Source organism: Grus americana, chromosome 26, assembly GCF_028858705.1.
Source record: "Grus americana isolate bGruAme1 chromosome 26, bGruAme1.mat, whole genome shotgun sequence".
NCBI lineage: Eukaryota > Metazoa > Chordata > Aves > Gruiformes > Gruidae > Grus > Grus americana.
The window spans coordinates 43,218-325,156 of record NC_072877.1 but is presented as its reverse complement, the minus strand read 5'-3'; the positions used below and the strand labels follow the sequence as shown (position 1 = coordinate 325,156).

The window sequence follows — 281,939 nt, the reverse complement described above, 5'->3', positions numbered from 1 at the left end:
ACCTACAGAATTTGAATTAGATAATTTCCATGGGTTATTTCAGGTATGGGGCTTGCAGGCAATCCTATGGAATTCAATGGTTTGGATATAATCCTCAATGAAATTCTATAGGAATGTCACGAAATGGAAAATTCATTATGGTACTATTTACTATCCAGGCTTCTTTTTGTTTATTTCCAAAAGCAGGATGCTATTTTAACTCCCAGTATCACAGGATGTAATCACATATAACCACATGAACGGCTGCTATTTACAGTACCATTTCCAAGTAAATATTCAGATGAGGAAAATACATAGGGTCAGGTCCTAAGAGCATACAGGTGTTTCAGCAGCATTCTATCAAGCTAGTCTTTGCTACAATGGAAAACAATGGGTTAATAATTGGAAATTTTGGCTTGCAAGCTAGTGAACACACTTTGGAAATGGAAACTGGTAGTGTTCTTTGCAGAACAATTACAGGATCTATCTGGAACCCCAGGTCTGTGTTTTACTACTCAAGCAGTAAATAACACTAGAGGGGTGAAAACAACTTGGGCTTTACTTCAACTCCATCCCTAATGTCCTACTAGGAATTAATTCTTCCACTGCAGTAGTACTCAGAGGGTCTGAGTAGGTAACATCATGTCAGGCCATGTGAAATAACCAAGTGGCAAGAAAGATGAATGAAATACAGAAAGGGAAAAGAACTTTTCCCAAGTCATGGGAAAATTGGTTATAGAAGCAAACCTGGAATTCAAGATTCCCAGCTCTCAGCCAAGTAGTCTATTAACCGCATTAACTAAGCTATCTCAGGTTTTCCAGCTCCCAACAGGAGGACAATCCTGCCTGGAAAGTGGCACAGCCAAAGGCATTTGGTTGTTAGAAAATATATGTAGATTTATAGCTGTTCTATTTCACCTCTGAAGGAAAAGAGTAAGTTTAACCAAAGTGTCCCATTCATTGTCTTTTGGATCAATTTGTGACTAGATCCTACTTCTTCAAGTTCAGAATGAAGCATACCAAGCATATCATCAATATAAAACTTACCAGCCGTACTCTAGGGGAAGAGCTGAATCACATTGCCGTAAGGCTTATTTAACTGTTATTAAAGTGCATATCAAGAAGTAGACATTGCAGGTCACATATCTACTGGTTTGTACATAGGAGGATCTGAATGCCAGTTATGCCATAACTACCTTCACAACTTATTCTCCCCAGAAGTGAAGTTTCTGCCTAATAAACCAGCTTATCAAAAAATTTTCTTGAGACTGCAACTCATGAAAAATCATTCTTCAAATATGCTATAGTATTTTTTGAGACAAAGACAACATCTCACAGACAAAAGAAAAAATAATTCTACTGCTAAAATATATGGTTGTGCTCGGCTCATTCTAATTCAGCACTGGAAGTGATACCATTCTAGTATCTCTGTACAGGAGGTTTTCCCATGAGTTCAAACATACTCGCACTGCAAATGTTTTGCTATGTATGATTAATGGATAGATTGGAGACAGACTGAGCTGGTGCATCACTTCCAAACAGTTGAAACCCCTTTGGCAATCAGACTGCCGTTGACAGCAAGATCTTGAAAGATGCCAAGCATGGTGGCCCCATTCCAGAGCAGCAACTTGCATCTAAGCATCAGTAACCTCAGGGAGGTAGGACTGTTTTCAGTGAGCAGGTGCAAAAATATGATCTTTTCGTTATATTTTTGTCCGTACAGAAAGCAGTGGAAAATTATTTCCTTTTATACTATATCACATCCATCCTGTAGGATTTAATACAGGACTCCAGACGGTTTCAACTAGCGCTAAGAGATCTCTTTTCTCGTCCTCAGTTTTATAGCTCTTTTAGCCATTGTGTCAGAACACTACTGACATGGAAGGTGAAGAGAGTGGCTTGGAATCAACTCCCACTGGAAGTCACTGAGATTTGGGGACTAATGTGCCTCGGAGAAATCCTCTCGGTAACATCTGTGGGACTAGTTAGATGCTTATGTGTTATTGGATCAGATGCAAAAGACAAGAATGAAGCCCGAAAAGAACAAGGTGAGGGATATGCACGACTGGGACGTGGAAAATAGGAATTAAGTCAAGCATGCAAAATTGTCATTAAAATTTACCAGGCCAGGGACTAAATATATGTCCCTCCCTTACAAAGCTTCATGGAGAAAGTCTTAAAAAAATTAATAGGCACTGAGTCAATAGCAGTCTATAGGAATAAAACAGGGTGCCATAGAAATTACTCCAAAATCTACAAGGAAAGGTGAAGTTTTAAATATATTTTCTTTTTTCAAATGCTCATGTTTTAAATTCTGCAATAGAAATAAAAGTCTAAGAAAAGTCTAGAAAAGGAAATAACTTACATTTAATGTCATGAAGATACGGGGGGAAAAAACGCTGTTATACTTGCCTGGGAAAAAACCCTACTTGCCCATAGCTAGTAGAATTTTATTCCTGAGCTACACCTCAGATGAATCTGAATGGTATTCTACTGTCCTTGATAAATCCTAGAGGAAATTCACTTAAATGGCATCTTTAATCTATTAGCATTATCTTGTTTATTTTGTTCTGTGATACAGGAGAGGTTGTGCACACATTTAACAACAGGTACCTCAGACCCAAGAAAAAGCTAATGCTTCATAAATAGGGAATTGGATGGTGAGGCAAATGGCTAAGGTGCTTACTGAGAACATAGGAAGCCTTAGTTCAAGGCCCCACCCTGCCATGGTTCATACCACTGTATTACAGAGGTGTTGCGAAGATAAACACAGCAAAGACTGCAAGTCATTTGGTTTACAGATGACCAGAGACAGGGATTAAATTCAGCAAGAAAACAGAATCAGCTGCATAGATTAAGCTGATTCATAAACAAGCTAGACTTACATCTCTTCAAGCTAAAATAAAGTTAAATAAATTTCAGGGCATAACCTGATTGCCACTGGAGAGTTGATATTTAGAACTGGGTCTGAAAACCAGTATTGCATGTATCCACAGTCCCACTGAAAGAAGACCCAATCTATTTGAAGACAGAAACACTGCTATGCTGTCTTTCATATCCTGTACAGCGCTATGTGCATTTATGCTGCTTTGTCAATAATGTTTCCTGTTTTATATTGATACATTAAAAGCTCCAAACGCCAAGACCAGCCTCATGTAACAACACGCAGTATTACGCAGCTCTTCAGGTGCACAGTGGGTATTCCTCTGGAAGATTTGCTATTGAACATTGCCAGAGGCAACAGGCCTCCTGGATCAACAGCCTGTCCACTCTGGCAAATCAGATGCTTGCCACAATTTTTCAAACAGCAAAGAGATTTAGGTAAACAAACACCCCCACCCCATCACCGTGAGATAGGATAGATTAATGCTCTACAAAGCTATGCAGCCTGTCTCATATGAACCCGCTTTGTAACATAAAGCAGACAAGGTGTGACAATTGCCTGAAAGGATACCGAATATTAGAACAGATGTAGATGAAATACATGCCTGGGTACCATACGATGCTACCTATTGATAACTCCTGCTTTGTTTTCACTGAAGGTATTCTGTTCCCATATGGGTAACACAGATATTGACAATAAAATAAAACTAATGCACTGCAATAGATGCCTGCATCCTTTTCTACTAGGAGTTTAAGAAAAAAAACCAACCATGGTGCATTGTGAGAAAGCTGCCATGCCATGCAAATGGCCAGCAGTATTATATGGAATACCCACCCCCTGACAGCTAGCTGTCTATCGCAAGAGTCATTTAAAAACTCGCTGGATGATGCACTAGAAAAATAGTCTGCTGGGAGTAATGCTGCATCAGTGGGAGGGATGGATCTGATTATCTCCAAGGTATTTTCTATCTCTGATCATTAGGCTCGGGCAGGGGATAGGAAGGGATGAGAGGAGTATAGCAACAAACCGAAAACATTTTGGAAGATATTATCAAAGCATTTTTCTACACTATTACACAAGACTTTTCATGATCTTTACAAAGCAGGTTTCTGTCTAGACCAGGATTAAATTCTGTGCTTTCCACCTGCCCACGATTCCAAGACGTTCTGTGGTCCAGCAAAGGAGACCCTGACTGAACCCCCACATCTGCAATCAGTCACCTGGAAATTTTAGGCTGGTCCCATTTCCCTCACTGCATGGTTTTACATCTCACAGCCTCTCCTCAAGCTTTCAAAGGCAAAAATGACTGGATATTTGCTTTCTGCACACTTGAAAATTCCATCCTCTGACCGAAAGCCATTTGGGTGCGGGACTCCCTTCTTTTGCATACAGGGGCTAACATAACAGAATCTTGATTTTAGAACTAATTTAAGCTGTAGTCATAATGTCAAAGAAGCTCTCTCAAAACATCTGCCAGTAGATTTTTGTTCACAATTATTTTTAATAGATGGGATGAAATTAATGTGACTGCAATGTTCTTCAGAGGGGAAAGGAAAGGGGGAGAACAAACAGTGCAAAAAGCAGCATTTTCAGGCAAACAGAATGCCCTCTCTCCCCATTCCTCCCCCCCAGATACAGCTAACTATGTTTTTCCTCTTGCTACTCCTCTCTGACAATTTGCTACTTAGTGATTCCTGTTTGCATTCAGGACATTTTGAAAGATACTATATTTGAGCTTTAAGAGAACAAGTGTTTGGAGAATCAAAAGCAAACCGAAGCGGAGACTGAGGCTACAAAAAAACCCACCCAAAACCACAACCCAAAACCAACAAAAAACCCCACCCCACCCCACCCAACACCCAAACAAAAACCCAAACACTTTGCCTGGTGCCTCAATTCCTCCTTTCTCAAAATAAGCAATATTCCTGACCTCCTTTGTGAAGTGCTTTGCAGCCAACAAGATTAAAAGTACCGAGAGGAAGATATGATTCATTATTATAATGAACAAATTCCAAACAATTCATACTTTTGGACTAGTCCTGCAAGTCCCTAGGTTAAGTCACAAACAGCGGCTATTCAAGGCAACCTGGGGGCTCAGCAACTTTCAGGATCAAAAAACCCCCAACCTACCACATAGTCTTTCTATATCTTACTTTGACTACTACAAGCAGCACCAGCAGTGATTTGTTTCGCCACTACATCATCAAGAGGTTTCTTTAATGTACGCAGCACGGTTCAACATCCTCTGTTGAAAGATGCCTCATAACTGCTAAACATTATTCATTAATAAATACCTTATATATACACATAAGAATTTTTTAACCCTTAAAAAATAAAAGGAGGTTGTTTTCCCGCCTCTTCCACCACACATTCATACAGATATTGGGTGCAGATTTTTTCCCCTAGTACCTCTTCAAAATTTGATAGGACAGATTTGGTTCTTCTCTTCCAACTCAGTTAGGCAAAAGGCTGTGAAAGTTCAGCTATGGATGAATTTTTTCCTCTGAGAGACAGAATATAATCTAATTTCTTTGTTACTTAGAAAGACAGTTTTGAAAACCATCATCAGGCTCCCCATCCTTTTCTTGGGCTTCACATTTCGGATTTTTAATGGATCTCTTTTTCTGGATTTTGACAGTGAAAACCTGATTTCTGAAGCCAAGGTAAGGTACTGAAGGTAAGTGATCAAAACACTGCCCCTGTAATAAATCACTGTAGTCCAGGTCACGGTTTGGAGTGTGAATGCAGCGTTCAATAAAGAAACACACTCCACCTTTCAGCTTCAAGCCGACCCCAGCTAATTGACCTCATTGTGGTCCCACCATTAATCATTCTGGCACAAGGGGCAAGAGGCAGCTCCACTGCACAGACTTTCACAAAGTGGGGGTGGAAATAAAAGGTAAGATGAAATCATAGACAATTCTTCCTTAATTAACTCATTGGATTTCCTGTTTTGCTAGATGTCACTATTTTACCAATGAAATATCAAGAACAATATGCATGGTTTGTCCAGTTTGTATTCACTTAGCCCATGGATGCCCAACACAGCAAATAAAAGTCAATGTGAACAATCACCTGGTACCAAGTGGTACACAGGAGAGTACAGTAAAGCTACACCAATGTTTGAATGCCCAGTGCAAATCACACCACCCATTCGTAAAATCTTGACTTCCAATATTCTGAGCTCAATTCCATGCACGACCCTGCTGCCATTTACAGAAGACCAGGGTAAATGAACTCACCGCTAGATCTGCATATGGTTTCTTATACACGTTTTGTCAAGAGAATATTGTGCAAGAACACATTGGAAAACCATGAAGCTAGCCCTGGACTTGCTGCGTCACCTCTTACCAATTTTCATTCCAGATTTAAAACCACTGTTTTGCACCTAAAGTAACTACACCTGCAAGTTTATCTATTTATTTAATAATTTAGAACAATCATCTAGAGACTTGTCACCATGCTTGTGTGAAGAATTTCAACAATTAACTTAAGGAAATGACCTCATTAAAATAGAGCTAAAGCCTGTGTGTAGACTGTGAGGCTGTGTTCCATTTCCCAAAGAAAATGAATTTTTGGGTTCCAAAATGGTTGTGTTAACAATGTTATTTAGGTGTCTAGACACCTTTAAAAATCAGAGTAAAAAAAAGACATTGAGAGCCAATGGAATTTAATTTCTGAAATCTCTATTGAAAAAGGAACACACAAGCACTTTCAAATTTTTATCCTGTGTTTTATTTAGGATTATGCCTGCTTTATTTTCATTTGGTATAAATCTGTTTATAGGCTGTGAACAATATGATCTAACTTTAAAGTGGCCCTGCTTCAAGTGCAGGATTGGAGCAGATGACCTTCAGGCATCCTTTCCAACCTAAATTATCCTATAACTCTATTAGAAAAGGTTTAAGATAGACAGAAATAAGCCTTTTAAACATTGAAATTGGAGTGATCTCAACACGAACATACAATTGTTTGTTAAATCACCAGGAACTTCTGGGGAAACAACCACCACACACCTAAGATTTTCAAAACTACCTAAAGGATTTACTGACAACCAAGGATTTAAAGTGAATTAGGAGCTCAAAAGTTGTGTATGTATTCACAAATATCAGCCACAAAGAATATTAACCATATTCACAAATCACTGAAAATTCAGGAAGAGGATAAAATATTTAGGAGCTCCACAGTCCTGTCTTCTTACAATATGTTATACTGAACTTGGTCATCTAAGCAAGCGCTACTAGATTGCAGGGATTTCACAGGGTAGCATCCCACAAATACACAGATTTGGAATCATCTTGTAGCTCAAGCAATTGCTGCAGTACTGGGGTATCAGGAAATGACAAAATTTACAGATGGTCAGTGCTTGATTTTTGAAGACCCTGAGTACTTGAACAAAGTTACTGGAAACAGGAGTATCAGTATTTCTGCAAAGCCAGGTCCCTAGTCTTACATTTCTGAAGACATGCTCCAATCTTTCCTGAAACATTCTTCTTTCCTTCTCCATTTGTCTCCATTTACAGTGACTGAATGCTTGAATGCTTCCCCGCTAGCAATTCAAAAGAAAGGACAATCCCCTTGGAGCATGAGACACAGAACCTATTAATAAGCAAATGGAAAGAGCTGGCATATATTCCTCATTGTTTAATTCGTCAGCCACTAGAGTCTGAAGCATTTCTCTCCAGGGTCTCAGCCATGTAGAGTCAGTGTGGGAGATGACTTAATGCTATTGTCTTGAGCAAACTATCTCAAACTCTCACACACAGCAAGGACTCGCAGGATGAAGGTGCTCATTTAAACAGACAGGTCTAAACTTTAGGGGAAACAGCCTTTAATCCTATACATGCTGCCCACACCTGGGCGAGATTCAATTTTGTGGGTGAAAAGGAGTGCAGAGCTTTAGGGAAATGACACGCTCTGTAGAACTGATGAACTGTGTGAAGATGGCCGGTGAGAAGATCAAGCCCTTATCCCCAGCTGGAAAACTATCACTTCAGCTTGTGCTTCTGGGGCTGTCTTAACCCTCTCCTCCTCCTCCTGCAATACCAAACAGCCTGAAGAGATTTCAAGTGAATCCTGTCTGATAAATACCTTCCTATCTACCCTTCTCTGCTGTGGAGATAACGGGGGGGCACTTTTGTGTTGCATTAGAATTTGCAGAATTATTTCCATTAGGGAAAAAAAGAGAGACTTTTTCACTTATGGTGAAACTATTTTTTTTTTTTTTTCCTCTCACACATCACAGATTTTGAATAACTAACCTAGCATCTGATCATTCACTGGGAAGGGAATGCTGGGTTGGAAGTCAAGCTCAAGGGGAGGGAGGCAGTGCTGATTGTAAGATGGAGAAATATAGAACTCAGTCAGTACAAGCATTTTCACCTCCACTGCCCCTGTACAAGAGGACATTGTTATGCGAAGCAATAGGAAATATCAATACTGATACAACAAAATCAGATTAGAGGAATGCACTTTCCTTTGAATTGAGCACATACAGCTGTTGGGCCCAACAACATGTATTAGCTGCCCGAGGTTCATCTTCTGTTCAACAGGTTGAATACTTCAGCTTCGGTTCCTTAAAGTCTCTATGTAAGTCTGTTGGATTCCTGCATCTAACACAGCCAATTTGTTTATGGATACACTAGAAACTTTCTGTGGGGAGGGAAAATGAAAAAGAAAAAAAAAAGAAAAAAAGAAAAGAAGCTTCTATCCTTGCTCTTCCTATCATGTGAACTATTGTGTATTTAAATCTCAGCCTGTGTGACAATACTACTGGGTATATCCTGTACTTAAATCATTTACTTGTCTTTCATATTGACACTTTCTCAAATGCAATCCCATCACACAAGTGTTTCAGTGACATGTTGAATATATAACAGACTCCCTAGCGGACACTGGTCATTTTAATGTTGCGAACAGCTCGTCACACCTTTCATCCTCCTTCCACCTTGCTGTATTTGCTATTTCTACTGTATAAATTGGGGTGACCACAGAATGACAATAATCTCACATTGATGCACCACTTTTCATCCCACTGGATTCCTAAGTGATTTACAGATTTCACATATGATTCACTGCATCATTTCTGCGACTGAACATAGGCTGAACCAATGCTCGTATTAGGTGAAGCTATCACCGTTTGAAATTGCAGGATAGGTTTCAGAAAGAAAGAATGTGAATAACCCCATTAGCAAAATATGCCAGTCAAAATGCCCCTGAAGAAAATGCATTGGATTTTTTAAAATCCCAACTGCTAAGGACAGTTTATGATTCACACTCAAGCAAATCATGCTCTGGGCATCAGACAAGGACAAAGCGTTTGAGCTGTCAAGAGGCAGAGGCAGATAATGAAATGTATATACAAACAGCCAGAATGTTTCATGTGTGTCTGCTTTATCTATATGTTCTGTCTATATATACATATACATTCAAACTTAATCACTTAATAAATACTTTTATCATTTATCAAAACTTTATCATTTCAAGGTCAAGCGTTCATATCAGATCCTGCAAAATAAAGCTACTTGTTTCATTACTGTTCTATTTTACTAGAATATAAAAAGAAATAAACCCTTCCTCAAGAAATCTGCTCCACCAAAGCCCCTAGTTTACTCTGCCTGGATACACTGAAATTCTTATGCTGTGAAGGGTAACCAATATGGACTATTGCCAGCCTGAGAGATGACCATTCTACTGGAAATCCCAGCTCTCATCTGGGGAAAACGCTTGAAAGCAAAGCTTTGTGAATGCTTAAAATCAAGCTTAATCGAGCACATTGACTTCAGAGCTTCTCAACAATAGCAGCACTGGAAAAGCAGACCAGAATCATCTTCTAATGTTAGGTTGTTACTACTACGCTTCACTCAAAAGGTGACCTGTATCAATGTATAAAAGACATCTTTTGATATAAAATCATGTGCTGCATATACACAGCTGCAGTCACTTGCCCAAACAGTAAGAAATTACAATTAAATCAATGTGCTATTTCCCTGAAGTTTTACAAAGAACTACCTGACACCTAGTCCAGAGTTAAGACAACAAACTCAAATCGTATTCACTTTTAACAGAAGAGCTTGTAAACGGCCTTGGGGGAAGGCTAACCGAGGCATTACATGCACGTCATCAGCATAGAGGAAGTCAGTGGCCTTTAATACACTTCAGATTTCCTCAATGATCTCAATGTGCTGGCTTCATGATTGTTGGAACATGTAGATACTTTTTAAGTCCCTCATTTCAACTTCTGTGGTCAGCCAAAACAGGAAGAGTAATTAATGGCGACACTGCCCTTAAGAGGACCAAATATATTTGCCTAATGCATCAGGAGGAATGATGCATTAAGACATTAAGAATCAAAACAATCACATTAATGCTTGACAGCATAAGCAGGAAACAAAAGATGAGAGCTGTAATACAAACCATATGGCTTAATAACTAATCTCTCATTTAAGCATCGTTATTAAAACACCTCTTAAATGTTTGGGCCTTAACAGAACATCTCAGCATCATTATTTTACAAATTTATTCTTTTATTCCCTCCTCCCCCGCTCCTCTCCCTACTCTTTGCCTCTCTAAAAGTGGTTTCTTTTTCTGAAAAGATCTTCAAACCGCTTCTCCTTTCACAAAGTCCAAATCCTATGTCAACCCAATTAAGCCTACACAAGTCATAATAAATGAGGGTTGTCAGTTAGTCTCACTTGAGACACAAACTGTAGCTAATATTACTCAATATGCAGATGTTTTCTGTCTCTTTCCGTTGGAAAAAAAAAAAGTATTATTCAAATGGATTAATGATAAATTGCTATTAATATGAAGAGGATATGTTACAGAATGACACAAGGTTGCAGAAATGTCAAGTGGAGGAGGTGTGTGTGAACAATGAAGGCCTCTCAACATGCTGATGTGTTTCAATAATTTATATATTGTTGTGTATTTAAATTCCTGAAAATCAGATTACACTTGATTCTGGAAAGCAAAGTGGCTGGAGTATAAACCCAGTAGCTGTAGCTCAAATGGCTTCAATGCAGTTAATCTCTACACCAATTAAAAAATTATCCCAAATATTATCAACACCAATTTGAAGTATCAAAAGTTACTTAAATGCCTCCAAAAAAAATCAGCATTTGTTATCCTCAGTCCTTTAAATAGTCTTACTGTGAATTTGTTTGAAAATTATTCTTTTATTTTAAGCTGCTCTTTCTACAGCTTTCCCTACTTTTATGTATTTATTTCACAGATTGAAGCAGAGTGCTAATGGCAGAAAATTTGGAGCTGAAATTTAAGCATTTCAAAGCTTGGGAAAGCATTCAAATCCTGAGTCAAGGATTTATCTTCAAAATAGAGAATTTATGTTTGAACAACACATGCAGAAAGAAACCACCAAAACGTAGCTCTGGGAAAGCACTTCAAGAAATCTTTTAATGCATTATCTTTAAATTTATTTTTAATTGAAGAATTAGCTTTTTAGAGTAGCTGGAGGGAGGTAGGAGGAAGACATATACACCATCTTGTATTGCACTACTGGCCAAGATTAGGGCTTAATGCAAGTTAGTCCTGCAAGTTTTCCAGAAAAAGAGAGTCAAAAAGTACATTTAGAGTTTGCTGCTTCTTCAAGTACCAGCAGCTGCATCTTGTGATCTAACAAACACAAATTCCTACTGAGCTGCTATATAAATGCTAATGATTATGATAATTCTTTTCTTTGTTTTTTCACTCCCTCCCTTACAGTTAAAAATTTTTGCAGTGTAACTGAACACACTGATTTATCTAGGTTAGAGCCAATGTTAAACCAAAGACAGAATACTGTTTTCATTCAAGAACAGTTTGCTGGAAAGCATCCAGAGTTTGAAATTTTGATGATGGGTGGGTTTTTTTCCTCTGTTTCTTTCCCTGTTTTTTCTGCTTTGTTTTCAAAGCAATTTAATAGAGGTTGAAACAGTACATAAAAATCAAAGTTTCAATACATATTAGCATGAAAAAAAAATTCTCCTATATTTAACACGTGTTAGCATGAAAGCAGATATGCCAAATACTGAAATTCCAATGATATCTGCTGTTACACAAAAAACCATTATATTTTAACAAGAGTTTACTTCTACCAATCAAGTTGTTTTTATGAGATTACAGTAACCACCTTGGCAGATACTCCTATTACTGAATTAGAGTTCTTCAGAATGAAAGCAGGAGTTTTCAGAGCTGCAGGAGATTCTGTTGTCTCTAGATTAGATGTCAGGAGAGGCATGTAAAAATGACAAGCAATTTTTAGGTTTTTTTTTACTTTCCTCATGCTATTCAGTATATTTATGATCTGCATATTTGTTACTACAATATATGATCTGTCTTTCAATATTTTAGGCTTCTTTTGTGGATTTGAATACAGATATTGACCAAATAAGAATACAAAATGTTATTTGAGGTTCTAAAATTGAGATACTGTAAATCTGATTTTGATCTGAAGTTACAATGGTGTCACTTATAGCAGTTTCAACAGTATAAATTCATTCACTTCAGGCACAAGGACAAAGGGGGATAAAGTCCTATAGGAAATGAATTTGAAGGTTATCTGCTGGATCATGGACTTCTACACTACTTACTATCACCTGTGCTTTGGTGAAGCTTAACAAAACAAGCTTCCTCACTGCTTTCTGCATTTATACGTGCAGAAAAGAAAGAATGAACAGAAAAGCACAGAGGAATTATGGTTCCAGACTGTATAAGAAAATGCAGAGAAGTTTGGGTTATTTTATTTAATTTTTTATTCACTCGTTTTGCATCCTCTGCTTGGAAAGAGTTGGCTAAGTATGTCAGTTTCCTGCCTTAATTGGAGTCTCTGTCTACTGAGATCTACAGTAAGTAATAAATAGATTCTCACCTACCTACTTTCTGAAGCTATTCAAAGCCCACCTGGGCTACTGATGTTCTTGCTTACAATGGAGAATAGAGAAGGAGCTGAAGGATTTGACACTGCCTGAAACAGACACTTAATAAATAGTGTTCTCTTGAAATTATTAAAACCAGCTGGCCTCAGTGAAACAGTGTAGAATTTAACTTGGGAGAATGAAATAAAGATAAAGTCAGAATAAATTCATCTTCTGCTTCCCAGCCTTGCTTTCTTTATCCCGCTCCCTTCCCCCAAGGCAGCAAACCTGTTTTTCATAACTGCAAAGAGAAAGGCGGGGGGGGAGGGGGAATATCCAAGAATTCCTACTAGAAGAGATCAGCCAAATTTAAACTGTTCCAAAAAACATGAAAACCATTTAAAAATCTTCTGGGTCTCCAAGAGACTAGTAATTCCCAACATTTGGCTGCTTAGCTTCAGAAATTTAGGGGGGGGGGGGGAAGGAAAAAGGAAAATTTAAATCAGAAGAACAAGATTTCCAGTCATGAGTAATGATTTTCAGGGACCTAGATCAAAATACACTGAAAAACACCTGCCTTACTGATAACGGATTCCCTTTAAGATATGTCAGACTGGACTGCCTGGAACAGACTCACTTACAGTGAAATTTTTCACTTTGAAAAAAACCTCTTAGCTCCCAGATTTTCCATTAAAATAACATCAATCTTTTTTATCCCTAACGGATTCACAAAGCGTTTCAGAACCGGTGCACGAGGGAACCTCCATGCTCACGTGAAGTCCAGCTGCCACTCGGGTGACAAGCAGCAGCTGTTAAACAACACACTGTGATGCTGCGCAGCCCATTTAGCAGATCAGAGTATTCCAGCCAAGTGGAAGTGAAAAACGAAGAATGTAGAATACTGTTAACTAGCATGAGGTCTCACCAGCATGACAGGGCCAATATCCACACCCATAAAAAGGTTTACAAGTTCTTCGATGACCACACGGTTCACGCTTTCCTCAATTAAGGTCACGCCTCTAAGCCACACTCGGGTAGCCAGCGCCAGTTCAACAGATACTCTTCCCAGAGACAGATTGACGTGGCACGTGATATAAACCTTACTGGGAGACCAAGACTTCAGTGTTCTGAAGAGCTAGCATCTGTCAGTAGGCACAAGCACCACAATGAGCCCCATACTCTCTGACTGCTGCTTGCCTGCACCTTTACCCCTCCACTGAGCTCTTCACCATACGATTTAACGCTACCATCAGCTGCCTTACTAATGACAGGCTGACTATGGCTATACCTGAGGAAATCCGTACAGGCAGTACAAGAACAAACCAAACCTAAGCATTTTTCTTCCATTCAGGTTTACAGAAATATTCACCTTCTTAATCAGGAGCTAAATATGTATATCAGAGGTGACAAACTACAAAATTTGGAGCACACACCTAAAGGCTATTGTACAGTTAAAGAAATTCACTGAGCGACGGCCTGAAGGATTTTCTGTACACAAGGTTTCTGTCCAAGACTGAGAGACAGTAAGTTGTTTTTCAGACAGAATAAAGTAAAAAAGAAAAATAATATTCTTAGAAGTTTCAGTGCTCTAGAAGCTCATTTGTCATACAACACATGATAACCGACTTGAAGAAATGCAGGCACTGGCTAAAAAAAAAAAAAAAAAATAATTAATTTTTGAGCTTGTGTTCAGAGGCCATAAGCCTGAGGTTGAAAGGTAGTGGAAGAACATTAACACACGCAGACAGGGAGGGAGAGATTCTGTTCTTTCTTACAGCAATATAAAACTAGAAGGATTCCTCTGATAATTTAGCAGTATGTAACATATTTTACATGGATCTCTTTATGAAAGTTGTTTCAAAATATTCAGAAGTTGCAGGCCTCAGCTAGGATCTCTGATAACCACACCTTGAACACATCTCATTCACAGGACACTGGAATTTCTTCAGTTTGTTTTTTTTTTTTTTTCCCCCCAAAGAACACCAGTGGAAATTATGCACCCAATTCTACAGCTAATAGAAGCAGATCTGGAAAATTATTATTTTCGCTATTTTTTAAGGAAGTTTCATTTGCAGTAGAGAAAACAAGAAACCTTATTAAGGTTGAAAGACATTAATAGGCTAGTACCAAATCCAAAATGAACCTGAGTTCTTGCAATTATTTTTGCATTGAAGTCTTCCTTTAAAAAAGTTTTTAGTACCTGACCTATTTGCAATGGAAGTTTAGATTTTGACAAAACTGCTTCTTTTAAACCAAAAACAATTCCACCAAAAATTGACTACATCCCCCAACCACAATCAACTTGCAGTGTAGTCTGCGCCTCCGTGCCTTTTACACTAGACATGTGTCCCGTTACTCTGAGAGATTACCTTCTACTAAATAACTCCATTTCCCTTACAAGTTTCCTTTTTTCTTAAAAAGTTCATTTGTTTTACAAATCTGTACTTCAAAACTGCCATCACTTAGGGACCTAAATGTCACTAATTTTCAGTAGACTGCAGTTTTCAAAATGACACCAAAATCAACACTACTTAAAAATCTTTTTTAGCATTCCTACCTATTTTACAAGCCTAATGATTAGTAACTTTTTTACATTGAAAAGCTATGCTAGCATAAGCCAATGGATGACTTTTAATAATTACACTAATATAAATCTCCCCATGGAATCTATTCTTCCAATATGACTCTTTTATGGATCTTCTAGGAGTGTACACACAAAGAAATTGCACCTGTCTAGTTGTAGTAGTGAAAATTTTCTAATAGAAAAGATTCATGTTTAATGAAGTCAAATTCTATAAATTCAGAGGATGAGAAAAGTACATCAATAACATACTACCCTGTCCTCTTTTAAAGGAGATTGCAACACAAACCTGCCATGTCCACAGAAGTGGGTTACACTACAAGGAGTCCAGTTCTCCCATCCTCACTTTTCCCACTCACAAAATCCACAGTGAGAATGCTCAGCAATAGCAAGAAAAAAACAAATCCCATCAACGCATTCCCCAAGCAAAGGCAGTAATTCAAGGGAAGGCAGATACTAAGTGAGGCTCGTGGCTGGGGATAGCCTGATGTACCCCCACAAAAAAAGCTGGACAGCATTTCCACAATCCTGAACAGCCAGATGAAACGATAAACCTATGGAAGATCATTTAATGTCTGGCATTACACAGTGCCCCACTGATCTTCCTTCCCCTGCCTATGCCAACCCCACTTTTGCCAGGATAATGCTTCCCCAGGTATTGCAAGATTCTTTGCTTGGTCCAAAGATAATAGTAATTGGAAAAGAAAGAGTAGAGATCACCCCCTCTTTTTTAAATAGTCATAAACACTTATCTCATAAATTGAAGAGTACAGGAAGTATGTTTTATAATCTGATGTATTGCCCTACTTAGATAATAGAATGTATGTTTATTTTCTCCCTTTTCTTTCTAGAAACACAAGTTAACTATCTGCCAGGATGCTGCATTTTATACAAAGTTTAATAAAAAGGTTGTTTGTTGGAGTTTTTTTAATATGAAAGTTATTTTAGGATATTTTTCTGAAGAGAAGCTGTATCTTTAGCTACACGGCCTGCTCTTTGTTGGAGAGGACCTGTGTGTTTTTCAGAATTACATGGTAATCACGATTTAAAACAAGAAAACTTCTCAGAAAACAGCACATTTATTTGGACAAAGGGCCCCACTTAGCACCTTTAGCCCCACCTCCCAGTTAAGCAGGGCTCTTGTCTAAAAAGAACAAACCACCAATACTAACTTTTACTGCAACCACCAGGGTATAGACTTCCAGTTGCATTCATTTTATTAGGAACAAGGTGATCAAATTCCTTGGGCAGCGCGGGACATTCTGAAAGCAACATTTTCACTGTATTATAACGAGAATAAAAATCCCAGTTGGTGAAAGTAAAATACTTGTAAAGAACATGTCACCTCCTCAGCTGCTGTGGTTGGTTGAAATGGTCTTTAAAAGCTTGCTTCCGCAGCCAGTTAACAAAACGACACCTTCAGCACACGATTCACAGAAGTCTGTGTTGGTGCTGAAGTCTATGGTTTAACTTCTGCCAACCACCTGCTAGAGCAGTTTCTTTTCACAAGAACTCTCTGATTGTTATGTTTGTTAGTCTGGGGGTAAATTTATGACCAGGGCCTTCATTATGCACTACTGTTCATCAAGTTTCATTTTTTAAGGTTAAAGCTAATAGTCAAAGAACTGAACCATGAGACAGACTAGGACCATGTCCTAAACATTTATGCTTTCATTTAATTTTAATAAAATGCTTGGCTCTGGCAAAAATCTCCTCCGTAGCTTTTAAAGCAGCGTGTAGGACAGAGGTCTTGTCTCTATGGGAAATAGGGAAATGGAGTCAGAGCGCTGCACAATGACGTGTCCAAAGTCATATAGGAAGCTTGTAAAAGAAGCAGAAGATCCCCAATCCATTTCTCTTCACCAGCTCAGGCAGAATCTGACAGTGTTTAAAGTCTTTGGAATATCATAAATACACAGGTGAAATGGTCATCACACTGCATTAAGAACTGAACAAGCACTAGGAGAGAGTGTCCTTGTCCTGAAAAACAAGGCTCCAAACAGAGAGAAAAGGGGGGAAAGAGACAGGTAAAAGGGGGTGGGAGAATTGGTCAACAGGAGATATGGAACAGAAATGAAACTCCTCTATCCACTGCTTCATCAAAATGGAAGCGATCGAGTCCGAGGCCTGTCTGACTCACTAAAGGTGAGTCAAAAAAGAAAGAAAAAGGAGGAAAAAAGAAAAAACTCCAGAAAACTCTCTGACACGATGGACAGTTCAAAAAATCCCTCTCAGTGAGAGCCATGACAAAGCCCTCACTAGTGATGGTGTGAACAGTGCAGCTGTCCCAGCCATGGGGTAGACCTCCCAGACCTGACGTGTTGCAGAGTTTACAAACGCTCCATGAGGCTATCAAGAGACCGCAAATCACAATGCCAGCAATGCTTAGCCCGACAGCAGTAAGCCCCCGACATGCCATTAACAGTATGAAATTAGAACGCAAGCCTTGATTTATGGAGGCTGGATGATTCCATGTCACTCACTGTAAATTGATTAGGAGACAGTGAGGTCCTATTAGAGAAATGTCATATTCATGCAGTATTCATTGCCTGATCTCACACAAGCACATGGGGAGACCATTACTGGGGATCAGCCTTCCCAAGGACAAGAAGCCTCCCATGCAATGAAGTCACCACAGCTCCTGAACTGGGGGACGGGACACATGGAAGAGATGCACACCATGGTGGGACCTACAGACAGGAGGACTTGGGTAACACAAGAGACTTTAGATCTCATTGGTAATTAGTGACAAGGTTCTAATTGCCTTCAGTAGGCTTTGAATCAGGCTGAGTGGGTAGATAGCTGGCAGCTCCCCAGAGCCAAAAACCTGAAATAGTCACTGTAAGGTGTATTCACAGCATGAGTAGTACACTTCTGCTTACGGGGAGAAGCATCCTGCATCCCTCCTGCATCTCCCATGTGTTCTACCTATTTACCCATGTGCGTGAGGACCAAGACGAGCCGCACAGGGCTTTTCATCTTCAAAGAATTTTGCAAACCCGCACGTCTTTGCCACTGCTACAGAAGGATAATTACCGTAAAGCAGACAGCATGGATTTGTTTAAGCAATTTTCAGTCTAATTTTAGGGATTTGAACAGAAGGTGACACTCCAGCTGGGAGATTTCCACCGAAAAGAATTTTTTGATAAAAAACAGAGGGCGAGGGGGGAGTTTCACAACATTTTTTCCCTCCTTTTCCTAACCTGCTCAGCAAAATACACGTGGGACACTCATTGGTAATAGCCATTATCACTGAGGGAACTGTGATGGTCCCTGAAAAGGCTTTCAGCACAATCTGAACCAGAGACCTTCTGGGACAAATAGAGATTTCTACAGTGAGTTTAAAAGCAATCTAGCGGGGTAGTCAGTACAGAAGACACTCTGAGAGTTGTTTACATGAGGATTGGATTGACATGGTGGCCTCAAAGAAGGGGACCCTTTGGGATACTGCACACAACCTTAGCACCTCAACAATTCCTTTCACATTTGTGAGTAGCCCAGCACAGTGCAGCTGGGAGTTCCTGTTGCTTTAACCTGAGATGAAAAGAAAAGGTCCCCAACCTGCTCAAATATGTCTCTCCTCTCCTCCAAAGGAACAAGACCAAGAGAATCTACCTAAGATTTTCGACTGGGGTTTTGTTTTGATCGGTTTGGGTTTTGTAAGAGAAGGCAGATATTTGGCAGAAATTGTCACTTAGTCAAAAATGCAATATTCCGAGAAAAAGAGTTAAAAAGCAGGGTGATTTTGATCAGCCTTAGTTCTAATTCACCTGCCTCACAAATAATAAGAAATTTCCTCCCTGTAAGGACAACAAAAAGGTAGAAAATTCTCTAGCCAAGGCAGGACATTTATTTATTTTCAATCACAAAAGTCAGATCTGTCTGGAATGCACATTTAAACTACCAGGATAAAAAAACAAAACAAAACAAAACAAAAAAATCACTGAAGGTTTGCAAAATATTTCAAAACTCAGAGTTACTCCTAGAATTGATCTTCTAGGAATAACTAAACTAGCAGGAAATGCACAGAGGAAAGGCTGGACAGAATTCTCCCCCCTCCCTTTTATACATACTGCAGCAACACCCCCTATGTGCTCTGTTCTCCCTCTCTTTGGAATGCACACCGAGAAGAAACGAGACAACGGACCTGGGGCTAATGTCCCTCGGTGCCCATCCAGCTCTGTTCCAACTCAAAAAAAAAAAAAAAAGAATTTGAGTTGCTCAAGAAATCCAAACGAGTATTTATAACTTCCTGACAGACTGGATTGCATGAAGCTTTAAGATCACTGTAAAGTCTGCCTTCCCTCCTTACTCTCCCTCTCTCCTTCTAGACGATAAAACTTGTAACTCTTCAGGGACAGCCATTTCTCTCGCAGATCCAGAATCAATGCCTGGTATCTGAAGACACCTCTCACTTTTAACACCGCCTTGTTGTCAGCATCTCAAGCTGTCAAATCACTCTCTCCCCCTCCCGTGACCAGCTCGAGGCTCTGTTCCATTAGCGAGTGTTTCTTGAGCAGCCCTGATTTAGAAGATAATGGAAGGCACAAGAGGAAAGCCTTCCAAGTGGTAGGTTTCAGTGATAGAATAAGCATGAATCCTGGCAAAAGCCATGGTGGGACAGCCAAAAAATTCTATATGATGCAGGTGCAAATAGTTTTTTAAATTCAGACTCATTAAAATATGTATTTTGCAAAACGAATTAAATTAAAACATCTGGAAACTAGGGGAAAAGGCTAGGGGCTTGAGAGAACAGAGCTACGCATGTGCATACACGCACACACACAATTACTTGGTTTCCAGTTAAAAAGTGGATTTGAAGGCCCCGGACTTCATCAGGATCCATAATTGTGGGAAAGTAACCTGAAGATGCCAAACAACAGGAAATTACCAGAAGAATCTGTCAGCACAATCAGCTGCTATTTTCATTGTTCTTTGGCAAATTTATACACAGTTGGGAACACCTGGGCTGGCACGCAGCCCAGGTTTGACTAATTGCCAGGGGAGAGGAGCAGTCATTTGTCTTCAGTGGGGTTTCCTACACTCGCTCCTTAAAACATGTGGTTTCACTTTTCCCCTCTCTCTGCAGGAAATGGCAGGACAGTGAAACGCAGAATAAATGAGTTCGATTCCAAGAGGTTGCCTCCTCAGAGGCCACTCCAAAAATAACTGTCTTGTGAGAGGCTGTTAATAACCAAGATTCTATATACTGTCTTCAGCAAACAACATTTCAAAGGCACAGTGTTCCTTCTCTCCCCAGACCCTATGTACATTAAAAACATTGTAGGGGGAAGAAAAGCAAGGGAGGGAGAGAAGGAAGAACCTTGGCTGTTAAGAGTCCTGTATATTTTTGTGGGGAATTCACACTCTCTTCAAACTGCCTTGCAAAATCCAACACACCTCAAGGAAGTTGCTTGGATTTTCCTTGAGGGCTGAGCAAAATACTGCTACATTTTTCCAAGATTATTTCAGGATGAGCAAGCAAATACTGGTTAAGCAGCTCTATCAATCTCTGTGGTCATTTGTTGAGGCATTCCCCTTAATTTTATGTTAAGGATCTCTCTCTCCATCTCATGTCCTCCATACCGTTTGAGAACTTGGCATACCTGATCTCAGTAGGATCACAACAATTTACAACAGACAATTGTTTATTCCCAAGAAATTCAGGCACAATCCCACCAACAGTTACCAGCATGGAGTTAGTCTTTTGATTACACACAATAACAAGGGATATTCTGAGATTTGTAAAAGCAAGGCCGTAGTTTCTATGCATTGCATTTCAAGGAGCCATTTCTAACTCGCTAACTATTTGAAACAGGTATTTGGTGCACATCTTGTATTAAAAAGGCAAGTCCCTTTCCAAATGCAAGTTTTGAAACAGATTTTAAAGCTATGTGACAGACAACAGAAGAGTCCCAGCAATCACCTGCATTATAGCTTTATCTCTGCCGGGACGTTGTTTTTGACACTGTAAGACTGCACTTTAAAAGATCACCTCTTTACAAGAACCACCTGTCTAAAGCGACAGCTTTTTCCTTTAACCTCAGAACATATTTTTAAGGTTAACATACCACTAAAAAAAAAATAAATAAAAAAATTGCCCCCTCCTCCCATTACCACCGATTCTTAGCAAATCCAGGCTATGGTGTCCCCTCCATGTAGTAAAAGCATGTTTTATGTATTTCTCTCTTAAACCTGGGGTACTTTATAATTTAAATTGCATAGTATTTTACCATTTTGGATGGTGTTATGTCACAGCAGCAGCATGTTTTATATTGAAGTGTATATCCACATTTGGTATATTTTCACCTACATCTTATCCAAATCCTACAATGATTTAGCATCTTGGCACTCTGGCAGCAAAGAATCAACTCAAAAAAACCCAAACCCAAACCCTAAAAAACATTTAAAACATACAGCAGATGATCATTAGATTGGGTGAAGGAGCTAAAGGAACATTTGGGTTTCATTTGGTTTCAGTTGCAGACTCCTTAGCAGGGCAGAACTAAACTGTAATTCTAAACTGACCCACCTTTTCTTTCCTTTCCTCAACAAAAGGTGAAAAATGTGATAGAACATTTTACAACATGCAGCACATTGGTTATACTACAGCACTGATAGAGTTCAGACTTGGCTTATTTTCTCTACGGCTGAGATGTTTTGACATGTTTATTTGTTTAATTTGTTTATTTTGACTAGCTCTGATTATAATTGGCAGCAATAAGCAGAATTAACATTAGACAGTGTCTTAGACTTGTCGGTTACAATAATGCAAAAGGCATGTGAAGACAAATTCTCCAAAGAAGTGACAATAGCTAGAGTTTGGTTCAGCTACATCGTGGCTGTGCTAATGCACGGAGAGCAAGTGGCAGAATAGAACTGGAACTACCTGCTTCCCATGGATTTCACTGACACAGGATCAGACCCTTAAACAATTGAAAACATCTCTCTTAAAATCATAAAATTTCTTGCTAGTTACTCAGAAAGCAACAATCTAACCCACACTGACATAAATGGAAAATCGTCCAAATCAACAGGCTTTGAATCAGAACCTCTACATGGATGTTACAGTACATGTAAAGTGCATTTTTCCTTAGATGCAAGAACACTTACATTTGTTTGAGTGTTACTGACAGTGAAGAAAGGGCGGCTCATCTTTCAGAACCAGACCCTTCGTTTAGAGTTCATTCATGTCAGGCAATGAAGACTCTCATCGACTTCACTTTCCTAAGATCTTCATCACCATTATTACTTTCTTGCACCAGAACAGTGGTTTTTAGAGTAACGAACTTTTCTGGGTTTGCCTTGGGTTTTTTGTTCTTAATTGTAGTCATTGAAATGTAACAAGAGTTAGGAAGGAGAGAGGAATATATTCCAGACAGGCACTGTAAAGCATTTTCTTCAAGCCACAGTAATCCAAATGTTTTGCTTCGATTCAGTTTTAAACAGCATGTATTTAAACTGACAAAACCAAGAATATTCTTCTGAGCTGCTGCATCCTTCACACAGGCTACTCTGCCATGATATTGCAGCCCATATGTTCCACAATATCACACTTCTCAGTGCTACCTAGGTAAACGATAATGATAACAAATCTCCTTCTGTGCATGTAGACAATACAGCGTGTGGGTGATAAAACTGGACCCAATTGACGGAGTTTACTTCCCATATCTTAAGGTGCTCTGCATAGGTGAAGACACCTTATCCCCTGTAAGTTTATCTCCTGCTCACTACCCCAAAACACTCAAGTCATGGCCACATTTTAGCATCAGAAGATATTCAAATGAAAATGCTGTCGGAACACCGCACTGCTAGACTAAAGAGCAACTAAGGCATTCCCTGAACTACTGAACCTTAAAACACCATCCTTAACCTCTACCAGTTAAAGACCAAGACCAAATATTCAATCCAGACCTTCCCATGATTCAAAAAAAACCCCAAAACCCCACAGACTCCAGCTGCAAAAATCAAGATTCTAACGCACATTTCCAAGAGCCTGACATTTCTTAATTCAGAGTCCAAACATCTTTACAGTGCAATAGGTATCCAGGCCAGATGTCAATTTCTTCCTCCTTCTTAAAAGGAACATTCAGATCTGAGATCATCAGAGATAAACTTATGACACTTCAACTGCAAATCCCAGAGAACTTTACAAGGGGAGGGAAAAGAAAATAATCCCAGTTTTTCAAGACGAGAATCTGAGGCACAAATGAAAAAACATGATGTGAAACATAAGAGAGGAACACAGAATTCAACTGTATGTTCCCTAGTTTTTATTATTCTTTTCCTAGAAACAGGCATCAGCAAGCTTGCCTAGTGGTAATACAAAGCCTAGTGGTGAATATAAATATAAAGGACAACTACTAGTCAAGTAACCAAGCTGTTTAAATATGAAGAAGTCAATCCGTGTCCCAAAGAACATGGTTGTTGCACGGACACGATAAAGCAAATGAAAGCTTTAAGCAAGTGACCAGGTTACATCTGTAGTCGCCATATTAAACAGAGGTAGTTTCTATGCAAAACCTCTCCAAGAAAAGCAAATCATCTATATATTCCACAACTAATTATCCAGCAAAAGCAAAGATGCTGCTTCACTCATATTTTCGACAAAATATTTTCTCAGTGTGCAGCATGTCACATTATTATGTGTGAGACCATATGTATGGCAGTGCAGGGGGCCAAGTTAAGGTTCTGACGTTCATACCGAGTGCTACGGAGAGTTCACCACATTGAAAGGGTTTGCTTTTGATACCTTTGCTCACTTGCTTTGTTCTTTTTAATTATTTAAAAGTGATTTGAATATGCATCCCCTCCACCAAGCCCTGTCTTCAGGTTTGAGGTCTCCCCAACAGTTGTTTAAAATACCAACAACACCTGGAACTACACTAAAGCAGAGCGCATGGTTGTGCTCACTTATGCTGGCTTACTCTTGGAGTCAGGGCAATGGCAGCTGCAGCAGAAGACAACCAAAAAGTAAAATCAAAACATATTAGACTCAAAAGCCAAAACCTGCAAAAATAACAATAATTTCTTCTCATAGTAATAGGAAAGAAAAATCAGGCTCTATTGAGGAAATGTCCTTCTTTTTCTTTTTTTTTTTTTTCCCCAATGGAATTGTATGCATTTGGAGTAAAAGAAAAAAGCTGTAACAATCTTACCACAATTTTTGTGTGTTTTTATGATATTCACATTTTTCTTGCAGAAATTCTTGTGCTTGATGGTCAACTTGTTAGATATTAGATACAAAATATACTTTACAGAAAAAAAAAAACCTTTTGCGCATAATCTGCCAGTTTAAATGGAATGTAATTAGCGCGTAGCTCTCAGGGCAGTTCTTTGCACTGGGGGCAGTTTCACCATAATAGTGAAACAACACTTCAATGATGAAGTCGATATTACATCATTTGCACTGCACTGGTACTATCACTGCATTTATCAACCACGAAAAGGAGTTGCTGTTCTCTTGGAGCATAACGCCTGTGGTACTTACAGGAGGCAGAGATTACAAACACACACTGAATGCAGCAAGAAGAACCTGAGAACCAACATTTTTTCTAAAAAAACTCACAAAACAAAAAAAAAAAAAAAAAGAAAAAGCAACCCTCAAACTTTGACAAGTAAACACATTGCAGAATTTGGAGACTAGTAGAGTGAAATAATTCATCCTGGCAAATTATTTGCCTAGCTCCGCTATTTGCTCAGGAGCGCATTGTCAATGCTTACATAGTAAAGAAATCTAACTGGCTTCAAACAAGACAGAAATCTTATTTTATTGATTTCACAGAACACATTGGGGTATAGTGGTTAGTAGTGAATAGCATCACAATGAAAAACTGTGCAATTACTTGGCAGCTAGGTTTCTTATTCAACAGTTATCACTATTTCACAACCAGAAGGTAAACTATATTAGAAAACAAGATACTATTACACCCTTGATCTCATTCCTCATACATATGTTACTAGAACCCCAGCAAAAGGACACGTCTATTTATGTTAAGATCATGCTCACTCATAAAGTTAATGTAACTATACAGTTTCAGAGTGTATAGTTACCGTGAACCTCCACTCATTTCAGCATATGTACAAACACTGCATAGACAGTGTAATTGTAACGGTGGAAACCATCTGTTAAGAGTCCTGAAGGCACAGGATTTTTCTTTAGGCGTAGAGGCGGTAGCTTCCCTCACTCAGCCTGTGAGCAGAACTTTTTTTTTTTTCTGAAAGCATTATATCTAAGGCAGAAAAGCCAAGGAAACCATGTCCATCCATTCCCAGATTTCCACCAAGTGCTCTGTAGAGATTACCACTGCAGCAGATATGCCATCCACATAGGTCTGGACTGATCCTTACCAAAGCATCTCCTACACAAGCACAGCAACCTCTGCACACTGTGTTTGAGATTGAAAACACAGCTAAAGATTTGCAGTGCCTCATACATCAGTTGCCTGACATAAAAAGATCTGCCTGATTTTAAGGCTGCCTTCGTTCCTTGTTTTGGATATTAAGCCTTTTTAAGGGTCTTGGATTCAGTATCTATAATCAAGGGTGACTGCTGAAAATCTTGGCGTATGGTCTCTGGCTAGAGTATAACTATTGCTACTCAAAGGCTTGAGAGTGCCTCACAAAATCTCTGAGTGCTACAGTCCCCCAAACTGGACAGATTCAATCAATTAACTGACATTCTGATATCAAGATGATTCATATCTAGGCAGATATACGGTTAAGATCACTATGTGGGCCAACCCTCGTCAGCTCATTCGTCTGGCAGTCAGTAGGACTTTTCTGAATAAGGTGAGCAGATTTTGGCCTCATGGTAAAGAACACGGTCACCAGCTGTGTGCATTCAGTTTAAATATTCAGCCAATCTTTCAGTGAAGATTCATTTGTCATGTCCCTTGGCACTTTCCAGTCTAATTATTGAAGGCTATACATCCCTTCCCCCCAGTCTATTGTTTTGAAAGTGATAGCATACAGCTCAATCTAAATAAAGAAAAATCATAAGATTATCTCAATTGCAAATACTTGCAGAAATTGGCAGAATTTTCCATTCCAAGCCTGCACTTCTGTAGATCAGGGAATAAGAGATAATGGCCTCAGGCCTACACAGAAGATGTATCGAACAGACAGCTTTTGCTCTCTAGCGGACAGTGCTGAAGTCCACCTGAAGACAAAATTGGGAATACCCTGTTGGCTCTCATGACAGAACAGCTTGGAAGATGTACACGCCTCAGTAGAGATATTCCTTCCAGGGTAGTTGGAGGAAAGGTATTTCTCACATTGCTCATGCTTTTTATTCTCAAATATACACTATGGTATTTTGCCACTCCACAGCATCTTTCAGCAAGCTATACTTTTAAACTCCCTTCGCCTATGACCTTCTAAAAAACCAAGCAAACAAACAGAAACCCCAGCACAAGCTGTCATCTTACTTATACAGCAATATTATGATCCAGGTTTTCTACAGATTTTTCACCAAAATGAGTCATGAGCATCCCCATTTTACAGGTGGGAAATTGAGGCTGGGCAAAGAGACAGGTGAGCAAACATACATCCCCCAAGGTCATATCTTAAACTGTTGATGAGTTGGAAATGCATCCTTTCCCTCAACACATGAAATGACAGTCCTTTCCAAACAATTCTACATGTGCAAAGGGGATAAAATACCTATAAGAAAATTTGTTCTACTGGTGAGGTTCCCAGGGGGGTTGAATGACAGAGCGTACAACACCTTGACAGTGTCTATTTAAACAAAGGAAGCACATTGTACATGTCTCAGACATTTCTCCATAGAGTTCAAGGCAGCAAAGGTCACTGTATACTGTACCTTTAAATAAAGTAACAAAATAAAGGGGAGAAACCTAAACCAGAGCCTGCCAGTGGTGATGAGAGAGGGCTCTGTAGGTAGCTGTCTCTTGCCATCTAGTGGACAAATACATATGCCGAGATCAGAGCAGGAAGCAGAGTCCCCTTCTCAAGAAAATTCAGTATCTTTCTTTTTGGTTTATCTCTGAACTCCTGTTCCACTACGATATTAGCTGCTTGTTGTTTGCTTTTAAGAGAAAGAGAATTTTTTCTTGTTGACCACAAAATGCAGTGAAAGAACAACTTGGATCAAATGTAGAGTTCCTTTAATTAGTTTGAAAGACAGGCTGAAAGGAAGAAGGGGGAAGGGGTGAAAGAGAAGGGGAAAGCAGATTTTGTGCCAAATGGCAAACAAAGGGTTTGCTTTGCAATTTCATGGATCAAGCAGTGGTCAAGGGGTGAAAACCCTAACTAAAAAAATTTAAATGGCACTGAATTAACATACATTGGAAAGCCAGCTAAAAGTTTTCTTTTGTCATTAACAGTTGTGATTCAAGTCACCTTCTGGCTCTTCCTCTGCTGTTACCATTTATCCAGTGTTTAGTGTAATTTATGTAATGCCAAGCCATGGGACTATGTTGACTAATTCTGTAAAATAGGAGCTTTTTATGCCTGGCAGCCCTTTTTCAGTCACCAGTTCACAAGAGCAAACAGCAAGAGAGGGAAGCGGGAACTCTGCCTGTAGGAGTTGTTATTCCTAATCCCACCCTTTGAGATTTATGCGTATTGGCTTAGATCACAAGATCAGACCAGCTCAGAAGTCTGCCAATAAAAACAGCTAATACATTTACATCACTTGCCAAATAATCTAGAAAAAGTATCCCTGCCTCAGTTTCCCCACAGAAGAAATTGCAACTGGTACCTTGACCTTAATTTATTAAACCCTTTAAACTTTTCAAGTGCAGAGTCCTACTAAAAGCTAATTATTAACATGCTATATTTTGTAAAGATCCTCTAAACTTTGGTGCCAACATGAGGTCAAGGAGATGATAATATCAATGATAGTATCCATATTAGAAAAATAAGGAATGAGGAAGACCTAAGGAAGATGCCACAAGTCAGGCACTGATAAAAGTCCAACAGAGACTCATTCGTATTTAGGCAGTCAAAGAAGGGACCCCCCCAAAGCCATAGGCCATTTTTGACAACTTGGGTCAATCACATAGAAACCCAGCTGCAATGGGTATGTTTTCAAGTGCATGCAAGGGAGAACAAGGAGAATATCCATGTTAATGTCAAATCAAGCCGGAATCCATACACAACATAGCTCTAAGCAGAAATTTTAACTCTTTCTCAAAAACAGGGGGGCTAACACAGTTACATGCCCAAGTCTGGAACATTACCATATAGATGTAAAGATATACTAAAGTTAGTATATGCACTGCCTGGGAATATCTGTCCCACATACCCACACTCAGAACAAAAATGCACAGAACTCCTGCATCTCACCTGGCAGTACTAACTAGGGCTCGCTCATATGGCTTATTTGGTACTCCTAAAGCACTTCTGGCATAAGAACAGGAAAGTCCTTCCTAAGGGCATCACTACCCTCAGTTGACATGCTGGGAACACACAGTACAATATCAGTTACAGAAAAATCTTCATTTGAAATGACCAGATCACTACCACTATTAGCCAAATATCAAACACCCACAGATCTCTGAGAAGCAGCACATTGATGTTTAACACCGTTTGTCCTTTAAAGAGAATGTCAGTTAAGTAAATTAATGTCCAATGGACAGTATTTAAGGAGCAGGGAAAATGTTTTCCCATTATATTATGTCCCCAGGCAATGGAGATGATAATTTTCTACCCTACTAGGAAGGGCATCACACTGTTAAATTTTGACACATTAGTTTTGGGTTATGTGCTTTACTAGTCCCACATGGTAACTAAAACTTCTACGTTATTTGACTGCAAAACAAATCAGAAACAGTTCTGAGTATACAGTGGGACAGACTGAGAGAACAGCGATTACTCCTTCTTCATTGCCTCAAAATGGCTTACACAGGAACATCCTTGCTTACCTTAGTGCCTTACTCTGCAAATATGCCATCAGGTTCAAAGGGAGTACTCACCAAATAACATGCTATTCAGCAGAATCTGATTTTTATTCACCTTCCTTTGCTACCTGGCCTTTCAACTAGCTGAAAGCATCTGAGAAAGCCTGGTCCAACAGATAAAACACCAAAGCAGAAGTCTAAGGTGTTCTTTTCTTGGCTTTTCTGTATGATCTTAGGAAAAAAAGAAATGCAACATTCTTTGTGTTTCCCATGTCTTTCATAATATTTCTTGAGGTTCTAAGCTGTTTGAGGAAGAAATGCTTCTTATTGTACATACAAAATAACACTTTTCTTCTTCAAATGCAGACTGATTAAGAGGCAAAGAACTACCCTGAAGAAGCCAACTGTAGAACTGGAAATGGAAAAATGGCCTTGCTGTAATACAGCTGAATGTGTTCCACGGAGAAACTTGGGCTAATAGCTTAGATGAACTTGCTGCAGTAACTGGAATAAATAACCAAAATCCTCATTCATACTCGTTTGTCTATGCTGGTACTATTTGTGTGGCAACCTAGGTTCTAACTTCTGTAAAGGGCTCCTGACTTCAGTGTAGTTCTTGGTTTTACCGCAGAGATCCCCAAATTCACAAAGCAGCTGTTGAACCGATGTAGTTTTCAGCTCACCATATTAAGATAAACCAACACTGATTTTGGATTATGCTAATACCTAAGATTAGACAGTTTTTAAAAGGGAATTGTTATAGCTATTTCAGCTTAAATTCATCAGTCTGAATCCTTACTTTGCCAGAACAGACTGGATTCCTGGCACGCTTATTTCCATGTAATTTAAGTGTCCAGGAAGATTTTCAGTTGGTAAATCAGCAAGGTTTTCACTATTCCCCCAGAGCTTGGGGAGTTTGGTTACCCTCAGTCTAAGCTGACACAGGAACAGGAACCCAGCTGCACAGCATCTCAAGGGAATGGACCAGTAAAGTTACACATCCTAAGGGAACTGGTTTTTGGTGACCCTAGCAAGTTCCTTGTTAATAATGCATTAAAAAAAAAATAAATATATATATATATATATATAGGGGTCAAATGCACAACCGGATCCATCAGCATCAAATGAAACAGCCCTCTCTAATCAGGTAGCTCCATTTACATCACTGCAGGATATAAACCTCAAACCTTTTACCCAGGTTTTGCACACACCAAACAGCACTTCAGCAGTGGATGGTGGCAGTAAGTTCCACCAGTTGACTTTCTACATGCTGGGAAGTACAAGAACTCTAATAAGTAAACTACTGTGGCAAGATCTCCAGCTTCTTCAGATGTCCTGATAAATATCCAAACGATTAGGCAGTTCTCCAAACTTATGCTGAATTACAAACCTTTTCAAGACCTGCTCCATTTTTATTCCTCAAAATTCCATCTAATTTGGACAGTTAGGCATTTAAGGCTTTTTTTAAAAGAGCAAAGTGAGTGAAAGGAAGGGGGAACAAAAAGTTAGCAACCCACCCTACCATATTTATTCTGGTTTGTATCATTTAAAAAATCAGCTCTAAAAGGCTGAGTGGAGCTCACCCGACGTTTTTTAATGTACTGTAATTTCTCAGGAAAACGCTTTGTGAAAAGTAAGCAATATATCCTAGCGTATAAGTATGTAACCATAGTTTCCCCCACCATGCAAAACATCTGTGACCTTGCACAGAGGTCATCACTGCAGTAGTGTTTCTCTTTACTTTTAAAGAAATGTCAGGCCATTTTTTATACAAGACTTATGACAGGGTGCTGTTTATTGTATCACAAAGCCACTATAACTCCAGCACAAGGAAACTGCTATTATTTGGAGAGTATATATCTTTCTGACTAGCAGTAAAGATGAAAATAAGAAGGATCCTTTTCAGAGAGTAAAAGACAGAGTCTCCCTTAATGACACCAGCATCTTCTTCTTGACTGAAAACTGAACCATTACTGGACCGCTCAGTCAGATTAAGGCTCAAATTTTATGCTGGGATTTTCTGTTAGGTCACACGGTGTTTGTGCTCATCTTCCACGGAAAATGGTGTCGAATTCCCAATTTTTTGAAGTCTCTTGTGTCCATACAATCACTTTGGCCACCAGACTTAAAATTTCACCTCCCTTCAGCAGAGATATGCTTCCCTCCCCACACCATTTTACGTTGAATCAAATTTTTTGTTTCATGTGGAAAGTGCTGGAGAAAATGCCAAGGATAATTTGAGGCAGAATAAAAATAATTCCCAGTCACCTCTATTTCCTTTTTACCTTTGTCATGAAAAATTGCTTGTGGCTTTTTCTGGTAGCTCTGCTCAGTGCTGAATGAGTACACTGTGGGAGCACCAGGCTGTGAGGGCTGCATCTTTTAAATCAGGAGTCTAACTGCGAGCCTAACTAGTTGTGTTCATTGAAGGTCCCTCGGTACTTTTTGCAAGACTAACCTCTGTATCCTGGCCAAATTCCAGCTCAAGTAATTACAATCTACTTTCCCAAACACCCTTCTTCTTTCCCTGCAGCACTTTCAATTGCATATGAAATTATTCTATTATCTAATTATAATAGTGCCCACAGATTCCTGTCAAGCTTGGGGATTCTGTGAGGTGCTATGGAGAGAACAGATGCATACAGAGTCTCTGGTTTCCCAGCAGCATATTGTGCAAGCGTTGAGACCTGCGACTACCTCACCATGACTCTGAAAGGCCAGACTGAGAACAGGGTTCAATTTGAAATACAATACAGTAAATTAGTATAAGAAAGAGAAGTGAAAGAAAGAAATATGTAAGCTTAAGAAAGCAAGCAAAAGATAGACGGGTCCCCGCTGGTGGTGTTTTAGGCTGGCTGTGTGCTATTTAATCAGCACCACCCCCCGCAGTAGTTGAAAACAAAGCTGCTTAGTGTACATCTATACTGTTTAACAAAGCACTGTACAGGAATGTCCCAGCTAGCACCACACATGCTGGAAGAGCCACCCAAAGTTCCATCATGTAACAGGTCTGTCCTGTAAGAGGAGTATCCATGCTTGCTATAAATCACAGATACATCGCTTCTGATTCAGCCATAAGCGCCTGGTGTAATCTGTACTCCACGCACTTCATACAGAGCAGATTATGCAGGTATCAGCGTGCTTTGCCCATGCTCCAAACAGACCATATGCCAAGCACTGCTAATACAGTTCTGAGTTCAAGCTAGGAAGGGTTGCCAAGAGGCAGGATACATCAGGTTGGTCTTAACACCATGTGAACGTAATCACATGCCTAGCTGCTTCACTGAATTATGAAGCCTTTGATTTCTAGAGTGAAGGGGGAGGTGGATTGGAAGGAATTACCTTTCCTCATCACATATTTGCACAAACAAGCAGTAGTGAAGGCATTAAATGGGAAAGACTAGAATGTTTAAGAACTCCATTCCCATTTAAGCAGCCAGATTTTAAAAACTGAGCAAACACAAATGGAAAAATGCATAAAGAGTTTGAAATATCTTTTTCAGCATATGCAATGAAGTCAACTGCTCACACATATTACATGGCTTAAATTCAGAGAGATGAATCTCTCTGTATGGAATTACATGGGACAGTAAGTTTTTTTCCTGAACATTTTGGGAAATTATCTTTGAGATGAACAGAACTGATCACAGAACATTCATTCACTACAAATTGCATCCCAGCACCCAGTAACGTGAAAAGCAGAGTAAAATAAAGCAATCAGAAAAATGTCATCAGCTCTTTTGAAATGTTTGTTTGTGGTTTATTGCCATTAATTGGAAAAAAAGTATTTGTGGTTCTTTGGGGAGAAGAATTACTTGTTCCCTTTTTTCCTGCTATCCATCATAAGTCTGATATTTATGTAAGAGCTTTGAAGGCATTACAGTTTAGATTGTTGTTGCCTTTGTACCTTTAAGCATAGGTTTTGAAGTGTGTTTCCTTATAATACTATAACTTAACTTCAACATTTTTAAATGAAAATGGCAGCAGGATGCAGCCAGCATATGCTACGTAGTCCACAGAGGGCAATTACTAATTTCCCAGTGGATACCTTTTCTTATGGTGACTGGCAGTGAGGTTTTTGGTTTGCTTATTATTATTATTATTACCAACAAACTGTTAGCTCTAGTGATCTTGCTCAAACTTGTAACTATTGAGCAGGCTTGTAGCTAAACAATGAAATGGTACAGGAAAGAAACAAATACGAAGTTTTCCGGAAGTGTCTTGTACTGACCTAATTTGTCTTCTGCTGAAGATAATACTGGACATGAGGACAATGAAACTCCAGTAATAATAGCACCATCAGTGCTAATGGAAACATTTCAACAATGAATTTCCAAAAGCACCTTGAAGATTTTCCCTAAAAATGTAAATCATCAGTACAGGCCAAACTCAATGGACGAATTTCACATCTGATCACAGACTCTGACAATCTGTCAACTTGGACTAGGAAAAAACATGCACAATGGTGAAGCAAATACATAACTGCAGGTCTACAATAATGGAACTAACTATACTTTAGTCCAAAGTTGACATTCTGATTTTGGTTCTTACCTCAAAAAGGTCAAGTGCGGAGATGAATTTTTTTGCTTGTTCCAAACATAAACTGTCCAGTCCTCTGTAGCTAGATATTCAGCAGATAGCAGTGGGATACAAATATCATGCAGATAGTACCAAGATCCACGCTTTTTTTTTAAAAAACAAAACAAAAACAACCAAAAAAGAAAGAAAGAAAGAAAGATCAACCAACTTGTTTTAAATGAAGTGTGAACAGGTCAATGACTCTACAACACCAACCTGCTGTTACCCAAAGCACTACCCCACTTGGTGCATTTCTAACGACTTCTCACCTGCAGGCAACAGAAAAATACCAACAGAATTTCTGCCTTTTTCTAGGATGAAGCCTGAACTCTGCAGAGAAATCCACATGGGTGGATCCTTGTATCTATTTAGAGCCCCCTTAATTTTAACAAACAGTGAGATAAAATAAACCACTTTTGCAGAATCACCCAGAACTTTTTTTTCCTTGTAAAGCTGCTCTTGAAAAGAGTAACTGCAAAAGAGGTCCAGGTTCAAATACTGCATGCTAGTATAGTGATAAATAAAAAAACCAGGGAAGTTTCATAGACTACTGAACATGTGTCATCAGAGCTGGGAGAGAAGTTACATGTTACCGATACCAGCCAAAGAATTGGTGGGAATAAAGATTTGATTCTCATAATACTTGGACAAGTCTTTATTTAAAAAAAAAAAAAAAAAAAAAAAGTATTCCATTAACTGCATCGTTTCTAAGTGGCCTCTTATCATACTTGAGGCTGAAGTAGTTACTGAAGAAAGATCAAGGGTTAAGCTGCACACTGCACAATAGCACAAGACTTTAAAAGAAATAATAAAGAAAAGCTTCATCCAATTTTTTTTCCAAATTAAATCAAGAACATTCATAATTAGTTTTTACACTGGAGACATCTAGTGGGAAATGAAAGAACTGAAAGAGCCATAAGCTGCATTCGCCCTTTCATTAATATTTGCTCCCAAATGCAGGTCAAATAAATCTATCTCACAGTTTGAAATGAGTAGCTTTAAAACTGATGTATTACTTTCTGCTCGGATTTATGCCACCCATTTTGGATAATTACTCCCAATGCTTTTTCCCTATTGTATTCAAAGCTTCTTCATAAGAACGAAACGAAGTTGGGTTCCTTGAGATCTCTTCTGCTTTTAATAACTTTTCGTTCCCCTCCACCCCTCCCCATCCTCAAAGATTACTTCCACCTTTGCAATTTAAGGCAACTAGATTTGTGCTGGCAGACACCTTGCACTCATTTATGTACGTGTTTTGTTCCCTGCTATGATAAATTGTACTGTCCAGGCACACAGTAAAAGACCATCCTGCCCTGCACGCAAGGCCCTGATCCTGTGAAAACGTACCCATGTGCTTGAGTTTATACACTGAATAAATTTACTGAAGCACATGTGTAAGCCCTATTCTCACAAGATTTACGCACATCAATAGGGTTACGCACTGTGCATGAAGTTAAGCACGTGTTTAAGTCATTATAAAACTAGGAATGAAACAGGCAAAGGGTAAAAAGGAAAACTGATGCACAGAAAGGTGAATTAACTCACCCTATGTCATGGTAGTCACGTCCACATGGCACAATGCAACAACTGTCCAGAGATGCCTGAACTAGTTCTAAAAACTGTGCTGTTACAAGAAGCAGTTTAGTCCCACCAGCATGCCACTCTGCTCAGGCTAATATATCTACTGGGCAGAAGGGCTAATTAGTCTGAGCAAAGCATTATGCCAATGCAGCTCTACAGCTTTTAGAAGCTAAGCTAAAACATGTATCACTGAACAGCATCACATTATGCTTTTTAAGAGTTCCCAGAGAAAGCCAGTAGGGACACAACTACATCTTCAGCACTTCTACTTAGTGTTTTAGGTTTTGGCTATTTTGCTACATCAGTATAATTGGGGGCAAGCCATTCTGCTGAAATCCACTGCAGGAGGGTGTCTGTACGTCAGTGCAATGCAAGAAAATGGAAGGGAAGCACCTACGAACTTTATTTGAAACATTTTGCTGTAGAGAGAAACAAAGGTAAGAAGTGGACCACTGCAAGAAAATGCAACACAACTTTGCACCTTACTCAGGGTGTGGTGCTGCAAACACCACCAGAAAATGTGTCCTCATGAGTTCTCTAGGCCCACGCAAAAGAACAAAAACACCCACAGAAGTCCTTCCTCACAGATCTGGGAGCAACACCAAGGCCTTCAAGGCTGATCCATCAGAGATTTCTACGTTTCAATTTAATTACAAGTCAACATGGGAAATAAAGCCACCTCTACTGTCTCTCCTTTGATTTCTGTAGGCTTTTAGATGTTTCATCAATATTGTACAGTGACGTAGTTAAATCATCCTCTTTCCACAAAAGGCAGTTCCTGTTTATTAGTATCTGGCTCCTGCATATGTAGAGAATTAAGGACAGGTACGTGCTGCCTCCTGTTTACAGGCTATATGTGGAGTTAAAAATCCCATAACATTGGATCAGGTTAGTGCTTAACCTTTTATTTCATTATTTTCACTTCCTAGATACATAATTGCTTAGTTATGGCAATTTTTTCCATAAAAAAGTTGATCTTCATAAGATGTGTATCTGCTTGCTTCCCTCTCCCTCAAAATCCCAAGTACCCAAGTGTCTTAAATCTGAAATAATAGGCCCATTTGCAGCTGGGGATTTGCAGCACAAAAGATGGAGGAGGGGATGGAAAGACAAGATGGTTGCTTGAATTCAGCTTACCTCAGACCCAGCAGTGGGCAGAGAAAATAGTATTACCTAATTTTCTCAGGTCTTATGCTAAAACCCAAACCAAAACCAGGCTTGTTTTGCTATTTTACAGACAACAAGCACCACAGAAGCAAAAACATACCCTTGAAGGCCTTCAAAGCTCAAATTCATGTTTGAAATTAATTCAAAGTCCAATGTCATGTTTGGCTTATACCTTTGTTGACCACACACCCCAATACCCTGCTGTCCTAATTGCGAGCTGACTGGAATGAGACCTTGGACTGAAACTTGGGGAGAATCTGAAAGTGGGCTTGGTGGCTTGCTCTGGAAGGAGACAGCTTCCAGCAGAAGAGACTGTGAACCCAAGGGGAATTAAACTGGGACTGCAACTGGAGCAAAATCCCTGGAGATGAGTCCAGGTACTACTGAGAGACATCCCATAGCTTATCATGGCTGCAGGTAGAATCCAATAACATTTTGCACTGGAGTTTTTCCACTGCACTGGAAGCAAAACTTCATAGTTCCTCTACAACATTCCAAGGAAATAAGCCTAGGCAGCCTGGTGAAACCAAATGGAACTTGAAGCAGGATAAGGATAACCCTGCTCTTAGAGGTGGGGTCCTTTTTTATTTCAGGCCTTATTTAGCCAGGAAAATCACTTCAAGGAACAGATTTCATGAAAAGCCCAAGAGCCACACCATTCAGACAACTTCTAGCAGCCACTGAGCAGAACCATTGTGGGAAGAAGACAAGCATTATCACTATTATCTAAAACTTTTTTCACACACAAAGCCACACCACATCCCATTCACCAAGCACAAAGCAGGATTTGCTCTGGGCCAGCTTGGGTGTAACAGTCTGTCCCCACAAGCACCCCAGCAACAGGAACCCCTCCAGCTTTCGGATATCAAAACTACATTCATCAGGTCACAGAAACAGGGAAAAAGTAAATATATAAAGTAATTTGAAGGGAGAATCCTCTCAGAGAACTTACGCTCTGCGAAGCCCAGTGGCACCAGACCCAGCGGAGGAGGAGCCTGCAATTAGGGCTAATGAGAGGCAGCTCCACAGGTGAGCATCAGCCCAGCCACCTGCCTGCTCCTGAATTTCCTTCTGACCTGGCTGTTTCCCTCCTTCAGGGAAAGGGGGGTTTGGCCAAAAAAAGCATCCACAAGGCCATATACCCACAAACTTCAAGCAGAAAAAAAGGAGAAAATGAGAATATAGTCATTTCCTTTCTGAATTTTAGTGTATCTGGAGTTACAGCCACCTCTGTTGTGAAAGGGGGAGTTAAAAGTATGTGAATTTTTTGAATGTGTTTTGGGTTCATCACAGTCATTTAATCATTAAATTATTGTTTTCTATGCATGTGTATACATGTCTCTGCCTGCATTACTCTTTGATTTTGTTAAACCTGTCTGAAAGGGACAAAGTCAAAAATGTTCCAGTGTTCTTTTTCTCTATGCATAGTAACTGCTAAATCTTTAAGGAGCTTTTGTCTGCAGAGATTTACTGGTTTGAGGTGTGTCTTTCACACAGCACATCACAGAGGGAGTGCACACCCTCAGCAATCATGAAAGTTTCATTTCTGTACTTGTTTCTTTGCTTCCCTTTAGCACATTCAGTAAGTAATTGTGAAGGGAAAACTCATCCTTTCTCAGAATTAGAAGCTCTAAGATATTTGAAACACTATAAAGGCAAAACCAAACCAAACCAATCACATTTGCTTACTTCTCTGGAGAGATTAACTGAAGTCCTGCCAGCTAAAAGAAAAAAAAAAAAAACCAAACCAAAGAGCAAGTGGCTACATGGAGGGGAGGATAGGAACGTACACTTTATTGAGGCAGGCAGACTTGTTGCACCTGCTGAAGAGAGGAAATTAAATTAATTCCTCTTTGTTTTGCTGCTTCCTCCTTGAGAGTAGAGGTAAGGTCTTGTATTCCCTGTCCCCACCTGCTGGTAGCAGAGAACTACCTATTTTCTAGGCTGGATCACAGAAGAAAATGTTTAAAATGAAAACCCAAGTTGTATGGTGAAGGGAAGAAGGGAGAAACTTGAGAAAGAGAGAGATATTAAGCACTTTGCTGAAATGCAGCTCTGGCTGAAGCAGGTAAGATGCATGTGGCACTTGGGCTTAATCCTGAGTCAAACTGGCCATTTTCCACAGGCCAGTGTGACTTGCAGCTGCCCTGAATGAAAGCAGGAAATTGCATTTTTGCTATTTATAAACTGTGAGAGTAAAATAACATGAATACTGTATGCCTCTCCCGATCCCCATCTGTGGGGTTTTAAGTATCTTGTAAGCCCCAATAGATTGTGCTTCTCAGATCTTACAAGGGCATTCTCATCATACCAACCCATAACATGGTTCAGCGTAATTGCACCGTTGTCTTCCATTATATCAAGTTGGAGAAATTACTTTTTGGGTCATAGCTTCTGTACAGCTCAAGCTAAAGTAGTTCACTTTATTTCAAGTAGTAGGAGCCAGTGCTTTTGGAACAAGATGGCTGTTTTATCTCCATTGACTTTGTTACCACATGGCTTGTTGAATGACAGTTGTAAAATCCTAACAGAGCTACAAGCTTGTTTACAGGGCTTATTTTCTCCTGGACCTACTCATGCTTTGTACCTTCATGTAGATCAAAAACACAACATAAGAACAAAGCATACAGTCTCAGGCAAAGTCAGCCTAACGTGGCAAGGATTATCTTTAAATCAATCCAGTTTGTATGTAGCCTAATGCAAAACTGTCTCAGAAAGAAAATCTATGTGAGACTGCAATGTAAATGTTGCAGCAATGAAAATGAATGGGTCTGCTTCCACTGTAAATGTGGGGTTACTCCACCAGCTAAATATTAGTAACACATATTACTTCATGCCGCAAACATTAAACTTAGGCTGGCATTACAGTAAAATGTATACATACAGATCCTATACCTTGTAAAGGGGATAGCTCAAATTGCAAGCAAGACCCTTTATTCTGCAGCATTTCTGTTCATTGCAATTTCCCAGATGAGTCACTTATGAGAGTTTACAACGAAGCACTAACTTACCCAAGCGAGTTGTTCAAACAGATTATGGCTTGTAAAATTTCCCCAAGTAGGGCACTGTTAACTAGAGACTCTGGTGCTGCACTACTTACCATTTGGGAAAAAACTTTCTTTTCTACTAGATATTGTGAAGTTCAGCTTTTCAGGGCAGAGAAATTCCCACAGGGATGGGAAAAGCTACAGTTGACGAGCACATCCATAAAAATAATAAAAAAGGCACTCGTGATTGTACCAAGATAATGACAGGAAATAAAAAGATTTCATGCACTGAACATTCCAGTATATTTAATCAAAATGCTTCTGCAAAGTGGCCTCCTAACTAAAAACTTGCTCTGGCATTTTTGAGCTTCCGAGATCCCTCCTGTCACTGTCATATTTGGTAGTCAACTCTATAACCTATGTAAGTCTCAAGTCCTTCCTTGTCAGATACTTCTTGCATGTCTACAGGAGGCTTATTAAGACTCATGCCTATAAAGCCATTGGAAAAGGGAGAATGCAGTTTCAGAGAAGTGCTATCACTTCTTTATCCTTAAATCCCACAGAATGTGCAAATGTGCTTTGCAAAGCAAGTGAAGAGATTACTATCACTCAGATTGCAAGCTAAACTCACACTTTTCGTGAACGGAGCAAAATAGGAGAAAGGGGTTACAATAAAGGAAAGGAGTTACAAAAAGATAATGTTTCATGGTACAACAAGTGCAAGCAAAACTCCCTATCAGCTGTGTAGCTGACTGTACAGTCGCAAGAGTGTCAGCTGATGTAACCACCATGATGGAGTCCTTTTCCCAAACTTGCTTACGAGCAAGAATCCATCACCTGAGTTCTGTCCTTTTTGTTCTGAAGAAATTCTAGTAAGAGAAGCCTAAAAGGTGTCTACAGTCTCTTTATCTTAGAAAAGGTGTCAATTCCTCTGACAGCATTAAGTTTCAAATTGTATGGCCATTTAGCAGAAAAGTCCCAGAAAACTTTCATCCCAGGCCTCTCAAACACTGCCTAACAGAACAATGCAGAGGGCCATCAGGCATGAGCATGCTTGATGCACCTTTAAATGGGTTAGATCAAATTAGAGTCCAAAAAGAAATTATTACCTCCCTTCACTTAAACATCTATTCTTTCTTAATAAAGTATCCCAGGCATTGAATTTCAGGCCCAGTGTTTTCAAGGATATACGGGTTATTTCCAAGCCGAGCTATTACCAGTGAATGCGGTGACATTAATATGAGTAAATGCAGGAAAAAGGATGAAATAAAACATATCCTATTGAAGGAAATGAGAGCTCCTTAAGAAAGAAAAACACACATAGGAAAGACGTGGGCATATCAGGATACAAATGGGACACTGGGGAGTGCCGGATTCCACAAGCATGATGTTATTGAAGTGTTTGATACCAGAGTAAGCACCTGCAGATATGAATTACATCCTTGTTCAAACCACTAACATCGGAGTACTGACACCTCAGGAAGTGCTTATGTTATATTTCAAATCCCACTGCCAACTGCATAAATATCAAATAAATCAATCATAGATATAAAAGACATTATCTTAAGGACTTTAAAAAGCTGAACAAGCCACCTCTCTTCTAAAAGTAGTACCACCCTTAAATCATTGGGGCTTTTTCTGTCTGTGGCACCTGAAGAGCAGTAACATCAATGCTGCTGACCATTAGACATTAAATGCTTCACCTCTGTACACAGAGATAGAATTGGTACAGAAATAGTTAAAACCAGTAACAGCTCAGGGATTGCATCAAAGGTTTTGCACGCTGTAAATATACTTTGCACTGCCTTCAAGAAGTGGACATCTCATTTCACACATGTAGAAACTGAGGCACTGAGCTATGAAAAGACCTGTGCAATACCAAGAGAGCTCTAGAATGTCGTGAACAAAACAAGCTCAGGACTAGGAGTCCTCGTAATGTTTATTAGACCATGTAGTCTTTATTTTCAGTGTGTTTTGATAAGCTGTTCTTGACCAAGACAGATGATGCAATCTAGAAATGAAATGTTCTTGTGATAGAAAGACATTTTGTCATCTGCATGTATCAGGTAAAAAGACTATTAAAAATAGACTACGAACATAGTTCATCTCATTTTAAAGAAATCTTGTCATTTAACTGAAAGTGTCTATTCTGCATTGAAAAATCCAGGTCTTAAACTTCTGCTACATTTTAAATAATTTTTAGAAGTCACAAATATAAAAATATAAAACCAAATACAATTTTAAAAATTGGATTTTAATAATTGTGTGACCTTTAATAAACTAAGATTTTACTAGTGTTATGGAATTTTGGATTTTAAGAACACTTTTCAATTTAAGAGTTTCCCCATAAGCTCTTATTAGATTAATTTGTTATTTTTCCTTGCTTGCCATGGGAGTCTTAATTACTATTGCTCCAAATACAGCCACCATCCATCTTAATCAAGCAGGGACTATTTGGCCATATCGCTAAATCATCTGGTGTAATCAGTTTTAAAAAGTTTGTTCTGCCGTGAAAAAATGGCTGAGAAAGGAAGCAAAAGTAAATATATCTTTTTCAATTTCGCTAACAGCAGCAGGAAGATTAAGTGGCCATTCTACTAAATATTCGTAAGAGTTCAGAATTTTTAAGCAGAAGGGTATTACGAGCCACATATTCTGGGAGACACGGAGGAAAAAAAAAAGTTTGCTACAAAGGACAATTTTTGAATTGGAATGAGTTTGTGAATTAAAAGTGTCGTAGAATCTAAACATCACGGCTGGTGATAATTTATCTCAAACTCTTAAGAACACAAATTCTCCAAAGCCAGGTAATTTCCAAGTGGAAACATTTACAGGACTACTATATTTTGCATGGAGCACACAGGGAACTCCAGCGGAAGTTCTGGTCCAACCTCATAGATGACGATGCTGTGCAGATGACTGAGCTTTATTTTCAGAGAACCACTGACAATAAAGAACACTAACATGACTTGTCACTTGCTCTGGAGATGGCATATAAGTATTGCAGACCAAACAGCCCATCTGCTGCATTAGAGGCTTCAGAAGCACTGGGAATTGCCAATGTCGGAAGTCTGCACTGTGACCGACTTTGCTCCATTTGTTCTATGGCAGAAATGAAACATCTAAAGAGCTGGTTGCATCAGGGTTCTGGACAACAGGTCCAAGTGCTGATCTCACAATCACGCCTTTTTTCCCTATTAGAATAATATAGTACCACTACTATGCTCTCATCTAGAACCTGCTGCAGCCAACGTATTTCCACTGATTTCAGTATGCTTCAGAACAGTCTCTCTCTCTCTCTTTTCTTACAATCTTGCATTATCTACTATACACTGTGTTATTGAATGATTTTATAACCCGAATGTAGCAATAATACACACAGTGTAATCAGTGTGTATTTAATATGATTACATAATTTTAGTATATTTTGGCAGAAGTCTTTTACAATCCTGTGCCAATTTCCAGTCACCAAATTTAGTGCCAGTCCATCAGCAGCTGGACCAGCTTAATGGTCCTTCTTGTTACAAACAGGTAAAGTCTGCCTGTGATTTTTTCTTTTTAAAAACCCAACCTTTTAGAAACATTAGATATCAACTAGGAATAGAGAAAGCATCTGTAGACTTGACCTTCTCTTCAGCCTCTTATGATTGTGGAGTATCCTACCCTTTGAGTGAGAAAAACAAATTCAGTTAAGCTTTTGCTGGTTTTCTTTTTCTAAAGAGTGATTGAAGGTGCCAAACAAAGGATTTGGGATACAAAAATGCCTCTTTTTGCCCATCAAATAAATCTGGGGCAGTAGAAGATGGTTTGCCCAAAATACTGATGGAATGCGACTTCACAGGAGGCTCCTTTCTAATTCAGTTCCATGGTCCAATTCAAGCCACTCATGAACCACTAAGTGTCCGGCCCTGGGGCATGTTTGTCCAGGAAGTTATTCTTCTAAGTTTTATTACATTGGTATGTATTTTCATTTTATATCCTGTAAGGTAATTGTGTGAACTAAAAATGAACAATTCAAAACTTTCCAAATCCAACTTGCACCTGGAATATGCTTTTAGGTCCTTAACTGTCTGCAAAACAAAACATGGACCTTTGTGCAACTGCAAGCTTATCAGCTTTCAAAGAATAATTCTACAGAGTAGAAGGGCCATATTAAAAATAAATAAATAAACCTGTTGATCTGCACTACTAAGCTTAAGGAGTATATTTCTCCTTGTTCTGAGATTTTCATTTGATATAGGAAACCATATCAAGTGCCTCCATTGTTGATGGGGAACCAATCCATACACCAGAGGAAACGCAATACTGTTACAGCTCAGACATTGCTCATATGGCTGCTGTCCCATTAATCCACCCAAATCCCTCCATCCTCTGGTCTTCTCAGAGGTTCCTCTCATCTTAATCCTCAAAAACCCCTACATTCAGTTTCCAAGGAAGCTTTCATAATTAAGATTTCATTAACAGTTTGTATACAAAACAAATGCATCTTTATGCAGCATTACTGTAAAAAATGAGACATTCCATTAGCAGGGTTCAGTTCACAAGATACAATAAGAGCGGAGGAAAATGTAATGACAAAAACAAAGAAGGTTCAAGTTTCCTTAAAAAACATCTAACCACCCCCCTCCCTCTGTTCAGCTGCAGTAAGGTGAAAGGCTAAATGTGGACAGAATGGTAATATGTAAGCGGTTTCTAAGCTTTCTGGTGGGAATACTTAACAGCATAAGTATGTTTCCCCTGGAGACCTTCCCTACCATTTGGTCCAATTTCTTACTCCAAGAACTGAACCAATTCATGATGTAATGCTCCAGGGAAAACATTCCTCTCGAAAAAGAGTATCTTCCTAGGGAGAAGTTTGAAGAAAACATCTTAATATTGTTTAAACAGCTTTTGGCACAGTCATACTAGTTGTGCTGCATTCAATACTGAAAGCAGAAGAAAGGCAGGCTAAAAATATAGAAACAGAAAGTTTTAGGATTTAGTTTAAGACTTCTCCTCAACTACCACCCCGAGTCCCTAGCCCTTGCTGATCCTTAGCAGAATAAGAAAAAAGAGATTTTTCAGAAGCAGAGATTTTCTTTGCTAATAAAAGAGGAACAATTTAAGGCTTTGGCTATTCTGTGTGTCAGCATGAAACCACCTATTTAATGCTGCATACAGCCTTATCATTTTCTTTAAGTCTTATACAAAGGTGCAATTCCAAGGCACTTAACACCACAGATCTGGCTGTGACTAAGGCTTTTTGTGGCTCTACTGAGGCACTATACCAAGCATTAGAAAAAGCTCCTGGCAGCAATTTGCTTAACTTTGAATATCTCGTGCATGCATACAGTCTCTGTGCTACCAATGGCTTTGCTTCTCTTTTTAGATCATCACTCTGGAACCACCTTGTCATTTTTGTGACTGACAAGAGCCAGACATCAGTGTATTAAGCAGGAGGAGGAAGCACTGGGAGGACAGAAGTGAGATAAGCGAGGCAGACCAGAAGGCAGCACACTCCAAACCCAAGGCAGTGCAACACAGTGATACAGGAAAACTCAGCAAGGTACAATAGATCTCTATCTACTGCGAGAAGCAAGCAGTGGGAGAGATGCAAAAGAAATAGAAAGTGAACATTTGAGGCTTACATTCCATAGCTTGTATTATGTAATGCTTAGCATTAAGATAAGCTACATGTACATTACCTACTTAAAAACCTTACAAAGCTTTCCTTGCAAAACACACCATGGATACTTGCGATTTTTTTCTTGAGGGGAGAGTAAAATGACCTTTTTATTCATCATTAATATTTGTACTCACACAATTACTTTTTCCTCAATAGCACACACGAGGATACTCAACATGTCCAAGTCACAGTTCAAACATTAATTCCCTTACAACCTTAATAGATTTGCATTAGTGGATATTATTTACTACCAAAACTCAGCATTACTGACCTTCTGAACATGGAACTAAATGCATTTGTTTATCCAAACATTTGCATCACACAGGCAGGTTATTTATAACAGTGAAGCGTGGCTTCAAAAGTATCTTCAGTATAACTCAGTTGATTTAATGGATGGTGATATTAGATCCATATTTTTCACCCTGATGTTACAAGTGCTGGCAAATAAATGAAAGACAGAACAAGGAAACTGACTAACAACTTAATTCAAGAACAGCACAAAACCAAACCCAGACCACAGAGGGAACAAAAAGCCTAATTTTCTGATTCCTAGCTAGTTTACTACATCATTAGGGCTTTCAAGGAATGATCACTATTTTTTTTTGCAATTTCTCTTCAGACTTTGAGATACCTTGTTTGTTATCTTTAATGATTTAATCATAATGATTTTAAAAACGAGGCTCGTTTATCTACTTGAAAACATTAAGACTTTTGCATGTTGTTTCTTCAAAGGGATTTTTTGCTCTTAGGGTGGGACTGTGAGGAATAAAAGATTTGTTTGCAGCATGGAGGTGTCCAGGCATGGTGTCTGCTTTGATAATTTAGTTTCAGTCCTTCATTGTTAGTAGTCAGAGGCCTCTGGGCATAGGTGACTAAACTAAAAGTTGTTATTATTATTAATAAATATGGTTGTTCAGACTATAAAACATGTTGCACAACATGAATTCTCTCTGTTACACAGTGCAAGGTCTTCACTGAACAGATTGGTAATGCTAAAACACAGCAGTAAGCCTGCATCATAAAGAGTATTTAAACTCAGCTTTAGTGGAGTTGGAAGCCAGTCCATAGCAGGCTTCTGTCAAGAGGTTTTACTGCTAGTTTGCTGGGTCTTGTGTTTGTAGAATTTTCAGTTTCTTGCTAGACCCTAAACTTTTAAAGCCTTGAATCACAACTGTTTATCACCCATCAGGGAGCTACATAAAATGTATTTTCCTTCAGAATAACTATTCTCATAAAAAAAAACTAATTAAAAAAAAAGACAATTAAGAATATTTTTTAAAAATCTACAATATAGCCCAACTTAACAGGGATTCTTAAAACTAAATACTATGAACCACAAAAATTAATGCCACCTGCAAGCTGTAAATATGTGTATTATTAATTTTTTTCCAAGTATTTTCTTTGGCTGTTATATTCAGCTGAACAAGCCCTAAAAATTGTCAAACTAAATTCTTGTTTAAGAGTAGAGCTCTAACTACTGCCAGTTTAAGTGAAACACACATCCAGGTTTAGGGAATATGTTTTGTTTATTTTGGCTGCAGCGCAGGGCTGAACATTTTCCATCCCATCCAAATGCAGTCAAAAAGGTTTTGAAATATTGCACAATAAAAGCCATTCATTATATCTGTCTCCTCTCCCTTCCAAAAACAAAAATGGCTGACCAGTTCCAAATCTGCACAGGGGGCAGGAAGATGGGAGTCAAGGGGTCACTGGAAATAACCCAAGACTAACACCAGGTTTTTCAGGTTTGAGTTAGGGAATATGTTCCATGCCCTCATTCCCAGTGCACACAGGTTTTTCTTCTTTCCCCTCCAAAGCTTGGTTAAAGTAGTTAATTGCTCTGTTATGCACAATTTACAGGACTTAATTACAAAACTAATACATTAGCCTTCTTGTCTATCAGTCACAGGCACAACTTCATCTCTTCCACTGGGACACAGTGATATTAGACCTTACCTTATTTCAAGTTAAACCATTTTGATTTGCACTGTTTACCTCCTAATTTTAAAAACGTACAATTGGAAGGAATACCCAACTAGGCTTTACAATTTGGTTTTAGATTTATTTCCATTGCTTACCTGCCTGTTAGCAGCTTGAAAATGAAATTTCTTTCACTGCCCACTCCTGTTCCTGTGTGCTTAAGCTATACTTGGCATACTTCAATGGCTTTTTTTTCTCCTCTCTCCATTTCCTTATAGATAGATCTAACAATGCTTTTCTGTTTGCTTCCTTGTGCATAGTTCATCACTAAAGTTTTTCCAGGTCTAAGTGAACTATAAGAGTGCTAGAGGATTCAGAGTGAGGAGGAGGAAGAGCATAAACATTTTAGTGCATTTCTAAGCAGCAACTAGACTAGATGAACACACAATAGTGAAATTTATATGCAACACTTACGTGTTCCACTATTCCCTTCTATTGCCCAACTAGTCAGAAGCAAGTAGAGAAAAATAAGGTGAAGACTAGGTGAAACTTTATTTACATTTGATTATTTTAAAGTTTAACAAAAAGCAAAGCATATACTATTCTTGTTATTTTCTTTTGCCTGCTTACCGTGAGCGTCAGGTTCAGAAAACTATTTTCCTTCTGTTATCTCATATGTGAGAAAACTTGGTCATATCATCTCCACTTCCGTAACTTATGTGCATCTTAATTATGGCAAAATATTGGCATAAAATAGTTCCTGGGAAACACTAACACTTTCCCTTTAAAAGTTTTTGAAGAATTCAAGGATAAGTATTGCTGTTCTTTGTATCTTCAGCTCACTAACATTAAGCAAATTTAAGCAAACACCATTCCAACTGTGAAATACGCCTTACTGCTAGTTGTCAGATATTCGGCTATCTGAAAATGTATCAAGACTGCACTTCATAGGATAGTGCAAGCAAAAATGATATGTAATTACTCTTACTTATTAATGACATCATAATTACACTGTGGCAAAATAATCAGCCTTTCTAGGACCCACCACTTGTCCTCCACGTGGGTCAGAGCATGATAATTACATGGCAATCTGCTAAATGCAATTACTCAGCAATATACACTTAGTGATAGCTATTACCATACTTGAAGCCATTTAGGGTCTATACAATTCAGCACTTAATGTTAGTGAAGTGCTTTTAAATACAAAGTAATCTTTATAACAATCCTCTAAACAGAGAAAAAGCCTCCCTTTAGAAGAGTAGGGAGAGTAAATGAGAAGTGAAAGAGACTGGCCAACACCATAGATTGATTTAGATGCCACTATGCTACACAGACTGACATGGAACTCAATACTGCACACAAAAAAAAGTCAAAACAGTGACTTAAACGGAAAGCTACAAAGGCTGGCCTTCACACTGCACCAGCCGACTCCCCAGTCTAACATACTGCATCGTGCTGCTTCACCGATCAAACTAAAACACCACTCAGTTTTACACTGCTGACTTTGTGCATTCTTCTATCCAATGACTTTGTTGCAAATAAAACTGCAGGTTGTATTAGAGTGACTAAGCTAACCTAATGTGACAGAACACCATTAAAATCTATTCCAGATAGTGCTGCAATTAACAGCTGAAAACTAGAACCACAAACTCAAAATATGTTGACTCTTGAGACCCGTCTGCACTCGCACATAATATACGTCAATTTTAATTCCTACACCTCCACATGCCAGTGAAGACAAGAGACCACTTCAGAAAGTTCTTCTCTTGATTGACTAGGGATAGTAAAGTTGCTGGTCATTCAAAGGTTAATGTTAACTCAATTTTAGAAAAGCAAATCTGAAAATGGCACAGCATTGTTCACTCTGCTGGTCACACTTCCTAACAGCACGGCCCCCAAGTTGGAGGTTACACTATTTCAGGAGTCTGTAGAGATACTCTTCTGATGAAGAGCAGCGAGTTACATGAGATCTGAATGTTTGAAGTACTAAGACCATTTTGTTAGACTTGCATGAAGGGCTCTCTCCCAAATTCCCCAGTTCCTTCCCATGCTAAACAGCCCCCAGTGTTAGCAATTCTCCAGCTCCCTATTCCATGACAGATTTTATCTCAAGTATTAACTATTAGGCAAGTCCCAAATCACCTCTTGCAACCCTAATCTCTAGCAATCAGAAAACACAGCCAGAAGAGACCTCAAGAGGCCATCCAGGCCCTGTCCTTACCCCTAGGAAGGATCATATGTCATTCCTGACAGATATTTGTTTAATCTGTTCTTAAAAGCCTCCAGTGATGGAGATTCCACAACTTCCCAAGGCAATGTATTCCGGTGCTCAACTATGTCTGCTTTTTCTTTTTCTTAATGTTTAACAGAGACATTTTTCTCTAATTTAAACACTTTATTTCTGGTCCCATTCAGTGCAGACGTGGAGAACAGATTATTACCCCCACACACACTTACAACAACCTTCTGCATAACTGAAGACTTGTCTCCTCTCAAATCCTCTCAAGATTAAGCCCCATCAACTGCAATCTCTTTATTTCTCTGTAGGTTCCAACCTCACCCTCATGAAAGCCATGCAAACTGCTATCAAGCATCTACATATAATTCCTAACAACCCTTTTCAGGCAAGCTGTGCCAGGAGGAAAATGCAAGCTTTGTTTTCTTCTCCTTACCCTTGCTCTTCTATTTCTGACTATTTACACTCCATATCTAAAGTGCACTTAGCCTATCCACTCAAGAAACCTCAAGGGAGAATTCTCTTCTAGTGCTGCTGTCACTGATACACAGGACAGCAACATCACAAAAAGCACATTCTAGGCAGTGTTTTAGATTAAGCCCTCTAGTATCATACATACTAGTTTATTGCCCATACCTCCAGGACAACTCTTTACTTGACCTGACTGTTCAAGTCTGGTATTCAGTATCTGACACCCAGTCTCCAAAGGTTTCAGTCACTACTAGATTTGATATCCTTAAGCTGTTAGGTAAACCCTAACGCCTCAGCTGCAACTGTAGTGCTCTACTGTGTTTAAGAATGCAATGTGATTTCCATGGAGAGAGTCATATCTGAATACAGTGCATAAGCGTTTCACTTCTCCAGATTAATTTTAGTGCATAGTTCAGTGGCTGTTTTGATTTTTTTTTTTTAATGTTAGAAGTAGCAGCTATTATTAATTTTAATCTCAAAGAGTTTTAGATGTTAACCTTAGCTAGTATCTCTTCAAAGATTTTAGAATCATAGAATTGTACATTATGGTATTATTTTCAAACTCAGTGACAACCATAAAAACTCATGTCAGACTGCCCTCTCCTGGTATCACAACAAGATTCAACCCAAGTAACTACTGCCATCCTCTTTCCAAATCTCAAATTTCCATTGACACAAAAGCAAATCCCAAAATAAAACATCAAGGAGACTGTTTTGATAACTTCAGTAATGTTTCTAAAGCAGCAGCAGATGAACAGCATTTAAGTAGTGAAGTTTCTTTCAAGTTGCCTTAGGAGCTCTTTGTCTTGGGAAAGACTGATGATGTCTGTACAGAAAAGGAAAACATGCATAAAAATGAAACTGTTCTGTTTGCTTTTAAGCTTTATAAAAGCAGCCAAGTACATAAAAGTATTTTATTCCACATCAATAACATTAAAAACAAGGTCACAGAAGAGATCGTTTTCAACAGAAAGCTATTTCCTTGAAGCCGGCACAGGTATTTCACTAGGACTGAAACAGAACTGCATGAAAAATGAAAGCAACGGCAAATGTTTAAACAGACGACCTACAGTGATTGCTTTTTATTACATTGTTCAAGCTAGAAAAATGAAAACAGTAAGATGATAGGTCAACTACTGAATAATATGCACTGTATTTAGTACACATACACCGAAGATTGGAAGTATCCAGAAATGAAGTACAGCTTTATTGTATGATGAATGCCTCACTTTAGCCAATTTAATTTTTAAAAATTAATTATCGATTGTGCATTTGAGAGCAGAGCAAGTGTAGCAAGATGGTCTACTGGACACATCCAGTCTAACAATCACAACTAAGTTTTAAGGGCAAAAATCCCACACTACTGTGCAGATACCACAACTGGAAACACTTATCTAAACACAAGGAAATCCCAGACCGTGATAATATGCATAAAAATGCATGCATAAACATTATTTAAATTTTGTATATTGTCTTACTGCTATATCTCGCAACAAAATTCACTAGCCCCTAGGAGCAATACTTCCAGCTGAGAAAAATTAGTCTTTGCCTTCTTGAAATGACTAAACTTGGTGTTGCAGAGAAAACTGGTCATTTGTCGAATTTTTTAATAATATTAGCAGTGTTTAATTGCTATTGCTCTGTAGACAGCATTGAAGTATGAAAACATGTAAGCAAGGATGTAGGCTACAATGAAGAGGTGATGTCAAATTCAGTTCATCATGGGAGAAAAATTTTTTACCCTCTTGATTACCTGCCTTGACTGTCTACCACACCAATGCTCTGAGCCAAGCTAGGTCTTCCACGCAGTTCTGATCTTCAAGCATTTTTGGCATCAAGACAAGGAAAATCAGTTTTAAGTTATCCAGAAAATTAATAAGGAAATAAAAATTAAGGAAATATAAGTGGGAGAGAGAAGAAAACAGCACTTAAGAGAGAAAATATAAGAATCTAATACTGACCTTCACTTTAGAAAATCAGAGGTAGCTGAAACCTCGCTAAATGTTAAGAGTTATTTTCAAGGGGTATTTCTACTTCTTCACACTGGTTTTGGTTACTTCTGTCCTTCCTATATACAGAATTTGTTATGCTCCTTTTGCGGGTTTGAGACCAAGTTCTTGTTTCTTGAGGTGTGGAAACACCCATGCTTTTCCTCCTCCATCTTTTGCAAGGACCATCAGCAAGATCAACAGAGTCATTGTTCTCCTTCCCTGGTGCTGAAAACCGGATGAGATTCTGTTCTCTATGGTGAATATTCTCAGATTCCGTAAGGATGGATGAGCATATGGTTCTCCTGATTTTGCAAGCAGAAGCTAGGAGGGGAGGGTCCTTTTGAATCTCACTGGGTACTTGAATCCATGCAAGTCCTTCAGCTGCTGCATCTTTATGCAGTCTCATGCTGCGCCTCACCCTCTTTTCGCCACTGTTATTGCTCTTTCTTCTAAAGGGCTCTAAGGAGTCATCTTTTAGCTGAGGAGCTGATAAGACTTCTTCCACATTAAAAGAAGGAACTGGAAGATTGTTTCCAGATATTTCCAATTTTTCGACAGGAGGAAAACAGCTGGCACTACTACTTCTTCTCCTCCTCCTCCTCGGTGGACTCCCTCTTATACAATCTTTTTGTGGACTCTGAGTTCTTTGGGCACCCTCATGTACACTAGTGTCCTGTTGTTCCAGAAATTCTAGCCCAGTTAGCTGCTCTCCCTTATTTAGGGCATTTCCTTGTAATATCTCATTTTCTATCAAGGAACCACTTTCTTTTGCCTCTTCTACACATGCAGTCTCTTTATCTTGCTGGAAATAGTCAGATGTATCAAAACCACACTTTGCATCTAGCACAATGTTTGAAAACTGAAAAGAAAAAAAAAATTTTTATATACAGGCAAAAGGCAGTCCACAAAAAACTGGTTTCAAACAGCTGGCAACTAAATAACTGCTCCTGTTTTCCTCACCAAGTCTAGTCATTCTCAAAACACCCAAACCAACCAACACATAGAATCCGGTATGTTGGAATCTGCTCCAGTGTGGGGCCAAACTTATGTTGCTTGAGGCCTTGTTCAGCTGAGTTCTGAACACCTTCCAAGGATGGAGATTCCATGGCCTCTCCAGGTGGGCTGTTCCAATGTTTAATCACTCTTGGAGTTAGGTTTTTTTCTTCCCCCAAAACATCTTTTTTGATCCAACATCAAGCACAGTTACGATTTATTTTCTAGCAGTATCCCTAAGCGTATCAGTTACCTGATGATCAATGCCAGAAACAGATTTCAGATCGCCATCTGACACCTGAAGCACTGTATCGTTGGAGCCGCTAGCTTCCACAGCGTCCGGGTCTGTAGAGCTTAAATACATACAAACTGCACGGATGTTTTTTGCTGTCATTCTTTCAACCACTGGCTTCTGTTGAATGTCCTTGCAAGCGCTGCTGCATTTGGTATTATCTAAAAATACATCCTCTGAATTAGAATGAAACGCATGGTTACTTCACTCTACTTGTGAACGTACAAAATCTTTTTTTAATCATTACAACAAAAGCTTTATAGTATTTTACTTGCATAAAAGTAACCTTCTAAACAACCATTCCAGATAACTAGTGTAAAAAAGACCAGAAAGCTACTGTACATCATTTAACTATTCACACCCAATTTACCAGTTTTAAAGACTATGAAAATATCAGTATCCAGTCAAAATACAGAGAGGCTTTTTTTTTTTTTTTTTTTTTGTCAGCTTCACACTGGAGTCCGACAAGAGTTAAATTTATCCAGCTGAGATTATTAATCTGTTAGATCATCTGAACTCTACTATTACAGAGGCAATGAAAAGTAAAAGGTGTATACTGGGATCTTTACCTATACACGGAACTCAAGATAACTATCAACAGGGTTTTTTATGAACCTGTTGAAATAAAAAATTAGAAAGAACAGAAAGAGCAAGACAAAACAAAACTAAAAACCACATTACCTGAAAAAACTGCATTTGCCTTTGATGAGTTTGGAGATGAGGCAGAAGAGAAAACCTCTGGAATTTCAGGGATAGGGCTGAGAAGAGGTTTCTTAGAAACCATTTCTCTTTCCCTATATAAAGATTTTTTTACTTTTTTCTTTCTTCTCTTCCCATAGCTTGTATATTTTGTTTTCTGAAAAGATTGAGAAGACTGAATAGACCACAATGTAAACAAAATGATCCTGTTCAATACTTTGCAACAAATAAGTGACACCATTACTAGATTTTGATGGGTAACAATTGCTTCCCCTAAAATGAAGGTTCCAGTCGTTCTGCCATCTACAAATTAATCCAAAAACTCAAAGCAAAGGAGAATTACTTATCAAACATAAGATTTATTTTTTGCTTCTTTTAACCAAATTTAGAAGTCAAAGAAATTAGTCTTTCAGCTCAAAACTACAGATTCTTCATTCATACTTAGTTTGAAAAGGAATGCATGCTTTCCCTTCCAATACATAAAAGCAAAAATCCTTTAGAAGCCTCACGCCTTTACAATACTTAACTAGCATATAACTGGGCAACTTCAAAGAACGACTACTGCATACACTTGGTAAGAGAAGAACCATACACTCATTTTCTGTCCCTTAAGTCTGAAAAGTGACTCTCCTCTTCACCTCCATAAAGTATCCTTTTTGCCTGACGATTATTTAAAACCTGCTAGTTGGCCTTAACAAGCAAAAAGAGATGTGTGGCACTAAGCGTAGGAAAACAAGATAGGCATAAAGAATAGAATATGGGCAGCAACAGGAAACTTAACACCTTTTAGAAAATCTTTACTACAAAGATCAAAATAATCACGTAAAACACACAAGAAAGATGAGACACTTGGATAAAGAAATAAAAGTAATCACCACTTGCAGTGGGCTGTCACTTACTTGTGTCTTTTTGGCAGCAGATGTGGTTATATTCTTTTGTCTTTGAAACTTGTTCTTTCTTGGATTTTTAGTCTCTTTAGCATTCTTAGTACTTGTGGCTCTTGAGATGCTAAAATTGGCCCCCTCTGAAATGGTGTTACGCTGTTGAGGAACATGAGTTTTAAGTTGTTGGGGTGCACGCGTATATATGCGCACATGCGTATGTTTGCTTTTTTTTAAAATACGCCACAGTCCAGCAGTCATAAGAATCACATTGCAATTAGTCTCTGTTATTTCACATATGAGGTCATAACAGCTAGACGCTCACAGCTGGAAATTCAGATTTATAGAGCTAGTCTCTTCACACAGTACAAGATAGTTCTATTTTTACAAAAAGGGCATTTTAATGAGAAAATAGTAAATTTTCATCTTCAGCTATTTCTTTCAGAGAAGATGGATCACTTTTTCAATTTATTTTTTTTTGCTTTCCCCCTCCAATAAAGCACACTAGAACTGTACAACACTGAAGTCCAAAAGCACTTCTTACAGAAATTGTTGTACAATAAATTCTATGCACCTTAAAATTCCAGCAACCAGAAGAAACAGGGATGATACTCTGTCTGCCTTATGGCTATCAGACAAAAAGGTTAAGAGGACTGAAGATCTTTAGCACTGGACTTGGAAACACAACCACATTTTCGGTAATGTTGAAAGTCATCACAGGTCACAGAATAAACTTGACTTTATTTGCCTCTATCTCATGTTCCTGTAACCCAAAGAAATTAAACCAAATAGAAAAATTAGACAGAAAACTTTGTTTCTATTCTCCTCCTCAATTTTCTGTGATTATAAGTTTTTAGATAACCATCAGTGAAGCCTCTGATCCTATGAATGAAAGCTATGAATAAATCTCTTCTAAATTTTGTCAAGACTATTTGGGAAAGTTCCTGGGAAATTCAATAGAAGCAGTACATTTAAGTATCAGGCCTACAACCAAAAATGTTTTTAATAACTGGAAAAGTACTTTCACTCAAAAAATGGTATTTCCTTAAGACAATTGCCTGCACTAACATGAGATACTTCCATATACCTGGATATATACAAACCTCATACCTGAGTCCGTAAAAATTCTTAAAGCATCAGGAGGTATAAAAGATAACAATTTTGCCTGAAGGAAGTTAGGGAAAACAAACACACACCATCACTGAAGAAACTTACCTTCCTTTTAGTAGAAGAACAAGTTGTTATCATATCACATTTGTCAGTTTCTGCTGTTAAATATGAAGAAAATAAGAATAGTGATTCAGTTTCGACCCAAAAACTTAATCACATTTTGAGGAAATTATCCACACTATTTCTAACAATTATGCACAGTGTTTAGTCATCTTAGTCTTGAGTAACATTTTCTGCATGAAGGACTATCACACATGGCAAGATTAAAAAAAAACAAAAAAAACAACCCCAAACAACTGAAGAGCTTGCTTTACAAAACAGAGGAAAACAAAACTTGCAAGGATTTGGTAACAAAATAATTAGCACTTACACAGCTTTCATAGAGATATACATACACACAAGTCCCTTTCAATTTTTGTTGTTGTCTTACATACTATTTTAAAAACATCAAAATTACAGTACCAGAATCAAGATATTAACCAAATTACTTAAAGCAGTAAGTCTAATTAGATCAGCCACTTTTACAGAAAAGTATCACAAGGTCAAATCACATCCACTTAACTAAAACAACAATGGGTAAACACCACAGCTACTGCAAGGGCCTTTAGAAGAAAGCAAGAGCTTTTAAATTTAGCAAAATTGAAATATATCCCTGTATAAAAACAAGCAAAAAACTCCTGTGTCATCTCTCAGTTTTCACATACAGAAAGACGCATTAACTAATGACAAAAATACAAGTTGGGGTTACCTTCTGCATTTTCAACAGGTAAGAGGTCTTCTGCAGCAACAGAACCCTCCACTAACTCTTGAAGAGGCTCAACACATTCCTTAAACAAAAAAAAAAAAAGTAAATTTGTAGCAATATACTATACCAGATACATATTGAAAAATATCTTGTCCATTAGTGTTTGGAACAGCCAGGCAGTTTTACTTTTTTCCTTAAAGAATGCGGCAGCTCATTTGCTATATGTGGTAAAAAGAAATACAGTGTTAAAAGTATATGAATAAGCCAAGGCAAAAAAGATTTCATGTGCCGGTACTCAACTTTAAACATAGCTCTAGAGGCCAAAATGCCATTTAGAATTCATAAAGCAAAAGTTCTCGATGTCATTTTAAAGCTTTAAGCAGACTCAGTATTTTACCAATTACTTCTCAAAACCAAGCAGACTGGGGAAAAAAATTAAACAAAAAATCAAACATTGACAGAGACTACGAGGCTGGTTTTATACCTTAAAAAACCCCAAACAAACAACAAAAAAACCAAACTTACATCAAAGTTCGGCTGGGATAATGGCTCTTCAATGAGAGCTGACCTTGCAAAAGGACTATTACTTTGTAACCCTGGATGACGGACTGGCGTTGCTCCTTTGCGCAATGGAGTATTTGCGGGCAAAGTTTCATCAAATATTTCTGGGCTTAGAACTTCTCCAAAAGTAACTCTCTTCTTTGGCTTTTCAGAGCGATGACTTTCAGTTTTCTCTATTGTAATAAAATACATAGACTGCTTAGTGAACTCGGAACTTTCATAGAGCAGCGACTTTTCAAGTATTTTTGTGGGTCTTAACATTCTCTTTAAAATTCCTCCCGGAACCAAACAGCAAAATACACCTTTATCTGTCCTGTGGATTCAGCCAGAATTTTCAGTGTAGCTTTATTACAGTATCAACAATTAAGGAAGAAAAAAACCCAGAATACTAGAAATGACTAGCTGTTCCACAAGTTTCAGTTCACAAGTATTAAATTTCTTGAAAAATAGACGATTCTATTCTGGTGTTAGAGACTTTCTGAAGTTTTGTTGTGGGATTTTTTTAATTTTTTAATACACATTATCTTCCTTTGCAAGCTTATTTTCCACTTTACGCAGTACGATGTCACACATGAGCTACTTCAGCGGTGGTTAATGCATATCATTCTTCGGATTTAGCAAAGAGGCAAAACCATACGATCCTACGTAACACTCTACCTATTTAGAAAAATAAAATCTCACCTGTTTGCAACGCTTCAAAGGTTTTTGCATAATTGGAGACTGAGAGAGATTCACCTCCTCCGTCAACTGCATCGTTTGAGTATTCCTATCAAATTCAAGTGATACAATCATCTATTCAATACCATTCAATTAAAATATTGTCCTTTTATTCAAATCAAAAGTGAAAATAACTTTTCCTGTAAGCAATATTTAATAATCTGTCCTATTGTTTAAAAAAACCTACTTTTTTTTCCTAAATGAGTAACTCAAAACATACATATGGATCTTCTCGTAACATGAAAGCTTCAAACAAAGCTTCCACGATGACCAAACAGCAAATAGATATCTATTGATAGCATTAAATTATTTCCCCATGCACGTCAATTAGTCAAAAAGTATCTTTAACCATGATTCAACTTCTGGTAGTTCAATACTGACTGCACAAGTTCATCTTTAGTGTCAGTACCTCCATGTAAGTCAGTTAACCAACCTTCATGCTATCCATTAGTTGCTTCATTGGCGTTTTCTTCAATACAGATCGCAGATGGGAGCCACTCTGTGTATGTTCATTTAATGAATTATTTCCCATTCGTAGTGGTGTGATAGGTGGCTTGCTTTCATCAAATATTTCCGGTCTCAGTTCTTCCGCAAAACTAACTTTGTTTCTGTTTAGATCTGATATAACATTACTTCTAATGGCTTTAGTGATGTGGTCAGAACTGAAATCTTTAGAGCAAATAGACAGATACGACCATTAAAGACTGAAGTAACATTGAGAAGACTTTACTGTTAGCAACATGAACTATAAATGTGCACATCTCAATAAGATTCTGTGCATCAAAATCACCTAGCATGTCAAAAAAAATCCATTCGTTTCTAATTTTCTGCTGCTATTGTGCCACCTTTACATTTCCTATTTTGAGAAGTTTACAAAACATACAAAAGTAAAAAGGGAGCATTGCATGAAGACAAAGACACGTTGCATAAGGATTTCTCTCTCATCCATGTAAACTGCGAAGAAAAAAAAAAGTATTCTCTAATGTACAGAGAGGGACTTTGTACATTAACATCCCCCTCTCCTTCATAGGTGTGAACTACTCAACTATACTTTTCCCTACAAATGGCCTGACTAACAAAATTAGGGGAAACTCAACAATTATTCCCAGCCTGTGTCTCAGTTTGAGCTTGTTTTTTCTGTCAGAATCAAACTGCTAACATACCACCCAAGAGGCCCTACCCCACCTTTGAACTACTTCAGCTCCTCTCATAAAAGCTATTTCCTTCTTATGAACTTAAGTAAAAACACATTTAATGCTATGCTGTACTGAACGAGCTCTGAATTCAATTTTTTAAACTAGGACTTGAGCCTCCTCTGCAGCAGCACTTGAACAGATCATGATTTGGAGTACTTGTTGTTGTTCCCCCATCAGCCTTTATGTCAAGGTTGTATCAGGTTTCTGCTGCATTAGAAATTGTAGACAAGATGGCAGGCATGGGATGACTGCTTGTGAAACATTTCTTTACAAACACTCTAAGTATTTTTACTTTCTAATAAGAATATAACAAAGATTATAATAGCAATGAATCCTCTTACCATGGCCTGTTTCTAAGATATCTCTAATTAGAACAGCCTCCGACGACTCCATAGGACTGCGCTGCTCATAAACCCATTCCTAGAGAAAAAGGCACAAGATTATATATAAAAACATCTATTTATATACACACCCACACAACATGATAAAGAAATAAAAAAAATATGATCTGCTGAGGTTTTTTGTGAAGTGCTTGACATAAATCTGTTTTAACTCTGTCCTCATTACTCATTTGTAATACCTACTTTTCGAAATGTTGCTTCAAGTGATTATTTATTAGCATCACAAGTATCAACTGCAATCAACGCAGAAGAATAATACTGAGGCTGCTCAATCCTCAACTGAATAAACAGTTGTTGAATACAGCAGAAAATATTTTTCACCTGGTTGCCGAACCTTTTAATCCAAAAAGAACAGGAGACACTTATCTGACCAAACAAAGAACCTGAAGTTTTTCAAATCCATCTCAATATTCAAAGATGGGGCTGGGAGGTGGTATAACTACTTGCAAATGCTGCCTTTTAAAATAACATGAACTACAGAGTTTTTTAAATCCATAGACAAGGATTTCAGAGTTCTCTCAATTATCCAATACTTTGGTTGAATTTATTTTCCCAAAACAGGAGGCTAAATGCTTAAAAGGATTAGACATCAGAAGTGAAAAGAAGATGGAATGAAAAATCTGTATATTTTAATCACTAATTTAGGAGGTTTCTTCCTAACCTCCATACAACTGTTACACTATCACAGCAGAAGCTGCTAGATCCAGCAGCATCAGAGGACACAACTCGCAAAATGGACCCCATCTTCGCTGGTTTTACGTACAACACTAATAAAAGGATTAATAGAGATATTTGTATAGAAGAGAAATTAACCCCTCCATCTGTATATGAGTACATCTTTTTTTTTTTTTTTTTTGCATGGCATATCAAATAACTGCCGAACAGATGTAAGGTGAAGATTAAAAATTGCATTCAAAGTCATCCAAATGACCAATAAAGTTGGTTTTGACATCTGGAAACAGCTGTATTTGCCAAATCTGTGAATGTAACATCTCACATAGTTACAGCTGTAGAATCAAAAGAATTAAGGCATATTTAAATTTAATTAATAGAATAAAATAAGCTTTTCCATGTCATTACCAGAAAAGAGTATAATCTTACTGACTAGAACAGTTAATAGCATCCACATTGAACGTTGGCCTGTAAAATAAAACTGAGCACAGCCTCAGAAGAGCCAGCAGCAGGTATCTGAGGTTAGGCTACATTCGCTGTCAGTCCAAATAGATCAGTGTCCCTGCCAGATCTTGCTTCCCTCGACTTGTCAGAATGAGACACAAAAATCATTACAAGGGAGATTTGCTGTGCTATCTTTTTTCTCCATGTGCATTGCCCACACTTGTATGAGTACCTTTGAAACAGCAGCAGCAGGTTCAGTGATGGTCACATCTTGGTGTGAAGACAAGATGGTGCATATCTTGGTATCAGACTTAGTGCTGTTTGTCAAATTTTGTCTTAAATTTTCTTTCAATTCAGCTTCACTGTTGTCTGACATGAACTTTTCACTCCACTGATCCAGGTTCCGCTCTTTTGTAAAAGATGCTTTGTTCTGAGCTGCATCAATTAAAAACAAAACAAAAACCAAACAACAAACCACAAAGACAAACTTCAGATTTTTCATTGAATGCCCTTTTCATGTTTCTTCACCAAAAGGATGGCAAGACTCAAAGCACTAGGTAATTTTCTAGTCAGGAAAAAGAAAGCACATGCATTGTTTAGTTCTACTTTGAAAATAATGTCACCGAATCTTCAAAACAAAGCAAGTTATTCTTGTCATATAAATGTTATTAAGACCAGAGAAGTATACCAGAATACCAGAGAAGTAAAGCATTGTAGCTTGTTTTACACTATCATCTTCTCACCATTACCACAGTACTGCCCTGACTTGCTTTTGCAATAATTACTGTTTTCATTAAGAAATAAGGATGTTAACACCACAGTAATGTGATTTGATTTCTCAAATTACTGCACTTAAAAGTTATTAAACAAAAGTCTGCACATCATGATTAAAGGAGGTAACAGTTACAACAGCTAAAACCAGTTGTCATAAAAACCATTCTCAGTTTCATGGGAAAAGAGTGAAAACACTAATACTTAGCGAAAAGTAAATTAAAGGGTATAAACCTAGAAAGTAAAACTAAGAAAACAGTCACAAAAAATACTAGCCTTCATTTTTCTTCAGGGGTTATTCTAAGAAACAACTCGGTTTAAACAAAAAAAAAACAAACCCAAAACCCTCAAACCAAACACAAAAACCCCTGTTCCCATCCTTATAAAGGAAGATATTTTTTGTTTTATATTAAGCATTTGTAGGTTTGTACTTCTTGGCCTAAAGGAAAAACTAATGTTTAAGATAAATCATTGATAATCAACTTACAACAGCCTGCTTCCTGGGAAACATCATCCACTTGTGACAGTCCAGAGAAGCCAGTCTCCCCTTCAGCTTCTTGTACTGATTTAAAAGATGTCTGAAAGGCATCTATCTTGTCCTTCAATGACCTGACATTTTCATGTTTAAACGGACTAACCTGCTAAAACAAATTTAACCTCGTGAGACTTTTTTTTTCCCAAGATGACATGGGCTTTATTACTTTGTATTTGTACTTTGGCATAAAACAAACTCAGAGAAGTAGCAAATCTTGTATTTAACATGGCTGCAATTTTAGTTGCATGGTAAAAATATGCAAAAAAGGAACTGCATCAAGAAATCTGTTAAGCTTTACTGCCTCTCATAATCTGTCCCTCTAGGCCATAACCAGCATTTGTTTTCTGACAGCCTATGCTAGTTTGAGTTAAGAACAAGTCTGATTAAAAACCAAGTCACTTATTGCTAGTATTTACCAACACTTTAACTGGCAAAAATCAAGCATGGCAAATGCAGGAAAGTAAAGGTTATGGTAAACAAAAATTAAAATATATGAGCAAGCTAGACATGGAGAAAAGACTCCAGAACCTAACCAAACAAAACCTAAAGCAAGGTGTCCATGGGAAGTCAACAACATCAAGGCCATGGTTATTCCTTCTACTGGCTTTTTCCCGAGACTTGCCTTCTCTTTCTGCCAGTATATGTTGATTCCTGGGGGCAATTAAACTGACACATTAGATACCTGAGAAAGACTCTCACCTGCATAAAAGCTTCTTTTTGCCTGTTGCTTCTCTGTTCAGCAAGGTATCGAATAAGGGTGTTATTTTCTGGTGACCCTCGTACTCCAATAGCTGATCTTCGTCTAAATTTTAATGAAGTTGAATACTTCCCTGAAATGGGGACAGGAGGAGAGGGGAGGGGGGAAAAAAAACAAACTTTTTTTTTTTAAGAATACCTACAGCTTTAAAATGCTATTTTTTTTTTTTAAGAGTGATGTATGCCATTTTTTAAAACATCAGAAATTAGCTGCTCAGCTCAAGAAACCTTTCTGAGCAAAAGAATTAACTACCTAAAAGCAATATTTAACTAGGCTATATACCAAGTGAGGACCTGTCATTCTTTACTTTTTCAATTGCTAGTTAAGCAACCGTCTACCGATACTTGCAGAATTTGTCTTACTACCCCCTTGTGAAACCCACTGACACCGAATCCACTAGACAGAAGAAAGTTAAGTAGGGAATTAAAGCGACATCATATCACAGTCCTATCCTTGGGCATATTCAAGCTCAGCCAGACAACCTGAACCTAACCCGAACTGAAGCTTTTGCTAAGAGGTTGGACTAGATGACCTCCAGATGTCCCCTCCAAGGAGGACAACAGTCATTAGTCACTCCAGCCTTACCTATAGATCGTTCAGTAAAACTTTCTTGAGTAATCCCAAATTCAGCAATTGTTACAGTTGCAAAATCAACAGGTTTTTTCCTCTGTTCCTCCGATACTCCACAATCGGATTTTTCTTCCGCTTTGTCCCTACTAGGTGTCAAGTAGCATTCATCCCCCAAGGAAACAAGTGTGCTTCTTGAAAAATTTTCCTTACTATTCAAAGGCAAGGTCAGTTCACCAACCATATCCCCTTTTAGTGTATCACAAAAGCATTCAGCAAACTGACAGCTAAAAACATCCTTCTTGTCATGGTATGAGTCCTCCTCGAGGTCTTTGGTGTGTTTCAGGGTGCATTTTTGCAACTGTGCCTGGTTCCCATCACTTAAATTCTCTTTGGATGCCTTTGTGACTTTTGATTTAGTCACTTTGCAAATCTTCTGGTCTTTTGACAGATCAGGGAAAGAGGCCTCTTCCTTCTCTTCAGTGTATCTACTCTCAGTTTCTTTAACTTCCAGGGGAGCATTTATATTCTTAGATCGTCTGTGCATTGTTACTGTTTTATTTTTAGTCAGCTTTTGCTCTCCTGTAATTACAGACATCTATCAAAAAAGAAAAAGAGGGTTTAATAGGTATTGGGCAAGAGCAAGAGTTTGCTACCATTCTCAAACTTCTACCAAATGTGGGTTTTTCCTGGAACAAGGTGTTTAACAGTGTGGTGGAAAGGGACAGTCGTATCTCCAGAAAGCTACACCAAAAGGACACAAAAGGCTAGCACTATTGAAAAAACCACACAGCAATATAAACCTGCAACACAAGTGTGTCACAAGTAAGGAAATACAAGGCTATGCCTTCATGTTAGTATAAAACGTTAAGCACAATCACACTGTGATTGCTTTGCTGTAAGTGTTGCAACAAGTACGAGTGCTAACTGGAAAATTTAAGACGCTAACATTTTTTGCATTTAGTCTCTTGGATTTTAAGTTAACCCCATAAGAGTTAATAATGTCAGTCTGGAACTTTGTTTCCACAGAAATATGCATTTTTCTGTATTTTGCGCAACACGAATTAAGCTGTTAGAACACCGCCTGCGCAACTTTTTTACTTGTTTTGCTGTTTTTTAAGTCCACACTAGAAGTCCACGCCTACATCGACCCAGCTACACAAACGAGACGGGCTTGTGCGAAGGATCCGTGTCCAACGCACGCCGTTCCCGGGGCGCAGCCCCCTCCCCTCCCCCCCCCGAGGCCCCTCAATCCCCTCAGCACTCGCGCCCCGCTCCCCTCACCGACGCCCCCCCTTGTCCACCGCACCACCTCAGACACCCTTCCGGCATGCCCTCCTCCTTTATATCCCCCCACCAATGCCCCCCAGCACCCCCCCAGCCCGGCGAACCCCACCTTACCGCGAACCCCCCCCCTCACCGCCGGCCTCACGCCCGCCCCAGCGCTTCCTCACAGCCACCAGCCCCGTACCCGTCTCCCACATTCAAACCGTGGCGCGCTACTGTGTATTATTCCGCGCCTTCGCAGCTCTCGCCCACCCCTTGCGCCCACCGGCCACCAGGCGCCACAGCTAACGATATACGGAAGGAAAGCGGCTCACGAGAGCCGGTGCCGTGCTGCCCCACCGGGCGCCAAGAGGGCTTCACTGGGACAGGGGGACTCTTTGTCTCCCTGCGCGCGGAGGGATCACGGACGGTTGCTTACGCTCTGTGAATCCATTTTGAAAAGAAAACCGGTCCATTCCATACGCCCACGTGACAGGCCGCACCAATCAGAGGGCGGCTCTACTTCAAGATCTTCTTTATGCAAATATAGGGCTTTATTCCTCCCTTGATTGGCTACAGGCAGCGCCCCTGTCGGCCCGCCCCCCGCCGCGCAGTTGGCATTTCCCCGCCCAACCCTCCACCCCGTCCTTGCCCCGCCACTCCGGCGGAACGCGTTTTTTATTGGACAGCGGGCTCGGCTCGGCTGCGATTGGTTAAGGTTCATGTCGGTCAGCCGTCGCTGCCTTCCGGATTCTGGCAGGAGGAGCGGGCTGCCGCCGCAGCATGAGGCGGGTCACGCTGTTCGTTAACGGCAGCCCCCGGAACGGGAAGGTGAGGGGCGGGGAGGGGAGGTCGGGCCCTCGGCGGGGTCCCGCCGCCCGCGGGGAGGTGCCCTCAGCCCGCCCCTCACGGCCGCGGTGCCCGTGGCTGCAGCAGAGGAGCCTCGCTGCTCCCGCCGTCGCCTTCCCCGCGCCCCCCCCCCCCGGCCTCAGCGGTGCCCACTGGGGCCTAGTCCTCGTGTGGTGAAATGCACGGCCGGGGGGAGCGGGGCCGCCTCGCCAGCACGTACGGGAGTCGTGACAAGCCAAGTACTTCTTGCTGGAGTTGCGGTTAGCTTGTTAATTCGGATCCTGCTATGCGTGTGTTGTGTAACGGTGGGAAGATGTGAACTGAATCTTGCGGGCTGTCAGCTCTGCCGTGGCTAATTCTGCACGTGTACGCTATAGGATAGCCAATAAATAATCTTATACTCTGCTCGCTTGTTGAAAATCTATGTAGTAACGTCTCAAGAGTGAAAATAGTCAGATTTCTAGGCCCACCCAGCGCACAACTAGTATAGGAAGAGGTCCTGCGATGCAATTCTGCAAAATGCTAGCCGTGAGCCCTGGTTTTTCCCATCCACATCTCTGGAGTTAAGACAGTGCATGTGATGGTAGTTTAATCTTTGGTTTTAGAGAGGGGAACATTCGGGAGAGACTTGGAACAGAACAACTAGCAGTGTTTCCTTAGAGAAGTAAATACTTGAATCATAATATTCCTGTAGTATCAACGTTCACTCTTTCACTGCTGCTGCCACCTCAGTACGTTGAGACTTGGGTGAGATGTTCAAGTCACCTCGTTTTAAGGCAGCTATGTTTCTAACGTCAAAGTTGGTCTGTTTGTTTCCTTTTTTTTAGTAAAGATCCATACATACCTTCCTTGCCCCGTAAGAAGATACTGATAGCCCTGGTAGTAAGTCTGAAGTGGCAGAAACGGTATGAACGTGGTGTCTACCGCTACCTCTGTCTTCCACAGGTTGTGGCTGTGTACGGGACTTTATCAGATTTGCTGTCTGTGGCCAGTAATAAGCTTGGAATAAAAGCCACCAGTGTTTACAATGGAAAAGGTGGACTCATTGATGATATCGCTTTGATTAGGTAAGGCTTATCCAATAAAAGTCAAATCACGGCTGCAGATTAAGAGACTTGCTAGCCTATTAATCCTCTGACCTTAATCAATAACCAGTGCTTTCCTTAAAAACAGATCTTATCATTTCCAGCCAGTATGCCCAAAGGTGCTTTCATGCCTCAAGGAAAAATAATACTGTCTTTTGAACTTCAAAGCATTTCTCTCTTGATGAATCAGAACTTGATACAAGCTGCATTTTATCCTTTTAACATCCTCCTGTGCTGATTCACGGTGTATGTACCAGGAAAATTCCACTATTCTAGTCAGCACTTGGGTGAGGTTTTTTTTGAAAAGGAGACAAACTCTAGCAATGCTTTGGCTTCAAAGAATACTCCCAGAGTGGGGAGAAGAGCGACTATTCTGTAGAACTAAACTGGTTGAGTAACAGAAGTGATCCCTACCTGGTTGATACGGATAACATCTCTAGTGATGTCGCTCATATTACAATCCACTGGAACCTGTAAAATTAAGATAAAAATCAGATACTGAAGTTTTAACTAATGGCAACTGATTATCATTTACTTGAACCTAATCAGGAGGGGTTCCCAGTGTCACTTAGATGAACAAAAAATTAGGAGTAATCTTTTTCTTCTTTCCCTTGCCCCTTCTTCTCTTCCCCTTGCCCCTCACTTTTCAGGGATGATGACGTTTTATTTGTCTGTGAAGGGGAACCATTCATTGGTAAGTCTCTTTAATTCTTATGTTTAACCTTTTGTTTAATGTAAAGAGATTTTGTTTTGCTTCAATGTAAATCTAAAATTTTATTTCTGGTGTTTTTAGAAGATACCTCTTACCATGTGGAGGATTCAGAAATATTCACAATTTTTCTAATAATCACTGTGTCTTTCTCATGTGTGTAGATCCTCAGACTGATGGGAGACCTCATGAAGAATTAACAGGGTCACACACAGATTGGTTAACACTCAATGTTGGAGGCCGATACTTCACCACTACACGGTAAAAATGCAACTGATACTGGTTTTGTTCTTAAAGGAGCAGTTGGTAGCGTGCATTCAGTTGGTGAGGCTTCAGATGCCTTTGCAAAAGAGCTAGAAAAATAACTTACTGTGGAGTAGGAGGCCTTTGACTTCTGCAGCTTTCCCTGTATTTTGTATTTGCTACCACAATTTTGCAACAAATTAATTCTCAGACAGTTTACATATGAAGTAAAACTGGGAAAATGCCTGAACAGGCCTGAATTTATCCTTGAAATATTTCAGTTAACTAAGTGCTTCGTATTTCAAATACCTTTACAATACCTCAGGTCAGAAATGTATTTTGTTATCACACTATATGAAATTAAATCAGTATGGTGTTGTAGCTGTTGGAATACATATCACACACCAAGGGCAGAAAATACACTCCAACCAGCAAGTTTGTCTCTTGAGCAAAACATTCCATTAAAAAAAATAAAAATTGCACTGCCTTTGTTTTGTAGGAGCACTTTGGTTAACAAAGAACCTGACAGTATGTTGGCCCACATGTTTAAAGATAAAGGTTAGTATATTGAAATAAACTTTATTTTTTAAGCTAACAAATTAGCAAAGGCAGCAAAAGGCACTATCGAGTTGAGACTCTTGGTCATAAGTTAAAATAGCTACAGTTTGTTAAAGTATCAAAGCAGAACGTATAATCGGGGGTTTTTTTTTTATAATTGTTATTATTTCTCTGTTGCCCACATAATGCCTATCATGTCACAAACTGAAAACAGAACCTCCATCCATTGTTAATATTTTGGAGTCTTTTTTGTTCGATTTTAATTTTCATCTTATTGTTGCATTTTGCTCAGTTTTGTCAATAGAATCAACAGGCAAACACTGTACAAGACAGCCTTTAGGAAATGGGGGCAGACTAAAATCTTAATGTTGCTTTTATTCTAGCAATGATTCTTGTGTGTGTAATAAAACGCTTTAGTTATACCAGGAGCAAGTTTGTTTTAAGGTGACTTCCTGCCCCCCCCCCCCCCGCCCCCAATTTTCCTTCCTTTTCTCTAAGAAATGCCTTTTCAAGTGGAATGTTTCATAATCCAGTATCCTTTGGTAGTAAAAATCTGAAACTGAAGCAAACACTCTGCTATTAATATATCAAATTTAATTATATATATGTTGTGGAAACAGATGCTTGGGGAAATAAGCAAGATCATAGAGGAGCATTCCTAATTGACCGCAGTCCAGAGTATTTTGAGCCAATTTTGAACTATTTGCGTCACGGACAGCTCATTGTAAATGATGGCATTAATTTACTAGGTAGGTATTACCTGTATGACATCTCCTAAATTATTACTCTTTAGAAGTTGAACTTTGCCCTCAGGTAAAGATGATGAAGTCAATGGAACTTTTGTGCACTCATCTAAATGTTTGGGATTTTTCTTTGGTGAATTTATTCTCAAGCATTGCAATTCCACAGGCTTGGTTTAATGAAGATATACTGTTTAAACTTATTTATCTTGAGAGCATTAAAAATTCTCCATACTGGATTAATACCTGTCTGTAATTCTGGATTTAGTATCTTTAACCTAATACTGGTGTTGGGAACATCCTTTCTGAGTTATTTTTTTTCCTTTTAGCTGCAAGCACGCTCACTTTTCCTCTATCCACTTACATCTAATAGAACGTATGTGGTTATCAGTTTTATTAGTTCATGCATTTCTTTGAGACTCCTTAAACTTCAAAAAAGTGATCTATTCATCTTTGTTAGAATAGCTAAAATGTACAAAAGGTATAACAAGTAGGGAAAGTCCATTGAATCGCTGCTCCTCCAGTAGTAAGGATGGATTAACACAAACTTTTTGGCATGTTCTTGGTGTGCCCATACACTGCCTTCTCCAGTAAGGGAAGAAGAGTGCTTTCCTGTTTAACAACTCTCTGTAAATAACAAACGCTGCTTTGTTTTCTTAGGTGTTTTGGAAGAAGCCAGGTTTTTCGGTATCGATTCACTAATTGAACATCTAGAAATAGCTATTAAGGTAACTTGTTTTCTTTAATACATGAAGGCACACATCCTGTTCTTCCAGGCAATATATAATTTAGTCCTGTCCGTATTAGCTTTTAAACAACTCTCTCAACAGAATTCACAGCCAGCTGAGGATCATTCTCCGATATCTCGAAAGGAATTTGTCCGATTCCTACTCGCAACCCCAACCAAGTCTGAGCTGCGATGCCAGGTAGGAAAAGGCAGACCTTTGTCTTGATCGGGTGGTGAAACAGCCTGCAGCATCATGTGACAACATGAAATTCAAACGACGTGCTTTCCCTCCCCTGCTTTTTAATTGAGGTTTGATTCCCAGCTGTTGCAGAGTGACCTTACCATGAAACTCAAGTGCGCTGTTTGGGCTGCTTTCCTTCTTTAGTTGAAGGTTTCCTGGAGGAGCAACTTGTTAAGCTATTCTGTTTAAACGTAAAATGCACTACTCCCGTAACCAAGGACAATGCTTGATAGCTTTGCATTTACATTTCATTAGTCTTATGTAGTAAAATAGATGTTCTTGTGTGTGTGTATATCTGTATCCCTGTGTATATTTATATACACATGATTCTCTTAACTATTGTGTGTTCAGAGCTATACCTTATCCTCTGTAACATTTTGGGATTGGTTGTTTTGGTTTTAGGGTCTCAATTTCAGTGGAGCAGATCTTTCCCGTCTAGATCTCCGATACATAAACTTCAAGATGGCTAACCTAAGCCGCTGCAACCTAGCACACGCCAACCTGTGCTGTGCCAATCTTGAAAGAGCTGACCTCTCTGGATCAGTGCTTGACGTAAGAATTGTTGCATCTCAGAAAGTCTGGGCTGTCCTTTAGTTAGTTATTTTAAGGGAAGAAGAATTGGACCAAGCAAGTAAGTGTAAGACGTGTAGTTCTTCAGTATTTTCTGCAGTTGTTTTAGATCACCTCAAAAGTTTGTTGAAGCTATCTTAAATTAAAAAAAATGAAAGGAAAAAAAGGGTAGTGGGTAAGAATTATCTGCCTTCCTGATGATAGAGAAGTAATAGTATAGCAAGTTCTTATACTTCCTCACAGTAACAAGGCTATTGTGCTTTAATAGGATTCACTTCTGAAACAGAAATGAAAACTATACTCTGATCATTTTTGGTATTGTTCCATCTTCACACTTTCATGAATCTCACTGACATGTCCATCTCTATCAGTGTGCAAACCTTCAAGGGGTAAAGATGCTGTGTTCCAATGCAGAAGGAGCATCGCTAAAAGGGTGCAATTTTGAAGATCCATCAGGCCTTAAAGCTAATTTGGAAGGTAAGACAGTTTTGCCTGTTAGGTACTCTGTGGAAACTCAACCATGTGTCCATAAATCTACACAGCCTGTGAAAGGTTTAGTTGTGGTTTGTACAATCCATGTTTTTGTGAGAAGAGGCCACAAATACCAGACTGTGTGACTGTATAATCACTAAATTCCAAGTTCTGCCTTGACCTCTATCATTTTACATGGCTCTGAAGAAGCATCTTTCTGGAGCTATTGTGTTTCTGATGTTTTGGTTTGTTTTTTTTTTTTTCCTCCTCATAAAACTACTCTTTTTGTATTTTAGGTGCAAACCTGAAAGGTGTTGATATGGAAGGCAGTCAAATGACAGGAATTAATCTAAGAGTTGCAACACTGAAAAATGCAAAATTAAAAAACTGTAATCTTAGAGGAGCAACGTTGGCAGGAACTGATTTGGAAGTGAGTTATGATTCATTTTATATACTAACTAGTCAACTGATAAAATTTTGGGGATTGCTGGGTTTTGGCAGAGTTCTCCAGCTTCAAACTAGCCAGAGTGCTCTAGTCTTTTTTCAGTCTTAGTGAGATACAGATGATCTAGGGAATCACATTTCATTCTAGCCTCAGTTTGAAAGGTGAGTTTAAAGCCTTGGATTTGCCAGCACCTCACAGCCACAGGCATGGCATGTATCATCTCAAAAGCGATGGATGGATATACTGCTAAACTTAACTCTTAGTGTGAGATCATGCTATCACTGAAGAGAAATGCAGTTTCCTGGGTTTGTGGGGTTTTTTTTTTGATCCTGGGACATCATTTGTAGAGTAATGATGGAATCTTACCCAGCTGGTGGCACGTGACACACTGCTGTTTGTATTAGAAAGGCAAACTAGCTCATTTTTGCAAGCTGTGTACGTGGTTGTTCTTCCTTAAGTACTAGAGAAGCGTTCAGAGTAGTGTCTGGTGAGACTGCAAGAGGCGGCTTCTTTCTAGCTTTGCTCAGCAAGGATTAGTAACTCCTGGAATATAATTCGATGTAAAGAGTGTAAGTCCAACAACTTAAAAAGAAATCCAGTTGTTACTGTGAAAAGGAACTACTTACCAGAAGTAACTAAAACTCTGATAGACTGGAAGTTTACACTGAAATTCATGGAAGTGTTTGTGGTTTCTGTATAAATATTGTTAAGGTAAAGTTTTGAACTAAGTTCTGGGTATATTCAATTAACGTTTAATTTTTCTTTTACCCTTTAGAATTGTGATCTATCAGGTTGTGATCTACAAGAAGCTAATTTGAGGGGATCAAATGTAAAAGGAGCTATCTTTGAAGAGATGCTGACACCTTTGCACATGTCTCAGAGCGTCAGATAGGGAAGAGAATATGCCGAAGAGGAAGGAATCAAAACATTTATTACAAATTTCTTCACCTCCTCCCCTTATTAATTTAGAAGTAATGATTATTAGACAACTTACATTTACAGTAGTGCCTAAGTAAACTTCTTGGATCACTTGTGGGGGAGGGAGCTTTTGTTTCTACCTTTGTGAACAGAGTGAGGAAGTGGGCTGGTTCTAGAACCAGAATGTGTGGCCGGTTTGGGGGGTGGGCAGTAAATAGATTCATTGTTTAGCATTGCCTCACTTTGGAATGCATTTTAATTTATAAAGCACAATATATGCAATTCTATTTATTAAATCTGTAGCTGCAATATGAAATGTTATTCATGTATAGTAGCAACAAAGTTCAGGTTTACAGTTAAGCTAGTGTATTTACAGTTAGTTTCTTTGTTCACACACAGTGTATTAAGTGGCAGATGTGGTTTAGATAATGTCCACAGGATGTTTTCAGGTACTCTCTTCTTCTGGGATGAAAACAGTAGTTAACTGTCATCATAGGTAATATATTGCCTTGTAGTAGTTTGAATGCAGGTATAGAACAGCTTTATCATCTGCTAAAGTGTGTAGCGGAAGCAGCAGCTTCCACTGAAGGGATCTGCATACACAGCAGATTTAGTTGTAACTAAAACATCCCTGTTCAGAAAGTGGATGTCTTTAGTCCTTTCCAAATTAGTGTGAAATTGCACTATCAATCACAGCTGTTAAGAAAAATTCTCTTGCTTTCAAATGTCCCACCCAGAGTACCAGTAGATTTTTTTTTTTTCATTCTTTGTGGGGAATTAAACATACATAGGAAAATACAGTGCTGTCACCAAAGTAAAGATAGGCATTAGGGCCACAGCACATGCTCCATCCTCCCATCATTACTGCAGTATATGAATAAATGGCACCTGTTTCCCCTCAATGTACTATGCAAATACACTGAATCCTTGAAAGCATGGGCAGAATCCTTTTCCCAGCCAGATCTTAGTAGGCCACTTTGGACCTGCTTAAAGTGGCTGTAAAAGCATCTCGCATAGGGCAGAGTGCCCTTTCCACAACTGCTTTACCTGTGAGCAATTAGGGAACCACATGACTTCTGCAGTGCAGAAAGCCTCACAACATCTCTTTACGTGGTGGTGCACTTCATTTAATGAGCTGTTACCACTGTAGTATCAATCTAGTTCTTATCTAACCAAGCATTTATTTTATACACAATCAAAAAGCACATGAAGAAACTATACCAAAAAAAAAGGTGCATCAAGAACTCTTACCTCAGATGCTTACTTAAAATACCCCAAAGTTTAAAACTAAGGTTGAATCTAAGCAAACACAGCTATTACTGGAAGTTAAGAACCAATGTATCTTAAAACTTACAGAACGTGACACTGTTAGCAGTGGTTTGAGTTCCAGTTACATCAGTGGGTTGCCTTTTACTTGCAGCACAGATTTCCAGACCTCTGAACAGAAGTCTTGTTGTTTCAGTAGTTGTTAGAAAAAATGCTGCTTTGCCATCAATCTAGAAAGATTAGTGCAGGACTAGTATATGGGTTGTTTGGGGGAGAATTGCAGGATTCTCCCTTATTTTTCAAGTTGACTCAGGCACATGACATGAACTTCCAGGACTCAAAATCCCACAGCCATCTGGTTCAGAATTGGGGATTTTATTTCCTCCAGATTGCCAGGCCTCTCGATCTGGCTCTAGGACAACACCATATCCTCGGTGAAACACACCTATAGATTCAAAGGACATATTTCAGCATGATTTTGGAGTCCTTTCTCCCACCTCATCACTTTCATCGAGAGTGATGTATATGTTGCAGTAGAAGACGATTCCTAGGGCTAGAGAAATAAATGAATTATTTTTCTTTATCATATTTTATAGCTAGCAGAAGTAAAATATTGTATGGAAAAAAATCTATTTTCATAATCACTGTGTATAAAATATATTTGAACTTTCACTGAAGCACTATGTTTTGAATAATCACAGCATGTGGCATCATTCATTCACAGATGAATTTAAGGTACGTCTTTTGCTATGACAAAGCTGTATGAATAGCCCAAAGCAATCTATTCAGAAATTGCAGGTTCCAGCCTAATTTAAATTGCATTAATAAAAGTGTGAAATATAGAAGTGTCTTGGTTGTCTTAATTTAAAAACCAATCTCCATCTTACCTGACTTCTAGGGGAAGGGCAGCAAGTTAGAAGAGAACGCAACTTTTCACTTTGATAGCCCCTTGTATAAAAATTTAAAAGTATTGTAGCTAAAGTTGCTTTTGCCCTTCAGGAGACCTTGACTGTCACCTTAGCTCATATTTGGACATAAGCAGTGCTTTCTCAAATGGACTACTTTTGTTAACTAAGAAATATCCACACTTGCATACTTTATGAGAAAAACTGAGTTTTAGATGTCTTTACTTCTACACAGGCAATTTGCACTAAGAATTTTTGCTTTCAAGGACCGAGCTTACCTGCTAGAAAAAAACCAGCGTACCTTGCGTTGGGATTGCTGCAATGTTTCCAATACATTAAGTTTGAGAACTTTCATGGGTTTTGGGTTTTTTGGGGGGTTTTTTTTTGACTTGTCGTTCATCTGTAACACTTCAGCTTTTCTTTGGCTCCACTTTTCATATTTGCTTAATAAAATAGTTGGAGTCAGAAGTCATTAACCACAATTTACATAAGTATGTGCACTATTTAAAACACTTTTCCCATATTGGAGATTATCATCACGCAGCACAAGCAGCTAAACTTCCTTAATAAGGAAGTGCTAAAGCACAGGAAAAAAAAGCCTATCCTTGACTTAGGGCTATAAAGTGCTCATTATTTTGGTCTCAAGCTCTGGCACAACAGTGATAGCACAAATACAGCACATCTGTGTAAGTGCTGTATAGCACATTGAGAACAAAACTGGGGGGAAAAAAAAATAGTTCTTTCTTCAGTTTCTCACCTCCAGTACACATCTTTGGTTGGGAGTGCTGCCTAAAAAGCCTCGGAGACTCTATAGGTTAGGATATAGGATGTGCCCTTCCAACACTTCTGATAAAAGAGAGGTTTTTGATTCATGGAATGGGAATCCAAACCCAGGTTTTCCTGACAAGTCCTTGACTTCCACATAGGTACTTAACAGCATTTCTGTCCCCAAACCAGAAAAGCTAGTGCACTTGAAGGTCTGGGAGCTTTTCTGAGAAATCTACACCAGCCACACTCCAGTGAAACTCAAGAGAGATCACTTGATAAAAACTCAGCTTCGCACTGCGATTTTTTTGACCAGCCCAGCCTGACGCACCCCAGACCTTGGGTCAGGCTTCCATTCAGACTCTGCCTCTGCCAAAATCAGAGGTGTTTGTTGGTTGCCATTACACAGGGCCATAAAAACATTTGTGGACAAACAACACCAGCTGTATTTTTTTTTTTTTTTAAACCTCCCAGGTCTTTTACGTAACCTATGACCGTGGCCTAAAGTTTAAGAGGAGACGTGGCAACAGCTCACCAACCAGTGTGGTTCCATGCCCTTTCTGACGTGCTTTGGTAGGTTAGCTCTGTAGCTGTAACAAAAACCTGCACAGAGACATAGATGTTGAAACATGTTAAGGGTAGGCTGTCATTAGACCTAGCTTAAAAGGGTGGGTTAATAAAAGGTGCAATTATTGGGCTAAGCAGGCCTCCTTCTCTCTTTAAATGTCATCCCTCAGGATGAACAAAATCTATTTACCTTTAAATAACCTTAATTTTTGCTAGGCTCATTAGGGACGGAAGAAGTCTTAGAACACTCTTACAGGAAAAAAGCTCACTTCTAAAGCAACATGCCTAAGCTGAAGTAACATTTCTCCCACTGAAACAAACCATTTTCACAGCTTGATCAGTTTATCAGCTAAGTTAAATGCTGGCTACTCTTGCCATGAGTAGGAGGAGCATTAGAGCAGGAAGAATTACTCTTTGCCGGAGTCACTAAATCATCCTTAAATTATTTATTAAATTACTTTTAATCCATTAATCTCAAAGAGGTCATAGGAGCAGGAAGAGAGGATGTTTGAACAACACTAAACATGATAGATTCAATTGCACATAAAACAGTGCATAGAAAGTCAAAATAGCTGCCAGGTGGAGAAAAAAAAATAAATTACATTTCTGCAGTCAAAATTACTGAGTTTAATTCCTGCATGTAAACAGCTATCAACCCCTTTCTAAAAACTGCAGTGCATAAACTCTCAAGGATGAAGAACTCTCAAATTACTTCAATGCATACATTTATACACAGACACACACACATATATAAAAAAAAATCCAAAACAATGTGTCTAGGTGTCCTATTCATGAAAGAGATATATATAAAACACAAAATAATGTCTGGGAGTCCTATTCATGAGAGAGACTCCATCGTGACAACAGAGGGTCTGTCCCCAGCATGTTTACAATCTAACACAATTGTCCCTTTAATCAGTTTAATACTACTTTGCATTTTATAGAGCAAAGAATATCAAGGCACTTTAAACATTGAGGAGGAGGACTTTCAAAGGAGCAGGCAAATTCTCTGTGCATTTATGCAAACGTAGGCTCTGGTTTATGCACCAAAGGACTGTTTCCTTCATGACTGATATACAGAGACTAAGTGGAATTCCTCATCCATCTCAGCTCCTGCAAGCTGCTCTCAACAAATTCAAACTCACCCAAGAACTTTTACTCAAAAATTGGAAGCCACTGAAAGAAAAGATTGTGTGTTTTCCATGGGGCAGCAGCAGTCTGCTAGATTTGAATGTCAGATTTATAGCCTCTTAAAAGAAAGGCTGTTACTTTTATGGGTCTTAGAGAAAACAGCTGAATTTAATAGCTTCACCAGGGGTGTTCCAATTATGTGCTTTACTTCTGCTGCATTACAGCAATTTTAAGAACAAAATCGCAGCATGTGAGATAGAATCAGATAAAGTTACCTGCTGTCAAAGGTTTGGTGGTGGGGTGGTTGTATATAAAAAGCGAGATGACAAGCATACTCACAGGACATTTTCAAACGGAGAAGAGTTGGAGTTATTCTGCAACATCTCTCAGCAAGCAGGTAACATGCTTAAACAACATACCATATTGCCTTTTTACGTATTCAGTGCTTACAGATGCTCATATTGGAAGAAATTTGCATTAGAAGACACTGCAAAAAGTACTTTTTAAGGAGCAGGGATATTAGAACAGAGACTGGCTAAACTGAGCACATCTGTCAAATATCAACAGGGACCTTCGTAGAACCTTTGAGGTCCAGACATTCCTAAAACTCTGAGAGAGTGTTCAAAAGTCCTAATTTAGATCTTCATCCAAATTTTTGAGATGTTAAATCTCTTAAACTGTGGATTGGCTCATTATAAAGAGGCTCAAAATCCAGCTGTGGCTCACATGTAGGCACGATGCCACGAGGGTGCAGATGATCAGAACCAGAGATCCAGAAATGTAACATTTTCATAATTCTGGTTATGATAAAAATGGAGCTGTAATGTCATTATGATCAGAAAGATGTTTTATTCTCTCACAGAATGGATAAGTCCAGGAAGATCTTCATCTGTGCCCTCCTGTTCATCGTGGCTGTGGAAATCTGCTTGGCTCAACACTGGTCTTACGGCCTGCAACCAGGAGGGAAAAGGAGCACCGAAAACCTGGCAGAATCATTTCAAGAGGTAGGTTCTAGACTGTAAACCAGCCCTGTTGTTCTAGCTAGGATCCCTTATCTGTAAAAGATGCAAGCAAAAAAAAGAGATGACTTAGGCTTTACTGTGTATGTGTGTACCTGCCTCTTTCCCCTCAAACATACATATGTATATACACACACAGTTTTTGAAGCAGTAATTGGAAAGTAATTGCCATTAGGGTAAGGTGGCATTTGACAGTCTTGCATGAACAACAACGCTGTCTGCTGCAGAGAGCCTGGGCACCCTGCTCCAAAGGAGAGATGGAACTTTGAGTTCCAGGTTAAACCTGAGTTCATCCTCTCCCTAAATTTCAGCCACAAAATGGGCTGGTTTATGACAACATTCATCCACTCCACTGAGAGTGTGGCAGTGGGCAGCTATCATGTGGTAACTAATTAAATGACCGAGCAGATGTGGAAGGATCTGTCCACCAGTGGTTTTTCCATGCTTTCAAATACTCCACGCGTAGTCCCTCGTACCAGCAGTTCCAGCATCCCGATTTCAAGTTGGCTGTAGCACAAACATAGAACGTGGGAAAGAGGTGAATTTAAGTTGTGCAGCAGAACAGTTTCACCTTCATTTGTAACTAGGGTAGAGCTGCCGTAGCAGAAAAAAAAAAAAAATCTCTTTTCACAAAGGCTGTATCACTTCCCAATTCAGACTGCAAATGAAATGGAGAAATTAGGGGAAGCACAGAAGAGCAAATGCCCAGGTTCATATCAGCATTCCAGGTTCAGTGATCTGAAGGAAGCCATGGTAAGTAACATGCTTTTTTCTTTTATCACTATGGGAAAATTAGGGGACCGGTCTAGGCTGGGAAAGTACATGGAGGGAAGAGAAAAAAGGTGGTGGTGGAGGAAGAGGCATTGAGTTCACACATGGCAATACTGGCTCTGCCCTTATTATCTGCATCATTCTCTAGTATCTCAGAGTCACAGTCCTAGCTCAGGACTACATTATTCTTGATGCTCCCATTGTAGCAATGTCATTACTCACTAAATTAAAAACAAAATAAAGTCAAACACATTCTACCTTAACACAAATCTATGCAGCATTCACAGACGCTTAACTTCAAAGGTGCACTTTGCCAGCTGAAGGATCAAGCCATATGGAAGCTGCTGCTCCCAAGGTCCCTAGACTGGGAAATCTATTTTCCATTAGATGCTCTAATGCAATGACAGCAGACACTTCACATACAAACTAACTGCCATAGGAAGAATGCTCTCAAGCAAAAACATGCTCTTTAACATAGCGACACCTTGATTGGGCCAGATGGTCACCACTTTCTGGAAAGTCTCTCTGAGCTGTCCTAGAAGTTGAAACATTCAATCTCTACTTCATTTTTGAAGCCAAGCTCGAAAAAGTTTCAAGTACATGCTCCAGCCTTTCCCTGAGGAACCTGGCCTGAATAACAGCAACGCAGACAGGTCAGAGCCTGACTTCCATTGTGCTTTCACATAGAAACTACCTAAACTCCAATTTTTTTTTTTTTTTAGGTCATCTTTAATCCTATTTGTACTGAATGTAAAATGGAATCTTTGTCTACGACTCCAGCTTCCAATAACACTACTTGCAGAATGAGGAGACAGTAACTTAATAGGTTTAGACTTTTTTTTTTTTTACTGCAAGAGTCTACGTTAGGCAGGAAAAGATACCAGAGTAATTGTCAGGATATGAAATGAGTCCTTGATACTTCTTGCTCATGGAGGGAAATCTGGCCTTTCTTTGCAGAGCTAAAGGCACCCTCTGCTCCAATCAGATTCTTAGGTTTGCTCAGAAACTGATGGTAATCTTGCATATTAGTGTAAAAACGTGTGAGCCTCTGCATCAAATGCTTAGTTTGCATGTCTTACTCGTGTAGCATAGTCTGGACTATGTGACCTTCTTATTTCTAGCTGCTTAATGACACTGAAAACAAACTTTTTCCAGATGCAGCTTTTCCCATGTAACACATTCCTGGAGTTGCTACAGGAATATTATGCAATGAAAGGAGAGGTGTCCAGAAGTGGTCTGCCCCATGGAAAAAAATTTCAAATTATCTTCATCATTTCCTGGAGAAGGTGGTAGTGAGCACAAATAAAAATACACCTACCTAAGATACAAAAGGGAAAAAAATAACATATTCAGACAGCACATCTATACAAAACACTTTGGGCTTTCAACTCAGAGGTAATAACATAAATATTTAAGTAGGACACCAGACCGAGCAGGACGTGACACAGGAACATGGTTTCCATTTGAGCAATAGTAAGGTTCACAGACAATGGTAACAGGGCAACTGTGCCCCTCTGTAATGACCCTGTAATGCTTTTGCAAGCGCGGCTTTCTTGTCTCTGGTATCTCAGCCAACTGCTTAAGCTCACAGAGACATTTTACATACTGATGCTTTGTGCAAGTTCATACTGCTTGTTCTAAATCGCTGTCAAAATATAGTGTTCAACAGCTGTTGGGTTGCACTCCAAGATCTGCTGCAGTGGTGGACCCATTAACAGATGTAAAGTTGGTCATGCACTTTGGGATGAAAAGGGCCATTGTAAGTGTCAGTCACATTATACTGTATGATCAGATCCATGGGCAGGTGGCAGAGAGATCATGTTGGGTCAGATTTATGTCATTCTAATTCTCCTTCCAATAGAGACCACAATATGGATATTTTAGCATCTGACCAGGCTTTAAAATTCCAAAGTTATTTCTTCTCTTTAAAAAAAAGTATATGATGTGTGTTTACAGGAAAGTCTGATCGAAGGAGAAGCTAGACGAAAGAAGATTTAAACCCACAAAGCCAAACGGAACAGAGGACCCAGAATAAAATTTCAAAGCTACGTTAAAAACAATTCCACTTCAGATGGCCTCTGCTTAGATTGCATTATGTGAATAAATACTCGGAAGCTGCATTTCAGTAGAAGATAATTGTTGCATAGATTACTAGCTTATATGTGAAAGAGAATACATTCTAGTCCAGCAGTGGGGACTCAACAGCATAGGGTCTGCTTTGTGTCCTACAGTGGAAACTTGGTGTGACAGCTTTTGTTTCACACACCCAGGCAATGCCTGGACAAAGGCACTGTCTGATCTCACTAGTCTCTGGATACAACAGTAATACAACTTTGTTAAAAATCAAGAATAAACTTACTGTTGGAATGTAATTCCACTCGCACTTCAGTAGTCCATGTATGAAAGATTTTTTATGCTTTTTTTTTTTTACTAGTTCACTCATAAAAACTACATTTATTTTAAAAAGGTATTTACAAACTTTACAGCAGTTAATACATTTAAAAAAAAAAACATGAAAATTTATACACCTTGCTTTACAGACTTAGTGAATCATACGTCATTTATGCAGAGATGCAGACTCCCTTTCCAAAGCATAGCTCCTACTCTTTCTTCAGAGCCAGTTTAAAAGCTGTGGTTTTTTGCTGATTCAATTGCAGAGGACTCAGAAAAAAAAAAAAGCAGGTATTTGCAGTCTGCAGAGGTGGGTTTTATAACTATCACATCCAGAGTCTTGAAACACACACAAAAACATGTTACACAACATCCATATTCTCCTGAATTCAAGATGAACATGTCCCAAGGTTTATCATGTCATTAAACCTTTATAATACCAACAATGAAAAACTACATCAATTACTACCATGCATATTGGGGCTGAATTTCAGAGCTGCTGAGGACTTAGACCTCTGTTTAAGAAAAAAATATAAAAACTGCAGACCATGCATGTGAAAAACAGGTTCAAAGTATGCAGTCATGCCTGTCCAGGGATTACAATGACAGCCTTAAATCAGAACAGACCAATACAGCACAAACAGATGCTTTTCACCTTTTGTTATGCTCCTCTCTACTCCTTTGTGTACTCTCCTTAGTGCCCAGGCACTTTAGTGCCCTAAAGATGCTTTAATGTTAATAGAGCAGAATTAGGTCAACTTTGTGTGTTTTGGAAAAGCCCCTCACCTGCCATCCAATCAATGAAATCGCATATGTTTAATTTTTCTTTCGGATGTAGTCCTAGGAAAAAAAATGCACCCTGGTCCACTAGATAATTTGGTCTGCAACAGTAAATATAAGACAGAGAAGTTTTTAATTAAAAGAAAAAAAAATGAGAGAAACTAGCAGTAATGGGTCAGGAATGTTTTCACTACAAAAAAAAAGATTACAGTTAAATTACAGACATCTTAAACTTATTTCCATTTACAATCATAAAAATAAATAAGGAGAGAAAGTCTGAGCCATTATCACTACAAGTCTAACTCACTGTTAATCTGTGGAACATACACTGGGTTGCATAGTGTGAAGGTTATTAGATGCAGATTCTCAAAAACCGCTGCATATACATTATGTTATTTTCTGCCACTGCAGATTACAGAGCTGTTCTCACTGGAATCGGTGTCCTTTCCTAATCCAATAATCCACTGAAATGGAAAGCTGTCTGTTTCTCTCTTCCCCTGATGTGGGTTAGAGCCTGTAACATTTTTAAAGGAATTTATCACAGCACGACAAATTTTAATTAAAAGCTCCAGAAAACAAGTGTTGAGCATATTTCTCCAAAGAAAAAAAAAATCCTCTAAGACTTGAAATTTAAAACTGGCTTTGAACAGCATGGCTATGAAATGGGATTAGAGTTTGTCTTCTCTGCAGACTGGATATTTAACTTTGAGATTTGTTTTATTCAAAATTATGAATTGGGTAGAAATACTGCTGTTTGCCTTCATTTCTGGTATGCAGAGATGACATCATTATGGACTCTCCTCCTGCTCCCATTTTTAGCTCTCCAACTTAAGAGACATTAGATGACATTTCCAAAAGCATCTAATTAACAGGGAAAGATGATTCTCATTTTGAAAACTAAGTAGCAAGACCTTAAATTGTCTCTGAAAATTAAATCTCAGAATTTCAGTCATGTAGGTACCATAGCAAAAACAGAACACACACAAAAAAAAAATCAGGGGTCTGGTGGGATTTCTTAGAAGACTGTGGGCATTTAATTCCACTTAATTAAAATCAGTCAGGCCCCATGCTTATTCACACACTTAAATGCCCAACTGACTTTAAAAATCTGACGCTTAGAAGACAATGCTTTTTTCTAAAACTGGCACAAAGCCCTAAATCATTTAGGCACAGTACAGAAATTCCATCTTGTACCTCTAAGCAAACCATGCCGACTTGTATCAGCTAAGAACATAATTCTCCACATACCACAGTCAGTAACACATTTAAGAAAACTGAATGCCTATTTGTGAGTTAGTTTGCCAAAAGGCAAGAAGGAGAAGCGGGAAGAATTTACAGCACTTCAGACTCCAGAACAAAAATAACACTAAGAAAGAAGAAATTCGCCCAACTTAAACCCCTTTCTGGCACAGCAAATTTGCCAATGAAAATGCCCAAAGTCTCTCGGGAAGGGAAATCTGCTCCCTCTGTACTCTTTGGGCATCAGCTGTTCCTTTCCTTCTAGTTAGGGTGATGCCTCAGCTACAACAGTCTCCAACCAGCCAAAGGCAGTGAGAAGAAAAGCCCAAACCGTGTGGACAGCACACCAAAATAAACTTTAAGGAACGCAGCAGATGAGACGGTGCAATTGCAAGGCAGAGTATACAGGAAAACAGTATCTTCAACTGCTTTTTAAGGAGCTGCCTCTATAGTAAAAGCCAAAGATCAAAATTCAAATGAAAGGTCTGTTTAAGCCACTGCTCAAATTACACCAAGCACTGAAGCTTCCCAGGCTTCTGCCAGCACTGGGATGGGTTATAGCAACCATCCTGCTCACTCCCCTGACTCTCTGGGTGACTTTGGCATCTTACTAGCTCAGGTATTAGCACCTAGGATCAGTGCACAGGAGAGACAGCCTATGATCTTATTCCTATGACTGGCAGCTGCACAATTCAAGGAAGGAAAGGAGGGGAGAGGATAGTTAACCACTTACATGCTAAGGACTCTGTTCACAAACCTAGTCTATAAACCTGAAAAAAAAAAAAAAAGAAAAAAGCTGTCAGAACCAAGTCTCATCAAGTTAAAGAGCATTATAGAAAGGGTCACTAAAGGTGAGCTCGAAAATTCTTCCCAAAGTCAGGACTTCCTCCAGTGAGGTCTTTTTGCATGGACTAGTTCCCCCACTCCGGGGGAATCTGCTGAATGCACAAGGTACATCTAGGAGTTAAAGTTAAAGCAGATCAAAAAGGTAGGGAAATAAGACTCAAAAGTCACTTGGAACCAAAATACCCAAATCTGACAGCTAGTTTGTTTACTCACACAAACCTTTAGCTAGGATTCCTACAGTCTCCTTTGTTTCTGTTGACTTACCAAAGGAGTTAAAAGCCAACCTGCTCTGAAAAGGAAACACACCCAAGAATGAGGCAACAGGCAGATGTAGAGTGAGGAAAGGCACTGAATTAACCATTGGTGGGGTTAACGTGTACTTTTCTACAATTCAGACCACATCCTGCTGTTCCACTTAAAGCAAAATTCTCGTTCAAGTGAAGAGTTTCAGAGGATCCTTTAGTTCACGCATGCAGCAGAAGGAAGACAGCGGTTACAAGAGGAGGAAGAAGTGGACAAAAAATGAAAGACAAGAAAACCCTGTGGTTTTCAAGTCAAGCAGCATCAATGTCCAAGAACATAATGTGGAGCTGACAAGTCCTACAATGCACCAGAGAGAGGGGGTGAACCATGGTCAAGTTGTCCAGAAAGGTTTCAAAGATTTCCCCTGAGAAGGCAAGAGCCCAGAAGACAGTTGCATGTGCGCTACACCAAACATGACTGCGGATGGATGTGATGTGACTGCAGTGCAACTTCCAAAACGTCTCCAACCTGGTTTGTGATGTGAATCCGGTATGACCTTTTGATGAAAGCAATCTGGTTTACAGAGCCATGCCAGCAGCAAGTCAAACGCAGCTTCTGCAGGTTTCTTTAACTGGAGTCACACTGAAGCCAAAGGAATGTGTAAGAACAAAAGAGGGGACTACTTCAGTCTGAACAAAAAAAAAAAACAAAACCCAAACCCTAAGGTTTCACTGGTTTTGTTTGTCCCTGAAAAAGGCTTTGTGAGAAAAGCTTTCATTAGGTTCAAACTTCGATTTTTCAGTAAGGTAGTGAAACCCATTTAAGTCCTATGAGCAGAATAACAGTGCAGTGGCCTGCAAACAAACCCAACCCAACGGTATTTGTATTTACTACTGTGAGCAACATCCTCAGCAGGGTTTTTAGTGGGTCTCCCCAACTTCTACCAGGTAATCAGAAGCTAAATGACAGTTACAGTTAAGAAGCAAAATTATTTCCTGGAAGAGAGAGCCCATGACAGAGTCTTCATCAATACTGATGACAAATAAACAGGCTGTAAGCTGTAATCAAACAGCCAAAGTTTCGTACAGGTTCAGAAAAAAACTTGGATCCAAATTCCTCAGCTGGTCCCTCTTTATGATGAGTTTTTAAGAAACTCTGAACTTTCCAAAGAGTTTGAATCTAAACTTTGCAGGCAAACTCCCATGTTTCCCAAGTTCCATAATGAAAGGGGACAACAACACTGAATGATTTTTAGTCTTTTTTTCCCCTTCCCTGGAAAACATCAGTGAAAAATAGCAGCCACGACAAAAGCTATGTTTCTAAATGTTCCATGTTTCAGTCACACAGACAGGACAGCATGACAAAATATTCTGCCTGAATGTGACAAGAGAATAATTCTTACAAATCAAGAGAACCCCAAACTTCAACCAGCTTTTCTGCTGCTGGGAAACATGGCACCAACAGGCAGCTGCAGCTCTGCGGGGGGAATAAAGTTCCAATTTTGTCGCTTGACAAGAAAACAGTGAAGCTCTTCTCAATCCATTACTTCTGAAACAGGCAGATTAGGAGAGTCCTGCTCCACACAGCAAAAAAAGAGCTGCTGTAACTATTATCTAGATCTTCTAAGAGCAGAACAGAGTAGAAATACGCTGCAAGAGAATTTTAAACTGAATTGTCTTCTGGCTTAAGTACCATGCAAACTCCCTGTAAACCTGCTGCAGAACTGCAAGCCCTCAGCCCAGGCCTGCAGCCCTTTAACAGAGCTCAGGGACAAGGAGCCCTGAAAGGTGCAAAATGGATCTGCCAGCATTAGGAGTATTAAACACAAATGGCGATGACCGGGTTTGTACCAGTCAGATTTCAGTGGCAGCTCAGGCAGAGAGGAATGCTGTGTCTAAGGCCCATCTGGTCCACAAATAGCAACGATATTTGTGTTGAATTTTTGGTCACTATGCAACTGTAAGGATGAGCTACTTTAACAGCATACAACAGCCTTTTTCTGTGTGGATTACATGAATTTAAAAACACTAAAAGCTAAGATCATGTCATTTTTTATCTATACAGAGACGGATGCTGATATCCCGACAGAGTAGGGAATAAATAAGAAAAATTGAACAGATTATCGCATCCTCCAAGGAAAGAAAAGCTGCAGAGAGCTGTAGTAATCCAAGCAACAGGAAACTAGGTGGGTAATTGTCAAGTCTTCCACATGCATCCCACATCTAAATGGCTCCTTAAAGTCCAATGGCTGTTAAAAATCTAGATCAAGGGAGACTACAAAAGTGCAAGTACTGCCAAAAATAGGTGCAGGGGGAAAAAAAAAAAGAGGATGAGAATTATTTATATTTGTGTGAATTTGCCCAGCCAAAGTAAAGGTTACAGTAACTATCAGACTTTGTTTCTGAGGTCAGGATGCATAACTAGTTTTGCACACTCCAGCCTCCCAAAGTTGCTGGTACCAGTACAGTGCCGGTATCAATGCAGTTTCTATTCTCTTCACATATTCACAGGAGAGAAGCAACTTTTTACACCCTATTAAAAATCACAAAGATGAAATATTGTACCAAGTCCCAGATGCAAGCACAAACCAAGTAGGTAACACAATTCAGGGAGGAATATCAACTGCTCTGTGTGCTAAACCAGAATCAACAGTGAAATTCTGACAAAGTACTGGTGAACCTGAACTCTCTATTGGGAGTGAGCAACTGCCACTACTTGAGCAGAGATGGTGTAAGGCAGAATGTCTGTACTTCATCTTAAATACATACGATGACTAACAGAAAAAAAAAAAAAAAGACTTCTTATTCTACTAACAATCCTCAGGTCTCTGCGTGCAATCAAGAACCTTAGGAGACTGCACATCATACACTGGCACCTGACATCTCAGGAGCCGACATTTCACAGCTTAGGAATGGCTGCGATCTGTTCCACTTCATCCAAATCAGGGCTTGGCTATGCTGCAGCAACAGAAGGAGGGATCAGTCCCTAAGCACAGCTGTAAAGCTGGAATGAACTGATGTGAAAATACTGCAGGACACATCTCATACTGGTGTGGCTTACCTTGTTTCAAACATTTGTGCAAATCACTACTGTGACAGGTTTACACTAGGAATGAGCTGCTGAAATTGCATCAGTGAAAAAAACACGGGACAGACAAGACTAAGACAGACAAGAATTCCAGTAGGGTGACTTCTCCTGCTATGTGATTAGTGTCTCAGTACTAGAAAGGTAAACCAGAGGTTAGGGAATACAGTCACAACAACAGTTCCTTTTGGTATTTCCCAAAGAAAACTCCAAGAGGAGTGAATGGTGAGATCACTAGTCTTTAGGGTCAGAGAGCCCCAGCATGCCAGTGAAAAGAAAGCTGCCGTTTCACTCTGGGCGCTTGCTGTTAGACCAACAAGTGGTGATCCTCACTGGAATCCTTGCTCTGAAGAGACAACACTGGATTTTCTGGTTTTTGGGGGTGGGGGGGGAGGTTTGGCTTCACGCCTGCTGGGTAGTGGTGGAGCAGCCTGAGAAGATAAAAGAAAAACACAAGGAAAAATAAACCATCACCAGAAAGTTACAACATTTTGCTTTACCAAACAAGAAATCCAAAAAGTGCTGTACTACTTGATGTTTCTTTCTGGAAAAAAATCTTTGAATTCAGCCTCTCAGTGCCACATACAATCGATGAGAGGGGCAAACAAGGACAGATGCCCAGGAGATAACAGAAGCAGGTATGTTTTAGTTGGCAGAATATTCTTTAGCTGCAGATATACTTCAGTTGCTTCTGACCTGTAGCCTGACTTTGAGTCAGAGCCATTTGCCCCTCTGATTATCAGTAAAATGGCAATAAACCCACTTCCCTCAGGGTTTCAAAATTCAACTATTTTTATCTTGCTGGCTTGATGAGTTCCACCAAGTAGGGGCCTGAAGGATGTAAAATACTTCCAAATCAGAATCGTGAAGCTAACTTCATAAAATGGCAGCAAGCAAAGTGTTCTACAAAAGCAAGCCACAGCCTTCCTGCCCAGCACAGGGGCTTGTAGGGTGTTCCTTGTTCTTGCAGGAAACTGTTCCAGTGAGATCTTTCGAGTTGGCTCTCTGGTTGTTTTAAGGGGCATCCTGTAGGCAAACGAGATGTGAGAGGCCAGGTGAACAAGAAGCTGGTGTGGCTCACCTCTCGCTTAGCCAAAACTGCCGGGACTATTTTAACTGAAGGAGGACAGAGTCAACTTTGTAACGCCACCACAGTAACAAAACCCTTCAAGAAAATAAATTTACAATCTCTCTTTACAGACTTTCGAATCCTTTCCATTTGGCTGCAAGCCAAGGTCAATGTTGCAAGCCAGAACATGTTAGTAATTAGTTTTCTTACAAGACTCAAGGGAAGGAGGCTCTTTTATTAATCCTCTTCAACCAGTGACTCCCACAGCATCCCTAGAGCTGGCATGTTTCCACTATTCACACCACCTACAGCAGCTATACTGCCCCTTTTCAGGACAGTCAATTCTGACCAAATGAAAGGTGAACTAGAAAACCTATTTTTCCCAAGCTTCAAGGCTTTACGCCAGTGTCATATCTCTCTCTAACAGGATTAAGCGATCAGCTGTTATGTTGTCTTCCTGTGCTGTCAGACGTAACATATTCTATTAAGTGCAATCATTCTTTAAATTCTTTTTGGTCAAATTCCAGTTCATCTCACTAAGATACTCCATAAATCCGCTTTGCAAGTTGGACTGGGGAAAGCATCCATCCCCTTTCACAGTTACAAAAGGATGCTTTCTGTTGCTGTGTATTGGTAAGCAATTACAGTCTCATATCAGAAGCGCCTACGTTTCAGGGGCAGATGAAGTGATTCTGACACAGTGACCAGAGTATTTGCATGTTAGGTATCTGCAAGCCATTTGGAATCCCACAGTGTAAGAGAAACATTAGTGATACAGCATTAAAAAAAGTGGCAGTTTGACCTTCCTAGAAGGAAACCAACTTCATGAAATTGAAAAAAAGACTGTGGCTAAGGTGATACAAATACAGGCTGGTTTAAGTGGCTAATGACACATACTTGAAAAATTAGATTCTTCTGAGCTGAGGACTCAAAAGGAGACCTTTGTTATTTCTGAAAAGGTGTGAATTTTTTCCCCTTTTTGGGACCAGATTACTGCACTATTTTACATTGATCAAGCTTTTGAAACTTTTCAATCATTTTGCTTGCTTGTTTTCAATATATCTTCCCACCTCCCACCCCCCCCAGTTTGACTAACCAAGGACAACACAACTCACACTTGAAAAAAATAAAAGGGGGGACTGCACTTGATAGCCTTCTCTTGAAGCAAAAAAGTTTTTTATTCTTTTGTGGTTTCAGGGAGTGTACCAGTAAAATGATTAGACAAGTTTCAAGTATCACCACCCTAGAAGCAGCTTGGAAAATTCCACTGGTGTGTCTTTCTCAAAAGCTGTTTTCCAAGAAGATGTCAGCTCTCATTTCCTTACCTCCACAGAATTCCTCGGGTTGCTATTCTCATAGGGTTTGCTTTTGGGCGGAGGTGGAGGTGGGGTGCTCTCTAAGCTAGCATTTGCCAATCCATCAGCTTGCAATGAGGGAAAGCCTAGAAGCAATAACAATAATATGAAAAGACATTAAAGCAGGCAGAAAAGGAATGGGAAATGGGATTGACCATGTAGAATTTTAAGGGAGAATAATTTGATATCTTGCGCTTTCTATTTGCTAACAATTCTCTGCTTTAGCAGCTAAACCTGAACGGATATGTCAGTCGCAGTTGTATCTCCCTTAAGTTCGAAACGCCCAGAAGAGTTCTATCTTCATCAAATGAATCTAAGCTTATGTGAAAAATGCATGCCTGAGAGAACAGAAAATTGAATCCATTATCACATCTGCAGTGTTCCGTGGGGTTTCCTTTCAGCCTGGGCCTCAACCTGAGAATTCACTCTGATTTTAACTCCAGTTGATGGAGTAGATAAGTACCCAAACTTCAGAAGAATTCCTGGGAAGCTGTCCTGCTACTAATGGCAATTAAAACCACTTGCTAAGTCAGAGAGTGAGGTTTCACATTCCTTTCATAGATCTCTCTTCATATAGTATTCCTGCATTTATTTGTGTTTCTGGTTGTCACCCCAGCCCGTCTCCCACTCTGATATGTATTTTTTGGTTTTAATCCTCTCACAACAATTTTATGCTAGTTTAGTTCACTGGATTCTGAATTTATATCCACATAAGAGAAAGGACAGTCAGGTCCTACATATGAACTTCTGTTCCTTTAAAAAAGAGCAGTAGAGTGAGAAATGCAACTGCAATCAAGGACATTGTCAGTGGTGACACTACAGTTGTGTTTTTACCTTAGCCATATTTATACATTGCTTTAGAATTAACTCCAAGGCTTGCTGGATATGCAAGCAAGGTAACTGCACAAATCACTCATTTTGCTAATGCTTCAAGATAAATTCCTTCTCTTTCAGGTGTAACATTTATCAGCTGAGTTTCCAAGCTGCAGAGCAACTTCTCCTAAAGCCTTTTGCCATGTGATGGGCATTATTGTTCATTAATTAACAAAGCCTTCAAGGCTCGCCCAGAAAATCTTAGCCATAGACCTGATCAGAAATACCATGCTGGATTGGTGCAGCTCCATCCAGTGAATTCACAGGAGATACTCCTCTAGTATGCGCTGTAACCACCCGACTTGATGCATTTACAATAGCCCAGTCACTTTCTGTGAACTACTTCAGAGCAATTCCTTCCTTCCTCCCCAGTGAGGTTACCTCTAGTAAATAGATAGTAATTCCTACTACTGCAGATACTGCCCTGAAGGATGTGGAGATTGTAATCGAACTTACTTTGGGTTCTTGGGGTTTTGGGAGTGATGGGTGGGGGGCTGCAAGGCATTGAATGCTGGAGTGAAGAACTCTGAAGCAAAGTCAGTCTGTTTTCTCCTAACTGAAGACTCTTTGGCCTTTGTGCTTTTCCCGACATGCCCTGGTTGAAACAAAGAGTAAACAAAACCTTTTAGAAGTCAGCAAGGTTACCGCACACGTATCAGATAATTAGACCTGTCACAAAGGCATGCATCAACATGCTCCAGAAAAGCCATGCATAAGAAAGGTGCAGTCAGGTAAAACATAAGAGTGAAATCACTGCCCTGGCTAAGCCAGGTCAAAAGGCGTATACACTGTGCTCCTATGACATACCAAGTTTTCTGTGGGACCTTACTAACTGGGTAGCAATAGTAAACTATTTTTAATGACCTTAGTGTATTAACTGAGAAGGGAAGACATCAGGCTAAAATATTGCTGCATTTGACTAGCCATTCTGTGAACAAATTTTGGAAGGGAAAAAAACCCCATGAAATTGTGGGAGCAAGTCAGGACTGCTAGTATCATCTGGCTACTTAGGGCTGTGAAACAATTCTATTTCAGGCTTTACAGAGCAAATCCTTTGCATCAGAGACTTGGGAGGTGTTGTTCCAGTTCCTTCCAGTGTCACACGTGTCCTCTGTGCTCTTCACTCAAATTGTGAGGCCATCTGAATGTAGTCCCAAGAGTCCAGTGCACGAATTGCAGACTGGTTTGGGTTGGAAGGCACCTCAAAGCCCATCTAGTTCTACCCACCTGCCATGGGCAGGGACACCCTCCACTAGCCCAGGCTGCCCAAAGCCCCATCCAATCTGGCCTTGAACACTTCCAGGGAGCCGGGGCAGCCACAGCTTCTCTGGGCAACCTGTGCCAGGGCCTCACCACTCTTATTAGTTTATTGCTTTACAGAGAAGGCTGTCACTTACACATGGAATTAAACTCACTAGGCTCTTTTAGAGATCAATTCTCCACCATTGAGCAGTTCAGTATTTCTCACTGTGCAGAAGGGACCACACATCGGTGTACAGCGAATACAAAACTTAGAAAGACCAAAGCTGCTGGACACAAAGTAAGCCTTTGGTTCCCTCTGGCTTTCTAGCTCCCAAGCAGCTTAGTCAAGAGCTACATAAAATCAGTCTGTCCAATTTTTGTGCTGCACTCTGCAGCTACAGAACAGACCAACTATAAAAACCAGCTTTCTCCATACTTTGCAGTGTTCTTAAGCATGAATATAACCCTTAACTCCTCATGCGCTTGAGTAAGCTGATCACACATGCAATTTGCCCTCAGAGATATGGGAGAGAAGGGAGGGTGGGTGTTTGAGTTGCATCTCTTGGCTCTCTGCAATACAAAGTCTTGGACAGACAGTACTAACAAACTGGTCAATACAAATAGGTTTTCTCTCCCAGAAAGAGAGAAGTTTTTTTTTCGCTCTAGTTTTATTTAATAAAGTGATCAGCAGCTGACAGAGTTTGTGGGTTAAACCCATTTAATTCAACAGCAGTTCTTCCAGAGGCAGAGGGCCAGGCCTCCTGAACCACTAATATTTACAGCCCCAGATTTTCCTCTTGAGGAGAAAGCCTGTCAATACCAAATTACATGATTCTAGAACCACAGTTCTCCTTTCAATAAATATTCTGCAGACTCCAAGTGCTGGCAGCACCACTCAGATTTGATGAGAATTCCTGAATATATAGCAGCATAACCTGTTCCTGCCAGATTCAGCTGAGATCTTGGGAGAGAAAGGCAAATAGAACTCATGTTTTCTCGTTATTTACACAGCCTGCATTAAGGCAAATTAGTAACACTGAGCCACCAGCTTAAATACTCAGATGCCCAATTCTCACATACTCTCTGACAGTGAAACAGTCTGCATAAGTCAGGATTAACACTCCCAAGGTCATACAACTCTACTTTTGGGCTGAAACTTAACTGTTCGTAATAGGTGACCATTCTGAATCCCACTGTCAACCTTAATGCCTAACAGTCTTCAGCATATTCCTCATTACAACGCTCCTGTGGGACTACAGATTCTCTTTTATTCCTCTTTTGCAAATACTTTGCTCAAGGAGTAAACACTCCTACCCTCACGGAGGAGGTCTGGAGCAGAGTTCAGACAGGAAGAAACAGTTTTTCAAAGTCCCAGGCTGGTGACGCAACTATCGGACCATCTTTTTTCATCTCCCCAATCTATCAAACTGATCTTCACCTTGCAGTACATTTCATTTGTGCAGCGATGCTGACTGACAGCAGCTGAACATCTGGCTTGCCAACTGGATTTTTCAGTCGGCTAGCAGTATCTGCTCACTCCAACAAAACCAGAACAATTCTACATGATGCTGAGTGCATCACGCAGTCCTCCACTTCTACCAGCAAAGAGGGCACTGAGCATCTAGATGAAACATCAGTGCCTCATGCTTCCAGTCTGTACCTCAAGCCAAACTGCAGTTCAGTCCGTGACACAAATTTTCCAAACAAAAAAAGCAAGCATTACTCAGATGACCAAGGCTTTTGGTATTTGAACCCCTCCCGCTATTTAATGAAGTTCTCAATGACAAGCATATCTAAAGCAACGGAAACACTAAAATCTCCTGCTGTAAATTTTATTTTTTTCTTTTTTTTTTTTTACCATTTTGGAAGTCAGTTCCATTTCTGGCTCCTTCTCTACAATAACCTGAGACTTGCTAATACTCCAGTCCTTCCGCTTGAGTTTGCTAATCCGGTTATCACCATCATCTTTCATGGGCAGTTCCTCAGCTCTGGAAGCTGTTGATATTCTTCTCTCCAAGAGTGGCTCCAGAATAGATCTGTGGCCCACACCAAAAGAGTGAAAAAACAGAAAACATTAGTCCACCGGGCATTTAAAGCACTGTCTGTTAAAAAGTTGTGATGTCTTAGTTTGTATAAGAGATTATTGTGAAAAACTGAGTTATGATGATGGAATTTTCAGGGAGATTTGTGCTCCTAAGTTACCCTAGCAATTTTGAGTATTATGGCTTATGTACAAGAAAGTGTGATCTATTTGCAGAAGGAGCCAGACCTGCATTTTATGCTGAACCCTGCTGCCGAGTCTGCTGTGTGACCTTAAGCAAGTCTCCTAGACTCCCTGGTTATCACAGATGCAAAACTAGATGTACAGAGAAGTAACATCAGGAAATGTTTCCGTGCATGGCACCGCCTTTTAATGCCATTATGCAGCTGCAAACAAGTACCATATGACTATGCACGTCTTTGCAGATCACATCAAACTAAATTACCTTGTAGTATCTTACACCTCTGTTTTCCAGCATTCCCGGGAAACAGAAATAGTGTGCATCTGAAATACGCTGCCTCCATCCTTCTTGAGTATCATGTAAATAATTGGGACTCCAGAGACAGGCAGTTGTGGGTTCAATTCCCAGAACTATCCCTAGCTGTGCTTCAAACTCCCTATCTGCAAAACGGAACAACAACCATTGGCCTCCATTTAAAGTTTTAAATGCATAGGTATTACTATTGTGATTAGAATAAATCTTCACTTTAAGAGTTACTAACTCCAGCAAAGGCATATCCCAACTCTTGTAAATCACATGTGAAGGCTGATTACTAACCCATCTGAACCGGGTCTGGAGGAAGCGCTATCAGACGACGTGGAAGATGTAGAGACCACAGAAGATGCCACAGATGTGACAGAGAGCCGTCTCAGCGTGGAAGACATGATATAGGGCAAAACAACAGAGCCTGACCTGCTCGGTTTCCTTTCGGTCAGGGAGGGAGGCTGCAGACAAACACACTTGTGATAAATCGTGTAACACCAACTCACTCACAAGTGGGAAAGGGGAGAGTTGTGTTTCTTTAAAGCAAAACACTGAACAACTAGGTACACCTACCAAAGTTATCACACCATACTGCTTCTCCACTTTTTTCTTCAGTTCTTTGAAACAGGCTGTCAGTCTGTCATGCAGAGGCTTCAGCTGTTCTGTCAGCTTCTCACCGTGGATCCTAATCCCTTCTGCCAACAACGGCATCTGAAAGAAGGAACAAAATGCAGCTACAAAAGGACAAACTGGCTCTCCTATTCCAGGAAGGAATTTTCTATGCACATTACACATCTCAGATACACTTAAAGGACTTAAATCAACATGTTTTGAGTTTGCAGAGGCAAAAAAAGCAATCATACAGTTAGGAAGCTCATCTACTGACTCATAACTTGTGACATTGTAGTAACTTGACCGTTTGATCTCCATGCATTCAACAAACACGAACACTTTCCCCATCTATACCCATGGTCCCTCTTCCCCACTCAGATTCCGTAATCTGCTTTGGAAAACATAGCATTTTAAATGTCGGAGTATCACCTCTTAGCCCCCACAGCTTTTGCGAGGGTGCTTTAACTGGGCTCTGTTGTGTGAAAATACGTAAAAACTGGTCTGCAGGGATGCAATTTGCATTACAAGAGAACAGGACAACTTTTCATTGCTATGCAGGTCAAAACAGACAACTTTCAATGGTCAGACCGACAAAGCACTAGGTCTGATGATTTCGTGAAAAGGTAACAGATATTTTGTTACACCCATGAGGGAAAAATCTACGCCACGTTGGCAAATATTTCAGAATAGCATTTCAAAGCAACACAAGGTACATGGAACATTCTAGGCCACAATTTTAGAATACAGCAGTTTCCTTAAAATAAAAAGCCAATTGTACACCTATCCAGATTCTTCTTACAGCATTTATCTGCATTATCTCTCCAAAACAACGATGCTGGAAAAACACCTGCACTCACACATACTGCTTCCACTTCTTTCCTAATGCCATACCTGTAGAGCAATTAGTTGCTTAAGCAGTTCAATTTTATCTTGATCTTCAGGACGTTCTTGAAGATACTTCTCTGTGAAAAAGGCCTGAAAGCAAAGAGAAGATGATACAGACACTATGTTGCTTTCACGGTTAACTCTTAAAGTACAGAGATCTTTCACTCCAAAGCAATTCATTGTCATTATTCCTCATATTAAAAACAAATTTTGCCAATCTCCCTGACAGAAAGCTGAGGGACAAAGAACCATGGTTATTTGCTGAGAACTGGGAACAAAAAGAGAATTTTTTTGTTTAAAAAAAATAAATTACTATTTTTTCAGCGAAACACAGACAGGTAAAAAAGTTATTTCATCAGAAGGGTTTTCTTCAATTCCAATTCACTTCCCATAAAACAGTATTGATTTCAATAACCAAAGTCACATTACTTGTTGCTCAAATGGGAGCAGCGGATCCAGTCTCTTGAGCTCTCACTTCAAAAAGTCTTTCATTTTTAGCATTCAGTGACCTACAGTACACAATGTCATGCAAACAACCTCAGCTGCAGAAAGGTGAACAGGGCATCTCCTGCCTGCAATTTCCTTCAGCTCCAGGATTTAAGCCCTTAAGTACAACATTTTCATGTGGGGCTTGTTACAAAGATTCAGTAGAAATAAAGACTATGTTGAGATTTTGACTCACAGTTTGATTCAACAAAGCACCTTTAGTCTACACTTGTGTTTACCTTTAATCAACAGAATCTGGTATCGGTTTAAAGTTGAACACACACAAGTACACTTTCCTGGACCAAAGCCTTAAAATTGTGCCAATTCACATTATGTGCTACAGTATTGCATTGAAATGTTATCACAATTCCTCATCAGAAGAATTTAATTTTTCTTTTTCCTAGATAAAATCCCCTAATAATTTTTTATTCGGTTTTAAAATGCATCTCTGATCTATTTCAGCCTCTGCATATATTTTTTAGTTCTGCATTCCATTAACTGGACTGTATGTACAAGTGTTTATAGGCCTAGTGATATGATTCTGAAAAAGGCCAATGTCAAGAGGAGGTTAGCTTGTGAAAGGACTGCCGGGTAGATCCCAGCGGATTTTTCTTGAAAGTGTTTAATTATTGCAAGAAGAAAGCGCATGTTAAAAAAGCAGACTTGGGCTTTTGGCTGCAATGAAACAATTAAAACTCAAGATTTTAGCCGCCCACAAAAGCCAAATGTTCTGTACTGATCTTCAGTTGAAATAGGAAAATATGAACCAGAAATGAGTATTTCCAGATGTGGTTACAGATACTTTGTGTTTCCTAGTTTTAACTGCTTTCCCACTTTCGTAATTCTAAACTTTATGTCAACTTTAATTCATAAAATGGGAGGACTTAGGGCCAAATTCAGCCCTGTTACAGTAGGCAACTCCTCTGGAATCAGCAGAGTTAGACCCCAGATAAATCAGATCTTCTCCCATTTAACTTTTGCACTTCATTTCATGTGACTAGAACACATCTGAGAAGAATCAAATGTGTTTTAACACCATCGATTCAGTTTACGGAAATAAGCAATGTATTTTGTGCTGGGAACACCGTCATTAGATACTGGGAATAAACAGCTTAAGTTAAACATAAAAAAAAAAAAACAAGAACGTACACTGTTCAACTGAAGTCAATTGAATAAACCTGGATAGGAAACATTGTTTTTTTCCTGAAATATATGCTCTTTGCTACAAGACTCCAAAAGACAGATTATCTGCCAGAAAGAGAAATCCTCTGCCTTACCACTCTACGTGAATACTACGAGAAACACTAGCTCTTTTGCTTTTCTTTGTTACTTGCACCGTTCGTTGGGCTGACCAAGCACCTCAATGCCCCCACGAGGTAGAATCGTGTTATTATCACCACTGTAAATCAGGCCCAAAAGAGCTGGATCATTCATCCCTGTGGCAATGCACAGCACTAAACCCAAACACTAAAGATGTGGGGGGTTTCCACCTTGCAGGCTAGTGGAACTCTCTTACCTTTGTTCTTTTCTCTTCCTCTGAGTTCTGAACACACAGATACAGCTACAGAACGCACTATGTCTGAGTAATAGCTGAAAACTGAATTTGAATTTCCCATGTTTCAATTCAGGTCTTAAACATTGCAGAAATCAACAGACTGAGCTACCGATAAATGTGAAAAAGACCTTTTCATAGTTGGCATATCCCCCCATGACCGCTGGGTCCACAATCCCATTCAGGAGCATAGAGAGAGGATGCACAGGAAGACTCCGGTCCCAGATATGCTGTTGGACAACGTTGCTGATTTTCTCATTGGTTAGCTCCATCGTTTCTATAGCATTCTCCAAGGGGCTGATCTCTTCCTGTCAGAAAAAAGAAACAATAAACCTTCATCCACCTCCACTGAATACGAAGTTAAGTAACTCCTCGTATGCGAATGGCAGCCCAAGAGTTTCCAGCAGAGGATTTTGGACCCCCTGTGCTATCTTGCCATTCAGAGTTGAATGTAAGAATGATCTTATAGCTTAGCCTGAAGGAACAGCAGTTTAGGACTTGGTGGCTGAATGCAGAATATGTTACAGAGGTAACCACTCTCCCAAGCATTATACAGTCAATGTAGAACTTTGCTGCCCTGGGTGGAGCTGTCTGCAGAATGGCATAAAAAGACAAGCACATCAAAGAAGATACATGTTTGCTCTAACCTGAGGAAGGACTAGTAGTCTTAACTGTTGCGAGTCTCTCTACTTCATGAAAGATTGGATGGGATGAGACCCAGCCCATATGCAGAACTCACCATTGTAATCTGTTTGACTTCAAACCACTTGAGGATGCCTGGAAATGAATACGCTGTTGTGTAGGTTGTCCTTTCTATCCACATATTCTAGTTAGAGAAGGAAAAAATTCTAAGATGTAAGGAAAATACTGGTCTTGCAATTCAATTTTCTTCTGCGACAGAGCATGGAATCAGGCTTCCAGCACTAGCTGGCAGAACACACAATGATTTTCACCATCGCTAACTGGGATGGAACCCAGTATTTTTGGCAAGAAATACCACCTCTACTATTTAAATGGTATTTGACATTAGCAGCAGCAGGCTGTTACCCTCCACGTGGACTGTGATTGTGGCATATTTAGCCAGTTAGGCGCAACATGCCCAACCACTACATGTGAGCAACAGCACGCCTCATAGGCAGCAAGGAAACGCACTATTACACTACACCCAAGGCTCAGTCTTAAAAGTTGGCCTGAAGTTGAACTGATCCTTCACGGTTACAGGCTGGCCTCCTTAAGCATGGCTACATCATTCACAATCTACCGGACACAGAGCTGCGGTTAGACAGCACAATATTTATGGATTCTAGATCAAGGATTTTTGAGCATTACACCTTCAGCTACAGAGCCCCCTGACAGTATCACATTGACTTTATGTAAAGACTGCAACGTGAAGTGCAGCCCTTTGTTTCTCCTACATTTTAATAGCAAAACTCCATTGCCACAGGCGGAGGGGAAAAAAAAAATTGACAGTGTTGTTCAAAATGCCACCAACAAAATAAATGCACAGAACCATTTTCTCATAGTGTGGACACCCAAGCCAACTGGCATCAAAAGCAAAGGACTCACAGCAAACTCGTTGTCTGGATCTTTTTCTCCTTTCCTGACTGGTCGGGAGTGCGTGAACTGTTGTACTTCGTTTGCCCTGTAGTAGCTAGAAAGAAGCAGAGTAAACGGTGAGTTTTCTCACCTCCAGTCCTCCTTACATAAATGTTCTTCTGTTTCTTCTCAAAAACAACCAAGTTTGAACTGGACTATGAAACAAATTTACGCAAGACACAAGGGCACTCCACCTTGTGCCTAGGCTAGTTGAGAAAAAATAGAGAGGAAATGTTGAGGAAAGAGGAAAAGAAATTACTTTAAGATCTGTTCTGGAACAGGTTTATCTTTATAATTAGGTGGCAGGTTCATCACAGGCTTCACAATAAAGCACTGTACGTCTGAGCAGCTATAGTTAAGGATGAAAAACTATGAATCCTTTTGGGAAAATAGGAGAGGGAAAGAAACACCCTTCCTGCTTTCATCAAATGTCAGACTTCTCAACAATTCCCTGTGCTCTTGTCATGTTTGAAGAAAAATACTAGTTCATCAAAAAATCACAGGCATTATATTGCTTCTTGTAGTTTGTATGCTCCTCATGAATTAAGAGCCCCAAGAGATAAGGGCCATACAAATACTTCCAACTATTGAAATTCCCTGGTGCAATCCTTGGGAAGCCTGGGTGCTACCGATTTTTACTTGGGGGACAGGAAAAGAAGATTCTGTACTAGGTTCTGTAACAGATGCATGTGTGTCTTCTCTCTCCCCCGCCACCCCATGGTTATTTGTCAGATTCTTCCAGTACAGTGAAGCTGCCCCTCCCTCCCAGTTTTTAGATCAATAAAGCTAACTGAAGAAAGTAGGCTGGTTTAATCAGCAGTTATCTACTTCCTCTTCGGCTTTTGTACTTGCAAACCATGATAGAAATTAAAAAAGTTAGTGATAGTATCCGCAAACACAACAGCTTACAATGTTGTTCCCCCAGAGTTCTGTCTTAAGGACTGCATCAAAGGCTTTACAGAAGTAAAAACCTGTATGGAAAAGTAAAGCATAAACAGTTTGACCCACAGTAATAAATTATCTCTGTCAATCACCTGCTAGTTGCACGCTGAAGTGGCAATGTTTTACTGGGGGGTAGGATAGCCCCGTACATGCTTTATTTCACTGAGGGTAGCTCTAAACAGTATTGTGAAAGCAAAGGCAAGGTCATTCCGCCTGCATTGAAGAGCCAGCTGGATACCAGCCAAATCTGAACCCAAAAACACACAGCCACATTAGATCAAGCACTGAGCCCAAGCTAATATATATTCTTTCTCTCAGGAGAGCTTATTAGCTCAGGCTTCATGCCATGCTAAGCATGCTATACAGCTTCCAGTTCAGAACTGGTGGAAGACTAGCCTGTTTAAGTGTGTAGGCATTCCCCGAGACCATGTACAGCTCACCTGGTAGCTCCAGTATGCTATTATGAAACAACCAAAGGAAGAACAAGGCATTTTACTAATAAAAGAGTGAGGAAATAGATTCTATGCAAAAGTAAAAAAAGAGCCTGAGACAAAGGAGGTTAAAAAAGCACGAAATTAAAACAAACTACAGAACCACCAACCCCTGCCTAACACAACAGTGATTTGGGCACTCAAACTACTCATCTTTTCAGAAGGTGTTTGTAAGAGTCCGAGAAGAACCTGTACCAAATCCAAGCTATGCAGCTGCTCCCCTTTATAATGGGGCTATGCCAAAGACCCGGAACCAAACACCCCCAAACTTTTGGGAGTGTTCAGATCTGGATCCAAATTCTGCAGTTCAGGTTCATCTTGCGCCAAAAACATTAGAACAAACACAAACAGATGCAAAGGAAGTAGCTGAAACAAAGCGGCAATAGAAGAGGCATTTTTTGATACCAAGTTTGGTCTTGAATGAATTTTAATTTCCTGTGTGGATTTAGTGCTTGGCAGGCTTATTGCAAGGGAAGCATCTGGTATCACTGCTTGAGTTGTGCCTTTGTACACAGACTCTTAAAGCCAAAATGGACCACCAGATCCTCTAGCCTGGCCTGTATAACACAGGATGGAAGCCCAGTAACTTGTTTTTTTACTCATCTACATCCTCAAGGAGCAAACCTGCTATTGACCGGAAGTCACAAACAAGAATCTGAAGCATCTTCACTAGGTTGCACTTGGTCGTGCTCACAATTAAGAGAAAAAGGATCTTAAGCCTAGTAGTGTGCTGTGACACACAGTTTGGAGTTCCACCAGCATAAAGGGAAAAAAAAACCAAACCAAAACACCCACACAAAAAGAAGGGCTGTTCACCCAACAACTTTCATCAACATAATCATGTCACACTTCTAAGGGGGGAAAAAAAACCCCAAACCAAAACCCCAGCCACTTCATAAACACTGGTTAACCGCAAGCAAGGAGAGAGCATACTTCTACTTTCTTTACATCCCACTTTCACTGCCTGTATTTTACCTGTTTTACCTAGAAATATCAAACTGGATCACATCTATACTACAGCAGTCAGCACCACCTGCTTGAGAAGGCAGCAGAAGAAATCCTGACCTGCAATCTGTTAAGGTTTTGTCCTAACAACAACTCATTTAACTCTGACAATATCAATCTGTCTCCCATTTTCAATATGTTTAAGTTCACTATTGCAGTTCTGGATAGTCTTATTTTCATGCCCAGTGCCTGCCTTCAAAGTCCCCCTGGAGCAGCAAGTTCCTTGCTTATTGTTGTTTAACAATTCTGTTATTCCAGGACAGAGCAGATCTTAAATGTGCCAAAATGTATTAGAACCAAAAGATACACTGTTTAGGAGAAGATTTGATCTCTTCTCCTGGAGGAGCAGTGCTGGTCATCTTCTCAGCATTGGGAAACTGGGTCAATAGCTTCAGGTTGAAGTCCTCCCTTCGTTCATACTCTTTGCCACGGTAGATGAAAATTTTATTCTGTGGGTAACAGAAGAGAATTAACACTAAACAAAGCAATGAAAAAGAGCTTTCCCAAACACACACAGAGTAGTCTCACAGATCCAGTTTATATGAAGGGTTGTCTCCTAGCTTAACAGACAGTCAGAACACGTGACAGAAGAAACACAGGCTGGAGTGAGAACATAGCAACTCTCAGGATCAAGGCCCTGCAACGGCAATCTCATTTATCTAGAAAATTAATTGTTCCACATAAAAGTGTTATTGAACACATTCATGCTTTCTAGCACTGTAAGAACTCACATATTCAATACATGAAATCTCAGTCAGGGACTGATTTTAAGGAAGAGAACAGGTGTGCTCTTTAAAGAGTTCTTTAATGCAGGAAACTGCATGCTCCTTGCCAGACCACTTATGGTATGAGTGAATTGAGGGATCTCCCTATGCATAGAGACACGAGCTTTACCTCCATTCCATTCCTGACTCTCTTCAGCTATCATTAACCAAACAGCCAGCTATGGCGGTTTTGCACTACAGACTTAACGGTAGACCATGGCCAATTACTTTTCCAAACTGGCCACCAAGCTGCGGTGGTTTCTTGAAGGGATGGATTCAAAAACATGACCTGGAGGTGAAAGCCTTCTATGCCATCCAGTTCCGCAGTTCTAACATTCTTCTTTTTTATTAAGCTTGGCTTCTATTTTAAGCCAGCAACTTCAAACAAGTCCAGTCTGAAAAATGTAAATGTTCCTTAATTTTAAATAATAGTCAGTAATATTTTCTTTTATGCTGCACCCTGCCCATCTGACTTGCTTTGGCTAGACTCTTGTGGTATAGCTAGCATAGATCCAGCAATGCTTAGCAGCAATCTCAAACAGGAAGCGTCTTTGCATTTTAATTCTTCTGTGTGGGACAGACTCTCGCTAATGTGCTTGAGCACTGAAATGATCCATGTCCTGAAAATTAGGTTGATTCAGGCTGAAAAGCAACAGGATAAATTCTTTACAAGCTAAGTATTTTCTAATGGCAACAATCCTATTTCTGAGGAGGTGTACAGGGCACAAATACAAAAGGTAGATTCTGTTTAAGTCCATATAAGAACATAACAATCATCTAACAAACCCTATTGCAACACTTTGAACTTTATTAAAGCTGGTAACACAAAAAAATCTGGTCTTTTACTTGTCTCTTTTTATATGCTGAAACGCTTTGAAATACTTTGGGGATTTAGATCTCTTGGTGCCATTCAAATGAAAAGGAGTTTGGCATCTGAATTTTCTTGGAACCTCCGCAAAAGTTGTGACTTTTAGCGTTCCCACCACTCCAGAACTTCTAGAGTGCTGAAGAATTCTTACCCGGAGAAAAGAGGGGAAACCCTGACCATAGTATCCAACAGCAAAGTACTCTGGTTGAGGTCTCATTGCCTTCATAATATTCTCATAAAAAGTAGCTCGTTTTTTCTGAAAAATAAAAAGGTCACCAGCATTTTCACTTTGGAGTATTCAAGGACACTGCCAGACTGTAGCTCACATTCTCTGATCTAATAGTTCTCCCCTACAGAATACTTTTTACAGTTGTTTTTTGGTTGGGTTTTTTTTTTTTTTTAATACGGCATCTCAGACTTAACCATTTACTTGGTTAAATATTTGATTTGCCTGGGCCAGAATCAACTTCATTTCCTTGTTTGCAGACATGAGAACACCACTATGATTTTTAGGATTCCAGGAGGATACTTGAAATTCTTAACTATTGCAAGACAAATTAAAAATAAATATGTTCTGAAACTGAGCAGACACAAATGGTGACAAATGTCAGAGCTGGCAGAAATAAAACTGGGCAGATGTTTTCTTATATGAAAGAACATCTTTAACCACTAAAAAACATAATTCAGAACCAAGGTGATTCTATAGTTCTGTGTTCATACGCAGTAGTTTTACCACAGAAATAACAAGGTGATGAGATTTATGGAGCCTGAAAATACACTGTGCAAGTGTTACCTTATTTGATTAACACCAAGAATGCTAGACATCTGAATACAATATTGTCATGCTAATTACAAGGTCAAACCCACAGACTTAAAATTATGAAAACATTCTTCTAATATTAAGCTTTACAAAACCATGGGGGTTCATGTCTGTTTGTCTGTAACATAAATGTATTTTGGGCTTGTTCTGCTCAACATTATTAATTTAAGCAGGCTGCAAGAAATGGAGAAAAAAAAAAATCTTACCAGGAGATTACCAAGTCCCTCATAATCAAAGACCTTGTTTTCATACATGTCAGCCAACTCTTTGCTTAGTTGAATGGCTTTTTCCCACATCTCCGTGGAGGGTGAAGGGAGGCAGGTGTGGGAAGAAGAGCACAAGTAAAATAAAAGACTCAGTTAAAAGGATTCATTATTACACACAGGTAAACAAAAAAAATCAGCTGATTTTAATTCAGGCAGTACTTTAATGCACTGCCAATGTCTCCATGCTGTACATTTTTGCAATAATTATTATAGTTACACAGCTCTTGATTTGTAGATCTGAAAGTGATTTACAAAGCAAGGTTTCTATTGCTACTCCTGATAGGGAAAACTGAGGCACAAAGAGGCAGAAGGACATGCCTAAACAGCACGTGAGAGAAGCCCAGGTGGTGGTCTCCTACACCAATCCTTCATCCCCGCATCAGGCTTCCCTGGGTTTGTCTCATTTAGGCCCTGGTAGAACTATCTATCCAAAGCCCAACACACACAAGTTCAGTGTCAGCCAGACAAGCCATACTTACTGCGATGCAAAAAACCTGACAAAAGCCACTACCCAGAAAAAGAAATTAAAACACTTGTAGTTTTTTCCATCTACCCAGTATCTCGAACAGGATTAATTTTTCAGATGCTCTTTGACTAAGAAGGAAATAGAAGGATTCAAATAAATATCACCAGGACAAATACATGCCCTGCTCATGCCAGTACCGTGGTCCCTATTAAAAAGCCAGGTCTAAGCATCAAAGGTCTGTTAGGGAATCACATCTGCCTTTACCCCTGAGAAAAGCTTCAGTCAGGTACATTCACCAAGCCCAATATTTACCGGTGAACAGTAAGAATACAGCAGACACACTCACTTTGCCCCTGTCAAAGAAGGAGATAATTTCTTGGTAGAGTTTTTCCTTGAGTTCCTGTTGTGAGTAGACGTAGTAGCTGTCCCTCTGCAGGAGATGAGGGACGCAGGGCTTCTCGGACCACTAGCGCAAAGGAAAAAACAGGCAAAGTTGAAAGAACTGGAACATTTTCAGACTAACGAATCCTTGCAGTGGATAGACTCACCTTCTGCAGGGATGCATTCAAGACAAATCCATCATCAATGCAAAGGGAAAGCAAGGAAGTTTTGCAGTGATATAAACCGAGTTGGCTGACTAATGTAAACTAGGAATGCACACAGAAACACTGCATCTCAGCAGCATGGTTAGAGTAACAAGCAGCCAGTAAGCAGTAGCTTCTTAAACCACTCCAGCCAGCTGCTCAGAAAAACATCTGATCATGCTCTCCCACTACACACATAAGCAGCCAGAAAGCTTCAGTTATGTGCAATTTTTTTTCCTACATCAACAGTTCATTTTACATCAGTTTAAGAATTCATCTGAACTTGTACTTTTTTTTAATCGTATTTAAAAATCACTTTAAAATGCTAATGCAAGTTTAATTATATCTGCAAACCCAGTCTGATTTTGGCTTGAGGTCTTATGCTGAGACACTAACTGAATGCATATGCTTTATTAATCTGTGGAAGACATGAAGAAGTTGACTTAAATCCAAATTAAGATGGCTTAAGCTAATGCATTCTGTTCACACAGAAGTGGGGGGAAAAAAAAAATCTGTACTATCACCCCAAACACGGACATCTTCTCCCAGCTCACTACAGCACTCTGCTTCACCAAGAGTATGTAACAAAGCGATGCTAATAACACTTTTGCTTTCATCCATGTGCTATTTGGAAAAATTGTAAAGCTACTTAATGAGCACTAGAACCTACGTAATGCAAAGCCATTTGCATTACGTAGAAAAAAAAAAGTGAATTGTTTATTCTTAGCTGTTTGCGCTTCATTTAAAACCCATAACACTGACAGTGGAAACTAAAATTAGCTTTAGTGTAATACCTGGAGCAGCTCTGCATGGAGGAGGAGAGTGTATGCTGCCTCTGTGAAGTTCTCACAGTCTGTGTGCAGGTCCCGGAGTTTATATAGATACCTAAATAAAAAACAATCGTTACTTGATGCGAAGGACTCCTGTATCATTGTCCAAAACACAAGGAGAAATAAAGGTTTCTATACAGGTTTATGGAGAGAAACAGCCTACCTGATATAAATGTCCTCTCGTTTCTTCTCCTTGTAAAAATTCTGCCAACAATAGAAAAAATTCAAACTTTTACAATGGATTGCACTATGGATTTGCATAATCAGCTCTAAACAAGTAACTTCAGCATCAGTTTTAGATATTACAAAGATCTTTACTGTCATTTAGCGTACTTAAGTGCATATCTCCCTGCAAACATCCCTTTGACATAAGGAGGGGCCACTATCACCTCTAGAAAAGGAGTAAGTCACAGAAAGTGACTTACCCAAAGTTCTGGGACAGAAGTCTCGGACAAGGCTCTTTGCAGTGGAACTGGGACTTAAGCCCTCATTTCCCATACTATCAGCTAGCCGTCTTTCCTGCCTGTGTTTCAGGGCTTCAGATTACCTTGTAGACAAGGACCAGCCACGTGACTTGATTTTGGACTGTACGTCTTTCTATGTTTTATATCCAGTAGCCTGATTTGGGCTCATCGTTAATCAGAAATAGCATAAAGAATTACTTAAAATCCTACAAAAAAACCCCCTTCAGAATCCACAAAAGCCAGGTCAGTAAAGAAGCACCCGTATCCAAATCCACACTTCCCCATACCAGCACGTTGACAGTGCAGCTCATGCGGTTCTCCTTGCTTTCATCATGCATGATTGTCCTGTAGTCAAGCAGGTTCTCTAGCAGGCTGCTGACCAGCAAAGCAAACACTTCTCCAGAAGCAGACAGATATTTATGCTTCCGACAGTGCTCCAGGAGGCTGCAGGTATACCCAGAGAGATGGAAGGGAATACTCAGTTACAGTTCTGAGCGGTGGTAAGTACAACTTCAGCATAAATTACCCAAAGAGCCACTTGGCTAACACAGTCAAATATGTTTCCTGAACAGAGAGTCTCACAGTGCAGAACAGTACACCACACTGCACCCACAGACCTGAGATACCCAAGTCAGGCAGGTCAGATCCTGCCTCGTTGATCAAAACCCTGTGTTCTACCCTTGGCACTAAAAGAAGGTGCTGATTTTGCTTTGACTCTGAGTCTGCTGTTCCCAAGTTTTTCCCCTTACAACCCCCTTGCCAGTTCAGCACCTGCCCCCTAGGCTTTCATCTCCAACTTTACAGTAGTTGTGCAAGTTGCTGCTCCAGAATAAAAACATCATTTTAAGGCAATCACTCTCCGAATACCTGTATAGTATTAAGATCACTGTTAACTGCACTGTCTCCCTATTCACTAGAGCAATGAATTAGGGTTTCTTCGCATTAGAAAAATAGTCAACAAAGCTGTAAAAAAGAGCCTCCACATTCTTTATAAAACTTACAGTTTCTCCAGCAAAATCTTGTACTGTTCGTCCCCTCGACCACCCTCTACTTCCTGGTCCAGCTTGGTTATCAACTCATTTTCAAACTGAAAAAAACAAAAACCCCACAATCAAATAGACAGCAACTCTCAAAAGTGTGTTCTGAACATTAGGAATGCTTGTGGTTGGTGTTTCTGAACTGCCCCGCCATCAGACTCTGGTTTTACAAACCAAGCTAGAGAATGGTTTCATTGCTGGAGCAGAATAAAACTGGCAAGAAGCCAAGATGACAAGATCTGAGCAAGGAAATAGAAGTCCTCCCTCTCTCATCCTACAGTCACTAGAAAGTCACTGCTCTGGGGTAATTCTTCCCCTTTCCCCCCATCCATTAGCTGTTCAGTTTTGCTAGGATGGAGGAGCAATCTAGACAAATCATGGTCATTCACTCACCCTAAAGAAACTAACTACCATCAGTTAAGGGCAAGTCACAGGTCTCTAGCCATCATAAACACTTGTGAGTACTAATTAAAGCAACTTCTCACGATGCAAGAACCCAGTCCTGTGTGATTATCTGCTTAGCCACGAAAACATGCTCTGTTATGTGCAAGCAGGTCAAGTGCATAGTCTCGGTTAAAACTGTAGCTAGTATATAAATACCATTGGAATGGAAAATCCATGTCACACACATCCTGCTTCCTTCCACCGATTCCAAAAACCCCTGAGACCCTGGGGCCAACCACAAAGACTGATGACCTCAAGGGAAGAAAGATCCCGTATGCACACTGAAGCCGGGGTCTAAGCTGGTGCGAGGATGATGCTTAGGGAGATGCACGTCACATTTGACAACAGTCTGAAATGCCAAGGTGGCTGCCTTTTGGATGGATGGCTCCTACCCATCTCCAGGGAGAAGACTGTCTACAGCGTAACTACAGTGTCCCCTGCCTGCCAGTTGAGATGTTAATGTCCAATATCCCCAGAGGAAAGCTGGAAGAATAAGTCCTCAGAAACTGCAGTGAAAACAACCTCAGGGCAAAAGCAAAGCTCCTTTTTTTCCTTCCTTACTTTCTGCTGCTTTCTCAGTAGCAAAAAAAGGTAACTTCTGGAGAAGTTAGCATAGAGTTGAACTCAGGGATCCGGCTCCTGTTCCTTGCTCTGTCCTTTTACTTGTGTGGCTGCAAGCAAATAGTGTCTGTCCTTTGTTATCACTGTTCTCCTTTCCATAATGGTGGCATCAGTATTCACAAATATATTGTCAAATTTGAAGTTAATGAGGAGTCAGTATGCGAGCAACTACATAGTCCTAACACTTGACTGTCCAGCAATTTTCTTTATAGTAACTTACATTTACAGCCAAAGATCTGTCTTGGGGGAATGTATAGTGTTGTTATAAACGTACATAGACATTACATTTTAGAGTACTCTCTTAGGGTCTCCAAATTGCTTCACAATTTAGATGTGGGTATTAACACATCTGCAAATGTAGAAGAAACGTATGAAAAGAAGAATTCATTAAAGTCATGCAAAGGTACAGTCAGGGACAGAACTGAAGAATCCTGACTCCTACAAACCACTGAACAGTAACTTCCCAAAGTGTTTGGCACAATGCTTGTTTTGTTGGGGGTTTTCTGTTTATTTTGGTTTTGTTTAAATGCTCTTTTCCTTCTTGCCCAATGCAAGATCTGTACTGAAGATACCAGGCTCCCTTACCATATGGAAGTTTCTGTTCCCACTGAAGTTAAACTCACACTGCATCATATCAAAGAAGATAGGAATGGTAGCTTTCCGTAGCTCAGGCTCTGGGACCAGGGTTACTTCCAGGATTGGGCCTACCATTGCTGGAATGAATTTTATTTTGTGGGGACCTGCAAGAAAGTCAGTCAGACACATCCTAATGGCACAATTTGGATATCCAAACATTTAAGCACATTATTCAGATAAAACAAAGACCATAAATCACAGACATTCTGCTTAGAATTAATATTTTACGTGGATAATGGCTAGTTAAGGTAGAATTAACACATTACAGCTCCAAAATTCAGGAATAGTCCAAGAAAATAATTGAACTGAATTGCACGTGATGTTGCAAACCACAAAGGCTCTCTGAAAAATTCTACTCTTGTCCTTCATATGATAGAACATCCTTTATAAGGAATCTAAGAAATTATGTCAGCAGCTGATGTGAGAAAAGATCAGCTTTTGCAAGCTATTCACAGAAAAAGGAAAAGAGATTTTGTGCTCTGAAACAGCTGAACCTTCAGTGTATTTCCCGACATGAAATGTGCAGCTTTTACAAAGAAACACAGAGTTTGAAACCCAGCTTGAGAGCTTGAATAAAGATAATTCTTTGGCTGGAACTCACCCAGATTATACCACATATCTCTTATTTTGAAGCCAATTTCCTTCCTCATGTCCCCATACCTAGAAAAAAGTATTAGAAAGAAAGAGTAACAAGTCCTATGCACTAAAATTACTTTTGCAAAGTTGCAGAAACGTAGTGACAAAACCACAGAAATCTATTACCCTCTCCTTAAAAAAACCCCACTGCACACAAACCAGAACATGCTGGGCATTTATACCAAGGGGTCTCACAGACTATCTTCTGTCTGTCTTCTGAGGAAGTTCCTCAATATTACATACCTTTTGTTAGATGTACACCTCATCTTTTTTCTTCCTTACCCTGCCCAGCACTAATACTCAATGCACAGAGGAAGAGAACAGCCACGTGCCATTACGGCTGAAGACTGCAGACTCCCTGGACAGCAGAATAAAGCTACAGTCCTGCTACTTCATGCATTTCTACCCACAGTTTTGTTGTATTGGGTGGTTTTCCCCAGAGTTTTAACTGCTGACATCAAGAGAATGCAAGAGTATGTAGTTACCACACTTCTTAAAGCCCTCGTAACTGCAGAGAAAAGATAGCAAACATGAACTATGTACACCCTAACAAAATTCTATGTCAAAATCAACAAATATATTTAGGCACTTGATTCCAGCTACATGCAGAAGTAAAAGCTGTTCAGTGTCTTTGTGAATTTGGCCAAGTTAGTAAAAATTACTATTTTGGGGTTGATGAATGCCTCTGAACTGCTCTTTCAAAACAGAAGCAGCAAAGGGAAGGGGCTAAAAAGTTGCAGGGCTTTTAGGATTCTTGCTTACCTGCTTTACCTAACGGCTGAGGAATTGCTCAAGGTATTGCTTTGGGAACCATGGCAAGCTTTCTGGTGCCGACCTTACAGCGGAAAGTATCTTTTGGCAAGGTGCTTCAACTGAGCTCAAACAGCTCAGGATCTGTCTGACCTGACTTAGACATTCCCAGTGTAAAGACCTGACATCTGTCCTAATCACCCCTCCTCCCTTTATCATGATTCATTAATCAAACACTTCATGGCATGCTTCATCTCATTCTAAGATTCTACCGGGTATGTCGGGAACAGCACAAATGAAGCTTCTTAAAAGCAAAAAGGCCTGGCAACTTTTAAAATGTAAACTCACTTTTTGATAATTTTGTTGCGTTTGGCTTGTGAGAAGGTCTCCAGCTGGAGGGATTCATGTGTGAGAAAGGCCACTGCCAAATGGAAATAGTTATTCCAGAGCTGTGGAAGAGAAACAAGTCTAAAATAGGAGAAGACAAAGGAAAAGCAACAACCAGCACAATAGAGCTACTCAGCCCTAAATGCTGTAGTCTCCCAGGTAAGTGTTAGTGAGGAAGCGTACCGACGGTGAGCCTGTAGACAAGTCTGTTCTAAGCCACAGCAGGCAAGAAATTTCTCACTCTTTTTAGCTTGTACTTTCCAACTAAAGGAAGTGACAGTGGGTACACCCATACAGTATTTTGTTCTTAACAAGTCAAGCACAAATCAGCTATAGTCAGCATGCTGCTCAACTTGACCTTGTAAAGCCTGCAGCAGTTGTATTTGCTTGCAACTTATTGCTGTGCTGACCACAGCTCTAATTCAGAACTGCTTTGCATTCTGCTGCTTTTCTATTAAAGACCACGGACATTTTCCACAGGCATGCGCCATATCAACAAATCTGTTAACAGTGGGATTTGTTTGTTCTTCCTGCCTTTCAGGACTGAGGTCCATAAGAAAATCCAGAAACCTGGAGCTCGAAATTTGCTTGATCCAGAAAGAAACGGTTGAGTACAGAGGTAAATTGGTTCACTGCCCGGAGGAAAACCCTGGAAGAGATAAAAATATAAAATAAAAGGTGGCTCTTGAAAAAATAACATTGCAGTTCTGGGTTTATGACTCCTACATGTAAGCTCAGGGGACAAGAACAGATGCACCAAATTAGACAGGTATTCCTCTATAATGCCATTTCACCTCCCTCCCAGTAGAGGGACATTCCTCAGTTATTCCTCTGTTTCTGAACAAAAGAAACCTTGACTGGAGGCAGATGAAAAACAAAACACTTTTGGGGGTCATCCAATCTCTTTGGCAGCACAGTGTCCTTCCAGATGGTAGCTTAAGTTTAGCCTGTCCTCACCATGGAAGCATTCAAATAACTTGCCCCTTTCATGTCCTTCTCCACATTGCACCCCTACGACACAGTGGAGCTACGCTGCCTCCAGTTTGAAGATGACTTGCATGACCGTGCCATGCAAACAGGGGTTACACGCTTTTGTTTCTTCATTCTGTCCCCGGTTCTGCTGATACCACCTACGGGAACACTCTCAGGCATCCGGGCCCTGCCGTGTCCTGGATAGCAGGTTTTGTCCGCCATGCTTTGCTACCTAGCACAGCAGACAGACAGCGAGCCAAAGCCACTCAAATTGTACAGACTTAGCAGGAAAGACTGACTCACACAAGGCCAAACAAAGTCTGCAGCAGAGGACAGAAGTGAACCTGGGTAGTTCTAGTTTACAGGCCAGCACGCTAAACCCTAGACCACACTTATGCCCAACTGTAGCTTCTTCATGTTTGCCATGTGATTCCCCCAGAATTGAAATCAAAAATACTCCTCTGATTTATGTTGCACTCTCCAGCAGATAAGTGACTGGATGAAAGGCTGCATGGTTTTGATTGTGTGCCTTTGGGCAGGAGAAGAAAGATTTCCAGTTCCATCAACAGAAATGCACAGGCACTACCATTTACTGAAATCTAATTTATGTGACCCTGAAACTGTAAAAGAAAATAAGCCTATGTAACTCCAGTGACTTGCTTGTGCAAGTCACCCTCCTGTCAGAACCAGAAAGGCTCCAAAGCAGCAGCAAGTCTAAAAATAGCAGCAACTATATACCTGCTCTGCATCATATTCATGACCATCCAGTCAGCTGCATAGACGTTTTTTCCAATCAGATCCTTAAACATAATGAACGTTTCCATCAGGAAATCCTGTTGGAAAAATAAAAATCACAGCCCATCAAGTTGAATATGGTAGTCTTATCCACATGAAAATATAGGGAAATGCAAATGTTTGCAGTTGCATTGATTAACAACTGCATTGATTAGCAATCAATACACTGTACCTCCTAAGAGGGATCTCTTATTGTGTGGGTATATTCCAATAACTTAATTATTTCTGACATCTCATCCATTCAATTACAGAAGGAAAGATAATTCCACAGAACATGTTGATCTGTTTAATTAAATCTGTCTTTACTGTTTTGAATTAAGCTGTGTTGTAGGGAGTTCTGGTGCACAAGCTGGATTAAAAAGCAAAATCAATATTCAAGGAACTGTTTCCAAATGTCTGAGTAATGACAGTGTAACAGCCCTATGCAGTATTTTCCATAAAGATGGAAATTATAATGTGTTTTCACTTCCCCAATTAGTTAAGTCTTTTCTGGTCCAGTTTAAAAAGGATAGTTGAAGAGAGGTAGCGAACATGCCGGCAGACACGTGGTTTAGAACATTACTGTGGAAAAGACACTTTTTGCACAAACACTAAACTGCTCCAAACAAAGCTATATCACAGCTTAAGACTTGGGCAAGGCAAGGTTGAACTGCAGAATAAGGAAAAAAAGGAAAAGGAAAAAGAAGAAAGATGAACAAAAGAAGGTAACATCAAGAATATTGATCTCTATATTGTGGTCTCTACAGATATAAATGCTACCTATGAGCATTTAAATGGATTCTATTCTCTACAAAAAGAGAGCACATTAGCATTCAAAATGAGAGGGACACAAAGAAGGTCACATGAGAAATCACCACCTTGCAAAGATCACCAGCAAAAAAAAAAAAAAAAATTCAGTTGAGCTGAACAGCTTGCTCTAAAGAATTGGCAAGCGACATCGAGGTAGAGAGAGAAATGGGCATTTGGTGCTGCCTCAGTAAAAATCCTTTAGGCATTATTAAATCAGAGCTTGATGGAATGGTTTGAACTTGACATGGGGCACCTTGAAAATATGAATTAACTTATAACAGTGTTAAACCGACCAAGTAATGATACTATGCCAGGGCTGAAAAGACCAAAGCAAAGAAAAACCAACAATAAACAACAAAAATTAAAACAATTATTGCAGTAAAACAAAATACAATGTTCTATTGGTATTAACAACTACTACACCACCACAGCCGTGGGCTTGCTTCTGTAGATTTAAGGATTTGTAAAAATTAGATTACAAATTGTTATTTTTAATCAGTATCTGTTTAATGATATGCAAGTAGTTTTAATGATTACGTAACCCACCCTCGTGACGTGTCTTCATGTAGAAGCTTTATGTATACACACAGAAATACAAAAGAAATACTCTCCTATTTGAGTCAGAAGATGCAGAACTACATGGCAAACAAGACATCTTCAACTTGCAAGCTGAGCTTCAATCTGAAGTTTACATTTCAGGAAAGCTTTACATTTCAGAAAAGCACCTGTTTAACCTTACCTTGAACTTAAGTTAGAATGGTCTCCTACCAGCTCAACTGCTCTTCAGGAAAGAGAAAAAAATTCTGAATTGAGGCCCACTCAACACAAAATTTGTTTCATTCTGCCTTGAATCCACCTTTTTCAAATTTCTCTTCCTATCACACTTCTTCCTCAGACACAGTATTTCTACATACCCCTGCTGAAAAAATCTTTTCACTCGTCTACTTGATGAACACTAGCAGAATTCCTGAATCTACTTGATTTTGGCCTTTTTCTTCCTTCACAAAAAATATTCGGGTAATATAAAAAGCAATTCTAAAACTAGATGAATGAGTGCTCTCTATAGATAATGCAGAAGAGTCGCCTTCTACATGCAGAAGTGACACAGATGTGCATGTCCTGTAGGTGGCTATGTTGCTCAACAGATTGCAGCAAGTCCAACTGCACAGGGAAAGAGAGATCACCTTGCCATCCAAAATGAATTACAATCACCTTCTTGTGGTGATTTTTTTTTTTTTTTTTTTAACAGGAAGAACACAACTCCAGGATCTTCCTTAAGCAGTATTTAAATAAGCAAGCTCTTGAAGTGCAAAACAAGGAGTATGGGGACAAAAAACAGCTGCTGTGTCATGCTCCAGAGACTTGCATCAATACTCAGTTTGGTTCTGACTTGTTCTGGGCAGTCTGGGGAAAAATCTGGACAGAGATGTTAAGTCTGAGGGCCTCAAAAAAAAAAACCCCAAACCCTAATGTTTCACCTGGTTTCATACTGAAAGTCTTTGGGGACATGAATTGTACACAGTTTTTAACATGGAGGGAATTAGTTGCATTACTGCCCACTAAAGCGAGACTAAAGCATTTAATTCAACTCTAGAGGAGGAGAAAGAATTATAAAGAAGTAGATAAAGAGAACAGAATCACAAAGAGATACAGTGAGAGCAAGAGAGGGAAAAATGCTTTTCCTTTTCATCTTCATTCACTCTTCTGGTTCCTGACTTTTTACTTGCGTAGACTTAAATAGTCATTAAACATGTTTTTACTCAATGCTACAAATGCTCTTCTCAGGCTCTACTGAGTCAGCAACATCCACTGTGTATACCCAGCAGGGTGATGTGGATATATCCACAGTGGCTGTGGCATTAGGTGCCCCTAAGTCATTGCTGATGAGTGCAGCACAATCACTCCAAACTGAATACAGTCACACTTGAAATGACCTTTCAGAAGCCGAGTGTAATTCTTTATGGACTGAGCTAAATCCCCAGCCAGGCTGACTTACAATAATGTCCTGCCTGGTTTTGAAAGTATTGATGTAATGGTTGTAATGGAAATCATCCATCTGCCTCAGGATGGCTGTCATGCAGGCCACAAAAATACCCTAGAATAAGAAAAACAAAAACATGTAATTATTTTCCTGTATCGAGCACTCTAAGTTCAAAGTGTGGCATATGCTTCCAGAGTTCTGCCTAATCAAATATCACCGATCGTAATCCTGTCTGTGCGACTGTTTAGTCCTCTATCCCAAACCAGTCAAGACTTCCTAAATTTCAAGTATGAAGTCTGGGTTTAGTTTTCTTTCTCCCCAGGGATCACGGTTTGCATGAAAAACACATCCTCAAAACCATGGAACACGTGTAATGAACCACTTCTTTGTATCGTCAGGGTCTTTCCAACCTAAATGATTCAATGATTTTCAAACTTCCTACAGACAACTGTAATTTTCATGGCTGACACATTGGTAACAGCATTAACTTGATGTTAGAGTTATCAAAAATAAGATATTCCTATATATGCCTAGCTCTTGATTTTTCCATCTTTCTGTACATGAAGTACAGGGTAAATCAAAACATACTAACTTGCTTACACCTTCTAAGACGCCACACAGCAGTTATAAATGTCTCTTAGAGATAACTCATCCTTCGGCATTTAATCCTATTCAGCCAAGGAGAAAAAAAGAGCATTTTTTTCAGCAAAGACTCCTTGTGTATTAGAAACTGCACTGAAACCAAGTTCTCTGTGCACAAGGGCCCAAAGGAACTTGAAATCACAGCCAGCTGTGACTCAATTCAAACTGCTGCTGGAATAGGACAATTTGTATCCTAATACCTGGTCTCAGAAAACCACCAAAAGCCATGTTTTAGTGGCACAGAAGCCCTGCAGGAAACGGAAGGATGATTTCATAAACCACTGCTACACACTGAAATCTCCCAGGAGAATAAATTCCACTATAACAAATGGTAAAGTAATAACTGCAGCAAGTAAAAGGCTCTCACAATGTGTGGAGACTGTCTGCTCATTCCAATCACTGTGCGGTTTATTCTCCTCAGCAGGCGTTCCATGATCAGCTGGATGTGGACAGCAGTGGGCCCCTGGGGATATTCAATAAGGAAAATCTGAGACAATTCTTAATGCATACTCTCTTAGAGTGCTCCCTGTGTGGGAGGACTGTCCTGACAGTGGTTAATTGTTATTAGAGGATGCAAAAAAAGTAGATTTAAAACACATGAGCAATCAATTCAAATACTGTAGGTATACACTTGGTGGAGAGCTAGCATAATTGATCTATATCAGCTTCATTAGTTCATCCTGGCATTGCTAAACTGAACAGCTCTTCAGTTCAAACTATTCCTTTCATGGCAACTTAGAATCAATTTCCATGATTAATGTGGTGAGTAACTGTATTCTCCTGACTGAATAATGACTGTTGTCCCTTTTTGATAGGGGAGAAATTGAGAAACCAAATACTTTTATGACTCGCTGCAAATAATTCAACAAGCCACCAAAGTAGCTGGGAATAACATTTTGGTCCCTAGAAAGGAAAGTTATTGCTTTTTGTACTGTAGTGATAACCACTAAATCAACCTTTCATGGCTCCTTTTTAGACACAGCTACTTTATGTACAAAGAGACTCGAAGAACTACACAGCAATGCAATACAATTTCTGTACACATCAGAACTTTGTAATTCCTTAAAGCATAAGTTAAGAACATTTCTTTGCCATAACTTCTCGAAAGAAGAATTAACCTTAATTTGCACCCTTGACAGTTCATGCTCACCACATCTTTCCGATCCAGGACTTCAAGAACACTGCTAAGTAGCTGTGAGGAGGCCTCATGGTCAGGCTTGTTTGAATTGTCATCCAACTGGCCACTCAGCTGATCTATCAGCAGCGGCAGAAGAGCATCTCTGCATTCTAAAAAAAAAAAAAAAAAAAAAAAAGATACATAGCACCACATCTTTATCAGGAAGTTCTTCAGCATTCATTATACATGGGTACCATGCAGCAGCTTTTTTGCTCATAACTATCTTACACACCAAAACATGCTTAAATCCACTTGAGTTACCACTAACAGACTAGAGAGAGTAATAACTAACCTGTAATTACATGTATTGCATCAAATAGTGCACTCTCACCTTCTGCCTCTTTCTAAATTGACACACTGGATCAGGGTTCCTACAGTATTAGGTATCGTATAAAGACTGAACAGCAAAAAGTTTCAGTTGTTCCATGGCAAGGAATATTTCTAAAGATGGATTTAATGGTAGATCATTATGATGCCTGACATAAAGAACATGTCAACTTGAAAGATGTTTTTGTTTTAAGGGTGCGAGGCCCCATGCAGAATCCAAGACTTTAATTTGCTACTTACCAGTCTGTTTAAACAGATCACTCTCAACTATCTTGGTCATGCAGTTTAGCTTCTGTCGAACTAACTGGTTGTCGGGAATACTTTGTATAAACTTGCTGAAGAGGACACTAGTGTGCAAACCACAAAGCAGAGTCAGCATTTTCACCCAGCATGAGTCCATCCTACACTTACACTGTCCTGCATCTGAGCAAGTCAAGCAGCTTTGTCACTTTGTGGACACATTACCTGCAAGCGGTCTCCAGGCAAAATACTACGGAGCCATAAATTATCTTCAAGAAACTTAGCACAGGACTTTTACTAAAACTGAACAGTATTCAGAAACTGCAGACTTACACCTCTTAAAATGAAGCTTGCATCCGAAGACACGCTAGCTGTATCACAAAAGCTTATGAATAGGCAATACTATCTGCCCTCCACTGCCAGCATAATAATAATAATCATCATCATACTTACTTTCATACAAAGTGAAAGCAGAATTTTGCTAAGCTTCAGCAGAACATGGCTGAAACTTGAAACACTGCTACATACAATGGCAAGAGCGTATCTCTCCAGATGCCCCTTTCATCAAGAGCAATGACTCATTTCAATCTGACATTCCATTAAATTAAATTCCATGTACATTTGCTGTCTGTCTACTGTTTAAGAGCAAATTATTTGTGTCAGAGCAAGGAGGCATGGTTGGGAGGATCTGGGCAAAGCTATGAACACCAAAGACAAGGAATCCACAGAGTGTTGTGAGTTTCCTGAATAAACACAACTTTTGTTTTCCTGACCAAGGCTATGCCTTTGTCACTCACTTCAGCCTACCTCAGAAGCAATTACTGAGAATTGGTGGAAGCTTGCACAACATTTTAACATATCATTCCCCAGTCCTCAAATTTTGGTTTTCAGTAAAAATCTCAAAGTTGCTAAGAAAGAGCAGCTGAGATGCACAGATTTCTTTAAAGTAAACTGACTTTCTTTAAAGCCCTGCAAGCGCTTCCTCAAATTCATGCACAGTACATGCATCATCATGTCATAATCAGAGCAGCTGTTTTTAGGAAAGTTTCCAAAATGCTTCCTAACACGAGCTGAGTTTAGAAGCCAAACAAACTTAATATGGTTACCTGAGCTCAACAGGATCAAATACCAGTTTGATATCATTTATGACACTTGGCAAATACTTTAAAGCTGCACCCTGCAAGAAAAAAAAAACCACCAAGGACATGAAACACACATGGCAACTGAGTTAGACTAGCTAGTTCATTCTAAAAGGGTGTAAAGACTCAACAACAATGCCCATAGCTCACATGGCAAATCTAGTTTTTGTCGAGAGCAAATATGCAGACACCTGTAGAAAACTGGCTTAAGATCAAATCTATGCATCCCAAAGAGCCTCCAGCAACCACACATCTGCAGTGTAGAGCAGAAAAGGTGAAGGAGGAAGGATTCGTAGCCAAGTTCTTTAGTTTTTGCAAACATCCCGCAGTTACAAGGATTAAGCTCCTTATAGCCTGACATGAACAGCACTAGTCAGTTAAATTCTGCATACTTCAGCATGTCCACGTACACAGTAATAAGTTATCCAGGTACTAGTATGGCTTTCATAAAAGTAGCATCCAGACAACTAAATGCAACAACAATTAAAGGTGTCTCTGATGTTCTACCTGCCAGCAGGTACTCTGACTGCATAAGAATCAAAGCTGGGGTTTAAATCACCCAAGTGCTAGTTAAAAATTTAGAATCAATCTTTCCTTCAAAGAGAGAAAACCATGTTGGCTAGAAGAACTGAAATAAAGCAATCTAAAGTTCTCACTGCATGGCTGCTCTGATCCTCCTCAGAGCATAAACAGAAGGTTCACAACCCAGTTGACACCAGAAAAACAAGCAAGTATAAAATCTAAGATACATTTGGAAATCATTTGTTTTTTCGTTACTTTCATTCCCAGCATTAGGTTGATTTTTGCAGTAGTTTAACATTTCTATCTCCAATACCCTCAAGCTTGATGTTACAGGCTGAAGTGTCTTCCACACTGCAGTAGATTACACATTAGGTGGTTGTTAGCTTTCATCCTAGCAGGTGCTGAAAGGTTTTCAGCAAAGCCACAGCTCTCATCTTTATTTGATAAACTTTGAGGTTTAAGTATTCCTTTCCCACCACACACAGTTCATTAAACTAGACATTCAGAGGTGGTGTGACTCATCTGAATGGGTTTTACACACCTCAAAGCTCATCCCTTTTTCTTCCCCCACCCTCCTCCCCAATGGTATCAGCTGATCTAATAAAAGATATTACCTCTCCCTGCAAATTATGCATACCTTAATCTTGACAGCCTCCTCTAAAGGCCGGTCCATGAGGACATTGAAGGAGAGGAACAGCTTGCGTATTGCATCATTAAATTCATCCCCATCTTCGGTTTTCCCATAAAACCTACAAAGAACAGAAAGAGCTAGCTATACACATAAATCTAGGCTAACAGTGTCATAGTAGCTGAAATATGATTTTATCCTGTGGAACATCATCTTAATGCAATCTCCTTCTACAAAGACACAAGTGTAAAAATGGCATCGGGGATTCTGCAGTAATTTCCTGCTGAAATCTGTAATAAGGGAAAAGCTGCACTTTTTAAACTGCCATTGCATCAATGAAATCTTTGAAAACATGTTTTGAGACTACAATAAAACCACTGTCATTGACCATACCCTAACTGGACAAGGCGTCACCCTCACCTCACCTAACAAGTAACCGTGTGTGCATTTGTTTCTTAAAGTTTCTTAAAGTGAGGAAGTCATTCCATGTTTCAGGTTTTTTTAATAAATAACAGGTTCCTTTTCAGCACTACCATATGCTGCTTATAGCATGCTACAGGTGACTAAAAGGATTCTACTCTTCGAATTAGGTATTTCAATTTTTGCTCAACTTATTTTCTCCAGTTGTAGACAAAGGGCAGAAAGATAGTCTTCTTAATTCAAGGAGAGAGGATATGCTGAAAAATATCCCCTCCAGTTGTGTTGACTGGAAGGAACTCCGTTGACTTCCAAAAGGAGATGTAAGAATGGCAACGACCTTGGTCTCACCTCAGGTACAATATTCGTGACTGAACAATGAATCGGAACAGGTACTTCAAGGCTTTCAAAGCAGCAAATAGCAATTCTGTCTTGCTGGAGTCATCAGCATTTCCCACGTAGCAGTTCAGTACTTTAGTGAGTTTCCTTTGGAAATAAAACAAAAAGGAGAATCAATATAGAGACAGTTAAGTTTCTGCGCAAGTCCAGCTTCCTTATTCCAGAGAAGAACTACAGCCTAATAGTAACAGACAGGGTTCCTCTTTACAGCCTACTTCCTTCTGAAATCTCTGGCTTCATGGGAACTCAGATTTTTCAAAACCAGATCATGAATTCTCAGAAAAGTCTATGAATTTGTCTACAAATTCCAGCTTCTTGACCTGCTTTTCTTTTTCCCCTCAAATGAAGCGTTCAGGAAGCTGGAAAACCCACAGCTACTGGAAGCAGACTGACACGTTCTCCACACGTTAGCATTCTCGTGCGTGGAGCACAAAGTTCTTCTGCAGCAATACTTACTGAGTGCTTTGAGAACCACGGACAGAAGTTTCATAAACACATTTATGAGTATTTGCTATCTAGTCTCTGCCAAATCAGAAGATCCGGATCTTCTGTGAGTGCTATGGCAGCTAATATTCAGGCAAAATCCTCTTCATTAAACAACTCACAGCACCCAAAGCAGCACGTGAGCGATAGCCAAGTACACAACAGCTTTGGCACTTGCTCGCTTTATTTGCCACACTGCCAGCATCCAATTCCCTGCTTTATCAAATTCTGGCATGTGGAGCACACAAAGGACACTATATAATATTATAGCCCACTTGGCATTATGCAGATATCACATTGTCAAGCTAAGTTGGAAAGAAAGGCAAGGGAGCAATGAATATAAATAACAGTGTGCTCATTAAGCAAAGTAGTTTGTTTATAGTAAAGAAAAATAAGAATGATGAATCTTCCATAGGTTACAGGGAAGAAGGAAAGGAAATCATACGCAAGCAGCGATTGTGTGGCCAGGGAAGAAGAAAGTGATCCAGGAGATAGGGGCTTTAGAGATTTGTGTTTCCTAACAGAATTCTCTTTAGGTTGAGTGACCATTGGGTTGAGGGGTGCTAGATCTTGACTGGAAAGTCACAGATCTGGGTGTTATTCCTGGCTTCTTCACCAGCTTCCTGGGCATCCTTGGGCACATAAGCCATGACTAGCTATAGCACATAAACAAATCCCTCATTTTTAAGCATATGAAGTCAACAGGTTGACCAGAAGGACTACATTTTCACAGGTACCTAAATAAATTCTGCACATCAGCTTTTTCCTTCCCTGCTAAAACAGTACTAATGATTGCAAGCTGAATTTTTTTAAACTGCTTTGAGTTCCACAGATAAAAACGCTACAGGGAAACATAATTACTCCCATTGTCCATACCCACACATCAAAATGTGAAGAATTGCAAATTTCTTCTAAACAAATGACGGTCTACGTGAGAGAATTTCAATATCTAAGCGTAATCTCATGTAATCCGCGTGTTTAAACCCAGTCATGACATTTAGCCCTTTTCTGAAGTCTGTGGCCTCCTCAATCTGCCTGGTTGTAGGCAGACAGTGGAGGTGAACACTGTTCTTATCTCTGCTACCATCAACCGCAATGTTGCTCGTATTATTTCAGTCACCTATGGTTCTGCTTCTGCTCCCTGTGACTCCATTCAAACATACACAGAATCACCCCAAAAATTGCAGCACAGAGTACAGAGTGTACAGACTATTTCAAACTTTCTTCTGCTCAAAGTAATTTTGGGGTGGGATGGATTCAAAAAGTTGAGGGAGATACTGGCAAGACAAAACAGTTCCGTGAGCAGCACTACCTATCAGAACAGGTTTCTTATGAATTTGTGTTCCTTCATTGATTTCCACGCCCCCACGCATACCGACCTAATGTTATTTTCCATTGTCTTCTGTATATACCCCCACCCCCCACAACGATCTTTTAGCAGCAATACTAGACCAAAGCACTCAAAAGTTCTAAGGGAGAGATGTATACTGACTGAATGAAACCTATTTTTAATAGGAAAATCAGGCTGAAAAACATGAAGATGCTTTACAACAAACACACACAGAGGACTACAGGTCAGAGAGTCTGATTCAGTCTAATACAGGATTTTGCACGTCTTTTCCTTATAGAAAAAATTCTTACAATACAAACTTTTTACAGGGTAAAAAGAGTAATTACAGGGTTTCTTTCTCTCCTGAAAGCAGAGAACAGGGCAGAACACTGGTCCATGCTGCCTTTATCACATTAGTGTAGTTTACCAAAACTATCAGTGAGACACTCTCTGAATGACAGCCGGCGAGTTTGTGGTTACCAATACTTACACATATGCCAGGGTTGCACTGAAGTGCTTGTAAATATACGTTTCAAGTACAGGGTTGAAATGCTGGAACTTGATGTCTCCAATCAAAGAAATAATAAACACCTGCCAAAAATTCAAAAGGAAACAGATGTACAGAGCCGCACAACCTCTAACTTGAACATAACTCAGTCTCTAATTGCATGTCATTTATTTTGTTGGGTCATAGTTTTTGTTTGTTTTTCTAATAACATTAATTCTACAGATAGCGTTATTCATATTCTAACTAGTGACTAGATACTGTGGGATGTGTGACTACATCGTTGCTCAGAGGGAAGCTAGGTCATAGAAGCATTTGGATAGAAAATCTTAGAGATAAAGGGAGCTACTTCTCAAAGCAACAATGGCGATACAGAAAGCAGCACTACTTCAAGCTAGAACTTGAGATTCTGGTGATTTATACTCATAGCAAACACTCAGTCCTGTTACTACAATGACACGTATTAGAGTCAGGACATTCTGTTCCCCTATATTCACTCCTCCAGCCAACGTCAGCTGGATACATCTGACTTCACATTTCCTCCTGAACCGCCAAGTACAAGATTTGTTGATCAGCACAAAGCACACAGCTTTGTTACCACACGGCACACTAAAAATTACTATAAATTATGTAAACATTTATGACTGTGGTCACTAAAGAGCTCAACATGTATCTCAGTCCTAGCTCCTGAAAATGCCTTAAGAAGTGTTTAAGTATAATTTATTTCTCAGAGCAAAATATCCATCGCTCATTTAAAGGAAGCACCAGGAACAGGCTGAAAGTGTGCTGAAAAACAAAAACCTCTAAATCCACAAAAACAGACTCACTCACCAGTGCATCAAACACAAGGAAGTCATAGGTTTCATTTTCCGACATTTCCATCATTATGTTGAAAAGTGCATCAAGGGTGTCTTGCAAAAACTAGAGGGGAAAAAATAGAAGGGTGGGAAAAAAACCTACTACTGCTGGCATCCTGCACAAGAGCCTACACTCTGGGATGATTTTTCCCCTTTCAGCCTAGCCCAGTTGAACTGCAAAAGCTGTACATGAAAGAACACTTAAAAAGGGATCTTAGCCCTGTACTCACTCATGTGCTTGTCATGATCATCACACTACTCTCCCTCACTATACCACGGAGGATCTTTTCTTATCATCTCTGAATGGTCCCACTTTCTCTTCTGTTCTATTGCCTTTTTATCTAGCAAGAGACCTACTGGATACACTTAATTCTGTCCATGTAGTTTAAGCTCACACTGGACCAAATCAAGCACATTCAGTGTACTAAGGCATGACATTTTACATCAAGACTGGTTTGAAGTGACACAGCATTTACTTTAGTTGTTCGGCAGTTAAGTAAAACCACGACCTCGCATAATCCCAAGAGATCCACACTTGGAACCACAGGAAGTCTTATCTCCTAAATCCTTCAGCAGACTCTTTTCTGTGGTGCTTCCCCACATTTCAGGTCTATTCCCCACGGCGCTCTGACTATAAGCTCTTTGGGCCTTCTCTGCACTCTGTTCCTAGATCCACAGCAAGTCCCTATTCACAAAGGAGGCCCAGAGCCACTACTGAAAATTAACAGTTAGGCTTTGACTGTATCTTCTGTTTCATAAGGATACAGGGGAAAATAAAGTCACCACTACCTCTCTGATTCTGGTAACGTTCCACTTCTGTAATTCTGATGAATTCCACTAATGAGAGCTGTCCTAGCCTAGAGGGACACCTTTTGGGTCCAACACGATTACAGTCCTTCAAGGTCAACATCGAGCACATACGTCCTTCAAGGTCAACATCGAGCACATACGTAAGTGTTTGCATAACAAGGAGACTCAAATCTCTATGCATACCTTTACAATTTCTCCTCCTTCCACCTCCATTAGCTTCCTTAGGTTGTGAGCTATGTTCTGAGAGTTAGAACGCCAATTCAACAAACCCAGCAGGTCAACTAGCAAGGACAGAACACCAGCAATTAGCAACAGATTACGACACCATAGCTCACTTAATGGCTGCAGAACCATACAGAACAAATACTAGAGGTTATTTTTAGAATCAGCTTACAAGAAAAAAGTCACACTGATCTATAGAATATTACCTTGAGATGGTCCTTTTGTCTTGGCAAGAAAGTTTTGCTATAAATGGAAACCTTGGTGTAATTTGATAACACAAGGCATTTGGTAGACAATTTTGCAGGCTGCTTGTTCACTCAAGACAAGATCTCTCAAGCTAGGAATTTTATCACAGTGCATGACTTTTCTTACCAATGCTGGTGTTTACTTTAGAGCAGCCTCTTGGAGGTGGTTCTTAAAAGTTACAGTTGAAACCTCTTGTATAAATTACATTGAGCTGCAGAGCTGTTTATCACAGTTCTGGGACAGCCCAGGACTTCAAACTACAGTTGAGGCTTTCAAAGGAGTCTAGCAGGTTTCACACACACCTTCCATGTAATGCAATATGTACGTACCATCTCTGTTTTGAAACTAAATTCATTTACTACCTTCAGATGTAAGAATACATGTGAAACTTTACAGCCTTGACAAAGAGTGCCACATTCAGAAACAGAGGTTACATGCAGGAGGGCAGAAAGACGCAAACACTCTTGGCCTGCACGTCAGACAGGATAATCCAAGTCAGATTCAGCCTCATGCCCATGGATGTCTCAGTACGGCATTTAACTTAGTTTGAGCTTGGCCAGTTAGCCTATCAGCAGAACAGCTCACGCCCATCTCCCTGCAAGTACACCTGGATGGACCCACAGCCACTGTCATTTTCTCATGCTGCTTTCCCAAAGTAAGAGTATATAGTACACCAAGAGCTTTCCAGCGTTACTGGAAATCTCACATCATGTACCAGCACGTACTGTATTCATTCACATCATCCTTCATTTTGATCACTTTGGCAGTGTGTAAAGCAGAGTTAATGCATAACAGCATCCTGAAGAGTTCAGTTCTAGTTGTGACATTCTTAACAGGCAGAGGAAAGAAGATGACCTTAAACATAAAGGATTCTGAAAAGACATATACACTGGCACTAACGGGTGCCATTTCTATACATGCCAACGAACCTGTTAGATATAACATTGGTAGTTTGGAAAAAAAAAAACATTCACGTGCCATGGTCTCTAGTGGCTTCATAAACATCTTTGTAGCTCATACCGGCAACATGATGCCAACAACGCTGGGATTGGGCTGCCATTGGCACATGAAACAGCAAGACTAAAGCTAAAGCACTATGCCCACACATGCTGCAATGCCAAAAAAAATTTGCATAAAGTAAGTGCCCTCTTTACTTCAAACATACAGCATGATACTGCTAGACGGCTAATGAAGACCTACCATTCTGGGTAAGTTTGGTGGAGCAGATCAAAGTGGCAATCTGGAAGCTGTCTTTTGTACTATCTTTAGTGGGTGTGAAGTTGGCTAGATGGTGCAGATTTTTCCCCGAGGGAGGCTCCTTCTCCTCCATCTCCGTTTTGGTACAAGGAAGAGTTAAATAGCATTTAGCATCTTCCATTTTTTTGTTATCGCCCTGTTGGTTGAGCACAGCAGAGACAAGGGTTATCTCACATGGAACACACCTCATCTGACCTCTTGCAGTTCTCATCTGCAGGCACAGCTTAAAAGACCTTTTCATTTCTATAGCTGTTTACTCACATTGTCTGTTTGGGTCTCTAACTTTAGGGAATGGAAGTTGCCCACACTGCCAATGAACTAAGCACTTTTTGGAGTGCTTCAAGCCACAGAGTTTAGGAGGGTTTCCCCCACACACACGCTCTGTAGCTCTCTGCTGCAATGTATTAACTTTTCCCTCGTACTGAGATTAAAGACACCGGGTCTGCCTTCCCATCACACGCTGAACCTCCAAAGCAGGCCTGTTTGCCGCATGCTGTCTAGGTAGATGAAGTTAGAGGAGAAATACTCTATACAGATACATACAAGGATGTACCAGATTTGTGTACTTGCAGTCAGAAAGCTCATCAGTGAAAGCAGAGCTGATGGTGACTTATGAAACAAACAAAACCCAACCAACCAAAAGTATTACTGTCCTATTATCCTGGAAGAATTATTAAAAATCTACGCAATGATGATGTTTATATTACTAGGCAAAAAAGTCAGCCACAAACGTTGTTTTGATTAAACAGAAGAAGTGAAGACTGCAAGTGCCCGAGTTACCTTATAAACAATCAAACTGTGTTTGCCATCTTGCAGTGTTGTTCCATCTGCATTCATCAACTTGACAAAGCCCACACCAAAAGCTCTCTCAGACTTATCCCTAGCTGCAAACAGAAAGAAAAAGCTGTATTAGGAATTGTTTATGCCCATACTATCCATAATGCAGCTCTCTAACTGTGTGCAGCTTCTTTATTTAATAGTGTTACACCATAATGCGATGGAGCTAGCAAACTCTGTGATCAATAGTAGAAAGAACTCTCTCTTTCCCTCTCATCTCAAGGCACTTAGTAGGTATCTGCAACTACACAAAAAAAATGTCCTCTCTGAAGCATCTCTCGCCACACAATTTTAGTGGTTAATTGTGCTGCTAGATGGACATATATAATTGTACAGATATTTAGGCTGGGATTTTGCAAATCTGCTTCTGAGCCATGGACATAGAAGTATGTCACTGCATCTCCCACGTACCTTAAGAGAATTTTTTTTGAGAGCCTTTCAAGGGCTTAGTCTCACATTATTGATCTTCTTTCATGGCTCTGAAGTCTTTTGATGAAACTTCTTGCTCTAACTTTCTCATTAGCTTTTCATTAACCTAATTAGGAATCCTCCTATAGGAAGACTGTTAGAAGCCCACCAGGCCTTGCACTGGATTTTGTGAAGGCCTTGAAGTGAATTAAAAACAATTTGGCTGAGAAGCCAAATCATCAATAAGCATTGACAATTGTCTTTCAAGGGGGCCAATACATTGCTCCCTATCTAATTTCAGTTTTAGAACAAAACCAGCACCAAACCTTTTTTAAGGCTGTAAAAGGTTTGATGTATTTTTCTTTGCTTGCAAGAAAATCCACAACACTGGAAATTAGTAGAAGCGCAAGTGCTACGACTTTGGTGGATACTCAGAAAATCTCAATGACAGTAGGAAGACAACAGTACTCCTGCAGATCATCTGCTACTTACATTCCTGTGACGACCGATGACGGAAAGTGAATCTTAAATGGCAACGACTGACTTCTTCTATTGCAATGCACACCTGCACATGATAATACGGTGAAAAATGCAGCACCACTCTATCTCCAATCAACTCACAGGACATTCTGTTACTGATGCACCTATGGAATTTAAATTTTCTACACAAAAGAAGCAAGACTGTAAATTAAACACTCTTACCTTTACAGTTTCATACCAGCAAGGTTGCTTGACTTGATAATAAACAACAGACTTATATTCGGAGACACCTTCATAACCAGCACCAGGATGGATAGCTTTCTTTGGACAAAAAGACAAGGGAAGGAGGGAAAAAGGAAAAGTAAGGTCTAGAATGAAAGCAAAAAGTATCTGAAGTTAGAAATTTTCAAAGCATGTAACTGTCAGAGTTACTCAAAGTCTATGTATGCTTCACAGTCAAGGGAACTCAATGCATGTCATCTCTTTCAAAGTTGTACAGAATCTTTAAAAATTTGCTCACACCTCTTAACGTAAAAAAATAAATAAATCAGGCAGTATTCAAGTTTGGTCACTGAGATCACCTATAATATCTCTTGTTCATTATCACACAGTTCTTGCATATAGTTGATAAATAAGATCCTATGCACCACAGCTTTCATCTAGCAAACACAGCAGCCTTGGGACCTCCTGCAAAGGGCATCGTACCTCTTGGAGATGTCCATCTTCATCATGTACAGACATGGTGACTTCTACGTTCTTGGGAGTCTTCTTCTTCCCTTTGTCAAACTCCCCTTGTATTAGGGTGACATAAATGTCATTTCGAACGTCACCTAAAATTCACAGCACCTAATGAGTTGCTTTTCTCATACAGACAGTTGTACAGGTTAACATTTAACACCCTTGGGTACCATGTTATCCTTATCTCCTTCTTAGCCTTTACTGATACCAGCTAATTAACGACACCCAATATCACACTGTTTCATCTTCATCTCAAATTATACAAAATCTTTAAAATGTACAATTCTTCTTTTTATAAACCTCTGTCTTTATATAACTTTTTAAAGTGTAATGAGCTCTCTCAGGCTAAATCCTCTCTGAATTGATTAAACAGACCAGGGTCAGACCTATATGCAACAAAAGTGTCTCTGATTAAATAGAAATTTTCTTCCAAAACAATACACACACTATCATTTTACAATATAAGAAAGGAAGCTTATGTTTTCACTTCCTTGACAAAAAATAAAAGATCGGCAGTAAACTTCAAGAAAAATTAAAACAAGTTTTCAGATAGCTTTAAAATAAATCTATTCATAGCAGAAATTCTGCAGTTTAATCTGGCTCTTTCACTCCATGGAAGCGTAGAGGCATAAGGGACCTACCAGGAAGGATTATCTCAGGGAATCCCATTTTGCGAGCCACAGCAGTTGATCTGTCTACAAGGTGGGAAAAATCCTTTTGAACCTGTGCTAGATCACCAGGAAGCAGTTTCAGGGAGACCCAAAGACCTAAGAAAAGAAAGGTAACACTTTTCCTGAAAAGAGTACGAAACTGTGAAATTTAAGCCTATGTTAAACAGAAAACTGTTTCTTCACGTGATCTCCATGCAACAATACCTTAAAATATCCCAAGCTGGTTCTCAGCCCAATTCTCTGTCTCCGTAATACTGAGTAAGACCTTACTGGACAAGCAGATTCTCTTAAGTATAACAGAAACTTTCCGAGATGAATCTGCTAGCGTATTTGATTAAAAACCAGACACACAAGCAAGAGCAAAATTATCTTGAAGAATGCAGTTTAAACCCAGAGCCATTTAGAAAACACAATCAGCTATGTTTATATGGACACAAAATATTTTTAAGTAAACAGGTTTATCGTAAAAATATTACTTTACTAGTTAAAAGTCATCAGCTAGAGAAGTTCATTTCACACAGGTAAGAACAGCTCATGGAGTTTTTTTTGTTTGTTTGGGGGTTTTTTTTTTTTGGTTTTTTTTTTAGTTCCCAATATGCTGGAATGACAACCATTACAAAGACCATACGTTTGGCTGAAGGAAGGTAGCAAACTCCAGTAAACCTTGATCTCTGGACTTTCACAAGCCATTTATTTTCCTTTGTAAGCAAAGGGGAACCCTTCCTCTCACCAAGTTTCTACATTAGCATCTCGTCCGACTGCTGTACCTTGCCCTTTATGATTCACTTCCTTTGCAGCAATGACTTTGTTGAAGACAGAAGTGAGTGGCTCATTTTCTCCGATCACATGGGAAGTTATCAGTGGGGACATGATTAGCTGTCGCTGTCTGATGTACGTTTCCATGGCAATCCTGGGAAGAACAACAGAGACTGGGAAGCAGACAGACTAACATCAAACACATGCAAGGAGAGGGCTGGCCAGCAGCTGACTGCTTTCCAAAGAAATATTTTTTTAAAGGATTCCATGGGATTTTTTGTCTTCCCCTCTTCACCTGCACAAACCCAATGGAAATACATTTAAACTCTCATACTAGGAAATGCCTCACCGTGCTAGCTCAGGCTTAGGATAAGTAATGCTGACCTAAAGACTGCATGACTACAGTTGTATCACACTAAAATAGCAGCCTTCAGGACAACCATAAACATAGTCAGCTCTACTTTATTCTTGTCTTCCACCCACAGGTTGTGAGAACGAGCCCAGCTATGGGCTACCATGCAGGAACAGCTCAGCACAGAGCCTTGCATTCCCATCAGATGGGCTGAGCCGTGTCTTCAGGCACGCCTCAGAGCTGTCCCTAAGAGACTGCGTAATTAATTGGTGATGACTTAGCATAATTAACAACTGCTGTGAGATCACACAAGTGATGAACCTATCCCTAGTCACAAACACATCTATTGAGCTTTGGATCCTGAACCCAACTTCACTCCTGTACCCACATCATCAATAATGAACCAAAGCATGTACAAAACAATGACTTCACAGGGTCCCCATCCTTGTAGAGGTGTCCAGATTGGGATCTAAACTCAGCCTCAATAGAACCATCCTTCCTTCCAGCCTGTCAGGCTCTGAAAGGGTAGGGGGGGAAAAGCCAAACCCCCCCACAATCTCCTCTGAAAACACCTTGTAATAACATACAGCTACACCAAATGGATTGCTATATTTAAGGCTGTAACAACGTGGCTGAGTCTACCCAAACGAGCTTCATTTGAGTTACTGCCATGTGCTGACAAAGTGAGCAATCAGAGAGCACATGCAATACGCAAGTCTAACCAGCAACACACAAGTCTAATCAGCAACACAGAAATGCAAAACACATTGGGGCTTGAATTTCTTTCTCAGAAAGAGAGAGAAATCTCTTTCCTATTGTCCTCTGATTCACCCTTACAAGGTAATCTGGAAAGTTAAGAGGCAGACAATACACAATAGTGACAAGGAGAAGTTGTGTTCTCCACGTTCAGGTGTTCCTGAAAATCTTGCCTCTCAACCCCCTAATAGTTTTGAAGGTCATGTACCCCAGGCCCCCCAACATTATTTTGCACTGTGCTGCTCTTTCTTACCTCTTACCAATTGCAGCTGCATTGCTAAAACCCCCTAAGCAATTTAGCCTGTCATACAGACATGTAAATCACAGGGACAAAGGCTCCAGAGGACTGACAAAAAAAATCTTCCTTCAAAGAGCTGACTACTGCCATAAGCTAATCTATTTGTAGAGACCTTGGTACGCTGCCAGGCTCCCATACAAATTTGTCCTTCTCCAAAGGACAACTGCTCTAAATAAGCCAGATATGTGATGAATTCTGAAGTCCAGTACTTACTGCTGAAATGGAATAAAATGTTGCTTTTCCTCATCATCCACCTTTCCATGTATGATATCAGTTATGTCCATCACTGCAACAACACAAGTTCATCACATAGTTTTGCCAAGTTGCTAAAGAACACAGAGAGAGCTTTCCCCTACCAGAACGGAAACAACAGTTGCTTTTTTGGGGCCAATGCCACTCACAACAGCAACAGAGAGCACCACTCATCTTGACTTTTTAACAAGCACCTTTTCACTGATGTGCAAGTCAGCTTACAGTAGTGAATGTGAATACACTCTGACAAAACATAGCTGGGACTCAGGCATTTCAAGGCAAAGGAATTACACTTGGATTTCAAATGCTGATTATTTTGAAATTGTTTTCCGCCACAAATTTCAAGCAAGTCTCTTCACAAGAGATCACAGGAATTGAAGAGGAATTGGATGTCTCATTCACCAAGGCTCCTTTAAAAACTCCAGCTTTATCCCATTAGTCATGAGGAGGAAATCCCTCTCTGACAAAGATCTGAAAAGTCCACTGCACTAATGGCAGTGTGTTATCTTTTTAGGGGGCGACAAAACAACAGGTGAACAGTAGCAGTATTTCATCTTCATATGCAACTTTCACGAAGAGGTCTCAAAGGGGTACTATATGCAGCTCAGCGTCAGCATCTCTGGCTTCAAAGTGGAGATGCTGACATGAAGAGGTTAGCAGGCTTTGTTGACATAAACATGTATTTTCTGATTTCGAGCCCACTGTCCCATGCTATTTTCTCCATTGACTGAATCCGTCATACCTGCCACACCAAAGGGCCTCCGCAGTCCACAGGTATGTTTCTTCCCATCTTTCAGCTCCATATGCCCCACCCTCACAATTTGACACACCAAGCTGATTTTCGGTCTGATCAAGTCAGAACTGCTTAAATCCTAGAAATTATTTAAAATAAAGTTATATCCATCTGCTTTATGAATGGAAGAGAGGAGGACAGAGAGAGTAAAACTTTTTTGTTAGATTGTGCACATACATACAAGGAAATTATTATTTTTCAAAAGGTAAAACCAGTACCCTTTAAGCCCTTGGGAAAAAAACAACATACAACAAAAACACTAGCAATTTCCACACATCACATTACTCTCTGATAACACGTCCCAGCAACAGCACTGAAAGGAAAGTAAGTGATGTTAGTTGCCAAAATACTAGATCCTTATGACAAGGCAGTTATTTTGTGCCACCTTTGCTACTTGTCAGAAATTATTCCATTCACATGCAATTCTTCCATCAATATCTTGTTGCAAAGAGGAGGATCAGCAAAGCAGTGAAGAACAACTATGATCTCGAGCCTAGATTTTTGGAACAGTTAGGCTCCAACAGAGATGTGACTAATACAATTTTCAGAAATGCATGGGTAAGCAACACCCACTGACAGTACTATTGCAACATAATACACCTTTACTACTGCTTTGGATTGACATATTAAAAACGCACCGCTTTTCAGAAGCATTCCTCTGAGGCTGCCTATGAGATCTTAAGTGTCCATGAAACACCCCAAAACGCCACATAGCCTGCCTCTGCTGGGTGGGGAGAGGGAAAGAACCTAAAACTCAGATGTTTGCAGCCTGAGGGAAGAATTTCCAGGCTGTAAATATAATAACTTACAGTAAAGACTGCTTGAAGGTTATTTAGTTTCTCAATTTCTTTAGGCATCCCGTTACTGCCCCAACGAACCAGGTAATTTTCACTGCAAATAAAGGAAGAAAAAAAAAAGATATTACATAAATTAGCACCTGACATTCCCATTCCCTGGACAAAAGCTCAAAAGTGTTTTGATCTTTTAGGAATATTTGACAAATTCTGCCAAAATCTTCTATCCCAAAGTGACTCTGAAGTGACTCATTTCAGTGAGGGCAGACATGATGTGAATGGGTACTCTCAGTATGTAACTCCAACTCCGTGTCCACACCTGATAAACTTTAGTGATGGAGACAGAGAGTGCCTGACACGTACGTGCTTCCTTGATAAAGTTCTTCATATCTTCTCCTACCAGCGCAAGATGCCCAACTCTTCGGTATGAACTTGTACTGACTTGACAGCAAACATCAGGCATATACAAGATTTAACAGGAAGCAATTAATCAAATGCATCAAGCCTAGTGACAACAGTAGGGAAATTTAAGAATATAAAGAGACAATCTGGGATTTTGACTGATGTATCACAGAAATGGCCAACTTTTAAGAAGTGGAGTGCATGGGCTCAGAACCGTGACTTCCTATCTCATCTGAAAATAAATAACCCTCTTCCAAATCACCACCATGGCAGCAACCAACAGAACCTAAAAACTCACCTGCTGGATCTTTCTTTCTAACCTCTACTGGCTTCTTTAGAACAATCACCGTAATGATAAAAAAAACCCTACCTGATGAATTTGGAGAGATCAGGATCATAGAGGCTCATTAACAGCTCTGCATCTTCTCCAATATTGCAGACAAAATTCTTGAAGTTTACATACAGGCTATATGTATGTGTTGTGTTGAATATTGGCTGCCCTCGGAGGTCCAAATTCTGCTGCAGGGACTGCAAAGGAAAATACTCCCATTAAAAACAAACACAGAAGAATTTAGTTCTGCTGCCAAAGCAGCACAATATCCTCAAGAGGAATGTACAAATACAGAGGGCAATAGTTACTTGAAGAGCACAAAGCCAGCGACAAGAGATGTACCTTCTCTTCCTGGATTCTTTCATCAATCCTTTTGGATGCAGTTTCATGGGACTTGAAGAGAGAGATTGTGCTGGTTTCATCCGGGTCCAAGATGTTCCCGTTGTCATCTCTCACAACCAGGTCCAAACCTAGGATCCTGAGAAGAATGCAATTCACAAGGACGAAAGAAGCAACACACTATTTAAGAAGCAAAAGGTGACCGAAGGAGCACAAGCCACAGATCAAACTGCAGACTGCACTAGGCAGCCAATGCACACCAACTCCGTTCCTCGTAATAATCACATCACTGGTTTTCCTGTCCCAAAATACTTATCCCTCAGCCTTCATTTTCCCATTAAAGGGAAAAATAATTACTTAATTCTAAGATGATATCTCCTTTGTTCTTGCTTAAAGGTTTTTTCATTTGGTTTTTTTTGGTTGTTTTTTTTTTTTAGAAAAGGTATGTATATCTATCAGGCTTATAGATTATGGTTAATTATTATTCTTTGCCATAAGCTTTCTCCTTAATTGACTTATTTAATCTGCATCAAGTCTGACAGGCAGATAAATGAGTTCTGGAGACAACTCCTGTTCTGTACAAACCTATGAAAGGTAGAGTTTTCGTGACCTATAGAATTGTATTACTCAGTTGTTGATAAAGCAGTTTAGTTCATAACCAGCATCCAAATCCCAGCTCCAGCTAGCCAGGCACAAATTGTGCTCCACGGGAAATATGATCATGTGCCAGCATTTCTGCAGAATTAAGACAGGTAATATTTCCTGCCAAGTCAAAGAGATTGCTGGCATATGAAGAACCAAATGCTACATGCCCACCTGCCAGGCTAGTCGCATTCTGATGGGAACTGAAAGCTGTAATTATCCCTTTTCCAAGGAATAATGTAAAGCCTAATTCAACATTCCCCTTGCGTGGTCATTTACACCATTTGGTATGAATAGCCATCTAGAGCCTTTATTGGGATTTAGGACTCTCTCCTGCCTTCAAGACATAGTTTGGAGTTTACCTGTTGCCATAGTCAATCTTAGCAGTGACTTTCTTCTTGAGCTCAGCTAGCTCATCTTTGGGAAGGGTCCCTGACAGTATCTGTGACCGCCATTCTATCAGGCTGTAAGTCATTTGCTGGACATGCCGAAACTGTGTTGTCTTGTTATCCTACAGGAAAAAAAGGGACAATTCTGACCTAGTGATAGCCTGAAAACAACAAGCTCAGTAAGCTTTTTGAAATGCACTCAATTGAATCTACCATACAAGTTGTATTTAACTAAAAGTATCTCAGAAACTGGCACCATATGACACTACAAGATTAGACGCATGGAACAAATTCTCCGGTACTTTGCACTGCCATGGTTTAAGTGCCTCAAGATTTGGGGTCTTCACCATTTCCTCAGGACCTTATTTCAGAAAACCCCCACAGACCAAAAATAGACTTCTGGTGTTTTCCAGCACTTAAAAGTGCTACAATGGGTGCTTTTTATATACGGGACAGAGAGATGACGTTAAATGATCACAATTGTATTACAGCTGATTGAGACAGGAATGCCAAGTTAATTAATACACAAAGGCTCTTTCTCCTTAACTCTGCCACTCTTGGAATGTGTGACATTGGGCAAGTAATTTTTTATGCATGTTTCCTCCCATTTGTTTTGCCTATTTAGATCATAAGGCTCTGGGGCAAACATATTATTTGCTTTTAAAAACTCTAAAGGGTGATACCAAAACATAATAAATAACAACAGATGACCAACACTGAAGCCCACATAGGCTTTTTCTCACGTATGTTCCTCCTATCACTTTCACCAGCCTAAAGAACTCTTTAGCCTTTGTTACGTATAAAAAAGGTCTCTTGTCACCGGAATACACCACTAACACCACAAACAACATGGTTAATTGGATTCTCTGCCCTCACCACTGTTTACAGCGTTAGCAACTATGTTTTAAAGCCAGAATACTAAACAAATTGAATCCATAGACTCATTTTCAGGACTGCCTGCTCTATCCCATCATACACTCAAAATCCATTACATTAAAAAAAGAATAGCAACAAAATGCAGTGATATCTGGGATACACTGCTTCCCTGCCAGTATGCACACTATTTCAAGGTTTGTATTCTACCCACTAACCCACTCATGCGTGGGTTGTCATGTCCACGTGTGACCTCCAGACACGAGTTTCATGGAAATCAGAGTAGCTCTGTGGAAACACAATCTCTCTGGCTAGCGTCTATCAACAAATAAGGCTGAACATTATCTGCTCTTCAGAACACTCATTGTTTACGTTTGTACAGAACTTAATGCAACATGATCTTGACTCGGCCCATGCTTTTAAGCACTACCCCAGCAGCAGTTGCTCAGACCCTATCATGCCAGAGGTTGTCCGAAAATGCAATAAAAATACCACGGCTGGATTCCCAGCCACCACCTCCCCAGTCTACCCAGGTATTTGCTCTAGTTTGCTGCAGTCGTTGCATTTTCATCTTTTGCTATGAATGCAACCTCTGTAATTATAAAGCACTGACTGAACAGGTCATCAAAATCTGCTCTGTGAAGAGGTTCCTCCTGCCATTTCCACTGTTATCATCTTTAATTAATGAAAATACTTCTCATACTATTTACTGGTTCCACCCTAGTAAAGTTAGTCACACACCTATACATCTCTTTCCTATACTTTCAGGCTTCAAGGCTGACCCTGTAATTAAAAAAAAAAAAGTGGATAGCTAGCTATGTGGTAACCTACCATATTTGTAGCAATACACATTAGATAAATAATTAAGCCTTTAAAAGTGTCTGCTATGCCATTTATAGCGTTCAAAAGGGAACCCAGGCCTCATCCTTTCTTTACCACTGCACAGTGAACCAGTTACTAGGATGATTCTGACTCGCACTGTCATTTCTGAGGGAAGTGCCACAAATCAAAAGACATTAAACTTTAATCTACTGGGACAAAGTTTATGGTTATGCAGCTCACAAATTACTCTCAAGAGGTTTTTGCCTACACCTTACCCAACAGCTAGTGGGAATTGGCCAATGGTCCATGGCTGGTACGTTCAGGCAACAGCTGACCAGCATCAGCTCTCTGTATCAAAACTGTTTGTGTTTAACTACAAACCCCAACTGCTCCCACACAGCAGGAAGAGACTCATTAAAATTATTTCACCATTCTGGTCTCCGCAAAGAACATGCATGATGTAAATTATTCATAATTTGCCCCCTGAGAACACAAATCCGAGGGAGTTACAAATAGCCATCTTCCTTTTGATTTGGGTGAAAGCAAAGGGGCTGACGGAAGATAGATGAGTCTTAGTTCTTATAAGGAAGATGTTAGAGACATATTTAGTAAACACAGAAAAAAGTGTGTTCTTAACTCATGTTAAAACAATTACAAAGAGAAGGCACCTTGTGTTAGCTTTCAGGGAAATACAGAGCAGATCTCAATTTGACAGCTAAACCTGTTATCTCTACAGCTGTTTGCATTAGCTAACTCCTATTAACTAAATGAAGTTAAAAACTCTCACCCATTTTTATATTTATTTTGCAGTGGAGATATACCCACTGGTACAATGCTTGCTGAAAAACAGAAATTAAAGAAGTGAAAGGAAATGCTGCCAGAGGGGGAAAAAAATCCCCTGTATTTCCTTTTTGTCCTCAAATACATCTTTCCTTCTTTAGCTTTTTTTTTTCCTTGTTATACATACTGCAGGGGAAAATAAAATAAACTCAAATCCATTTCAAACTACAACATTTTCCAAGACTATTTTAAGACTTATATTGGTTAACCATAGGAACATGAAAGATTTCAGCTCTTCGGAAAAATAGATTCTGAGACTAGGATCCTAAAGTTATTCAGAAGAGCAGAGCCTGAACAAAACTCTCTTTTCACACAGTAATAACATCACATACAGCTTCTCATTAAATTAAGAGGGTGGAACAAATTCTTCTGGTTTCGTGGTGCACAAACAAAATGCACTTGTGGCCTGGTGAAATTTTCAATAGGAAAGCTTGCTCTGGGTAAACTGAATGGTTAGACCTAATTTAAAACTATTCTCTCGTCTTAATTAAAATCTCAGAGCACATACCACACAGGCTGAACTCCCTACTAACTGAAGAAAAATCAAGTTTGACTCTTTAATGTGCCTTAATGATCACCTTCAAAAGAAGGCAATTCATTGTGAACTTCAGTTGTGTTTCTTTGGGCAAGAATACACCTACCTCAGCAGAACTACCAAATCCACGTGTTACCTTGGCTTCTGACTTTTCTGAGGTGACTAGCATATGTACAGCCTACTAAACAGGTTTAGTAGGTGAGAGGTCTCGCCCCCCCCCCCCCCAAGAACTAAATATATTATGTGACTTCTGACAAGTCAAATCTTCCTCCACCACACATGGCCCTAATTCTCTTCCCATCATTTGTCTATGTTGCCTATTTGAGCTGCATGCACTCTGGGGGAAGAATCAACCATTCTATTAAGAACCTACAAACCCTAGAACTACCTCAAGTACCTAGAACCCCTAGAAAAACAGGGGTCACGCTTGTTAAAGGTTCTGTTAGAACACCACCATGGTTTCTCGCATGACTTTCTCACACAACTGAGATATCCTGCCCTCATACAGTCAAAGCAGGAACTCTTTATTTTACTACTGGCCTGTGACATGCATACAGTCCCAACCAGCTGACATGATGCTGAGCGTGACTTGTGCCAGTCAATGCTTCATCAGTGCTGTGTCATCACGCAATTATTCACGTACAGCAAACCCTGCAGAGGGGACTAGACCGCAGTTCTGTCTGTAATCACTCATCCTGTTCAGCGGAGAGTAGAACATTTTTAGCTCTTAAAACTGATTTTACAATAATGATAGTTTTACAATTTTGCTTAACGTTCTATTCAAAGCACCCTGCAGAAAGCTCAGTCTCATCTCATCTGAGGTCATTTAATAAAATACCGACCACTGAAGAAAACTTACCACATATAACTTGTGCCAGATGACTGCCCACTCCCTGAGGGTAGAAGTGAGTTCTTGTCCAAGGGGCAATTCACTTGGAATCACTGTTTCATGTTGTCTTAAAAAAAAAAAAAAGAAAATAGAAAAAAAGATGTTACACTCAAGATTAAAACTGAGTAGTAAAACATCCTTTTTCGATAAATGTGTACACAGAAATTTGAGAGGGCTAGATATTCACACAATTCACTCATGATGCCAAAATTCTTAAATTGTTCAACTGGTTTTCCCACACACACGTTCACATTCATTATCCATTTTTAATGCAAACATGTTTCAAGTTTCTTTCAGTCTTGCTACTTTCAACTGATCTATTCCAGAAACATAATGCTAAATAGAGAGAAATTAAGTTTAGAAGAATGACCACTTCCAAGAGTAACTTGGTCAGTTACTAAAAAACCAAAACAAACAGAAGGGAAAAAAAAAGTCTCTTCCTTTGCAACTGCTGTTTTCCTCTCACTATAATGATCACAGAATCAGCTCTAAGAATTAGATGAGGAATCATTTCCTTAAGTGTTTTCCAAGACAGGAAGGAAACCACACTCCTGCTGGCTACTTGGCTGCAAGCAGGAGTGCGTTATGACTTGCAGGAGTCCCCAGAGGAGCTAAGTGTAACTTGATTGACCTGCCTCACTACTAACTCGTCTAGCAGAGCTTTCTTATTTTTGCAAATATTATTCTCCTCCACCTATGCCTACAACTGTTTTGGTATGTACAATGCTCTGGGGGGGAAAAAAAGTTATGCAGCTCTAGAAGTCTAGCACAGATGGTATGCCCTGCTGCACACACAGACCAGTAGCATTCATTACAACCACCACTACTTAAGTTGGGGGTTTTTTGTTTGTTTTTGTTACCAAAAGAACATCTCAAGAAGTGCCAACCTACCCCCGGTCCTTCACGATTGCATCTTTTAAATGGATATATGTTTCTGGGAAAATGCCCTAAAAATAAATACAGAAATAAAATAAATCACACCATAGGATATGACACAAGAAAAATTCATTCAACAGAAAGCAGGGGAAGGGGTAAGAGCATGATCAGCAGAAGAGTAACTGTGACTGATGTTTACTGTTTACCTATAATAGAAATGTGTGAGGTTCACCAGTCCTGGTATTACAGGAAAAAAGACAGTAAGGAACATCAGGTTGCACGCTTGAGCACTACATTTGATATTAGCACCTCAGAGAAGCCAATCCCTTGCTTTGCTATGACGACACTCATCTTCCTGTATGGAATACTGTAAACTCTTGCAAACCATCAGTCATACTCATTTGCACTTGCTACAAAACATTCCGGGAGTCATTTGTCAAGTTGCCCTGGACCTATGGCTCTCCATAAAAGCTTACAAACACACGACAGCATTTGCAGGAATTCACCAGTCCCAAGTTTCTGTTATTTAAGAGAAACTTTCTAGGAGTGCTGCAATCATTTTCTATTTTATTTCATTCCCTTTTACACCTGAAAAATGGAGACTGTGAAGGATGTTACCACACGAGAGGTGCCAGGATTCCTACGGGAAACCAGATTTCCATGCAGTTTTCAGACTGGTTTCACAAGCTTCAAGAATTTTGGGTGAGATCCACACATGCAAAATTTTTAGAATATTTTCCAAGTCAAATCAAAACTCTAATCTTACCATTACATAACTAATGTTGGACACGTACAGGTCCAAGACCATAACAATAAAGCAAAGTGCATGCAGATATGCAACAGTTATTTTTGCTAGTTCAAACTACATTACACACGCTTACAATGAAGGAGTACCCAGTTAATGGTTCTGAAACATTTACCTCAAGGGCATTTATTTCTATCACTAAGGAAAAGGACACAGTGATCAGGAGACCTGCACAGTATTAAGACAAGAAATACAGGAGAAGCATAGCTGATTACTGCACCAGATGGGGTCTGGCAAGGTGTGAAATAAAAATTAGAGTTACTGAAAAGTGAGGTCATACCTTCTTAGATTTATTACGGAGTGTGTATCCTCGGTACCAGCCTGTCAAAGGGAAACAAAAATATTTATTTTTTCCTGTCTACAGCAATTAAAAACACACTGTCATTCTCACAACATTTCTACAACATAAATCCATTGATCTTGGTCATCTGAGATCTGCTATTGTGAAGACACCTCTGCTTTGTTCGTAGGAGGCTTGATTCCTAAGAGTAGGGTAGAAGCGTGTTTCTTCCTACCACGAACTGACACCCTGGCTTCTACTCTGCCTATCCATTTGAGTTGTGCTGATAGGGCTCAATGGAAAAGCAGGCCACTCCATGCTATACGTTTTCAAAGTGACAATCCTTGTTCCATAAAGCTTACAAGTTATACACACAACACAGAGCTAATGCTGTAACCATTTGACATACGAGGCAGGGACACAGCCATGCACACAGAACAACCAGTCCAAGGTCACAGAGCATGTACCTGGCTAAGAGAAATATACTCAAGTGTCCCAAGTCCAATTCCACTCCACCCCTTTTGAATTTTTTTTTTCTTCCTATAGAACCACAGACTGGTTTGGGTTGAAAGGAACCTCAAAGCCCATCTAGTTCCATCCCCCTGCCATGGGCAGGGACACCCTCCACTAGCCCAGGTTGCCCAAAGCCCCATCCAACCTGGCCTTGAGCACTTCCAGGGATCCAGGGGCAGCCACAGTTTCTCTGAGCAACCTGTGCCAGGGCCTCACCATCCTTAAAGGAAAGGATTTCTTCCTCAGATCTCATCTAAATCTACCTTCCTTCACCTTCAGGCCATTCCCCCTTGTCCTGTCACGCCATGCCCTTGTAAACAGTCCCTATGAAGTGTATTTTCATCCAAATCATCTTATAGATTGTGCTGAAGTTCCACATTGTATAGGTCCTTTATTTTCTTCTGTGACTCAGTCTAAAGTCTTCCTTCAAAGGAAGGCCGAAAGACAATGTCTTATTAGATAAGGCAAAAAAACCCCCAACCCTGAACTGCTTGCCCTGGTACAGGTATTGCTTCTCAACATTACCTTGACAAGGCCTAGTAAAGTATAAGATACAAAGTAGTAACTGATCCCCAAGACTCAGAAGCAGATGCCACTTTCAGGTGTACCTCTTCAGCACCTGGGGTTTGATCAGCAGTTTGAAACGCAAGTGTATGAAAAAATTGCTGTATTTCTTATGTCCTCAAGCGAGCCTTGCTGAATGAGCAGACAGGAGAGAACCATAGCTGTGGGCAAGTCACTCCCGCTCTTCTCCCACCACCCCAAACCGTGTGAGATGAAGGGGTTGTTCTCCCCACCATCACCTTCGTCATTGGGCTTGGCTATCTAAGAGCTGTGCATGATCAAGCACTCTTTCCACTGGGTGCCTGTTCCTTGCCATAAGCAACAATCTGCATCACCATCAGTCCTCCTGAAGTTCCTGTACTGGAAATAACAAACTAAACATTTCAGAAGAAGAATCTGCTCTGGTTTAAATGCTGATGCACAGATGTAACATCCCTTGTATTGTTCTGCAACAGAATGCAAACTTGCACTTTCTCACTGACTCTTAACCACTAAAAACATCATTCCAAATGTCAAGACACTCTGCGACCCCAACTCTCAATTAACCACGTTCCTAGAGCATTGGGTTTTGATTCTTCTCCTAAGGTTCTACTTGCATTAAAACTGAAAACACTGACCCTACCTCTAGCAAACACGAGGGGTATAGATTACGGTCTATAGTGCATGAATGATGCTGAGATCTATCAAGACAGACAATATTGCTGATCCAAGACGATTATGTTCAGCTGACTGGCAGAGGGAGCAGCATCAGGAAGGCAAAGGGATTTAAGGGAATAATCAGGCAAAGAAGAGAGGAGGGGAAGTTGGGGATTGTTTTTTTTCCTTTTTTTTTGTCATCCTGTCCATGTTGTCCCCCCCTCCATATATTTTTATATATATATATATATATATATATATATATATATAAAAAACAAAGAAGGTTAAATGAAGATCCATGCATCTGAGACTCCCTAAACCATAAATTAGAGCTTAGGGTGGGTTTTTTTGTTTTCATAGATTTTTTTGGGGGGGAGGGTTCTGTTTGGGTTTTTGTTTTGTTTTGTTTTAAGAACAGTTTTGGCCCCTTTCTCTAGCCATGAGAACGTGAATCAGCTTGACCACATAATCCCCAATATTCCAGTAGTAAGTTAGGAGGAAAGAAGAAACTCCACTCCTTCCACAAGATGAAGACTATACATTGATCATGGACCAATGGATAGGGTACTGGATCAGAGGTGAGAAGATTTAGGTTCTATTTTTATGCAAGTTGTAATTAATTGTTCTTTAGCATGTGATAGAAAACTTATGGAATTTAACAAGAATATTTTCTCAGTGATTTCAATTCCATTTGACACAGTCTCTCAGCCCTTCTATACCACAGCTTCCTCATATTTAAAATGGTCTCCTGGCATTAACCATATTCCTGTAAAATATTTCACAATCATTGCATAAAACCATGTTGTATATTATTATGCAAAACTATTTCGGCAAGCATCTCATGCAATTTTTTCAGAGTTCTGCTCCAATTTTCAATAATCTTATTCATCATTTTAAAAAGAACAAAAGCTTTTGGTAGTGGTCAATTGATTATTTAATTTCTTCTTCATAGAAAAAAACCCCACCTGCCTGAAGCTTCAGAGGAATGATAGACTATTTAAGCATTTCTCCTGAGTATTTTCTCCAAGTAGGGATGTGCTAAACGGAGAAAGGCTTTTCAGTTGAAGATGACATTGCAAATTTCAGCTACTACAACACTCTTTCAAACTGAAGTCTGATTAAGAACGATAGTGGACTGAGTCTTGCAAAGAAATGTCTTTTTTGTTGTTGTGGGTTTTTTTAGTGGAACACAGATCCTCAATTTTACCTTTCATTAAATGGATTTTATGTAGTATGTAAAAGATCAGAAAGATCTAAGAAAAAATTATTACAATAGTTTAGACAACTAAAAGTTATACACAGTGACGCAATCCCAGGTCATGTGCTTAACTGCAAGGTCTTTGTTCCTCTTGCACTGTAGCGTACCGTCTCTTGGTACCACAACGTACACCGCTGCACTGTACTGAAATAAAACAAGGGATTGCTTCATTTACCTACAGTGGCCAGAAGAAAGATGAAGACTGAAACTAGGAACAAATTCAATGCAAACTTCTTTGCATCAGGAAAAGAAACCGGTCAGAATCATGGTATGTGGGCACACATTCTTTCTATCCGCAATTTGGCTATTTCCCACTGCTTACATGAAATAATAATATATACTGCAGCTTAGAAAAGATTTCCCTAAACAGAAATGTGTCCTCCCCAGCTCACTACTCAAGGACAGATTCCCAGAGAGTAAATCCTGCACTGGAGCAGCCTTCAAAGCATTGGACACAGCAAGTTTCCTTCTTTTCTCAGATTTTGCTGCATATGCCCAGTCTTGCCAGTATTTATCAAACAACAGGGTAAGCACACACTGCTTACCTTATTACCAAGTGGAAAAAGTAATTTTGTACAAAGACCTCATGCCTTTCTGCAACCAGAGAGCCAACCAAAGGAGGAAAAAAAAAAGCTTGCTTTGCAGATTACAGGAGTGTATCATGACCAAGACACCTAAACTAAGAAAAGCATGCTTTGCAGAGAGCATACGCACATTTGTTTTAAACAGAAGGCGAGTCTAAGAAAACTGGCATCCTCCAGATCTTCATGTGCAATAAATACACCGTGCTGTTTAAAGCATGCTTGAAGCCTGACTAAAACATCTCATACATTATTTAAAAGCGGTCTCAAAGTAAAACACTAAATATGCACATTTAAACCCTATCTACAGTGCAAACCCCACTTCCAACTGCAGAAGTTGACAAAGATGCAGTACGCCACAACCTTCATTTTCCTGGACTGAAAGAAATGCTGCACAGTCTAGACTACTCCGTTACACAACCTAATAGCCAACAGCTCTCCTGTTGTCCCTAGAAATATTTGAAACCTTTACTTCAAGCTACTCAGTCTGGTTTCAGCTCTGACAACCTTCACTTCAACAGTGTATACTTTGTCCAAGCTGAAGCTACCATTCACAGGGATGATCATCTGTCCCTTGACGAATCCTTGACTCAGGCAAGCTGCAGTCCAGCAATATGAACAGACAGTCTATCACGTTATCACTTCCTTACCTTCTTTAATCCAACCCTAACTGTGAAGTTGTAACTAGGACTTACAAAACAGAGCACGGGGAAGAAAGCTTTACTAACAAAAGTGCAATGCCAGAGCCTCATCCCAAAATTGGCCTACTTTCCAAGGACTGTCAGCCTTTGCAGCAGGCCTCTAACTCCTGACAGCAACACACAGCATAAATGAGCAGGGATTTCGGAATTTAAAAGGTGCTTTCTCTCATTCTGAGGCCATTAGGCCATACAACAGCAGCATGTGACTGCAGGCACCCCACCTTAAGAGTTGCAAGACCCTCTGGTCCGCAGCAAAGCCACAGAACATCAGAAGTTTGTGTAGCACAGAGGCCTACACCAAACTGCATCCATACCTTCTGGCTTGCACTTTAATTCACTCCTTGCTTCTCACACACCTCCCCCAGTGGCTTAGCTGTATCAGTGTTACGTCTCAAAGCTATTCCGCCAGTTGAGAGTCAGATAACATTTATTGTTAACACCAAAACACAGTGCAAGCTTCAACCTTGCTGCCTGGCTGTCAAGGAACAAACTGTGCACTTCAATTCTTACAGACAGAACGGAGCCAGCCAAAACCCCAGATGCAGAATACAAAGAGCTTTCAAGTGAAGGCTGTTTGATACACAGAGAGCCTTCGCTGAGCACGGCTGAGGGATGAATACCTGCTGACTTCAACCAGGAGGAAAAAGGGGACACGTTCCAGAGCAGGAAGTGAACTGTGGTGCAACAGCCCTGAGAACTTTCTGGTAACTCATGAAAGATGCTCCTGTGCATCCTGAGGTAGGGAACAATAGGAAGGAGCAAGATTTTCCAACTGGCTATTACCATTCCATGAGAGCCTCCGGGACAGTCCTGAAAAACTCCCCTTTAATTCCCTAAAGAATGTTACTGATAGCCTAAGGAACGCCCTCAGCAGGGAGATGCAGGGATAACTCACACCAACTAAAACAAAAGGACTTCACAAGGCATGTCTGAGCCTTTCTTCTTGCAAAGCCAACGCCCTGGTTAAATGGAACCTTTTTTCTAAATAGAGACTTGTGTATCCAGATAAGAGTGGCAATTAGTGGAACAAAAAACCTCACTTTTATCAGACTGGAGTTGTTTTTCTAAGTATACATCATTAGCATGAGAAGAAACAGAAAAGGCTTCTTGAGAGAACACTAGTGTTCAAAAACACAACCCACAGATGTCTGGAAACAAAGCTGAAAGCTGATGTCCCAAAAGAAAGAAAAGTAGATACAATCAGACACGGTAATTTCCTCCCAGGCAGACAGAATATCAGAATTTGGAGTTTAAGATGAATTTATGGGAAGTAAGACCAGACCCGCAGCTGAGTTACCATCTCAGAGACAATCTCCATCTTTCCCTTTAGATTCACACGTTTGGCCTGAATTTTTGGCTGGTCTTTCCAGGAAAAGTATTTGGTTGTACTGCAGTAATTCCTAGGTGCCTTGGTCACAAACTAGGAGGCCCCACTGATGGTTCAGCATATGAAACTAAAACACATTCACTTTCCTGAACAATTTACAATCAATCCTCTCAGGCTGGAGTTCCAAATTGGGACATTTCAGGTAAAAAAAAGAGATGCCTGTCGGGTATTCATTTCCTATTCTTGACCATCTCTCCTTTAAACAGTTGATGACAGACCAAGCAGTAGGACTAAACAACAATGATGCTTTAAAAAAAAAAAAAAAAAAAAAAGAGAAAGAAATACCCCAAGATTTTGGGAAGTACAAGATGCATCCTTTCCATGAGGGCAGCTTTCATCCCTGACTCTCCCTCTTCCTTGTCTCTTTTTGCAAAACCTGTTCAAAAGTTAGTACTATCACATATGGATTTTTTTCCCATTTCTCACCCCTCCTCAACCACTATCACACACATCAGTGTAAAAACACACATCAGCAACATAATCTGCTTTTGCATGTAGGAACTGGCTGGCTGTTTCCAGTGTCAAGGTCAAAGAGAAGTGGAAAGAGAACAATTGGCTAAGAACAAATAGCTAAACAAGCAGCTTGCCGTTCCCAGCAACAATACTAAAGAGCTTTTGTACGCTGAGTCTTTTTCAAGCGGATGCTGCTTGTGAAAATTGAGTTTATATTTTGGGAAGAATATTTAGATTTTGGAGAGCCTTCCAAATGAGGTAGTGGCTAGTACATTCTTTAAAATAATTAAATGGCTGCGTTCCATTCCTAATATTGAAATCTTCATTAAACAGTCTATTTTAATAAGTAGCTAGGAAACACACAAATGTAGTTTTCATCTGTTTAAAATAGGAACTTTGTTCTCCTTTCTGCAAGATGTTTTACATTAAGGTACACATTATGAAAAACTTCCCAGCAAAGTACTGGGAGAATCAGCCTAAAAAGGGCACGGAAGCTCCATAACTGGAGGCTTTTTAAAACATATAAAGCCAGTTCATGATGTTACAGCTTAAGCCAACATTACGTTTGAAACGATTAGACCTGCCCTCTCTTTTTCTTTCATCCACTGCCTCCATTGTCTCAGATCAAAGAACTAATTCAGGTTAAAAGCTACTTTTTAAAAAAAATTATTATTTTCCAGCTGGATCAGTTCATCACATGACTACGCAAGTGCTCGGCAAGGCACAAGGAGGAGCCAAGGTAAAGTTGCATGATGTAAAACCAGGAAAGACCAGCCAGAAGTAAGAGTTTCTTTCTCTTGCAGTGATGCCTTGAGATGCCAGGGAAATCTTACCTTGACAAACCTCTGCCAGAACAGCCTAGATATGATTACCTCTTCTGTATTGTATGTATTTTTAATACCATTTTAAAAGTCAAGTGCATACAGCAAATGCTACACGGCAAGCTTTGTGCCTTTGGGCACACTGGAAGTTGAAAATCTAGATCTGAAATTTGTACTATTTCAAAAAAATAATCTTAATTTGTTATATTTACTTTCAAAAGCCACTGCAAAGTACTTGGAAGTGATCTGTGACCTACCTTCATACATCTCCAAAATGTGAACAGTATCGCCAACTTGCAAGGAGAGCTCCACATCCTGGACAGCATCGTAATTGTATATTGCTAAAAAGGGGGAGAGAGAAAGAGATGAAAAACACAGTCATGAAAGCTCTGGGGTAATCAGATTTTGAAATCTGATATTATGGCACCTGTCAAAGGCAGAATATGATTTTGAAAAAGCACTATAAAACTACTAAGCTATCCTGTGTATAAGAGCTACATACTTTTCTGGTGTGTTATCTATTTCCAGATTCTATCATCAGTTCCTGCAAGGATAAAGAATAACGCCTATTACAGCCAAAGTTTGTCTTTTACCTTTAAGAATACAGATCTGTGACACTATATTGAGAAGCTGCATCTTCCCACTTTACTGACAACCTGACCGGCAAAGGTCACTACTACCCCAGGCAGAGGTCATGGATCAATTAGTTAATTGTCATTTTTTATTAGTGTTTCAGAGGGCTAACTGCAATGTAGCAGTCACGAGCACTGGCAAAACAACATAAATTGGACGTCCTAAGAAGAAATGCCACTAATCTATATTAAATGCCTCAGACTATTTGCTACTAAAGGCTCTTTACAGACAAGAGCCAATCTTAGTACAAAAACTTGAGATTCTCTGCAAATGTAATCCCTACTAAAGACAAAGCTAATCTGAATGCTTATCGGATTTCCAGTGGGAATAGGATTAATTTCAGAAGCCCGTGCTTCTAAACTGCCTTTTCTCTGGAACTTTCTTGAGCTGCACAGTTTCACTGGTCAAAGCAGAAGAGCCCTCCTGAGAGCTGCTGAAGGCCTGTCAAGATGAGAAAGTTTAGTCTGAATTCACTTTCAAATCAATGCAAGTAAAACGACATAAAGCAGTCGGGAAAATGCTTTGCTATGGTGCCATGAATTGATCAGCTAAATCAAAACTGACCACTTCTCTACCAAAATGAGATTATCTTATTTATTTAAAATAATAAATATTATAAATCAATATAAATAAAATTTATAAAATATATAAAAAGAAAATGTATAATATGTATAAATGGATAAATTTATAAAATAATAAATGGTTTAATACAGATCACATCCTAAATGCAGCAACGCAATCTTCTCACACACATAAGTGTCATATTTAAGTCTCCAAATCTGTTCCCCAAGCAAACATATTAGTGAAGTAAGCAAAATGTTTATTTTTATGAAGGCGGCAAGTAAAGCATGCAAACGTTTCAGGGGGTTTGGGGAAAATTCTTCAGAGGGTTTGTATTTGAAGAACGAACTCTGAAAATCAAATAAGTAAAAAATTGAGCTCCTATGTCAGGAAATTTGCATCAAACGCCCATCATCTCCATCAAGATGAGCTATATTGCCTCCTGGCAAGGATCCAGCATAAACAAATGACTGTGGCTTACCACACCGGAAATTCTCTCATATACTAGCTTTCTTTACAATATTGTAACTATAAATAATCCAACAGAAGTAGGCAGGAGATGTGAATTCCATGCAGTATCTGAAATAGATGCTGATCACAAACAGATCCCTATTTTCTTTGGCAGCAGGGGCAGTGTTTGTTCACAGTGGCCCAGATTCATGCCTACCGTAACTTCAGCGCCCGCAGAGATACACACAGAGTATGCACCGAATCTATTGCGTTGTTTTCCAAAGGGTTACAGGAATGTTACTGGACCTTTGCTCCTAAGGCACTAGCTGCTTCAACATCCAGTTTCCTCTCCCTCCCTGCAACGGTGTTGTAAGCCAAGATATTAAAAACTGACTGGTGATCTGGATATTCAGTTTAGACACATAAAGGCCCCCAAAAAGGCCTAGAAGTAAAAATCCCATCAATGTTTTCGCAGAAAAATTTGTATAATGTTTACGGGCAAAGACAAACGTGAACATACACAGGAGTAGATCAGAGTAATCCATTGAGAACTACCTTGTATTGAAAGGTGCCGAGATCATAAATTGATGGAAGAACTGGTTAATATTGTATTTGATTCAGTTAAAAAGAAAGGTGATCCACAAATATGATCAAAAGGCTGGAGCACCTCTCCTATGAGGACAGGATGAGAGAGTTGGGGTTGTTCAGCCTGGAGAAGAGAAGGCTCCGGGGAGGCCTAATTGCGGCCTTCCAGTACCTGAAGAGGCCTACAGGAAAAATGGAGAGGGACTGTTCATCAGGGAGTGTAGTGACAGGACAAGGGGAATGGCCCTAAGCTGAAGGAGAAGTGATTGAGATGAGGTCTGAGGGACAAATTCTTCTCTATCAGGATAGAGAGGCACCCACACATTGCCCAAAGAAGCTTCCTGTCCCTGGATCCCTGGAAGTGTTCAAGGCCAGATTGGATGGGGCTTTGGGCAGCCTGGGCTAGTGGAGGGTGTCCCTGCCCATGGCAGGGGGGTTGGAACTGGATGAGCTCTGAGGTCCCTTCCAACCCAAACTAGTCAGTGATTCTATGAAACCAGTCTGCCAGATATATAAAATAGTTCTGCAAGGGTTTGCAGAGGTCAGCATAAAAGGAAAGTACACTCCCTGAAGCCATGCCCTCTGTTGTGGTAAACCTGCCAAATCACTCACGTTAAGCAGGAATGTTGCCAGCCACTAAGTGGATGGGACATCTCCCAGTGTCCCCAGGGCACAGCAGGAAGCTGTGTGGATGGATAAAACAATCCGGGCTTCCTTTGGAGTCACTGCTGAATCGTTGGCCCGCGGTGTGCTACGAGGACACTGCGCTACACAGGAGGTGTCACTCCTCAGGTGAACTCGAGGCATCAAGCAGTCTATGGACATCAATAATCCTTCAGCACTGTCAACTGACTTTGAAGATTTAAAGCAGAGCATCTTAGCCAATTTCTAACTTGGCTGATTACACTCTGTCTACTAAAAGTTTCCTCCTGTGGTTACAGCCGGACTGTCTTAAAACGCTTTTTGGTATTCCCATTTCATGGCTGCACTCACCATGAGAAATGGCGGCTGTGTTGAAGTGCCTGCGTGCTTTTATGTATAGGGATTCCTACATAGAATTTCTAGATGCCTTGGGTTTCTTTGGGAGAAACAGACATTATATAAATATCAGTCTGTATTTTTCCATAAAACACTGCTTTAGCTTCAGACAAAAGCAGTCTGAGCTGCACCAAGTGTCTAACAGAAAGGTGGGCGGGCATCAGACAAGCCTTTCTTTTGAGAACACGGACAATTCAAAACCAAAAAGCACAACAGCCACGAGAAAAGGGAGAACTGAACACTGCAGTTCCCTTCCCCTCGCCAAAGATCACAACAGCCACAAGACACAGACCTAAGCATTACAGTTCCCTTCCCTTTCCCTGCTTCACCAGAAAGGTTTCGGATCCCAAGGTCCAAGCACTTACAAGCTAAAGGCACATGCTTCTGCCACTGCACGTCAAAAAAAGGGCAAGATTTGTAATGTCTTGCTTTGCTAGACTGAATTAAGCAAGAACAGAGGGCCACTGTGCATAAGTGTCCTACCCAATGGTTATGCATGAGGTTATAAAAGACAAATTGCTGGCATATTTTCCCTGGGAGCTTTACTGTTTGCAACTGATGCTTCCTGCTGTGTGAAGTCCGAAATAGTCCATCTGCAGTTATTTGAACTGCTTAGCCTCTTTTGCATTGTGTGTATTTAATCTGACCTCTTTCCGACTTAAAAGAAAAAGGAAGCTACACATAACAAACATGGTCATAGCATGAAAAAATTAAAATACTTCATAAAAAATCCTGACAGTGCAGCTAGAAAGGAAGAAAAAAAAATACAGAAAATAATGCAGAGACTTTTGTCCCCAAATTTGCAGGGATATCTGAAGTTAAGTCTTTTCCCTTCAAGTTAAACTTCAGTTGAGATTTTGTCCTTGAAACTCACTTTGGAATAGCGATTCTGTTCCTTTTATCATCCTGAATGAAAAGCAGCAGTCAAGTCTCAAAAATTTAATATAAACAAAGAGGATGAGAAGGAAAATGTGATCCATAGGAAAGAAATACTGGGTTTGTTTTAATGGTTATATTTTTTGAGTACAACTACAAGCAACGTATCATATTATTGAATTTACATTAAGGCAGTCCCCCAGTTTGATTATCAGAAAGTAAGTTCAAGAAATGGGTTGGGTTTTTTTCCAGCAATGCATCCAGCCTATGGAATTCATTAAGAGGAGGTCAGAGGAATAAACATCGGGGCTGGTTTGAAAAGGGCAACAGATAACTTTATGACCAATGACAGCAGCCAGAGTAATGCAGTTGAAGATAAGGAAAAGCAATTTTCATGCTTCAAGGCAGAAGGTGATTCCTCCAAATGAATCGGGAAGGAACTCTAAAGGCACTGCACAACTGGGTGTGCAGGCTAGATGTCAGGGATACGCTACTCTGTTCTGAAGCATCACGCAACAGTCAGTCATCACCAGAAGCAAAGACTAGGCAAATGGCAAAGAGCTAGCTCGGGCTTTCCAGGGCTCCGAGTAATAGCTAGCGGTGAGCTGCAAGTTTCTGAGAAGGCACAGAGTTTGATGCGGGCTGGCACACAGCAGTATTATGATGGGAAGAACAAATTTAGTTATGTCACTCCCTTCAGTTCTATGAAGGTCCAGGATTAATCACAGCACGCGTTCCTGATCTGTGAAACACCAGACAGGGGCACTTAAAACAGTAAGAAGCCTCAATGTCATGCAGGGGGCAGAAAACGAGAAGCAGCACATTACTGAAAAAAAAAAAACCAAACCCAAACCCCAAAACACGCTTTGAAAGCCTACAAAGCTTCACTTTGTTCAAGAGTCCTGAGAGAATCCTTAATTTGCAAGAGGTCTGTCAACAACCCATTGAGCCTGATCCAGCTCTTAGTGACACCAGTGGGAGCTTTGGCATACGCTTCATGAAAGCGGCATCAGGCTTATTTCTTCAGTGCCTACCAACAACATTCATTTGGAAGAACAGTGATGGCACGGTTAGCTCTGGTGCCACATATCTGGCCGCACTTTAAAGAGCCAGTACACGCCTGGATGAGTTATCTCCTGCACTAATGCAGTGCCTTTCACACAGCACCACCGACACACATTAGAAAAGTAACAGTGGTTCTTTTGCACGCAGAGAAACTGAGGACAGAAAAACTGAATGTCATACTGTTGTCTACAGCATATTCAAAGATGAAAACCAAATATTAATTCCTAGACCCATTTTAACCACAAGACTAACTCATTTTCAAGACTGTTCTAAAAGCAATGCTCAGCTAAAATGTCTGAAACTAACGCGAATGAGTCAGAAACTGTCACATACTATTTTATGTGTAATTCAAACCAGAATGCAATGGAATTCTTTCCTCAATAACGTGTTTAAATGTATTTGAAATGTGGATTATTGGCCTGAAAAACACAGCCACTGCAAGACCCATTATCTCTAACTTCGCTCAAAATAACCACCCCTCCATCCATTACAAAGACACGATAACCGCTTCCAAATACCATGTCCCACTTCTCTGAAGTCTGCCCTCACCACTAACTGATAGGAGAGGGTTGTGCCTTGCTTCCTCTGAACAAAGAATCACATTCAGTGCTGTTGCAATAACCAGACTTCATCTCATTACATCTTTCAACTGCAGAGTCAAAAACTATCGTACGGAAAACAGAAGTAAGTGCTTTTATTCTGCAACAACCCTGTATTAAGAAGGGGCATTTATGCCGGACAGCCCCATTTGGAGAAGCCTGGTATTCTATCTGTTGCCAAGATATAACCAAAAAAACCAGTGGCTTTATTTAAAACACAAGGAACTGCCCAAGGAATTAATTTTCTCAACAGGAACAAAGGCTTTTTGATGTTTGAGCAAAAACGTTCTTGTAACTTCCCAGGAATTTGTGTCTGAAACATTGAGAATAGCATAATTAAGATTTATATGTCAGACTACTTCTTCAAAAAGAAAAAGTCCATCGCGGTTCAACACTGTGAAACATGCACAGTAACTGATCGTTATGAAAAAAAAAATACTACTCCCGAATTGGTTGATGCTGACATTCCATCTCAATTCTACAAAGTTCCAAGTGACTGTTCAGCATTTCGAATGCAAATAATCCAGAATAACAGGATTATGCAGGTGGAAGTGCTTTAATTAAACAGCCATCATTAGGCTTCAGAGTCAAACATCTGATGAGCTAGAGATGGACCTTTAGCATCGTGTATACTTATTGTTTCAGGCTGACCTCACATACAGGAATACACGTGGAAGGACTTTTACTTATCCTCAAAATTTTTAAGATGGGTTATTTTAAAAATGGGCATTAAATCAACTGAGAAATTATACAGTCTGCCTACGCAGGAGGATATAGCATGGCTTTTCTGCTCTGGATTCCGTAACCGTCAGCTTCTATGTTCATTCCTTTCCCTGAGAACCACAAGAAAAGCAGGAAGATCCACACTGTCTTCAACATGCTTCCAACCTAAGTCTATTCCAATAACCAAACCCAAATAACCCTCAGCTCACCTGCCGAGGACAAGGCAGTGTGTCTGCCAGATGCACAGTGGATCACAAGTCTGCTAAGATTTTTCTGATTTCCTCTGAATAACAGAGTATTATCCTGGAGATGGATAGGCAAATAGTCTCAGGTTTTGCAGAGTCTGTCCAGCACAATCTAAGTCACACAAATTTCCAAATTTGGGACCAGGGAAGATTTTCTCTTTCAGTCATGCCATCATCAACTTTTGGATATTCCTGTGTCTCTCTCCATCATAGATTGGATCAGATTCTAGGATCAATGGTTTAATCTCTTAAAGCCTGGATTGCTTTAAAAAAAAAAAAAAAAACAAACCAAAACCACACACCACAATTTACCCACCTCAGCCCATGGGAGTATGGATGGCTTCACAAGCATTAGACAAGTGCTCAAACTAGATGATCTAATGGTCTCTCATGGTTTTAAACTCTACCGACTAAAACCACAGCCAGCTCCACAACAACGCTCTGGAGCAAGTGGCAGACCCAATGACAAATTAGCCCCTGTATTTTAATTAGAGCTTCTTAGTAGATTCAGATCAGGCAAACTGAAATGATGGAGAACTGTTGAAGCAAAAGACATAGCGGTTATAAAGGAAAAATAATCTCCATCTTTTCATGTCTACAGCATTCCCATTAGTCATCTTCCTCCTCAATTATTTATTACAAAGTGTTTGTAACACAGTAGCTGTATGAAAATAAAGGAGATTCTGTTCTCAGAGTGCATCTATACTGCAATACAGGACAGAGATATAGATCCTAAACATACACTGATTTGGGTATCAGTAATAGCATCATCACAGCATAAGCTGTTTTGTCTTTCTCTAAGTGTGTCTGAGGTAGAAGCAGCCAAACTGTAGCTGCTTCTGTGATCAGAACCACACAGAAACCCTCTGTAATACTGATGACACTCTAGAGCACATTGTCTTGATGACCAGTGACTTTTCCAGACTTTTATGTCAGTGGCTAGAAGAGGGAGGCTATAATGTTATCATTATGGTGTACTAACCCGGTCTTTGCTGCATACGAGAGATATACACTTGGAAAAATCTTGAAATCTCTTTCTATCACTAAGTGCACATTTTGAAGCAGCTCCACATTTTGCCCAACTGAAAGAACTTTGACATCTGGGCCCCTCTGCCTCCTCCTCACAACTAGACCATGGACACCAACAGCAAAGAGAACCAACAGTCAGAAAAGCACCAGCGAACAAGTCTCTCCACATGTGCTTACACAGGCATTCATACAGACAGACACCCTGGGCAAAATCCTGCTACGGCAGAACCCGCTCTGACTTCACCCGCTAACTGAAGAATCAACTTAATCCAGGATTTGCAAAATAACCCACTCTGACCTCAAAAGTTACACGAATACCCCCCATCGCCAAAAGTAAAATTTTCTCTTCTACCCATCTCAATGTGGAGTTTAAAACTCTGCTGTTTTTACACATGCAGTAATTTTCTAAACCATTTTCCTGAAAACATGTACCACAAAAATACATAGCAGAGTCACAGTACATAATAGTAAGTATGCATTTTATTTTACATAAGGGTAATGCATACACAAATCGTTAGCTGGATAATTTTCTTCTCTAGGCTCTCTACTTCCTTTTATTATTTTCACTCTCGAGAGCCCTAAGGGATTTTTAAGCTCAGATAAAGAATTAATCTACATTAGCTGTCTCAGCTTATGTCTGGAGTAAGAGTGAGTGCTGTGAGCTGAGGGAGGAATAAATCACTACTAGCAGTGTAGGAGCCAACCTGCTCCTGAATATACTACATCCAACTTAATCCAGCGCTTGACAAAAAAAAAAAAAAAAACCAACACAACAAAAAAAGTATTTCTTTCAGCTAGACCTGCAATTCCAGTCTCCTTGGAACATTGTGGAACGTCCCCTGTTGCTGATACACAGATGGAAAAAGAAAATAGTCTTGGGTCTCTCCTTGAAGATCCACACTTTTGTGAACTTTTAACAGTTTGCCTTGATACATCTATCTACAACGACCACTTAAGGTTGCTTGCAGGATTACCTAGGCTGTGGTTTAGAGGAATGCCCTTGGCTTTTCTTCCCACTGCATTACCAGCCTCCATCTACGCCCTGCAGTTAGCGAGGAGAACGGTGCCTGCCTGACAGTGTTCAAACATAAAAAGGGAAGATAAAATAACAAGGTGTTAGCCACAGCGTAAAACAAGTTTTTAAGGCTACAGTCTGTTTCAGGTCTGGCTGATTCAAACTAAAGAACATGCAGTAGCATGTCAGTGTTCAAGTGGAATGAACAGATGCGCGAGTACCCAACTTGGGACTCACGTGCCAAAAGCAGCTTTCAAGTGCAAAAGATGACAACGCACTGCTTCTTGGGTCTGGAAGGTGGTCCTGAACATAGTGGGTCTCAATGCAGCTGCTAGGAGACCTTGCAACTCCATCGAGCCAACTTTCCTTCAGCTGATACAGAAGGAAAGAAGCCAGTGACACCAAATTGTCATTCCTGTTTCAGTGACACTCAATTCTGAGCAGGATAAACTTGGCTCAGGGAGGAAAGGTGCTCAATGTTGTTAATTACTACTGCGCTAGAGAGAAACCTCAGATCCAGGTGCTATCAAAGTCGCATCTTTTACCAGCTCTAACTTCACAAAACACATCTACCTGGTGTGATTAAATACTCCGTTCATTTACCAAGATAGACATTCAACTGCTTCCACAGTGACCTTCTCAACGTGCAGGATACAAGACAAAACTGCTCTTTTTCATCTACTTACAAGGCTACAAGAACTAGATACCATAAGGACAGGTGGCTTATAGATCTTACTAGGTTAAAGAGTGCTTGATATTATTTTAAGATACATACCTTCCAAGCCCTGCAGCTTTATTTTGCCTCTTTGAAATCTGAGCCATAACATCTAGCCTGAACGATTAGTATTCTCCAAAAAATATATTAAATCATAGTCTTGTCCTTTAGAGCAAGCGTTCTAACCCCATAACACTGTTTCAACTATCACATGACTGCAGAAATCAACAGTTTTGCCATTGGCTTTATCTGAATCAGAATCTGGTTTGTATTCAGGTCAGTCTATTGATATCAAGGGAATTCAATAAACTTAAAGATTATGCCTCTTCTCTGTATTGTGCATTTTGGAGAAAGAGACTTGGAAGAGAATGGGCACATAACCACTCTTGGGGTTGTCCTCTACAAAAGAGGGGGTTCATACCTATAGCCTCCTGACTACTATGGCACCTACATTCCAGTTTTAACAACTCCATATACCAGAGGTTTGAAATCCAGTTTTCACAAAAGCGACCCGATTTGGAATGTTTCCATTTTTATGGCCTGTGAAGAAACAGATGCTCATTTACAATACGCACACGATTGCAAGCAAATTCTACCAAGTCTGTCTGTAATCACCTTTTTTTCCTCCAAGCCTGCAAACGTGAAACTTGTGTTTGGACACATTAAGTACAAGAGTAACTTTTGCAATGAAATTTTCAAGCAGATTTGTAAAAGCAAAAAACTAAAACCATTGCTTGATAAATTGGACTACTCGGCTAATTCCCAACTTGAAAGCGTGTGGCACTTTCAAAAGAATTAAGTGAATTTGCCACTGGCTTTAATTTACTGTCCTAGTTCTCACTGGGCAAAACATCAAAGGAAGTAGAATGAAAACTTGGAAATACTACTGTACAGAACTGTGAGTGTTACTATCTAATGAGTTTTGCTGTATGCATTATTTTCAGAGGGAGCAAGGGTAGAGAGATGAGAGGAGGTCTAATGAGTAAAGAGGCTAGTCTTCACCGTAAAGTTCACTTGAGTTAAAATTTCAGTATTGCCTCTTGCTAGCATCACACCTACGCATATCAACACTAAGTCCAAGCTGATAGACCCGCAGAGAATATAAAGCTAAGGAATCCCATTTCATCAGCTGCAGACAGAACCCACCAGAATTACACCCATAAATTTTTATACAAGCGTATACAGGCCTCCAACACCTTCCCCTTTCCATCCATGTGCTCAGAAAGAGCCAGACAAGCTCTCCCACAATTTGCATGAGAAGAATTCACAGCGTGGCTTGGCCCATTTTAAGAAACTTGGGATATGCTGCCAAAAAAACTCTTTACCTTCACTGGATAGCACCTCTATGGAAACTAGCACTTGAGCTAACTCATTCTGGCAGGGCTAGCACAAGTAGAATTTCTAATACGCATAACCATAGGGATTTCAGTTGGCCTCTGTACTTTCAGTCCCTCTCCTTCAACCCAGGCTTCGTAAGAGACTACTCTCCCATAATGGATGCCTGTGGTTTCATTGATTCATGTTTGCAAAATGACACAAGCCCCAATCAGAGAACTGGCACTGCGTAGCGAGATACACGGTTTCCCATTTCCAGAGACCTTTAATTCCAAAGCATTTTCATCTTGCCAGTTATCTCAGGTAACAAGCAAACGGCAAGCAGGGGAAGTGTTGAAACGAGGAGCAGGAAATGTTGGCTGAGAACTAAGGGTCTTAGAAAGGAAAAAGGCCAAACAAGAATATTGATCCCTTTGTTGCCAAGAAGAATGAAGAACAAGCTGCTCCCAAATTTGCAGTAAGCAGATCAGTTTTTATTAAACCGCACATAATACAAGGAGATAAAGAATTTGGAACCGAGTACCGTGCACTGCATCTTTCCCTTCAATTTCTAGAGCTACTTTATTCCTTTAAATTAAGCTCCATCTCTCTGCAGCTTGAAGCACCACTACATCATCAGAGCAATGAGAACGGAAGCGCTGCAAGAATCAGGTCTGTAGTATTTAAGCTAGCTATTCTTGCGTTGAGAAAAGAAAAACACCACTTTTCCAGAACTAATTGGCCACTATTTGCCCATGACATTCTGAAGCAGTATTAGAACTTTAGAGCTGAAGTTACAAACTGGTTTATTACTATGGGGGATCAAAGTATCAAGCTTCCCAAGAGCAGAAAACTATTATCATCTCAATTATATCTCAGTTAACTTTTTGCCCTGATTCAGCACTTTCCACAATGAGGTCCACTTTTATTGCAGCAACACCTCCAAAAATCTGGAAGTATAAGAAGTGGCCAAAGAATAATCTCCACAGAACAATCACTACTTTTTTTAGATACATTCTGACAGTGTGCCAGACACCTATCTGAAAGCTTCAAGAGGCTGCCAGAGCAATTCATCCTTTAAACAATGCTCCCCCCTCCATTCTTTGGAGATCTTCCTGGGAGGTACAGGTTGTACTGTACCAGAAAGACATTTTTAATCAACTGGTCCAACTAGCACTTTGTAACATCTTCAGTTTTTGAAGGCAACCATGAACTAGCCGCCTAGAAAGCTGTTTAATTCATATTTATGTTCCAGTTACATTAGCACACGTTTCCTGGCAAACGCACCAAAATTCATTATGGTATTTTAGGCATTCAATCGTAAGTTAAATGCACTGGACCTGAAAACAGAGTCTCATTCTGGTAGCAAGGGGATAAATGTGTTTATGACTTGGGACTAAGGTAGTTTTGGCCATGGTTGTGTCTTTAACATGCTAGCATGAATAGGATTTTTTTTTTCCCCTAAAAGCACTAATTGAAAGAAGTGTCCTACCAGTTAAGTGCAAGTTAAATAGCAAAAAAAAAAAAAAGCTGACTTTCAATTAACGGAGCTTTGGCAAGCATGCACGTAGAAGGAGTGTACATTTTTCAACTTTTGAATGATAGGGAAAGATTATTACACATTTACTGCTTCTTGATCAATATGCTATTGGTTTAAGTTTTTTCAGTTCATGAACTTTTATTATTTTGCTTTTAATGTCCATAGTTCCTGTCCGCATTTGTGCTAGCAAATGCAGTCCTATGCCAAAAGAAGAACCACAAAAACATGCAAAAGACTGGTGAGAAATTCAGAACTGGTCGGCACACCCAGCTCGAGCAGAAGCTGGTACTTGCAGCCTCTTGACGCCTCTGAACAATCAGGCCCACATCTAATCAGGAGGACACAGCTCAGCCAAAACTCTAGAAGACAAGTGGCGGTTCAGGATGCCTCAGGAGAAGATTTGGAGCCTCCATAAAGAGGCCTGATTGTTAGTAAAATGAACTGTATGATAGTTCCTAAACATCAGGACCGTCGGTGATGTTTCAGGGTGGATACCCAAAAGCTAAAGCCCCCAGAAGTCACGAGGCAATTCTAGACATACTGCTTTTCAAACCAAGAATAAGAAAAGGAACGATTACAAGTCTTGTTCATGTCAGCAATGCCTTTGAAGTCCACAGGATTAGTTTCACTTAAGGAATAGAGTAGTAATCACCAGAAGTAAGAGAAGACAGACTCAGTCTAATATGGATTAACAAAAAATAGAAAGGACTACAGAAGCAGGAAGTAGCACAGCCATTTTTCACATCAAATAAACTGTAGACAGCAGTAAAAATTGGGGAACTAGATCAGAAATAGTATGTCATGTACTACTCTACAGAGGCAAAACTTTTTGCTGTCAACAACGTCAAGTTTACTGTTCCCTGTTAAGTTTTGTTGGCATTGCCATCAACATGACAATTTTTAGACACAAATCATAATAAAGCAAATGGAAGAAGAAATGAGTAGCTACAGAGTGTTTCTGTCAATAGAAAGGAAGATAGTCACTTCTGCAGTAGGAAGGGGCTCTTCCAGCATTCTGGAGCTCTTGTCAGGAACCTGTTGCCCAACAGTGGACTTGAGTTTCAGATCAGAAGCATTCTGCAAGAGTGATAGGTATCAGGCAAGCAGCAAGTTGAAACAGATAGGAATTTTGCTCTAATTTGACATGATGTACTACTATCACTACTGTAAAACTCCTTTGATCACGGACCGTATTTCGAGACAACTTTGCAGAAGATGTATGAGGTTTGAACATGAAGCCAAGACCTGACAGCCCACCATATCAGAAGTGATCACAAATCAAATAATTAGTAAGAAAATCTTATTCCACGGCACTCTCTTCCTCTCTGATCCTTTGCATTTCTGCTCACATAAATCACAAATGTAGCTGGCAGGCACCGGTTTACATTTGAAAAATAACTGCCATTCCTAAGACATGACATAGCTGATTGTAACTCAACCACCACATAGTATTTTGACAAAGTAAATACTTCTTTGTGACAAGAACGGCCCCGTGCTCCGGTCTCTCCGGCAAGGAAAAATGAAATGGGTTTGAAAGGCCACCAATAACTATTAGGGGTAATTAAATTACCTGTCGGTTTACCAAAAACATCTATTCAAAAAGAAAAAAAGGCAAAATAAAAGATGATAGATTGAAACTCAAAGGCTGCTTTTTGCCGCTGTAGCAAAGTTTCTTTAGGTAATACGGCTAAGGTATTTTAGCCATAGCAAGTGGCCTCCTTTCTTCGGGAACCAGATCAAATGGAGCCATCCCCTTTCAAACAGCTACCTACATACCTGCAAACTTGAAGTGTAAAATGGGAATCCTTGGAATGGGATGTGAAGAGGCGGTGAAAGCTTGGGAATTAAACCTGCCCAAAAGTTTCTCAACATCTCCCTCGCAGTTTTTACATATGCACCAGATCAAAACATTTTCCACTGAGGGACTGAACCACTTTGTTTAATTAGCTTCCCTTCAACCCAACATTTTAACTTTTCTAAACAAAACATGACTTTGGTTTTACTCAGAGCCTATCAAGATGACTAAAATACAAACAACACATTGATATACCTCACTGACCAGTGAGGTTATACGTTTAACAATTTGGAGAGATCGTAGGCAACAACTATTGCTTAAGCTTTTACTTGCTCCTTCTAAGCAGAACATCCCAATTTGCAGCTTTCAGTGTTTCGCTGCAAGCTCCAAGTTTGTTGTTGGGTTGAAGCATTTTGTGGTAGGTGGAGTGAATGGTCCGTTACGGCCTGAGGCTAGAGAGGACCAGCCAGATAATCTGCCTGGTCCCTGCCCAGTCCTGTCATACAAGTTCTACGAACCAGCCACTGCCCCAGAAATAAAGGTAAATTGACATTTCAAGAGACAGTCATGCCAGCAAGCCACCATCTTCACCAAAACACAAGCTATTCTGGACCTCACGTCTCAGAGCTCTTTCAATAAAACTTCAGTTAATAATTTCTTATTCTGGAAGACCAGATTTGTGGATTGGCTGAACAATAGGTGCATACACAGATCAAACTACATCATAATTATAACCAAACACTTTACATCCTGTTATGTGAAGTTAGCAATCCAAGGTGACGTATGAAGCACCCATACCTGATCCATCATTACAGTCACCTGGAAGCCATTCTGGCCGAAAATTCAGCGCCTTTCATTTCTGAATTGGTTTTGAGCTGGGTAAGTTCCCTGAGCTGGCTTACCACACTGCTACTGCCTACAGGAAGGGATCAGAAGAAGGAGTCCGATTGCTGGTTCTGATAGGAGCCTGGATTTATAAAACAATAGAACAGCTTATGATTCCACAGTATCCAGATTCTCTCATACTTGGTACTGAAACCATTAACGCAGTCTTCTCTGGCCCACAAAGGACACTTACATTTTAATAACAGACGATGACTAACGAAAGAATTGCTTTTACAATTGAAGTGTAATATTTCAAGTTAACGCGAACCCACATTACTGCCAGCAGAAAAAGAAAATCATTACGTTGTTGATTCCTTATGCTCCAAGTTAATAACTTTAAAACAAACAGATAAAAGTTAAAAGTTGTGGGAAGTCATTCAGGTATTCTTTCCTTCAGAGCACACTGTTTTGACTGAAAAGAGTCTGCATGAAAGGCACTCTGTATATGACACTCTTTTTGAGAGAAACACTTGACCAAGAACATGTTACTTGATTTAGTTTGGCCCAAAAACTAACCAGCTTTCAAGGAAGATACACCAGATAGTATCTTTCCTTCTCAATTAGGTGAAGCATGTTGCAAAGAAACTTTGAGACCCAGAAAATCCTGTTGCTTAAAGAAACAAGATGTCGCCCACCAGAAGATCAGTGGGTTTGCCCCTTAACAAGGCTGAAGCTTCCAAAATCCTATCCGTTACTGAGTTGAAAATTCATTGCAAGTGAGAAACCACAAGCCATTTGTCTCTTACACATGCTTCCCTAAAAATGCTACCATTTGCAGTCTTGCACTCTTCTGTCTGCCATTTCAAACTCAGCCCGTATGCTATCTGTATTATCCATGCTAAAGGTAGTAGTCTCCGGGTTTAACCAACGGAGTGCAAAACTAGAAGACAGCAAGTCAATTTGAACCCACCATCAACAAATCTGTAGGTCCAAGACGTAAACCATTCTGAACTGAATGCAAAAATCAGACAAGTGACATTGAGTCACATTGTTTACTTCTTGGAATTTCTTAATGCATTGGCATGACTTACAGGGTTGTATTTAAAATAAATGCAATTAGTTCTATAATAGTTTCCAAAGCACAGATTACTGACAGCCACAACGTGCATGTTCTTTCTGAAAAGAATGAACTTGTGTGTTTACACTTCACAACTACCAGCTTAGCCATACTACCAGTGAACAGAAGTTATTACTATCTAGTGGCCTGTATCATACAAATCAGTGGCATTACCCTCGTTACAACCACCTTGATAATTGGTACTAGCAGGCAGATTAATGGCCCAAGAAATTCATACTTTCCTCTCAATCCTCATCAACTTCTTGGAAGTAAGCACAAAATCAAGGAGGACTGGTACCCGAGCGCAAAGCTTGAACAGAGCACAGGATGCAACAAGTCTGCAAACATCAAATCAACAAAATTACAATTCCATTAATGCCACGTATCAAACACTGCCTGATAAAACTAGTCACTGCATAAATAATTCTTTTTACTGCCTGGGGATTAACCCTGTCAGTTCTGGTTGCAAGTTAAATGCAAGAGCCAAAGCATTACAGGCTCTGCATCAATTTGGTCCACATGTCTGCATACGGGGGAAATAATTGTCTTTTCCACACAGCTGCCTGAACACGCAGAAGTAAGGGGATACTTCCCACCGACGCACTTTTTTATTGGCACCACAAAGGAAGAGGCAGATTTTCCCTCCACCCTGCTTACTCATAAGCCAGTGCCCTTTCTGGGAGAGGAGCTGCCATAATCAGCAGTTGGCTCTGGCCAGCACAAAAAACTCACCCCGGAAGCTAATAAAAAGGAAGCTAGAGGTACACCTCTGATTCATCCTACTGCCCAAGGCCATTCCTGAGGTAGAAGAGCCTTGCTCAAAGGTGGGCTTAAAAAAACCCCCATCATCTAGCACAGCTAATCGTACTAGCATTGTATAGTTTACTTGATTAGAATACCAAAATTTTTAAATTCCTGATGCTGAGAGTAATCTCAACAAGTCATACGTATGGGCTCCCATATATAAATAGCCCTGGCTGTTTCTTTTTGTGTAGGTAACAAAGTTCAGGGTGTAAAATACTCCACACCCTCCCAGTTACCGGAGCAGAAACTAGATAAGGTTGTGCTGCTGCGTATAGTATCTGTGAAGCTGCTTAAGCCACAGTCTTGCAAGAATTGGGCTGCCTCTCTGCAAAGCCACTTTGCAATCAAGTAGGTAACTTATTTCAAATGCAGTCCGTGAAAAACTGTGCAGGAACGGGGTTCTTAACCTTTAAACTCACAGACTAAACTTGAATGAACAAACCTCATGGGAGCTGGGGCAATTAACACTTTGCAAGCATGAAATCAACTTTTTTTTCTCACATCAAGAAGTCCACTGTGGAACACAAGGGGCACAGAATATCGCTCTTCATTAAAACACGTATCAGATGTTTGTGTCATCAGTGGTTTCCTGCCTATTGTTCTGGGCCCAACTAGAATCATAGAATGGTTTGGGTTGGAAGGGACCTTAAAGATCATCTAGTTCCAACCCCCCTGCTGCAGGCAGGGACACCCTCCACTAGACCACGTTGCCCAAAGCCGCATCCAACCTGGTCTTAAACACTTCCAGGGATGGGGCCTCCACAACCTAAATTCTCACAAGCAACCTCAAAATTGTGTGGGTGTCAATTTGTCGAAGTCTCAAAAGCAGAACTTCTCAGCAACACCATCGGTTATGTTCCTCCTAGAGGAAAATCGAGCCAGCATTCAACAACCTCCTTTCAAGCATGAGGAAGAAGACAGGGCAAAAGGTACAGGGTGTCAGTCAAGCTTTCACCATTCTTCACCCTGTGTTAAGATTTCCACCCCCTCAAAGATGTCACCCACCGTCCTGGAGTCTCTCATTACAACTATCTCATCCTGTCACCGCTTTTTCTATCCACACCTTCATTTTTGCTGCTACGTTAGAGTGCTCTTCACTGTAACAACATGCTGGAGAGGCAAAATTACAAAGGTCAGTCCTGAACTCGCAGGAATCCAGAAACCCAGAGCTCAAGGGTGTGAACTGGACGCGCGCCGCTGCCTCCATCCCTGAGGGCTCAAAGGGGGAACACGCTGCTAAGACCACAGTGGAAGAGAGCACAAACTGAGAAAAAGAAAAGAAATAAGGAAGCGCGTGGAGGAGAAGCGACTCGAGGGCGTGCAAAAGGAATTGATTCTACATGGGGGAAGCAAATGAACGTGCGGTGCACGGAGAGCGGGGAGGCAGAGCACCGTGATCCGGGGACGGCCAGAAGGCCCCCGGGGAGGGCGGGGGGGGGGGGGGGGGGGGGTGTCCGAGCGGCTCGGGCTGGCACTCACCGACCCCGTACTTCTCCCGCTTGGTGGGGATCCAGCGGGCCATGCCGGCCGGCGGGCGGGCGCTTCCCCGCGGCTCGGCTCAGCACAGCCGCTCACCCGCCGCCGCCCCGCCGCGCTGCCGGGGGCCGAGCGCCCCGGGCCGCTCCGCCATGCTACGAAACTTCCCGGCAGCCGCCCAACTTTTCTGCCACCCCCGCCGCGCCGAGCGGAGGAGAGGGCGGGAGGGAAGGAGGGAGGAAGGGAGGGAAGCGACTCTCCCCGCCCCGGCGGGATCACCTGCTCCCGGCCCGCCCCGCCCCGGGGACGGAGCCCAGCGCCTGCCGCCGCTGCTGCAAGGTGCCAATGGAGTACGGGGGAGAAATGGAGACAAACACTGGAAAGCATTAAGCTGTGTACGTACCTAGATCCTGCAAGGCAGGTCTGACGTGGTGACCTGGAGCAGGCTGGCTGACGTGTGCAGTTATGTCAGCTGTGGGGCAGCAAATTGTCCAGGAGAGGGATATTCAGGAACACCTACTACCTACAGCCTTAATTAAGCAACACCACTGCAAATCGCAGTGGCAGATTGTTTACAAAGCATTAGGTCCCAACCGAAGAGATCCAGGTTCCCACCATCTCTCTGGTGCTGTAACCAGTATCTGATTTGTACTAGTGCCTGACCTTAGCTGTACGCCCACCTCCCGTGGAAGGCAACGAGAACTGTGATGGTTCAGAATACCTTAAAACCTAACCACCTCCTTAATTGCACTAAAGCATGAAAACCTGGGGAGATAAGTGAGAAGCACAAGGAGTAGCTCATTGCTCAGCTGTTGTGGTGCCTGGGCAGATCACTTCACCTGTGATTCCCACCCTACATCCCTCTTGCATGTTCAGAACAGCTTTCCATACTCCAGACTCTCCCACCTGTGTTTCTACTAAGTTTAATTTGCCTTGATCTTCACTGGCGCCCCTAAGTGGCAGAGTACCATAAATAAGAATTAATTACCGGTAATTTGCTCTAACAACTAAACTTGTTCTGTGCAAGGCAGAATTTTAAACATAAGGACACTCAATATCACTATTAGCCACAGTATCATTGTACAATATTCTGGGTTTTTAACAAAAAGTGATGATCTGTCATCTGTCAAGAATGTGTGGCCCGTGAATGTTACACACACAGTGCGTTACTCATCCAGTGTGATGTGCAGTAATGTTACACCCAGTTTCCACCAGACAGCCAAACCCTTCTCTAAAATGATGTTTTGATCTTCTCCCAAGGGCCGCTTGTGACACAACTGAGCTCTCCCACCGGTATTCAGATGCGTACATCCAACATCCATCTCTCTGAACAGGAGAACGCTGCAGCTTGGAGGTTAAATGTGGAGGTCGGCCCTTTCAGTACTTAAATGGTACCAGAAGCTTCAACACAGAGCATGTCACTATGTAGGACAAGTTATAAGAAAAAAAAAAGAAGATATTTGCAAGCTGGAACCAGTTAACTAATCTGTTATTTATAAAACCAGGATCAGATGTTGTACCGACACATATCTGAAGTCATTGTTCTTAGGCACAAAAGCCTTTAGCTAAAGACTTAATAGTGCCACTAAATGTAGTCCTTGGAGTGTTTTTATAGAGAGCTGAGGGCCCACAGAGCACAGGGCACTGCCCAGAGCCACCCTCCTCACCACAGGATAGGGCATCCGCGCTTGTGTGAAGAGCAAATAGATATTCCGCAAATCCTTTTACTCTGGAAGATTCACCCAGACTTTTTTTTCTTGCTTAATGTTGCAAAGTGCTTTGAGACCTTAACACAAAGAGCGATGTTAACTAGGCTACGGTTGTTCTAGGTCTCTCTGGTCTGACCTTGGATCACCTGGATTCCAAAATACTCCCTGCTACCAATGGGATATGGCTTTTCTGTGGCCCTTCTGCAGCAGAACAAGCCATGCAGAGGAAACTGCACTTTTGCGTCGCCCTGCATTCCTTTCTGTCCAGGGAACAGTCCGTCCACTGCTTTAGCAATGCCTGAAGTGTTAGTCTTGTAAAAGTTTCAGTGTTTCAAGCCAAACATTCCTCGCTGCAATTCAAGGTGCTATGTGTGTGCTAACACTCATAGTTAGTTAAAATGACCTTCCTTAGAAAAACATCTTTTTCTTTTGTGGTAAAGAGAGTTTTCCTTCTTTCCATTTTACTTACGCTTAGCCGTGGCTTTCTGTAGCATCGTCCCAAAGAAGAGAAACAGGCTGATATGTCGTACCTTGGAGAGGACAAAAGAGGGATGGTGGAATGTGCTTAGATCTGAGGCCAGATTATTACAGAAGAAAAGTATTCGTGAGGACACTGAAATGAGGTTATGAAAGGCCACTGGTATTCTGGCTGCCCAGGCCTTTGGCTAGAGATTAACCAACAGTCTAACTGACAGCCTAGAACCTTGATTTTTCTTCAAGATTCTCAATTTTGTAGTTAAGCTGGCTGAGCTGTGCCAGGATTTTCCAACCCAGGTAAAGCAAATTCTTGGCAGCAAATGAAAAACAGAGCAAAGCGTGAAAGATAGACAAGTAGTAACTAGAGTAGCCTGTTTATTACTGAAATAGGGAAAGTTGGTGAATTCATTAAATATGATTTGCAAATGTCAGGGGCACATGAAGGAAGCAATCTCAGCTATCACTGGAAGTAGGTTTTATTTCTGAAAGCCTTTCATTTAGTTTTACAGTATCACCAAATACATTTTTTTCCTTCTCTCTTTCTTTTAATGCTCAAGTGTTGGTTAATCAGGGCCATTAATGGTGAAAGTCTGGACCACCCTGTTTTTCTCTGCCCCAAACAGGGGCAGCATAGAGAGAGTTAAATTCTAATTGAGGCTACATCAGATATTAACTCGGTTTGCATAAATACCACATCAAAACTACAATACTGAGGTCATGCTACAGATCAGAGCTGCAGAGAATTTGGGTGACTGAGGTTCGGTCATATTTTTAGTGCACTAAGAAAGTCGTATTACTCCCGGGTCTTTTTCCTCATAGTTGAAAGAACAGCACATTCACAAATTATTGGACTGAAGTAAAACCTTTACCTAAACTGAGCGTTTCCAAATGAGAAGGTAACGGAGTCATGAGACAGAACCCCGTGTCTTAGAAACATTTCTGAAGCACTAACCACATCTCTTTTTTTGTGGCCTAAGTTTAAGAAACATAATTCTACTGCCCTCCTGTGTTCACATAAGAACTGCAATCGCTAAAGAATACACCATCCCCTGAATGAATGGAAAAAGAGAATAAAATAAGATTTCTCCTATGATAACACTTAAGAACTCTTCCAGCCACCAGCCTGGATCCTACCTAGCTAGGTTCTGTGCGTATACAATCAAAAAAGATGGCACTCGAATCAAGCAGCTTACAATTCAAAGCAGGAGAAAGGATGTGGGAACAGCACAGAGAAAAACATAAAATAATAAAACCATGCTGTTCAGCAAAATAGTAAGTAGTTTAAACTAAACAGCTACTACTACAACTACAGCCATCTGTTCATTAATTTAATAACTCAATCTGTCTAGCTGATGAATGATCAGATCTGGTTCAGAATTGGACCCTTATTTTCCAATCACCATAAATAACCATAAATAAAAAGCAGCAGAGTAAGCTACACAAGCAATTAAATATTCAAATACCTACATTCACCACAAACAGGAGAAAACAGTGGTTTTATTCATCTGCCTGTACATGTTTTAGCATGGGGCAATATTTAACATATTATCTGAATATCTCACAGCCCCGATACACATATAGCTGAATATTTCACTGCGCGTTTTGTTACCTAAGGCAAATGCTTGCACAATGCTAGTTTTGTCACTTGGTTTGCATTACCCTATTGTCAACGTAACAGGGATATTTCTAAACAATTTTTCAACAAAACCACTATTTACCTGTCACCAATTTCACTGGCACTCTCTTTTTTTTCTGGATTATTCTGCACCAGCACAGCTGTGAGAAAGGGCAAACATTCACTAAATAAACCGAGGTTTACACCTACTGCAACCCACCTTTTGATTATCACATGGAGCTAAGGTATGACAAACCTGTAGAGAAGTTATTTTCTCCTATTTGCAACTACAGAGTAAGCAAAGGACTGTGTAACCAACACCAGCCCAGGTCTAACAGGAATGGGTGGGGTGTTCACTGTTTCCTTGTTTTATTTCTACACAGTATAAATTGTTTCTTAAGCAGGGCATATATTATTTATCTGAATAAAACAGAGTAGCAAATTCCCTGGGAGGCTAACTGTGTATGGTAACACACGGTTATCCTGCGTGGTATTCTGGGCTGACAGAGCAACAGAACTGTGGGTAAAAGATGTTTCTGAGAAGACAGTAAGTAAAAGTTGTTGCTTTTGTTAAAAAATACCAAAAGCAACGATGTGATTTGGACAGATTTCCTGTCCAAAACTGATATATGTCTTGGGGATGCATTTGTAAAGGTATTTAGATGCTTAATGGTGCTGAAAGGTGCCTGGTAGGACTTTAAAAGTACCTGAAAAGCTAATTCCTATCGAAATTTATGTAGGAATGGTAAGTTTCTCAGAAAGCCATTGAGGCTTACACTTGCTAATGCATGTCTAAGTTAATAAAGACCCAACACTGCATGTCCCCAGCACTGCACCACACAAGCTCATCAGCTCAAATCCAGAAGCTGCATCGCTTACACAGCTTACTCAGCTGGGTTCAGCAATGTTCAAAATCCCCCAGTTTTAATATCAGGATCTGTGCTGAAGTAACAGGCAGGCACAGATTTCTGGGAGAGCTCAAGAACGCTTGGCTTCCCCTTACCAGCAGCAGCTGGCATGACCAGCATCCCCACCACGGGACATGTCTTCAGCCACAGTGTGATGCAGTTCCCCTGGACTCATCCAAGCCAGCCCTGCACTTCTTCAGCCCTAATGGGGTAGAGCTGTCAGTTCCAATACAATTTTGCCACTGCTGAGCTGAGGTAATACGGTGCTGAGTAGGGGACTAGTTAGACAGGTTTATCACTTTTTCTCAAGAGAAATTCTGGATGAAATGTAATATCATCTCCGTTTTATGATTTTGTGCAAATATTTCCAAAGCCATCTGATGAGTGAAACCGAACTCCTTTTCAATTAAACAGGAATGGAGACTGTAACAATCCTTAGGCAGCTTTGGAAATTTCTGCCTTGATGTATCCTTAAGTGAGATGCGCAGGTTCTGAGTAATCAGCTGGCGTTTCCATTTTAATAGCTTTGCATTTTGACGTCTGAGTCCTCCATCTGTTTCTTTTTAAGACAAGACAGAAGAATCTTCCCATCTAGTCTCCATTTTATCCAGATGGTGATCTCTCCCTTTGTTCAGGCATGAATTCCATCCGTGCAAATCAAAGCATCAATCATGCAATCAACTTTTGCATTAGTTGCAAAGTTCAGTAGGATATTTTGCTTCATTAGAAAGTGCAAGGTGTTAACACTGCACCTGCAACACTGAAGAGTACATTCAGTGCTGCAAATGCCAGCATGATGTATGCATTCGTTTACTTATCTGCACCAACCCAGTGTGAGAAGACCAATACCTTACTCCTGTGGGTATTGTTAAGTCCCAAATCCAATATTCCTGAAGCGAAACACAAAGGGAAATGATAACTCAAGTGGTAAAGCATTCAGAAATCTCACTTGTATCATTGCTTTTAACTATCTTCATCATCTATAATTCACCTGAGTACATTTATCGCACATGCAGCAATAGAGATGTAGTTGACAGCTAGGACCCTTTCGGCGGCTAGGCGAGCCCGCAGCTCCATTGTCAGTTGGGCTGTGCGAGGGCCACTGAGGGAGGTTTCAGGCCAGCCTTTCGGGGCTGGCACCTTTCGGCTGGGAGCAGGGGCTGGACATTTTCAGTTTGGAGGCTGGACGCTGATAGACAGTGAGACAGACGTAGGGGTCTGTTAGGACTGTAAAGTTGGCTAGGCGAGTCCAGAGCCCCAAGGTTAGTTGGCAAGCCCCCCACACAGGTCCCTGCCCGAGAGTGGGTGCCCAGGCATCGGCAGGGGGGGTCCCTGCGGATGTCCCGGCACCTGCCGGGTGTTGTGGTACCTGCTGAAGCATCACTGTCCCCTTGCTCTGTTGCCCAGGTTGTGTGCCCGAGCTCCCTCTGCCAACGGGATCCCCAGCACAGCAGTCTTTCCACCAGCACAGCACCAGAAGAAGGCCCGAGCTATTCCCCAGGGAGAACCACTGCTGTTTAACTGAGGTGCTCCTGGCAGAACGAGACTTACAGAGCCAGTGGTCAGAGACCACCTGGATGAAGCACTGTGGGGGCAGCAGCTCAAACCCGGGCACCAAGAAGGTGACAAGGTGCTCGTCCTGTGCGTACTTGGCTTTCAGCAGGAAATACTCGTGGTGCAGGATCACTTTGCTGTCCACATCCTCCACCAGGATCCAGAAAGCTTTGGACGAACCGTGTACCTGAGAGAAGGCAGCTGTTAACTTTCATATCAGAGCCCAGGAGCTGAACATCAGCCCTCCCAACAGCAATCCTGCCCCAAAAGTGCTCTTCTCAGGGTATTTAGCCTGCTGATATTTAGCTGCACAGCTCACCTTTTCATCCTGCTGGAAGTCAGGGGCAATCGTGAGCTCTACTTTCAGGGTGGAGCAGTAACAGGCTGCAAGTGGACCGAGAGTTCCAGTTTTGGAAACAGATGAACGTATTTGTGGATTGTCTTACCCATCTTGGGCATTCAGATCAGTTCCCCTGCAACAGAAAGGCGCTGTCGTCAGGACAGACGGACAACAGGGTGACCAACGGCTCCCAAAGAGAACAGGATCAATGTCGGCAACCCAAGCTGGGAGGTGTCAGGGCAAAGCCTCTGCCCTCCTCAGGCTGTACCCGCACCAGCTCTGCCCCTTCAGTCAGACAGCAAGAAACCCCCCAGGTTCTGGGTCAAAGCACAGCAGAGGAGAACAAAGGGGCAGACACGTCTCCCTGCTGTGTTTGCCCACATCTCCGTACCGATTTCATTATGGTTCAAGTCGTAGAGTCGCTCAAATGGGAAATTCTTCTTCTCGATTTTCTTCACCACTTCTTCAGGCAGTTTCTTGAACTGGTGCAAAGGGCACATGGACTGCCACCTGCGAGGACACCGTGGGGTGAGACAAGCAAAGAAATGCCAGACGAAGCCTTCAGAGCACCGAGGTTCCCCACGCCGCCACAGACCAGCCCCGAAGGCAGCTCCTTTACACCCCGACTCTCCTTCCCAAACTCTGCAGACCTAGCCAGGCTACGCTGCAGAATCTCATCCAGCCTGCAATCGGAAAATACCTCCCAGATCTCACTTACATCCGTTTGTCAATCATCTTGCAGAGGTTAAGGGTCTTGTTGGTGAGCTGGGCCCAGCCACGGTTCAGGATGATCTCAAAGATGGCATGCATCAGCCGCCCAGCAGACTGGGGGAACAGAGAGCAGCTCTCAGAGCTTGGCTGCAATCATCATGTTTAACTTTTCCTTCTTTTCTACCCATTTTCCTGCCCAGCCGCATGGTAACAGAATGGTTTGGTCCACTAGCCCAGGCTGCCCCATCTGACCTGACTTTAAACTCTTCCAGGGACGGAGCATCCACAGCTTCTCTGGGCAACCTGTGCCAGCGCCTCACCACCCTAAAAGAAATGTAGATCCTAGAGGAAACAAACACCAGCACCTGTTAAAACAAGCAGACGGTACCATTGCTGAGAGAGGAATCACAAAAACTCCCTCATCCTAAAGGGACAGGTCATACATTAATCCGACAGCTGGCACAGAGGGAAAACCTGTCTTCCTTCCTCTCTCCGCTGCCATCGACCACCCAAATCCACCTTCTCCACCGCAGCATTTCTGCAGCAACACACCTCAAAAGGGTCTCACTAGCAACAGACAAGCACCAGGATTAAGCACATCAGGCCCAATAAAATAAATATCAAACCTGGTCCTTTCCAGCATGCTCCATAATCTTCTCGTAAACAACCTCGTTCATTATCTGGAAGCATGTGATTGCTTTCTTCTCTGTAATCCCCACGTAAGTCTGCTCTAGGGGCACTGGTCGGAAGCTGTAAGGAAAAAAAATAACCCCAAGTCCATAAAAGAGCAGAAGAATGGAAAAACCCTGATACAAAGGTCCTGTCACAAGGCATCTTGTATTTTGTGCTACCGAGTTCAATCGCTTCCTTTGCGCCTCAATTTACTCAGAGATTGGATGGCTCCGGTTCTGCCCGGTTAGATTAAACAGCAGGGAACAGTCACACGTATTCCCATTTCCTGGAATTTGCTATGCGCACAGCCAGCAAAAACTGTGTTTCAGCAACTACTGAAATCCTGTTTTAGGCTTCCTTCGAACAGCTGATACAGCACACAGGTACAGTACAGTTTATCTGCCTTCTCTAAAGCATCTTCTTGCAAGTATGACATGGCAGGAAGCCTGGCACATATTTGGAGGCTGTATTTAACTGCTCTAGTCCTGAACATGCATTTACCAGCACATCTAAGAGCAAATAAATGTATATTGAGAGTAGGCTGAAGGTCTGGTGAGACCCTGGCACCGTCTGACAGGTCTTTTAAAAGACAGGTCTTTCCCAGCTCTCAACAGCTACCCACCAGCTGATCGGAAAGATCTTGCCCAGCTTTCCATGGTACCTGTTATCAAAATAGAACAAACTCTTGGCCGGGTCCACTCACAGGAACATAGCCACGTCCTCGTAGTTGGGGAGGGTGGCGCTCAAGCCAATGAGCCTCACGTCCTCCTGAGTCATCTCCACGTTGCGGATGGCTCTGGCCACCAAAGACTACAGGATGGGCTCTTGGTAATCATGCAGTAGGTGGATCTGATCCTCAAGAGAGGAAACAGAAACCAACTGGCTCCATTTACCCATTTTTGGTTTAGTTTCTTAGCCCACGCTGACATCTGAAGCCCGTATCAACACGCAGAACCCAGAGAATGCAGACCAAAGATTAAAGGCACAACCCAAACCCATCCTCTCCCGACAAATTTCTGCCAGAGCTTATATCCTTCTGTAAGCATAACAGAAGGAAGCCACTGCAATAAAGCTCATCTTCCCCAATCTACGGTTCAAGCAGCGCCAGGACTAAACCTCTCCTCACCTTCCCAAAGCTGCCCACCATCTCCTGCACCAAGGACCTCATGGGCGCGATGCAGATAATCTTGAAATCATCCACATTGATGGTTCCGTCAATATTAATGTTTCCCTATTTCTCGCAACATGCACGAGTGCCACGTTTGTCTTCCCAGCACCCTAGAATGCAAGCAGAACCGGTCCCATCAAATTCCTGGCTCCTCCAGGGTAAAGTTTTGCCTGCAGTGGCCAGTTTTTTCTGCCTAAACAGATCATTCCCCTGAATTCCCCATTGCAGAGGACCCAAATATCGGGATCCTTACCGTGGGACCACACAGCAGCAAGTTCTCATCAGACTGAAGCGCAGCTAATTGCTAATCGCTGAAAATAGAAAAGATCAAGTTCAATGCCTTTGTTTCAGTCCCTTGCAGGCTGCAGGGCGCATGTGAGATCTCAGAGACCACCCTGGGGATGAGCAGGGTCACGTTGTCTCCAGATGGCCAGAAAAGTAGCCCTGTGCCCAGGGATCATGGAGCAGATAAGGAAGAGATCAAACGAGGCTCGTTAGCTGGCCCGTGTGCTCTAAAGAGTACAAGCCATAGTTGGCTACACCATCAGAAAAGCAAATCCCCACCATGTTCTCATGATGGGATGGATCAGACCACATTTCTGCTGCCAGCACTGATCAAAAGAGGCAATTTATCACAAGGAATGCCACGAAGCAGCCAGATCTCTAGCCCACACTGCACATGGTAGCAAGGAGGGAGCAAAAGCAGAGCTGAGGGCTCAGCAAAGCAGCTGAACGGGGCAGGGGAACCCAGAGACAGAAACCACCAGCACAGGATACATGCTCCAGAAGCGAGAAACTAGAAATCAGGAACCTTCTTCAGCCACAAGAAATCTCTTAGCTTAAAATAACGATTCTTCAAGAAATCTGAGAGGGCGTCACAGCCGCGTCAAAGCATGTGGGATCCCAGGAAGTATCTGTCACAATATCAGCAACAACTCAGTCACAGAAGAGTTTGGGTCGGAAGGGGCCTTTAAAGGTCATTTAGTCCAATCCCTTGCCACGGGCAGGGACAGCGGGTCGCCCAAAGCCCCATCCAACCTGGCCTTGAACACTGCCAGGGATCCAGGGGCAGCCACAGCTTCTCTGGGCAACCTGTGCCAGGGCCTCACCACCCTCACAGGGAAGGATTTCTTCATCATATCTCACCTAAATCTCCCCTCCTTCAGCTTCAGGCCATTCCCCTTGTCCTGTCACTCCCTGCCCTTGTCAACAGTCCCTCTCCAGCTTTCCTGTAGCCCCTTTATGGACTGGAAGGTGCTCTAAGGTCTCTCCGGAGCCTTCTCTTCTCCGGGCTGAACAACCCCAACTCTCTCAGCCTGTCTCCATAGCAGAGGTCCCCCAACACCCCAAGTCCTTCTCCTCAGGGCTGTTCTCAATCCATTCTCCGCCCAGCCTGAAGTTGTGCTTGGGATTGCCCTGACCCACATGCAGGACCTTGCACTTGGCCTTGTTGAACTTCATGTGGTTCGCACAGACCCACTTCTCGAGCTTGTCCAGGTCCCTCTGGACACATCCCTTCCTTCCGGTGTGTCAGGTCACCTACCTCTTCGGAGCCAAAAGGCTTTGGCTTCAGGGCAGGCATGTGCACCTCCTCGTAGCCCTTGCGCTGTCTGCGGAAGGAGCCGTCGGGAAGCTGGCATCGCTTGTTGGCCATGAAGTGACTACCTTGGGTAAACACCAGATCCTCCAAGTCCAGCACCTGCTGCGGAGCCAGTGCCTGGAAACAGAATGGAAAAGAGGCGAGGATTAGAGAACAACATTCTCCTGCCATTTTCACCTTGGGACTGAAGGAAAAGCAACTGCATCCAACTGGCAAGTGCCTCTTTAGCAAATCAGGGACTTATTCTTGGCATCTGCCTGCCCGTGCCACTTCAAATACTCTTTTTGCACTTGTCAGAAGGGCCAGGAACAGATAACTTCAAAGAGTTTTACTTCTCCTCCTTGGTCCGGGTCCTGAATATGGTATTAATCCCCCCAAAACAACCCCCAAATCGGTCACAGAACTCCTGTTCTCCTAACTCTCTCTCTAATCCTACGTGCCAATAAATCTGTTGAGTGTCACATTCCAACCCCAGGTAATCAGGAGCTGATCAGAGGCGACCAGGGTGTTTTATTGCGACGAGGAGGCCCAGGGTGATGTTACGAGACAGTTAACAGCAGCATAAAAATGTGAAACTTGCAGACATCGGCATTTTCCTGGAAAAGCAGGCATCTGAGTGACTCAAAAATAAGAAGTGGTAAATATATCGCCTTCTCAGCTGAGTCTGAGTCGCCGTCACCTAAGCAACGTTTCCTATGGTTTCAAGATCCCAGCTGAATCAACAGGCTCCTCTCACACACACAGCAAACAAAACACACATCCCAACAACAACCACAGATGGCGGCGAGGGTCCCACGGTTTCTCCTCTCGTCCTGCCTGCGGTTCCCTCTAGCCTTACCCGGATGAGGTCTTCCTTCTCCATCTCGTGCAGCTGATACAAGAACTTTGACAGCTCAGGATCCCCTTCCGTCTTCCCCATGATCCCTTCTTTTTCGGCTTCGCTTTGTGTGCTGGCCAGCAAAGTGCAGTACAGGGCTGAGGAAAGAAAATTAAGGGATGGCAGGAGGGGTTAAGGGTTGAACCAAAAGAAAGGAGCAAATGACAAGGCCCAAGCTTTACAAAGCAACACCGATGGCAGTTAAAAAGCCTCGGGTTCTCCCAGAATCACATCAGAACAGCAGGGAAACAACAAAGTGGGATGATTAAAGCAAACGCCACTCACTCATCATCCAGTGTTGTTGCAGGACTTTAATGTAAAGTCGAAGGTGTTAAAGCCCAGGAGCAGAACAAGCTGGTTCTCACATTCCCGGTCATCGCTTGCAGTCTGGGAGGAGAAGAAACGAAGTATGAGCGGTTACCTCTGGGCCCCGTGGAACAGTAATCCCTGCTTCGCACAGAATGGGAGTAAAGTAGAGCTGAACAGCACCTACACACAAGACTAGGCACCTCGTTCAGAAATCCCATCCTCTCCGACTCCCCTTCTTCCCTGGAGAATCACGATGCCCAGCGCACACGGGCATCAGCACCGAAATAAACAGGGAAATAGACCCAGCTTACAATGATCTCCCAGCAAAACGCTGACGAAACCCCAATCATCTTTCCCTTAGGAGATTTCTTCGTGAATTAAAACTAAGCCCAACCTAGTCCAGCAGTTATCTATCTTATCGGCAAACATGGTGCATCCGTGATGGCATTTAACGGTTTAATTTGAAGAAACATAGGTAACGAGTTGTTGGGGCAAATTCCTGTCTTCCAGACAGAGAGGATTTGTGAGACTGCTGCAGTCATGCGGATCAGGTGGCCACTGACCTTCAAAGTCTCCAGCACTTCATCTGCTTTCTTCTGGGAAACAATGGCATCGTCGTAGAAGAGGCTCAGCTGCTGCTGGAGCCAAAAGGTGTTGATGTCTCGAGGATGCAAATCCTTCTTCGAGCTCATCAGCTCACCGGATGCCACAAGCTTAAGAAAATCCCACAAAAACATTATTTTCCTGCAAGAGGAAAGCAGGGCCGTGACCTTTGTGTTATGGAGCAAGGTTTGGGGCCCCTCTCGACTCAGAGAATCAGCAGATGCAACTGCGCAGCTGCCAGACCTGTTAATTTTATTAATGTTTATTTTGGCCTCCATCGAACAGCTTCGAGGCTTCTCTCCACCCACAAATGACCTTAACTCCATCCACAGACCAAGAGGATCCACAACCCTCCTCCAGACGACCCTAAAACCACGTTTCACGCGTTCCTTGGTGACTCACGTTGGCCGAGAGGGTGCAACGGACAACGGCTTCATCTCCCTCCATGTCATCATCGGACGCCTCGTCACACACTTCGCTGTAAATGTCCTCATCGTCTTCCCGTTGAAGGAGGATTTCCAGTCAGCGGCTTTTGCAAATATCAAAGAGAAGCTTTTCCTCAACAGAAATTAATCATCTGGCAACTTGTTCCTAAGGGAAACAGCCTCAGATTGAAATGTTATCGTTCAGTCTAACGGATATAGTTTAATTTCTAAGCGTAAGGATTTACATACATGGTTATAATTAATGTTAACGGCAATCACAAACATAAAGTTTCTGAATATTGAGAGGAATTAGTCTGTTAAAATGACCAACTACATTCCCCAAACAATCCCAAGTCAAAATATTAACAGGCAGAGGCTGTTTCCACTGGAATCACTTCCCAGTGTGGGCTGCTGACACTTAAATTATTTGGAAAGTAATAGGTTAAATCGGGAACGGCCTATTTTGCACTAACTATACTGGATAAAACATATGCTTCTGAATCAAGACCTATACAATGAACAGACTGCAGGAAAGTCTAAGGATAAATACGTGAAATGAGACTGTCAAAGCAACGAAGGGGACTTAGCCATACGCTTTTTATTACTCTTCCCTTCACCGCTTTGAAAAATCTCGTTCACGATCTCCATTATTTAGAGTTCTGTACGTTTGTCTATCTGTATGCTTCCAGGTACCAAAACCTTCCACTTATTGTAAATGTTGAAACAAACTTATCCTGCATTGGTAGTTTCTCAGAAACGCATTTTCAAAGCAGCATGAAGGTTTTCACTGTGACACGCATATTAACATCATTAACGTTTGGGCTTTCGCAGGAACAGAATGCCGCTGTTCAGGTAAAGGACCACGTGATAAAAATTATTTCTACTCTCTACACAGAGGTTTTGCCAGCAAGTTCTCCCATAATCTCATATTTCTCTCTCTTATCGTTCTCTCAGCCTCTTCCAAAAACCAATCCCAGGGAGCATTTCCACAAAACACTTCCCACCAGTGCATTTGAACATCTCTCTTCCTCCCAATCTGTCAAGTTTCCCCACGAGATCTAAATATCACCATCTGTTTTCCATCGTTCTGACTCACAATAAGCCTTGGATTAGCAGGATAATCAACAAATCCTCCCCAAGCCAGGAAATAGCCTCTAAAATAATCCGGCTTCTCCTTCCAAGCAGAGACATCCCAGCCCGAGTCAACGCCCGCTTCCCAATGGAACAAACACGATCCCTGCGGAGTGGCTCACAGCGAAGGGACGGGGCGGAATCTCAGCTGCCACCCCGCGGCCTCTCATCTCATACTTCCTCGTCAGACTTGAACTGCACGTTCACCCCATACGTCTCATCAATACGGTCATCTGCAAGGGAAAAGGGAGTTAATTCACCCAAAAATCTGGGCACCACACGCAAAGTTCACAGATCTGCATGCCTGCCTGCACCTCTGCGCATCCAAAAGATGAAAAGAAAGTGGGTTTGGGGGCTTGAAAACTGTCCAAACGTGGAGTTTTTTTGGCTTCTCTGTGCACAAACACTTCCCTGGAGCAAGGCTGGGTTTGGCCCCAGGACAGCGCCATCCCGTACCCATGTTCTGGATTTCCTTGTCTCCACCATAATCCATGATCTTCTTCCCAGGTTCACCAGCACGTGGTAGTGAGTATCATCAGGCCGCCCCAGCAGCAGATTGATCTCCTTCCTCCTCTCCCTATTGCGCAGCTTCTCATTCTTCAGCACGACCAGGACCTCATCGGTGGCTCTGCAGGGGATGTCGCGCAGCTACGAAAGGAATCACGTGTCACACAGGAGAAGAAATTTGCTCCGCAAAGGTTCCCAAGCCGTTCCCATCCTCACCTGGTCCCTGAGAGCTGCCCAAATGAAGCTCAGCAACACCTCGTAGGTCTCACGGATCTCCTTGGTTTTGGGTTTGTAGATGATGCCTACCATCTCATCGATGCCCTCGGAGAGCAGGGTGTAACCCTTCATCTCGTTGATGTCGTGCCTGTCCTCGTCACGCTTCCTTCTCCTGCAAAGAGGGGCAAGGAGGAGAGCGCCCAGGTCAGCCCCACGGCAGAGCCCTGCTCCCGCTCCTTCCAGTATGGTTACTCTCTTTCATTTGAGAAATACAGGAGTTTAAAAAGAGGTATTTTGTATTTTTTCACTTCGATTTTAGTTTCCTGACACGGAGCAAGTGACTCCGGTTGAAGAAAAGAACATTTTTGTGTCTTCCAGGTTGGCAGTTTTCAGACTGCAGCCCTGCACTCGCACCACCAGAACACTTCCCGCTACAAAACATTACCCAAACCGTTAAATTCCACCCCATTTATAGCATTACACCAAACCAAACCCACCTTATCCAAAGACAGGAGTAAAAAAAAAAAAAAATCAATTTCCCGGAGTGCTTTTCATGCAAATAAGAGTCCTGAGCTGGGGCCCTACACCTCCTCGGCGATGTGCTCGTACTCACTTCACTTGTCTCTCCTCATGCAGCTGGGGTTTGGGTCTCTGTGCCTCGTCCCCCATCCCGGTCCCACAAACGGTTTAGGCTTATGTTTAGGGTTTAGGCTTTAAGCTGGGACTAAACCACTTGGTGCCATCCTTGGACTTGTTGCAGCCAGGAGAACCGGCAGGCTCCCCGCCTGGATGCTCCGTTATCTGTCGGTGCCCGGGAAGTCCCGTTTTAAGGGGGAAAATGTCCCTAAAACAAATTACAAGAGGAGTTTAGTCCACCAAATCCCCCCCTGGCCCCAGTAAAGGGCCGTTACACCGAGCTCTCCTCAGGCAGGCCGCTACAGCGGGGAGAAGCGGGCCCGCCACAGCCAGGGGAAAGGTTTAAAGGCACTGGGTTAACGGGAGCGGGGAAGCGGAGGGCAGCGTAGCAGACAGGGGGCGCGGGGCCGGTGAGGCCCGGGGGGCTGCACTCACCGACCGCCTTGTACTCGTACTGCAGGCTCCGAGCGGTCACGTCCGCCGTAGCACCGCCAAGTTGCAGGCCTCGCCGCCGCCGCGCACCGGATCAGGCCGCGGAACGGCACTTCCGGGGCAAGCGGAAGCGGGTCCCGACCCAGCAGGGCGGTCGACCCGGAAGCGCTTCCCGTAGAGCACTCGCTCGGCGCCCCGGGCGCTCCCAGAATGCCCCGCGGCTCCGCCCGCCCCCCCTCGGGACTACAGCTCCCAGCATGCAGCGCTGTGCCCGGCGAGAGGCGGAGACACTCCGCCAGCTTCCCACTCTGATTGGTTGGCAGTGCCTCGCTCGGCCGCTCCCCGCCCCCGCGCCTAGACATGGCTGTGATTGGCTCAACCGCGCCGCTCCGCCCACCCCCCCCCCACGCGCTCCGATTGGCCGCGGCGAACAGTTGAGCCTTTGACGGTTGGGGCTTTGAAAGCAACGGGGTGCCGCGGGTAGGAGGGGTCACTTCCCAGCCCGTCCGTCTCCTATTGGTTCGTCCCAGCGTGAGCCCCGCCTTTTTCTCACAGCCCCGCCCTCATCCCCATGGCAGGGCCCTGGCCTCCATTTCGGGCTCTCCCTTGAGAGGCCCAGGCTGGGCCCTGCCATGGCGCCGGGCCCTGCCATGGCGCCGCACCCTGAGGGGCTGCGCTGGTACCAGATCCCCCTCTCCTCCGCCCGCGTGCCCCGCTCGGGGCTCTTCAGCTATGGCTTCCAGGCTGGCCTGCAGCGCTACCAGCAGCTCCGTGCCCTCAAGCGCCTCCGGGTGGGCCGCCCCGTCGCCCCGCCACCCCCCGGCCTGTTGGAGCCCTGGCCCCCTGTCTCCCCACCCGCCAACAGCCCTACCCGGGCTTCCCACCGCCCATGGGGCACCGGTGGAGCACAAGGTGAGCATGGCCCTGGCCTGGGGACGGGTGTGAGGGGAACCGTGACTCTCCCATTGGCCCCACAGTGTCCTAAGGCGGCCCCTGTCACCCCAACATTGTCCCTGCGGCCCTTCCCTGTCCCTCAAGGAGGATCCTGGTCACCCCCACGTTGTCCCCATGGCCCTCCCTGTGCCTCAAGGGGGTCCCCAGTCACGCCATATTGTCTGCACAGTCTTCCCCATGCCCCAGGGAACCCCCTGGTGACCCCCACAGTGTCCCCACAGCCCTCCCTGTGCCCCGATGGTGCCACTGGTCACACCCACGTTGTCCCCGCAGCCCTCCCCACGTCCCAAAGGGTTCTGTGGTGACCCCTGTGCTGTCCCCACAGCCCCCCGGCACCCCAAGGAGTCTCTTGGCACCAGGAAACGTGTGAGCAGAGGGCGGCAGCTTCCTGGCACCGCTCAGCCCTGTGCCAACCAGCAGGATGTTGCCAGGCGGGGGTCCCCACCGTGCCGGGCGGCACCGAACAGTTCCGGGCACGTCTCAGCACTGCCAGAGGTGGCTGCGGGGTCCCTGGGGGGTGAAGCCAACCGTGGGCAGCACGCTGTAGCCGGGATGGTGCCACAGCAGGCAGGCAGGAGCTTTGGGGGGCACCCGCCAGGCACTGCGAGGGGACGGGTGTCCCCCGCAGACAGTGAGGACGATGACCTGATCCCGCTGAAGGACATGCTGCTGGCAGGGGACGAGCCCCCGAGCCCTGCAGACCACCAGCAGGTAGGTCCCTGCCTGAGAGTGGGTCCCCGGGCATTGAGGGGGGTCCCTGGGGAAGTCCCAGCACACACTGGGACCTTGCTCTGTTGCCCAGGTTGCGTGCCCACAGCTGGATCCGCTTGCCAACAGCCTGGATTCACTAGTCCGGGAGAAGAGGTAAGGCTGATCTGGGCATGGGGGGTGTGCTGAGCATCCCGGGGTGCCCTCTCCCTGCCCTGACTGCCCCCGTGCCAGGGAACAGAGCCAGGCGGGCATGTTGCATGCCGGCGTGGCGTGGGTGCACGTGGACGACGCCAGTCCCTGTGAGTCCCCGGATGAGGACGCCCAGCTGGCCAAGGAGCAGAGGTACCCCTGCCAGCCATGCCTGGGGTTAGGAGGCTCCACACGGTGCCCACTCCCTGCCCGACGCTGCCCTCCTGCCCGTAGGGATTTCCTTGCCCGCTTCACCGTGAAACCCAAATTCATCCCCGCTGTCCACCCCGGGGAAAACATCTTCTGTGCCCGCCCGGCGCCAGCACCCACCCTGGACACCCACGGGCTGGAGCCTCAGAGCACCTCGGAGAGGTTCTTCCTCTGGTGAGCGCCGGGCACAGGGTGGGCAGGACGTATCGGGGTGACAAGGGGGATGAAGGGGATGCGGGCAGAGTCCTGCTCACCCCCCTGTCTCTGCCCCAGTGACTCGCCTGCCTGCCAGGCGGCTTTTGTCCGTGATGGGGGCCTCAGCCTGCTCTACCGCTGCCTGCCAACCTGCCCGCTGCCCGTCCTGCGCTGGCTCTTCCAGGTAAGCCACCGTTGCAGGAGGGTGCCCTGTTCTCCTGCAATGCCACCCCGGTCACCCCCTCTTTGTTTTGGTAGCTAATGACCCTCTGCCCGGACACGACCAACGCTTCCCAGGCGCTGTGGGAGATCTGGCTGAGCACCGGCGGTGAGCACAGGGCAGGCATGGGGTTGCCTCACTGCGGTGCCCCCCAAAACCCACCGGCACAGCCTCTGCCTGCTCTCACTGTCCCCTCGCCCACAGGCGAGCCCTGGTGCCCCACAGTGCAGGAGATCACCCAGGCTTTCGCCCGTCTTGGCGCTGACTTGAGCCCCCTGTGCCGCCGGCGCCTGCTGCCCCCCGAGCTGTGCCCCACAGGCGAGAGGTTAGCCCCGGCGCAGCGGGCAGGAGGGTGCTGCCCACCCTGCCAGCCCCCCACTGACCCATTCTCCTTCCAGGAGCCCGGATCCATCCTGCCCCCCGAGACAGGCAAGCCCTGATGCCACCAGCATGCTGGCCCTGGTCACGCAGCTCGGTGACATCTGCAAGGTGGGAGCCCTGCTGCTCGCGCTGGGGATGTTACGCCTTCGTTATCTCTGCCCTGCTAATTAAGCAGGCGACGCTGATGCCAGCTCCTGGAGGGGTGCCGGTTGGGGCTGCCACTGGCCATGCCAGCCTGTCCCTGCCCTGGCGGGAACATCACTGCAGTGGGTTTCGGTGACTTCGGTGACACACCACCTTCCCCCTCCAGTTTCTGGCACTGTGCGTGGTCATCCAGCCGTGCCGCTACACCGACGGCGCCCGCCTGTCACTTGTCACCCTCCTCTCCTTCCTCGGCCTCGACCGGGCACTGCGCTGCCAGCCTCTGCCCGAACTACAGCACCTCCTCCACTGCCTGCTGGAGGGCATCCGGGACTGGTGGGAGCAGGTACCCAGGGCAGTGGGATCCCCTCACCCCAATGCCCTCCCTCCACACCCCGAGGGCTCTGCCCGCACCTCAACGCCTTCCCTCTCTCCCCAGCTGCCTGCTCTCTGCCTGTCCCTCTGCCAGCTTTCTGGGCACCACCACAACCTGGTTGCCCTGGTGCAGCTGCTGCCGGATCTCACGAGCAGGGGCAGGTACAGCCTGGCCCACAGCACCACGGTCGGGTGGGATGCTGGGCAGAGCTGGCAGCGATGGCTTGCCAGGCATCCCATGTCACCCGTTCCCTGTGGACTGGTGACGGTGAGCCTGGCGGGAGCTGGCACGGCCCTGCAGCACCGGGCCAAAGCCGAGCAGGCTGGGATGCATCTGCCTCTAATTCCTTTATTCCAGCCGGTTGCGCAGGCACAAAGCGGGCAGGATCCAGCTGCCAGCACCACCGCCCCTCGCCATGGGTGTCTGGAGGGCACTGTGGCCACGCTGGCAGTGTGGGGATGTCCCATCTCTGCACCAGGGGATGGCAGTGATGGGCACAGAGGCGGGGACGTGTGTGGGGGCATGCGACGGACCCTCCCTCACACTCTCCCTCCTCTCCCCAGGGAGCTTCGTCGGCGCCTGAGCCTTCATGCCATGGCCTCGCTGCTGAGGGAGCCACTGGGCACCGTGCCACCCGCTGGGGTGCACGCAGAGGTGGGTGCACTGAGGTGGGACCACACCAGGGCTCCGGCACCCACCGTGAGATTCAGCACAGGGTGCGGGTACCCTGACACCCGCTCTCTCTGCAGCTGCAGGCGCTGGGCCGGCTGCTGGTGCTGGCACAGCCAGACACCCTACGACGCCTGGTGCTCACCGGGAAGGAGCTGAAGGACGCTGACTGGGAGGTGGGTGCTCCCCTTGCCGGGAAATGGGTGCTGTAGGGCACCCCATAACGTGCCTGCACCCCTTTTGGTGACCCCCCCTGCCCGTTCCCACCTGCAGACTTGCTACCTGAGCTACAGCCTCCTCCTCCTCGCGAGCAACGTGGTGGGCACTGAGCAGCCCTCGGCTGAGCACCGGGTGAGCACTGGGCCCTGGGAAGGGGACCTGGGGAGACCCGGGGGGGAGGTCCGGCCATGTCCCTGACCCCCCGGCTGTCCCCTCAGGGCCATCTGCAGCAGCTCTGCGCCCAGCTGGACCGGCACTTCGGGAGGGGGCTGCGCGAGGGCACCCGGCTCCTCTTCCGCACCCAGCTCAAGGGCCTGGCCACCCTCCTCTACGTCAAATGGCAGGAGATGCTGGCCTAGGGCTGGGGGGGAGGGGGTCCCTGTCCCCACCCACTGTCCTGGGGTGCCCCTGGCACCCCTTTACCCAATAAACACCCCTGGCTCCTCCTGCACCTGTGGGTCTGTTGGCGTGCCCAGCGTGGGTGGCCACTGGCACCCCAAAAGGGTGTCGGGGGTTTCTGCCCTCTGCTAGGCTGAGCCCAGGCCGGGGCGAATGGGGTTAGGCCAGGCTGAATTGAGCTGAGCCTGGCCAAGCTGCACTGAATTGCGCTGGGCCAAATCGGGTTGATGTGAGCTGAACCGGGCTGACCCAAGCCTGCTTGAGCTGAACTGGGCCAAGTCAAACTAGGCTGAGCTAAGCCAGGCTAAAGTGAACCGAACCGGGCTGAGCTGAGTCTAGTTGAGCCCAGCCAGGCCAGCTGAGCTGGGCTGAGCCGAAACGGCCCCAGGCCGAGCAGAGCCGCGTTAAGCCGATCCGATCCGATCCGATCCGATCCGATCCGACCCGACCCGACCCGACCCGACCGGAGCCCCCTCCCGCGGGGCAGCCATGACGTCAGGGCTAGGGCGGGGCCGAGCGGAGCCGCGCGGCGCGCACCCACCGCCGCCCCGACCCGCCGCCGCCGCTGCCTCCCGCCGCCCCGGCCGGGCCGCCCGCCCCACGCCGCCGCCGCCGCGCCCCGAGGTGAGTGCGGCCCCCCCCCCCGCCCCCGCCGGACCCGGCACGGCCCCCCGCCGCCCCCCCCCGGTATTGTTGTGGCGGAGCCGCGGGGGCGGGGGGAGGAGGGGGAGGTGCTTTGTTCCTCCCGGTACCGGGGATGGGGACCGGCACCCCCGGCGGCATCGCCCCTCCCCACCCCCGTTGCTGTGGGGGACGGACCTCCCTCCGGTAACGGGGACCCCCCGCGCCCCGATCCGTCGGTGCACAGCCCCCCCCACGTCGGTACAGGCAGCCGTTGTCGCCGGTGGCGGCCCCCGCGCGCGGGGCAGCGGGGTGCGCCGGGGAGGTGCCCCCACCCTTGGATGCCAGGTGGATCGTCCCGTGGGGCTGTGCGTCGCCGTGGGCCCCCCATTCCCCCGGGGATGGCACTGCCGTGGGTCGTGGCACCCCAGGATGGCACCGTCGTGGGGACCCCACCCGGGATGGCACCACTGTGGGGCCGCGGCACCCGGGTGCCCCGTGGGACCCCCAGGTGTCCAGTACCAAAACTGGGGACCCCAGGGACCCCGTCCTGCCTGCAGCACCCCGGCCATGCCCATGGCAGCCTGGTGGTGCCTGGCACACCCTATCCCTGCTTTTGGCACCCCGGCCGTACCCACAGCACCCTGGCCGTGACCATAGCACCCTGGCCATGACCGTGACACCCCAGCCAAGCCCATGGCACCCTGGCTGTGCCCATGACACCCTGGTCATGCCCATGGCCCTCTGGCCATGACCATGGCACACTGGCTGTGCTCATGGCACCCTGACTGTGCCCATGGCACTCCCGCCATGACCGTGGCACCCTCGCCATGCCCATGGCACCCCAGCTGTGCCCATGGCACTCCGGCCATGCTTGTAGCATCCCAGCTTTGCCCGTGGCACCCCGACAGTGCCCGTGGCACCCCAGTCATGCCTATGGCACCCTGGCCATGACCATGGCACCTAGGCGGTGCTTGTGGGACCCTGGCCATGCCTGTGGCACCGGCAGCCCCCTGCCTGCAGCCCCCCCACCCACCGCAGGCAGCTCAGCTGGGGCGTCCCCCATTCCCACACCCACGGGGGGCCCATTCCTGGCCCCCCACCCTCCCGGAAATCCTTCCCCAGCCGGTGTGGGCCCCCCCCCGGACTCCCCCTCCCGGCTTCCTGCTTCCCGCCGGGCAGGGCAGAACAATTCCCAGCCGCCAGCTCGCCCAGCCGCATCCTGCCCAGCCTGGGAAGGGGGTGACACAGCAGGGGGCACCCCCCCCCCCGGGACACCGGGCAGGGCCGGGGGGGGGGGGGGGTCCTGGGGCAGGACGTGAGTGAGGTGGGGCCGCCTGGGTGGGGTGGGAAGCAGAAGGGCCCGTTTCCTCCTCCGTGGCCCCCCTGGTGACTCGTCACGGCCGGAGGAGGGACCACGGCAGGGGGAGACAGCAAGTCGGGGACCCACATGTCAACCCCCCACCCCACTGCGTGGGGTGACCCCGGCCTCGTGATGTGCGGCCCTCAATGCCCGCCTTGTCCCTGCGCCGCCCGCGTGACGCCGTCTCCACTGGTGTCGATGCCCCGTAACCCCAACGGGGGCCGGGCGTGTCTGTTCCCCCCCACCCCACCAGGCCGTGTCCACCCCCGCCTCCCCGGCACCATGGTCCCCCGCCGGCTGCTGGCCCTCGTCTTGCTGTTGGCCCTCGCCGCCACTGCTGCCACCACCCCGGGGTCCTCGTGGAGCGCCGTGCCCCGAAAAACTGTTCCCTATGCGGGTGAGTACCATGTGTCCCCCAGTACCGTGTGTCCCCCCCCCGGGGGTGTCCAGGGAGAGGGGAGCAGCTTGCGGAAACTGAAGCACAGCAGGGTGGGCGCATCAATCCCATCCCTTGCTGACACCGAGGTGACACCCCGGTGGCGTCTCCACCTCGGGCAGCTTCTGTCCCCCCCCCGCCCCAAGCTTGTCAGCACTGCGGGGACCCTCCCGGGTCAGTGGCCCCAAAACTGGGGGTCTGCAAGAGCAGAGGGGAAATGGGCAGGGACACTGTCCTGCGTCCCCGTGCCCTGCCATTGCCCCTTGTCCCCACCGCTGTGCCGTGTCCCCTGTCCCCATCCCTCTGCCATGCCAGCACCCTGAGACGCCATCCTTTTGCTGTGCCAGCACCCTCTGTCCCTCTGTCCCTGTCCTGTGCCAGCACCCTGTGTCCCCATCTGTGCCCTGTGCTGTGCCATCCCTGCGCCATGCCAGCACCGGCGTCCCTGTCCCTTTGCCATACCCTGTGTCCCCACCCCTTTGTCCCATTCCCCTCTACCTGTGCGGTGGCAGTGCCCCACGTCCCCTGTCCCTGTGCCGTGCCAGCGTCCCCATGCCATGTCCCCTTGTCCCTGTGCCGTCCCCACGCTCGAGACCCCCATCCAATTGCCGTGCCAGCGCCCCACGTCCCTGTGCCGTGCCAGCCCTGCATCCCTGTCCCTGCCTGGGGGCCCTGGTGCCTCCCCCATCAATAGGGCCTTTTTGCAGGGCCTGGGGGCGGGCGGGGGGACGCGGCGGGGGGGACGCGGGGTCTCGCCAAAGGCCACTGTGTTCGCCGGGCTCCACCAGCGCTTGTTCTGGTGACAAAGAGCCTTTTGTGTGGCACCGGGGCCGGGGGGCTTCCAGTAATGATGGTGAGGGCCGGGGGGGGGGGACTGCAGGTGCCCTGGGGGTGCCAGTGGTGCCCATCTGGGGAGGGGACAGCTGTGGGGCTGGTGGTGGCCTTGCTCTGATGTCCCCATGTGTGTCCCCCCTCCTCAAACCCCGCAGAGCTGAAGGATGCGGCCAAGCGCTTCTCGCAAGGGGGGATCTCGCACTACCTGACGCTGACGCTGGACAAGGCCGAGGCGTTGCTCTACGTGGGTGCCCGCGAGGCTGTCTTTGCCCTGGCCACCGGCACCGTGGAGCTCAAGGCGGCGGTGAGGTCCTGGGAGGGGAGGGGGGAATTTTTTTTTGAGGGGGTGGGTGTGCGTTTCCAGCCCACTGATCCTTTTTCTGTTCCCAGATCTCCTGGGAAGCCCCTGTGGACAAGAAAGCTGAGTGCATCCAGAAGGGCAAAAACAACCAGGTGGGGGGGCACAGGTGCCATGGCGGGGGGCGTTACGGGGCACCGCAGTGTGCCCCCCTCTCACCGCCACCCCCTTAACCAGCTGTTTCCTCCCCCAGACCGACTGCTTCAACTACGTGCGCTTCCTGCAGAGCTACAACAGCTCCCACCTCTACGCCTGCGGCACCTATGCCTTCCAGCCCAAGTGCACCTACATCGTGAGTGTGGCCCCCAGGGGGGCCCCTCCCCAAAACCTGCCAGCCCCTGGCGCCCCCCTGCCCCCAGGGATGAGGTCCAGGGCAGCCCCTCCCTGTCCGCAGGAGCATCATCCAGGGGTGTCCCTGTCCCCAGGAGGGTGGTCCAGGGGTGTCCCTGTCCCCAGGAGCATCATCCGGGGGGTGTCCCCGTGCCCCCACCCACCCCTTTGCCCCGCAGGAACTCTCCAGCTTCACCCTGGACCAAGTGGCTTTTGAGGACGGCAAGGGGAAGTGTCCGTATGACCCCACCAAGGGACACACCGGCCTCATCGTGGGTAGGTGGCACCACCGGGCACCTGCTGCGGTCTGGGGGTGCCCGCTGCGCCCCCCCCGTTGCCTCCCCTCGCTAAACCCTTGCCTCGCAGACGGGGAGCTGTACTCGGCCACCTTCAACAACTTCCTGGGCACGGAGCCTGTCATCCTCCGCAACCTGGGCCCCCACTACTCCATGAAGACGGAGTATCTCACCTCCTGGCTGAACGGTAGGGTCGGGGGGATGCGGTGAGGGGGACTGCGTGTGCACCTCCCACCCCGGCATGGCATTACCGTTCCCTTTCTGCTCCCTCCTCCGCAGAACCCCACTTCGTGGCTTCAGCTTACGTGCAGGAGAGCGCAGCCAGCAGCACGGGGGATGACGACAAGGTTTACTTCTTCTTCAGTGAGCGGGCGGTGGAGTACGACTGCTACGCCGAGCAGGTGGTGGCACGTGTGGCACGCGTCTGCAAGGTACAGGGAGGGGACAATCCGTGCCGGAGATGCCGTCCCGGCACGGCTTCGCTCCAGCAGTGAGCACGGTGGCATTCTCTTGATGCTGGCTGGCTTCCCAGGGGGATGTCGGTGGTGCCCGCACACTGCAGAAGAAGTGGACAACCTTCCTGAAGGCTCGCCTGGTGTGCTCGGCGCCCGAGCAGCAGCTCCACTTCAACCGCCTCCAGGCAGTCTTCACCCTGCCGGGGGCTGATTGGCAGGACACCGCCTTTTTTGGGGTCTTCCAGGCCCGCTGGTGAGTGCGTGGGGATGTGGCAGCACCGGGGTTCCCCATGACCGGTGGTTTCTCCTAAAAACCTGCCCTGTCCCTTGCAGGGGGGACGTGGATGTTTCAGCTATTTGCCAGTACCACATCCTGGAGGTGAAGAAGGCATTTGAGGGGCCCTACAAGGAATACCGGGAGCAGGCGCAGAAGTGGGGCCGGTACTCGGATGAGGTGCCGAGTCCCCGTCCCGGCGCAGTGAGTGCTGGTACCAGGGGTAAGATGGGAGAAGAGGGTGCGGGATCCAACCGTGGGCCTGATGGTGCCTTCTGTCCCCAGTGCATCACCGACTGGCACCGCCAGAATGGTTTCGCCAGTTCCCTCGAGCTGCCCGACAACACCCTCAACTTCGCCAAGAAGCACCCGCTGATGGATGAGCCCATCTTGCCGCACCACGGGCGCCCGCTTCTCCTCAAAAAAGACGCCAACTTCACCCAACTGGTGGTAGACCGGGTGCCCGGGCTGGATGGCACCATCTACGAGGTGCTTTTCATCGGCACAGGTACCTCTGGGGTTTGAGGTGGGGGGGAAAGCCGGGGAGGGGACCACAGAGGCCTCCTGGCATGGGGACATCTCTCACAACCCGCCATGACCCACAGGTGACGGCTGGGTGCACAAGGCGCTGAACCTGGGCACTCGCGTCCATCTGGTAGAGGAGCTGCAGGTTTTTGAGCCGGCGCAGCCCGTGGAGAGTCTGGTTCTGGCTGGCCGGAAGGTGAGTGGTGCCATGGGGAAGGGGCTGGCACCCAGGTTGTCACCTCATGGTATCACCTCACCATATCAGCTCACCCATTCTCCCTGCCCTTGCAGAAGCTGCTCTTTGCCGGTTCCCGTTTCCAAGTGGCCCAGTTGCCCCTGGCCGACTGCGGCCGCTACCAGTCGTGCACGGACTGCGTCCTTGCCCGGGATCCCTACTGTGCCTGGAGCCGCAACGCCAGCCTCTGCATCCACACCGAGGGCCTCAATGGGTACGGGGGCTTCCCCGGAGCAGCAGGGGGGGACACACATGACACCCCAATACAAGTTGCCCCCCATCACCTCTGCTGTGTCCTCCCGCAGGTCCCACCTGGTCCAGGACATGCTGAGCTCCGACACCCATGCCTGCACCCTGCCGCAGGTGGCCAAGCAAGGTGAGACCCCCCCCCAAAGTGCCACATGGAGCCGGGAAAGGGGGAGTTCACTGAACCCCTCCCCCCTTCTGCCTCCTCTGCTGACTCGGCCGCTCTCCCGCAGGGCCTATCACCCCCAAAAACGTGACGGTGGTGGCAGGCACTGACCTGGTGCTGACGTGCCGTTTGGGCTCCAACCTGGCCCAGGCAGTGTGGACCTTCGAGGGCCGGGCGCTGGCAGCCGAGCAGGCACTGGTGCTACACGACACCCGTCTGCGGGCTCTGGTGGTGCCAGGAGCCGGGGCGCAGCACAGCGGCACGTACCGCTGCTTCTCGGAGGAACAGGGTGCCCGGCTGGGCGGCGAGGTGTACCGGGTGGCGGTGTTGGCCGGTCCCGGCATGCCGCTGGAGACGCGGGCACCGCTGGAGAGCCTGGGGCTGGTGTGGGTGGTGGCGGTGTGCCTGGGCGCCCTGTGCCTGGTGCTGGTGCTGGTGGTGCTCTCACTTTGGCGACGGTTGCGGGAGGAGTTGGGCAAAGGCACCAAAGCCATCGAGAGCACCCTGGTGTACCCCATCGAGCTGCCCAAGGAGCCCCCTAGTCCCCGCTTCGTGCCCAGCGCTGCCTCTGACTCTGACGAGAAGCTCTGGGACCCGGCCAGCTACTACTACTCGGACGGCTCACTCAAAATTGTGCCGGGTCATGCCACCCGCCGTAATGGTGGCCCTCCCGGTGCCACTTCGCCGCCCAATGCCATTCCCGGGCAGCCCCTCCACTCACCCACCCGCATCCACCTGGGTCCCCTGCGTGGTTCCTCCTCCAATGGCTACATCCGCCTGGCACTGGGTGCCGAAGAGCGGCCGCCCTGCGCCGATTTGGCCGAGGAGCTGCGGCGCAAGCTGCAGCAACGCCAGCCCCTACCTGACTCCAACCCCGAGGAGTCATCGGTCTGAGCTGCCGGCAGGCGGCTCCCCCGCTGCCGAGCAGCCGTACCTACCTCAGGGCCTGGCCTGGCACCCGCCGCGGGGACCCCAGTGCTGGCACCCACTGTGGGGACCACCGCCTCGGCACCAGCACCCAACTTGGGGCTGCCGTGTGAGCGCCAGCGACCATTGCAGGGATGCCGGTGCCCATCTTGGGGACGACTGCCGCACCGGCACCCGCTTTGGGGTCGGGACTGCCACCCTGGCACTGGTACCCGTCTTGGGGACTGCTACCCTGGCACCCACCTTGGGGCCGGGGCACTGGTATCCATCTTGGACACCGGAGCTGCTCTTGGTCACCACGTCCGCCTTCGGTACCGTGTCCCAGGCAAGGGACCGACCTTGGGGACCGCCACTGGTATTGGGGACCACCGAGCCCCCCCAGGCACCATGGCCCATCCTGGGCAGCAGCTGCAGGATGTTTATTTGGGACAATTTAAGAACCAATCGGGTTTTTCTTCCTGAGAATTTTTCTAACAGCTCCCTCACACGCACACCCCGCCCCCCCCCCCCCCCCCGGACTCCCCCCCCAGCCCTGGGGAGGACTTCGTAACCCCTTGGCCCTGGCTGTAAATACCCCCTCCCGCCTGCCCTCCCCCCCCCCGCACGCTGCCCTCCTGGGTCCCTTTTGTATAACCCCTCCCCAGTGTAATTTATTTGTTACCAAAATATATTTATTTCCTGTAAATACGTATTTTTATATTAATAATAAAAAGGAGCAAAAAAAAAAAAAATTATATTTAGTAAAAGCAAAGCCCATGTGGGGCCGTGTCCGGTGCTGGCTGGGGAGGGTGGTGGGCCCCCCCCGGCCGCTGAGCTCATGGAAAAAGGCCGCGCTCTGGGCTATAAAAGGGCATCGCGGCGCTGTTCCCAGGGTAGGGGGGCCCGCCCCCCCCCCCCCGAGGCTGCTGAGGCCTGGCCCCATGCCCGTGTATCCCCCCCCCCCCCCCGGATGCTGGGGGTCAGTGTGGGGCACAGGGAGGCGTGTCCATGGGGAGGCCCTGCCGGGAAGCCAGGCGGAAGCGGCACCCGGGGTCCCGGTGGTGGGGCCTGGGAGCGGGGCCAGGGGCTGCCCGGGGCGTGGGAAGCGCGGCTCGGAGGGGTGGGATGAGCCCCCCGTGCGGGGGGGTGGGGGGAAGCCCTGGGACCCCCAATAGCTTGGGGAGGACGAGGCCTGGGTCCCCCATAGCTGGGTGGGGGGGGTGAGCCGTGGGTCCCCAATAGCTGGGGGTGGATGAGGCCTGGGTGCCCCATAGCTGGATAGGGAGCTGAGACCTGGGTGTCCCCCATAGCTGAGGGGCTTGAGCCCTGGGTGCCCCATAGCTGGGGGGTGAGCCCTGCCCCTCCCGCTGGGGCCCACAGGCAGCGCTCAGCACTGGGGAGTGGGGGCGCCCCCTGGCGGCGGCGGGACCCTGCGGGCGGGGGGGCGGGCAGAGCGCGCATGCACCCTGGAGCTCGGGGAGTGGCGCCTTTCGGCGCCGTTCGGCCCTTCCCGGTTTCCCTCGGCTCCTTTCGGCCCCTCCCGGCCCGGGCGATGGCGACGGGCAGCCGTTCGCCGCCCGGTGCCTGCTGCCCGTCGCGGGTGGCGGTGCCCAGCGTGCACCAGAGCCTGCCCGAGATGGACTTCGAGCGGGGTCAGGGGGGGGAACCGGGGCGTGGGGTTGGGGTCCATGACCACGGGGATGCACTGGGCAGGGTTTGGGGTACGGGCAGGGCCGGGGGTCCGTGCCTGCCTGACGCGACCCCCCCGCTGCCCGCAGGGATCTGGTCGGCGGCGCGGGACGGCGACGAACCGCGGGTGCTGCAGCTGCTGGAGCGCCGGGGGAAGCCCAGCCAGCCCGACCTGGCAGGGTACACGGCGCTGGTATGGGGGGGGCGTGGGTACGGGGGGGCTGGGGGGGCGGGGGACAGGCAGACCCCCCTGCCCACACCCCTGCCTGCGTGTCCTCCCCTCAGCACTATGCCAGCCGCAACGGGCACCTGGGGGTCTGCCAGCTGCTGCTGCAGTGGGGCGCCCACTGCGATGCCCGCACGCCTGGTGGTGCCACCCCCCTGCACCGTGCCAGCTACTGCGGCCACCTCGCCGTCGCACAGCTGCTGCTGGCCCATGGCGCCGACCCGGCTGCCGACGACAACGATGGCTGCACCAGCCTGCACAAGGTGGGTGGCAGAACTAGGATGTTCACCCCCTGTGTGGCAGCACTGGTGTTGCCCGTACTGGGGATGATGGATGTGTCACCCGCAGGCAGCTGAGCAAGGACATCGGGAGCTCTGCAAACTGCTACTGCAGCACAGCCCGGTGTTGGCCAGCATCCGTGATGCCAAGGGCCGGCGGCCCTGCGACGTGGCGGACCCGGAGGTGCAGGACCTGCTGGATACCTGAGGAGGACATGGCGGGGGCAGGAGAGCCAGAGCCACCGTGCCGTGGGACACCCGTGCCACTGGACCCTGTCTCCGACGGATAAAAGCCCCTGGCACTGAACACCGTCTCTGCCTCTCTGTCCCCTGTGCCAGGTGCCGGTGTGGGCTGGGGGTCACCCCTCAGTGGGGGCCTGGCAGCAGTGGGGGGCACAGCACCATTTTTTGGCTGCCAACCCCTCCAATGGCTTTTATTTCCTAAAAACCCCACTAAAAACAGGGCAAATAGTGTTTTGTTAAACGAGGAAACACCCTGCAAGGAGTGTGCCGTGACAAGGGAGCCAGAACCACGCTCCCAGCCCTCGGCTCGCACCGCAGCCACTGGCTCCCAGCCCGGTGAGAAGCCGGGAGCACCGAGGAGACAGAAGGGCTGCAGCCCTGGCTCTCCAAATCCCCGTGGGATGGTTTGGTGTCGCCTGTGGCAGAGGAAATGGCAACTGTGGAGCTCGTGGCACCCATGCCGGCCAGCGGTCAGCCTCCGAGCTGCGGAAACACGTCGAGACAATGTGTGAGAGGGCAAGACACGATGGGGAGGAGGGAGCCAAATCGGGTGCCCCGGTGGCTGCCATGCCGTGCTGTGCCATGCCGCCACCTGGCCTTGGCTGCTTGCTGCCGAGAAGAACCAGAGATGGAGACGGCCCCACCAGCCGTGCCCAGAGCACGGTTCCCAGTTGTGGATGGTTACTGGGACTGCCATCCTCGTCCTGCCACCATGCCAGCTCCCTACCTGGTGCAGTGTTCCGGTGCCTCAGGAGCACGGTCCAGCTGCTGGGGATGATATTTGGCTCGATGCTGTTGGGCGACTCGGATGGATTCGGAGTCCCGGAGGCCTCGAGGGCACCGAGACACACACAGGGTGATCGGTCACGGCCCGGCCCCCGCGCACCCCGTGCAGTTACCTGCAGGATGAGGGCGAAGCGGCTTGAGGGGATGGTGGCGGCGGTACAGGTAGTGCTCCGGGGCGAAGCTAAGGGACCTGCCATGGTGACGGGCGGCGCCCGGCAGCCCCGAGGCCACCGATAGGTCCTGTCCGGGGGGAGGCGAACGGCGACCGGTACCGCCAACCCCGGGGAGTGCCCGGGGTAGTACCCGCCGCACAGGCCCAGCGCAGCGCCCCGCCCACCTTCCTCCCGGGGAGCCAATCGGCGGCCGCTTCGCCCCCTGTCGCTCCGCCTCCGCCCCCTGTCGTTCCTCCTCGCGGCCAATCGCCGGCCGCCCCACCTCAGGCAGTGCAGCCAATCGTCGCCCTTTATCCCTTCCGGGGGCGGTGCCTCGCCGCCCCGCTGTAAATACCACCGGGGAAGGATTTAAAGGGGCCGCGTCCCACAGCGGCGGCTGCCCCGGGAGCCCCCCCCCCCCGGTAACCGAGACACGCCCTCCGCGGCTCGCCCCACCCCACCCCGAAGCACGGAGGAGACCGACGTACAGATATAGATTTTTATTACCCAACTGGCAACCCCCTCCCCAACCCCAAACCCCATCAAATAAAATTCCACAGTCGGTTTCACAACCGCAGGGGGCGGTGGGAGGAGGGGGGGGGGGGGTGTCACAACCGGGATGGGGGGGGGGAGGCCCGGCCCCCCCCCCCCATGCCCCCCAGGCCCGGCCTCCCCCAAATATACAAATCAAATCTGATGCAAAAAATAAATACAAATTCCCGGGGGGGTGGGGGGGTGGGTGTTGCATAGAAGAAGATTTAATAAAAAAGGGGCTTTTTTTGTCTTGGTTTATTATTATTATTATTATTATTATTAATTATTATTATTATTATTTCTAGTATCTCCCCGCGGAAGGACCTAGGACCTGATCGTCGAGATGTGATTAACAAAAATAATTAACCTTCTCCCAATAACTTACAGAGTTCATCCAGGGAACTTGTGCTTTTTTAGGCGGGGCAGGGGATTGATCTCCCTCCACCCCCACCGGGCACGAGGCTCCGGGAACTGGGGGTCCCACATCCTGCCCTGAGGAGGTCACCTGTCCCCCAAGATTTGGGTGTCCCCCGGTGCTGAGGCAGGGGACACACACGGTGCTGGCCCCTTCCTGCCTGTACAACTTTGGTCACTAGCTTTGTGCCGCCCTGAAAACCGGATCCTGCACCGCCACACCCCCATCTCACCGATCCCGGTCCCCCCGGCACAGGTACCCTGAGACACCCCACGGCAACAGGGAAGGCACCGAAACCGCCAGGGGGGCCCGTCGCCGCTGTCCTCAGCACAGGAGGAGGGACCAGGGAGGGGGGAGTCTCCTGGGATGGCGGAGGGTCTCAGCCATGGCGGTACCCGGCTTTGCACCGGAGACGCTGAGCCCTTCCCCTCGGCCTCAGGCCTGCCACCGAGCTCTCCACCGCCACATCCCCTGGTAGCCCGGGCCAGCGGGAAAGGGGAACAGGCAACGGAGAAGGGTCACGGCATCGCCCCAGTTCACCGGGAGAAGGACAACACGCCGCCGTCATGCTGCACCCCAAGCGTCCCCGTCAACTGTCACACCCCAGAAACACCGGAGAGGGGCCGGGATGCCTGTCCCAGGGGGCAAGGCAGAGCCCCCCCCCCTCCCCGCAGCGGTGCATGAGACCTGAAGCTCCCTGAGCTGAACGAGCGCCATCGGCAGGGCGGCCGGCGGAGAGTTGTGCTGTCTCCACCGCCATCCGTTTTAAATTAATTAAAAATAAGCCAGTCTGGAAAGCAGCAGCAAATCCCGGCTCCGTTTCTCGCCGCGCCACTGTCGCCTCCTCTAGCTCAACCAGGCTTCTCCAGTGACCGCGGTACCCGGCGCAGCGTCACCGAGGAGACGCAGAGCGTTTCCTACCGGGGAAAGGGTCCCTAGAATGGGCACGCGAGGTCCTTCCTGACGCGTGCCGGCGGGGCCAGGGTCAGATGGAGTTTTCCAGGGGGCTGTGGTTGCTCCGGCGGCTCAGGCAGTTCCTCTCGTTCAGGAGACTGGTGGTCTCGTCGGCGGTGGCGGAGGGTTCCGGTTTCTCTGGTAAACTGGCGTCCAGTTTAGGGGTGTTGCTGTCGGGGGACTGGGGACAACTGTCCATGCGAGAGGCCATCAGACCGTTCTGGTATTCCTGCCGTGTGATCTGTGCCGGGGAGAAAATAAAAAAAAAGGGGAGTGAGGGGCAGTGCCGGACCACACCAGTGGCATCCCTATCCCCATGCCGGCGGGCACTCGCCTCACCTTGACGAACTGGAGGTCGGTGAGAGCGCGGACGCTGAAGTCGGCCACGTACTGGGTGCCAGTGCTGGCGTTGAGCTGGTTGTTGCTGCCACTGATGGGGGAGGAGACAGAGTCGGAGCGTTCGTGGCAGCTGAGGGAGGCCGAGCGGTTCAGGCTGCTGACATGGGACGGGGAGCGGATCTCTGTGAGGACGGGAGGGATGGGGTTAGCCATGCCGCAGACCCCCTACCCTGAGGAGGGTCCTATGCCGTGCTGGGGTGAGGCCTGACAACTCCCTGCCTGCCGGTTACAGGGTGCTGAGCCCCCCGGTGATGCCGGCCCTGTCTCTGCCACGTGCTGTGCAGGGAGAGTCCTGACCCACAGGCTCTGGGGACGCAGAGCCCAGTGGTGACAGGGAGCGATGGGACCAGCGCACCCCTGTGCCCCCCATTGCTGAGCGCTGCCGTCCCCGAGCTCTGCCGGGCAGCGCCGGGTTTGATCCCTGCCTGTCGCCTGCCAAACAGCCACCAACCATGGCCAGGGAGTCTGGAGCCACTCAGGGTCCCCTGCTCCAGGGCCAGGCACTGCCCAGGGGACAGTCCCAGCCCAAGGACACTGTGACTCCCCAAACCGGTGGGGTTAGGGACAAGGTGGGGGGTTACGGGGACAAGGAGGGCCTGGTGACGTGCTCGGAAAGCTGGGGTGACACAGGAACCACATGCAGCAGCAGGGAGAGCGGCACCTCCTCACCAGCCAGCCAGTGTGGTGACAACCACCACACTGGGCTGCCCAGCTGGTGCCGTCCCCCTGCTCCTCTGCCATAGCCACGGCAAAGGCAACCGGCAGAAATCGGGGCAGTTATGGGACATGCAGGACCCTAACACAGCCCGCACCGCAGCAGGAACTGCCTGGAGGCACTCAGTCGCAGGGCAAGAAAGCCAGCGACGCAGGGAAGCAACCAGGATGGCCTCCTGGGAAGAGATGGCAAGTAGCTGGCCCAGCGTAGGGGACAAAATACCCGGTGCTGCATTAATGGGGTGATGGGGACACCCAATACGGTGGGTTAATGCAGTCACGGTGGGGTTTGGCACGCCATGCAGCCGCGCCGTTTACCTGTCAACCTGGCAAACAATGACCCTCGCCTTGTGGATGGGCGCCAGGGCTGGGCTGGGAGGGCTAGGGCAGAGAGACGGACAACACACACATGCAGAGGACAAGATCAAGAGAAGCCTCCGGGAAAAGGAAAGGGCAGCTGCGGGTACCTCTGCCCCTTGTGGTGCCCGTGGACAGGCGCCAGTGACCCCACGACGCCAAACCAAACTGTGAGAGTCAGTGTCCGGCTGCTGGCAGAGCCTGGCAGCGACAGGAGGGCAGCCCGAAATCAGGGTGGGGGGGTTTTCAGCCTCTAGCTTGGGCTCAGACCCTCCACCCGCTGCCAGATACGCTCTGGGTGCAGGTCCCTGAGGACAAGTGCCAGGTGAACCGCTGGCCATGCAGCCCCCCCTCCCAGCACAGCTCAGGGGGCACTGGCAGAGGCTCAGAGCCTCCAGCATCTCCTATTCCCACCAGGAGCTCTAAAACAGGGCAGGATGGCTCTGCCCACGCTGGCACCCAGGCACTCGGGGGGTGCTTACCGGATACAGGAGAGGGGCTGAGGGCCATCACCCCATAATAGGAGAAAGCTCCCGCTTCAAACTTCATGCATTCCTTGCCGGCCTCCACCTCCACCTTGCCCTGCAAGGGAGAAACAGCGTTGGACTCCATAGGCCACATCCTGCGGTGCTGGGCTGGATTAGACCCCTCCCAACGCAGCCCTCCTGGAGTGATGCATCGCCCAAGGGACCCCATGCCCATGGCTGGCAATGCCACCCCGTGCCTGGGTACCTGCAGGATGAGGATGAAATAGTCGGCTGCCTTGTTCTTGCAGTAGAGGAAGTGACGCGGGGATTTCTTGTTCTCCTCGTCAAACTTCAGCTCCTGGATGACATCAGAGTATTTGAGGAGCCGCAGCAGGATCTTCTCTGAGATGAAGTTGGGGGTGAAGAGTGTCACCTCTGAGAGTGAGAAGGGAAGGGGGGTCAGAGCCGCAGTCCTTGTCCCTCTCCCGTCCCTCCAGATGAAGGTGCGTGTCCCCCTGTCCCTTGGGGCGGCGCCTGCATCTGGCTGGGCCCCATCGACACGGGTCTGTCCCCAACACCAGCCCCAGGTCCCCAGCAAGGCCAGCCCCAGCCTCGGGGACACACGTGCCAGCCGGGGAACAGGGACCATCCTGGAGGGACAGGGACCTGCCGAGCGCCAGAGGCAGGGCTGGCATCCCTGGGCCCTGTCCCTTCTCATTTCAGGGGGGGCAGAGGGGAGGAGAGCGGGACAAGACACAAGTGTCCCCCGTAATTTCTGAACAAGATGGTTGGAGTGACTCTTCCTCAGCGGGGCGGGGACAGAAGTGGAACCCAGGCAGCTGCCAGGGACACAGCAGCACACCGAGCCCAGCTGAGTTGGGTGAGCCGTCGGAGCCGGCACTCTGCAGCCAGACTGAGCCAAGGGGTACCTGGAGCCGCAGGTAGCTTCCCCCCCTCCCAAAAAAAAAAACCCTCACCCGTGGAGAGGAAGCGGTGAGCGGCCAGCAGCAGCTGTGGGGAGACCTTCACCTTCAGCTCGTTGACAGGGTCCTTGAAGGCCGAGAAGTCCCGCTTGTTCTTCTGGTTGCCCACCCGCTTCTTGCTGCGGTTGTCGGCTGTGGGGAGCAGGGTGTCAGGGGGGGCTGGAGGGACCCCGGCACGCAACGAAGCAGGGAGAGCGGCCAAGCCCAAAACCTACTGTATGTATCTGACTCATCCAGGATCTCCGATTTGATGATCTCCTCGATGACGTCCTCCAGCGTCACCAGCCCCAGCACCTCGTAGAAGGGATCTCCCTCGCCCTCGTTATTCACCTTCTGCACGATGGCCAGGTGAGACTTCCCTGCGGACAGACACACGGATGAGGTGATCACCCCCGGGTCTCGTCCCAGCACCCAGGGATGTCACCGGGACCAGCTCTTCCCTCCTCACCACCCTCCTGGACAGGAGACAATAAAACAATTAAAATCTAAATGAGCCCTTGGGTTGGGCACTAATCCCCAGTGTAATGACAGTAATTAAGTCAGTGACAGAGACTCAAGGCACCTTCGGTGCCACACTGGTGGGGTGTGGGCTTGGCCATGTCACTGGCGCACGGCACGGTCCCGGTGGTGCTGGGTGAGCGCCCATGGGGCCGAGGAGACCCCGGCACGGAGGGCAGGGGGAACGACGCAGCCACAAATCGGGTTTCTGCCAGTAGCCCTGACCTCTCTGAATTTCCTCGGCGGCTCTGCCAAGCTGACGCAGGGCTGTCCCATCCTGGAGGAAATGCTCCGGACACCTGGTGCCGCAGCGGCCGCCTGATCCTGGAGCCAAAACATCCGGGGGAAGAGAGCCAAGGGCAGGCAGCTGCTGCCTGGCTGGCCCTGGCCACAAGCAGGCAGGACAGAGATGTTTCTCCTGCTTCATCCCAAAATCATGCTGAGCCACCAGGAAAAATTCCTCAGAGGAGGAACATCCACCTCTGCTCTGGGGAGACGAGCCGAGTGGCTGCGTGGAAAACCGCAGCGCATCCACGGGACCGGTATCCTTAGCCTGGGGAAACTGAGGCATGGAGGAAGGGAATGTTCCCTCCCTGACCTCACTTCTGCCTCCTCAAGCACCATGCTCGCCCCAGGCCAGAGGAAAGGTGTCCTGCTCGCTGTCCCGCTCCGGCTCCAGCACCGATCTGCCCTCCCCAACACTATCCGCTATTTAAAGCTGGTGGGCGCAGATCCCTCATCGCTCAGGAAAAAGCTAATTTTAGGGATGGGCACTGCACAGCTCCCCTTTTTCTCCTTCTTCAGCCAAACTCACGTGGGTCAGGCAAAAAGGCATTACGTAAAATTGTTGCTTGGGCCGTGAAAACCCCTTACCCACCCCATCTAACCCCCTTGGTGAGGCGCGGTGGCTCCTTTGCTGACTGTGTGTGAGGCGGGGAGAGGTGAAAACCCCAGTGAGTCAGGCAGAGGTTCCTCTCCAGGACGAGCAGCCAAGGCCAAGCTCAACGGGGAGCGGCTGGTGGCAAAGCAAACACGCCACGGGGAGCCCAAACCGCCAGAGCAAAGGGCAAGGGGCCGGCTGCCGCAGCATCACCAGAGGAGTGAGACAGACCCCCCCACACACCACCCTGGGACCCATTTTGCCATGACGGTCCCCGCACGAGGAGGGAAAGCAGCACCCTGATCTCGGCAGGGAGACCGGGAGCTCCCTGCAAGGTCGTTCCCCGCTCAAAGCTTCACGTGGGGTGTGCGCAGAGAAAAGGAGAATGTCGGGAAGAGGCGCTGAGTACCAGAACAGGGTTCAGAGAGGGACCCCAAAAATAGCCCAGGCAGCGGCTCCACAAATTACCCGCACCTGACCCAGAGAGGCAGCGATGCAAAAATAACAATGCAGGACATGGGCAGCTTTGTAATTGGAACGAGCATGCTTTAAATCCTTTAATAAGGATTCATCGGAGGGAAAGCTGGTGCCAGCAGCCGGGATAACTCCAGCTCCGGAAGAAAGAGGGCTCCGCTTCTATATGGCTGCTTTTTGGAAACGGGGTGGAGCGGGATGGCAGCACACTCCTATGGCGGTTCCCGAACCGACACGAGATGAACTGGAGGAAAAGAATTTGCCAAGAAGGTTTTTCACTAATCAGGGCAGCTCCAAGACGATGAGGTCCCGCCATCATTGCCACAACCACAAACGATGCCGAGCCTTGACCGAGGGGCATTGTTCCCGTGCCGATATTTTTGGGTGCCAGGGAAGCACGGTGGCAAAGGGAGGCAGGAGCAGAGCTGCTGTCTCCTATCAGCCCTCAAAGATCAGCCAGGCTTGGACCTACCAGCTCCCAAACCCCCGCCTAAGCTCAAGCCGAGCTCTTGCTGCAGGAGGAATTATTAAATCTCCTAGATCTTGGCACGATTCCCCTCCAAAACGTCCCTGACTACAGCAAACCGCCTGGCTCTCGTGATGCGCCCAACGCTCTGCCGGGCCAGCGTAACAGGAGCCAGAGGAGAGAGCGGGGTCATGCACAGCTGGGGGTTGGCCTGGCATCACCCGGCACAGCTGCTCCATAGCTGGGCTCTTTATTTCATCCCGGCCCAGTTCCGCGCCAGCAGGAGCTGCGAGAAGCTGGGGAGAGCAGGAGGGTCCCCGGCCTGGTCTGGCAAAGCCCTGAGCAGGGACCCCGGGCAGGTCAAATCCTGCCTTGCAGCTAACGCAGCCTTTCCTGCTCCCGGTGGGATCAGTCTCCGGCGAGCCCGGGACCTGCTGCTGCTGCTCCTCCTCCTCCCAGCCCTCCTCTCAGGTTTAGGTGCCCTGATGTCGTGACCAGGAAGCAGCGCAGGGATGGGGGCCGGCACCCAGCAGCACTCGCCGGGCCCAGAGGAGGGAGCCAAGCCCAAAACAGGGAGCCGAGCAATTTTCCAGCAGTTATTCAAGGGCCTCCGGGGCCGGTAATTAAAAACGAGGAGCAAATAAACACTCCCAAAGTGTTTCTCAAGGCTGGCACTGAGCACCGGTTGCTCCGCCGCCAATAAAACAGAGGCTTCTCCCTCCCCGGTGCGGGCGCAGTGCCGTTACACGCCAAACCCCGGAAATCCGGGGACAGGCAGCTGCTCTGGTTCGGTGCCGCGCTGCCCATCCCCAGCACCACAGCCCGGTCCCCTCCAGATCGTGAGTGCCCAAACCGTGGGGACAGCGGGCAGCCGCAGAGGGCAAAACTCCCCAGAGTAAAACTCCCCGGCATCCACTGGCCTCCTCCAAGGGGAAGAAGTGGCACCACCCTGACCCCCTCACCCTTTTTGAACTCCTCCAGCATGGCATCCAGCTTGGTGTCATGGAAGACGACGTGGACGGGGTGGTTGTAGAATTTAGTGATGGTTTTGAGGGGGGTACAGTCATCCGGATCAACGAAAGCCAGGTCCTTGACGTAAAGAATGTCCATGATGTTGGAACGCTCGTCCTCATAGACAGGGATGCGGGTGTAGCCGCTCTCCATGATCTCCGACATGGTGTTGAAGTCCAGGATGGCGTCGCTGTTGATCATGAAGCAATTCTGCAGCGGGGTCATCACGTCCTCCACTGTTTTGGTGCGAAGCTCCAGGGCTCCCTGGATCATGTTGAGCTCCTCCCTCACCAGGTCATTGTAGGGTTCCGTCACCTTCAACATCTCCACCAGCTTCTCCCGGTTGTAGACGGTGCCGATTTCCTGGCCCAGGATGCAATCGAGGAGCTTGCTGATAGGGTAGGAGAGGGGAAACGTCACCAGCATGAAGAATTTGGTGACCATGATGGTGTTGGCGCCCACGGCCAGGCCGTGGCGGGAGCAGAGCGCCTGGGGCACAATCTCCCCAAAGATGACGATGCCGATGGTGGAAGCAACCACGGCTCCGATGCCGGAACCGATGAGGTCATCGAGAAGAATGGTGAGGGTGGTGTTAACCAGCACGTTACCCAGCAGCAGGGAGCAGAGCAAATAGTTCCCCTTACGGCGGATGGGTTCAATCTTACGAGCGTAACGCTTCTCCTTATCGGTGCCGCAGTTCTGCACAATGCGCAGCTCCATGGGATCCAGTGCCATGAGGCCCAGGTTGAGCCCGCTGAACATCCCCGACAGCACCAGCAGCCCAGCAATGAGAATCACCTGCAACCAAAGGGGCAACAACGATTTTTTCTCCTCCAACACCACAATACGTCCGTCGGGGCCTTGATGAGGTAACCAAGGTTGACCGGGTCGGCGCTGGGTGCAGAGAACATAGGTTTTGGCCTGCTCGTCCTTGCGTAGGGGCTGGACCCGGACCCGCAGCAGGGCTGAGGTGTTGCGGGCCTCAGCCGGGCCGGGCTGCACCAGCAGGTCCTGGGAGCGCTCGGGGCAGGTGCCATTGGGAACCGAAGAGTTAGCGGCGGGTCGTAGTTCGGCGAAAGCCACCCGTTCGCCAGTACGAGGACCCAATCCCAGCCCGTAGAGACGAAGCAACACCTCGCTACCCTCCGTGACACGGATGGGCCCGCGGGCCGGAGCCCCCGCCGCTGGCTTCGTGCTCTCTTCCAGCCGCATCCCCAGGATTACGCTGTCCCCCGATGGTACTGCCCCACCGGGCAGCGCCAGCAACAGCAACAGCGGCGGCAGCAACGGAGGAGACGAGGGGGTCCCCCCACCGCCCCCTCCGACCCCGCCGGGGCCCCCCTCGCCGCCGCGCCGCCGCCCGCCGCCCGGCGCCATGTTAGTGTCTCGCGGCCGCGTCACACGCCGCGCCACGCCTCCCGCCCCCAGCAGAGAGGGTTAGAGTACGTCACACGCCACACCCCTCCGCCCTCTGGCGGCTCGCGCGCCTTAAGGGGGCGATGGCAGAGTGGGCCTGAAAGGGTGAGGCCCGCAAGCGGTGTGGAGGTGAAAGGGTGGTGTCACCCGAAAGGGACACGGGGGTGGGGCTGCGAGGAGGGGGAGTGTACTCGGAGCGTAGTGAGGGGTGCATGGGGGTGTCACTTGGATGGGGGTGTCTGTTAGGTGGGGGGTGTCCACTGGGGAGGGCGGATGCATGGGGGGCCAGGAGACACTAGGACCTTGGGGACGGGAGGCAGAATCAGGAGGGGGGCAGTAGGACCTGGCGGGCCATTAGGACCTGGGAGAGAGGCACTAGGACCTGGGGGAGCAGGACTCAGGCCGGGGGAGCAGTAGTGCTGATCCCAGCGCGGACCCTTTAAGGGAACCGGAACTACATTACCCATCATCCTCCCCGCGTTCGCCCCGCCTCCCTATTGACAGACAGGCCACTCGGCCAGCCGGCACGCGGTCTGGCGGGGCGGGCCGGCCAATGGACGAGCGAGGCGGGGCGCGGCGCGGGCGGCGGAGGGAAGATGGCGGCGGCGGGCCGGTGGCGGGTCGGGCTGGCGCTGTTGGCGGTGGCGCTGGGGCTGGGCGGGCCGCGGGCCGATCAGACGGAGGAGCACCTTAAGCGGGAGCACTCCCTCTCCAAGCCGTATCAGGGTGAGTGGGGCAGGGGAGCGGTGGCAGGCGGTTCCCGGTGCCTGTTACTGGCGCTCGGTACCGACGGTGCGTGTGGGCCGCAGGTGTGGGGTCGGCCAGCTCGGGGCTGTGGGACCTGCTGGGCAACGCCATGGTCATGACCCAGTACATCCGCCTCACTCCCGACGTGCAGAGCAAGCAGGGAGCCGTCTGGAACCGAGTGGTGAGCCCGGGGGCGACCGGGGTGGGAGGGGGCCTGGGGGGGGGGGGGGGGGGGGGAGAGGAGTCAGGACCGTGGGGTACCCGACCTGGGGCTGAGGTAGTGGGGGGGACCGGAGGAGAGGGTTTAAGCCAGGTTGGGGAGGGGGGGGAAGTGGGATTTGGGGTGAGCATGGGGGAATTGGGGGCCGGGGAGGGGGTGTGGAGGTTTGGGGGGGTTGGAGACTAAGTAAGGGCTGGGGGGTTCCTGAGTAAGAGGGTTTGGGGTGCGGGTGTGTGGGCAGGACTGGGGAGGGGTCTGGGATCCTCGGAAAGGGGGTTTGAGCTGGAGGGGGTGTGCGAATTGGGGAGGTTTGAGGGGTTGTGGGGACACAGGGGGTGTTTGGGCTGGGGAGGTTTGACGGTCTGGACCAAGGTGATGTAGAGGGGAATTGAGTGGGGCTATGGAGGCCATAGGGAGAGGGCAGTGGGAAGCTGCTGGGGGTGCTGAGGGGGGCTGGGGGGCTTTGGGGGCTGGGGGTACCAGCAGACCTTCAGCTTCCAGCCTTTGGCATGACAAGTCCTGCAAGGGCTGAGCCCCCTCTGTCCGCGCCATGTGAATTTGGGGTGCCTGTGCTGACCAGCTCGGGGTCTTTCTTGGGACCACCACAGGTGGAGCGTGCCTGCAACCCCCTTTGCCATGCCCACATCTTGGAGCAGGGCCGGTGAAGTGGCGGCTTGGCGCGGTGTGCCAGCGCCGTACTCTGTTAAGGTGTTTCACTGCCCCTCACAAGCCTTTTGCCCTGCAGACATCAAGGTTCCTTCTAATACCTTGATAATTCCCGTAGAATTTCCATTTGGGCTGAAATTGGGGGGTGGGGAGGGGCTGTGCCCCAGGACCCAGCCCGCTCTGCAGTTGTTTGGAAAATGCCCTATGAGACCAAAAGTGATCTGTCACATTCAACTTTTAGTGTTTATAAAATATTGGGGGAGGTTTTGGGGTTGCTTTTTTTTTTTTTTTTTTGGCTTGGGTTTACAGCTCCACCAAAGTGCGGCTTCTGAGCAAAGCCACCGGCCAGCTTCACAAGATCGCGTGAGCGAATCTCTTAGAAGCTTGTCATGTTTTCTGCCCGTTAGCACAGGGAATTTGTTAGTAGCTCGAGAAATAATTGGCTCATCAGCAGTTAGGAGCTGCTCCTCGGGCTTGTTCTGCTCTCCTTTTCCCGGGTTACTGAGTTACTGATTTTGTTGGAGTTGCTGTTGCCTCAGAATAGCAAGAGATCAGAATTGGTTCCTTGGCTTTTTATAGCCTTGGGTAATGACCAATTCCCTGAGCTTAGTGATATCCCTTGGAATTAATTATTCTCCTTCTCTTGCAGCCATGTTACCTCCGAGACTGGGAGATGCAGGTGCATTTTAAAATCCACGGGCAAGGCAAGAAAAACCTGAATGGCGACGGCTTTGCCATATGGTACACCAAAGATCGCATGCAGCCAGGTAAAGCGCCGGTGGTAGCTGCTGGGGTGGAGACAAAGGTGTCGGGCAGCACGTGCCACCTTCTTGAGGACACAGGAGGAAATCGTGGTGGGCATTTGCAGCTTTCTTTGGGAATTGCAATGTTTTGGGGCATTAGGGCTGTTTTTCTTTTGCCCTGGCAGACAAAGAGGGAATAAATAATGACCGTGCGTGAGGCTGCCTCTGAGCCTTGGCACCCTGGGTTGGGGGTTTACGGGGGCCCTGGGAGACCAATCTGCCTTTGTGTAGTCTGGACAGCGCCTGCCTCGTTACCCGAAATGGAGAACAACATGAAGGGATGGGTAACAAACCCTTTGCAATGCCTGCCTGGCCTTGCTGCCCTTCTTCAGAGCTTCTCCTTCCTTCTAGGACCTGTCTTTGGAAGCAAGGATAACTTCCTGGGCCTGGGAGTGTTCGTGGACACCTACCCAAATGAGGAGAAGCAGCAGGAGGTGAGCTAGGAGGGATAAAAATGGGACTGCGGTGCTTGCCAGCTGCCTGCCCAGCGTGGCACGGGCAGCACTGAGGTTATGGCTCACGTCACTGTGAACGCAGCTCTTCATCGGCGCAGCGTGATCTTCTTTGAGTTCTTAAATCACGGACCAGATATTGCTCTGCTTCCTCTCCGCTGCCGGTCCCTGCTGCCCTCTGCGCGGTTGGTTTTTCTTCCTAGTGAGGCAATGACTCTTTAGAGATGTGAAAAGCCGTGGGGTAGTTTCGTCATCGGCTTTACTCAGAGAAAAAGCTTTCAGGGCAGGAGAAAACTAGCTGATGACACCACCTCTGCGTTGTGAGCTCCCCTCCTTTTTGGAGGCTGCCAGCAAGTAGCAGTTGAGGTGAAGCTCTATTAAGAGCATCGTCTTTGTAGACCTTGAGTAGAGCAGCACCCGAGCTGCCCGCACGATGGGAAAGGCGGCTTTCCCGCTCTCGGGGATGCAGCGTGACTGCGTTCTACCTCTTTAAAAGATGCTTGTCTAAAGACCTTTGTGTTTCTGATGTATCTGTTGGTTGTTTGGCTTTTATTGGCGTCCTTGTGGGGAAGGGAGTGCAGAGGCAGTTAAAACTGTCCCCTTCCCACCCTGCTGCTGGAATCTATTTCATCACTCCAAAAACAAAGCTGGACCCTTCTGTAATTCTAGCTTCCCTTAAAAAATAGGCGCTGTTTTACCCCAAGATGTCGGTGCTAACCCCAGTGCCCTGCAGGACCCCCTTCATCCCGGGAAGAGAGACAGAAGGGTGCAGTTGGGATGTGCCCTGACCTCAGAGCTGCCGAGCAAATGTTGAGTAACTCCTGGCTTTTGTTCAGACTTGGACTTTGTGCTCGTAAAAGCCTTTTCAAGCCGCCTGGCGCTGCATTACCAGCAGCACTCGGGAATTAGTGTGGTGTTGGATGGGTCCTGTTGGTTTGCAGGGTGGCAGCTCTGCTTTCGTGGGGTAAAGGGCCGTGCAACGGGTCTTTTTTAAAAGAAATAATTAGTAGAACGTGAGTGTCCAGCTTCCCAGCGCAGTCTGCAACTGGAGGGGGCTGCGTTCCTCTGGTGAAGCACTGAGGAAGGCAAGAGATGGAGAAATGCTGATCGGCCAGTTGTTGTAATGGCGTGTGGGTTCACGGCTGCTGTCTCTCGCCTTTAGAAGGACAAAAAGAAGTGTCTTACTCTCGAGGGAAGAGGAGCAAGTTAGTTGTGTGGCCAATGTGTCCCTTCTTGGGCGCTGGCATTTGTGTGAGTGAGGAGAAATGCCGTATGTGGTAACGCTTGATGTGGCTTTCGCCCACTGGCGCCGTTTCCTAGCTGTGTGTCCCAGGATTTGGCACCTAACACCTAAACCCCTCTCTGCTTTAGTGTCCGCTAAGCCGATAACACGCTGAGCTCTCTAGGGAGGAAGTTTCCAGGTTGCAGGTTAATACTAAACTCCGGTCTGTGACCGTTTTGCTTCTGTGCTCTTTCTTGTTTTGCGATAACCCTGGACTGGCAGGCTCAGAAGAGGAGGTACAGCCCGGGAAATCAGGTACTTGCTCTTGCTGACCTACCCATTCCCAAGCTGTCGGGTTTCACCTTGGTTCACAGTTGAGGAATTCCCTCTTCTGAGCTCCAGAAACTTTTACGCGAACCCAGAGATCCCTGCGTGAGCCTGGAAATCCCTGCGTGAGCTGGGAGACTGCATGGAAACCAGCTCTCCTCCATCCTGGATGTCTGGGAGCTGAGGCTGAGGAAGGCTGGGGGATGAAGTGGGATCATGCTGTTGTCCTGTTGAGACAGATTCTTGGCGGGGGTGGGGGCTGGGGCAAAGGATTTTGAGGTCTGTAGGGCTGTCGTGGCTCTTGACCCCGGAGATGTGGTACGACACGTGGGCAGCTGGTAGAGCCGAGGCGAGAGCAGAAGCTCACCCCCTGTCTTGCCCCCCTCGCAGCGTGTCTTCCCCTACATCTCGGCTATGGTGAACAACGGCTCTCTCACCTACGACCATGACCGGGACGGCAGACCAACGGAGCTGGGGGGCTGCACGGCCATGGTGCGCAACCTCAACCACGACACCTTCCTGGTGATCCGCTACGTGAAGAGGAGACTGACGGTGAGTGCTGCCTGCCAGGGCAGAGTGGGGAGCAGGGCCGTGGCAGGGGGCTAAAGCAGCTTCTTCTTTCTCAGGTCTTGATCGATATTGACGGTAAACACGAGTGGAGAGACTGCATCGACGTGCCGGGAGTGCGCTTGCCCCGTGGGTACTACTTTGGGACCTCTTCTGTCACCGGAGACCTGTCAGGTAGCACCCCGGGGTCCCCAGCCTTGTTTCCCAAGCAGCTTTGGCATCTCCTGCGCGACTTTGGGTGTCTGGACGTGCAGCTCAGTACCCAGTGGGCCTTACGGACGCACATGAGGACCTTTCCGTGCTTTAAGCACCCTTGAGCTGTGAGCGGGAGCCTTGGTTTTTATCTTGCAGCAACTCCTGAGGAGCCAAAAGCCCGGTCTGGGTGTGTTGTTCCCCCGAGCGTTTCGCACTTTCCTTGAGCTGAGCCAGCTTTTCTTAACGGCACGGTGGTACTGGCTCAGCTGGAGAGTCTGTCTCCAAAACATGCGCCTCGGGAGAAGTGAAAACAGGATGAGCACAGAAAAATAAATCTCCTGTACTCTCCTGTCTCAACCCTGCCTGGGTTAGCCCCAAAGGCAGTCACCGCAAACCCCAGGCATTGTGGCCATGCCACGATGCTCACTCCTGATCTCTGGGATGCGGCTGGGCGTTTTTCACTTTGGATTTCATAGCTGAGAGCTATCGCCTGCCTGTTACTGAGGGAAGGACCAGCCGGCTGCACCTGGAAACGGTGGTGCAATGTGAGCCGATGGAAATCAGGTTTTGTGGAGAGCTAAAGCCCTCCACCTTCCTCGGCATAATACTTCTCTCCTGGCGTTACCCTGCCATGCCTCTTTTGGCAGGTTTTAACTCCGTTTTGAGCTATGCCTCTACAAAAGCGCATCGATGGCCAGTGTCTGGGCCCGTTGTTGGATCCAACAAAAGTTCCTTTTCTCTCTCAGATGCCTGCCCGGTGCCCGGGAAACTGGCAGGCTGGCGTGGAGTGCTCGCCTTGTCCCACTAATAACTCCGCCATCACGAGCAAAGGAAGTAGTCCCACGTGAGGCCGATGCTTGACCACCCAAAGGGAATGTCTTAGCGGTTTCAAATCTCGTGATCTCCCAGTCAGGGCTGGGGTTTTTTTTCCAGTTTAAGTAGCTTAAAGCTTCCTGTTGGCAGAGGGTCCTGCGCTGGGGTGCAGCTCTCAGACCCTGCCCTGTGGAGTTGAGTTTTCCTCCCTTCGAGGGAGAGCCAGCGCCTTTTCCCCAAGTGATGACATCCCATGGTGCTGCCCGTGGCACTCAAATCCCCTGGCCCTCACTATATTTCTCAGCAATGCCTCAAGACACGTTTTTGCTCTGCTTGCAGACAACCACGACATTATTTCGTTGAAGCTTTACCAGCTGATGGTAGAGCGGACGCCAGAAGAGGAGAAACGGGACAGAGAAGTGTATCTGCCGGTTGTGGATAACTTAAAGCTGCCGGGAAGTGAGTCAGAGCCGCCGGGGAAGGTGGAACCAGCGGGGATTTGGGGAGAAGTCCACAGGGTTGTGGGAGCAGAAACTGCGTCATCTCGCCAGCAAACCAGCTGAACTCCAGCTGGAATTGGGAGATCCGTGCTGTTCCTCCCACCGCTGGTTGTTCTCGCCCGTTGTGTGACACAGCCGATGTCACAGCCCGTCTCCATTTGGCGTGGACATAGCAGTGCTCACCCTTGAAAAAGGCGGCTAAGTGTGTCTGTTCTGGTTGTGCCATGACCAAAATGGGGTGTGCTGGTCCACTGGAAGCTCACGGAGGTTTGAACCTTGTCATCTTCTCCCAGAAAATCCCACCACAGACGCGTCCACGAGCCCCTTGTGTGCCCTGAGGTCTCATGGCTCTAGCCCTTGCAATGAGCTGGGCCCAAAAGCTTTGGGGTGGTGTGAGCCTGGCAGGATGTGTGTGGGGTTAAACCCCCTGTGCAGGCAAATCTCAGCTGGGTTTTGGGGTGCTGGGCTCTCTGGGGGCTCAAGGGCTGTTTTTCTTCCTCTGTCACACAGTGGAGGCGCCGCTGGAGCCCATGAGTGGCCTGGCTCTCTTCTTAATTGTCTTCTTCTCCCTCGTCGCCATCGTTTTTGCCATTGTCATTGGAGTCATCATCTATAACAAGTGGCAGGAGCAGAGCCGGAAACACTTCTATTGACTTGAGAACCTCCCCAGATGGCCCGTTGCTAGTCCTTGCTAGCCACGTCCCAGCTCCCACCCGACCTGGACTGGCCAGAGTGTGATGGACCGACCCTCGGGGCAGGGACCCTCGTGTCCCCCTGAAAATCCCCATGGGGATGGCCGCCATTTCTCACCGGGCTCCAGAACTCCCACGCTGCTCACGGAGGGAACAGGGGATCCCCGGCATGGCGTGCGACGGACTGGGAGCTGAGCGCCGTGAGGACGGAGCTGCCGTCCCCTGAAGAAGCTTTGCTTTGGACTGTGCTGCGGGGCGCTGGCGGCACTGAGCTGTCTCTCTGCCATACAGGGAGCCCGAACGTGGGCAGAAGTCGCCACCTCGGCTGTGAAGTCCCAGCTGAAGGGGATGCCAGCGAGCCGTGCGCCTGCTTTCCTCCCCAGACTCCTCTTGCAGCGTTACCATAATCCTCACCATAACCCCTTGTCTCAAGTGATTTCACTTCCAGGAGGGGTTTTCCAAGCTGTTCATCCCATTCTGGCTGCTTTCCATCGCCTGTCTTTGGAAACTGGACTGCTTTTCTTTGTACTTCGAAATTCCCCCGCTGCCGTGCAACCCCTCTGTGTCCTGCGAATCGCCGAATTTTGGTGTTTTGGGGCAGAGAATGCTGCTGGCTTACCCCGGTCGTGAGGCAGCTCGAGCTGGGAACCTGCCTGGCTGCTGGGCTCAACCTTTTTGGGGAGCAGCCACTCCCCTCTACAAAACTGACCCTGGGCAGTGCCTCGCCGCAGACCCCTCCCCAGCCTGGGGTGTAACGCTGTGTTCCCCACTTTTAATAACCGTTTGCTGCTGCGTCTTGGGGCTTGGCCCCTCTCCGTAGGGCTGCTGCAGCCTCCTGCCCCGGTGCCATTTGCATGTTGTGTCGTGGCTTCTGGCAGCTTTTCCCTCAGTGCTCGCTGCATCGCGGGATCCCCCCAAAGAGGAGCTGAGCCTCGTGGGGTGATACCCCTGCCTCTGGGAGCCGGAACTCTCGCTGCCTTTCAGGGAGTTGTAGTTTATTCCTACCTCAGTGACTGTTTTTTGGTCAATAATTTCTCTGTGTTTCTCTTGCCGGTTGTCACAGCTGCCTTCGCCCCTGGAGACCCCGTCGGTAGTGGCACGTGGAGGGCGTGGGGTCCCCGGAGGGACCCAGGAGAGGGAGAGGTTGGGTCAGTTTGGAGCCCTAGAGGCTCTGGGGACATAAAGATGGCAAATTTGCTGCCCCGCCAGCCCCATCATTGGCAGCACCCTCCTCGCCGGTGTCCTGGGGAGCTGTTCTTCTCCCACTGCTTTCCAGGACTCTTGCACCTGGGATGGATCTGTATGGGGGTCTCAGGGGTGGTAGGGACGCCTGGCTGGCGGTTTTTCGGCGGGATGCTGTTGTTGGGGTAGGTGGGAGCTTTTTTCAAAGTGCTGAACGATTGTGGTGTGAAAGGAGAGGGTTTTTTTTCTGGTGTTTTGCCTCTTTTTGCCTGATAACCAGGAATGAAACATGCGTGCCTCTCCCTGGAGCTGTAACTGGTGTCTCGGAATAAACATTGGTGGGTGGGGGTGTTTGTGTGACGTGGCCGTGCTCCCTGTCACCACCGCGTCCGCTGGATGCAGTGTTTCCTCCCCAAACCAATGCTGTCGAGTGCCATAGGGACTTGGGGGGCCACGTCCCAGTGCTGTGGGGTTCCCCAAAACAGAGCAGCTCCTTTGTCAGTGTCCTGCCCCCCCCAGCCTACAGAACTGGGGACGATGTTTTGATCGTTACTGGATGTGGCTTTATTAAAGAGGTGATGTAGGTGGGTGACATTCCCCTCGGTGCTCCCCGGGGATGGCATGTCAGGGCTTGCCTGTGCCGGCTGCAGGGTGTTCACCGCCAGCAAGATGCAAGCTCTGGAGAGGGTTAACCAATTTCATGGCCAAATAACCCTGTAAGGAGGGAGAGAGGGGAGCTCAGAGGGGGGGGGCTCTGCAGCTGGTGGTAGGGGTAATGGGGGATTTGGGGGGCGGCCGTCTCACCGGGGTGGCGTAGATGAAGGTGAGGAGCAGGGCGAGGAGCAGCAGCAGCGCCAGCCCCAGGCTGATGCGGCAGCGGTGGTGCCGCCAGACGCTGTAGCGCAGGCTGCGCAGTGGCGCCTGCAGCCACAGGAAGGACCACTCGGGCCGTCTGTGGGTGACACCCAGCTCAGGCACGCCATGTCCCCCTTCCCGTCACCCCTCTTCCCCACCCTGGGGTGGGGGACGGGCCAATCCCTGCTTGGGACTCACACAGGTGCTGGGAGGGTCGGGTACATGTTGGGGTCCTCCCGGCCTTTCCCTGCTGGCCGCTCTTCCGCCTCCTTTGCCGTCAGCAGCTCCAGGCTCAGCTCCAGCTTACCCTGGAGGGGGTAATGGATGGGAGATGGGGTGCAGGATCTGTCCCCCCCACCCTGGCATCACTGTTCCCCCCCCCACCACCTACCGAGAGGCGCCGTTTGCCACCCTCCTGCACTGTGCAGGGCCACCACCCCCTCACCCGTCTCTGCCGGAAAAGGGAGAGCGGGGAGGAGGCCCGTGCCCCCCGCCAGGGCCACGGTCTTTGGGGGGTCCCCAGCGGTGTTGGGGTACAGTTCTGGGGGTGCTTGGTGGGCTGCGGCAGCTGGGTGAGCTCCAGCTCCAGGACGCCTGCAGGGAAAAGCCAAGGAGGGGGGCAGCTGGCTGTCCCCCATGGGTGCTCCCTGTCATTTGTGGGTGCTTCTTGTCACCGGTGGTGGGAAATGGGGCCTCACCCAGAAAATCATCAGCTGAAAACTTGTCGTTGTCCCACACTTGGAGGATGAGTTTGGGGGGCACCTTCAGCACTTTCTCGTCCAGACTCCAGAAATGCTCCTGCCATGGCAGGGAGGGTGAAAGGGGGGGTGTCATACTTGTCCCTTGTCCCCACCCCAGCACCCCCCCCACCCCGGGGTGCCCCTCACCTTGTGGGGCAGGACACAGAGCTGCTCAGCCACCAGGTACTCAAAGGAGAAGATGAAACGCCAGTTGAAGACCCCATCCCCCTGCAGCGAGCGATAATGCACGTCCGTCTTCTGCCGCTGTTCCTCCAGCCCGTCCAGCCACCTGCCGTGCCACCACGGGGAGGGGATGCCGCCGTCACCCTTTGTCCCCAGCCCTGCTGTCATGTCCCCAGGGATGCACACGACATAGCGATGGCCTCACCCCGTGACGTAGATGTCGCTCATCTGCTGCCCCGCCAGGTTGGTGTCCCCCAGGTCCACGTCCCGTGTGTTCCAGACCACGCAGCGCAGCTCGTACCTTGGGGGGGAAGATGAGGACATGTCACCACCTACCCCAGGATGTCCGTGTCCCACCCTGGCTGGGTGCTCACCTCTGGGGCTTGTGGGGGGTGATGTCAACGGGGGGGCCGGGGGGCCCAAGGCTGGCGGGGAAGACGTCCACCCACATCTGCACCTTGCCCTGCGCCGCACGTGGGGGAGGCTGGGACCCGCACCCCTTGGTCCTCATGCCAGCGTCCCCTCCTCTGTCCCAGGGCGTCCCCATCACCCCTGGGTCCCCATTACCTCCCCCCCCCCTCCCCCAGCATCTGTCCTTATCACCCCAGGGTCCCCATCACCCTCTTGGTGTCCCCCCTGCCCAAGGATCCCCATCACCCCTGGAGCCCTTGTCACTCTCCCCCCACTTCTGCATCCCTCCCTGCCCTGGGGTCCCCATCACCCACCCCCAGGGTCCTTGTCACCCCAAGGTCCCTGTTGTCCCGCTGGCATCCCCTATACATCACCCTGGGTCCCCATCACCCTGGGGTCCATCCCTGGCCATGTCCCTGTCACCCCAGGGTCTCCATCACCCTGTCCCCATCCCCCCCACCCCAGGGTGCCCCGTCCCCACCTGCTCCAGCCCGGGCTGGGTGCTGTTGTACAGGGTGCGGGTCTCGAGGTGCTCGGGGACGAGATGACAGGCGTGGAGCACGTGCAGGGCCAGGCGCTCACGGGGGGCCCCGGGGTGCCGGTGCACGGGGGGGCTGCTCTCTGTAAGGCTGAACCCTTACACTGCTGGACAGGATCCATTCCCCCCCCTGCGTTCCCACCCAGACCCCCACGGACCGAAGTGGCTGAGGAGGAAGCTGTGGTCCCCGAAGGTGACCGCGGTGCCCTCGGCGCTGAACTCTGGTGCTGGCAGCCCCCGGGTGCGGGCGAAGTGCTCCAGCGCCCGGCTGGGGGGTAGCTGGTCCCTCCAGCACCCGGGGCCGGTGCTACAGGGACAGCAAGTGGGCTGTGGGCTGTGGGTCACCCCTCCCGGGTGTCCCCTCCCTGGCCATCACCCCATCTCCCTGTGCCCCTCGCTGTGCCCACCCCTTAGCATCTTGCCGTGCCCACCCCACCCCTCTGTACCTATCCCATCCCAATCTGCTTGTGCCCATCCTGTCCCCATCTCTGTGCCTGCTCCATCTCCTTGCACCCATCCTGTCCCCACCACTCCCTCACCATCTCCTCGTGCCCACACCCATGTAACCATCCCAATCCCCCTGTGCCCATCCTATCACCATCTCCTTGTGCCCATCCCTTTTCCTAACTCATCCCCATCCCCATGTGCCCTCTCCATCCCCATCCACTGTCCCCATCTTGTGTTCATCCCCCTTTGCCCTCTCCATCTCTTTGTGCTCATCCCTGTCCCCATCTTGTCCCCATCCCCATGTGCCACCTCAATTCCCCTGTGCTGACCCCTGTGCCCTCTCCCTCCCCATCACCCTGTGCCACCCCAATTCCCCTGTCCCCATCACCCTGTCCCCATCCTGTTCCCATCACCCTGTGCCACCCCAATTCCCCTGTCCCCATCTCCCTGTGCCCCCCAGTTCCCCTGACCCATCTCCCTGTCCACATGTCCACATCTCCCTGTTGCCATCTTGTGCTCACCCCCCATGCCCCCTCCTGGGCTCAGGACCGTGGACCCTGATACCCTCAGCCCCCGGGTGCCCCCCCCCCCCCCCCCTTCCCCGGGGGTCACCCACGTGCGGTAGAAGGTGGGCAGCCCACAGTGGGCGCGGAAGCGGGAGAGCAGGCGGTTCTCCAGGTCGATGGTAGTGCTGCCAATCTCCTGGTCGGGTGGCAGCAGGTCATAGTCCAGCAGTGAGACCTGCAGGTCCTTCTCTAGTGGGATGGTCCCTGTCACCTCAAACAGCCTGGCAGCAGGGGGAGTGCCGTCAGCCCTGGGAACGTGCCGGCGTGAGGGCTGACACCTGCTGGCACCATGAGTGTGACCGTGACCCATAGGTATGGGGACCTGCTGGCATAGGGACTTGGTGGCGTGAGGACCTGGTGGCACAAGGACCCACCAAGCTTGGGGATTGGGGCATCTGGTGGCACGGGGACCTGCTGTTGTGGGGAAGGGGGATGTGGTGGCATGGGGACCTGCAGATGTTGGGAATGGGGCAACTGGTTGCACAGGGACCTGATGGCATGGGGAAGGGGGACCTGGTGGCACAGGGACCCTCCAGCACAGGGATGGGGACCTGCTGGCATGGGGACACACTGGCAGAGGAATCGGGGACCTGGTGCCTCAGGAACCTTCTGGCACAGGGAATGGGGACCTGGTGGCATGGGGGATTCTGTGGCATGGTGACCCAGTGGCACAGGGATATGCTGATGTGGGGAATGGGGCCTCACCAGCCCCCCGTGGCACCTTGGTCAGGGTGCCAGGTCGGTCCCCCCAGCCCGTTGCCACCCGCCCGTTGCCACCCACCCTGGCCATACCTCCCAAAAACAGGCTCCAGGGTGTTGGGCACATACTGGTCCCGCTGGCCCAGCGTCTTCATCCCCAGCGACACACGGACATAGGGGTCACACTGGCAGCAGGGAGGGGACCATCAGGGTGGCATGGGGTGGTGGGGAGGACAGGGGACCGCTGCCCAGCACCCATGGGTGGCCTTACCAGCCCATTCCTGTCACGGGGGGGCAGGTCAAAGGCCCGGATGATGTAGACCCGCACCAGGCACTTTTGGGGTTGGCTGGGAGGCAGTTCCTGGAAGTGGCGCGGCGGCGGGGGCACCCCGGGGTCCTCAGGCAGGGGGTAGATATGGAAGAGCCCCTGCAAGAGCTGCCTGGCTGTGCACCCTGGGGTGCCCCTGCCCCGGCTCTGGGGTCTCCTAGGGGCTCTCACCCACCTTGAATTCGCCCACAGGCACGGGGTCCTCCCCCACTGCAGGGTGACCCCCTGGCTGGTAGAGCGGGAAGGTCTGGCAGAAATCCTGCAGCCCCTCGAATTCGGGCACTGCCTCCAGCTCGCAGCTGTAGATCTGGGGAGTGGGTGCTGTCCTTGTCCTTATCCCCATTCCTATTCCTATCCCCATCCTGGTGCTTCTCCCCATCCCGTCCCATCCCTGTCCCTTTCTTCAGCCTTGTCCCCATCCCATCCTCTTCTTCATCACCATCCCTGTCCCCAGCCTGTTCCCCTCCCAATCTCCATCCCTGACCTTGTCCCCATCACCATCTGTGTCCTTGTCCCCAAACATCCTCTGTCCCAATCCCCTGCTTCATCCTTGTCCCCATCCCTGACCTCGTCCCCATCCTTGTCCCCTGCCCCAGGTCCCAGGCTCTGCCTCACCTTCAGTCTGTCCCTCTTGGTCCCCCGCCAGCTCTTTGCCTTATCCCCCATGGCCGCATAGAATTTGCTCCACCAGTCATTCTCATCTTCATCCTCCTCCTCCTCCTCCTTCACAGCCTGGTGAGGAACAGGGTGAGGTGGGGATGGGCAGTCCTGGTGTCCCCAGTGGCCCCATTCTGGTGCCCACCTTGTCCGCAGCCCCCTCCTTGGTGGGGATCCTGGGCAGTATCTGCAGGGAGCAAAGGGGACAACTTGGGGAAACTGAGGCACAGGACTGGGGACACTGGTGTCCAGCAGTGCTGAGGTCGGGTGCCGAGACCCCAGGGGACTCACCTGACTTATCCTGCCCTGGGGAGCAGCTGTGGGGGAGAGAGGGGCAAATGAACCATCCCGGAGGCGGGCAGGGGTCGGGCAGGGGGTACCAGGGATGGGATGAGGCTGGGACATACCAGGGCCAGGCAGGGGGGTTCCGGGGCTGGGCGGCTGCCCCTCGCTGTGGGGCTGGCAACAGTACTGCCCCAGACCCTGCACACAGGTCTGCCCCACCTCGGGCCGGTACCCAAAATCCTGCGTGTCCAGCACCCGCAGCCGGATGGGGGGCATGTACTCCTCCTCCGCCGGCAGGTGCTGGGGCCGAGCCGTGCTGTCATGCTGGGGTGCCAGCAGCAGCACCCGTGGGTGGGGTGCTCCCCTCCCCCGGTCCACCCCTCCCATCCTCACCAGCATCAGCAGGAAGGCATTGATGGGGAAATTGGGGTTGGCGGCGAGGTCGGCAATGGTGGGGGTCCGCAGGGTCTGGCCCCCACACTGCACCTCCAGGCTGGGTGCCCGCACGCTACTGCGCAGCCCCCGCAGTCCCCATGCCAGCACCTGGGGGCACCCAGAAGCTGTCACGCCTCCTGGGGTCCCCCGGGTGCCCAGGGATCACCTCAAGTGGGCTGCGTGTCTGGTGGGATGCTGAAGGTGCCCGTCCCCATCCTTCTCCCTGTCCCTGTCTCCATCCCTGTCCTCGTCCTGTCTTCATCCTTCTGTGCCTGTCCCCATCTTCATCCCTGTCCTTGTCCCTGGCCTGTCTCCATACCCTTCACCATCCCTGACCTCATCCCCAGCCTGTCTTCATCCTTGTCCCCAGCCACAGGACCTTCATCACCGTCCCTGTCCGCAGCCTGTTCCCCTCCCAATTTCCGTCTCAGACCTTGTCCCCATCCCATTTTCATCCCTGTCCTATCCCTGTCCCCATCCCATCCCTGTCCCCAGCCTGTTCCCCTCCCTGTCCCCACCCAGACTTTGTCCATCCTGTCTTCATTCCTGGTCCAATCCATGTCCTTGTCCCGAGCCACCCCTGTCCCCATCCCTCTCCCCGTCCCCATCCCACCTCCTTCATCCCCGTCCCCACGCAGACCCCATCCCCACCGAGGTCCCCACCGAGGTCCCCAGGTCTCACCTCCAGTGCCACCAGCTGCAGGAGTGGCCGGATACCCAGGGGGATGCTGAAGACCCCTTGCCTCCAGGGCGGGGTGCTGACCTGTGCCAGGGACCCATCCTGCCGGGGAGGCTGATGATGATGGGACCCCCATCACCTGGGTCCCCCCCATTCCACCCCCCCCCCCCCCAGCCCCTCACCTCGGTGTCATGCAGCAGCTCAAAGGCGGCCAGCAGCTCCCCGGCCGGCCCCCCCGACCTCCCCAGTGGGTAACGCCGAAGCCGGGGCGGCTGCCGGCGCCCCACATCCAGCCAAACAGCTGGAGTGCACACACTCCTCCCCAGGAAATCACCGGCACCCTGCAAGGCATTGCTTGGGCATGGGTGCCCCCCCCCCATGGGTGCTCCCCCACCCATGGGTGCCATACCCCTCTGTCCTGGTCGAAGACCTCCACCACCACGGCAGGGGGCTCATCCCGGACACCCTGGGGGTCGCCATACAGCAGCAGCCGGTGAAAAAGCAGTGTCTGGTCCCAGAGGGGGTCCAGGGTGCCGGGCAGCACCCGGGTGCTCTGGCTGACGTGCACGAAGGAGACGTGGGCGACGGGGTCTGGGTGACAGTGGCACCGTCAGCACCCCGGGGTGCCCACTGGGGTGGGGACTGAGGGCCGGGAGGTCCCACCTGCAGTGGCTTTGGTGCTGCGGGGTGCCAGCTCCAGCGCCTGGAAGATGTAGCAGCGGAGCTGGAAGAAGTTGGACCCTATGGGAGAGGTGGGGTGGCAGGGGGTCCTGGGCACCGCTGGCCTGTCCTGGTGTCCCCCCACCACGTCCCCTGGGGCTTACGCTGGAAGGTGCAGAGAATGAGGGGCACGGGCTGCTGTGGGAGGGTCCGGGACGAGCCCCGTGCCTGCCGCTCTACTGCGGCCGGTTCATCCTCGGACGGATTCTCTGTGCCCTGCAGCAGGATGGGATGGGGCAGGGGAGGTCCCCCTCATCCCCCAGCCCTGTGTCCTGCTGTCCCTTGTTCTACTGCCCCAGCATCACTCCATCTCCACATGCCTCCATCCATCCCTCCTTCCCTGCATCCCTCCAATTCTCTGTCCCTGCAGCCCTCCATCCCTCCATGCATTCATCCCTGTCCCTGCATCCCTCTGTCCCTGCATCCCTCCATGCATTCATCCCTGTCCCTGCATCCCTTCATCTGTCCATCCCTCTGTCCATCCCTCCATGCCTTCATCCTTATCCCTCTGTCCCTGCATCCCTCCATGCCCTCCTACCGGGGAGCCCTCCAGCAGGAAGAGGGGTGCCACAGGCTGGGGCTGCACGGGCACCATGCGCCGATGCCAGCAGCGCCGCCGGCACACGTCACCTGCCCGGGGCTGGAGGTGGAAGCGGCATCCCCAGAGGGACCCATACTCCCAGGCCTCAGCCCCTGCCGCCGCCTCGGGGCTGTGCTGTGGGGACATGGGGGACAGCGTGGCATGGCACGAGGGGGTGGACAGGGCTGCTCCCACCAGTGCGCTGGTGGGCAAAGGCCTGTCCCTGCCACCCTGTCCCTGCTGTCCCCATCCCTGCTGTCCCCATTCCTGTCACCCCTGTCCCTGCCACCCCATCCCTGCCACCCTTGTCCCCTGCCAACCCATCCCTGCCACCTCTGTCCCTGCCACCCCATCCCCACCACCTCATCCCCACCACCCCGTCCCTGTCCCCACCATCCCGACCAGCTGGAGGAAGGCGGCCACATCCTGCTCACGTCCCTGGGCGCTGGGGTCCCTGCAACGGGTGCGCAGCCAGCGCCGACGCCGATGCACGTGGTATGTCTTCTCGGTGGCGTGCCATGATGGCGGGGGGCTGCTGGGGGCCGCGCTCGCCCCATACTCCCAACCTGTGGCACCCAGGTGTCCTTGCCACCGCCACCCCCCCCCCCCCCCCACACCCACTCACCCACCCCGGGGTGCCCAGTGGGGACACCCACTCACCGGCCTCATCCACGGCCCCCGTCACGTCCACCCGCCAGCCGTCGGTGACATGCCAACCTTGGGGACATGCCACCTCCTCCTTGGGTGGCACCGCCATGCCGCTCTGCAAAACCGGGTGACAGCTGAGTCCTGACATGCTCGTGTCGCCTCACTGCTGGCCACCCCCCCAGTGCCCCCCATGCCACCGCCCACTCACGGCATCGGTGCTGGCCACGGCAGCGGGTCCCCACTCCCCGCCAAGCGGCCGGCTCTCGTTCTCATAGACCTCCTCCAGCACCTCACCCACGTTGGTCTCCATGTCCAGCAGCAGCCTTGGGGACAAGGGACAATGCTGGTGTCACCCTTCCCGAGGTGCCCCAAGGTGGCAGGGTGGGTGTCATCCATCCCACAGCACTCACCGCCGCTGGGGCTCCACGGTCCAGGGTCCGTCCCAGCACCAGCCCTTGGGGGGCCGGATCCTGTGGCGGGGGAGCGCGGCTTTGCCGGTGCTGTCGGAGAAGCCAGGACGCCCCAGCAGCCCCCGGGGACCCCACTTGCCCAGCAGCTTGGTCTGGTTTTCGTACTGGGGGGGACACACGTGGGGTTGAGGGGGGGGCCAGGGGACACCCTAGGGTGCCCTTCTCACCCTAGGGCTCACCGTCTCGGCGTAGACACGCAGGGTGCCCTCGAGGTGCCGTGGCAGGTCCCTGCTGTCGGCCACCCGTCCCAGCCAGAGCCGGAGCCGGAGCTGGGCACGGATGTCCCCAGAGCCCTGCGCCCCACAGCGTGAGTGGGGGCAAGGGGGGATGTGGGGGGAGACGTAGGGGGATGTGCGGGGGCGGGGGCGACATGGAGCAGACATGCAGAAGATCTAGGAGGGACATGGAGGGGACATGGACGGAGTGTGGAGGGGACATGGGGGTACACAGAGGGGACACGGGCAACATGGGGCGGACACAGAGGGGACACAGATGGGATGTGGAAGGGTCACAGAGGGGACACAATGGGGACACGGAGCAGACATGGAAGAGATATAGAGGGGACACAGACGGGACACGATGGGGATACAGAGGTGACACGGAGGGGACATGGGGTGCCTACCACCAGGAAGAGTGTCTGGATCCGGCCGCAGAGCCTGCCGCTGGCGCTGGGGCCACTCCGGGAGAACATGAGGTCGGGCGCTGGGACACGGGCACAGGCCACCCGCTGCTCCCCCCGCAGCAGCCACAGCAGCACATCAGGCATGCCGGCTTGCGGCTGCGGGAAAAGAGAGAGAGAGACATACCGGTGGGCTGAGACCGGCCACAACTCACCACAGCCATGACCCTCACACCCAGCCCCAGCCTCCACCTCGACAGCCAGAGCGGTGACACGTCCCAGCCAGCCCTCAGCCACCGGCAGCAATGTGTCCCAGCCGGCTCTCGGTGGCACCGCTGCCGCCGCCACCACACGCCGTAGGAGGTGAAGACGGGCAGCCCGGAGGTGGGCATCCAGCGGCGTGGGGGTGGGCTGCGCTTCCAGCCGGGGCAGTGCCCGCCTGCAAACAAACTCCCCCAAAATGCCCCATTCCCCCCCCCCCCCCAGTTGCCCTGTCTTCCCCAAAAATGCTTTGTTTCCACCCTCAGTGCCGTGTTTCCACCACAAAATACAGTTTTCCCCCAAAAAATGTCCTGTTGCCCCCCAAAATGCCCCATTTTGCCCTGAAATACCTCGCTCCCCCCCCAAATATCCCATTTCCCCTCCCAAGTACACTGTTTCCCCCTCAGTGCCCCCATTTCCCCTCCAGTGCCCCCATTTACCCCCGCAAATACCCCATTTTCTCCTCAGTTGTCCTATTTTCCCCCAAAATGTCCCATTGTCCTCTAAAATTCCTCATTTTCCCTCCGAATGTCCCCAAATACCCCATTACCCCCCCTCCCCCAACACCACTTGGCAGACCCAGGGGTCCCCCCGCCAGCAGCATCCCACTGCTCACTGCTTTGGGACACCCAAGACCCCCCCACCCTGAGGACCACCCTCTCACCTGCAGTCCTGCGCCAGCTGACGCAGCAGCCTCCTGCCGATATCCCCCCTGGTGTCCCCGTGGGCGTCCCGCAGCTCCGTCACGTTCCTCTCCTGCAAAGACACCCCCAAACCATCCCAACCTGGAGAGGAAGTGTGTGGGGGGTGTCACATCCCACCCCGCCGTCACCCATGGGTGCTCACCAACCGCCGGCACACAGCACGCAGGAGGTTTAGGGCATCCCAACGGTGACCGGCGTCCTCCCAGGAGGAGGTGACAGCCACCACCGGCTTGTCAGCATACCACGGCAGGTAGTGATAGCGGTTGCCTGTATCCAGACGGCACTGAGCATCCCATGGGACCCCGCAGGGTACCACCCTTGTGTGTCCCCCCCAACTCCGGCATCCCCCTCACCATCGAAGAGGGGACAACCATGCGGGGTGACAGAGGCGGCTGGTTTGCAGGTGACATCGCCCGTGTCCCCATAATTGCCGAGACTGAGCTCGAAGCGCAGGAGCTCTGGGCCAGCTGGCACCATGGTGGCTGAATAAAAGACCCCACACAGCCCAAACCGGCGGCGGGGCAAGTGGCGCTGTGGCAAAAAACCCAAAAGGCTAAAATACCCCAAAATACCCAAATGGCACTTAAAAATAAAGACTCCGGGGGTGACATCATACTGTGTCCTTGTGTCCCCACCTGCACCCGGGCGATGTCCTCGGGGGCAATGGTGTCTCGCTGGCATCCATCTGGGGTCCCCATGAGGGTGCTGAGCTCCAGCAGCACCCGGCCCCGATAAGCCACCCTGGTGTCCTGTAAAATAAGGATGGAGGGGGGTGGCTGGGTGTGTGGTGCCCCCCCCGAGATGGGTGCTGTCCCCACCCTGCCACCCACTCACGGTGCTGGGTGTCCTGGCAGGATCTGTCCGGGGACCATAGAAGGGGAGGAAGCTGGGTCCAAAGCAGGGTAAAAAGCCGGGGGTCCCCTCTGGGAGTGAAAGAGGGGCTTCAGTGGGGAAAGAGAGGGGGGGGGTCCTGGGTGCTGGGGACCCCACACCCATGGGTGAACACCACTCACCCTCAAGCTCAGCACCAGCAAAGGAGATTTGGGAGAGGTGGAGGGTGGCAGTGCCCAGGACCTTGCTGCTGCGGGACCTAGGGGTGGGTAGTGAAAGGGGTGTGAGGGTTCCCCTAAAAATGGGAGATCGCCTAAAACTGTAGGGATTCCCCAAAACCGGGCAGGGTGCCCCCTCCTTACCCACTGAGGATGGCCAGCTGGATCTCATCACAGATGGGGGGCAGCTGGGGAGAGGAAAAAATGGGGGTGAGGGGAGGTGCCCTCCCTTTTGGGGGTGCCACTGTTTTGGGATGGGGGTGCAGGATGCATGCCAGGGCTGGGGGGGGGAGGGGGGGCACCTCACCCGCAGGGGGAAGAAGAAGACCTCGTTCCATGCCGGGCTGGCGTCGGGGGGCATCACCCGGGTGCAGAGCTGCGTTGGGCAGAGCCATCAGCACCCCCCCTGCCCCACACAGGATCCAGCCCACCCACCCACATCCCCTGCCTGGCACCCACCGTCCTGCCAGCAAAGCTGACCCGCACTGCTGCCGCCACGAAGCCCCTCTTGCCGCCGACCGGGAGCACGGAGGGGAGGCATTGCCGAGATGGCTCTGCTGCACCAGGGATGGGGAAGAGGTGGGCGGGGGGGTGTGTGTGTCCCCCAGATCCACACCCCCTCCCCTCCCCAAACCCATACGGTACCCACCCTGTGGCAGGTCCTCAGCGTGGTAGATGCGGAGCTGGAGCGTGGCGGCACACGGCGGCGGCTGCAGCAGGTTGGCCTCCACGTCCTCGTTCCCCGCCGGCTTCTCCTGCTCCTTGGGAGGTGTGTGGAAAAATGGGGAACCCCCCCAGGGAATATTCTTTGGGGGGTACCGGGGAGGATTGGGGGGCACACGACTCACCAGCACCGGCTCACCGGCGCAGAGGACGGCCAGGCTGACACGGAGGTACCCCCGGGAGCCGGCATCGGGGCGATGGGGGTGCTGCAGGCTCAGCCACTTCCAGCTCAAGCTGCGTCCTGGCATAGTGGGAGACCTCCAGCATCGCCCTGGCATCATTCTGGCGTCACGCTGGTGGCACCTCGGCGTCACCCCAACCCTCTCACCTACCCGGCGCGTGGTAGACAGTGCCGACGTCCAGCTGCGGGGATGGCGAAGGGGGTGAGAGCGGCTGAACCACGGCATGATGCCCTGTTCCCAAGCCGCCATCCCTCACCTGGAAGGTGCCGATGACAGCTTCGGCACGGGTGGCCCGTGAGTCCAGCACCTGTGATGAAAGGGGGGACACATGGCGTCAGCAGCCACCTCGCTGTCCCCATCCCTGCCGGTGCCACTGATTCCCGCCCCAACCTGGATGCAGATAGGCTCCGCTGCCAGCTGGGCAGGCGTCTGGTGGAAGTTTTGGAAAAACACCTAGAAATGGGCAAAAGAAGGTGAGGGTGGGGCGAGGGGACACCAGCGGGGCCCCATGTCCCCTCCCCAGGATCACCTCATTGTAGTAGGGGTTGTTCCCCACCCGGATCCTGGTCCTGAAACGATGCTGGCCGATGAGGACCGTCACCACCGGCTTGATGTCATTGCCCTGGAGCTGGTGGCCCTCGATGATCCTCACTCGTACCTACGGGACAGGCGGTGATGTGGTGACCGCCACATGTGATGTCACCCTCAGGTGCCACCACACCTATGGGTGCCCTACCTGGAAATCCTGTTTCCTCCCTGCCCGGGGCTTGTCGGAGCGGCGGGGTGTCCCTGGTGACACCGTCCGCGGTGACATCCGTCCTTGCAGGGGGACTGCGGCGTCCCTGGCTGCGCCACGGGGGACGTAGTAGCAGCGGAGGGTGATGGTGCACTGCAAAGGGATGAGCGGCACCCCAGACCGTGCCTGGCGGCCCCCCTGGGATGCTGCTGACTGGGTGCATGGGTGGGTGCTCACCCCCGTGGGCTGTCCCCGGGGGTCCAGCAGCGGGACGTGGCTGAGGGCCAGCGGCAAGCTGGGGTCGGCCACCAACCGGTCCAGTGACACCGTGGTGGTACCCAGGTCCCTGTGGGGATAGGGGGACATGGTGAGGGTGGCCGTGCCGGGGACAGTGTCCCCCTGCGGGGTGCCCACCCACGGGTGCCACTCACCCCCGGGGTGCTGGCTGGCCCCAGTGCCGGAGGCGTAGGGTCAGGCTGGCTGTGGGGTGCAGGGGATGCGCGCCCAGTGGCCATGCCAGCGTCTGTGGGGAGGTGACAAGGGGTTGGTGGGGTGTCCTGAGCAGCCCCATGCCACTGCGGGCCGCCCTGGGGTCACCTCACCTCGTTCCAGGTGGGGCTGCGCTCCTCTGGCACCACTCGGGTGCTCCTGGGGACGCCTGGGGGGACAGCAGAGACAGTGGTGGCATGTCAGGGTGGGGACATCAGGGTGCTGGGGACAAGTGGCACTGTCCCCCCGTGTGGGGATGGCCAATGCTGTCCCCAGGCATGGCTGACACCATCCCGTCACATGAGGATGTCACCCTGGTGCACCAGGATGGCCGATGCCATGCCATGCCGATGGCCGATACCACCCTGTCCCACAGGGACGGCCACTGCGGTGTCCCCCCCATCCCCAGCGGTACCTCTGAAGCGGGCAGACACATGCACGCCGGGCCCGGAGCCGGTGGGCCCAGGGATGTGGGCGCTGGCCACCAGCAGCCGCAGCATGGCCGTGTCCCCATGCCACCGAGGTGCCGTTGCCAAGGAGCTGCCACTGCCGGGACGCGTTCCAGAATGGTACCGTGGGGGGAACACTGGGGCAGGGATGCTGCTGTTGTCTGGGCTTGGTGGGTGTCACTGTGTCACCGCGTGGCTGTGTCACTGGGTACCTGCGTCCCCCTGTCCCCATCTCCCCATGTCTGTGAGCACCTGTGTCGCTGTGTCCACACGTACCCATGTCCATGTGTGCCCATGTCTGTGTGTCATGCTGTCCCTGTGTCCCCACACCCATGTCTACCTGGGCCCCTGTGTCGCCATGACCATGTGTCCCTGTGTCTGCTTGTACCTGTGGCACTGTGCCCATGCGTTCCCTTGTCACCATGTCCTCATGTCCCAATGTCACTGCATCCCCTTATCTGTGTCGCCCCATGTCCCCGTGTCCCCATGTGTCTGTGTCTCCATGTCCCTGCATCTCCGTGCCTCTGTCCCCCCATGTCCCTGTCCCCCCATGTCCCTGTCCCCCCATGTCACTACATCCCCATGTCTATGTCCCCCCCATGTCCCTGTGTCTTCATGTCCCTGTGTCCCCATGTCCCTGCATCCCCATATCTGTGTCCCTCCATGTCTGTATGTCCCCATGTCCATGTGTCCCCATGTCCCCATGTTGCTGCATCCCCATGTCTGTGTCCCCCCACATCCCTGTGTCCCCATATCCCCATGTCACTGCATCCCTATGTCCTCGTGTCCCCACGTCCATCTGTCCCACATCCGTGGGTCCCCATGTCCACATATCCCTACATCACCACATCCCCACGCCTATGTCCCCCCGTGTCCTTACGTCCCCCCGACTCCGCTCCACACTCCGCTCTCCACGCTTTGACTCCGTTCCGCTCCTCCGAAATCCAGGCTCCGCGGTTTAGCTCCTGCCGCCCCGCCTAGCCCCATGGGGGCGTGGCCGGCGCATGCGCGAAGAGGTGGGCCGGGCGCGGCGGGATGCGTCGCGGGGGGTGTTAGGGCCATGTCGCAACGCGGAGGGGACCGGGAGCGCGATCGCGACCGGGAGCTTCAGTGGTCGGCGCGGAGGATGGGGACGTCGTTACTATTGCAGTTGTCGGTGCACGAGCGGGAGCTGGACCTGGTTTGCCTAGATCACAGCTACGCCAAACCTTGGAGCGCTCACCCCGACGCCAGTGCCGCTCGTCCCACCCGCATGCTCTTTCTCACACCGCGGCGGCAGCCCGGAACTGCCCTGTGAGCCCGGGGTGGGGTTGTGGGGGGAGCGTGGGGCTGAGAGGCCTGGTGGGGGGGCTGAGAGGCCTGGTGGGGGGCCTGTGGGGCGGGGGGGGGGGGGGGGGGGCGGTCCATGGGCTGAGAGGCGGTCCATGGGCTGAGAGGCCTGGGCGGGTACTGAGGGGCGGAGGGAAGGTCTGTGAGGGGAGAATGTTGGGGCAGGGTGGTGTCTGTGGGGCTGAGAAGCCTGTGGGGCAGAGGCGGGGGGCGGTGTCTATGAAGGGAGAGTGTGGGGCAGGGGGAGTGTCTGTGAGTCTATGAGGCCTGGGGGGGGCAGGAGGGGAGGGGGGTGTCTGTGAGGGGAGAATGTGGGGTGGGGGGGTTCTGTGGGGCTGAGAGGCCTGGGGGGTCTTGACGGACCTGTTGGGTGGAGGTGTCTCTATGAGGGGAGAGTGCGGGGTGTGGGTGGGTGGTGCTGAGAGGCCGGGGGGGGGTGGTGGTGGTGTCTGTGAGGGGAGAGTGTGGGGCCTGTGGGGCAGAGAGGTCCTGAGGGGTCTGTGTGGGAGCTGGGAGAGGTCCTGAGGGGCTTGTGAGGGGAGAGTGGGGTGTTTGTACGATGGGGGGGACCTGTCAGGTGGGGGGGCCTGTGTGAGGGCTAGAGGAGGTCTCGAGGTGACTTTTAAGGGGATAGTGGGGGGAGCTGTAGGACTGGGGAAGTCTTGTAGGGCTAGGAGAGGAGAGAAGGGAGAGCGTGATGCTGGTGGGGCTGGGGGGCCTGTGGGGCTGGTGTGCTGTGGGGGGAGAGCGTGGGTTAGGGAGACTAGAGCAGCTTTTGGGGAGCAGTATGGGCTGTGGGAAGGCATGTGGGCTGAGTTGGGGATGGGCTCGGGGCTGGTTTCATGGCCTTGGTGTCTGGGCAGGAAGGGGGGTTGTGGCCAGGCCTCGATGGTTTGGTTTAGGGTCGGGGTGTGGGGCTGGGCCTGGGGTCATGGGTGAGTTTGGGGTGAGGGATGGGAACGCGCTCAGGGCATAACAAGATACCTGGTTCTAAAGCTCAGTGGACTTTTCCTTGTGAAGCACGGCAGACCCCAAGGTGAGCGAACACCTTCTCTAAGGTGTAATTATTCCTGACAGTGAAGCAGATATCCCCATCGATGTCGAGACGGTGACGCCCACGCCTGTGCCCCTCTATGACAACCAGAAGGCGCGCAGCGTGATGAACGAGTGTGAGCGCCACGTGATGTTCGCTCGCACGGATGCTGACGCCCCTCCGCCGCCGGACGACTGGGAGGAACATGTCAACAGGTAGCGTGGGGTTAGCAGAGAAAAGAAATTCAGGCACTAAACAGCTTCCTTCAGGCACTAAACAGCTTCACTCCCCCCCCCCCCCCCCGCCCCGCCCTGGTGTGGGGTTTCTTTAGTGTGACTCGATACATGGTGACATTCCTGAACTGAATAGTGTTCAAAGAAAATGAATTCTCATGTCCAAATTCCTCGTGTACCTGCTGTGAACGCTGTCGGATTTAATGGTAGAGGCTGGTGTAGATATCACTCCTATGCTAAAAGGAGTGATTATTGTGATTATTTTGGTGTTATTTATTGCTTCTGCTGTTACTCTTGCCTTTCTGATGCTTGAACGTTCACCGCCACACCTCAGTGACATTTATAACCTGGTGTTTCTTACTGAACCGTCCTCTAACTTAAATCCTCAGTAGCGAAACTCACTTTGTAGCTGTAAATTGGTTCTTGAGGCTGCAGTCACAGCTGATGCCCAGCTGTGCTGTCGACCACCTTTGGAACGGGCAGCAGCTTTTAGGACCTGGATGTCTGTGTAACAGTGACATATGTTTCCCCTCTGGTTTTCTCAACAGGACAGGGTGGACGATGGCCCAGAACAAGCTATTTAATAAGATTCATAAAGCGCTGCAGTCTGACAGGCTGGCTCGCTTGGCTAACGAAGGGGTAAGGTCTTTTACTCCCTATTTCACTTTGTCTATGTGTTTTTATTGGTCCTTCTTAGTAAAGCCTGATTGAGTCAAGGTGGAAAATCTTGGCCTTTGGGTTGTGTAGCCTTAAAAATCGGGCAGCTCAGGGCTCACTGCTGGTCTTTGCTTGCTGCCAGAGGACTTTGGGCTGCTTGAGCCGATACTGTGGCTTGGGATGCACGAGGCGTGCTTGATTTCCCTTCCCCTGCCCCCCATAACTGTGTTTCTGCTTAACTTCCTGGCTTTTAGGCTTGCAATGAGCCAGTCCTGAGGAGGATAGCAGTGGACAAATGCGCTCGGAGGGTCCGCCAAGCTCTGGCTAGTGTGAACTGGGACACCAAACTGATCCAGTGGCTTCACACAACGTTGGTGGAAACCCTCAGTTTGCCAGTGCTGGCTGCTTACTTGGATGCTCTGCAAACACTTAAAGGAAAGGTGATAAAAGCAGTGAAAGATTTTGCTATCAGTTATAATGTTCTCCATTTATAAAGCTCGTTAAAGAAAGCTGATGGAGTCTTTGTCCTTTTTCTTTGGAGTGGCAGGGATGATGTTTAAAAGCCCCTTGAAAAGGTTGCACGTGTTTTCTCAGTCCTTTCTGGCCTCTGGTTTCAGATCCCCACCCTGATCGACAGGATGCTGCTCTCCTCTACTGCGAAGACGGGGGCGGCGGGTGCCGAGGCCCTGTCTCTGCTGCTGAAGAGACCTTGGGACCCAGCAGTGGGTGTCTTGTCACATAATAAACCAGTGAGTACTTCCTGGGGCGTGCAGGGAGTGAGAGGCTGGTCTCCCGTCAGCTTTATTCTTCCCATCTTTTCTGCTGTCCTCTTCCTTCCACCTGTCTTGCTTGCTGGGCTCTTTTCCTCCTGCTTTAGACTTGCTCAGTGTCCTTCTGTTGGACCCCCCCCCCCCCCCCCCCCCCCCCACTATCCTGAGGTAGCTTTGGCTGGGGAAACTGATCAATTAATGAGCTATACAAGATCCTTCCTGCTTTGTTGTGCAGACCAGGCTGGGCAGCAAGTTCTCAGGCAGGGAAGTTGCCTTCCCTTAACATGTCTCTTGTTGAACTTTGTAGAGCAAATTGCCTGGTTCCCCCCTCATCCTGATCGCTTCCTCTGGACCCTCCAACTCCATGTTCCCCACTTCTCGACGGCACCGATTCTGGCAGTCGCAACTTTCCTGCTTGGGAAAGGTTTGTATGGTTGGTTTTGAAAGGAGGGAAGTTCAAACTAGCGGCTGTGCTAGACTGTGGCTGCTGAGCTTGTTTTTATAAGCCTTTGGTGCACCAAAATACTTGTTTCTGCTGAAAGCAGAGGCTGGCATCTGCCACCTGTGGATTCAAGACACTTCAAGGGGATGAAGTTGCCCAAATCCGATGTGTTTGGGATGTCTTGCTGACCAAAGTCATCCATCTTAAGCAGTTTAGATTGTATCGTTACTGTTACGAAGGATTGATGAGTCTGCTGGTAGGAAGAGGTTGGAGGAGAGAGACTACAAGTCTCCTTAGTCCTCTGCCTGGACACAGAGCTGCTCACATGCCTCCTAATCTGGTAGATATACTGGGCATATAGGAGCAAGGTGAGGAGCAGGGTTGGTCTCTGTGGGGAATTCTCCATTTCCTCTGGTTTTAGTAGCTAGAAGTTTAGTAGCTGGGGGAAAGAGGGAGAGGGAAGGCACAAGTTAATGGATAAACTCCATGGTCATTGTCGTCAGTACCTGCTGTCTCCAGTAATGCCTTCGTTATTTATCGATCTTTTGTTTCAAACCACAGGTGATTCCCATTGCCACCCACCTGCTGAACAACGGCAGCGGGGTGGGAGTATTGCAGTGTCTCGAACACATGATTGGGGCGGTGAGGGGCAAAGTGGCGGAGGTACGTGAGAGCCACGAGCTTATCGAGGAGCCTTCACTGCTCCCTTCAAACTACTCACCTTGCCTGTAGGTGCTGTGCCACCCCAGTGCATCGTCCAGTTGTCTGTCCCTCTTCTTCATTCCCGTCTTTTTTTTTTTTTTTTTTTTCTCCCGTAGATTCACAACCACTTCTCTCACAAGCCGATCATCCTGATTGGGTGGAACACGGGTGCCTTGGTGGCCTGTCACGTAAGTACTCGATTCCTTTGCATCCTCTTGGAGTCTACTTGACGTTCCCAGTTAGATTTGAATTATCGTTGCGTTTAAGGCTCTACCAGAGTTCGTCTTGTCCCTTTTCTCTTTCCAAGGCCTGGCTTTGGGACAGACATCATTCCTGGTCGTGGGGGCGTAAGCAAATTGAGTCATCCCATGGTTTCCCCCCCACTTTTTAAATCAACAAAGCAAAGTCTAAATACGGAAGATACTTCTGTGCCTGGCAAAGCAGCCTTCGTGCCATCGATGCGCTTGACTGTTAGGATACTGACTGTTGCTTTTTCTACCCAGGTTTCAGTGATGGAGTATGTCACTGCAGTTGTGTGCCTTGGATTCCCGCTTCTCACCGTTGATGGCCCCAGAGGGGTAAGGACCAAAGGGAGATGGAGCCACTTAAAGAACTGTACTTTCATTTTTTTTTTTAAAATCTTTCTAAATTGTTTCATATAATCAGGCTTGGAAGTCCGGTGATAATTGGAAGATTTTTTTGAGGAAGGAATGTGTGATTTTTATTTGGAAGAGGTGTGTCCCACAGGCAGGGCTGTTGGATTTGTAGGAGGATTCTTGATGCGATAGCAGGCGTGAGAAGTCCTGTGTTTGCTTGTGTCCGCTGTGACGTCTTTTTGCAGCTCCTTCCTGGGGTTTTATGTGCGGGTCACTTGTTCACCATGTCACTTGGCACGTGAGAGGACAACCTGGGTTGATTTATATGGAGCCCAAATTGCTCCTTTATTATTAACAGCGCTATGTACTCATTCAGCTTCTGAGTCAGTCTTTCTCATGAGATGTTTAAACAAACCGCACAATTTATACTTCTCTCTTTTCAGAACGCAGTTGGTATGTACTGGGATTGCACGTGAAGTGCCTGGCATGTGCCTTCCCTTTTTGGAAATGCTAATTTAATTCAGAAGGGGTTGGGCTCCACAGACTCCATATGCATCCTGGATCAGTCCTTCCGGATTACAGTTTCCCCTTGCTCTTGCAGGATGTTGACGACCCTCTCCTGGAGATGAAGACCCCTGTCCTCTTTGTGATCGGTCAGAATTCCCTGCAGTGCAACATTGAAGCGATGGAAGATTTCCGGGAGAAAATACGAGCTGATAACAGCATGGTGGTGGTGGGAGGAGCAGATGATAATCTCAGGTAACGGTCTGCGAGGCGGAAGCTCTCTTCCCAGGGGCACCGGGCAAGATCTGAGCGTGCAACCTATAAAAAAGACAACCAAACACCCAAATTTGATACTGAAACTAGATGGGAACTGCAGAAAAATGCTCCATCAAGGTCAAGCTTTGTAATTCAAAACCTGGTATGTTGGATAGAGGGTTGTTTTTCTGTGATAAAATCTGCATCATTTCTCCCAGCGGTCAGTTAAAGACCAAGGGTACAGTGTGGAATGACACTAGAGCAAGTATTTGCTTTTTCGTGCCACCCCTGGCTCCAAAACACGTACCTTTTGGAGGCTGTGAACAGAATTGGGTAAGGGAGGCTGCAAGAGCCTTGCAGGAAGCAAAAAGCTCTTAAGGTTTCAGTAAACTTTGGAGCTTTTTCTCATCACGCTTGTGCGTGTTTAGAATAACTGCAGCAAAAACCTATGTCATGTTTGTTTTGCAAAATGCTTTGGGCTGTTGGGCCTCTTTGCTCGTCATTGAAGTTTGCCTCGGCACTTCTGAGGGATGACTCTCATCTTTCCAGTAGACGGTGCTCCTGAGTTGAGAGCTGACAGAGCTGGCTCTTGCCTTACTCTGTGTCTAACCGGGTAAAGGAGCGAGCTTGCTGTCGCTTGAATCCTGATGTTGCTAGTCTGAAAGTGGAAAACCAAACGTGTGTTGACCTCCATCTGTGGTTATTTATTTTTTTAAATAGGATAAGCAAAGCCAAAAAGAAGTCAGAAGGCCTGACCCAGAGTATGGTGGACAGGTGCATCCAGGTAACCCCAGAAATCTTCCTTTTACACCTCATACCTATAAAAAAAAAAAAAAAAAAATCTGTGCAGAAATGTCTTGGTGACCACGAGTTATACCCTTACTGCCAGGATTAGTTTCATCGCATTTCTCTCCGGTGTGTCAGAAATCAGTGGAGTATGAGCTTTAATGAGAAAGCCACGTCTCTGTGTAAGGTTTTAGGGTTTCTTTTTGCAGAGATCCTTATTTGTTTGTCCCTTTGGGAATATTTCATTCTTTTTTTTTTTTTTTTTTTTTTTTTTTTTTGTCTCAAGCTGTGAAGATCAGCTGTTCAGAGACCTGCGTGCCACTTAATCTAACTATTTGCTTCATCCTTCCTAGGATGAAATAGCTGACTTCTTGACTGGAGTCCTCACCCGTGCAGAGAGCCACTCTGGCTCTGATCCCCGTGACCTGGACGCCGAGAAGAAGAAGAAACCACGCGACTCGACCAGGAGAGATCTGTCATTTGACTTGCCGGAAAGAACCAGCAGACCTGCCTCACCGGCAGCCAAAGTGCCCGCCTCACCTTCAGGCTCAGAGGTGGGGGCTCTCTTTGAGCTGGGGAAGGCTGAGGTTGTGTAAAGAGATGCTTTCATACCACTGAAATAACGCGGCGAGAGATGCGGTTAGTGTTGGTAGAGGGAGTGAGAGGATACGGAGGGACCGATGGCTTGTGGTGGGGTAAAAGAACCTTCAGAAATAGATCGTCTCGCCTGCGTGCTGCTACGCTCAGGGTTAGGACTGCCTCCTAGGGGAATGCGGAAATAAGAGGTGTTCCTTCTCTTCGAGCAGGACTTATCCAGTGTCTCCAGCAGCCCCACTTCGAGCCCCAAGACTAAAATGGCTGCTGTGTCCTCCGTCCAGAAGCCCAGCCAGATCGGCGCCACGCAGCTGCTGAAGAGGCAGGTGCAGAGGACGGACAGCGTCCTGACGCACAAGCAGGCACAAGGTAATGCCCTGCAGCTTTCCCACCCTCTTAGCATCTGGATTTTTGGTCTTTATTTGTCCTGAAGTGTTTAGGTTTTTTGTCTTCTGAGTCCTGTCTCGAATTCTGAGCTCCCTGTGGCAGCTTCCTCTACAGCTCGGTCCCCCGTCACTGTCATCCGAAGGCAGCAGCCTGTGGAGGGTTGAAATTAGGTTGGAAATGGTGTTTCCGCAGCTTGTGGAGCCTTGCTGTTCAAAGTGGGAAGGATTTTCACTTGCTCTGGCTGACCAAATCGCCACGTAGCTGTGCTCTCATTCTTTTTCCAGTGCAAGCCCCTTGACTTATAGCCCCGAGGCTGCTTGGGAGGAAGGCTAAAGGCGCTCAGGAGATGATTGAGGCTTTTGAATTGTGACTGAAACAGTGGGGCTTGGGTATTCACAGGGTCATCGTGCATCAAATGGCAGTGGAAAACCTGCTCTGAATAAGAAAACAGCTTGAGCTGTTGGGTTTTTTTTTCTTTCTTGTCCTGTTGGATGCTGATTAAAAACCTTATGGTGCAGCTTCAGTCTGATTGTGAACACTGTGAATGTAGGTAATGGTTTTGTCAATGATGATCCCTTCTGGCAAATATCAGCAGTACCTGGGGAATAGTTCTCCATCCTCCTTTCTCTCCTTATTTCTTTGCTCAAGACAGACCTGAACAGGCTCATTGTTGTCTCCTGCAACAGTGTGACCCTCCACGTTCTCTAAAGCCTTTCTCTAACTCAGGGGTCGGCTCCAGGAGGAAGGTCAAACTTGGATCTCCCTTAATTTCTCAGAATCTATTCCTTTTGTTGTTGTAGTTGAGGGAGGAACTTTCTAGGTAGCAGGAGGAGAGTCTGTGGAGTGGGGTGTGTCGTGGCTGCCCTGTTTTGTCAGGAGCGCTGCTGCAGCGTGGCGTCTGGCCTGTGTTTTGTGGCTGTAGCTGTTCAGGGATGTGCTGGCTGACGTCTCCCAGCTGCTCTCAGCTTCTCAGCGTAAGCGCTCGGTCAAGCTAGCCGTGCCTCTCGTAGCCAAGCCCGTTCTCGTTCCCTGGGTGCCGAATTCTTTCCCAATGGCTGTGGGGCTGGAGAGGGCTCGTGCTGTTGGGATGTGCTCTCTGTGGAAACTGGGATGATGATGCCCCTTCTAGTATCGGATGTGCTACGCTCTCTGTCTGGAGAGGAGGTCGGTGTGTCTCCGTTGTGCCCCGTGGCTGGATGAGTTATGTCTGGAGCTCCCTGCCTGCCTGCTCCGAGATCTCTGTCTGTGGGTTGCAGTGGTGTCCCTGGAGTTCCCTGTCTCCTCCAGACCCGGGCTGTGATACTGTAATTCTCTCTGATTCATTTCAGCTCAGTTCGCTGCTTTTCTGAAACAAAACATGCTGGTGAGGAAAGCTCTTCCTCCTGGCACCTCTTCATGTCTCTTTGGTGAGTATCTCCTCACTTCTCGCTGTCTCTCTCTCTGTTTCCTTCCTTCCCTCTTTCTCTCTGCTGCCTTCTTTCATCGTCGTCGTCTTCTTCCCTTGCATTGGTTTGGGGTTGTGGCCCAACGTGTCCCCTTGTCTCCCTGCTTTTTGCTTTCTCATTGCTGTATTTGAGGCTAAAACAAAGGGCCCACTTGCTAGCTGAGAGCAGTAACTTTTCCTGAGCTTTTCCCCTTTCCCTGCCCCGGTAGGTAAAAACTGCTCTTTGAGCCAGTTTGCTCTGATGGACTAAAACTTTGTGGATGATGTGGTGACTTTTTGTCATCGTGAGTTTAACCCTTTCCTGTGCTGGGCTGAGAAGGGGATGCGGACACCAGCCTGGGAGACAGCGTGTATTGGTGGAGTGTCCCAAACGCTGCAGGGAGCAGCGAAGGAGCCGTCAGTGGGAGAAGACCAGGGACTGCCAAGTGACTTGGAAGGGGCAGAGGTAGAGGATGGAGCAGCATTTCTTGGCCAGAGAGACTTAAGAGAAGAGCAGAGAGGTCAGGGAAAGGGATGGCTTTGGGAAGACAGCGATGATGTGGGAGAGGGATACTGTCCAGACCTGGAGACACATGGAGGTGAGCAGTATCTGGTCCTGTGGTCTCTTGCGTTGGGTGCTGGAGCACGCAGAGAGATGGACCTCAGTATGTGCGGTGCTCTGAGGGTTAGGGATCAAGAGGGGAGATCCACAGCGTATCTAAAGACGCATTTTGCCATCTCAAATGGAGGTGACTGTGTGGATCTCGCATTAGGAGAGGACGAGAGGTTGAAATCCAAGGCTCTGGGAGGCTGCGGTGTCATCACGTGAGCTGTCGGTGCCAGTTCTCTGTTCGGGTGACCCCAGGGTGCTGAGAGCGTTGACGTGGGTGACACCTGCCTCTCCGCAGCACCCCGAATGCCAGTGCTTGTAACAAGTGGTGAGTGTGGCGAAATTGGTGGTATTTTGGCGTGCTGTGTAGCGGCTCCTAAGATACAGGCTCCCTGCTTGCTGTGAACACACATGAAATATAGTCCAAACTGCACTTACACAACCGTGGTGACAAACTCCTGGGGCAAGTATTGGCCCAAGCTGGCTGTTTTAAAGGTTTCTTTCTCCCTTGAGCCTTGTTTAAAGTTTGTTGGGTTTTTGGGGTTTTTTTTTTTTTTTCCCTTGAGCCTTGTTTTGTGCTCTCCCCTGCACGATGAGGCTAGCTGGGGAGCACACGCGGAGCTCTGTGCTTATCTGGAGTCCTCCCACCCAGCATCTGCTGGGAAGAGAAACAACGGTGTATGTTTTCCCCACTGGTGGGGAAATGCGGAGAGGCTGGCACCAGCCTGGCCTGCCTTTTGATAAGATCAAAAGCTGATTAAAATCTCTGGGCTCGCTATTGTGTTGGCTGAGCCGCTTGAGAAGCGAGGTAGGAAGCTGAGGCGCGCGTGCCGCGTGCGTCGGGAGCGGTCGGTGTTGTTTTGGGAGCGGGGTGCTTCATGGCGAGGGTCTGCGTGCCCCCGTGCTCCGCTCTCGTATGATGGGAACACGGAGGGACGGTTGGGTCGCTGCTCACCGATGCTTTGAGGGGCACCTAATGCCGCTGCCTGTGCATGTGCCGTTTCACTGTCCTGCTTGGCTGGTGGCATCTGAGGGGTGGCTTTGGTGCCTGTGCACGCCTGATGAGGTTTCTCTGGGTGGTGATTTGGACCACGCATGTTTGCAGGCGGATGGGAGGCACGGGAGCGTTGCACGGGTGTCACGAGTTAATGCGCTGGAGCCGCAAGGCTGGCCATCGATAGCAGCACAGGAAGCCTGGCACTTGCCTTGGGGACCAGAGCGGCCCCAAAACACTTGGAATCTCCTGATGATGAGGGATTTGGCTGTAGTCTTGTCCTACACCCACGGTTCAGAGGTGTGCAGGTGGTGTGAAATGCAGGGAGCATATACATACGCATATACATACACGCACGCACGTATGCACATCTAGATTGATTTTATGTAATATATCCATAGCTATATATATATATAAATAAAAAGGTATGTACTGCACCGGCAGTGTGCGCTTGCAGCCCAGAAAGCCAACCGTGTCCTGGGCTGCATCAAAAGAAGTGTGACCAGCAGGTCGAGGGAGGTGATCCTGCCCCTCTACTCTGCTCTTGTGAGACCCCACCTGGAGTACTGCGTCCAGCTCTGGGGGCCCCAGTACAGGAGAGACATTGAGCTGTTGGAGCGAGTCCAGAGAAGGGCCACAAAGCTGATCGGAGGCATGGAGCACCTCTCCTATAAGGACAGGCTGAGAGAGTTAGAACTGTTCAGCCTGGAGAAAAGAAGGCTCCGGGGAGATCTTATTGCGGCTTACCAGTACCTGAAGGGGGCCTACAGGAGAGATGGTGAGGGACTGTTTATCAGGGAGTGTAGTGACAGGACAAGGGGTAATGGGTTTAAGCTGAAGGAGGGTCGATTTAGATTAGATGTTAGAAAGAAATTCTTTACTGTTAGAGTGGTGAGGCACTGGAACAGGTTGCCCAGAGAGGTTGTGGAGGCTCCATCCCTGGAAGTGTTTAAGACCAGGTTGGATGCGGCTTTGGGCAACGTGGTCTAGTGGAGGGTGTCCCTGCCTGCAGCAGGGGGGTTGGAACTAGATGATCTTTAAGGTCCCTTCCAACCCAAACCATTCTATGATTCTTGGTCTCCAAGCTTTGAATGCACGGCTAATGTGCCCAGGACCATCTGTAAAGAGGGAGTTAGCTGGCTCAGCAGCAGTCTGCAGAAGCTCTCGATGGAGAGGGCTCTCCATAGCTTTGAGCGAAAGCCCTTCCCGCTCGCCGCAGATCACGGCAGCGATCGGGCGTAGCGGCGGCTGCGCTTCTGAGCGCTGCCAGGCTGTGAACACCACGGCGGGAGGCAGATGCGTGCCCTCGTTTCAACCCAGTCCACCAGCGTTTCAGACTGGGGGTGGACGATCGTACGCCAGCGGTGGGAGACACACAGAGAACAGATGGGTGGGATGTGGCAGCTCGTGACCGTGTTTTGTTCTTGGTCCTCCATGCTTTTTCGGATAGCCCTGGCCCCAGCAAGCTCATGCTTTAGGCAGGGCAAAATGGATGTGATGAGTCAAGGACGTGGCCGCAAAATGAGCCGTTGGTGCGGAAGAGAGATCCTAGGTCATGTTTTTTCTGCTCTAGTACCAAGCAGCGTAGGGTATGTGGGGGCTCGGCTTTGCTGCAGCACCTCTGGTGCTCACAGCTGCTTTGCTTAGTGCCTCTAAGAAATCTGTACACTGCAGTCCAGCTCCTGGAGAGCCGGTTAGGAGCGCTGGAAGGGATGTGCCGAACGACAGACCTTTGCTGGTGTGTCAGAGGAGCAGGCGGGCTGAGCTCTAATCCCAGCGTTGGCAGCGTGCCTGCACCGGCTCTGCCGGTCTCTGCATCCTCATCCCCTCACCTGGAAATTAAGGATGTTGGAGGGACCTGATGCCGGGATTGATTATGCCATGCTTTGAAATGAAAAGCGTTTACGTGGAGATGCGGTATCGCTGTAGACATCCGTTTTTCTTCGCTGCAGAGGCAAGACAGATTTTCTATGCTGTCCTGCCTTAGCCCGCGAGTAGCTTAAGCTAAGCCCTGATCCCAAGACAGCAGCTTAGGGCACGTGGAAGTCAACACAGGTGGTGAAAAGGAGAAACGTGGGTTTCTGGTGCATGGGAAACGGGCAAGGCTGGCATGGAGGGAACTGTGAAAGTGTGCATGGGCATGTGTCCCTTCTCCGCGCCTCGGTGCGCGCAGTGGAGCAGCGCTGACCTCAAGGGATCGGCCATCAGTTTTCAAAAAGCTACTTCTGTGTCCCCTAGTTCCAGTCTCCTCAGAGCACTCGGAAGGGGCTGAGAAAGATGATGTGCGTATGCAGCTGAAGAGGCATCTGACCCCCAGCCCGACCCAGTGCACCAAATCCTCCAAACGAGCCAAAATCAAGGTGACCATTGTCTCTCATGGAGATGCTGCTGGCGTGGGGAACGGAGCACCCCTCACCACCCAGGCAGAAAGTGAGTTGCGATTGCATAGCTGCTTTTTAACCAGAAAGCGAGGTCGTGGCTGTGTGCAGACCCGCTCCTCTGGCGGTGCGGCGTGGGGAGGGAGGGGAGCTGTGATTTTTGTTATTTTTTGGAGGAGTTAACTGCAGAAAACAGATGGAGGCTCAAGGCGTGAGTGACTTGGGGATAGCTGGGGAAGCTGGGGGCTGACAGCATGTAGGAGCTTGGCAGGAGCCTCTGTTTTCCATACCAGTTGGGACTGCGCACTCCAGCAGAATGCTTGGCTGCAGCCTTGTGAGCTGCGAGGTGAATTTTACACCTTCCTCTGAGGCATCGAGCCTCTCTTCAAGTACGTCGTGTGTGTCTCCGTTTCTGCTGCCTGCTCCTGTGACTCCTGTGCGAAGCTCTCACCTGGAAGGCGCCGACGGCGATGTTCCTCCCTCTGGAAGTCCTCCGTGTGTTCAGACTTCACGAATCAGCCGAGTGTCCCGCTCTGCTGTTGCCCTTCGGGCCTGAAGTCTGGCACAATATGCGCTTGATCCACATATAAATAAACTCCAGCGCCTCTCCTGCCTCTGCAGCTGGGAAAACCCACTGCGATGAGCTTTGTAGAGGTCCAAGAAGAGGCGATTTGCTCGGTCTTCTTCCCTTTGAGCCTTTGCAAGGGAGGCCAGAAGCTTTGACTACTGTCACCCTTGTAACTGAAGGATGTTGCCTCGTTGCTGGCCGCACTGGCGTGTACGACTTCCTCACGTCAGAGTGCAGAGCCCCAGATATGTAAAGCAGTCGCTCGTTATTAGCGTTAGCTCAGCGCACTGCAGGACTGAAAGGTCAGCATCTCCATTCCGATAGGAAATCGGAGGTTTTCAAAGCCGAGAAATAATTCTGCTCTGGAAGCATCTCTCGGTTGATGAACAGTTGTTTTGAACTCTCTGAAAATGAACTAATACATACAGATCCTTTTTTAAGGTTACAGTTTATCTCCTGGCAGCTTTGAATATCTCTGGTTTCCGGAATATTTTTTTTTTTAATTTTCCAAACTTTACTTCTTTTCACAGAAAGGAAATGAATTGCAGAAGTAAACATGAACCAAAACAAGAATTCCCTCTTACCGTGTGTGAGCAGGAGGAATGCACAAGACAAACGCAGTTGTATCCCAAAAACGCCGCAATAAACAAATATTGTGACTCGTCGCATCCCTGTGTATTTTGTAAAGTGTCTCTAAAGAATGCTTACAAAATCGATCGCTAGCGACCAGCCAGATCTGGACTAATTGGTTGAGGCGGTGATGGACTAGGAGGAGGGGATTAGCAGAGATAACGTTTAGGAGAGAGAATTGCGTTTGGTGCCGAGGGCCTGAGGTTTCATTACTTACAGATTTTGAAGCGAATTCCTTCAGTCCCATCTGTCGTAACACTTCCACAACGGCAGCTTTCCGGCGGTGTGGGGTTTTTTTGGTGTTTGGTTGGTTGGTTGGTTTTTTTATTCGCAACTCTGCTCTGTTTGATACTCCCGATCTCCCGTGGCGCGGTGGCTGGAGTGCGTGTTTATGGCTGGCTGCAGTGGAGATTTCCTTGAGAAAGATGCTTTGTGAGCAGCCTGAGCCCATGGCCTGCAGCGCTGTGCCTGTGGGTAGTCATGTGAGAGAGGGGGAATCCCTAAAGACTTGTGGAAGAGACAGAGAGTGAGATTTCTTCTTTTCGTTTTTTTTTTTTTTTTTTTTTTTTTTGCAGTTGTCACCAGCAAGCCGGTCCCCATGGCTGTCGGCCAGTCTGTGTCGGGCGCAAAGGAGCTGTCGGGACTGCTTGCCACCCCCAAGTGAGTGTGACTTTGTTTTTTGTAAGTTCTGGGTCTTTTTGACAGGCCGCCGATGGGAAGCACCGCAACAGAGTGATTTCTGTGTGTAGAGCTTTCTGATAGCTTGCTTATGACTGGAGTTTTCTGAAGTGCAGGAGGCTCTTGGGCTCCTGAAAAGTATTTGTCAACCAGCAATCACGTCTGAGAATGGCAGAAACGGGCAGAAGTAGAAGATATTGTGGCTCTGGGGCTATATTTCTATGTGGTTTCCCAAATCCAAGTTTGCTTATCTTTGTCTTTTGAATGACTGTGGTGTCTTTGCCAGAAATTCAGTGTTGTCTTTAATCCTTTCCTTCGTTCCCTCTGACAGTTGAGCATTTTTTCCCCAAAGGCAGGGGAAAGAAGCCTCAATATCAGCTCAAGAAATCAATTAACGGGCCATAGGGATTTCTGTTGGGGAGTGAATCCGATGTTAACATCTCAAATCACTATTTTCCCTTTTATTTCAAATCAAGTTTTGGAAAACCGGACACTGACTGGGAGGGGAGAGGAAGAAGAGCTGTTCTCAAATAGAAAGTAGGTTTTAAATGGGAAATGTTTCACCGCAAAGTAGATTGCTTTTGCGTAGGGTGACGCAGCCCTAGGTAGGTGCGCACTTCCTATTTGGAAATAACGTGTTTTTTCTCTAGCTGCCGCAGTGGACACAGGGAAACTTGTCTTGCTTTGGGTTTTTGTAGCTCGTCAGCCTTACGCTTCCAGGAGTCCCGCTTGGTTCTTGGTTACGTTAGGCCAGCGACAGCTCATTGTCAAAGCCACCTCGTGTGTTGTCCTGTGTAGTTTATAGCTAACCAGGGTCTTTCTCTTCTCGCTTTGTAGGCTGAGTTCGGCAGCAGAAACCTCCTCCACGAGTCCCGCTCCCTCTGCCGTGATCCCCAGCAGCACGGCGCCCAGCGCTTTCCATGCCCTGCAGAGCCGGCTGGTGGCCAGCAGCACCCACTGCGTGCCGGCCCAGCCAACCAGTAACCTCCAAGGTGCCTACCTCTCTCTCCCGCGTCTCTCTTGTGAATATAAAAAGTAAACCAGGTTCAAAATCATTTGGTGGATCCTCTTTCTTGCATTCCTCGGTTGCTTTGAGTTTGGCTGAAGCAGCATTTGTAGTGTTTTGCTGTTGCAGAGCCTGCAGAGATCCAGCGGGATGCTATAAAGCGAGGCTGAAGGCACAGTAGGTGACCTGTTAATTGTGTCATTTGTGTGTAACGATGCCTTGAGATTCCAAAACCGACCTCCTCTTGACTCCCGGGTTTCACAGCTAACCTCACTTATAGTTGCAGCCAGAAATGCGTTGGTCTGTGTGTGTGGAGCGGCTAGGAGGATCCCTGCCGACCTCGAGGCAGGCTGCTTGGGACGCTGCTCTTTAAAGAACAGTTTTGCAGACACCTGCCATATGACAGATCTGGAATTTAATGCTGGTGAATTCTCTGAGCCTGATGTCTTTATTCTTTGCTTTTTTTCTTCTCAGGAGCAGCATCTGCCAGCAGTCTGCTGCAAGGGCTGAGCTTCAGCCTGCAGGACATCGGGACCAAGTCGTCAGCCCTTCCAGCCAGCGTGGCTGCTGCTGGGCCGCCTGTGCAGGTATGCAGCCTGCAGACATTAGAGATCCCTCTCTGGAGGGAAGCTGTGTGGAGGATAAAGCAGTAGGAGTCAGGGGGAACCGAGATAGGCCATGTTTGCTCCAGAACCCGAAGAGGTGAGGGACGGTAGGTGTGAACTGCAGCTGAACTGATGCATCCAAGCCTTGGAGATGTGTCGGGGACTAAGAGTTCCTGGAAGCGGCATGAGGTCTGGGAAACGGGGCTGTGAGAAGTTATTTGTGGGCAGTCACCTAGAAAATGCTGAGAAGGAATTGGAGAATGGACGAGGGATGGATCGGCGATCTTCCCCCTTCTTGTTGTGCTGGGAGAACGCACGTCTGTGACCTCTCAGGCAAGCTCCCCATCCCTGCAGTGTGAGGCGACCTCTTTCGGAATGGGTGGCTTTGTTAGAAGCGGAGCCACAGTTTCTCCCAGTCACGCTTTCAAGCTGAAATGAGTACACACAGACTAGAAGGGACGAGGTTACTTGCCCTTAGACCCGCTTGCGGCCACCAGAATGACATGCGGAAACTCTGACCTCTGCAGGCCTCTAGCTTCTACGCGAGGGAAAGGCCGTGCCATCCCGGCATCCCCTTTCCTTCCGGGTACTCAGGGCTTCTGCTTCTTCCAGACCTCAGCTGTGAAGACGCCCGCGCCTATCCAAAACCTGAGCGCCATAACCACGGGCACCGGCACGATTGTCCGCACCATCCCGGTTGCCACCTCTTTGTCTCTGGGAGCCTCGGCGAGCGGGAAGCCCACGGCCATTCACCAGCTGCTGACAAACGGGGGACTGGCGAAGCTGGCCAGCAGTCTCCCTGGCCTGGCTCAGATCTCCAACCAGGCAGCAGGTGAGGGAGAAGGGGAACAGGCACACGATCCAGGCGCCTGGAGCACCGCATCGCCCCGAGACCGGCATTTCCAAAGCTTATTTTGCCTTTGAGTCGTAGCTACGGACAGCTGCGCGTGCTAGCGGTTTCTGAGCAGCTGCCTCTAATGGGAGGAAGCTTTAATGCAGCCCCCCGGTTGGTGAATCGTGGCTTCCACAATCCCCGTGTCTCAGGGATGTTTCGCTTGCGTGTTTTCTAGGCTTGAAGGCCCCAACGACTATTACCGTGACGCTGCGTGGGCAGCCCAGCCGCGTGACCACGCTTAGCCAGGCTGCAATGGGGACTGTCCAGCCCCAGCTCGAGGAACAGCCGATGCAGACACAAGCTCCTCAGGTAATTTTTGACATCATCTCTGTAGCAAAAGTGTCCGCTGCTGCTCTTTTGAGCTTTTTCTGATTATTGCAGATGTCGCTGTCGTGGGGAAGGTGTTCTTGGTCGCATCTCTCTTGGGTGCGATGACCTTTGTTGCTTTGCTGAGGCGGCACAGAAAGGGACCTCGCGAGGTGGTGGTCGAGAGGACCCAGGTCATCTTCGTGTCTGTTAGCAGCAGGGTCGATCGTGCTCGATATCACGCTAGTACCGCACCGAGGAAATTTCCGGCTAGGCTTTGAAAGCTGTCATCGGCATGGGAATTCTTACTGCCGAGAAAGCCTGGAACTCCAGGAACCGGTTTCGGTGGGAGGAGGAAAGCTGCTTGTAGAGTGTCTATCCCCTGCCTATTCAGGCAGGAGAGTGGGTTGGCCATGCTGTCTGGAGCCGTACTCCGTTTTTGTTGTTGTTTTCTTTTTCCTCTTGCACATGATTTTCCTACTTTGGATCGCACTAACACAAGTCCCGGGCGGGTCAGCTGGTGTAGGAGAGGCAGAGCGATCTGCGCTTTGTAGATGAGGCTCTGTAGTCTTGGTCCCTGTTGCTGGGCTGGCTTGAGTTGTGGGCAGCATCACGGAGTCAGGGGGCGTGCTTCTCCTCCTTGGTGCTCTCTGCAGAGGCTGTTTGAGGTTGCTGAAAACCCTGAGATATATTTAGGGAGGCGTTATCTGAAAGGTGAAGCCTTTGGGTGGAAGTTGGGTAAGTATTAACAGCGTCAGCCATAAATCCGTAATTAATTAGAGCTGGCATTGCGCCCGCCGTTGCCGGTAGTTTCCACGCAGAGTCCTTGTTCGCTGCTGGTTAAAGCTCGGATTTGGGAGCGTCCGTGTCCTTCCTCCCTTGACTTTTCTGTGTTTCTTTCAGTCATTTTGCTAGCGTGACAGAGCCTGTGAGCGTTGGCAGACCTGAGCTTAGAGCCAGCTAAGGTAGAGCTCGGAAACGCAGAGCTAGCGACGCTCGGTGCAGATCCCAACTAAGCAGTGGGTGAGTCGCTTTCGTAGGTCTGAAACTCTTCATCCGTGTAGGAGGCAGTCTTTGTTCTCTTCCAAGGCCATTTAATACACCACCAGAACTGGCGTGCTTTTCTTTACGTCCTTTGTTACCTTTGATAGACCCTAAATATCCAGCAGAACAATAACCCCATGGCGTAATGAGACTTGGTACAGATGAACTCCAGGGTTAACGATTTCACATACGGGTAAATGTTTTCAGGCGGTGGTGCTTGGAACCGGATATTGGATGGTACGCTGCGACTTTCACCTACAGCGCTGAGCTTGTGTGTTCAAGGTAGGGCTTAATTGTGCGGTCGGCCACGAGAGTCGCTTCAAAAGCAAACTAAAAGCTGTTTTTTACAGGAAATGGAATGAGCTGTATGTTTTTGTAACTAATTATAACCCTTGACATCAGCTCGTGTGTACCTTTAGCACGTAAGGATTACATAATCTATCAGGGCTTCCTGTAAAAGAGCACATTTACAAAAGGCTTTGGGGGATAAATATGAGGGCTTAAACTTGTGTTTTCAGCAGTAGCCAAAGCTGTTGTCGGTTGGGTTCCCTTTTGAAATTCCAGCTGACGGATCCGCTGTGCCCGCGCAGGAAGCGTGAAGCCCACGCATCGGCTGTGCGCCGAGATTTTCAAACTCTGGGGGCTGGGGCAATGCCTGTAGCAGCTGAGGTGCAGTTTGAGCGGGTAACTCCCTTCCTTCCTTCCCCTGCGGACATTAAAAGGGAGGCGGAAGGCTGAGGGGAATCTCCCTGGGGAGTTTGGTGCAAATGTTTTCTGAGAGTAGCCGAGTAAGAAGAAGCAAGAGTGTTTGGGTGGCTTTAAAGTGAAAATACGAGCGAGCTTCAGCTTCTCCTTTCAAGAAACCGCTCCACGGTGGTTTGAACACGGCTTTTTTGTATGGGTTCCCCCCCTGCAGCATGGTTGTATCCTGACAGTAGCTCCACAAAGCGTGGAGCGATGCTGATGCTGCATCACGCTCCTGTTTTCTGCTTAGTGGCGTGAAGATCGAGGTGTCCTGGTTTCAGCTTTGGGCAAGGGTCTCCCCCAGATGGCACGAGGAGAGCTCTGACTCCAGCCCTTGCCGCTGCCCAGAGCCATCTGCTGGGGGTGGACGTGCTGTAGGCAGGCAGTAAACACCTTTCTTTTCCTGAAGTCTGACTCTTTCCGCTCCCAGGGACAGAAATATTAGTTACAGGGAACGAAGCACCCTTAAATTGCTGCATGAAGCATGGAAAAGCAGGCTGCGACCTCCATGGACATCAGGTGGAGGGGGCTCAGAATCGAGCTTAGGCGGTGCTTGTCAGTGGCAGAGGAAAGCAGCGAGTTGGCTCAGAGAAGTCTGACCGAAGAGGTGCGGGCAGCTGCTTTTGTAACTGGAAAAGCTGCTTTGGAGCTTGAATTACGTCGGTTCAGGGCTGCGAGGGCTCCCAGGGAGAGCATAGGAGCGCACGCGGCCAGCTCTCTTGCGGTATCAGATTGCCGATGCACCCGGACGGAGTTCAGGCAAGTGAAGCCGACCCAGAGGCATTTGAAGAACCCTTCAAATGAGGGAATTTTCAGGTATTTCACTGAATTGTCAGTGCTGCCACCTGCCTTAGGATACAAATCCAAACTCCCCAGTCATCCCAGTATTGGACATCTGGTGGATACTGGTGCTGTGTAACCATCCGGCTCTTGGCAGAGGGGCTTGTACATCTTCGTTGAGCCAGAGGGAAGCTCTTCTGATGCAGAGGATGGTGTGTACTGTTCCCAGTTTTTGCTGGGCTTTCGCTGGTAATAGCGTGTCATTCTTGCCAGCGGGTCCGCGCGATGCAGGAATCGTTCTTCAGCTCCTGGCTCTTGCTTTACTTTTGCTGCAGGGGAGACGACAGCAGGATTGATTTCCCTGACAGCCAGAGATGGGGATAGAGCCATCCCGTTCCACTCCAGAAAAAGGCAACGAGTTTGTGCCGGTCTCAACCCAAGCACCGACAGTGGTGTCAGTGCTGCAAATGACACTAGCGTGCTTTTAAAATACAGATCTCTGCAGATTTTCTCTCTGTATGCGGTTTTCCTTGAGCTTGGTAACGAGTGGTCAGAGTGAGGGCAAGACTAGAAGCAGCGGAGTGAGGGCGTGCTCTGATATTTATTGGGTTTTTTTAGGTGAGGGCTAGCGCAGGTCCCGAGGAATGGTTGCAACCCCCTCCGCAGATGGTGTATCCTCGGCAGCGGGGCACTTCCAGTAGCTCTCCGTTACTTTAACCCTTCCAGGCTCCAGACGGTGCAGTTGGGAACCTGGCCGCCCCAGCTACCAGCGCCGCCTCTCCTGGCAAGCTGCTGTCTCAGATGGATCTCAGCAAAGCCCAGGCTGGCGCAGAGATGGCTCCCGCCGACCCCGCGGCACACCTGACCTCCGCTGTGGCGGCACCCGTAGGTGAGGCACATGGCAGTTGCGGGGCGTGGGCAGCCGGCCTGGGGACTAGAGCGGAGGCCGGGTTGGAGCCATGCCGCCGGATAATGTGTGCGGGGAATAGCTGCCTGAATGCTGCTTATTTTTAACCCCATCGCTATTTTTTTTTTTTTTGTGCGTGCGTGTCCCCGTTTAAGTTAGGTTCCCCCATGGTTTCTTTGCGCAAGGAGTTTTGGCTCGATGCCGCCGTTTTTGAACAGTTGAGGAAGAGCAGGGTGTTAAACTTGAGCCCAAACACAGAAGGGATTAGCTGCGGTTTGTGTTTAGGGCCCCCATCGTGTACTCACAGCACTAAGCACTCTCCCAGCCGCTTACATTTATTTACCTTGCCTGGGGAGAGCAGAACCAGCCAATTACAGCTAAATAAATATTACGGAGCCGCTACCCGGCCAGTAGCCCCAGCCTTAAAAATAAAATCGTCACAAAGCGGTGATGCAGTCCGTTGCGTCCTCAAAGGTTTCTGTACGAAAGAGCCCGCTGCCAGCTGAGCCGGTGTCAGGTTTTTTTTTTTTTTTTTTTTTTGTTTTCCTCGGTCCAGCCGATTTCCAGGCAAGCGGCAGTGTCAGCAGGTAGTGACCACGCAGATCTGGCAGATGAAGTTCAGTGGGGCTCTGACAGCTTCCAAAAGGGCAAACGAGGCAGCTTCAGTCTCGGATGTCTTACCATGCAGTTGGCTTTCCTTGCAGGCGTTAAACGCAGCTTAACCGACCTCTGCAGACCCTCAAACTCTGCTCTTCTCCCCCAGGACTCAACAGGGAGGTGCAGAAGCACTGGGCTTAAGTCTTCTGTGTGTTTTTTTCTTGTTCTTTTCGTTATTTATCACAGCTAGTGGATGAAGTTAGATCTGTGGAGTACTTTACCTGCTTTCGCTGGAGGTTCAGGTTGGCTTTGCATCCAGTGGGGAGGACCAGTTTGTACGAAAGCTGCTGGAGCAGCAGCGTGGACTGGAGAGTTAGTGCAGAAAATTTTTCCAGACTCTGTTTTGTGGAACGGTCATTGTCGGTGTCTTAACAGCATCATTGCCTGTCTGTGCCGCTTCCCCAGCCTGTGCAGGGGTGGCTGGAGTCACCCGTTCCCACCGTCCTCCTGCCCTTCCAGCCTCCCCGATTCCCCCCGGGACGGCGTGGGGTTGGTGGTCCCATCCTGGTTAGGCGGTCGGTCGTCAGCCATCGCTCCGTGCCCTCCCCATTTGTGGCACTTCATTTTGGAGAGGTCCACGCTGCGCTGGTGTTGGTCGCGGCGTGTCGTCGCCGCTCGTGAGCGCGAGGGACGGCGCGGTGCATCTGTGATGCCCTTATATGAGAGATACGGTGCTGCGTTTGGGTCACCCTGCACGGCTCTCCGCTCCTCGGTGCGGACTCCAGGAACCAACTCGGACGGGGTGACCACCGCGATGCAGCCGTTGCCGTAGCGCGCAGAGGGTTTCATTTTGCAAAGCCTAAAGTCTTTTAGCCGCTTGCTGGCGTGGAGCGTGATGCGAGGGTCTGAGCACCTCCAGCGCTGCTGGTGGGACTGAGCCGGAGATGCCAGAGATGAGCGAGAGCTGGGCCGCCGAGAGCAACGTGAGCTCGGCGTGGTCTGTGGCAGATCGGCAGGTAGGATGGGGCAAGATGGAGCCTACTTGGCTAAGGAAGAACCACGAGGTCCCCTCCCAACGGGAGGGGACTTTTTGGGGGAGAAGATCAGATGCTGAAAGAAGAGAGGGGCTTCCTTGGGGGATCTGAGCGGTGCTGATGGTGCCTGAGTTTGGCTGTTGTGGTTTCCTTGCCCAGGCTGTGACAGCGCTGGGGTTTGGTTTTGGGGTCTCGCTCTGGAGAGCGGACAAGGCCAGGTCTTTCTGTTCAGCCCGGAAGCCTGCGACTCTGCCGCCGCGGCTGGGGGCTGCGGCCTGGGGTGGGCACCGCGTCCCCACGGCCACTGACCGGGCTCTCCCCTTCTCCGCAGTGACCACCGCGAGCCCCATGAAGACGCTTTACGTCATGTCGGACGCCAAGCTCTCTGCGCTTACCAAGTCTGTGATGGGTGAGGCTACCTCTGCCCCCCTCAAACGGCCGGGCATCCAACCTTCCTCCTCCTCATCCGCCAGCTCTCCCACCGGCGCCGTCACCTTCGCCGGTGCCCCCAGCCCTCCTGGCAGCCTGGTACACTCGAAGATGGGACCTGTCCTGCAAACGGCTTCCAAGACCGTCATCCTGACCTCAACGTTGGCCGCGGTGAAGGGCGATGGACCCCTGGGACACGTGGGGGAGAAGGTCAGCCTGACCAAGAACGCCACGGCCCTCAGCCACGCTCTGGGGGCAGCGGAGACCCTGGGGAGGGTTCCCTCCGTGGTGGATGACGGCAGCACCATCATCCATGCCAGAGAGGCTCTGGCCAACAGACACTTGCTGCCACAGGGGGTGCTGCCAGGAGGGGCCGGCACTACGCTCATAACGCTGGGCAGCAGCCTGGCAAACTCCTCCATCATCGCCACGGCGGGGCCCACACTCAGCCAGAAGCCATAGGGCCCCCCCCGGCTGCCACCGGGCACATGGGGGGAAGACCGAGCTCAGCTGTGGGGTGGGAGAGGAGCAGCCCTGGGCTGGTGCAGGCTGAAGAGCAAACTGGGGGATGTTTTTCTGTTTTTGTTGCTGTTTAATAAAAGGTTTGCTGTTCTGGGTTTTTTGGGGGGTTTGTTTTTTTTTTTTTTTTTTTTTTTGTTCTTCACTGCCTTCATCCCACATGTCCCTTCGAAAAGCAGCTTTGCGCGCAGCCCAGCCCTCGACCTCTTTAATCGAGGGTTTGTTTTTCTCGCCGTGAAGGGGCAAAGTGGGGAAGGATTCATGCCGTGGGTCCTGGGAGCAGCAACCAAGGCAGCTCCTCCTGCCTCTACCATCTGCCGGTATGTCCCTCCTCCGGGTAGAAGTTTCAACTGATTCCTCCTACTTCTGGGAATATTTATACGTGCTGAAAAAGGCACAGCTTTAATCTGACCTGAGCCTTGACTTAATCGGTACAGTTGCATTTGCATAGGTAAGAAGGGGTAGCGCTGGGGACCACAAAGGGGCCGAGCCACAAAACGAGGTGAGGCCGAGTCCAGCACCAGCGAGGGTGTTTTGCCGGGGCTTTGGACAAGTGTTTTATCCCCCCCGGGGCTGTTGCTGGGCTCTTGGATTTACTGTCAGGGGACAGAGATGAATGGGTGGGTCTTTTTGTGGTTATCGGGGATAATCCCGATGCTCCGTATGTCTCGGTCTCGTGCTGCGCCCCCGAGCCCTTGACCCTTGCTTCCCCGGAGGCACGCAGGGTCTGATGTGGGCCGAAATGCTTTCGGGGAGCACGATTCTCAGCAGAGGGAGACCCACGGTGCCGGGACGGCCCCGCGCTCCCTCCGAGGGCATGCACGTTCACTTCCTCGTCCTGCCGGCTCGTGAGAAGATCCTGGTCTTGGCTCAGCTTGGTCGGGCCAGCAAGCACCACGGCAGAACCAGGGTTTTTGTTACAGGGAACCCAAAAACAAAGCAGGAGAGTAACCGTTTTTCCCCTTTGATGGCTGTATTTGCTCCTCATGAGAGCAGGCAGATGCCATGAGCCCCTTCCTACCCTTCCTGACCGACACACGCACCGCCTCAGATGCCGTCCGGCTTTTTGGGGATTGTCCGGCTTTGCCTTCGGAGCCTCTCGCACACGGAACTTTGTGTCACCGCAATGGTGAGCAGCGGTCCTGAGGATGCTGAGCTCTGCCGGCACCCTGAACCCTGGGTTTTTCTTCCCTTTTCTGGGGTTTTGTGGGGGGAAAAAAAAGGGCAAAATTTTCCTTTGCCAGCAATCTGGGTTCAGCCCAGGCAAAGTTTCCTGCAGGGAAGGTTGTGGGATGACCTAGAATCCCAAGGCTGAGCTGACCGCTGGGATGCCGTTAAACGTGGTACTTTCTCCCCAAACTGACAGCACAAAGAGCCAGGATAAGCTTAGGGCTTCACTGTGGCATCGCGGCACCCACGGACACAAGCGTGTCTGGTAAAAATGAGGGGCTGCTGTCAACCTGTCGTGTTTTTAACCAGCTCAACTCTCTTTTCCAGGCTTGCAGAGTTTCTCTGCTGCAATAACAATAATAAAGCTGAGACACCCTTTGGAATGCGGCATCTCGGGTGCCCTCGCTCCCCAGTGCAGAGGCAGCTCGTCGTGGGAAGACTCGAGCTCTGCGGCCACGTCCTCACTCACAAACCGGTAGGTGCCTGTTTTGGCACTGAAGCTCTTGGGGTACAGGCGGGTGTAATGCCTTTCCGATGTCCAGGCTGGAGGATCCATGAGCGGTTGGGTCAATGACGCTGCACTTAACGACTCCAGTGCTCCTGGAGACGTTGCTGGGCTGGTTCGCACTTGGACGCGTGGCTGCTCCGCGAAATGTCTGCGATGCCCCCCCAAATGGATGCAGAAAAGCACCTCCTTCCCCCTGGAATCAGGGCAGCCCCGGAGGTAGGTCTCGGCACATCCCTACGGCATCACGAAACACCTCTGGGGCTCCGTGCTTAGGGTGAGGAACCCCCCAAACCCTGCCCCAATCCCCAAAATCAAGGACACCCCAAACACGACGAGGTCGGGACCATCCAACCAGTTTTATTTCGGACGCTGCCTACGCAACTGGCTCGGCCGCTGCGGCTGTTCGAGGGGTGGAGCGGCTGGAGCGCCGTCATGGCAGACACCCAATACAGCGGCCGCTCACCGCAGTCCCAAACCCCTTAAAAAAAAAAAAAACAAACAACAAAACCAACAAAACAACTCTGGAGGCAATGTAATTAAAAACGAAAATCGCATCGCGCGGCGTGAGGTCTGAGCCTGCCGGGAGCAGGTTACTTGTCAGCACGATGCTAGACTGTGCCGGGCAGGGTAGTTCCAGCCTGCGTCCGTATTGTCATGTATGTCGTCTTCTGTGTCTTGGCCCTTCCTCGAGTCACAATGTCCTCATTGCCCTTTGTGCTCAAGGGGCACGGTGTGCTTCTCGGGCGCCATCCCTAGGGTCTCGAATGCCCGTACTCATCGGCGTAGCGCCAATTGAGCGCTTCTTTGCTTGCGTAGCAAGCTTACGGCGTGAATCGGTCTCGCGTCTCGGAAATTTCCGGTGGGTCCTCTTTTTTTGCAGCACAATACCAGGCTGCCTGGGGAAGCTCTGCTCTCTAGCCATCCATTTTCAGGGACTGAGGCTTCTTCCCTGCATCCTTACGTTCTTAGGTCTTGAAGATCGGCTTCTTGCCGCATCCCTCATCTCAGTTTTGACAGTAACTTCTTGTAACAGGCCATCACAGTCCATTCTTTTCTGGGGGTGCTATAGCGCTTCCTCGCCTGGGCGTTGTACCCTGTAGGTAATCTTGCTCGGCTCCCTCTCTGGTCCAGGAGTCATTCTTCTTGCTGAGTTTTCTCTCATCTTTGAGTCGCATCATTCGTAGTGTTGTTTGTAGCGTTGGGGGAAGGTGCGTGTGTGCGTTGGGGGTGTTGAGTCAGGGTTAGGTGGAATAGCAATAAGAGTGTACGGTTAGATGTCGATACACCCAGACTGCTTGCGCAAAGGTTGCGTAGTCGCCTCGGATCGAGTAGCCATTGCCAGGCTGCGTGGAGCGTCTTTTTCCATAGTGTTCTGTGGAGATGACGGGAGCTGCCTGGGAGGGGCAGTGAAAACAGACTGGAATCTCACAGGTGTCAAAGGCTTGTCTATGTGGGGTTTAAAGTTTGGGGGTGTTTTTTAATAGAGGGCTGTAGTTGGGCTCTGGATGGTATTCCTAAATGGAAACGAGCTCTGGAATTGTTCGATTATCAGTCAGCATCTGACTTGTTTAATAATTTGGGTTTGGTTTTTTTTTTTTTTTTTTCAGATGCGGGCAGTCAAGATGTGCACCAAAGAGCGGCAGAAGAGACGAGCAGAGCACCGTAGGAACGGGGGTCGGCCAGAAGATGTGGCTGATGGCTATGTGACTACATTAAGATTTGTGTGGGTGGGGTGGTTTGTGGTTTTTTTTATTTTGAAGGTGCGAAGCTGGATATTGACACGGGAGGTGACTCGGGCCAGGTGAGCAGCGACGCGTGGGCTGAAGTAGCAGTTATTTTTCAAGTGTCGCACTGCTGGTTAAGATACAAGAATGCTTTATTTGTGTTTTCTAGGTGGGGCGCAAGCCTCAGCGTGGCAACGTGTAAAGGGCAGAGGTGGCGAGGACAAGCGGCTGAGGTAAAGGAGGAAGAGGTAGGAATCGGTGCGGGCGGGCGTCAGTTTTGGGCGCTGTCTGAGCATGAGCCTTTAGCTTTGTTGTTTGCAGGTGCCGCAGGAGGGCTCGGAGGGGGGGAAGCCACGTGCCCATGAGCGGTCTGAGAAGGTGAGGCGGTTGTCCGTGTCTAATAGCACAGCGCTATATGGCCCTTTGGAACTGGAATCGCATTTGAGGTGAGCTGGAAGAATAGTGAGGGCGATCGTGGGAGCAGTGACTTCTCACAAACGTAGGAGTAATTTTGTGTGTCGGCGTCTTAGGTGCCACAAGCTATGACAGCCGCAGCGTCCGTCTCCGGACCAAGCAGGTGAGTGGAAAGCCAGGGTGCTTCTGAGGAGGGGGGGTGTTGTGGGTGAGGTTGGCGTTGATTGGTGCGATGCTGACCGCCGGCCCTGTTTTGTTGTTTGTTTTGGGTTTTTTAGTGTAGCTGATGAAGAGGAACCAGGCAACTGCAGGAATGTCCCAGTTAGCAGATGTGTGGCGCGCAGTTTTTTTGTTGCGGATGGATTCAGATCCCTGGCCCTCTGAAAGCTAAGTTGAGGGACCATGGCTGGTGTAGGAAGAGAATGGGACAAGGTTGGGATATGCAGGAGTGGGGTTTTATGGCTAGTGCAGGGGAGAGGGCTGTCAGGGAGCAGTCCCCCTTGGACGGGCAAAGGGAGCAGGTTACTTGTTGACACGATGTTAGACTGGGCCGGGCAGGGCAGTTCCAGCCTGTGTCTGTGTTTCTTGTGTAGCCTCTGTTCTGTGTCTTTGCCCTTCCTCGGGTCTTGATGTCCTCGTTGCTCTGTGTGTTCAAGGAGTACAGTGTCCTTCTCGGGCACCAACCCTGCGGTCTCGAATGCCCGTACTCATCTAGCATAGTGCCAACGGGGCGCTCCTTGTGTTGCGTTACAAGCTTACGGCGTGGATCGTTCTTGGGTCTTGGAAGCTTCTGATCGGTCATCTCTTGTGGTGGTGTTCCAGGCTGTGTCAGTAGCTGCGTTCTCCAGCTGTCCCTTTTCAGGGACTGGGCTTTCTTCCCCGTGTTCTTAGGTCTGAAGCCAGACATCTTGTGCATCCCTTATCTCTGTTTCAACAGCAACTTCTTACAATGGGCCATGACATTCAACTCTTTGGGGGTGGCCACAGAGCCTCCTTGCCTCACCAGGGTGCAGCCCTGTAGGTCGTCTTGCTCAACAGCATCTCTGGTCCAGGAGTCATTCTTCTCGCTGAGAGTTTTCTCTCATCTTTGAGTCACATTGTTCATAGCGTTCTGCATAGTGGTGGGGGCGGGTGCGTGCACGTGCGTTTTGGGCGCGGAGCTGCTCTGCCTGGGTTGTCGAGTCAGAGTCAGATGGAATAGCAGTAAGAGTGTATGTTAGTATGTCAATGACAGGAGCCGCCTGGGAGCAGGTGTTCAGGGGTAGTGAAAGCAGACTGAATCTCAAAGGTGTCAAAGGCTTGTCTGTGTGGGGCTTAAAGTTTGGAATTTTTTCTTCTAACGGCAGTCTGTCATTGGACTGTAGATGGTATTCCAAAACGGAAATGAGACCTGTGGAATCATTCAGCTATTGCTCTGCATCCAGGTGACTTGTTTAAAAATTTTTTTTCTTTTTTTAGCTGCAGAGGGACAAGATGTGCAGTCTGGACAATTTTTCACAAGCATAACAGTAATTTTGGGTCTTTTGGTATCTTAAGTATCATAACTGGAGCGCAAAGCGGGGATACGCATCTGCATGCCCTAGAAAGGGGCACCTTGCCTAGAAATTAGGGTGCGCAGCAGGGAAAGGTACCTGTGTGCCTCTTTCTGTGACACCCCAGTCGGAAATTGGGGCACAAAGTAGGGAAATGGTCCAGGGTGCCCCAGCTAGAAATTGGGGCACAGCAGCTCAAAATCGAGGTGCTGTCACAAATAAGATTTTGTTACATAGCTTTAGTTGAGAAGCAATCAGGAGTTGTTAATATTTTTGAGATAGATAACAATATTAGCCTAGATAATTATTAATAGCACTTAACTATCAGCCAATTTAACTAAGCGATTCAATGGACCTTATTACAATCAAAATAGCGAGTTAAAAGTTCGAGTGGCAAGGTCGAACCGAAACTTACAGCAGGGCTGCACGCACAGATGGGCGTTAAATCAAATCACACGTAGAGACAGGCTAACAAACAATCTCGGATCCAGTTACCCACATACAGACAGGCAATGGTTCTAAACCAAATTGTGCGCGCGCACCCATGCGGATCTTAACCTATGATTAAAACTTCCCTCTTCATGAGTTTCATGACACACTCACTTCTGTATGCTGGCATTCGTCAAAGGGTGGTCTTCGAACCCTGCAACATCAGGCCTTGGAGCCCTTGCAAAACCACGGACGGACGATATTTGAATCCTCTTAAAATCTGCCCTGTGAGGTGTCCCGGCTCGGGGGAGATCCTGGGTCACACAGCCCACTGCTGTTACAGAGAACTCGAAGGTCTCACTTTTGGATCACAAGATGATGGCAGTGAGATGGGTGTATCGCATTCCCTATTATGTACCAGCCTCCAGGAACAGCCAACGATACGATGGACTGCTAAAGACTACTCTGAGAGCAATGGGCGGTGGCACCCTCAAACATTGGGACACACATTTAGCAAAGGCCTCCTGGTTAGTCAACGCCAGGGGATCTGCCAATCGAGCTGGCCCTGCCCAATATAAACTTCCATGTACTGTAGAAGGAGATAGAGCCCCCATAGCACGTACAAAGAATACATTTGGGAAGACAGTCTGGGTTAGCCCCGCTTCAGACAAAAGGAAACCCATCCGAGGGACTGCTTTTGCTCAGGGACCTGGGTGCATGTGGTGGGTGATGCAGAAGGATGGGGAAGTCTGATGTGTACCTCAAGGGGATCTGATTTTGGGTGGGAAAAGCCAATAAATTAAATTGCATGATGTTAATTGCTAAATATCTCAGCTATGGTATGTCATCACTACTACAATTGCTATATGCTCTATCAATAGCATTACCACAAGAATCACCCAAATTAATGGTGAACTTTGATGAATTGAGCAAAGCGCAGCAATAATGAAACTAAAACCGACTTCAGCAACTGGCCCCCAGCAACTTCCTCAAAAATCAACATCTTCAAGGCACAGACCGTGAGCACCCAGGTACACCAGCTGTGAGCTCCGGAAGCGGCCGCAACAATCCAACAGCATACAGCATCGCTCCTGACCTGAGAGACTGTTATGGCAGATGGAGCCCAAAGTCAATGAACTCAACACGCATTTTAGAGGGATGGCCTATAGCCTAAGGGAATGATATCTGTGTGTATAATTTATATATGTATATATGTGTGTATATATATATATACAAAAAAAAAAAGGAGAGGGAAAGTGGTGGTGATTAATTGGAAGTAGGATGAGGGTAGGATGCAGATGGTATAGAATAAAGGGTGGATACTATCTGGTTTTGGCTGGGATAGAGTTAAATTTCACCAGAGGCTGGGATGGGACACAGCCAGGGCAGGCAACCCAAACTAGCCTAAGGGGTATTACATATCATAAGCTGTCAGGCTCAGCATAAAAGGGGGCTAGATGAGAGGGGCAGCACAGCTCCTGGATGGTCTGAGTGTGCAGTTCTCATGGGAGAGGACCTTCATGGGCTCCAGCTGTGTGCTGAGGCTGGGCAGCCCAGGTGGGTCAGATGAGGATGGGGCTGGGCCTAGTTTTTAAAAGGGCTGCAGCTGGGGAAGGGGCAGGGCAGCTCTTTCTGTAGCCACTGAGGATGGGGCTGGCCCTGCTGTGCCAAGGTCTCTAGCTGGGGAGGGGGTTGCCTATGCTTGCCTACCTGCAGGAGCTCGCTGGGGAGAGTAACAAAGGGGCTGCCACAGGCAGCTGCCTCCAACAAGGAATGGGCAGTGCCTGTGGCAAGGAAGGATCCCTCCCAGCATTCCCTGAGAGAGTCCACCATCAGCACACAGCGCCAGGAGTTCGGTGCCTCCGTCGGCCACGCGTGTGAGCTGCCGTGCATCCCGGAAGCCTGGTGGGAGAGGAGCGTCGAGACACCCGCCACCTGCTCCCAGGTGGGCGAGGGTCAGGCGGCCAGCACTGCAGAAGAGGAAACGCCACCAGTTGCCAGCAGCGCACTGTTGTGCATTCTGGTGGTAACTGGTGGTCACTGTGGAGGGGAAACGTGCAGCAGATGTATGTGGCACAGCAGCTGAACGAAGTGGTGGGGTGATGCTCTGGTGGGGCCTGGCTGGTGCTGTTGGACCAACCCCTCGACAACTGTATCCTGTGGCAGGGGGAAATGGGGAGAAAACAGGAGAAAATGGGAGAAAACAGAAGCAGTTAAGAGAGGGGAGTGGGCAGAAACAGGGGAAACTGGGGAAAATTGGAAGGAAAATGGAGAAAAAAGGGGAGGAAAGAAATGGCAGTGGAAGAGAAAAATGAGGATTCTGGGTCAGGTGAGGCACAATTTGGGGCAAGAAAAACAAAATGGCAAAACACAGAGTCTGTGAAAAGGGGGGAAAGAACCCAGGTAAACTGGAGGAAAGAACAGGAAGGAAATGAGACAAAACCGGGCAGAAAGGGGAAAACGCCAAAAATGGGGGAAAAACGGGTCAGTGGGGGGGGATTGGGGGCAGCTATGGGGCGCTTGGGTGCTAGGCGTGGGGTGACTGGGAGATAGGGTCAGTTATGGGGCAGCGGGGGCACTTGGGAGTCAGGCCCCTGACATGGGTCAGACCTGGAGTTCCTGTAGTTGCTGACGGAGGGACTGGGGTTGGTGCTTCTGGTGAGGGGGGATGATGGGGATGCCCCCCCCACAGCCCCTGAGCACACCAGTATGGCCCTGTACTGCCCACCCCCTGTCCCAGTACTAGCCTGGCACTCCCAGTATGATGCCCAGCCTGAGCCACAGTTGTCCAAGCACAATGCCAGTATGTGCCCCAGTGCGCCCGGTACCGTGCCATCCTGAGCTGCAGCTGCCCGAGTCAGGTCCCAGTATGGACCCCAGCACTCCCAGTATAGCACCAGTACTCCCAGTACAATGCCAGCCTGGGCTGCAGATGTCTCAGTACAATCCCCATATGGGCCCAGTGCTTCCAGTATACACCCCAAGGCTCCTAGTGCAGCTCCAGTGCACTCACAGTGCTCCCAGTATGAGTCCCAGCAGGACCCCAGTGCACATAACCAATAAGCAGTTTCCAGTACACTGTCCCCTGGCATTTCCTTGGGCCAGGTCCCAAAACCCCCACAATTCCCCCCAAAATCTCCCCCTCTCCCCCAGGCAAGCTCAGAGAGGCAGGATGAGCAGGGGGGACCCCAGGTGCCTCCGGGGGGGGGGGCAAGGAAGGCTAAGGGGGCAGCTGCCCCATGGGTCACCATGAGCAGGGACCCCCTGAGAGGCCAGTTCCTGGATCCCACAGGCTCCTGTGGGTGCAGACTGGCTCCCTCGGGCATCCAGGGGTGGATAGAGGTTTCCACAGGGGCACACGGGCTCCCTTAGACACGTAAGGGTGCACAGAGGCTTCCACGGGCTTAAACAGGTTGCCACATGCGTACGTGGTCTCCCACAAGTTCTCGAGGGTGCATAAAGTCTCCCACGGCCTCCCACAGGTTCACACATGATCCTACAGTGGCACATGGGCTTCCACAGGGTCCTACAGGCTCCCATGAGCCTCCACAGGGGTACACAGGATTCCATGGGCTCTCATGGGCTTAAGTGGCCTCCCACATGGGCACATGGGCTCCCACAGGCTCTCACAGTCTGCCACAGCCTCTCACAGATTCATGCATGATCCCACCGCCTCCTATGGGAGCACACGGGCTCTCACAAGCTCCCACGGGTGCACGCAGGCTCGCACAGGCCTCTGCAGGGGCGTACGGGCTTTCACAGGCTCAAATGGGTTCCCACAGACGCACGTGGCCTCCCACGGGTTCTCGAGGGTGCATACGGGCTCTCACAGGTTCCCACGGGGGCACCAAGGTTGCCACAAGTGCACAAGGGCTCCTAGGGCTCCTACGTATTCCCGCAGGCTCCCAAGGGGTCAGACACGCTCTGATGGCCTCCCACAGAGGTGCACGGGCTCCCGTGGTCTTTTTTTCCCATGTCCTGTCTCTTGTAAAGTTTTTGTAGCATTTTGCCTTTTAAATTTGCTTTCCATGTCTACTTTTATCAAGCTGTCTACCATTGTTTTTGCTACTTTCTTGCTTGTCACATAGCCTGTTGGTTTTTAAGTTTCGTGTCTTTTGTTTTTTTTCCTCTCTCCATTCATCCCAAGGCTTTAGAAGGTCTCCTCAGCACGCTCTTACCTCTGGAACGCAATTCATAGCCCTCTCGGTCTGTCAGGGCATGTTCTCGGGTCGTCCCTCTTAGAGCGGTCTTTTTGTCCTCTCCTCCATCTCTCTTGCCTCCAATGGGTCAGCGTCTTCCCCACGACATCTGTACCCTGTTCAAATCCCCTCCCGCATCCTTTTGCGCCCTCGAGCCTCCTTCTGTCTCTCTGGCCACCTTTTGGGGTTTTTTGTGCCCTTCAGAGCGCTCCCGCGTTACTCTCTGCGGTTTAGGATGTCTTCGTTCGGCTCCCGGCCCCCTGACGGCATCCGTACTTTGTTGAAGTCCCCTTCTGAGTTCCACATCGTTATCTCTGAGGCGTCTTTGATCTCTCGGGCTCCTTCGGGACTCTTCCGCTCCCTTTGCCGACCCCTCGCAAGACATCCCCTACGCCCCGGAGCCCCGTTTTAGCTCGGGAGGGCGCTTTGCACCCCTCTTTTCCCTTCAGAGCCCTTCCCGAGTCCGCACCCGTTACCCCGGTCCTCTCCTCCGTGCCGCACATTTCCGTTCGGTCCCCCGAGGGCATCCGTGCTTTGTTGGATTCCCTTTTGAGCTCATCACGGCCCCGAGACTTCTTCGGTCTCTCCGGCCCCTTCGGGACCTCTCTAATCTCTGCGACGATGCTCCTCGTTCCATCGGAACCTTTTCTGAAGCCATCTTTGTGCTCCAGAGCAGTCTTTTTGTTTTCTGTCTTACAGTATGTTTCTACTTGTTTCCTGGTACCCCAGAGATGTCTGTCTTTGGTTCAGATTGCCTCCTGAGTTTTCCAGAGAAGGCAACAGCCTTCATCCATTTCTATCGACACACCTCCCCTAGCGTTATTTGATGTGTCTTACATTTTATTTCAGTGCTACCTACTTACACGTTCATTAGGCTGCTTCATAGAGTTTCTGATACTTTTTTGTATTTTCATGGTTTTTTGGTGTTTTCTGTCCTTTGGGACACATCTAGCTCTGTTAAGGGAGTCAGTTGGAGAGACTGATGAGATTACTCAAGTAATCCACGATTTACAGTAAATAATTTACTTTGCAACCAGAAATATTTTTAAGAAGGGATTCTTACAGGATTTATTTCTGCTTTGTCATGCGGTCTCATCTAGAACATAGATCCAGTAGAAGTTAGATCGCACGCGTCACCTCGCCAGAGACAATGCGTAACCCCGTAGCATCTTGAGTTTTTTACAGGAAACTAAAGCACATAATTTTCAATATTGCAATTGCATTTAACAAACTGCTTTCCTACATAGTTTGGTATGACGCTTATCTTTTTCTCTCTACACCTTGGAAAAATTAAGTTTAATTACCTACCCATTGCTGATGCAAAAGATGCAGCTGGCATAAAAGAGCAGGCATCCTCATTTCCAATAAGGATCATTTTCTCCATTCAAGCACTTTGCCCGGCACAAATTCAAGGCAGATCAGAAAACCTACGGTTGCCTCCTCTGGCCGCCTTTAAGCCTTCTGGTGGTCGGCCCCTCCCCTTTCCCAGGGGATGGTGGGAAGGGCGGTGGGCGGGGCCCGGGGTATATGAGCCACAGGCCTCTGCTAGGGAGCTCATTCAGCTCCTGGGCTTCTGTGGTGTTGGTGCTCTGCTATTCCTTTGGCCAATGGCAGTTTTTGAGCTGGCTCAGCTGTTTGTTTTGATCTTTAGGAAAGCGGAGGTATCTGAGGTAAGAGCTTTGGGAATAGTTGAGGTTGAGTGGGGTGTAGAAAAGAAAACACACCTGTATGCAGGTTTGGGGATTTTTTGCCAGTTAATAATTTTGTATTGAGCATTCAGAAGTTTGCACTTTGGGGTTTAAGGGTATGTAACTTTTTTTTATTCCCAATTCATTGTATTTTACTGGAATTCCTGACTTTGTTGGAGATGGAACCTTGGTTTTTTTCACCAGCTTTGCTGTTTACTGTGTAAGCTGATGACATCATCTCTTTTAATAAGACTGATGGTGAGATAATCTAGCAGAGTTTAGGGTGAGCATCTTGTATGCATCTGTTGATGGAGTTCTAGTATTTCTTGGGAAAGCAGCAAGAACATAAGGCACGGCATATTTCAGGGTGCAGGACAGCTCATTGCTTTTCCTGGTCACACAAGGACTACCATGTTGTTCCTAGAACCTCTGCAGCTTGCAGCAGGCTCCTCACAGATTATAAGCATTATGACTTCGGTTATTTCGTGGGCCTGTAGCAGAGCCCAGACTTTGCAGGAAAACAGAAGAGAGGACTTGCCTGCAGAACACAGGTCATGGCTCAGAAGAGCAGCTCTCGAGGAGCTGTTAGAAGGAGTGGGGTTCCTTCCCTGGGAGTTCTGGAGAAGAAAAGGGGTTTCTAAAAGTTTTGGGACTGGAGGATGGTTGGGAAAGGGAGGAAGGTTCATCAGCCCTTCTCAGGTCAGCCTTGCAGTTGGATTTGGATGTCGATGAGGTCTGTTCACTTTTAGTCTCTCTGCAGCCGACAGGAGGTACGATGGTCCCGAGATGCGCTGTAAACCACCCGTTCCTCCACATCGGAATATGCGGGGCTGAACGTCAGAAGAATCTCATCTCGTCAAGTGAGGAGTACATCAAAATATACCCTCCTGAACTCTCTGCTTTCCTGTGCCTCTTACTTTCTTCACTCTCTGACTTAATTTTTGCATCTATCCCTTCACCATTGATCTGGATTTCACAGTTACTTAGAGACCTGGACTAGGTGATTGTCTCCAGCACAGGCTCGAGTGACTGTATTTGCTGGAATTTCTTGGAGAGGAGGATGTGTATTATCTGTGTTCATTTAAAAAACAAACAAAAAACCAAAAAAAAAAAACCCCAAAAAACCTGCAGCCAGATGTCTTTTTCTTATTGCGGTCCTGACATGCAAGCTTTTTCTATTTTCTAGTTTTGCCTTAAGCACGCAGTGAGGCTTGCTGTAGGATCGGTCATGGCAGTTACGTTTTCTTGTTCATATTTATCTATTGTGTTTTTAGCACCAGTTTCTGTAGTTGCAAGGTGCCCGTTTTGGATCTTCGAGATGCCATGTTGTGATCGTCATGGTTTTGCTGTTGGCCGACCGCCTCTGTAATTCCCTAAAGGGCTTTGTAGGTAAGGAGATAGTTTGTGTCACTTGTGCCCTGAGCTTCAATGTGGCAGCCTGTAAGCAGCAGAGGCGGTGAGGGTGAGCGGCCGAGGAAAAGGAACGAAAGATGGGAATCGGTGCGGGCAGGCTGTGGTTTCATGCAGGACCTTGACATGTGGCTTTTGCTTTGGTGGCTTTCAGGTGCCATAAGCAGCCTTGGAGGGGCAAAGCCGTATACCAGTAAGCGGTCCGAGAAGGCGAGCTGGTCGTCAGCAGGGCTGCTGTCCCAGAGTGGGAAATGATGGCTGTTCAGATCAGCATTTCTCTTTGGTTTTTCAGCTGCCACACTGGCTGTTTTTGGAATTGGATGAGGATTTGAGGTGAGCTGCAGTGGTAGCAAGGAGGAGAATAGGACCAGTGACTTGTCCAAGAGTAACAGTAACTTTGCATCTCTTGGCATCTTGGGACCACAAGCGATGATGGCTACAGGGTCCATCTCTGGAAGGTAAAGGGGAGGGGAATGCCACAGCCCTTCTGAGGAGGGGTGGTATCATGGGAGAGGTTGGTGTTGACTGGTGCGATGGCTTACTGATGGCACTGCTTGTTTATGGGGTAATTTTATCCAGATGATGAAGCAGAACCAGGTGATTGCAGGACATCCCAGTTAGCTGATGTATGGCATGTGTGTTTTTGTTGAGGATGGTTTCACATCCCTGACTCTCTGAAAGCTAACTTGAGGGACTGGGGTCGGCGAGGGTCTGGGAGGAAGGGACAAGGTAGGAAGTTGCGGGGGGAGGGGGTGGTGAGGGAGTGGAGGCATTTAAAGTTAGTGTAGAGTAGAGGGCTGTCTGGGATGAGGAGGGGGCGAGTCTGGGGGTTGTGGGGGAGGGGTTTTATGGTTAGCGTAGGGGAGAGGGCTGTCTGGGAGCTGTGCCCTCTAGGCGGGCCAAGGGAGCGGGTTACTGGTCAGCGCGGTGCCAGACCGTGCCAGGCAGGGCAGCTCCAGCCTGTGTCCGAGTTCTTGTTGTTGTTGTGTGTCTTGTCGTCTTAGCCCTTCCTCGGGTCTCAATGCTCTCTTTGCACTGAAGGGGCACAGTGTGCCTCTAGGGCACCATCGCTAGGCTCTCGAATGCCCGTACTCATCGGCGTAGCGCCAGTCGGGCACTTCTCTCCTTGTGTAGGAAGCTTACAGTGAGGATCAGTCTTACAGCTTGAAAGTGTCCGCCGGGTCCTCTTTTTGCAGCCTCTTCCCAGCTTGCATCAGGAGCTCTGCTCTCTGGCCATCCCTTTCCAGGGACTGGGGCTTCTGCCCTGCCTCCTGATGTTTGCAGGTCTTGAAGACCGGCTTCTTGCACATCATCGTCTCGGGTTTGACCGTAACTTCTTACAACAGGCCATCGCATGCCCATTCTTTTCTGGGAGTGCCATAGAGCTTCCTCACCTGGGTGTTGCGCTCTGTAGGTCGTCTTGTTCGGCAGCATCTCTGGTCCAGGAGTCGTCCTTCTTGCTGACAGTTTTCTCTCATCCTTGAGTTGTGTTGCTTGTTGCGTTCCGTGTAGCGTTGGGGGGGGTGCGCGCACGTGTGTGTGTGTGTTGGGCACGGAGCTGCTCTGCCTGGGGGTGTAGAGTCAGAGTTAGGTGGAATAACAATAAACGTGTGCGGTTAGTATGTTTCTGTGCCCGGTTCGGAATTGTCTGGTTCTCACTCAGCATCTGGGTGACTTGTTTTAATAACGTGGTGGTTTTTTTCAGATGTGGACAGGCTAGATGCGTGCCAAAGAGCAGCACAGGAGGGGAGCAGAGGGCTGTAAGAAGGTGGGTTGGCCGGTGGCGTCGGAGGGAAGATGTGGCTGGTGGTGATATGAGAACATTCAGATTAGTGTGTTGGCTTTTTTATTTTTGAAGGTGTGAAGCAATTAGCACAGCAGCCTATTGGTGCTGGAGCTGACTCACACCAGGTGAGCAGTGACTCGTGGGCTGAAGTAGCAGTTATTTTCCAGGTGTAGCTATTGCTGGCTAAGTTAAAGGTATCCTTTGTTTGTGTTTTCTAGGTGGGGCGCAAGTGTCAGCGTGGCAACATGTAAACGGCAGAGGTGGTGAGGATGTGAGTGGCTGAGGTAAAGGAATGGAAGAAGAGAATTGCTGCGGGCAGGCTGTGGTTTTGGGCAGTGTCTCAGCACGTGCCTCTTGCTTTATTTTTTTGCAGGTGCTGCGGGGAGCCATGAAGGGGGTGAAACTGTGCGCCGATGAGCGGTCCGAGAAGGTGAGGCGCTTGTCGGCGTGTAATAGCACGGCATTACATGGCAACTAGTTTAAGCATTGCTCTCTGGTTTTGTAGGCGCTGTGTGGCCACCCCTTTGGAACCTGATGCCCTTTTGAGGTGAGCTGGAGGAACAGCGAGGGCGATGGAGGGAGCGGTAACTTCTCGCAAACGTAGGAGTAATTTTGTGTCTCTTGGCCTCTTAGGTGCCACGAGGGATGGCAGCCGCAGCGTCCGTCTCTGGAACGGGCAGGTGAGTGGACAGGGGCGACCCTCCTGAGCAGGGGTGTGCTGTGGGTGAGGTTGGCGTTGACTGGTGCGATGCTGACTGATGGCACTGTTTGGTCGCTTGTTCTGGGTTTTCTATTGTAGACGACGAAGAGGAACCTGGCGACTGCGGGAACGTCCCAGTTAGCCAACATGCGACGTACACGTTGTTTATTGTGGATGGATTTAGATCCCCGGCCCTTTGCAAGCTAAGTTGGGGGACCGTGGCCGGGGAGGGAGCGGGCCGAGGAGGGGGCGAGTTTGGGGGTTGCGGGGGAGGGGTTTTATGGTTAGCGTAGGGGAGAGGGCTGTCTGGGACGAGTCCCATTTAGGCAGGCAAAGGGAGCGGGTTGCTCATCGGCATGATGCTAGACTGGGCAGGGCAGTTCCAGCCTGGGTTTGCAGTGTTGTGTGTCTTGTCCCGTGTGTCTTAGCCCTTTGTCAGGTCTCAATGTCCTCTTTGCATTCAAGGGGCAAAGTGTGCTTCTCGGGCGCCATCCTGGGCTCTCGGACGCCTCCGCTCATTGGCGTAGCGCCAGTCGGGCGGTTCTTTGCTTGCCTTGCAAGCTTACGGCGTGGATCGTTCTTGCGTCTCGGAAGCTTCCGGCGGGTCCTCTTTTTGCAGCCTAGTCCTAGGCCGCAGCGGGAGCTCTGCTCTCCAGCCATCCGTTCTCAGGGACCGAGGCTTCTCCTCTGTATCGTTACGTCCTTAGGTCTTGAAGAGAGGCTTCTTGCCGCATCCCTCGCCCTGATTTTGACCGTAACTTCTTACAACTGGCTATCACGGTCCATTCTTTTCTGGGGTTGCCATAGAGCTTCCTCACCTGGGCGTCGTGCCCTGTAGGTTGCCTTGCGTGGCAGCCTCTCCGGTCCGGGAGTCGTTCCTCTCGCTGAGAGTTTTCTCTCATTTGTGCTTTGTGTTGTTTGTAGCATTCTGTGTAGCGTTGATCCCTGTGCGTGTGTGTCTTGGGTGTGGAGCTGCTCTGCCCGGGGCTGTCGAGTCCAGGGTTAGGCAGAATAGCAATAGAAGTGTACGGTTAGTGTGTCAGTATGGCCAGTCTGGAATTGTTTGGCTCTCACTCAGCATCTGGCTGACTTGTTTAATTATTTTGGGTTTTTTTTTTTCTCAGGTCCAGAGAGAGAGAGGAAGCGCACCAAAGAGCAGCACAGGAGGGGAGCAGAGCGCCGTAAGGAGTTGCGTCCGCCGGTGGCGTCGGAGGGAAGATGTGGCTGGTGGCGATATGAGAACATTCAGATTAGTGTGTTGGCTTTTTTATTTTTGAAGGTGTGAAGCAATTAGCACAGCAGCCTATTGGTGCTGGAGCTGACTCACACCAGGTGAGCAGTGACTCGTGGGCTGAAGTAGCAGTTATTTTCCAGGTGTAGCTATTGCTGGCTAAGTTAAAGGTATCCTTTGTTTGTGTTTTCTAGGTGGGGCGCAAGTGTCAGCATGGCAACACGTAAACGGCAGAGGTGGCGAGGATGTGAGTGGCTGAGGTAAAGGAATGGAAGAAGAGAATTGCTGCGGGCAGGCTGTGGTTTTGGGCAGTGTCTCAGCACGTGCCTCTTGCTTTATTTTTTTGCAGGTGCTGCGGGGAGCCATGAAGGGGGTGAAACTGCGCGCCGATGAGCGGTCCGAGAAGGTGAGGCGCTTGTCGGCGTGTAATAGCACGGCATTACATGGCAACTAGTTTAAGCATTGCTCTCTGGTTTTGTAGGCACTGTGTGGCCACCCCTTTGGAACCTGATGCCCTTTTGAGGTGAGCTGGAGGAACAGCGAGGGCGATGGAGGGAGCGGTAACTTCTCGCAAACGTAGGAGTAACTTTGTGTCTCTTGGCCTCTTAGGTGCCACGAGGGATGGCAGCCGTAGCGTCCGTCTCTGGAACGGGCAGGTGAGTGGACAGGGGCGACCCTCCTGAGCAGGGGTGTGCTGTGGGTGAGGTTGGCGTTGACTGGTGCGATGCTGACTGATGGCACTGTTTGGTCGCTTGTTCTGGGTTTTCTATTGTAGACGACGAAGAGGAACCTGGCGACTGCGGGAACGTCCCAGTTAGCCAACATGCGACGTACACGTTGTTTATTGTGGATGGATTTAGATCCCCGGCCCTTTGCAAGCTAAGTTGGGGGACCGTGGCCGGGGAGGGAGCGGGCCGAGGAGGGGGCGAGTTTGGGGGTTGCGGGGGAGGGGTTTTTATGGTTAGCGTAGGGGAGAGGGCTGTCTGGGACGAGTCCCATTTAGGCAGGCAAAGGGAGCGGGTTGCTCATCGGCATGATGCTAGACTGGGCAGGGCAGTTCCAGCCTGGGTTTGCAGTGTTGTGTGTCTTGTCCCGTGTGTCTTAGCCCTTTGTCAGGTCTCAATGTCCTCTTTGCATTCAAGGGGCAAAGTGTGCTTCTCGGGCGCCATCCTGGGCTCTCGGATGCCTCCGCTCATTGGCGTAGCGCCAGTCGGGCGGTTCTTTGCTTGCCTTGCAAGCTTACGGCGTGGATCGTTCTTGCGTCTCGGAAGCTTCCGGCGGGTCCTCTTTTTGCAGCCTAGTCCTAGGCCGCAGCGGGAGCTCTGCTCTCCAGCCATCCGTTCTCAGGGACCGAGGCTTCTCCTCTGTATCGTTACGTCCTTAGGTCTTGAAGAGAGGCTTCTTGCCGCATCCCTCGCCCTGATTTTGACCGTAACTTCTTACAACTGGCTATCACGGTCCATTCTTTTCTGGGGTTGCCATAGAGCTTCCTCACCTGGGCGTCGTGCCCTGTAGGTGGCCTTGCGTGGCAGCCTCTCCGGTCCGGGAGTCGTTCCTCTCGCTGAGAGTTTTCTCTCATTTGTGCTTTGTGTTGTTTGTAGCATTCTGTGTAGCGTTGATCCCTGTGCGTGTGTGTCTTGGGTGTGGAGCTGCTCTGCCCGGGGCTGTCGAGTCCAGGGTTAGGCGGAATAGCAATAGAAGTGTACGGTTAGTGTGTCAGTATGGCCAGTCTGGAATTGTTTGGCTCTCACTCAGCATCTGGCTGACTTGTTTAATTATTTTGGGGTTTTTTTTTTTCTCAGGTCCAGAGAGAGAGAGGAAGCGCACCAAAGAGCGGCACAGGAGGGGAGCAGAGCGCCGTAAGGAGTTGCGTCCGCCGGTGGCGTCGGAGGGAAGATGTGGCTGGTGGCGATATGAGAACATTCAGATTTTTTTATTTTGAAGGTGCAAAGCTGGATATGGACCTTGTAGGATAGACACACGGGAGGTGACTTGGGCCAGGTGAGCAGCGACTAGCGGGTTGTAGTATAGCTGTTGTTTTTCAGGTGTTGCATTGCTGGTTAAGATACAGGGATCCTTCGTTTGTGTTTTCTAGGTGGGGCGCAAGTGTCAGCGTGGCAACACGTAAACGGCAGAGGTGGCGAGGATGTGAGTGGCTGAGGTAAAGGAATGGAAGAAGAGAATTGCTGCGGGCAGGCTGTGGTTTTGGGCAGTGTCTCAGCACGTGCCTCTTGCTTTATTTTTTTGCAGGTGCTGCGGGGAGCCATGAAGGGGGTGAAACTGCGCGCCGATGAGCGGTCCGAGAAGGTGAGGCGCTTGTCGGCGTGTAATAGCACGGCATTACATGGCAACTAGTTTAAGCATTGCTCTCTGGTTTTGTAGGCGCTGTGTGGCCACCCCTTTGGAACCTGATGCCCTTTTGAGGTGAGCTGGAGGAACAGCGAGGGCGATGGAGGGAGCGGTAACTTCTCGCAAACGTAGGAGTAACTTTGTGTCTCTTGGCCTCTTAGGTGCCACGAGGGATGGCAGCCGCAGCGTCCGTCTCTGGAACGGGCAGGTGAGTGGACAGGGGCGACCCTCCTGAGCAGGGGTGTGCTGTGGGTGAGGTTGGCGTTGACTGGTGCGATGCTGACTGATGGCACTGTTTGGTCGCTTGTTCTGGGTTTTCTATTGTAGACGACGAAGAGGAACCTGGCGACTGCGGGAACGTCCCAGTTAGCCAACATGCGACGTACACGTTGTTTATTGTGGATGGATTTAGATCCCCGGCCCTTTGCAAGCTAAGTTGGGGGACCGTGGCCGGGGAGGGAGCGGGCCGAGGAGGGGGCGAGTTTGGGGGTTGCGGGGGAGGGGTTTTATGGTTAGCGTAGGGGAGAGGGCTGTCTGGGACGAGTCCCATTTAGGCAGGCAAAGGGAGCGGGTTGCTCATCGGCATGATGCTAGACTGGGCAGGGCAGTTCCAGCCTGGGTTTGCAGTGTTGTGTGTCTTGTCCCGTGTGTCTTAGCCCTTTGTCAGGTCTCAATGTCCTCTTTGCATTCAAGGGGCAAAGTGTGCTTCTCGGGCGCCATCCTGGGCTCTCGGATGCCTCCGCTCATTGGCGTAGCGCCAGTCGGGCGGTTCTTTGCTTGCCTTGCAAGCTTACGGCGTGGATCGTTCTTGCGTCTCGGAAGCTTCCGGCGGGTCCTCTTTTTGCAGCCTAGTCCTAGGCCGCAGCGGGAGCTCTGCTCTCCAGCCATCCGTTCTCAGGGACCGAGGCTTCTCCTCTGTATCGTTACGTCCTTAGGTCTTGAAGAGAGGCTTCTTGCCGCATCCCTCGCCCTGATTTTGACCGTAACTTCTTACAACTGGCTATCACGGTCCATTCTTTTCTGGGGTTGCCATAGAGCTTCCTCACCTGGGCGTCGTGCCCTGTAGGTGGCCTTGCGTGGCAGCCTCTCCGGTCCGGGAGTCGTTCCTCTCGCTGAGAGTTTTCTCTCATTTGTGCTTTGTGTTGTTTGTAGCATTCTGTGTAGCGTTGATCCCTGTGCGTGTGTGTCTTGGGTGTGGAGCTGCTCTGCCCGGGGCTGTCGAGTCCAGGGTTAGGCGGAATAGCAATAGAAGTGTACGGTTAGTGTGTCAGTATGGCCAGTCTGGAATTGTTTGGCTCTCACTCAGCATCTGGCTGACTTGTTTAATTATTTTGGGTTTTTTTTTTTTCTCAGGTCCAGAGAGAGAGAGGAAGCGCACCAAAGAGCGGCACAGGAGGGGAGCAGAGCGCCGTAAGGAGTTGCGTCCGCCGGTGGCGTCGGAGGGAAGATGTGGCTGGTGGCGATATGAGAACATTCAGATTAGTGTGTTGGCTTTTTTATTTTTGAAGGTGTGAAGCAATTAGCACAGCAGCCTATTGGTGCTGGAGCTGACTCACACCAGGTGAGCAGTGACTCGTGGGCTGAAGTAGCAGTTATTTTCCAGGTGTAGCTATTGCTGGCTAAGTTAAAGGTATCCTTTGTTTGTGTTTTCTAGGTGGGGCGCAAGTGTCAGCATGGCAACACGTAAACGGCAGAGGTGGCGAGGATGTGAGTGGCTGAGGTAAAGGAATGGAAGAAGAGAATTGCTGCGGGCAGGCTGTGGTTCTGGGCAGTGTCTCAGCACGTGCCTCTTGCTTTATTTTTTTGCAGGTGCTGCGGGGAGCCATGAAGGGGGTGAAACTGTGCGCCGATGAGCGGTCCGAGAAGGTGAGGCGCTTGTCGGCGTGTAATAGCACGGCATTACATGGCAACTAGTTTAAGCATTGCTCTCTGGTTTTGTAGGCGCTGTGTGGCCACCCCTTTGGAACCTGATGCCCTTTTGAGGTGAGCTGGAGGAACAGCGAGGGCGATGGAGGGAGCGGTAACTTCTCGCAAACGTAGGAGTAACTTTGTGTCTCTTGGCCTCTTAGGTGCCACGAGGGATGGCAGCTGCCGGGGTCAGTCTCTGGAACGGGCAGGTGAGTGGACAGGGGCGACCCTCCTGAGCAGGGGTGTGCTGTGGGTGAGGTTGGCGTTGACTGGTGCGATGCTGACTGATGGCACTGTTTGGTCGCTTGTTCTGGGTTTTCTATTGTAGACGACGAAGAGGAACCTGGCGACTGCGGGAACGTCCCAGTTAGCCAACATGCGACGTACACGTTGTTTATTGTGGATGGATTTAGATCCCCGGCCCTTTGCAAGCTAAGTTGGGGGACCGTGGCCGGGGAGGGAGCGGGCCGAGGAGGGGGCGAGTTTGGGGGTTGCGGGGGAGGGGTTTTATGGTTAGCGTAGGGGAGAGGGCTGTCTGGGACGAGTCCCATTTAGGCAGGCAAAGGGAGCGGGTTGCTCATCGGCATGATGCTAGACTGGGCAGGGCAGTTCCAGCCTGGGTTTGCAGTGTTGTGTGTCTTGTCCCGTGTGTCTTAGCCCTTTGTCAGGTCTCAATGTCCTCTTTGCATTCAAGGGGCAAAGTGTGCTTCTCGGGCGCCATCCTGGGCTCTCGGATGCCTCCGCTCATTGGCGTAGCGCCAGTCGGGCGGTTCTTTGCTTGCCTTGCAAGCTTACGGCGTGGATCGTTCTTGCGTCTCGGAAGCTTCCGGCGGGTCCTCTTTTTGCAGCCTAGTCCTAGGCCGCAGCGGGAGCTCTGCTCTCCAGCCATCCGTTCTCAGGGACCGAGGCTTCTCCTCTGTATCGTTACGTCCTTAGGTCTTGAAGAGAGGCTTCTTGCCGCATCCCTCGCCCTGATTTTGACCGTAACTTCTTACAACTGGCTATCACGGTCCATTCTTTTCTGGGGTTGCCATAGCGCTTCCTCACCTGGGCGTCGTGCCCTGTAGGTGGCCTTGCGTGGCAGCCTCTCCGGTCCGGGAGTCGTTCCTCTCGCTGAGAGTTTTCTCTCATTTGTGCTTTGTGTTGTTTGTAGCATTCTGTGTAGCGTTGATCCCTGTGCGTGTGTGTCTTGGGTGTGGAGCTGCTCTGCCCGGGGCTGTCGAGTCCAGGGTTAGGCGGAATAGCAATAGAAGTGTACGGTTAGTGTGTCAGTATGGCCAGTCTGGAATTGTTTGGCTCTCACTCAGCATCTGGCTGACTTGTTTAATTATTTTGGGGTTTTTTTTTTTCTCAGGTCCAGAGAGAGAGAGGAAGCGCACCAAAGAGCGGCACAGGAGGGGAGCAGAGCGCCGTAAGGAGTTGCGTCCGCCGGTGGCGTCGGAGGGAAGATGTGGCTGGTGGCGATATGAGAACATTCAGATTTTTTTATTTTGAAGGTGCAAAGCTGGATATGGACCTTGTAGGATAGACACACGGGAGGTGACTTGGGCCAGGTGAGCAGCGACTAGCGGGTTGTAGTATAGCTGTTGTTTTTCAGGTGTTGCATTGCTGGTTAAGATACAGGGATCCTTCGTTTGTGTTTTCTAGGTGGGGCGCAAGTGTCAGCGTGGCAACACGTAAACGGCAGAGGTGGTGAGGATGTGAGTGGCTGAGGTAAAGGAATGGAAGAAGAGAATTGCTGCGGGCAGGCTGTGGTTCTGGGCAGTGTCTCAGCACGTGCCTCTTGCTTTATTTTTTTGCAGGTGCTGCGGGGAGCCATGAAGGGGGTGAAACTGCGCGCCGATGAGCGGTCCGAGAAGGTGAGGCGCTTGTCGGCGTGTAATAGCACGGCATTACATGGCAACTAGTTTAAGCATTGCTCTCTGGTTTTGTAGGCGCTGTGTGGCCACCCCTTTGGAACCTGATGCCCTTTTGAGGTGAGCTGGAGGAACAGCGAGGGCGATGGAGGGAGCGGTAACTTCTCACAAACGTAGGAGTAACTTTGTGTCTCTTGGCCTCTTAGGTGCCACGAGGGATGGCAGCTGCCGGGGTCAGTCTCTGGAACGGGCAGGTGAGTGGACAGGGGCGACCCTCCTGAGCAGGGGTGTGCTGTGGGTGAGGTTGGCGTTGACTGGTGCGATGCTGACTGATGGCACTGTTTGGTCGCTTGTTCTGGGTTTTCTATTGTAGACGACGAAGAGGAACCTGGCGACTGCGGGAACGTCCCAGTTAGCCAACATGCGACGTACACGTTGTTTATTGTGGATGGATTTAGATCCCCGGCCCTTTGCAAGCTAAGTTGGGGGACCGTGGCCGGGGAGGGAGCGGGCCGAGGAGGGGGCGAGTTTGGGGGTTGCGGGGGAGGGGTTTTATGGTTAGCGTAGGGGAGAGGGCTGTCTGGGACGAGTCCCATTTAGGCAGGCAAAGGGAGCGGGTTGCTCATCGGCATGATGCTAGACTGGGCAGGGCAGTTCCAGCCTGGGTTTGCAGTGTTGTGTGTCTTGTCCCGTGTGTCTTAGCCCTTTGTCAGGTCTCAATGTCCTCTTTGCATTCAAGGGGCAAAGTGTGCTTCTCGGGCGCCATCCTGGGCTCTCGGACGCCTCCGCTCATTGGCGTAGCGCCAGTCGGGCGGTTCTTTGCTTGCCTTGCAAGCTTACGGCGTGGATCGTTCTTGCGTCTCGGAAGCTTCCGGCGGGTCCTCTTTTTGCAGCCTAGTCCTAGGCCGCAGCGGGAGCTCTGCTCTCCAGCCATCCGTTCTCAGGGACCGAGGCTTCTCCTCTGTATCGTTACGTCCTTAGGTCTTGAAGAGAGGCTTCTTGCCGCATCCCTCGCCCTGATTTTGACCGTAACTTCTTACAACTGGCTATCACGGTCCATTCTTTTCTGGGGTTGCCATAGCGCTTCCTCACCTGGGCGTCGTGCCCTGTAGGTGGCCTTGCGTGGCAGCCTCTCCGGTCCGGGAGTCGTTCCTCTCGCTGAGAGTTTTCTCTCATTTGTGCTTTGTGTTGTTTGTAGCATTCTGTGTAGCGTTGATCCCTGTGCGTGTGTGTCTTGGGTGTGGAGCTGCTCTGCCCGGGGCTGTCGAGTCCAGGGTTAGGCGGAATAGCAATAGAAGTGTACGGTTAGTGTGTCAGTATGGCCAGTCTGGAATTGTTTGGCTCTCACTCAGCATCTGGCTGACTTGTTTAATTATTTTGGGGTTTTTTTTTTTTCTCAGGTCCAGAGAGAGAGAGGAAGCGCACCAAAGAGCGGCACAGGAGGGGAGCAGAGCGCCGTAAGGAGTTGCGTCCGCCGGTGGCGTCGGAGGGAAGATGTGGCTGGTGGCGATATGAGAACATTCAGATTTTTTTATTTTGAAGGTGCAAAGCTGGATATGGACCTTGTAGGATAGACACACGGGAGGTGACTTGGGCCAGGTGAGCAGCGACTAGCGGGTTGTAGTATAGCTGTTGTTTTTCAGGTGTTGCATTGCTGGTTAAGATACAGGGATCCTTCGTTTGTGTTTTCTAGGTGGGGCGCAAGTGTCAGCGTGGCAACACGTAAACGGCAGAGGTGGCGAGGATGTGAGTGGCTGAGGTAAAGGAATGGAAGAAGAGAATTGCTGCGGGCAGGCTGTGGTTTTGGGCAGTGTCTCAGCACGTGCCTCTTGCTTTATTTTTTTGCAGGTGCTGCGGGGAGCCATGAAGGGGGTGAAACTGCGCGCCGATGAGCGGTCCGAGAAGGTGAGGCGCTTGTCGGCGTGTAATAGCACGGCATTACATGGCAACTAGTTTAAGCATTGCTCTCTGGTTTTGTAGGCGCTGTGTGGCCACCCCTTTGGAACCTGATGCCCTTTTGAGGTGAGCTGGAGGAACAGCGAGGGCGATGGAGGGAGCGGTAACTTCTCGCAAACGTAGGAGTAATTTTGTGTCTCTTGGCCTCTTAGGTGCCACGAGGGATGGCAGCCGCAGCGTCCGTCTCTGGAACGGGCAGGTGAGTGGACAGGGGCGACCCTCCTGAGCAGGGGTGTGCTGTGGGTGAGGTTGGCGTTGACTGGTGCGATGCTGACTGATGGCACTGTTTGGTCGCTTGTTCTGGGTTTTCTATTGTAGACGACGAAGAGGAACCTGGCGACTGCGGGAACGTCCCAGTTAGCCAACATGCGACGTACACGTTGTTTATTGTGGATGGATTTAGATCCCCGGCCCTTTGCAAGCTAAGTTGGGGGACCGTGGCCGGGGAGGGAGCGGGCCGCGGCGGGGGCGTGTTGGGGGGTGGCGGGGGAGGGGTTTTATGGTTAGCGTAGGGGAGAGGGCTGTCTGGGACGAGTCCCATTTAGGCAGGCAAAGGGAGCGGGTTGCTCATCGGCATGATGCTAGACTGGGCAGGGCAGTTCCAGCCTGGGTTTGCAGTGTTGTGTGTCTTGTCCCGTGTGTCTTAGCCCTTTGTCAGGTCTCAATGTCCTCTTTGCATTCAAGGGGCAAAGTGTGCTTCTCGGGCGCCATCCCTAGGCTCTCGGACGCCTCCGCTCATTGGCGTAGCGCCAGTCGGGCGGTTCTTTGCTTGCCTTGCAAGCTTACGGCGTGGATCGTTCTTGCGTCTCGGAAGCTTCCGGCGGGTCCTCTTTTTGCAGCCTAGTCCTAGGCCGCAGCGGGAGCTCTGCTCTCCAGCCATCCGTTCTCAGGGACCGAGGCTTCTCCTCTGTATCGTTACGTCCTTAGGTCTTGAAGAGAGGCTTCTTGCCGCATCCCTCGCCCTGATTTTGACCGTAACTTCTTACAACTGGCTATCACGGTCCATTCTTTTCTGGGGTTGCCATAGAGCTTCCTCACCTGGGCGTCGTGCCCTGTAGGTGGCCTTGCGTGGCAGCCTCTCCGGTCCGGGAGTCGTTCCTCTCGCTGAGAGTTTTCTCTCATTTGTGCTTTGTGTTGTTTGTAGCATTCTGTGTAGCGTTGATCCCTGTGCGTGTGTGTCTTGGGTGTGGAGCTGCTCTGCCCGGGGCTGTCGAGTCCAGGGTTAGGCGGAATAGCAATAGAAGTGTACGGTTAGTGTGTCAGTATGGCCAGTCTGGAATTGTTTGGCTCTCACTCAGCATCTGGCTGACTTGTTTAATTATTTTGGGGTTTTTTTTTTTCTCAGGTCCAGAGAGAGAGAGGAAGCGCACCAAAGAGCGGCACAGGAGGGGAGCAGAGCGCCGTAAGGAGTTGCGTCCGCCGGTGGCGTCGGAGGGAAGATGTGGCTGGTGGCGATATGAGAACATTCAGATTTTTTTATTTTGAAGGTGCAAAGCTGGATATGGACCTTGTAGGATAGACACACGGGAGGTGACTTGGGCCAGGTGAGCAGCGACTAGCGGGTTGTAGTATAGCTGTTGTTTTTCAGGTGTTGCATTGCTGGTTAAGATACAGGGATCCTTCGTTTGTGTTTTCTAGGTGGGGCGCAAGTGTCAGCGTGGCAACACGTAAACGGCAGAGGTGGCGAGGATGTGAGTGGCTGAGGTAAAGGAATGGAAGAAGAGAATTGCTGCGGGCAGGCTGTGGTTCTGGGCAGTGTCTCAGCACGTGCCTCTTGCTTTATTTTTTTGCAGGTGCTGCGGGGAGCCATGAAGGGGGTGAAACTGCGCGCCGATGAGCGGTCCGAGAAGGTGA

General features: G+C 46.9%; 12 protein-coding genes, 1 long non-coding RNA gene and 1 pseudogene across 36 annotated transcripts; 9 read left to right on the top strand and 5 right to left on the bottom strand.

Annotated features, from left to right (window-relative positions):
- Positions 1-49,435: 49,435 nt before the first annotated feature.
- On the bottom strand, positions 49,436-64,891 carry CDCA2 (cell division cycle associated 2). 6 transcript variants are annotated; one of them, XM_054804669.1, is made up of 16 exons: positions 64,562-64,646; positions 63,179-63,758; positions 62,536-62,666; positions 61,789-61,939; positions 60,763-60,965; positions 59,355-59,433; positions 58,251-58,486; positions 57,782-57,866; positions 57,065-57,273; positions 56,543-56,621; positions 55,840-55,892; positions 54,643-54,783; positions 53,726-53,900; positions 53,006-53,220; positions 51,730-52,618; positions 49,436-50,594 (listed from the first exon to the last, which is right to left on the bottom strand). In XM_054804669.1, exons 2-15 carry the CDS (start codon positions 63,756-63,758, stop codon positions 51,773-51,775), a joined length of 3,183 nt encoding a protein of 1,060 aa, XP_054660644.1. In that variant the 5' UTR covers positions 64,562-64,646; the 3' UTR covers positions 49,436-50,594; positions 51,730-51,772. The 6 variants fall into 6 exon arrangements, with proteins under 6 accessions (XP_054660644.1, XP_054660641.1, XP_054660639.1 ...); XM_054804666.1 differs by lacking the exons at positions 49,436-50,594; positions 64,562-64,646 and adding an exon at positions 64,866-64,891 and having other exon boundaries at positions 50,607-52,618; positions 61,789-61,942; XM_054804664.1 differs by lacking the exons at positions 49,436-50,594; positions 64,562-64,646 and adding an exon at positions 64,866-64,891 and having other exon boundaries at positions 50,607-52,618; positions 53,726-53,918.
- A 270-nt stretch (positions 64,892-65,161) lies between these two features.
- On the top strand, positions 65,162-74,090 carry KCTD9 (potassium channel tetramerization domain containing 9). Its single transcript, XM_054804662.1, has 12 exons — positions 65,162-65,257; positions 66,221-66,342; positions 67,011-67,054; positions 67,234-67,330; positions 67,812-67,870; positions 68,491-68,619; positions 69,271-69,338; positions 69,441-69,536; positions 69,981-70,130; positions 70,520-70,625; positions 70,916-71,049; positions 71,840-74,090. Exons 1-12 carry the CDS (start codon positions 65,210-65,212, stop codon positions 71,954-71,956), a joined length of 1,170 nt encoding a protein of 389 aa, XP_054660637.1. The 5' UTR covers positions 65,162-65,209; the 3' UTR covers positions 71,957-74,090.
- A 3,389-nt stretch (positions 74,091-77,479) lies between these two features.
- Positions 77,480-78,924, top strand: GNRH1 (gonadotropin releasing hormone 1). Its single transcript, XM_054804663.1, has 2 exons — positions 77,480-77,620; positions 78,293-78,924. Exons 1-2 carry the CDS (start codon positions 77,480-77,482, stop codon positions 78,500-78,502), a joined length of 351 nt encoding a protein of 116 aa, XP_054660638.1. The 3' UTR covers positions 78,503-78,924.
- A 1,876-nt stretch (positions 78,925-80,800) lies between these two features.
- DOCK5 (dedicator of cytokinesis 5) lies at positions 80,801-169,628 on the bottom strand. Of its 13 annotated transcripts, none has more exons than XM_054804656.1 (52): positions 169,589-169,628; positions 149,263-149,346; positions 142,092-142,132; positions 141,022-141,077; positions 140,101-140,197; positions 136,145-136,293; positions 135,144-135,279; positions 134,841-134,998; positions 134,084-134,165; positions 133,224-133,353; positions 132,443-132,515; positions 130,835-130,977; positions 130,038-130,163; positions 129,364-129,488; positions 128,881-128,979; positions 128,671-128,743; positions 127,714-127,817; positions 126,877-127,069; positions 125,392-125,489; positions 124,373-124,462; positions 123,527-123,627; positions 121,176-121,310; positions 120,417-120,528; positions 119,225-119,295; positions 118,119-118,225; positions 117,525-117,661; positions 116,742-116,837; positions 115,748-115,846; positions 112,906-113,000; positions 111,766-111,844; positions 111,157-111,257; positions 110,024-110,082; positions 109,372-109,526; positions 107,686-107,771; positions 106,972-107,128; positions 106,384-106,424; positions 106,185-106,275; positions 105,153-105,272; positions 104,281-104,370; positions 103,406-103,510; positions 101,930-102,071; positions 99,444-99,525; positions 99,155-99,239; positions 98,328-98,414; positions 97,720-97,896; positions 95,557-95,640; positions 94,627-94,764; positions 94,348-94,514; positions 93,387-93,564; positions 90,743-90,881; positions 89,384-89,499; positions 80,801-87,420 (listed from the first exon to the last, which is right to left on the bottom strand). In XM_054804656.1, the coding sequence occupies exons 1-52, from the start codon at positions 169,611-169,613 to the stop codon at positions 87,319-87,321; spliced, it is 5,616 nt and encodes a 1,871-aa protein (XP_054660631.1). In that variant the 5' UTR covers positions 169,614-169,628; the 3' UTR covers positions 80,801-87,318. The 13 variants fall into 13 exon arrangements, 7 of the variants coding, with proteins under 7 accessions (XP_054660631.1, XP_054660630.1, XP_054660633.1 ...); XM_054804655.1 differs by lacking the exon at positions 169,589-169,628 and adding an exon at positions 167,414-167,610; XM_054804657.1 differs by lacking the exons at positions 80,801-87,420; positions 169,589-169,628 and adding exons at positions 87,451-88,015; positions 167,414-167,610.
- Positions 169,629-170,056: 428 nt separating this feature from the next.
- Positions 170,057-183,662, bottom strand: LOC129196595 (U5 small nuclear ribonucleoprotein 200 kDa helicase-like; annotated as a pseudogene).
- Positions 183,663-183,932: 270 nt separating this feature from the next.
- On the top strand, positions 183,933-187,924 carry FAM178B (family with sequence similarity 178 member B). Its single transcript, XM_054804353.1, has 14 exons — positions 183,933-184,212; positions 184,580-184,965; positions 185,057-185,118; positions 185,197-185,538; positions 185,638-185,743; positions 185,818-185,887; positions 185,984-186,104; positions 186,181-186,268; positions 186,471-186,647; positions 186,741-186,838; positions 187,241-187,331; positions 187,427-187,522; positions 187,620-187,697; positions 187,784-187,924. The coding sequence occupies exons 1-14, from the start codon at positions 183,933-183,935 to the stop codon at positions 187,922-187,924; spliced, it is 2,136 nt and encodes a 711-aa protein (XP_054660328.1).
- A 559-nt stretch (positions 187,925-188,483) lies between these two features.
- SEMA4C (semaphorin 4C) lies at positions 188,484-195,746 on the top strand. Its single transcript, XM_054804586.1, has 15 exons — positions 188,484-188,588; positions 190,202-190,345; positions 191,374-191,522; positions 191,609-191,671; positions 191,770-191,868; positions 192,086-192,182; positions 192,273-192,389; positions 192,482-192,633; positions 192,735-192,910; positions 192,991-193,135; positions 193,217-193,439; positions 193,537-193,652; positions 193,748-193,905; positions 193,997-194,067; positions 194,171-195,746. The coding sequence occupies exons 2-15, from the start codon at positions 190,231-190,233 to the stop codon at positions 194,995-194,997; spliced, it is 2,508 nt and encodes an 835-aa protein (XP_054660561.1). The 5' UTR covers positions 188,484-188,588; positions 190,202-190,230; the 3' UTR covers positions 194,998-195,746.
- Positions 195,747-196,321: 575 nt separating this feature from the next.
- ANKRD39 (ankyrin repeat domain 39) lies at positions 196,322-197,640 on the top strand. The gene is made up of 4 exons (XM_054804588.1): positions 196,322-196,661; positions 196,788-196,891; positions 196,984-197,187; positions 197,273-197,640. Exons 1-4 carry the CDS (start codon positions 196,469-196,471, stop codon positions 197,408-197,410), a joined length of 639 nt encoding a protein of 212 aa, XP_054660563.1. The 5' UTR covers positions 196,322-196,468; the 3' UTR covers positions 197,411-197,640.
- A 1,408-nt stretch (positions 197,641-199,048) lies between these two features.
- On the bottom strand, positions 199,049-207,926 carry CNNM4 (cyclin and CBS domain divalent metal cation transport mediator 4). The gene is made up of 7 exons (XM_054804587.1): positions 206,487-207,926; positions 203,422-203,565; positions 203,201-203,338; positions 202,489-202,658; positions 202,239-202,338; positions 200,626-200,807; positions 199,049-200,527 (listed from the first exon to the last, which is right to left on the bottom strand). Exons 1-7 carry the CDS (start codon positions 207,910-207,912, stop codon positions 200,318-200,320), a joined length of 2,370 nt encoding a protein of 789 aa, XP_054660562.1. The 5' UTR covers positions 207,913-207,926; the 3' UTR covers positions 199,049-200,317.
- Positions 207,927-208,537: 611 nt separating this feature from the next.
- Positions 208,538-216,717, top strand: LMAN2L (lectin, mannose binding 2 like). 2 transcript variants are annotated; one of them, XM_054804670.1, is made up of 8 exons: positions 208,538-208,677; positions 208,761-208,879; positions 210,234-210,351; positions 210,739-210,821; positions 212,779-212,940; positions 213,015-213,129; positions 214,303-214,422; positions 214,974-216,717. In XM_054804670.1, exons 1-8 carry the CDS (start codon positions 208,548-208,550, stop codon positions 215,114-215,116), a joined length of 990 nt encoding a protein of 329 aa, XP_054660645.1. In that variant the 5' UTR covers positions 208,538-208,547; the 3' UTR covers positions 215,117-216,717. The 2 variants fall into 2 exon arrangements, with proteins under 2 accessions (XP_054660645.1, XP_054660646.1); XM_054804671.1 differs by adding an exon at positions 212,344-212,376 and having other exon boundaries at positions 214,303-216,717.
- Positions 216,718-216,948: 231 nt separating this feature from the next.
- On the bottom strand, positions 216,949-230,841 carry FER1L5 (fer-1 like family member 5). The gene is given in 50 exon segments (XM_054804352.1): positions 216,949-217,051; positions 217,142-217,289; positions 217,391-217,500; positions 217,584-217,786; positions 217,891-217,990; positions 218,080-218,221; positions 218,321-218,416; positions 218,490-218,578; positions 219,008-219,143; positions 219,219-219,398; positions 220,146-220,298; positions 220,870-220,961; positions 221,048-221,203; positions 221,280-221,411; positions 221,720-221,836; positions 221,907-221,948; positions 222,053-222,078; positions 222,169-222,346; positions 222,440-222,589; positions 223,164-223,303; positions 223,354-223,501; positions 223,570-223,751; positions 223,824-223,901; positions 223,985-224,096; positions 224,419-224,595; positions 224,854-225,026; positions 225,121-225,223; positions 225,317-225,431; positions 225,519-225,682; positions 225,758-225,871; positions 226,201-226,356; positions 226,450-226,636; positions 227,123-227,214; positions 227,305-227,429; positions 227,516-227,693; positions 227,798-227,911; positions 227,997-228,085; positions 228,176-228,252; positions 228,356-228,399; positions 228,519-228,587; positions 228,671-228,768; positions 228,861-228,972; positions 229,060-229,175; positions 229,267-229,423; positions 229,507-229,569; positions 229,646-229,774; positions 229,853-230,005; positions 230,090-230,251; positions 230,455-230,510; positions 230,757-230,841. Coding segments are annotated over 50 exon segments (6,108 nt in total). The 3' UTR covers positions 216,949-216,961.
- A 963-nt stretch (positions 230,842-231,804) lies between these two features.
- Positions 231,805-255,327, top strand: KANSL3 (KAT8 regulatory NSL complex subunit 3). Of its 6 annotated transcripts, none has more exons than XR_008574195.1 (22): positions 231,805-232,083; positions 233,197-233,367; positions 233,934-234,024; positions 234,297-234,482; positions 234,660-234,791; positions 235,120-235,236; positions 235,816-235,917; positions 236,073-236,144; positions 236,460-236,534; positions 237,154-237,311; positions 238,032-238,095; positions 238,451-238,651; positions 238,904-239,060; positions 240,407-240,484; positions 244,344-244,535; positions 246,257-246,341; positions 247,197-247,351; positions 247,840-247,952; positions 248,583-248,802; positions 249,041-249,174; positions 252,075-252,255; positions 252,466-252,599. XR_008574195.1 is itself a non-coding variant. In XM_054804554.1 (22 exons), exons 1-22 carry the CDS (start codon positions 231,851-231,853, stop codon positions 255,166-255,168), a joined length of 3,459 nt encoding a protein of 1,152 aa, XP_054660529.1. In that variant the 5' UTR covers positions 231,805-231,850; the 3' UTR covers positions 255,169-255,327. The 6 variants fall into 6 exon arrangements, 5 of the variants coding, with proteins under 5 accessions (XP_054660529.1, XP_054660530.1, XP_054660531.1 ...); XM_054804554.1 differs by lacking the exon at positions 252,075-252,255 and adding an exon at positions 254,609-255,327 and having other exon boundaries at positions 252,466-252,628; XM_054804555.1 differs by lacking the exons at positions 240,407-240,484; positions 252,075-252,255 and adding an exon at positions 254,609-255,327 and having other exon boundaries at positions 252,466-252,628.
- Positions 255,328-255,446: 119 nt separating this feature from the next.
- On the top strand, positions 255,447-262,188 carry LOC129196705 (uncharacterized). The gene is made up of 7 exons (XM_054804560.1): positions 255,447-255,545; positions 256,723-256,870; positions 258,511-258,704; positions 258,797-258,875; positions 258,949-259,073; positions 259,158-259,204; positions 259,320-262,188. Exons 1-6 carry the CDS (start codon positions 255,487-255,489, stop codon positions 259,171-259,173), a joined length of 621 nt encoding a protein of 206 aa, XP_054660535.1. The 5' UTR covers positions 255,447-255,486; the 3' UTR covers positions 259,174-259,204; positions 259,320-262,188.
- Positions 262,189-268,620: 6,432 nt separating this feature from the next.
- Positions 268,621-270,192, top strand: LOC129196759 (uncharacterized). Its single transcript, XR_008574223.1, has 3 exons — positions 268,621-268,757; positions 270,005-270,067; positions 270,158-270,192. It is a non-coding gene; the product is annotated as an uncharacterized LOC129196759 (long non-coding RNA).
- Positions 270,193-281,939: the final 11,747 nt, after the last annotated feature.

Coding starts and splice junctions, on each gene's coding strand:
- CDCA2 (XM_054804664.1), bottom strand. Junction 57,274..57,781: donor CTTTGAAGCGTTGCAAACAG/GTGAGATTTTAT, acceptor TTATTACAATAG/AGAAAACTGAAAGTCATCGC. Junction 54,784..55,839: donor GTTCTTCTACTAAAAGGAAG/GTAAGTTTCTTC, acceptor GTTCCTCAACAG/CGTAACACCATTTCAGAGGG.
- KCTD9 (XM_054804662.1), top strand. CDS start 65,210: ATGAGGCGGGTCACGCTGTTCGTTAACGGCAGCCCCCGGAACGGGAAG. Junction 69,537..69,980: donor AGTCTGAGCTGCGATGCCAG/GTAGGAAAAGGC, acceptor TTTTGGTTTTAG/GGTCTCAATTTCAGTGGAGC. Junction 70,131..70,519: donor TCTCTGGATCAGTGCTTGAC/GTAAGAATTGTT, acceptor CATCTCTATCAG/TGTGCAAACCTTCAAGGGGT.
- GNRH1 (XM_054804663.1), top strand. CDS start 77,480: ATGGATAAGTCCAGGAAGATCTTCATCTGTGCCCTCCTGTTCATCGTG. Junction 77,621..78,292: donor TGGCAGAATCATTTCAAGAG/GTAGGTTCTAGA, acceptor TTCCCAATTCAG/ACTGCAAATGAAATGGAGAA.
- DOCK5 (XM_054804655.1), bottom strand. CDS start 167,456: ATGGCCCGCTGGATCCCCACCAAGCGGGAGAAGTACGGGGTCG. Junction 141,078..142,091: donor TCCGTAATAAATCTAAGAAG/GTATGACCTCAC, acceptor ATTTATTTTTAG/GGCATTTTCCCAGAAACATA. Junction 109,527..110,023: donor AGATATGTGGTATAATCTGG/GTGAGTTCCAGC, acceptor ACTTTCTTGCAG/GTCCCCACAAAATAAAATTC.
- FAM178B (XM_054804353.1), top strand. CDS start 183,933: ATGGCGCCGGGCCCTGCCATGGCGCCGCACCCTGAGGGGCTGCGCTGG. Junction 185,119..185,196: donor TCACTAGTCCGGGAGAAGAG/GTAAGGCTGATC, acceptor CCCCCGTGCCAG/GGAACAGAGCCAGGCGGGCA. Junction 186,105..186,180: donor CTGTGCCCCACAGGCGAGAG/GTTAGCCCCGGC, acceptor TCCTTCCAGGAG/CCCGGATCCATCCTGCCCCC.
- SEMA4C (XM_054804586.1), top strand. CDS start 190,231: ATGGTCCCCCGCCGGCTGCTGGCCCTCGTCTTGCTGTTGGCCCTCGCC. Junction 191,523..191,608: donor CCGTGGAGCTCAAGGCGGCG/GTGAGGTCCTGG, acceptor TTCTGTTCCCAG/ATCTCCTGGGAAGCCCCTGT. Junction 194,068..194,170: donor GCCGCAGGTGGCCAAGCAAG/GTGAGACCCCCC, acceptor GCTCTCCCGCAG/GGCCTATCACCCCCAAAAAC.
- ANKRD39 (XM_054804588.1), top strand. CDS start 196,469: ATGCACCCTGGAGCTCGGGGAGTGGCGCCTTTCGGCGCCGTTCGGCCC. Junction 196,892..196,983: donor TGGCAGGGTACACGGCGCTG/GTATGGGGGGGG, acceptor TCCTCCCCTCAG/CACTATGCCAGCCGCAACGG. Junction 197,188..197,272: donor GCTGCACCAGCCTGCACAAG/GTGGGTGGCAGA, acceptor TGTCACCCGCAG/GCAGCTGAGCAAGGACATCG.
- CNNM4 (XM_054804587.1), bottom strand. CDS start 207,912: ATGGCGCCGGGCGGCGGGCGGCGGCGCGGCGGCGAGGGGGGCCCCGGC. Junction 203,339..203,421: donor GGATGAGTCAGATACATACA/GTAGGTTTTGGG, acceptor TGCTCCCCACAG/CCGACAACCGCAGCAAGAAG. Junction 200,528..200,625: donor CCGACCTCCAGTTCGTCAAG/GTGAGGCGAGTG, acceptor TCCCCGGCACAG/ATCACACGGCAGGAATACCA.
- LMAN2L (XM_054804670.1), top strand. CDS start 208,548: ATGGCGGCGGCGGGCCGGTGGCGGGTCGGGCTGGCGCTGTTGGCGGTG. Junction 208,678..208,760: donor CCTCTCCAAGCCGTATCAGG/GTGAGTGGGGCA, acceptor TGTGGGCCGCAG/GTGTGGGGTCGGCCAGCTCG. Junction 214,423..214,973: donor TAACTTAAAGCTGCCGGGAA/GTGAGTCAGAGC, acceptor TCTGTCACACAG/TGGAGGCGCCGCTGGAGCCC.
- KANSL3 (XM_054804554.1), top strand. CDS start 231,851: ATGTCGCAACGCGGAGGGGACCGGGAGCGCGATCGCGACCGGGAGCTT. Junction 234,483..234,659: donor TGCAAACACTTAAAGGAAAG/GTGATAAAAGCA, acceptor CTCTGGTTTCAG/ATCCCCACCCTGATCGACAG. Junction 238,652..238,903: donor CCTCACCTTCAGGCTCAGAG/GTGGGGGCTCTC, acceptor CTCTTCGAGCAG/GACTTATCCAGTGTCTCCAG.
- LOC129196705 (XM_054804560.1), top strand. CDS start 255,487: ATGCCGTGGGTCCTGGGAGCAGCAACCAAGGCAGCTCCTCCTGCCTCT. Junction 255,546..256,722: donor CCTGCCTCTACCATCTGCCG/GTATGTCCCTCC, acceptor TCTCTTTTCCAG/GCTTGCAGAGTTTCTCTGCT. Junction 256,871..258,510: donor ACGTCCTCACTCACAAACCG/GTAGGTGCCTGT, acceptor TTTTTTTTTCAG/ATGCGGGCAGTCAAGATGTG.